This window comes from Zonotrichia leucophrys, chromosome 15 (genome assembly GCF_028769735.1).
Source record: "Zonotrichia leucophrys gambelii isolate GWCS_2022_RI chromosome 15, RI_Zleu_2.0, whole genome shotgun sequence".
Classification (NCBI taxonomy): Eukaryota; Metazoa; Chordata; class Aves; order Passeriformes; family Passerellidae; genus Zonotrichia; species Zonotrichia leucophrys.
In genome coordinates this window covers 886,822-1,175,179 of record NC_088185.1, presented here as the reverse complement: position 1 = coordinate 1,175,179, position 288,358 = coordinate 886,822, and the positions used below count along the sequence as shown (strand labels likewise).

General features: G+C 45.5%; 2 protein-coding genes across 6 annotated transcripts; one reads left to right on the top strand and one right to left on the bottom strand.

The window, feature by feature from the left end:
* The first annotated feature begins 89,401 nt into the window (after window positions 1-89,401).
* TMEM132C (transmembrane protein 132C) lies at window positions 89,402-255,432 on the top strand. Of its 5 annotated transcripts, none has more exons than XM_064726861.1 (10): window positions 89,936-89,952; window positions 100,554-100,689; window positions 143,280-144,171; window positions 189,598-189,744; window positions 217,935-218,118; window positions 236,429-236,572; window positions 244,241-244,446; window positions 244,857-245,130; window positions 245,989-246,180; window positions 252,974-255,432. In XM_064726861.1, coding segments are annotated over exons 2-10 (3,234 nt in total). In that variant the 5' UTR covers window positions 89,936-89,952; window positions 100,554-100,688; the 3' UTR covers window positions 254,168-255,432. The 5 variants fall into 5 exon arrangements, with proteins under 5 accessions (XP_064582929.1, XP_064582931.1, XP_064582932.1 ...); XM_064726862.1 differs by lacking the exon at window positions 89,936-89,952 and adding an exon at window positions 100,488-100,510 and having other exon boundaries at window positions 100,597-100,689; XM_064726859.1 differs by lacking the exon at window positions 100,554-100,689 and having other exon boundaries at window positions 89,402-89,952.
* Window positions 255,433-264,169: 8,737 nt separating this feature from the next.
* Window positions 264,170-287,424, bottom strand: SLC15A4 (solute carrier family 15 member 4). Its single transcript, XM_064726819.1, has 8 exons — window positions 286,796-287,424; window positions 280,238-280,533; window positions 279,227-279,395; window positions 278,575-278,652; window positions 277,468-277,636; window positions 273,361-273,516; window positions 268,566-268,724; window positions 264,170-265,747 (listed from the first exon to the last, which is right to left on the bottom strand). Exons 1-8 carry the CDS (start codon window positions 287,363-287,365, stop codon window positions 265,599-265,601), a joined length of 1,746 nt encoding a protein of 581 aa, XP_064582889.1. The 5' UTR covers window positions 287,366-287,424; the 3' UTR covers window positions 264,170-265,598.
* Between the last annotated feature and the right edge of the window lie 934 nt (window positions 287,425-288,358).

Genomic DNA, 288,358 nt, shown 5'->3' with positions numbered 1-288,358 from the left:
ATGTCCTGGTCTCCTTCCTTCGGCACCATGGGCCTCTGCCCTGCCCAGGGAACAGCACAGGGTCAGCTCACCTGGGGCAGAAAACATTGTCAGAACCCTTCAAAAGCAGTTTTGCAGCTCCTGCTTTCAGTGGGAAATGGGGCTTAGGTAACTTGAACCAACATTCATTTCAAATGCCCATTCTGCTTAAACAGCTTATTTTGGACATCCTGAGCCTGTGCCTCAGTTTACCCACTTGTAAATAGGTAAAAAAGATAAATACCCGCCTCTCACCTATACCTACAGGGCCCTTAGCCTACTCCTAAAATTCATATGCTTGAACTACACATTCCTTGATACATTCCAGTAAAAATCATTACCTGCTTTTATACAGGGGTTACACAATATGGAAATGGCTCTTTTTTCCCTTTTACCTCTAAAGCCTTCAGGAGATCCCATATTCCCAGTGCCCACACCTCATTTTGACCCCGTGCCTCACCCACATCCCACAAAGGAGGATCCCTAAGTGAGCTTTCCCTTCCATCAACCTCCTAAGGTGCTGGAGTAACTGGGGTTAAACTCTGGGGAATATTTCAGCTCTTCCTTGCTGGTTTTATTCCCTTTAAAAAAATAAAAATCCTCCCAAGTTTGTTGTCTTGTTGAGGATGTAATTCTGCCTTGGGTCTGGAGGCAGCCATGGCATTTTCTGACTGGCATTGGAGGATTTTGGGCCTCCAGCAGCACGTTCTCCTCCTGTCTGCTCTGAGGAACAACCTTGAGATTTTTTAACTCCAAAATTAGAATTCTGAACTTGCTCTGGAGCGCCTCAAAAAAAGCTCTGTGTGAAATAGCTGTTTCTTGTCAGGCTCCTAAAATCCCTGGCGGTTAAACGTAATTTTTTAAAGGCTTTATTTGCTATCAAGCACCTGAATCCTGTATATTTCACAACTTAATGAGCTCGTTTTTGAGGAGAAAATGTAGCTGTTAGGAATATTAACTGAAGTTATGCTTACTGCTGGAGCGTGTGTAGGGTGTGTGTAAAAATCCTGCTTTAATGTCTCATCTTGGAGTAAGTCCCAGAAGAGATTGATTCAATTTCCATTCATTATGGGAGCAAAACTTAAAACTACCCCCGTGTACAGACACTCACTGCTGGCAGCATCTTCCAGGCAGCAGGGAAACCCTTAAAATGCTGGGTAAAACCAAGGTGGGAATGGGAAGCTCCAGGTTTAGGTTTTCCAGGGCTGGGTTCTGGCAGTGACAGCTTCTATTTACCCCTTTTTTAGGAAAGGCTTCTTAAATGATAATTCCTGCTTTGTGCTGCCTTAGGAGCTAAAGCACAAGTTCCGAATAAAAATATCATTTTAAATATATTGATATATTTTGTACAATACTTAGAATATTTACCCATCTCAGGTTTCATATTTGCCTTGAAGGTCCTTCTCTATCCCTGACCTTTGTGGGGTTGGGGAAAGTTTTATAAACCAGAAAAACCCCAGGGACTGGGAAATAAGCTGATCTTTAATAAGCTTAATAGAGTTAGTCAGGGACTGAATTCTGCAGCCACAGAGTGTCTGTGTCAGAACACAGAGCCAGGGCTGCACAAAGCACCTCCAGACAAGAAACATCCTCTGCCTCATTAAATCATCAACTGGACACGAGTGTTGACTCTGGAAGGTTTATTACCCTAAATGCTATTGATTGGCAATAAAACACTGCATTTCCTCATTCACCATCCAGTGGATCAGCCCCTGACCCTCCCCAGCCCTGCAGGAGTGACACAGCTCTGGCTGCCCACCCGGCCCAGCTTTTGATTTCCCCAATTCCCAGGATGTCTGTGACAAATCTTTGGTTGAACACCCCTTGGTACTTCCACCACATGAACAGTTAGCAATATTTTGGGAGTTTTCCCCACTCACTCCCCAAATTACGAGCTCAGACTCCACACACGTCCTTTAATTTCAGCTGGGCTAACCAAGAAAGGGAGGAATTGCTGCTCCTTGAGAACATCCAGGGTTAGATCTCAAACATTCCTTCCTGTGGGCACCCTCTGCATGTCACAAACCTCCCAGCTGGGTTTGGGGCAGGGTTTTTGTTGCTCTGTGCTCTTGCATTTACAGTTCATATCACCAGTTAGAGTTGCTTCCTCACAGGATTTTTCTGACTGGCATCAAATCCTACCACACAGGAGGAAATGTTATCAATCCTGCTATTGACCGGGTTGTAAAGGAAGACTAAAGACATGAGAGCCAATTAAGTGATCAAGAATCTCTTAATTGCAAGAGTATTAGGTGGAATCCCAAGTAAAGATAAAGGATTAAGAATTTAACACCACAAGGCATTTTCCTTTTATCTTATTTACTGTCTTCAGTCCCAGAGGAGCAATTTGTGTCTGTGGGGTGTTGCACATCCTCAGATCCCACCTGGGAAAGTGGTTTTAAAAATAATCTAAGAATAAGTGGTTTTAAGAATAATTTCCCTGTTTCCACTTTGTGGGTGCGCAACCATTGTTTGCAGATTTACTGCAAACACTACAATTACAAAATGCAGTGTTGCCTGTAAAGCAAGGCTAAACCAGCAGTACCAGGATGGCAGTGCACAGCTGAATTAAGGGTTCATCTCTTGGTTAGCACGTGCTTTGCTCACAAGGAGATGATTTCCCAGCACAATCTATCACAATTACTCCACATCATCTTTACAGTTTGCCCACTGCATCAAAATTCCATGCTGTGCTCTAAAACCCCACCCTGCAAGAGAGCCTGCAGCCAGGCTGAACAAGCTTCCCAAGGAGAGGACTCACCAATTCCTGGTGATTTCTGAGCAACACAAATCTGTGTTTTTCAATCAAGCCTGACATTACATCTCAGGATAAGGGAGGGTCCTGCTGAGCTCCTGCCTTTTGCTGGCCATGATGGGATGGAGTTATTTGGGCAAGGGTGGATGAGCATAATCTGCCTGTGCTGGGAACATCTGGGCTGAGCAGCTAGAAGGTGTTTTTTGTACATTTTTGTACAAAATCAGTGCATTTTTATACAAAATCAGTGCATTTTTGGCAGCCCAGGTAAGAAAGAGTCTGTGACTTTCCCAGCCGCTCTGTGCCCCGTGCACAACTCTGCCCTGCTCCACTGGGCAGAGCCCGTTAATGTGGATTTAACAGCCAGGAACACCAGAGAGGCATTTCAAACCCAGAAAGCAAAGATATTTATCTGAGACCAGAGCTGGAACACCAGCTCACAACTTAATGCTTTTGCAATCTTTTCTTGGGCATTGCTGAATGCTTGGGTGCAACACGAGCATGGCAATTTTTTTTACAGTTAGAAACAAGCCCTAGTGATTTATTATTTAAAAAGTAAATTTCTGAAGAACATTAAACCCAGAATTAATTCTTAATTACACTTCTAGCATTCAGACTCTAAGAGACTTCCAACCTTGAGTTCCCATCAGTTTTATCAATTCAGCTCCAATGTTTATTGTGTTTATTGATGTCCTAAGCACTCAGGCCATTGAATGCATCTCTCAATACAGAAATTAGAAATGAAGTGCTTTATTATCCACCCTCGCTGCCTAAACCCTCCCCAACATCTCTGGAATCCCAAATCCTGCAGGTTCCTCCCCTTCCCTCCCTGGGTGTCCCCTTTAGCTGGGGCAGAGGGGAAGGCATAAACCCCAACCCATCATCCTGTTTAGCACAGGAAACATTCCTTACAGAAAACAAACAAAAACACAAACACAAGCTGACAGGTTTCCCACACAGCTTGAGCTGCAGATTTGTCTCATTGGTTTTGTTTGGGGTTTTTTTTTTTTAAATCTAAAATTTCTGGAGAGCCCACAGAGACATCTTGTGCCTGGATGACACATAGCAAGCCAGCAGTGCAGGAGGGGTCACGCTGGGGAATTTGGAAGGTATTTTCAATGAGTTGGAGATTTCAGAAGAGGATGAAGTCACCTGTAGCTCTCTGAGCAGGTAAACCCTGTCCTTACAGGAAAATATCAGTGCTGAGAGCAGCACAACTCTGGGTACTCGAGCAGCTCTGCTTGTTTTGGCAGTGCTCTAGGTGATGCTGGAGGGGAGGACCCAAAAATCCAACAGGCTGTCTCTGCAGGTTATTTTCCTCTTGTCCTTGGGCACTAAAAACCTGATCTGCACCCAAAAGTCAAAATCCTTTCAGTGCTTTTTACATGAATGAAGTGTCCTGGCTTTAGGAGATAAGGTGCCTGACCAGAAACCTGCCTGGATATCCCACCTGCCCTGAGCATCCCCAGCCTGGCTGGCTCAGAGGAGCTCCAGCCACAGCTCCAGTCCCACCCAGGGAGGACTCAGGACCACAAGGAGACACTTGTAGAGAGGAGCAGTGTTTAACTCCTCGCAGGGAAGCAGCTCTGACAGCACTTGCTGCAAGTAGGGCAGCCCTGAAATATCTCAGCAGCTACGGCAGGCAAGGTGGGAAACTCATAGCACGACAAGGAGAGCTCTGGGATGAGGTAAGTGAGTATTTTAGGCAATGAGCAGGGGCAGAGCCGAGTGAGAGCCCAGCAGGCTGCTGTTGTCAGGAGCAACCCCACTTCCCCCACAGGCAGCGTGCCCCGGGGCTCCCAGGCTCCCTCCCGTGTCCCACTCTGATCGTGGCACCACAGGGATTGCAGAGTGTGCTGACGTGCATGGAACGGTTCTGTCCAAAAATCCAACTCCAGCATTTACAAATGCAAGAGACATCATTCTGAGAACAGGGAGAAAGATGGAAAACAAATTCTGATGGCAGATTCCAGCTCTGCTTAGAGCCCAAGTCTCAGAGTTCTGGTCTATTCAAGCTCCTTGGTTCCCACTTAACACCCACACACTCCATTCACAATAAGAGACTTTAACTGTGGACATTCTGCAATAATCCCCAAGAGCCTCTCCCCCCCAAACCCAGTGGAAACCAGCAGATATTTAATTTGACATTCGTGTTTATTCCCTCAACCCCACATTTGGAGCCACAGCTGGCTGTGATGTTCTGGTGGTCGATGCATTCCTCTCTATTACTTTCCACCTCTTGCACATGGAACAAAAGGCTACAAAGTGCAGACGTCAAAGAGAAAAATCCCAGTTCCACTACATTAACTAAAGCTGTCTGCTATTGAAAGCAGTGATAGGTAATCTATAAAATAATTTCCACAACCCCACCATAAAAGAGTCCCATTGTCAGTGCAATCCAATAGTACCAGTGGGCTGGGAGGGAATTTATTCTACAATGAAAGTTACTCCACATGAAAAAAACAAAACCAAACAAATGTTTTTATCTTGTAAACCACGTGTTTATGATGTGTAGAGCAGCAGCTTTGGAAATCACTGGGAAATGAATTAAGGAAGCTTCTATCAAGATGAAGACTTGGGTGAGAGCACAAAGATATGAAGACTAGAACTGCCTATAAACCAAAGGGACACTGGTAAAACCAGGTTTAATCACAGTTTGACAAACAGGCTGGCTGAGGAGCCCAGCTTACTTAACCTCCTGCATTTAGGATAAAATAGGTTTCCAAGCCATCCTCCAAAACAGGTCCAATTCTTTATTCCCTCTTATAAAACACATCCAGAAACCCAAACTCAGTTTTTTGTCTCTGGTAAAACTCTCCAGATCTCTGCCCCTTGTCACCTTTGGTGCTCAGCCTCAGTGGTTTAGGAGCCAGGCTGGCTGGGCAGAGGCAGCTCAGATGTGCCCCTCACTGTGCAGAACAGAGAATATCCAGTGCCAGCTCTGTGCTCCCATTTCCCCCTCTGGCAGCTCATTCCCAGGCCAGAGGTGCACACAGATTATTCAGGATGCAGAGCCCATACAGAAACCCCACAGAGCTCCAACCCCTGCCCTCTCTCTGTTATTGGCAAACTGGGATTTCCTGTGTGCTGCCCAATCCCTTGGATTGAAGGGACTGCAGCACTCTGCTGTAAAGCTTGAGCTGATCCTTGTGGCCAAGCCTGTGTCCATCCCCAGCACGGCCCCAAAAAGCAGCAGGACAGCAGGGCCCTGCTCTCCCCTCACAGAAATGAGCACAGGGAAAGGATGAGAGCCAGGGATGATGAGGCAGCTGCTGCACCTCATTCCTGCTGCTCCTGACCCACCCAGGGCTCTGGGCAGGCAAACTGCAGCAGCACAGCCTGATTCCAGCTGGAAGGAGATGGGGCTGAGCCTCCCGTCCTGAGCTCTGTCCATGCCCTGCCCTCTCCCATCTGCTTCCTCCTGCACCCTCAGCTCTGCAGGGCAGATTTGGTGGGGCTGGGGCATGGGAGCCATGGAAAAGCAATAACAATCCCCTCAGCTAACAAATGTGAAGCTTGTGAGGATTTTATCCGGCCAAACCTATTCCATTTCCAGCACAACAGCCAGCCCAATGCAGCAGGCTCAGGAACCCAGCCCTCTGCTTCCCCAGCTGAGGCTCTGCAGAGTCAAACATTAAAATGATTCAAGGCAGAGATAACACAGCTCCAGTCCCTGGCACAGCCTCCTCAGCTGCTCATCATTCAGTGTATTTTGGAATTCCTGAGCAGTGGAGGAAGCAGCAGTAAAGCTGGAGCTTTATGCCTGGCCCAGCTACAAGTGCAGACGAGCTTTTATTTTCTCTTTCCAAGAACTCATTCAATCGAATCCAATTGCAAAAGCTTTGGAGAATAATTTGAAATATCAGGAATTCTGAGTTCCTTCTGAGCCTCCAGAGTGCTTTGACACTTCTCAGTGGCTCAGAGGCTACAAATTCAAGTAGAACTAATGGCAAAACTGCTTCTTTGATTACATTGTGAAGGTGCAGCTTGTGTAAGCAAATATCTGTCAAACATTCCCACCTCTATGAAGCTCCTGCAGGTACTTACTTCAAGTGGAAGTATTTTTAGCATAATTGCCATTAAATGAATTATAGGAAGCCAATATAATTTTACAACTGATGAAAAATATTGCCACTTTACATCATTAAACCGATTTTTAGAACTGCTGCGATCGCATTTTGCCCATATATTGTCTGTCAATAGAGCCGAGATTCATAAAAGCAGGCCAGCTTTACAGAACACTTGAAATGCACTTTTTATGTGCAGCCAGAGACACTTTATAGTGAGCAGTATGTGCTTGCCTCTCTCCAGACTGGAGGTACAGAGCAGATTGGGGGGACACAGAGGTTTTCTGCATCCCCACAATGTCCCCTGGCTGTGACACTGCCCCAGCCTCTCATGGGACACCACATCCCATAAAGGACACTCAGCCACAGGGAGCTGTGGAGGCACAGTGTTGCTATGATATTTTCTGAAAAATCCCTTTTACCAGGATTTTTCTCCTGAGAAGCCTCAGAGGAAAAGAAAAACAATGGTTATCTGCTGCTGTGGAATGCAACAGGTGCCTCTTGATTGGTCTCATGTGGTTGTTTCTAATTAATGGCCAATCACAGGACTGTCTTGGACTCTCTGGTCACTCACAAGATTTTATTACCATTCCATTTTCCTTTCTATTCCTTTCAAGCCTTCTGATGAAATCCTTTCTTCTGTTCTTTTAGCATAGTTATAATATATCATTTTCTCTTAATATACTATATGTAATAAAATAATAAATCAGCCTTCTGAATCAGAGTCCAAATTCTCATCTCCTCCCTCATCCTGGGACCCCTGTGAGCAGCACCACAGCACAGGAGCCACCCCAGAGCAGGAATGAGAGCTGGGATATTCAGGGTTTGCATGAGTGGCCCATCATTGCCCTTGGCAAAAACCAACCTCAACAAAGAAACAAAAACCAATCCACAGCACTGAACAGAGCAAGAAAAAGAAATGTATTGCTGTTCTTTTGCAGGATAAAATGCTCAAACAGCCAACTGTAACATGTGAGCTCAGCAGTGACGGCTGGGTTTGCATTTGGGCTGTTTATTCCTCCTGCTTGCCCAGAGGGATGGCTGACCACTGTCACTGCCAGGGTAAATGACCAAGGACTCTAAAGATGCACAAAAGAGGGACATCAGCAGAAGAAGAAAGGCCCAAACCCCATCCATGGAATCAACAGTCAAAAACCCCCAAACAAACACACAGCATCCTTCCCCCAAAGCAAGCTCCTGAGGAAAACCACAATGCATGCTTTGAAATGAATTAATTCTCTTCTCTGCTGCTGATTTCCTCTTTGGCTCTGCAGCGATTCTGTTATCAGGCTTCCCTAATGACACAGAAAATAAATTCTAGTTTGCCATTCTTTTCCTTCAGATAATCTGCTCTAATTGAGTGTTTTACTGAGCAATCAATTGCACTTCACTCACTTTCCCAGCCTTGAATTACAAGGGAAAAAAGCTTGGACAGACCCCATTGCTGTGATCCTGTGTTAGGATGAATTCACCACGGGCAGAGCATTCCTGTGCAATGTTGAACCTCTGCTCTGAGCAGGTGAAAGGAGACTTTGTGCTCATCTTCAGGATTTGAGCAGTTTGGGAGAAGTCAGAACCATCCTTGGGGCATGCTGAGAACTTCTCTTAGGTTTTAAATCTCAAATAATAATAATACATAATAAATAGTATTTCAAGGTAAGGGTAAGGAGGAACACAACCTTGTCCCAGCCTGGTTCTTTCACCCTTTCCAGCCCCTGCAAACCCCTAAAGGAAGAGCAGTGCCAGTGAGAGAGAAGGAATGGCTGGAGGCAAACAGAGCATTGCTCTGTAATTGATACACAACAGGCATCACACAAAAGATGCCATATCCCTGATTTAATAGTCTGCTATGTAAAAGTTGGAATTAGCTTCCAATGCATCCTATTAGGGAGGCTGCAATGTGTTAAGTTAATGTGTGAAGGCATTTTTAATATTAGCTCTGGCTACAATTTCCCATCTAATTGAATGGAGAGGAGGGAAAAAAAGGAGTTTGTAAATCTGCCAGTGCAATGGCCAGTTACAAGGTTTTTTATGGCTCCCTTGTAATGGAAACATCAAGTGCACAGGTAAGCACTGTAACTGTGGGTAAAAGACATCAGTTTATTAGAGGATGTAAAGAACCAGAATAAGCTCCTTGCTCTCAGGCTCATCCCAGGTCTTTATTGTACAGAGCAGCACAAAGGGATGGCTTTGGCCTTTATGGGATGTGCAATGCAATCTGATAACTGAAATTTGTCTCTCACTGGTGCTGGCAGCCAGCCAGCTTGGGAATGCCAGTGCAAACATTTGCCTGAAAATCCCATAGAAAGCACAACGTTGGGCTGTGTTTGCAGCTGTCAGACCAAGTGCCCCCAGGACTGGATGATCAGAAGTTAAAAATGTATTCCAATAAGAAGGTTGTGGGGTTTTTGTCTTAGGTACAGTAAAAACCACAGAAAGGTAGCCTGGAAAAGTAAATATTCCATAAAACTGACCAGCATGAGCTCAGCTTGGGATGCCCATCATTGTAATGACATTCACCCTCACCTGAAAGAGGCAGTGTGCTGTTTATTGTCTGACTGTCAGCTCTGGAACACACTGGAACCATCCAGCAGCCTCACAACTGCTGCCTCATTATGTATTTCTCCATTACAGGGAAAGCATATTTAATTTCTTTCATTTACTCCTTCTGCTTCAGGTTCTTTCAAAGTCCAAGTGAATGGGAAAGTTCAAGAATGATGGCATTTGCTCTGCAAACAGCAGATTTGAATGGTTAAATGGTGTGAAAATAATTAACAGTCTATTTTTCTTTATGCCTGTATCCCTGTTACTGGGAGCTATTTCATACATGGACTGTTTCTCATCATGGGGTTCACTGCAAAATAACAGAGGTGGGAAAGGCATCAGATGTAGCAGGATCTCCAACACTCTGCCCACTCTCTTGGGCTTTAATTCCAGGGTTGGATGTCTCAAATAAATAATATTTAAAGGTGGGGGTAAGGAGGAGAAAAAGCAGGAGAGATTTGCAGAGAGACAGCAAAGGACGATTCCCTCCTTCCCAAAGCAGGTGTGGTGGGATGATACCTGCCCTGCCTCTGTGCCAAGCTGCTCTGCAGACTCATTTCAAAGGAACAAGCCATTTTAATTAGCTCTCCCTGGACTCGGGGACATGGGGGTCCCAGGTGAGGGGGGAGCACAGAGAAATAAATATATATATACTTAAATGGAGAGCAGGCTGGCCTTGTGTCAGCTCTCCCAGCTCTGCCTTAATCACTTTGAAGAATACAAGTCCACAGTGACCTCTGTTGTTCCTTTCATATTGGAGATTAAAAGATGAAGCACTGGTTCTGCAGCTGGTGAACACACAGAGAGGAAATCAATGACTCTCTCAGACAGGTCCCCGTGCAAAAAGGGTTATTGCAGACGTGAAATAATTAATTTTAATTCAACTGCTTAAAAATAGACACTACAGAAAGAGAAATGGCCTTTCTTTCTAAAAAAACAAGGCAAATGGATTTTTTTTTCAGAAGCCAGAAAAATCAGATGCCTCTCATTTTAGAATAGACCTTCAATTATATATTTTTTCCTCTTCTCATCTTTGCTTTCAGGCAGTAGATCTGCTGGAGGAGAACCTCAGGCAGTTCCCTGGATGCTGTGCTGCTCTCCAGGCTCCCTGTCACCATCCCAGAGCTGTGAGCAGCAGGGGCACAGGCACCTGTGCAAGGCAGGGTTATAGACACTGCTGATGTGTCAAACACCAAATACTCCATCAGCACCTGCAGCTGGGGCAGTCAGGGAAGCAGGGTTAGCACAGCTTCTCCTGATGTGCCAAACACCAAATACTCCATCAGCACCTGCAGCTGGGGCAGTCAGGTGAGCAGGGTTACAGACACTGCTGATGTGTCAAACACCAATATTCCATCAGCACCTGCAGCTGGGCAGTCAGGTGAGCAGGGTTAGCACAGCTTCTCTGATGTGCCAAACACCAAATATTCCATCAGCACCTGCAGCTGGGGCAGTCAGGTGAGCAGGGTTATAGACACTGCTGATGTGTCAAACACCAAATACTCCATCAGCACCTGCAGCTGGGGCAGTCAGGGAAGCAGGGTTAGCACAGCTTCTCCTGATGTGCCAAACACCAAATACTCCATCAGCACCTGCAGCTGGGGCAGTCAGGTGAGCAGGGTTATAGACACTGCTGATGTGCCAAACACCAAATATTCCATCAGCACCTGCAGCTGGGGCAGTCAGGGAAGCACAGAGCCCTGTCCCACCCATGGGGACACTGCAGAGCCACCTCTCACTGTCCTGTCCAGCAGGGAGCACAGAGCCCAGAGCTGCCCTGCCTGCACACCCAGCATTTTCAGGGGACACAGGACGGCCTCAGCACTGGGCTTGGACCCTGCTTTCCCCAGCCTGCACCTCCTGCATGGCTGAGGTGGAAAAGGCAGCACCAGCTGAGCTTGGAGCTGCACCAAAGTCACTGCAATGCCCCAGCCCTCTGAGGCCTGCCTGCCTTCTGTGCCATCCCAGGCTGCTCAGCAGTGATAAGCAATTCCACGTGAAAAGGAGCTCAAGACACTATTTATTCTTCCTTCATGTGTAACAATAGCAAACTGTGTATTGATCCCTTTTTCTGGAAAACAGCCTCCATTTGTGGCTCAGGAATTGCAGCCAGGTTAATTGCACAGTGCAGTTTGCTGTTTGACCTTCTGTTTCCATCTTCCCTGGCCATCCCCACAGCCCCTCCAGGGAGCAGCAGATGTTTGGGTAGTGATGCCACAGCTGGATAGAGCAGAGCGCACAGCCATGAACTCTGCAAACACTGAGCAATGGAATATTCACCAGTAGAGCTCAGGCTGGCTCTCACATGGCCAGAGCACAGTTTATGTCTTTAAACACAGAAACAAAGTCAAGCTAAGCAAAATGCCATAAAGGAGCTGCTGTATGAGTGAGAGGCACACTGAACACAGCCAGCAAGGACTGGGAGTGGGTTTGCTCCTGCCTGGAGTGAAAATAAACCCTCCTGTTCCTGCCACAGGGATAAAGCACTGCAGGGGAAAGCACCCATGGACCTGCTCCCTAAAACCCATCAGCCCCACCTTCACCATCCCACCTGGCTGCATTCACCAGGCACTTCCTCCCACTCTGAATTTATCCCAAGGTTTGGGTTTTCCCACGTTTGCTCTGCTGTTCAGGAGTCCCCAAACCCCCTTTGCTGCAGCTTTTGCAGCTCTGGGTGTGATGCTCCTTGCCTGACCCTCTCAGGGGCACAAACTGTTCTGTGAACACGAGCAGGGAGCTGTAGCTGATTATGGGAGAGTGTCTGGCACCAGCCATTGCTCAAACCCAGTTACATAAGGCTCTGAGGGATTCAGAAGAACTAAAATTACCCCCTCCTCCAGCTGGCTCCTCTCTGAGCCCTCATCTGGCACCATGATGACAATGGTGGGGCAGAGGCTGGAGAGGGAGGCTGTAAAACCAGCTCCCAGCAGCACTGCAGCAAACTGGAGTGAAGAGACCACTCAGAAAATGACATCTATAAATATGTTTATATAATTATAAATGTATGATTTTAAATTAGAAGTTTATAATATATTTATAAATAATTACATTGTTTATGTATAAACATATATAAAAATATATATAATATATAAACTATATATACTCAAATGCATATATTAAAAAGTACCAATTCATTTAGATATATATAAAATATGTATATTTAAACATATATATTAAAAAGTATCAATTCATTTAAATATATATAAAATATGTATATTTAAACATATATATTGAAAAGTATCAATTCATTTAAATATATATAAAATATGTATATTTAAATGTATATATTAAAAAGTATCAATTCAAAAGAGCTGCACCCTCGGTGATCACAGGGAAGTGAAAAACTGTTTGATTATTTAAATGATGGGAGCTGAACAGGTACACTCAAAGTTAGGGGGAAAATGCATGTTCCTTTTGATAATAGTTTTTATTTATTAATGAAATCATCATGCTGTAATGTCACCTAAATTAGCCTCAATTAATTTCTGAATTAATTAGGTGTGTTGCTGGTAATTTCTTTCTCTTCTTACACTTTTCAAGAATCTTTAAATGATAAAAGGAATTCTAGTACAAAGAAATGGAGAGGTCTCTTTATAACAGACGTTCAAGATAAGAATAGAATAGATACAGGAGGCAGGAGGGTAAATCTCATCAAACTCCTTTGAAACCACATATTTGAAGTCAATCATTATATCAAAGTCACTAAAAGTCATCAAATAGCCTCATTAGCCACAATTTTTGATTTTCAGAAGTGATAAAGGCTAATGGAACTGGCAAGCTTTTCACCCAACTCCAAGCCATCCCCAGCACCAAATGTGGACACTGAAAGGGGTTTTTGACAGTGGAAATATTTCTATAAATGTTGTGTGCGTGCCTGGGCCTCCATTACACAGAAAACTTTGAAGACAAATTGAGCCTGCTCTAATTTTAGGTATAACCTGCCCCGAAGAGGATCAGCCCATGTGGATTAAGGGTTGTTTACAGCAGGCTGGATTTGAGTCATCAAAAAGGAGCAAAACAGGAGCAACCAAAATTCTCAGGGTGCTGCACACCCCATCAGGGTCCAGGGGGCCCTGGTGTCCCCACACAGGGCCCCACAGGGGACACTTCTCCCCTAAATTACCATTGGGGGTTCACACAGAATTGCAGCATTCAATCAGCAAAACGAGCCTGACAAGCTGCCTGCAGATTTTCTAGGTGGGGAATGAGGGGGAGGAAAAAAAAGCCCCAAAATCTCCTGAAAAGGAATTGTCCAAAACTGTTTTTTCCTCTCTTCACCTTCCAAGGATTGCCAGAGGGGTCTCTGGGGCTGCAGCTGATGGGTACAGAGAGGCTCCTTTATCTAAATCAACCCCCACAGTGTATTACACATTCTTTACTATTACTCTGATGCTTCTAAAAATACAGTTGTGAAGCTGTATAATCTGATATGAAATTACAGCTTATTTTGCCACAGAAGGGGGAAAGAAAAAAGAAGAAAGGGAGAAGAGACTGATGCCACTGACACATTTGAGAACACATGATGTGTTTTGATAGCACATTGTATTTGCAAAGCCTGTCCCCAGGCAGGCTGTGCTGGAATGAATTTGGAATCAAAGGCACGTGGTCAGGCTAACTGGAAATAATTCTGGTACCTTTCTTGCTGGCAGTACAGAAATGACAGAGGATCCAGAACAGGCATCCAAATATATATCCTCAGAATTTAATTAGAGAGAATTATTCTTGCCTACCTAGGATAATTGCAACATTATGTTGTGATGGCTGTTAGCATCACATATGCTTACAGATTAATAGTGTTTCTTCCATGTCTGCTTTTGATTTAATCAGGCCATCACTCATTACAATCATGCATGGCTGGTTCTACAAGATGAGAATGCATAAAAAACAACTTGCCTGCTAACACAGACCTGGAGCTGCAGGGCTCTGCCAGCAGCTGGGCAGGGAATGCAGCAGAGCTGTGGCCGAAATCCACACCTGAGCTGCGGCCGAAATCCACACCTGAGCTGCGGCCGAAATCCACACCTGAGCTGCGGCCGAAATCCACACCTGAGCTGCGGCCGAAATCCACACCTGAGCTGCCCCAAAATCCACACCTGAGCTGCCCCCAAAATCCACACCTGAGCTGCCCCAAAATCCACACCTGAGCTGCCCCCAAAATCCACACCTGAGCTGCCCCAAAATCCACACCTGAGCTGCCCCAAAATCCACACCTGAGCTGCCCCCAAAATCCACACTGAGCTGCCCCCAAAATCCACACCTGAGCTGCCCCCAAAATCCACACCTGAGCTGCCCCAAAATCCACACCTGAGCTGCCCCAAAATCCACACCTGAGCTGGCCCCAAAATCCACACCTGAGCTGGCCCCAAAATCCACACCTGAGCTGGCCCCAAAATCCACACCTGAGCTGGCCCCAAAATCCACACCTGAGCTGGCCCCAAAATCCACACCTTCCAAAATCCACAAATGAGAATGCATAAAAAAATCCACAACTCTGAGGCTGCCCCCGAAATCCACACCTGAGCTGCCCCCGAAATCCACACCTGAGCTGCCCCCGAAATCCACACCTGAGCTGCCCCAAACAGCCACATGTGCTGAGTGCCCTGGGATCACTGCCTTCACCTGCATTCCCAGAGCATTCCTGGTCTGCAGGCAGGACACAGCTCCTGTGTGCCCTCACACACCTGGATATTCTGGGAATGAGACCCCATTTGGGATCACAGCCAAGCCCTGGGGCTGTGTTTGTGGCCAGCCCTGCCACACCATCAAACCCACCTGGGGAATTTTGTGGGCCTGATATGCATTAAAAGGAAGGAAAAGAAATAAAGGTATGTGGCTACTTTAAAGCGCAAGTGATCACACAGGGACTAGATTCACACATAAAATATACATTTATACATAAAAGCAAAATATACATTTCTACTGTGCCAAAACAGAGACTCAACCTGTGTTTGATATTAACACTGCAGTCCTGACCACAACAGAGCAATTCATAATAGCATTTTTAAAAGCAATAATAGCAAAAGACATATCACCAAGTTAGAGACTCCTGAACAATTCTCCCAACTCTACATCATCATCCAGACATTGACCTGAGCGCCGATCACAACTCAGATCAAAGAAGCAGACACAGATCCAGCAGAGCACCACACACCCCATCAATACCCAGGGAACAGCACTGAGATTTTTTTTCTGTGTAACAGACACAGCAGCAATGATTTTCATGCATTTCCAAATAAATTTTAAAAGGCTTTTTTGGGTAATAGCTTAACTTCACCAATTCTGGCTGAACAAAGCCGCCTCCACACTGTCCATTGTTTGGAGCTGCAATTTAATGGGAGAACTTTTTCTCTCTTTCCTTTTCCTCCCCTCTCCCTCCATGCTACAGGAATGCAACCCTTCTGAAATTCAGCATCAATGCCCAGGACACAAATCTTTAATGCAGCCCAGGAGCCATGATCACACCCTTAGAAAGAAGCAAAATACACTCCGTGCCTGCATGCTAATGCAGCAATTAATCATTTTGATATCCTTGCTCTCTCCCCTGCTCATTTTCCCTTGATTTTTTGATGTCAGAACCAACTCAGTAGAACAGCACACTTTTAAAAAATCATCTTTCAAGTAGCAACATTAAACACCTCAGAGTGGAAAGCAAACAAATCAATACATATTATAGCACTCATAGTATAGCGAGCTCCAGAGCTACGGTTGCAAATACACAAAACTCCTCCGAAGGGAGCAAAATCCACCTGAAATCCAGCAGCAGCTCTGCTCCAAAACCCACCCAGCATTCCTCCTTCCCAACCCCCAAAGAGCTCCACAATGGCTGTACCACCAAAAAATAGATTTGAAGGGAAAAACGCTGCATTTATTCATCCAGAAGCACAAAACCCCATTCCAGGCAAAGCCCTCCCTCAGCACAGCACAAAAAATACCACTGAGAAGGCCAAAAGTGACCCCACAGCAACAGCAGAACAAGAATAAATTCCACAAACAATACATATTTTGAGGATTCCATGAAAGTTGAAAGCCTTCCCTTACCTTTAGAAGCACACCAGGAAGCAGCAGCAGGGCAGGAACCTCCTCCAGCAGCAGCAGCAGGTGATGGAATGTTCTGGTGGTGGCTTTTGTGGGCTTTGGGGGGGTTCTGGTTGGTTCTGGTTGGTTCCAGCACAGGTGGTGCCAATAACGAGGTTGGGTCTGATGGGTTCTGATTGGTTCTGGTTGGTTCTGGCCCAGGTGCTGCCAATAACCATGCTCATTAGCTCTAATGAGGTTGATTAGCTGCACCTGTGGCCAGTGATAGCCCCTGCCCTGGGGTGGCTCAGCTGGAGGAGATGGCAATTCCCAGCTCAGGTTTAATGCATTCTGGGTTTGGAGCCACACGTGGCAATTAACATTCATTTGCAAGAACAACGGGCTGATTAATCAGCTGGGATTGCAAATGGCACACTTGCACTTGAGGCTCGTTTTGTTTTGCACTGTGCATGGTATTTAGCTAAACCTGTGATTAAAGGCCAACTTCTGAGGCCTTGAGGAATAAACTTCAGCTTTGATGTTGCTGATAAAGGCAGGAGTTTTCAGAGAATTCGATCCTGTGGGGGAGCAAAGAGAAATTAGGTGTTTTGCTCTTTGTCAGTGATTATGAAATCCAGGAGCATTTTAAATTCAGTGAAGATTTGTGCTGCAGAGGGGACACAGGACTTTATCAGCAGAAGAGGGAGAACACAGGGTATGATTAAAGCTGGTTTGCAGAAATCACAGTGACAGGAGCACAGTGCTTTGCTGTTCCAGGTTAAACCATCTCAGGCACTGTGCATTGATCCCAGGGCACCCAGAGGATGCCCTGCAGAGCCAGCTGCTGTGGATGGAAGCAAGCAATAAAATCACCTTGCATTACTCCTTGCTTGTAATGATATTTATCACTTTTTTATTGCCATGGCTCTCTGATTTTCAACAAAGAGTTCATGTTGATTTATGGGTGAGGAGAAGGCCAGAAACAGGAATGCTTTGGGACACCCCAGCTGCAGTAGGGGTGCAAACCCATAATCAATTCCATGCTCTAACTTTCCTTCCCAAGTGCCTCTCCCCACACAATGTGCTGCCTCATCTCCTTGGCCGAGCCTGACACTTTCTGTCATGGCTTTGATTATTTTCTTGAGTCATTCTGTCATTCTTTGCCAGACCTTTGCATCCCAGGTGCTACAGACCCGCTAGCAATGTGTTCCTGCTCGTGTGATGCACCCTCCTGAGCACAGCAGCTGCAGAGGAATCCTCAGCGTTCAGGTCACGGCTTGGGCCATCACCCAGGCTGGGGAAATGGTGATACTGCCTTAAATGACTAAATAAAAGAATTCTTTAACTCAAGTGCTGTTAGCATTAGAGGAGAATGACCAGGGCTCCCTTCAAGGTTCCCTTCCATTCCCTCAGGTCTGTCTTGTTGATTCATTTGAATCTTTTGCTCATCCCCAGAGGATCAGCATTAGTCAGTGGGAAATGGGGTGAAATTCCCCTCGCAGTGCAGGGGGCAAGCCCAGGGCTGTGACCAGCTCTGTCCCCTTCACACGCGTTGGCAGCGCCTCTGCACACAGATATCACCAGGCCCTGCTTTCCCCTGCAAAGCTGCTGCACAGGAGCTGCACAGGAGCTTTCCCTCTGTCAGTCACAGGAGGCTGAATTGGAAAGACTCATTCCCAAAAAGCATTTTAATAGAAAAATGATAAGGCTCTCAACAGATATTATTTGCATGAGATCGCTGAACTGCCAGGCATCAGTTTGTAGGTGAGCAGCAGCCAACAGTCAAGGACTTCAGCCTTCAGTCTGAGCTTGCTAAGAGTAGTTCTTCTGATAATTAAACACTAATGTTCTTCCATGAGTACATTATAATGAAATAAATTGCTTCAAGGGAACAATAAACTACAGGCAGCATCTGAAGCATTTTAGCAGCACAGAGCATTTGGCTGCTGCAAGACTCACTCAAAGAGGAGAAAGGTAATAACATCTCAGAAGCCATTTAGAAAACAATTTTCTGAACTTTCAGGGTTTGTAGGGACAAGCTGGGGCACCCAGGTGTGATTTGACTCGTGCTCAATGGCTCAATGGATGGAAACACACACATGGTGCTCACTGTGGAGCAGGGGCAGCACTGGCCACGATGGCTCTGGGCTCAGGGTGGGTTTGGGATCTGTGCTGTGCCCATCCTGAGAACATTCCAGAACATTTCTATTCAGTTTTTCTTGCTAATCTCTTATCACAGCATTTGTTTGCTGTGGTTTGGATGTGAAGGCTGCCTGTAACTCACCTGGGCACTGTACTCATCTGCTGGGACACAGCTCACAGCAAATTCAATAACAATTCCAGACCAAAGCCAGGCCCTCAACAGCAACATTTACTTGCCTCCTAAAGCAGAATACATGAAATTATCATTGCAGCTTCCCAATGCTTAAAGGGTGCTATAGAAATATTTACAAAGAATTGAGAAAGTGTATGGTACATATGTTTCCAATTGAATGAAACTGTGCACGTGCCTCTCTAATTTAAGATAATATCCTGACATTTGAAGATGTAAGTTGTGAGCACAGCAATAATAAAAAAAATTAACTGTCTGTTCTCTCCCTGCAGGGCAGCAGTGAGGGATTTGTCTTTCTTGCCTTCTTTATCTTTTGGAGCTGGTGGAAAATACATTTTTCTATCATTATGCTTGTTTTAAACACCAGGTTGAGCTTGTTCTGCTTGAAGAGTTAGCTGCTGCAAAGGGCTGATTTAAAAGAATAAATCATGTTCATGTTTATAGTGCAATTTGCAAGCAGTGATGAACATGTTCTGTGAATGGGAGCTGCACATGGTAAAAACTCTTTGGTACCCAATTCCCAGCAGCCACTGTGGATGTAAAAATGCAGAGATCACCCTGAGTCATGTGCACCAAGGAAGAGAAATCTTCTTTCTTCTGCTCTCTCAGTGTGCCACAATTGCCTGTACATTGGCCTTTAGCCAAGACAGATGGATTATCACTAAACAAATTTCAGTAAAGCCTCCTTGCATTTACATAATGTAAGTTTCTAACATTTAAGCAATTAAAAGAATTGGTGCTTATGGCTTTAAAGAACTTGTGGGTTAATTACGACTCACTCGTTCTGTGCATATGATGGGAGAGAGAAAATGAAGATTTTGGGAGTCAAGGAAGTTACTTTGCTTTACCCTACATGGGGCATGCTGCTTTGTTGAAGGACTTTTTTTGTTGAGGAGGAACAATGAGGGTTGAATTTCAATTTCGTTTCAATGCACAAATCCCCTTCCATAAAATCTGACTTTCAGAATGGGATTGACTTCTTTAAAGTTGTGAGGATGCAGTTTTGTTTAACATGAAGAAGCTAAAGACAGCCCTTCTTGGCTGTATTGTGAATTTCCCCCTTTTATTTGAACGTGTCCTTGCAGTTCAGATAAACCCAGGTCCCTTGCTGAGTCCCCACAGCCCTGTGGAACAGAAATCCTGATTTTTGCAGCACCACAAAGAACAGGACACTGACTGAACGTGGCAAGGTGGTGCCCCATAGAAAGCACCTTTTAATCTGCTTTTTGACAGAGGTAGGTTTGCCCCTGCAGGAAAGGGTGGCATTCCCTGAAACTGGGGGTACAGCAGGAGATGGTGCCGCTGACTGCAATGGGAAAACAAAAACACAAACACAGCTCCTGCTCTCCATTCCAGCAGGAACAAAGGCACAGCTGTGCTTTGGTTGGAGTTCTGTCACCCAGTACAGAATAAGTTTAAAAAGTATTAAATTTTTTATTTTTATTTTCAATTATCTCAGTTTCCTTTCTTGTTGTGACTCATTTCATTTTGGAGGTGCTTTTTCTTTTCAAGGTAAGAAAATAGACATTAAAAGTGGGTTCTGGTACACAGCATTCAACTATAATGAAAAAATACAGCAGGCAACTAAACTGTAGCACAGAAAAGCTTCACTGGATTCTCCTGCTGAAACTGAATGATGGCTGTGCCAAATGTTTGCAAAACTGAATAAGTAGTTTTTTATTATTATAACAGGGTACAGAGGCTCCAATCATCACCACTAAAATTCCAAGCAACTCCTGCTGTGTTGGGTGCTGCACAAAGATTGAGTCAATGGTCAGTGCTAATAAAATCAAATAAAAAAGGAAAACACATCAGGGGAAAAAAGAGAGATTTAAAAAAACCCACAGGTTTATGATTTATCAGCTGATTTATCCAAGGACATTGAGAAAGTCTTCACCTGGAATGAGCATTTAAATCCAGACCTTTGCAGCCCTGTTCTTTCAGTCCTTAAGCCACTTCCTGTCTCAAAGTGCAAAGAAAATTTTCCTGAGGTTTTGCCTCTTTTGTTCTGCCCAATTTTATTACTTTCAACCACATTTAGAGGACACTGATTTTTCCTTTGTGAAAACTAAGTATTAACCAACATTAAAGCTCCATCCTTTGATTTCTCTACATAAGATCAAATTTAAAACTGCATGTTACTCAAAAAAAACCCCAAAAAACAACCCAAAAATCCCCTAATCCTTTTTTTATGGAATTCAGCTCTATTTTTACTTACTTTTTTATCCTCCTTTTCCTTTCTATTTTGTTCTGTTCTATCCAAATAGGCCTCCTGGTAAGTAATACCAGTTAATAGCAATTACTTAAAGTGTATTTTGTTTAGTAGAGAAGCAAAAATCATCCTTGATTTCTTGATGTGTTCTGTAATCCATGTCATATGGATGGCTCTGTAAATCTTTCTAATGCCTAATAAAATACACTACTGAATAGCACACTCATTACATATTAAACTGCAAATTCTGCTGCCTAAGTGCTGGTGTGTGGTTTGAAAACAATAAAACCAGCACGGAGTTATGAATTACAATCAGTTTTCTACATTTCTGATTCATAAAAGTACATTTTTATGCTCTCTCCTTAGCCAGCATCTGAACTTTTCATCCAGCCTGTGCCAAATGAATGCAATCAAAGCAAACTGTCTTTATTTACTGCTGCATAAGAAAATGTCCCATTGTTTCTAAATCTGACCCCACATGAATGTTCAGAAGGTTGGGTTTATTTGTTCTTGTCACTTTTTGTTTTGTTTTGCTTCCAGGTCAGGGCTCACAAAATTCGAATTTCCTCCTCTAAATGTTTTTGTATTTCCTGTGTGCTGCTTTGGTATTCCAAATAAACACATTTGGGTTCTGCATGTGGCTTTGTTTGGTTTGCTATTCCATTCCTCTCCCTCTCCTCACAGTCTCTTAGAGAGATGATTGCTTTCAGAACAGCCTGTTCAAAATAACCCCGGCAACCACAGTCCTGAGGAACTCTGTCCTTTTCCACGATTTCAGCTTTCCTAAAGTCTTTGCAATAATTCCTGCTGGTAGTAGCTTCTTTCTCCCACTGCTGTCCTCATCATTTCCATTTTTCTGCTGCTCTTTTTCCTTTCCCCATCCCTGCCTGTAACCTGTAGCCATGAGACCCCAGGGAATTACAGAATGGAATAAAATTCTGTGCTGGCAGCACCTGGTCAAGAGGCCTGAGAGGCGATTGGGAATTGCAGAAGATATCCCAACCAGTTGGGAATGGCAGAAGATATCCCAACCAATTGGGAATTGCAGAAGATATCCCAACCAGTTGGGAATTGCAGAAGATATCCCAACAAATTGGGAATCACAGAAGATATCCCAACCAATTGGGAATTGCAGAAGATATCCCAACCAGTTGGGAATGGCAGAAGATATCCCAACTAATTGGGAATGGCAGAAGATATCCCAACCAATTGGGAATTGCAGAAGATATCCCAACCACAGAGTCCAACTTTTCCCACAGGTCAGTAAATCCCTCTCCCCCCACATTATCCACATTATCCATATTATTTTTGACACCATTTTAATCATTCTGGCCCCAGGATGTGGGGTTTTCTCTTTTGGTTGTATCTTGGGCAGCTCCCATGGTTACCCACCCCAGCTCTCAGGGGCTCCAGCTCTTTCCTTCACCTGCTGTGGGTGAAATGAAAAGTTTGACTCCAATTAACAATTCCCAGCAATTGCTGAAGGGAGAGAAACAATCACTTCACTACAAAGTTGAATCCATATGGGTTGTACAGTATTAAATAGAGCACAGAGGGTACAATTTCTGGAAGAAAAGAGGATCTAAGAGAAAGTAACATCACTCAGAGCAGGTTAAGAGACGCTTGACCGGAGAAGGTCAGGAAAACTTTTAAAAGTTTTGGATAGAGGAATCTGCAGCTTTCTCAGCTGGGGATGACTGAAAGCTCACAGTTCAACCTTGCACCTCACATGAAAGCATTTCCCATCTGTGTAACAGCAAGACTGAGGAATTTTAGAGAAGGGGGCCTAGGAGATGGCAGGAGGATCTCTGTGCTGGTCTGTTGCTGATTGTTAAAACATCCTCAGCTTCTCACCAGAAGGTTTCATTCCCAAAAAGTCTCTTACGAGGTCAGTTGTCCTTGAAGAAACTTTATGACTTGAAAATGTACAGAAAAGGATGAGGAAATATTAAGGGTAAGTACAGCTTTCCAACACCCCCACTTGCAAAAAAAGTCTGAAATAGCTCTCAGCCTCATTTGTTATTTGGTTTTTTAATTTTTCTGATAAGTTTCTACATCCCTAAATATACTCCACTAGTTTGGCAAGGTGGCTGGAAAAACGAAGTTGGATTTGATCTGTGGATGGGCATGGCAGGGAGAGCTGGGACTCAGACTGATTCTGAGCTTATGCAGCAGTTAATTTATTGCTGGGCTAATTGAATAATGCATGAGACCTTCCACCTGAGACTGCTGAAGTTCCTTTATGATCTCCATGCAGCTTTGGAAGGACTGTGATAAACCTCTTCCAGCTTACATTCAGTACCTACTCTGGAACATTCTGAGTGTCAGCTTCTGAAATATGGAGTGGTGATTGCATGCTATGGAAATTTGCTCAGATTTGGCAAGTATTTAATGGTGCTTTCCATATTTTCCCCTGAATTTTTATCATCCCAATCAATTCAGAAGAAGATGTAACATTCAGATCTTAATAAGGCTGTAAGCAAGCATTTATTTCCTTTATAATTTTCTATTAATTACACAGCAGACTTTTAAGAGTCTGCTATTAATTAATTTACATTGGCTGTCTTTAATTGCCTATTAAGTACCTGGACTCATTTGTGAGATTTACATGGAATTGTTGCCAAAAATGTCTTGTGCAACTGCACCAGATCCTTTTTCTGCCTGAATTCTCTATTGTTCCATGCCATATTTATCATGGTTACTTTCCTTTTGCACAGCTAGCCTCTTAGCAGCTTAGATCTAAAAGCATTTAAAGTAATTATCCTCTGTAATTACCTTCCTCCATTTCCCTCACTCTTTTCTAATAGTAAAAAAGCCAAGAAAAAAAAAGCCCTGCTCAACAACAAAACAGATTTGATCCGCTGTTGGCCAGGCATTAATTATTTACAAAGAATAACTGTGAAATCTATAACAAAGCATACACTAACAGTTAAGACTCGTCCCTGGGGCTAAAAGATGAATTTATCCTCCAAGGAAAATTTTTAAATTGCAAAAAAATTCTGCAATTCCATGCTGGGAAGAAAACGAGCTATTTTTAGCATTTCAGATTGTGCAGGATGTTTCCCTGGTCGTGGCCTGCAGAGATGGGAATGAGGTTTTCCACCTCAAGCAGATTTTCCAACAGAACATTCCCAGCACATCCCTCCCTGCCCAGCTGCCCAGCCTGGAGGAAGCTGCCAAGGAAACAGGAATGGTTTTGAAGCTGAGTGCATTGGAAGGTTCCCTGACATGACACATCACTGCCAACGCCTGCACTTCACAAAAAGCCATTTCCAGGGGAAGAATATTCCACAGGAAAATTGGTCTGTCTCTCAGTGATTGGCCGTGCCCTGAACCAGGAGTGCTTCTTCCTTTTCCCCTTCTGTAATCTTATCTAACATAGCTGTGGATGTTCCTATTATCCACACAAATGTCTAATCCCTTTTGAATCCCACTAAATCCTTATCTGTCCCACAGGGTAAATTTTCTTTGTGTAAAAACCCTGATTCCTTTTAGCCTTTTTCAGATTTGTAAGTGATCCATCTCTCTTGTCCTTGTATGATGAGAAAGGGTGAGCAGGAGTTTCCTTCCACCTCCTGTGTGTTTTTTTGCATACCTCTTAACATTCTTATTTCATGGGCTTCTCCACTAGGATAATATCCTTAATCCTTTCCAGCCTCATTTCCTAGGGAGGGGGTTTGTTTAAACAGGACCTTTTTCCCCTTTGGATGGGAGAAGAAAACAAAATTATGAGATGTGAAATCTATAATTTGAGTGACCAGAGCTGTAATTTTACGCAAGTTTAATTCCATTGAAATCAGCATCCCCTGATGTGCGAGGCTTGGCTGTGCTCTGCCTGTGCCTGCAGTGGCACCATGGCATTTTGTGTCCTCTGCTGCAGTTTCCAGCCTGTTTTGAGGCACAGCTGTACCCTGAGCAGAAGCTTCCTGCGACTCTCCCAAGGCTTTCTGTGACCTGCTTCCAAACGATTTGGACACTCACACCCTGCCCAGGCAGAAAGCTCTTGCAGAGAGAATTTCTGGGCTGATTTCACTGCTTCAAATCTGCTTGGCAAGGAACGGGAGATGGATGGGGAGGAGGGAGACACCACGTGTGGCCATTTATTTTAGGATATGTAAATGGCTGGCAATACTCTCATTCCATCATATTTTATACCAGCAGCTGTATCTTAATTACAGAACAAGTTCTATTTTATAGTGATGATATTCAGAGCCCCCACCTTCACTTGGGTAAGGTGAACTAACAAATGTCTCAGCTACAACAGGATAAATGAGGATAAATGGAAGATTATTTTCCCTGAACACAGATGAGACACAGGAAGAGTTAAGTTCTGCCCAGAGGCTTGCAGGAGATTTGTTATGAAGGTGGAAGCTGGATCTGAAGTTCCCAAGTCCCAGTTTGGAAGTTTAAAGCCCAGCACTGCTCTGCCTTGTTCCTCAGAGCAGCTCAGAGAGGGATTTGGCTCCTCTCCACCCCTGTCCATCCACTCCTCCTGCTCAGGGCCTTCAAACTTTTGTTTGCTTCCCTTCCTTTGATGAGCTCGGTGTCTTTGGGGGTCTGGCCCAGAGAGACCCCACTCCTGTGACCCCCAGAGCTGAGTGCCTCCTGAACTGGGATTGAATTGGAATTAATGAACATGCAGGAGGTGCTCCAGCCCTGCTCAGCTCCACCAGAGAAGCAGGAGCAGCAGAGATAAAGCAGCTCTTCTTCTGCTGATAATTAAGTGACCTTGTCAGAAATTATAGATGTTTACTTATTCAGCAGAGAATACACGAGGAGAGAAAAAAAAAGGACATAATTGCCTTTATATGTCAAATCAACTATTAAAAAAATTCCAGCTTAAGATAGAAAAAGAAGGAAAGTCTGTCACCTAAATCTTTATTTTCAGAAGCCAGTGTATAATGGAACTAATGTGACAAAAGCTTGAAGAATATCTTAATGTATTTTTTAGTTTTTATATATGCAAATCAAGTAAATGTAGGGCTTAAGGCTGCTTATTTAACAGCTGTATAATGGGAGCATTAATGTGCTTTGGCTTGAAAAATGCATATTTCAGGCCAAAGGAATTATTTGTGTCAATATTACTGTGTGGGTGATAGAGAGGTGTAAAAGAGGATTGATAATCCAAATAGCAGCAAGTAATTCCATGCTGCCCCAATCAATGGGGAACCCCCCTGATGGCTGCAATGAATTTATTCCTGTGTCCCAAATGACAGAACTGTGTCCTTCCCCAGGCCCAGAGCACACCTGGGGCAGCCTCCACAGGAAAGGGTTTGCCAGCATTTGCTTTGTGCAGCCTGTGAGAAACCTGAGCTCTCCTGGGCCCAGGAACAGCAAAGAATTGTCATAAATTGTAATAAATGTAATAAATAATTGTTTGGGATAAATCCTAAAGCTTGTGATGATCCCACGCAGGCTCCATGCCTTGGGAGGGGTCCATGGGCCCAAGAGATCCCAAATTCAGGGATGAGTCCCAACAAGGCTCATCCCCAGTGCTTGGAGCTGGCCAAGCACCACAGGTTTGCTCCTCATGCATCAGTTAATTGGGCTCTCATGCATCAGTTAATTGGGTGCTCATGCATCCATTCATTGGGCTCTCATGCATCCATTCATTGGGCTCTCATGCATGCAGTAATTGTCTGCTCAGACATGCAGCAGTGGGCACTCGTGCAGAAGTTATTTGGGCACTCATGCATTAAATAATTGGGCACTCATGCCCAAATCAATTCTGTGCTCCTGCATGGAGGCACTGAGCAGTCATGCAGCTCAATTAGTTTTTGACTAATTACAGGATTTTTTTTAAACTATGCTAGCCCCAGCTAGCCAGATGTTGTATCATTGTCAAGTCACCTGCCCAACAAAGTGCCTGAACTGAGATATTAGGAATAGAAAAGATTCTGGGCTTCATATTAATTAAATTGGCATTTTTAGTTAATGAAGTAATTATGACATTTACTTGATCATATACTCCAGAAGCGAGTATCATAATTTCAAGTATGTTTTAAAAATAAAATTATTACTTTTATGCTTTACATAAATAATGTGGCTTACTTGATAATATACTCCAGATGCAAGTATCACAATTTCAAGTATTTTTTAAAAATAAAATTATTACTTGTATACTTTACATAAATAATGTGATTCACCTCTAGCTGTCATCTAGAGCTCCATGCCCACCTCACTGCTGTGCCCAAGGGCTCTGCAATTGTACTGGAGAAAACCTTTAGGAAGGAGCCAAAGCAAACACCAAGAAGCCAAACACACACAGAGCCTGAGAACTGTTTAAGGCAAGTGGTTCTTGGGCCTTGCCATACTTACATTTTCTTAAATGTGATGGCTGTAAAACACACCTGGCAAATTAGGAACAGGATGAATTTTAAGTGCTGCATCAGGGCCCTCTGAGTTTAAATCAATGTGGCATAATTAACACTGTTCCTCCCAGATAAAGGTCTTCTGGGCTGTCAACATTTTTTAATACTCTTAGGTCTGAATAGAATGTTCTTTTGGCAGTAGATATTAGTTGGCAGGAAAAATTACTCATGACCTTTTAGCTTACACAAATAATTCAGGCTTCTTTTTTTGCTCAAAGCCTGCGCACTGCATCTTCCAGAAAAAGTGACAAAACATAATGGAAATAATTCTATTTTAGCATTCAGTGCTGGGTGGTTGTTTTCAGGCAAGAAAAAAACAATATGCACTTTTTATTTTTTTTTAAGGGCTAAAGTCCAAGAGAGGCAGAATTTCATTATTAGACCATGTAAATTACTCAGTGGCCTGTGTGCCATCGGTACTCATAATATTTGGATTTTCTTCCTGTACTCTGAGCGTTTCTGGCCAAGTGCTGGAAGCAGGCAGGCTGTGCCGTGCAGCAGTTGTGTGGATTGTGTCCCTCCCAAGGCACGGGCAGCAGCAAGGAGAAACCCTGAGCAATGCCACTGCCAAACCCCCTCTGTGCCACAGCTCTGTGCTGGGGATTGTGCGGGGCTCTGTATGAGCAGCTGGGGAGGGGAAAGCAGAGGAGCCAGGAATTCTGGTTTAGAGTTCAATCTGTGCCTGAGATGCAGCAGATCTGCAGCTGCTCAGTGCCAGATGTTCCCTTCAGGACCCAGCTGTGCCTGTGCCCCCCAAGTGCCCACAATGACCCTCCTGCTCTGCTGGGAGTGCAGTTGGCGTGGATCACTCCGTCTGTTTAAGGACAGAATTAACCACACTCTCTCAGATCACTTGTTCAAATCAGCTACATGAAACCTTGCAAATCTTTGCTCAGTTACTGGGGAGAGAAAACTTCTGCCCAGAAAGTGACCTCAGGCAGGAATCTCTCCTGTTGCTGGGGCCAGAGCTGGAAAAGTGATTTTTGCTGGTTTTACTCCTCAGTTTGGTGGCAGTGCTCACACACCAAGGGGAAACAGGGCTGAGTGTAAAGCCCTGACCCAGCAGCTCTGCACACCCTGAGAAATTGCCCTGCCAGGTTACCTTTACTAAATTCTCATGGTCCAACCTTCATAAAGACAGCACTAAATAAAAACTTTTCACTCTGTAGTAAACTTCAGGCACTCTGCTCCATCACTGTGGATGTTTGCTCCCATCCTTTGGTATTCCTGATAAAATCAGAAGTATTTCCCAAAATATTTATTGTAGTCAATGTTCATTGGTTATTGTACTGCTTCGAGATACGGATAAAGTTGTAAATAAGGGCTAAATGTAATTTTATATAAAATTTGGGGGCTAGGTATACTTAAATTTGGGTACAAAGTTATGAGTAAGAGTTAAGGGTAATTTTATATAAAATCTGGGGCTTAGATGTACTTAAATGTGGCCATTCTGTCCAAATTTGCATTTGGCAAAGTAAGCAGAAGCTAACATTGACAGGAGGAAGAAAGCTGTGTTTTGCTGACACATGTTCCAGTTAACAGGAACACAACAGAGCTGTTAAAAATTGTATTTTCCAGCACGTGTGGTCAAGAACAAGGCTGGACTCCCATCGGTTCCATACCCAGGGCTTGGCATCACAACTCCTTTCCTCTTTCGCAGCTCCCACACGTTCTTTGCACCGCTGGTGTCAGCGATGGGGAATTTGAATTTCACACTCCACGCCAGGGCTGCAGAAATTGCAGGGAGCACAGGAGCAGCAGCAATTAGAGCCTGTTAGAGGTGGCTGAAAACCCCGCAGCCAAACCCAGAATTGCCCAGATCTCAAAGCACTCTGCATTCATTAAGAATGTACAGCGAGGCCATTTTTCCGTGTAGAAAATAGAAAAGATTGAGCTATTTCTGTAGTGAAGTCTTGGAGGCAAGCAAAGGTCTGTGCTACCGCAATCTAGTCTCTAGATTTATTTTTTTCTTGCATATAGGAACATGTTTTAGGCAGAAATAACCAAATCAGAGTAAATTTCTTCATTGGGAGTGTTCTATCACGCAAAAGAAACCCCTCAAACCAACCCACACCTTGGGCTTTTCCTGGGGTGAAATATCTCGTCAGCATTTCAATAAAATCTAAGCTCTGTGCAGTAAAGCAGGAACTTAGGTGACAAATAACTTCGTTTCAAAATTCAACACCCACTCCCCTCCCAACCAGGCAATCTTGTCCTGACTGATTTGTTTTATGGAACTGGGGGAGAGGAGGTACAGACACTTATTTGTTCTAAAATGCCCTGCTTTTGCCGTCTGCTGGGATGAACCACTTCCACTCATTAGTGCCTTTTTCAGGTTAATTAAGCTTTGCAATAGCCAGAGCCTCGAACAACGCTGCCTGACACATCCAATTTATGCTGTGCCATTGCCACTGGATGGCATGAGTTAGTTGTGCTGCAGCAATGGATGTGGAAGGGATCAATTAAACCTGGACAGCTTTTGCCAATAGGTATTAGAGCATTAAACTGGTTTAATTCCCATTAAAATGGGAGTTCTCATTGTTGTATCAGGGCATGGCCATGGGCACTGTGTGTGCCTCCCAGTGCTCATGAGCTGAAAGGAAAATCAGTGTTTCCTCTTGTTTAGATAAAAAAGACAAATAACCCTGTCCTGGCAGTAATAACCCTCAGTACAGCACTGCTGCAGTTCACTTTTCCTCTCTGATTGGTGTTTCAGCCATGATAAAACATCATTCCCTAGAAACCCCAGTTCCAGCAATGGAACCACCACAGGTCAGACCTTCGTGCCAGTTCAGAGCCCTTCCAAAATCCAAAGGCACCTTAAACCGAGCGTTTGGAGCTAAGCTGATTGCTAGATTTCCTTCCCCACCAGCCATGTGTTTGAGGGTCGTGCCAAAACCCACAATAATCCAGCTGAAAGACAAACACACCCAAACACACCCAAACACGACCCGTTTTTAACCCTCTCAGCTGGACCCACACCCTGGCACAGGCTTTGTTAAAGCTGATCCTGTGTGGGGCATTGTCACCCTGGTTTTTTAAGATTTTCTAAGCCTTCTGATGTTGACATTCCTGTAGTGAATTTTCTCACACACTTTCTGTAAATAACTCATTGTTTTTCATTCCTTTATGGAGGAGGAGAGAGTTGATGGACTGTTAGTTTGACCAGTGACATTGCAGAGGTGTCAATGTCACCTTCCAATCCACTGTCACTTTTGTAAAGCTATAAATATTGGAGTCAGAAAATAAAACTTCCCTTTTTTCCCTTCACCTTGAGTGGTAGTGTGCTTGTGTTTTCTCGTGTCCTTCAGCGACAGGGCATTCCCCAGGAATGTGAACACTCCCATGGTGTTCCCTCTTTTAGCTGGGAACACTGAGGGAAATAACCCCAAAAACAAACCAAAGGGACCTCTGAACTATTTCCCCCTGTTCACACTTTTTCCCTACCTCACATCCAAACCAAAGGGAAAATACAGTAGCAAATATCTCTTCTCCTGTAAGAGGATCTAAATGTAATGTATTTATGAATCACATTAATAATGGAATAAGGAATTGATGCATAAGAATGAAAACATTTACATAGCACAAAGAAGCAGCTTTTACTATAAATTATTAATAGCCTAATAATGACAATATGAAATAATAATTAACAAAGGCACAGCTATTATCACCCAAACAAGAAATAGCTTGACTTAACAAAGGATCCTACATAACAGATATGCTAATCTTATTTTCCAATTTCTGGAAACATTTTCTGTTACTTTTCAAAAACTCATTATCAAAGTCACAAGTAGGAAACTACTCAAACATTGCAATATTTTGGTTGTAAAACAATTTGATAGTTATTATAGAGGTTTTTTTCATCTCTCCGTGGGAGAAGAGGATGAATTCATTTATGCAAGAGTAATTTCTTCCAGAGCCATTTTGCGAGATGATTTATTTGTAGAGCGGGACAGACAATAATAAAATCTCGGATTTAAATAGTGCCTTTCATCCCAAAGGATCCTGAAGTACTTCCCAAGATCTGTCTGTGCTCAGGAATTACATCCCCACACATTTGGGTACCACTTCCCCATCACTATTTCCCAGTTTTGGGTGAAAAAAAAAATCATCTGTCCAGGCAGCTAATCCCATTCTTTAGGATAACTTCCAGAATAGAATTTCTGACCTGAGAGACTGGGCATGAGCAATCCAAGCCCCAGGGAAAGCATTAGACAGCAATTCACTGCTAAGCAGCAGGTGACCATGGCTTTTTTCAGCAATCCTCCTGCTGACAGAGTGTTAAACACCAGCCAAGCACAGCAACATTCACCTGTTCCCCTGCTTTTATCCCAAATTCACTGCAGGCAGCCAAAAGGCTCCCAGGGCCTCCGCTGGCTTTGGGCCACGAGGTGTTTTCTTTTTCAAGTCTTTTGGAAGAGAGAAATTTCTTTTTGCTTTTATTTTTTCCATGTTTTCAGGCAATGCTTGAGTGGGGTTTCTGGCCAGGAGTTGCTGCACTCAGCCCAAAGGAACCGTTCTGGGCTGGCAGGAGCAGAACTGAGCACTGACAGCATTGCTGCATGCAGGCATTGGTGATTAAAGCAGTTCAAAACCACCAGCAACTCAATAGCAGACAATTTCTGCCACACTTACAAACATTTCTAATGACACAGGAAGGGTAGCAGTGTGGTCTTTCCCAAAAAAGCAAGGAAGGCAGGATGGCACACCCAGAGCTGCTGGAGCACCGAGGTTTCCCTATTTAGGTCACAAGAATTACAGGCAGGGAATTTAAGCATGGATTAATAAAAAAGCAATTTCCACTATCAGTGTTTTTCAGTATGCTTGGTAATCCTTTGCTTTTCATGAGATGTAGCTGCCCCCAGCCCCAGGGCAGTGCCCAAATGGTTTGCATAAGGCCTGCAGAGGATAATAAATGGGGGCTGCATTTCCTGATCTTTGTTTAGTCCTGCAGCAATCTGTTGTGTGCCAGCCCATGCTCCATGAACAGCAGACTCAGCTCATTTTACAAAAGTCACAATTTCTTGGGGTGGGATAGGAGCAGCATCTTGTGGGGTTTATTTTGTTTTGTTCTTTAATAAGGAATTATCCTTTATGTAGAAATAATTATTCTTTGTGTGGCACTTGGGGATATGGGTGATTATGGTGGTGCTGGGTTGGTGGCTGGAATAGATGGTCCTGAAGGTCTCTTCCAACCTTGATGGTTCTGTGGAACATGGACCTTTTTTATTTATGCATTCTGCAGTTGTATATAAGAGCCTTTCTATATTTACAGCATGTAATTCAAAATATCCCAGGTCTGCATTTCTTGTTCTCCATATCTAAGTCCAGAGAACAGAATTTCAATTCCTTATCAACTTCTTGCTGTTTCTAAGTGTTTCCATCCCTTGGTAACAAAGAAATGGCTTCTGGACATTTGGAGGAGCCAGAATGACCCCACACTTTGTATTTTCAGATTGAAAATTTGAGTTTTCCTCCCAAACTTCTCTCTTTCTGCCTCTCTCTTTCAAGGAAAGGATAAACATTCAGCAGCAGATGTTTAATAAAGGTCACTACATTTATAAGTATGAGCAGAATCCTCCAGTAAAGGATGAAATTTAATACTAAGTGTTTCCTGACAAAATGGAATTAATTACTACAGTCTTCCTTGCCTAAGTTCCCATTAAATTAAATCTTGCAATTATTGCAAATCTAAATAAAGCAAAGATGTGCTGAAGGTTTGTACAGGGGATTGTCAATCAAAGCCCTGCTTATCTAAGGGGAAGCTAAAACTTGCTGGCAGCTGGTGGGAGAGGATTTAAGGTCAGGTTTGGGGTTGGTGGTAACTGGCCATCCCCAAATGTTTATAAGGTGACATATTGGAGTGATTATGCCCAGTTGGTGGATTTATTTCCAGACAACTCATTAGCAGCAGCAGCAGACTTTTGCAAGGACATTTCCATGTATGGGATTTTTATAACATTTGATTGGCACTTCTGGACAACGCTGCACCATAAATATGGAAATATGAACACATTTGTTTTTCCATTGTAATGGTGCAAAACCCAGGATTTCTATGGATGTCTTTTCCAATATCTGCATAAAGTAAGGCCGTGGGTTCCCAGCATACACAAATACCATGGGCTGGAGTTCAGGAAGCAGAGGAGGAGTGCACAATGCAGAGAGAGGAAAAGCTCCTTTATTAACATATTCCTACTCATATCCCATTAGCATTCTCATCTCTTGGGAAAGCCACATTCCTGGTGGGAGATTTAATCACTGTCAGGCTGAAACACCTCCAAAAAACTAAGGACTCCAGCACTAATAAGCTCTTAAAATGGATGGAGATACTCTGCAAATTAATGTAAAGTGTTACTCAATTAGAAAAAACCAATATTATACAATGCCATTAAATGGCGAGCAGCAGAGTAAATCTCTTGATTCCAGGCACTTGTTACCATGAGGGAATTTTCCCTTCCCAGTGGTGATTCCCAAGGGGTTTCCCTGGTGAAATGAAGGCATGGAACCCGGGCAGGCCCACAGCAACCATCAATCACATGAACCATGGCACTGGAATTGTCTGCCACACAAAGCTGCCAGGCAAAAACATCGGGGTCATTAAAGCCATGATAGCATCTTGTGCTTAATGGAGTACCACAGAAAAAGGAAATGAGCCTTGAGGAGCTGAATGCCCTTTACTCAATCCCCAAACATTATTTGTTCTCGTCCTTATGTTCTAAATTAATATCTTGTTTTCCAAGCAGTGTAGCATTTCCATTACAATCACACGCCACTCTGGGTTAGCAGAATCATTAACCAGGCTATTTACATCAATTCCCAGGCAGCTCAATCTCCCAGGATTGCTGCTCATTCCCTCTGCTGAGGGTCCTGATCTCAGGAGGAGCCAGGAGCGGGCAGGAGGTGTGAGACAGCAATGGGTGCCAGCACACTGCTGGAGCTGTTTAGGGATTGTTTAGGGATTTTTACTCTTGTTTAGCTGTGGGATTTTCAGCCCAGAGCCATCCAGGACAGTCCCACTCTGCAAGAACAAAAATCAGCTCTGGGCTAGGATGAGAGAAGCTGCCAAGGTCTCTTTGGGTGCCTCCATCCCTCAGCATGTCCTGACCAGAACGTTCCTCAGCAAAGCCACGCCAGGCTGGCATTCAGGTGATGAAGGTGTCACTGAAATCCAGGAAGAAAAGAAAATCCCTCTGGCACTTTGTTTGTAGCCATAGAGAACCAGGCATTGCTTTGTTCTGGCCATGGAAAACATTCCACTGCCACCTCTTTGTACTGGACCTTCCACAGATTTATACCCACAAAACCAAAAGCAGTTCTCCTTCACTGGTCCCAGATGACACCATTCTAAGGATTTGATTTCCCTCTGGTTATTGATCCCTTTGTCTTTGATGCTGTTTGTCCTCATTCTGTGGTTCTCACATGAGTCCTTCTCCAGGAGTGTCTGAGCATGCCAGGGTGGTGGGTTGGGGTTTATGTTCATTCACATCCATCAGGGTGAATAAATCTCCTGTGCAGCTGCTGCTCACTCCCAGAACATGGAGATGTTCAACTCACCAGGCCTGACCCCGTGGAACAGGAAAATCCCTTCAATTCCCATCCCTTTGAGAAGAACCTTCAATTCCCATCCCTTTGAGAAGAACCTTCAATTCCCTTCCCCTGGGCAAAGGCAGACAACCCCTCATCACAGTCACAAAAGCATTTTAAAAACTGCATCATTTCCAGCTAAGGCAGAGTGGTTATGTCAGGCTCAGATTTTCCTGGGGGGCACAGGGAATTTTCCCCAGGCAAGCAGTTCACTCCAGGCTGAAGAATCCAGCACTGTGCCCCATTCCAGCACTGGAAAAATTCCAGCACTCTGAAAAACTATAAAAGTAGGGACAGAATTCATTTGTATTGTAACTCCTGCATTCCAGTTCCTAACTTTGATTGCCTATCTCCACCTAAAAAACTCGTAATTAAACTTTTTAAAATATAAATACTTTTCAGTATTTGAAATCTGCTATTTTATATCTTCAGGATTGATCTATCTTGTTGAATAAAGGCCAGAACGTCTGGCAGATATATTGTGCAGGGCTCAAACTCATCTATTTCTACAGAAGAGAGAAAAGAGAATGAACTGGTTTTTTCCAAATGAAAAATTGAAGCTGCCTTTGCCTGAGAAAAATTTTCTGGACAGGAGTTGTGAGACTTCTGATAATGCTTCAATCCAGCATATTTATTTATTTATTCACATATTTAAATATATATCATTAATCGTGCAAGTGGAAACGGGACTGTTTTGTTTAAAAAAACCCCACAAATTGTTAAAAATCATACTAACAAAATTTCTTAATAAAGCATTATGAAATACCCTGAGCCCCTAAATTTAAACACTGCCATGGCATCAGTTTGCTTTCTTTTCTCTAAACTTTTCCTGTGTTCTGACTGAAAACCAACAGCAATGGCCCTGGGTTTCTTGGCCAACCCTTTAAAAGTGGAGGATGCAGCCAAACCTGATTTGCCAATTTAAATATGACAGTTTTATTGCCTGCTGTTTAGCATCTGCCATAATTAGAGCCATTAGAGGGAAATATTTTATCATTATATGAGAATTTCTCATCTGTGGAAATATTTCTGCACAGCATCTAGTAAAGTATTCTTACACAGTCTCCAATTATTCAAATTTTTCAGTCTTAATTCTTTCTCTAAATCAATGTGGCTCATAATTATTTTAAGCTTTATGGAATTAGCTCTTTTAAAAGCACTGCTGTACATTCCATGACAGATTTGGGCTTTATTCTGTTTGCATTTTACAAATATAATCCAGCTATAATCATCCACTCCTAAAACACGGTGGTTTTTTAGTCCTCTAATGTATCAGCCTTTTGTTCCCAACGCCCTAATTCTGTGCTAAATGTGCTTTTTGCTTCTCACATTTTCATTTTGCTGTCAAAGGCAGCTTTGTGGGATCAAGCTGGTGTTGGGTAAGGGCCAGGCAGAGGGAGCTGTGCCTTCCCTTTTCTGGGGGTGTCTTTCCCTTTGTGGCAGGTCAAGCTCCACCACACCAAGGACTGTCTGGATTTTGCAGAAGTTGGAGAATTCTGCTGAAATCTGCTTGATTTCCCCACCATTTCTTTAATTCCCTTTGCTTGGTGCATTTCCTCCAATTTCTTTAGATTTCAGGGGCAAAGCCTGAAATTCTTAAATAAGAGATGTGGATCCTCTGGGCTTTGAGATGGAGCTCCCTCAGTGGGGCCTCAGAGAAAGCAGAATTCTCTGAGATTTGGGATTAAATTTGGGGGTTCACAGTATGAATTATATGGATTTTGTGCACATGAGAGTAAAAAGAACTTGAAGAGGAAAAGCAAACCTAGGAAATGTCAGAGGTTAAATCAGACACTGAAGGTGCTTTGCCATTTTGGGAGGTTCTGCCAGCACCATGCATTAAGGGCAGAGAAGTGCTGATTTTAAGCTGAACAATGCTGGACAAAAATACAGGGTAATTCTTAAAAAGTGCAATTTGCTTCTGCTCCCAGTGGTTGAGCACAGCAAACAGTGATCCACAATTCCCTGGGAGAAATGGAAGTTTTCTCTCACACCAGAGGAGTTTCATCAAGTGTGATATCAATGTTAAGATGTTCTCCAGAAGAGGAAAACACTCTTTTCTGGCAGGCACTTTCATATATTTTTCAAAGTACTTGGCTGGTCTGCACATTAAGTACTATTGGATCCCAAGTTATGCCAAAATGAGGCAAATATCAGCAAATAAAAATAAAGAGAGAGAACAGGCCAGAAGACTGCAAGAGAGAAAGGCCACAGGTCACAATTCAGTGCCTGTTTTGAACTGACAGATTTGTCCCACCAATATGAAGATATTGGGGAAGGAAACCAGCTTGATAATTTTGTACAATGCAAAATTTGCATGCAAACCTCTCTTAACACTGCTCCTTCAGTCACAAGGGCAGGGAACCAATAGGCTGGGCAAGGAGTGATTCAACAGCAGCAAATAAAAATATGCATCCCTTGGCATTTTGAAAAAAACCCCGCAGATGTCACATCCAGGCAATTACTGGGCCTCAAAATGGACCATGCTGCAAATGGAAATGAGAAATGGCATTTACTTACTCCTAGTTTTAATAACATATGCAGATATTGTGTAATGCGTGTCAAATGCCATTTGGCTCAGCAGAATCTAATTAATCTCAGCCCTTTCCACCACACCTTCTGCTCTGCAGGCTCCACACCATGGGGAAGATGTTCTGTGCTGTCAGGGCTGGCTGAAGAATCTCTGATTCCTCCTGCTTTGACAGCCCTGCTTATTGTGAGGCCTGGCTCAAGGTGGGCACCACCAGGACCCCCAACCACACTCCAGCTCCATTCCCACATGGAAAGGGGCAGGATCCCCAGAAGAGATGGAGCGCTCAGAATCTCAAACAACCAGGCTGTAATGGGAGAAATTGGATTTCCTTTTCCATGACTGTTGTGCAGCTGCCTGAAATGAAGTTAGAGCCGTGCCTGCCATGATTTCATTTTCCAGCAGGCAGGCATTGCTGGCACCTTGCTGGAACCCTGGGCTTGGAGTCAAAAAAATGGGGATGGGGCTCCATTTGTCTTGTTTAACTTCCTGCAAGACGCTGCACTGGTTCCTTGGCTTCTGCAGGGTAAAATGAGTTTTATCTCTCAGACAAAACTGTGACTGAGGAATGCATGGGGGCTCTTAATTCACCCCAGCACATTTCAAAAACAGAGCCCAGTGTCACTTCTTGTTCTTCCTGGAGATCTTTGATAGGCCCTAAGTCCTATGGAAGAGTTAAATACACATCAAACTCTACAATAAGTTCTTAGAAATGCAGAGTTTTTAACTCATCAGTGAAAATGAACTTGTGAGTTGAAGTTGTCCCACAGAAGGTCTTTGGGAAGTTCTCATTTTCCTTACAGTGATGAAAAAGACCTTGAATAACAGCGCCCAAAATAGACACCCAAGCCAAAAAACAGAAATTTGGAGAGGCAGGATACACTGCTTTCATCCCTTCCACTTGGCATTAAAAATGTTCAACTACTCGAATCAACTTTCAAGAATTTAGGAACAATAAATCATGCTACAGTTAATTTACTTAGGATTTTCTCCTAAGTTAATTTTTATATTATACTTAAGGGAAACCAAAGCATTTATTTGCAAGGCTCAAGAATGTCACATCATATAATTTCTGTTTCAACCCTATTTTAAAAGAAATAGCAATGTTTCACTTGCATTAAATTTAATTTAGGGAAAACAGAAGTTACAGCAACAGTTTTCACCACAATATCTGATGCTAATGGTGAATGCCAGGCACAGCAGGAATCCTGAACTACAGATCTGAATCCTTATCACATCTGGGGGCCAGGAAGGATTTTTGCTACAGCTTTAAGAGAATTCCACTAATTTGTCTTAATAATTTGTCTTTTTGTCTAATTTATCTTCATAATTCAGATACTAATTAATGTAAAAGATAAAATATCTCTGTAAATTATTGATTTTGAAATGCCTTATTTCCATCCCACACTAAGAATCCAGCTAAGAGTGTGATATGAGAAAATACAAATCTTTACCCCTGCCCTACTTTAGCTGTGATGTTTAATAAGCAAACACTGTCCCTGATATCAGATCACAGGGGGTTTCCAGCAGATGATAAACACTGGACTCTGAGCAGCTTTACTTTGCTGTCATAATTCTAGAATGTGTCACTAACAGTTGCTGTATTTAGAGCTAATTTTCTTTGTCTTCAGCTCTCACGGCTGCCCTGCCTCTCTGTTTATGTAAGAAAGAGATTTTAATTCTAAAGAGAAAGGTAAAGTAGCATGAAATGCATTCTCCAGGCAGCAGCTGTAAGTGTTCTAGAGACAGACCCCCATGGAAAGCTCCTATTTTTATCCTGCAAGAGTCTCCTCTGACTGTATCTCACAGTTTGAATCTAAGGAGCCACAAAGCACTTGAAAAGAACTTTGCCCAGCTTTAGGGGGGAAAAAAGAGACTCGGAAAACAGAAAATAATCCCTTTTTTTTTGTTTAAGAACACTTGAAAAATAACTGCTGACAAACCACAACAGCAGCCCTCAAAAACTCTCTGCTTAGCATGGCTGCTGATCTGTGAGAGGGACAATAAGAAGAGAAAGGAGTTTTGAAAAGGAGGGTGCTTTACTACGGATGTGCTGTTTTCCAGCTGTGCTCTCTGGAATTGACATTTTGCTGATGTCCCGAACCCATCCAGAGCTGGAATGGGGCACAGCCAAATCCCCTGTGGCCCCTGGGTCTCAGTGCAGGGCGTCCACACACAGCAGCCAAACACGGAGGGGAAATGGGAGATAACATTTATTAGGAACGGGAAATCTCCACAAGGTTTTAGTCTGCACTCAGTAAAAGCCATCAAAGGCACCCATTTGCCCTGGGCATTGCAGAGGAGGACATTGCCAGCTGCCAAGGAAAGATTTTCACTCCCAGCATCACCAGGAGCCAGAAGCAGGCTGAGACACGGATGGGAAATGGGATATAACATTAATTAGGAACGGGAAATCTCCACAAGGTTTTACTCTGCACTCAGTAAAAGCCATCAAAGGCACCCATTTGCCCTGGGCATTGCAGAGGAGGACATTGCCAGCTGCCAAGGAAAGCATCCCAGCACCACCAGGAGCCAGGAGCAGGTGAGATCCCAGCCTTCACTCGCAGGCATTTCTAAAGCTGGTCATCCCAACATGAACCCTCTTAACACTATTTCGAGGAGCAAAGGAAAAAATAAAAATTATCTCGAAATTGCCTTAAGAAGCAAAACCAATTTGCTTCAGTCATGGCCTGCCAGAAGCGAATTGCCCAAGTTCAGTGGCTGGAAGTGTGTTTCACTCATTTATGCTCCCTTTGCCACAGCAATTGATGTCAAGTGTGAGCCATTGGAAAGTTTAGAAAGGCAGCAAACAAGCTGTAAACAAGTGACTGAGGGAGAGGGAAATGTTTTATGGCTGGCAGCTTGCATCAGGCTGAGTGTGGTGTTTGGGAGTGCAGTGCAGTTACAGTGGCCTCTGATTTATGGTGTTTATGGCAGCAATATTCCAGGGCTGTACACTGTAAAGGAGTGTCAGCCCTGCATTACAATCGCTGTGCCGTGCTCCATCTGGGTGATTTACAGGAAAACACATTCTGTCATCAAGCTTCCTCCACTTTTTTCTTTTTTCTCTTTAGGAAATCTGACTCGAGTTCTGTGTTAAATGATGATTGCTCACAAACTGGAAAGGGTGAACAATTGCGACTGCAACAGAAGCTGAAACCTTCAGGGACTTATAATTTTATTTTTGGTATGAAACAATTTCACTTTTAGATGGATGTGCACAACTTGTAAGAGGAGAAGGAAACAAGGAACATGAGAAATGGAAGAGCTGGAACACAATAGGATCCAATATTCTGTGCTTTTGATCAAAACAAAGATGAATAATCCGGAACCAAGAGGCAACATTAGCTTGCAGCAGGCAGTGTTATTAATGGAGCTAAATAAACTGCTGAACAAGAGGCATCCCCATGATAAACTGCAGGTAAATCACAACACCAGGACTGTTTGGTTTATTAATTGGAGGCTTTTTTATGTGGTTTTCCAGGCCACTGGCTTCTCTGAGATTCTGTTTTGGAGTATTTTGAAGTGTATGGTCCAAATTTTAGCCTGCTGAGTGGTCAGAAAGCCAAGGACATCCATGCTGATGAGCAGAGGAAGTCTCCCTAGCAAAGGGGAAACAAAGGCTAAATGGAGGAGACTGTTCATAGTTTGTTTTTGGTTTTTGTTTGTTTTTAATCAACAACAGAAGAGCTCCACCTGAAGGAACCACTTCCCACTCAGCGGGCAAATCATCTGTGAGCAGGGAGAGCTGAATTCTTCCTGCTGCCCTTGCTTTGGAAGAGAAGAGAAGAGAAGAGAAGAGAAGAGAAGAGAAGAGAAGAGAAGAGAAGAGAAGAGAAGAGAAGAGAAGAGAAGAGAAGAGAAGAGAAGAGAAGAGAAGAGAAGAGAAGAGAAGAGAAGAGAAGAGAAGAGAAGAGAAGAGAAGAGAAGAGAAGAGAAGAGAAGAGAAGAGAAGAGAGAAGAGGAGTTGTTCCATTTGCGTCAGTGAGCCAACCAGAAAACATCTCCAGCCTGACCCAGGCAAAACACACAGAGAAGGTTTCTTATTCCTTTCTGTTCCTTGATGAAAACATAAATGGAATTTGATGATCTGACCCTCCAGAAATCTTCCTAGGGAACACACAGCCCATTTTCACGTGGGCAGGCTTACAGCTTCCACACAGCTCTGAGTTTCTTTGAAAACAGAATAAAAACTAAAAAAAGGGATAACTTGACACTCCAGTCCCCGAAAGAACTTGCTGCATTTGCACAATAAAAAGCAGCTGGGAGATGCTTCCCAAATAAATATTCAAAATTATTTAATTGACAAATGCATCTCTTAAAGGAGGGAGAGAACTGTCACTTCCTCCACAAGGTGAAACCAATTAAAGTTTCCACTGTTTTTATCAGGAAAGAAAAACAATCCAGCAACAAGAGTAAGAAGCAATTATAGGTATTTCATGACAAAAGAGAAACTTGACAAAAAAGAAAAAAAAGGTAGAAATTTTTTATGAAAAAGCAAAGCACTTCATTTTCCCTGGCAGGGAGAGTTTGAATTATGGCTGCAGCTTACAGGTCTGGTGAGTGGAATTGTTCTTTTAAACTGTATTTTTTACAGCAAACAGTGGGGAGAAGGAGCCAATACACATTTCTGGACATGATCAGAGGGGGGATATGAGAGCCCATCCCTGCAAACAGCAGATGATGGGGAAACACTTTTTGTCTCTGGCACAAATGGACCATGGAGAAGGGATTCGAGTGACCACTGTGTGGTTCTCTATTCCTACACAGTGCCATTGGCTTCACAGCATCTGAAGATACCAACATAAAAATGTGTCAGAGTGACTCCTTGTTGAGCTTAGTGTACAACATTTCAACTGGAAGAAATAAGTGTGGGGCTGTTTTATCTTCACTGTATGTTCAATACCTTGGAGTCAGCAAACCCTCATTTTTTAAAGTCATCTCTGTCTCTGTGTTAAGGAAATTGCTCAGTCTGATCATTCCTGAAAAGAAGGAGTTTCTCAAGTACAAGATCCTCATTAGGAAAATATTTATTTTCCCCTGCCTTGTGAGAAAATGCATTTCATTGCAATTACATCCATGCTGCAAGCACTAGATGTGAGTAAAGATTAGGTTCCTGGAAGGCTGCTCCATAAACCCATCAGGATAAATTTGCTGGAAATGTTTTTTTGGATAGATCCTGTACAATTGCTATTTGTATTATGGTGGAATTAAGAGGCTCTCAGTTGGAGATCCATCATACTCGAGGCATGAAGTACCTGATAAGATCTCCAGTGGAATTTGTGGTTTTAATTGGGAAAAAAATAACTCATAAGCAGCCACTTTCTCATAGGACCATGGGAGGAGAAAACCAAAAAGGTATTTGTCAGGAGACTGCCCCCATCTCCAGGCTGTCAGATAAAACTGTCAGTATTAATAAAATCTTGACCATTGTCTTTCAGTTCTGCAATGTTACCTTAGCATGTTTGGGGTTTTGCAGCCTCCCTGTGCTGAAGGTGATTTGACAGGAGCCTGGAGGGGACAATGGAGAAGTTTCAGAAAACTCCTCACTGAGCTCAGCACTTCCAAACACTTCAAACATGGAGCCTGTGGAGGGCAGGAATTTGGATTTACAGGACATGAGCTCATGGAATCAGCCTGACCTCTGGCTGAGCAAGCTGACTAACACTCCACATGGAGTTCAGTTATTCTCTAATGCAGTGCAGGATCTGGAACATATAAAAACTAAAAACTTAATGCATCACAGGGTGTAGCTGTCTCTCTCTCTGGGTAATTGAGTGGAGAGCATTTGCTGGATTTTTATCCTCAGTTAAAACTGGAATGAGTGAGGTGTCTGTGCCATTTCCATGGGAGACCCTTTTTCCTGCGTGTAATCCATGGCTGCAAATCCCAGCAATCATTTAGAGCAGTGATAATCCTCCACAGCACTCACCCTAAAGATCTTTACAGCAACACAAACGAGATCAAAGGACAAATAAAAGTCTCTTAATCCCTCTAAGTGTGAGTTCAACCTAATCTTGCATTTCTGTCTTTTAATTCTCTCTAAATCTGTTTTTAACTTTGCTTAACATTCATTATCCCTTTTCATGCCCTAATTCTGCAAGGGAAAAAGAAAAAAGAAAAAAAAAAAGACCATATCCAGGAGTACACTCTCCATTTCTCCACAGGGATGGCATTTTGAACATGGCACACTGGTTTCTGCTGCCAGCTCTGGAGTGGGACTGGATGGAGGGGAGATGTGGATGGAGGATATGCAGTGGAAGATCAAGATTGATGAATGAGGTGCAAATCAGCTCCTTGGTGACAGCTCTGTCACTTGGATGAGCACAAAATCTAAACAACTACATCTCAAAAATTGTCAGGAAAAACAAACCGAAACAAGCCCAAACCACCTGAAAACCACAAACAAAAATTCTGAAAAACAAACCCTCACCCACCCCACCCTCACACAGCATTGCTGGAGTTCCCTGGCACCAATAGACCATAATTTGCTATTCCTTCTACCTGCCTGGGCTCATGTCAGACATAACAGATCTCATGGCTTTTGACTGTTTCATTAATGAGGTCCTGTATCAATCGTGCAGTGCAGCTATGGCTCAGGAATATTTGGAAGCCATGCCAACATTTCTGTGTTCCGCTGATTTGTGTGTTTTGGGATATTGAAGGCGTTTTTCATTAAGCATTATTCTTTGCTAATGTGTAGTTAATAACTTAATGGAAAAGCTTTTAAACTGCTCTGAGAATTAATCCACTCATACTTGTTTAACTGCTTGATTTCCTAATGGATATAGTGCAGGATTTAATATTCTGCTCATTTACATTACTTACCAGAAGAAAGGAGACCTTTAACTGCCTTTTCTAAAAACAACAGTAAATCATGTTTAAGTTGATTGATTTCTGCATACATATTAACACAATAATGAAAGGCACAATGTCTTCATAATCCATCCATTGTGTTCAACTACAGCTGAACAGTTAGATTTATTTTTTTTTAACTTTTATTTTTTAGTTAGACTGGAGAAAGAGCATCCCTACTGTCTGAACGTGACTTATCTCACAGCTGGATTCACTCCCTGGCACAAAGGGTGGTGCTAGCTTAAAATGAAATTCCATTCAGTCCATAATTAACAGAGCTACACTGATTTACATCAACCACTGCTCTAGCCCCAGACATCTGGTATCATAATTGAAAATCTTTCTTCAAATCCATCAGACATTAAAAAAAATACTAAGGATTAGATTATATCTACTTAATTCACTCTGAGGAATACTTTGTCCCCTAACACAGCCATTGGGATGGACACTGGGTGGAACGGCAGCAGGAATGGAAGCAGCACACAGGGAACTCTCTCCTTTCAGCCCTGCAGTGATTCCAGCAGCTGCATCCTGATGGAGAATTTATGGCACAGATTAAAATCCTCATATATAACCCCAGCCTGAAACACGCCCAGCCAGGCCCAGTGAGGATGTAAAAGCTAACTGAGCACAAATCTCCATATTTAACTATCAAATTCTTGACCAGCTAACATTCACCCACATCAGTGTCTCCAGCAGAGGAACAGCTCAGGGCACCTGGGCCAAGCTGCCTTCTGGAGCAGGAGCATTCTGCATTTCAAAAGGAAGGCAAACTGGTGCAGGGTGATGCTGCTGGGTTCACAGGTCTGGTTACCCTGCACCAGAGCTTCATCCTGCTCCTTGGAACTGTCCCAGGATCTCTGCACTGCTGAGACACTGTGCTGGACACAGGGGCAGGGACTCACTCAGAGCTGATCTCAAACCTCTCACCCATAACCCTAAAATAACCCTAGGACACCCTAAAATAACCCTCTGTGTCTGGGCTGTCCCAGCCCTCAGGGCAGTGGCAAAACTGATATCCCAAGAGCTGGGCTTTCTTATGGAAATGCCACATTTAGAACCTTAGAAACCCTGACAGGTTTTACTGAGGATGCTGTGAAAAATTAGTGTCATGAGTGCTCAAATAATCATAATCAAAGTGGCTGAAAATTACTGCCGTGAATGCTGAAACAATCAAATCCATAAAGAGCAGCACAAAATGGAGTAGCTCCTCCAGGCCACATGTCAGGTTTGTCAGATGATATTTCTGCTGTCTGAGTGGCAGCTGTGGTTCAATGCAATCACACCCCAAACGCCCCCATAAGCTGAAAGGCTGATCCAGATGGTGTGGCCTGGAAGAGCTGGCATCCCACAGAACTCTCCTGGGCAAACAAAATCAGCAAAGGTCACAGAAACATCCAGGCAAATTAAACGGGGTATGTACAATCCTCTTTGGTTGTTAATAAATCTTCATTTTTATTTTCTTACGAGGCAATATCCTTTAAGAGAACTTCTCAGGAAATTAAAAGGAAAGATAAATTACCAGACAAATATTTCAGTGTAAAGATCTCGAGCCCTAGATCAGTCAGGCAGATGGCTCACACAGCACCCTGAGTTCCAGATGTGCACTGCCTTCCTTCCTCCCTGCTCCCTGCCAGGTGAGCCAGGACAGGTGAGCCAGGACAGGATTCTGGGCAGGTCCCAGTGGCACCAGGATGCAGGGGACATCCAGGGCACCCTGCCTTGCACTGAGGCGTGATGCTTTCATGGGACCCCAACACCGCAGCATGCCAGTGGCATCGTGGCTTGAAGCTAAAGGAGGCAGGTTAGGTGAGATATTAGGCAGAAATACTTTACTCAGAGGGAGGGCAGGCCCTGGCACAGGTGCCCAGAGCAGCTGGGGCTGCCCCTGGTCCCTGGCAGTGCCCAAGGATGGGTTGGATGAGGCTTGGAGCAGCCTGGGACAGTGGAAGGTGTCCCTGCCAGGGCAGGGGTTAAGAACAAGATGAGCTTTAAGGTCCCTCCAAGCCATTGTGTGCTGGAGATATGTTTGTGTTTATGCACATTGAGGGAGCCTTTGAGCTGATAGAAATGCCCCTGTAATACTCTGCAAAACAAAACTTCTAAATGCAAGGGACACTGTTTGCCCTAAAGTCCCAGAAGGGAAGGGGGTCCTCCATCATGGGAATAAGCAGCTGAAACAGCACAAACAATTCCATCTGAGCCTCAAGTTAATTATGACACTGTAGCTGTCAAAAACTCATCTGAAGCACTTGCTGCCTAAATTGAAGGTTGGACTTCCAAATTGAAATGTCATTTTTATTAGTGTCTGACACAGAGGAATAGCCTCTTCTCCTCTAGGAGGCTGTGCCCATTAGCTGCCATTAGTGCTAATGGATTTATGCACATACATCACATGCACAGACATCGCTCAGCACCTTGGAACACTCCTGATGTCACATCAGATAACAGCTGCTTTATTGCAGCCTGTAGGAAGGATTCCAGGTGAGGCTGGCAGGGTCTGTGTTGGTGCTCTCAGTGCCCTGACATCTGGGGCAAAACAGGGTTTTTAAATAGACACTGCAGAGAAACTCTAATCCAGAGCTGCAAAGCCAAAAGGGATCATATCTCAAATTTTGCCCACATTATAGATATAATTTCAGAACTTTTGCCACCTTTCCCAAGGTCTTGCTCTCCCTGCAGGCCTGTGGCTGGGATGCTCTCCACACCAACTTTGGGGATCAAACAAAACCTTCCAGCCACCAAAGCTGTGGTTTGACAATCCCAGTTATCTGCCCAGACATAGCTGCATTTCCAGTTTTAGCGTAATTCTCCTCATAACATCCTGTTAGAACATAGCTGAGCAATCTGAAAGCAAGCATCCCTGATGCCAGCAGCAGCACGGGCCATTCTGCCCCTGCCTGGCATGGCCACCTTGTCATCTTCATCTCAGGAGAGGGAGAGCACAGAGAGGGAACAAAACCAACCCCACAGTGCTGCTGGTGTTTATTGAGCACTGTGCCTTCTGCACAGCCCCATCATGCCTCCCATTATTGATTTGGCATTCCTGGCAGCATTCTGCCACAACCCCATCATGCCTTCCATTATTGATTTGGCATTCCTGGCAGCATTCTGCCACAATCCCATCATGCCTTCCATCACTGATTTGGCATTCCTGGCAGCACTCTGCCATAAATCCAATTTCATATATCTATGCCTCTATCACCCTCCAGATCTTCGAGCATTTCTTTAGCACTTGCCAATAGGAAGTTGAGTTGAATTTTTCAGCTGGAGGTAGGTGTGACTAATTGCCATCTTCAATCAGCTCCTGCACTGAATGAATCCTTGCACTGAGCCACCAAGTTTTATTAATGCTGGGATCCAATGTGCCACAAGGGCAGTATGGGAGTCACAACATTTCCCTCTGGCTGCAGGATCAGCTCCTGGGGCACCTCTCAGACACCAGCTGAGGTATCCCAATAAACTGGGCTGAGTTCCAGTCTGTACAGTTCACTTCAGGGATCTCAGCTCCTTTGTGCACAGAGCAGATGGGATGGGAGCTGATTTCTGTGGCTCTGCACATCCCTGCTAAGTGGCTGTCAGAAATGGCAGCAGGTGCTCTAGAGGCAGCCCATGGTAATTCCTGAAAGGCTTTTATGAACACCATGGAGGACACTTTCACCTCTGGAGCAGCGTGGTTAAGAGCCCTCCAGCAGTGGCAGGGAGGGGCAGCAGCACAGAATGTTCCAGTTTGGTGTGTGCTGCTGCAGGAACTGCATTGTTGCTGCTGCAGGAACCGCATTATTGCTGCTGCAGGAACTGCATTATTGCTGCTCCTACCTGGGAGCCAGCCTGGCTGTCACTGACCTGCTGCTCACCCAGGCTCCCAGACCTGTGATGACACTGCTAAATCTGCCCTGAAACAGGTTAGTCAATCATGGCAGGCTTGCAAGAAGCTTTTATATTAATGAAATGGCTTTGTATTACAAACCTAATCTGGATAACCTGTTTAATTCCTTGTCATCTTAATTCATGAATTTACATTAGGAATTCCCAGAGGTCTGGAACGCCGGCCTGAAAATTTTAATTCCTTTCAAAATCATACATCTCAATCAGAAATCAAAATACAGTGTGCCAAGTATTTCTTAAACAAGTGGAACCTGAAAGTAAATATCTCTCACATATATTTTATGTATTTTCCTATTGAAAATCACTGTAAATATTAAATATCACTTTAGTCTAAAATTCAGTTAAACGGATTTATATAACTTAGCAATTCACATGTAGATTTCTTTTTCTAATGGAATTTTCAGACACAGATAATCCTCACAACATGTTCATGAACGCTATTTAAGTCTCATTATGTTCTTACAAGGCAGTGTGGAAGGCTTTTCTCTTTCCATAGAAATATCTTGGAATGGCAAGCAAACCTGGGAATCAGCAGAAATCACAAAATGTCTCTGCAGCCTGGATGTTTCCTGCTCCCAAATCCCAGTTATGCCCAGTACAGCTTCCTTAGAACCAGTTTTGCTCTTCCAGAATTGGGAAAGCAGCTGTGAGGTCCCACCCACCTTCAGCTATGGCCATGGTGAGCTCAGCCCATCAGTAACTCCAAACCATCTAGAGGTAATTTTGCCTCCCTGTGCAATGAAAAGGTTTCCAAAGGGACATTACTGATCCCCTCAATTCCCCCAGGGAAATGTGCTTTGGCTCACAGGAGGATCCTCCTTCTTTTGGGAGTTACCACTGTAAGGTGACCCATGCTGCTGTGTTCCCATGGGTTATCACTGTAAGGTGACCCATGCTGCTGTGTTCCCATGGGTTATCACTGTAAGGTGACCCATGCTGCTGTGTTCCCATGGGTTATCACTGCAAGGTGACCCATGCTGCTGTGTCTCCATGGGTTATCACTGTAAGGTGACCCATGCTGCTGTGTTCCCATGGGTTATCACTGTAAGGTGACCCATGCTGCTGTGTTTCCATGGGTTATCACTGTATGGTGACCCATGCTGCTGTGTTTATGGTTATCACTGTAAGGTGACCCATGCTGCTGTGTTCCCATAGGTTATCACTGCAAGGTGACCCATGCTGCTGTGTTTCCATGGGTTATCACTGTAAGGTGACCCATGCTGCTGTGTTCCCATGGGTTATCACTGTAAGGTGACCCATGCTGCTGTGTTCCCATGGGTTATCACTGTAAGGTGACCCATGCTGCTGTGTTTCCATGGGTTATCACTGTAAGGTGGCCCATGCTGCTGTGTTCCCATGGGTTATCACTGTAAGGTGGCCCATGCTGCTGTGTTCCCATGGGTTATCACTGTAAGGTGACCCATGCTGCTGTGCTCCCATGGGTTATCACTGTAAGGTGACCCATGCTGCTGTGCTCCCATGGGTTATCACTGTAAGGTGACCCATGCTGCTGTGCTCCCATGGGTTATCACTGTAAGGTGACCCATGCTGCTGTGTTTCCATGGGTTATCACTGTAAGGTGACCCATGCTGCTGTGTTTCCATAGGTTTTTGCTGTCAGGCACTGCTGTCCCACACCACTGAGGCCAGCAGAGCTTGCAAATGCAATTTTGATTTGTCTTTGTTCTTGCTGTACAGCCGACACAGATAATACCTCAGTAGCTTTCTCAGCCAGCACCAACAGAGAGCTGGCTCATTTAAACAGTCCCTGAACTGGATCCAATTTGGCTGCAAGGCTGGATTTTTCACAGCTCAGCACAGGGCAGATAAAGACCAATTTTTGCCATGGATTTCTGTTCCCTCCCAGCTCTCTCTCACACCTGTACATCAATACATCATTTGGATTATTGCTCAAAGCATCACGTGCCAGTTGCACTTTTATATTTTCTGGGGTCCTGCTGTACTTTCAGGTGCAAACTAACACTGAAGTGCTGGCAGTGACATGCACAAGGCTCCTGCCAGGCCTGGCAAGGAGGAGGCTGAGGTAACCAGCCTATTTATACCATGCAGGACCTGATAAAGACAGCTCTGCCCAGAGTGAGAACCAGGAATAACCCAGGCACTGGTGACGGAGCACAGACCCAGGAACTAACCCAGCACAGGGCAGAATGAATGGGAATGCCTGCACTGGGCACCCTGTGACAGTAACAGTCCAAAGGAGTTGGATTCCTCCCTGTCTTGCAGAGCTGCTGCCTGATTTCTCATCTGGCTGCACACTGGCAGCAGCTCCAACAAGACACCACAGTACTGTCCATCCTCCTTTTATCATTTCTAATGGCAAATGCCAGCAGCGTACAAACACCTGCTGTACCACCCTTCCCCCTGGCTGAAGGTCAAGGGAGGGTAGCAAAGCTGAGCTGAGGTGGCTGACTGGTTTTCCTTATACCAGCAGGCAATAAATGGCCAAATGACCAGCTGAGAGCCCCTGAGGTTATGTGCAAGCATGGCCCTTGGCTGCACGTGCTGGTTTGTGCAATCCCGCTGAGGCTGCAGGGCAAGGCAGGTGCTTTGTGATAATCATTTCTAGCAGATGGAGATCTGCCCCCAACCTTCAGAGTGTTCTGAGAGGAGCAGGCTGGGCTCAGACTGCCCTGCAGTCCCACAGTTTCACCATTCTTCAGTGCCCCAAGGGCCTCTCTGGGTCTGTGTGCTTCCTCAGACACAGGGAAAGCACTGCCCCTCTATCGAACTGTGCCCAGCCCAGGGGTAATTCCCCATCTGTTCCTGGGTGGGACACTGAGTTTGCCAGCCCATGCTTTGTGCACTGTATTTCATTTACCAGATTTACAAATGCTTTACTCCGCCAATGGCAACATCAAAGCAGTTGCTCTGCTGATTTATTTCATTCCATTCCTTACCTACTCTTCTGAATCTCAAATTTGCCCAGTATTTTCCTGTGCTTCACCCTGTTCTTCAGACAGAGTTATTCACAGAGACTTTGCACCCTGCACAGCCAAATTCAGTGCAGACATACAGACCTACTCTCTATAAAATCCTGCCTATGGCTCCTCTGGGTTTTCCACAAGTTCTTTCCCAGCTTCACTACCACAGATCTCAATTGTGATGTCTATTCAGGGCAAGAAAACTGACATTTAAGAAGAACTAGTATCAGTTTCCCATGTTTCAAATTGGGTTTGCCGATTTATTCACAAAACTAACCCTCCACTCCTTTGGGATCACTGCATGGAAGAAGAAACCCTTCCAAGAAAATTGAGGCATGTTGAAGCAAATGCTTGCCTGAAATTAAGTGGTATTTTGGTACTCAGTTCTGCTTTCTCTACTGGGAATTGTGATCAGATAAGAAAATCATCTGGCAGGCATCTTTCACCGTATTTACATGTTATTTTAACATCATCTCAACCCTCCTTCACAATCAGAAAATATTTTGCATATTGCTTTCCCTCTGTATAGGAGACACAACTCTGCAAATTGGTGCAATATGTGAAATTTGAACTATAGGGAATAAGTAGCTGATGATGCTAAATGTTATGACTTTAATTGCACTTTCTAGGAGGCAGATTATTCCACTTTTCAAAAATGGTTTCCCAAGACACTTTGGTCTAAAAATACTTCAGTTATTGTACTCACTTGTCTTGTCAGGCTTTTCAATTCACCCTTGAGTTTCTCAGCCAAACCATTGTAATGGGCACAGCCTCTTCCAGGGCAGGCCCAGCCTGTTTTCCATCCTTGGCCACATCTCCTGGAGCACAGAACACAGAGGGATGGTCAGTGCAGATTGCACTGCAGGCGGCCACAGAGAGCTGACTGTCCTTTGGGGAGCGCAGACCCAGTAATGCATTCTCAGAATGGATAAGCTCATTTTTATGGAGTTGTGCATCCCAGGCAGGCAGTCCCACAGGGGCTGGCACTTTGTCACCCTAGAACTGCTTGGCTTCAGCCTGGCAGCAGGTTTTGCTTTCAGAGCCTCCTCTCTGCTCTTCCATGTCCCTTCTAAGCCCCACTGGCTCATGAAGAAATCTCTAAAACTCAGAACAGCCAGGAGAGAGCACATCAGATCACAGAGGAGGCACAGATCCATTATCCATCTACTTCTGTAGAAAATATCTTTCCTCTTTATTTTTCTTTTTTTTGTTTGTGTCACTGCCAGTTGTATCTCTCCTCAAAGATAAACTGATTAGCTTTAGGAGGTTTTAAGGGAAACATGCACAACAGCAATTTTTACCTTCAAACCTGTAATATCCTAACACCAACCTGGCTCTAAAATAAATTCAAGCAATCAGAATATCAGTCATGTAACGACAGACAGACTCCATAATGCAGATGTGTGTAAAATAATCACTTAATTATGAAGTGTAGCTCTGGCAGTATTTTGCCACACTACAAAATGACACAGCATGTAATATGGAGAAGCAGTTCAGTGCACAGATTAGTGATTTTCTGCTGCCTGCCTTTGCAGCAAGCCCTGCTGTTGCTGCTTCAAGTAGCAGGGCACTAATTCAGAATGCAGCAATTGAATTGGCCTTCCCAGAATACAGAGTGGGCTGTTTAAATAATCTGACAGAGTTTTTGCCTTCCTTTTCTCCTGCCACCCCCCAGCCTCCACACACAATCATATAACATTGTTTAGACAAATTATTTCAAAGCAGCTTTCCCATTTCTTTTTTTCCTTTATTTTTCTTTTTTTTTCTTTCTATTTTTTTTTTTCTGGTGTGAATTTATGAGGGCACTCAGATCCACCACAGACCAGGAGCTAAACTAACACAGTACTTATGCACATGCTTTATTCAGCATCACCTCAGGGAGATTTCCTGCTTCTGAGCTGCTGTGCAAACAGCCTTTGCTTCATAGCAGCAGAAATCTCTTTTGTCAACATTAGCATTCCGTGTTTGGATTTATTACAGATCCTGAAAATAATAATCATGTTTTCCTTCTTTAAAAACGCCGACCCATTACATAACTCCTGTCATTGATTCTCGCTACAGCAAAGGGATTTCCTCAGGTCCTCAGGTGAGGAACCTGTGGCAAAATGGGGTTTTCAGAGCCACCCCTCAGCCCAGGGAGAATAGAACCTCTGTTTCCTCCACAGAACCCTTCTTTCCTCAACAGAGCCTACTTTTCTTCAGCATAACCCCTATTTTCTCAGCAGAACCCCTCTTTCTCAACAGAACCTCTTTTTCCTCAGCAGAACCTCTTTTTCCTCAGCAGAGCCCCTCTTTTCTCAGCTGAACCCCTCTTTCCTCAGCAGAGCCTCTTTTCTCAGCAAAGCCCCTCTTTCCTCAGCAGAGCCCCTATTTTCTCAGCTGAACCCCTCTTTTTGCAGCAGAACCTCTTTTCCTTCAGAAGAGCCCCTCTTTCCTCAGCAGAGCCCCTCTTTCCTCAGCAGAGCCCCTCTTTCCTCAGCAGAGCCCCTATTTTCTCAACAAAGCCCCTCTTTTCTCAACAAAGCCCCTCTTTCCTCATCAGTGGCCTCGTGCTCCACCAAGAGACCCCTCTGTGTTGAGCTGAGGTCCCCAGCAGCAGCAGCAGCTCCTCAGCAGCAGCAGTGAGCTCCAAGGCTCTGTTAATTTGTCCTGTCAGGAGCTGTTATTAATTGATCACTTCCTCTCCTTAGTCCCCATTCTTGTCCACATCAAACAATAACTTCCTTCCTGATCACACAGTGCCGTGGGAAGCAGGGGAAGGGGATCAGAGCATGGCCTCTGTACTTGAGCTTTGACCACAATAAATAAATCTCTCTGCCATCTCCCCTTCAAATTCAGGACTGTTTCCTTTGGGAATGAATGTTAGCAGGCCATGGCCAATGCCTACTTAGAGTTTTTCCTTTATTTTCCAGTATCTACCACAAAAACTGCGATCCTCTTTACTGCTCATGGTGTAATTTTCTTTCCTTCCATTTGCTGCTTTGTAACTTCAGCCTCTTGTAAATCACATTAAAAGGACTTGCTTTCTAATAGTTTTTTTATTGACTAATATATTTTATTTGGCACCTGTTACCTTGGTGGAGATTTCTTCTTGCAGTAATTTACTGTATGTGCCACAGTCCCTTGAGCACTGGGCAAAGGAAACCAGCACAGTTAAACACGAGATTTACTTGGTGCTCCTTAGGCTTGGGGTTAAAAAAGGAACTTGTTCTTGTTCTGCAAACCCAGCAGCATCCTTGGATCTGCAAGGAGAGCACTTGCCACCCTGAATACTTACACCAAGCAGCTGGCATGATGGATTATCACATACAAGTTGTTTAGGCATGCTGGGCCCATTTATCTGTTTAAAATATGAAATAACTCTTAGCTAACACAGAAGTGTTTAGTGAGACTTAATGAGCTGCTCATGTGTTTATTACAGAGATTCCTAAGAACCAAATGGCAGAATGTTGCTTTGGATATGAAAGATGATTAAAACATCTTGTGAAGTATCAATTTGTAAGTAAAAAAGGTTCCAGCTATGAAACCACATGTGCTATTACATGTGGTTTTTACATGTGATGGAAGCACACCCCTGACATCCACGGGGCAGGGAGGGCAGGGCAGTGACTCCAGGGGCACGGGGTAGGGCACAGGCACAGCTTCACTTTCTGCAGCTCTTCCAAGATCAAGCATTATGAAAAGTAATGGTAAGAAATCAGAAATGCCCTGATACTCCTCCTGCAGCCCAGCATGGACAGCAAGGCTTGAGCACAAAAACATCAGGAGCAGGGTGGGCTCAGAAACCTGTGACCCAGAAATCATGCTACACATATTTGTACCAACATTGCATCTCCTTCCTGAGGGAAATGTGCCTGAAGTTGGTTTTTAAACACGTTCGGTTCCACCAGCCCAAAAGATCAGGTCCTTCAGCAGAGATCACCTCACGTTAGAACTGCCCTGGAAGAATCCAGGTTAAAATCACTGCAGTCTCAGGGGTTACACAGAGCCTAATGATTTTATCTCCTCTCTTTCAAAGCATGAGCACAGCCAGTGCTGAGGGAAGCTTCAGGGGGCAGAGAGCAAACAGCTGCCTACAGAGGATGGGGAAGGACTAAAAGAATGTGTATTTGGAGGAGCTCTCTTTGAACAAGATTTTTTCTCTAATAGCACAAGCAGACAAAATTTGATGACCTCCCGTGGAAATGAGTTCCATAAGCTGATCATAAAGTCAACAAATTCACGTTTCATTATGCTTGTTACAAATGAGCAGCTCTTTGTAACAGCATTTTGTTCCAGAAGAAGAGAAGCCAGATTATAAAAAGGGCTCCATGGTTTAGCAAAGCTTGTAAGCTTAGCGTAGTAACAAGCAGGGTTTGATTATTGAGGATTACTCCAGGTGTTCCTCCAAAGCCACCTCACCAGCTGACCTTCTGAATCTGTAATATCAAATGTTTTATGAGGCACATTGTAATGAACACAATGGAAATGGGAAACTTGGTGGCTAAGACAAAAATGCTGCCTCCTCCAGCATTGTCTGGGATTTTTACTATTGTCCTGGTCATGATCTGTGAAGTCAAGAATGGCAAGCAGAAATAAAGGGAGAAAAACGAGCTCATGAAAAAAGAGACTTTTATTACATCCATGCAGGAATGTTATTAAAGTGAAAGAAACCTGAGGGAACAAGAGCTTTGAGCTATGATATTCTTTTCTGTAGAGCTGATGAAAAGAGACTATGAAAGGTCAAACAATTCTAATTCTCCTCCCTGAAGTTAGTCATTCTTCCTGTTGTCAATGTCCCTCTGTAGTGTACTTAGCCAAGGCAGGATTGCATCAGCTCAGGCTGCAGGAGTGAATTAAACAGGGGGATGGATGATGGATGGATGGATGGATGGATGGATGGATGGATGGATGGATGGATGGATGGATGGAGGATGGATGGATGGATGGAGGGATGGATGGAGGATGGATGGATGGATGGATGGATGGATGGATGGATGATGGATGGATGGATGGATGGATGGATGGATGGATGGATGGATGGATGATGGATGGATGGATGGATGGATGGAGATGGATGGATGGATGGATGGATGGAGGGATGATGGATGGATGGATGGATGGATGGATGGATGGATGGATGGATGGATGGATGGATGATGGAGGATGGATGGAGGGATGGATGGATGGATGGATGGATGTGATGGATTGGATGGATGATGGAGGGATGGATGGATGGATGGGGGATGATGGATGGATGGATGGATGGATGGATGGATGGATGATGGAGGATGGATGGATGGATGATGGATGGATGGATGGATGGATGGATGGATGGATGGATGGATGGATGGAGGGATGGATGGAGGGATGGATGGATGGATGGATGGAGGGATGGATGGAGGGATGATGGATGGATGGAGGGATGGATGGATGGAGGGATGGATGGAGGGATGATGGATGGATGGATGGATGGATGGATGGATGGATGGATGGATGGATGGATGGATGATGGAGGGATGGATGGATGGATGCATTCCTGCCTCGCACTTCCCTGAGATGCTGCCAGTCTCAAGGCAGCCCTCAGCCCCTCAGACCAAGAATTCCCTGTGCAAAGGAAGTTCCAGCTGTGGAAGGAGCTCGGTTTTGTGGTCTGTACATCCCAAACCTCGGTGGGACTGCTGGTTTGTTCCTGTTCCAGAGCCACTGCCCACCCCTGCTGACATCCCTCCCACACCTCCTGCAACACTCCCGAAGATTTGGGAAAAGGTGCAGAGCACATGACTCTGAAATAAAGTGTGGAATCCCAGCTTGATGAGAAAGCACAGGGATTCACTCCAGCACGGTGAGGATTTCACCCAAAACACCAATTCTACACACGGATGGATGAAATTACGTCTAATTTCTGGGATTTTGTAATGTCCTAAATCAGCTGGGTACAAAGGGTTAAAAATAGATATTTATGTAGGGAAGGAATAAATTTTTATTAGTAGTATCTTTAATGAACTTTATGTCTCCTGCAGATAATATTTAAGAGCTTTACATTTCACTGTCACAGGCATGTGACTGAATTTTCTTTTTGTGGAACACAAAACTGTGGTTAGGCAGTTGGAGAAGAAAATATAATCTTGCTTCCTTTCCATATTCATGATAATATTTGTCATAATAATTTAGTTTTGTTTCAGTAACAAGAATGTTGGTGTTTTTCCATTTCCCCGATGCATTTCCATTTTCACACTTCCCCATCCAATATTAAATACATTGAAAATGCTGCCAAAATATTCAACAACATTGAAAAAGAAGAGGAGAAATAAAAATAAAGTCACAGATTTCACTTCACTCCTTTTTCCAAATTAATAAATTTTTCATTTTCTTGTCTGAAGAAGTAGCAATGTACCCCAATGAACTTCCACTCCCAAATCCAAATTTGAAAATCTGACAAGCTGGACTAAAAAGCATGGCTTACCAAGCAAACTGTCCTAAAATGAAACCTTGGTTATTACAAGCAGGAATCATCCCCATGAGGAAAAAGCCATTAGATTTTGTCACGTGATTCTACCAATAAAACATCTCCAGAGTGAGAGGTTTAACAGATAATTTCAGGTCACCTTGTCAATGGAACGGGAGAGGGCAGTTCAGGGCACTGAAGCGAGGCACACTCCTGAGCAGGACGATTTTCCCTGTGCTCTGAAACTCATTCCCTCCCCTGCTGCATAGCCAAGCCCATAGTGACACTTGCTGGTGCAGCAAGGAGTGAAACACAACGCTGAAGGAAGCAGGGCTGGGTTTTATTCCTCTCTTCCCCTGGGGATAAATGCCCTGAGGGCTCTGTTTGCTGCTTGGCCGAGCAAAGAATGTCCAACACGGAGGCAATGATTCTCTCTGATCTGCAGTGCCAGCACTGGAACAGCAGCCTGGGCTCTCAGGAGCAGGGCCCACCTTGCTGAACTGAGTCCCCTCTGTTTTCCCCTTTCCCCCTTTTTAAAAGACATCTGAAGGAGAAAACTGCTCCAATCCATTCCCCCCTTTGCCTGCCCCCTCCTGCCCCTGTCCTTGAGCCCCCTGTTCCCCTGGCACCCCTGGGCTGTGAGGAGCTCTCCGTGCAAGGAGCAGGGATTGCAGAGTGTCTCTCCTCCTGTGCCTGGTGTTTCTGCAGCCCCTCAGCCCTGCCTGGGGCTTTGCCCAGCTGCCAGCAGAGCATGGGTGGCACTGACCCTGCAAGGACAGCCAGACCCTCAGGATGTGCCTCCAGCCACAGCAGCTTGAGCAGTGCCCCCAACCCTTGTCCCAGCAAGGGAGACACGAGCTGACCTTGGCTGAGGGACGTCTGCTCTCATGCTATCCATTCCGTAAAGCCACTTGGCCTGTAATATACTCTTAAAACCCCCCAAATTTGTGACAATATGAAAACATTTCAGCTGGGAAAGCTCATATTTGTGCAAGAGCAGGAGCAAGTGTCTGTCCTAAATTCCTCTACAAAAGAAACATAGAGTGGGAGATTTAAATAGCTGCATGGAATGAGAGAGAGAGAGAAAATGACACTTCACCAAAGAAACCCAGGCTTCAGATATTGCCATATTTCTTCTGGGAAAAGCACAAAATAAAGCAAGCCTGAGCTCCTGCTTAGGTGATACTTCAGAAATGCAAGTGGAGTCCCAGTAGAATGTCTCAAGCTGCTGTCAATTTATTCAGGAGAAATACGACTTTGCAGAAGCCATCAGCACAACAAGCTTCTGTTTACCCACTCCAGGGTTTTGATCTCCCCACTTCAAGCACAATCCTAAGGAGAATCTCTGTTTGCTGTGGTTCAGGGTGGCTGATCTTGACTGGTTTTTAAACAAGCAGGCCTGGATAGACACAAGATTGTGCAATCTAAATGCACAGTAGCCCTTGTTTGCAGCTCTCCAGCCAGCCAAGCACAAACTGCAAACTGCTGCTTTTCCAGGACCCAAACATCAGCTTACCTTTGAATATCTAATGGCAAATCCAACACAAAAATGTGATTCTTGCACCTTTTCAGGCCTATTGCACTTACATCCTTTATCTTAGAGGCAAATCCTTGTGTCTGGAAGCACAGTTTGTATTTTTTAAGCATCACAGGATCTTGTAGGGCAAGTGTTAGAGGCAAGGGGCCTGTAGCCACTGTCCTTGGTCTGTAAGCTTCTCCCAGCTCATCAGAACCAGAAACTTGGATAAGGCAGGAGCTGAAAACCCAGGGGCACAGGACCTGCCTGCTCCCCTCCTGAGCCGTGGGGCTGCTGAGCTGGGACAGCAGCAAGTGCCACAGGAGATGGAAAGTGTCCCTCTCCATCCCAGGGGCAGATCCTCCACCTTTGGATCTGAATGCTTGAAAAGCAAGGAGAGAAAGCAGCTTTGCAACTCACCAGGAGGAGGCGGCCTGTCCCTCTGCTGCCCGAGATGGGATCTGTCAGCGCAGCCCTCGGCCAGCAGACTGGGAGGGTCCCGAGGGCACCTGGAGCCTGGAAAATGAAGAGACTCATGGAAGCAGGAAATTCAAGGTGAGCACAGTGCTGAGGCAGCAGGCCGTCTCCTCTCCATGTGGGACATACAGCATATAGGGAACCTTTTGCCTATGAGTCTATAATTGTGTCTGGATTTCCTTCCATGATCCCACCCCAAATACTGAAGACAAAACCTCAGGATGGACACGGTCCATAGCTCCTGTAATACTTCAAAATACAGACTCGTAGCAAAACCAGAAAAGAGATCTTTCCTTGCAAAATGCTTATGAGAAAGACAAACACTGCTCTTGGGATTTCATAGGAGGGAATGTGGAACAAATTAAGTTCTCAATGTAATGACATTGAGGTTGCAGAGAGCATGAATAGAGGTGAATTCGATGCTAAGAGTTTAAATAATTTGCTCGAGGTCACAATGAAGTTTTCTGTCTGCCCTGAGATTAGAAGCCAGGAGCTATTAAAGTCTTTCTTTTGTTCCCAGACTGCCAGACTGGGGAATGAAGCTCCCTGCAGGGAGGAATATTCAAAAACAGAAAAAGAAGAATGGAGAAGACTTATTTACTCAGTGCAAGCCCTAGAGTAAGAGCACATATGTAGTGCCACCAGTGCTCCTCTGTCCCTCCTGTGGCCTCCCTGCCCTCCCCTGACTGACAGAAGTACTGACAGCTTCTCAGGAGCCATCTGCTCCAAGCTGAGGCTCAGAGCTTCTGGGGCTTGGCAGAAGGGGACTGGAGGGCGGCTGCACATGCCCAAGTGTGAGAAATGACCTCACCCCTGCCCCTGAGACATTCTGGGGAGCTGTCCCTGGTGGCAGCTGCCCTCAGATCCACCGAGAGCTCGCCAAAGGCAGCAGCAAGGCAGGGCTGTTCCTCCCAGCCACTGAGGAGCACAGAAAATAGGGCACCAAAGGCTGACGTGCTCCAGCCGCCCACAGGCGGCCGTGGGAGGCGGAAGACTGTGACACATTTCAGTCTGGTCCTCCACTCCTGCAGAGCTGTCAACACTTCCGAGCAAACACCTGCAGGAGCTCCCCCAGCCTCTGACTGCATCCTGCTCTGCTCCATGCGCACAACACGCCAGCCCGAGGTTCCCGTCCTCTCTCCTGCAAAGCTTCCCGCCGGTCCACGGACACCAGGAGAGGAGCCGGGGCCACCTGTGTCCTCAGGGCAACTCCCCACTGCCCCCAGGGCTCCTGGGAGCGCTCTGGGCACGCCGAGGGATCCACGCCGAGGGATCCACTCTGAGGGATCCACTCCGAGGGATCCACGCCGAGGGATCCACGCCGAGGGATCCACTCTGAGGAAGGTGCTGTGCCACGACAGGGACACCTCAAACAGGGGAAGGGAGAGGCAGGAAATCCCACCTGGACCAGTCAATCCACATGGACCAGTCAATCCCACCTGGACCAGTCAATCCACATGGACCACTCAATCCCACATGGACCACTCAATCCCACATGGACCAGTCAATCCCACCTGGACCAGTTAATCCACATGGACCAGTCAATCCCACATGGACCAGTTAATCCACATGGACCAGTTAATCCCACATGGACCAGTCAATCCCACATGGACCAGTCAATCCACATGGACCAGTTAATCCCACATGGACCAGTCAATCCACATGGACCAGTCAATCCACATGGACCACTCAGTCCCACATGGACCAGCCAATCCCACCTGGACCAGCCAATCCCACATGGACCAGTCAATCCCACATGGACCAGTTAATCCACATGGACCAGTCAATTCCACATGGACCAGTCAGTCCCACGTGCTCCACTCATTTCTACCTGGACCAACCAATCTTACCTGGACCAACCAATCTCATCTGGACCAGCCAATCCCACCAGGACCTGTCTTTACTCCGTGCACCCCAGTAGCACCAAGAATGTCACAAAAAAACCAACGAGCATCACAGGGAATAGCACCAGTATTTCAGTAATGGCTATGTTTGCATGGATTAACAATATTTCTGATACTGAAAATCAACTTTACCATGAAATCTTTCTTTTTCTATCTGAGCAATTCTTACCCAACCACCATGGAGATTTGGCCATTTACTGGGCCCCCAGTTTTTAAACTGACTTTACCTCAGATCTTAGGGCTATTTTTTCCCTGACAAATGAGGAACAGCTGATTAACAAATACATTGCTCTTTTTACAGCAGAACTTTTTTTCCATGCTGTAGTGATTGAGAACAGAACACACGAAATCTGTCAAAACAAAATTTCTTTGGAATCGAGCCACAGAGGAGAAAATGAAGTTGCCACTGAAAATTAATTAGTACAAAGCACCAATTGATAGGAGGAATAAATCCTTAGGCCTAAAAATACCAGTGCAATACAAGCTGAGAGGTTATTTTTAGTCCTACTCTTAACAAGAACACCTCAGTATGTTTAATAATAACAAATTGGATCTCCAGGGCAAGATACTGAGAAAAATTGTTTACAGCAAGCACTTCCAAATCTCAAGAACTTACCTCAACAGATTTTAAGTTGTTATTAAGGTTTTGCTGGCTTTTTAAAGAAATGGGTTTAAACCATTTTTCCATTATGTGCTTTCATTATTGGTTATAGCAAGTGAGGTTTCTGTGTAACCAAAAATCATTACAGCACAGGCAGCTTCAGTGCCTGAGCCCCCATGAAAGCCAGTTTTCTAGAATGTATGTGTGAAACATGGATACACAAAAAATTGCTTTTCATGTAAAGAAAAGAATGTATTTTGAAATTAATTCAGAGTTCAATTAAATATCTTTCATCTTTCTTTTGTAATAAATAGCTCCTTATGACCAAGGAGATGGCAAGAATTAAATCTTCTGAGCTTCTTTTAAAAATCTATATCCAGTTCCTAAAAATCTATATCCAATTCTAAACACATTAAACCACTGGAGCCTTGTCCTGGCTTCACCAGAGAGAGGGAAAAGTCTCATCTGCTGAGCCATGAGAGCTTTTAACTTTCTCTCTTTGGGAATTGGATGAAGCTGGATATACTTTGAAGGTTCTTAATGCATCCTTCTGCAGCAGCTGGCAAACCCCAAAGCTGTGCACTGGAAATCCACCCTTCTGCAAGGCCTCTGGGTTTGTAAGAGAAACAGAGTGAAAAATGGAGTGGAAAACATCTCTGTGCATCTCTACAGACACTCAGGAGCTCTTGCAGCTGGATCCAGGCAGCCAAAGCACATCCCTCAGCTGAGGGACTCCCCAAGCTGGGGTTGTTTGGCCCCACTCCCTGTGCTGGTTATGGTGATTCCCTCCTCAGATTATGGGGAATTCCCTCTCAGGTTATGGGGAATTCTCTCCTCAGGGTATGGGGATTCCCTCTCAGGTTATGGGAACTCCCTCCCCAGCTCCAGGCCAGCGCTGTCTGCACCCCCTGAGCATCAAAGGGGGCTTTGCTGCCACAATCTCATCTCAATTCCCTTGGAAGGCTCAGGTACTGTTCAGGGAAGTGCTGGATGGTGTTGCTTCCTGAAAGAGCACTTTAAAAAATCACCAAAACCAAAACAACAAAGCTTCATGCAGTCTAAATATATGGGGTTCAAGTGTGTGTCCAAGTCCTGGGAGATAAATGGATTTACACTGGCAGGAGGCACAGACATTCAAACACAACACCCCTGTTAATTCACTGCAGACCAACGAGCTGAAGTGGACACATGAGTTAATTGAATGATTCTCCAGAAAGAATTTTTTTAACTTCCTCAAGTAAATAGTGTTTACCAACGACTAAAATCAATCTTTAACATGAGGAACACATGTCAGAAAATTCATTAGTATTCAGAAGATCAATGCATGCTGGAGGCATTCTCTCAGAAGAATTTTTGAGACTATTAGGCATCTTAGAATGAAAAAATAAGACACAAATGTGCTGTGAAGGACAGAGAAACACCAGTTCCCTTCAAAGCAGGAGCCCTGGCTGGGTAGGGGTGGCAGAGAAGTGAGGTGACACTGCCTGAGATGCACAGGACAAGGCAATCCCACTGCTGGAGGAGGACACACAGTGATGCTGGGAAGGCACAACCAGGAATTCAGCCCCCTCCTGGCTAAGAAATCATGTGCAGTCCAGTCCTCATCACTGTGTGCTGGATATTCACAGCACTTCATTGGGAGTTTGGATATTCTGTGAATTTTTGCCACACTTTCTGTCATGTCCCTATGCCAATTGTCCCTCAATAATGTGTTATTGTTTCTCTGCCTTGGACTGCCTAGTTCAAATTTCTGTTTTGTCTGACTAAAAGAGAAGAAGGGGACAAAACATTGGGCACAAATTCCTGAGCAATCCGTTGCCATGAGCCCTGGAACTGAGAGTTTCAAAGATAATTTATTAGGAGATGGGCAAACAGAATTAAACAGTCTGATATTTGCAATAGGCAGCTAAACACAATTTAAATCTGAACAACATCCAATGCATTCTGGATTTTCTTCTGGTTGCTGTATTTAAATAACAGATACTAGGATACCTCCCATGAAAGCATATTTTCTTCTCAGCACTCCCCCTCATGTTTCAGAGTCACTGATTGAACTGGTCAATACTTTCTGGATTTGAGGACAAATCCAGCTTGTCCTGTTGTGGCTGTGGACATTTTCTGAGGAAGAATTCACTGACCACTTCCAATAGGGCAAGTGAATGAAAACCAGAGCAGAGCGGGACGGGGTGAAGGAAGAGACAGAGGCCACTGGTTGTGAGATTCCTCCCAGCTCCCAAATTACTGCATGGGCACAGGGGACTGCTCCACCCAACAGGACAAAGCCCTGGGGCTCTGCAGTCCCTCCCCAGCTCTGCAAACTGCAGAGCCCTAGGGTGAAGCCATTGCTGACCTGGATTTCAGCTCCAGCAGCTAAAATTCACTGTGCCAAGGGGAATATTGGGAACGTTCTGTGGGAATAAATTCAGTGTCCTTACTGCTGGAGATGCAGCACCTTCTTGGAAAAGGGACCTCTGTAGAAGATGGGAAGACACAGAGGGAGATGCTGCACTTAATAAAAGGTTTGGATGTGCCACTTCTGCTTACCAAAGAAAATTGGTCAGAAAAAACCCTTGGCTGCTTGATGAATTGTTCAAATGCTCATTAGCATCAATCAGATTTATTTGAACAGATAATTATCCCCATATTGTGCTTTCATCACTGGAATTGTTTATGTTAAACTGTCAAGCAGCCGTTTTCAGATTTTACTCCTTGATCTGTTGAAGTTCCTTTTACGGCAAGAAAAACAAAGAAGGATTTGGGTTTTTTTCCCCCTCAGCTCTGTTTTAACCCTATTTGAAGTCTTCCAGGAGGCTTTTGAGTCTCCAGGAGCAGCATGGAGTGATTTCCATGTCAGATGCTCTGGATGTGCAGGTGTGTGTGTCCTGCTTTAACCCCTTCAGGGCACAGGTGAGTGCCCCAGCAGGGACATTTCCCTCCTCCCAGGCTGATTTGGAAGCTGCAGCCCCCCAGGGCTCACTTTGGGGTGCCATCAGTGTGTTCAGCAAATCAGCCTCTGCATTTACAAGTGATCAGAGCCCCTGTAAGAGAGCAAACTGCTCTGTCTGGGTAAAACAAGGCAGCCCTGCCTCCAGGCTGCTCTCCGTGCATTTATCTGCTGCTAAAGGAAGAACTTTGCCAATTTATGTGTTTGAATTTTCTGTGGCTGTCAGGCCCCTTTATATTACATTCACAATAAAAGTTGATCTTGCTAACCAGTAGAAATCTGTTTTCAATGGTAAATGACTGGCCAAATGGAATAATTTTTAACTATTGTTTTCCTACCCTTTTACCTCCCACAGAAATAAGGAGAAATTCTTCAAAGGCATCTCTCAGGAAGATTTGTAATTTTTCCCATAAAGAACCACTACAGAAAAAACAAACAAAACCAAATAAAACCAAAAACAGAACAAACCCCCAAACCTATTAATAATGCCTTGAAAGGTAAATAATCCTAAATAAAGTCAAAATTTCCTAGTTTGCCAGTTCTCTAAGTGCAGCTATGTGTACTACAGAATTGCACATGGGAGATACAACCAATTGGTCAATGGCAATTTTGGTCCCCAACTCCCTGTCAATAAGGAGCAGAGACATTTATCAGTGCTTTCACACAATTCTCAGCATGAGAATTTACAGCAAACAAGAAAACAAAGTGTTCACCAAACCTTGCCCATCAGGCAATGAAAGACAAGCTCCTCTGTGGCCCCTGTTTCTTATCCTCATAAAACCCCTGTTAAGCATTTTTCAGTAGAAATCTCCAGTCCTGGGTTCAAAGAGCCCTGGTTTTGGCCGGCTGTGCTCTCAGTGAATCTCAGTGAATCTCAGTGAATCTCAGTGAATCTCAGTGAATCTCAGTGAATCTCAGCACCCTGGAGCTGTCCAGCAGCCAGGCTTTCCCATCCTGTTTGCTGGGCAAATGGGCACCTCACCTTCAGCACAAAGGCTTTTTATTTTAGAGCAGGAGTAGAAGCCTGCTGAGGAAACATGGGAAGCCACTCCAGCATTTCATAAAGGAGCACATGAAGATTGGCACAATCATTTGGAATCCTCAGCAAGAAAGCTCTAGAGCTGTGGGAGATGCCAGTGGCTGCTGCCCCCAGCTCTGCTCCCAGGGCAGCCACTGGAAGTTGTTCTCCTCAAGAGAAATAAATCAGGTGGTTTAACTCCATGGAGCAGAGGAACTGGCTTTATTAACTGTTGGTTTTGAGACTGCACAGGCAAGGCTTGAAAAATGAAGTGAGGATGGCGCCTGTGTTTTGCATTATAATTCAATTTAGAAATACCACACACACACACACACACAGGGATTCATTGCTAATGGATGCACCAAGCAGACCTGACTGCTCTACATCAACAGCAAAACAAAGAACTGCACATCAGCAGTAGATTCTCATTAGCAGTAATGTTATTGCAGAGCCTGGAGTATCTGTCAGGCAAATGTAACAGCCCTGACATCCACCACAGCTCCATTTCCCTGGTTGGGATGATATGTTTCAAATTGAGGAACATCTGTTAGGGCATGTGATGAATCATCTTCAACTATATCTCCTATTTCCTGCTATCCTGAGAGATCAGATAGTGGAAAGAAGTTACATAACATCATGATTGTATTGTTTTTCAGCACTTCTGAAATTTTATATTTTTTTCTCATCTATGGCTCATTTAATGGTTTTTAAAAAAAGAACCAACCCCAAAAAAAAAAAAAAAAAAAAAACCAAAAACCCCAAAAACCCCAAAAAACACAGAAAAAAAAAAAAAAACAAAAAAAAAAAACAAAAAACCCATGTTCCCTGAAAGAGGATATTTCCACTTCTAGACTAGCAAGAAGTTGAAATCAAAATGTTATGGACATCCTTCCTTTCCTGTTGGTACTGGCTTGGCTGAAGGGGCTCACCTACCCCAAGATAACAATTCTAGAGTACAATGCTATTTTTGTCAGTGTCCTCTTCAGCTGATAAATTGTCTCACTGGATGTATTAGAATTGCAGCTGCTTGCAGAGGTGTGGGGGAGTAAGCAAGAAACAGGTAAAACGTAAGGTAAGTGTGGGTTTAACTAAAACATAAAAAGAACACTGTGAAAGCTTTGGTCATAGAGGAATTTGGCAATGAAAAATAAGACCCTCTGATTGAAATGTAAAATTTCACACATCAAAAAAGGGATTATTATTCAGGCAATGGGACCTGACAGCATATCAGCACAGCACATGTAGCAAATTTAATGTAGCTCTAGTGTGCATGTCTTCTGCATTTCAAATGAAAATCAAGAGCTGTTGAGAAGAATAAGGATGTTTTAAATGTGCAGCAGTGTGAGCAGCAATATGAACACCTTCATGCATGAGAAAGCACAATTTGCCAGCTCCCAGAAGGGGATCCCTGTGTATTTAGCTCATCCACCTGCTGATACACCACTCCTTTCTCTGGAATAGGGTTTATAAGTGTCTTTACAGAAAAGCTTTAGGACTGCTCAGGTGGAAGGAGGCAGCAAGTTCTGCAGCTTTTGGGATTCACTTTGGTTTCTGGTCGCTTGACATTGTCCTGGATCACACCAATTGATTCTGGCTAAGCAGAAATATCTTTCACTCAGCTTCAGGTCCAAACAAGGATCCTAGCTTCCTTTAAATTCCCTGGAATCCAAAGGAATTAAATCAGGGATTTAATTGGGCTCCCAGGCCACCACTCCACTCAGGAGCGTGGTGTCCCTGAGCAATTCAGAGCAGGCTGGTTAATTCAGCCTCCAAAGCTGAATCCCTCACAGCTGGCCATGAGCTTTCCTCCAGAAGCAAGCTGCAACCTCAGCAGGCCGTCAGGAGCAGCACCAGCATCTCCAGCAGCAGCATCTGCTGTCTCTCAGTGCTTTTCTCACCCTGGTAAGTGCTGCAGGTGAGGAATTAGCACACAGAAATGAGCACAGTGGGGAATTCGTGCCTGGCACTGCCACTGCCCTGTCCCAGTCCCACCACGAACAAATGATGCCATTTGTCTCTTTCTCTGTGATCCCAGGGTTATCCGCATCCAGTGAATTTAGGGTTTGCTTTGCTTTCACAAGGAGGCTGATTTACATCTTTCTGCCTGCAATCAAACTTGGGCTGTATGAGGACAACCTGGGAACTGTGACATTACCTGTGCAAACCAGCCTGAAGAAGTTAAGGAGGTTTGTGATCCGTCTGTACCAGGAGAAGCTCCCTGTCACCCATCTTGGCTACTCCCAAAGGTGCACCTGCAGCCCAGGTGCTCTCAGAATATAAAGAAGTATTTTCCTCCAAGGATGCACATCTGAAATGCAGACCTTGGTGATACGGGCGTCAGACAATGCTAAGGAGATCATTCTTCAGTTCCCAGGAAGATCAATGACCTTGGAAAAATGAGTTCAATATTTTATTCCTCTCTGCTTGCTACAGTATTCTGCATTATTAAGGGTGTGTAGTATCCCAGCTAATGAGTACCAGCCTATATATATATATATATATATATATACATATACCCACATATATGGCCAACAACTTTATCTCTTTCTAAATGAGTGTCTCCTGTGACTGAATTCTCAGGGAATGCTGCTCTTGAAATTAATCTTGAATGCTCTAATTAGAATGGTAGTGGTTACAGAATTCTCTAATGGCTACTTTGAAGAAACAATTACTGTCTTTATTATGATAACCCTCCAGATGAGATACTACAGTTGACAAAAGATTATTAAACAAGTTATTATTCAGTCACTGGCTCACTTAGGCAATAGCTTGTGCATGTAATGATGAAGGCCAACATGCCAGCACTTAAAAGTGTTCTAATACAGTGCCCAAGTTTTTAATACTTTTTGGACAGTATGATATTGCAATAGACTGGGGCTTTTTTTAGTAAATCAATGGTAATTGCACTATAATTAGATCTTCATAAGAATGTATAAGGTGTGATTAGCATACAGAATTTTAAACCTTTTATTTCACGTCTCTCAGAAATTAGTGTAGAAGGTCAGAATCTAAGACAATGGGCATTATTTCCCACAGTGAAGAATTGATTTAATCTAATTTGTGTCTCCTTATAGCCATAGCCATCTGTCAGTCAGGATAAACAATGTCAAGTCTTTGATAAAGCCCGAAAAAAAAATCAGAAGTAAAAATGAAATCCTGACTTGTACCACTGAAAGCAGCATAATTTGGGCTAAAGTAATTTTTATTTCTACAGCCTAGGGTTGTATCTGCTTGTAAAATATCTTGGCAAGAGAGGCATTGCAGGAATGCAAAGATGTTATCATAAGACTACCTATAACCACTTTGCTCAATTATTCTCCCTAGGGGTGGCTGTGTGAATAAGTGAGTAGTCATTGAGATTTTGAATTAGTCTTGTGTATTGTAACCTCACTGCATAGCTCATATTCCTCTGCTGTGGAGAACACAAAGATCCTTTCTAAAAAGGCAGTGCACCGAGTTTTTAATCAGATTCTTATACCCTGGTGACTCTGCAGACCATTTTCTGATAGAACTGAGGCATGGGCTATGGAGCTAAAATAGAACAGGCTATTAAAAATGTTATCTCTATGGAAGCTTATAATAACAATACTAAAACAATTCCATGATAGAGAAGAACCCGCTTGGAAAAACGATGCATTAATTTAGAGTCACACAAAGCTTCCAGAGAGAAAGAGACCTACAGAAGGAAGGTCTGCTATCAAGGAAAGCAGCTGCATCTCTAATGGCACAATTCAGTATACTAGACAACAGCTTTTTTAAAAAAAAAATCATGCAATAATGACTGAATCACTGGTGATTGTTTTATCTGATCTCAGATTGGCTGTGTAATTACAACAGTCCTACTTGGGATTCTCTAAATACGAGCATACAAATGAGCAAAGTCTAAAAGGAAGCAAATAATAACACAACAAGTGGGAAAAGTGATTTCTGGCATTTTGATGTGCTTTGATGCTCTCTAGTTTCCCTTGTGCCATGTGCTGTGTTGGCAGATCTGCACCCAGTGCTCCCTGGGACCAGCAGGCTGGGCTGGACTCGGAACATGGAGAGAGCAGCTGCATTTTCCAGCTGCCACTGCAGGGCAGGATGGTGTGCCAGCACCAGGAGCTGCAGCTCTGTGTGTGCTGCAGGCAGGGCTAACCTGCAAGGACTGCTGATGCCAGTGAGGTGGGGTGGCAGCACAACGGGAGAGGGGTTTAACACACAGGTGGCTTCAAAGTGCCACGGCTCATCTCTGTGGTCTGATAAGCAATTCTCCAGAGAGATTTCTTTCTCTGCAAGTAACACTGTTTGCCTCTTTCTAGCTGAAGGTATGTGTGAATATATAATAATAAAATAAATATAAAATTAAAATAACAATGCTTTGCCAAAATGGCCCACTGAACATCCACATCCTTGCTATCCTTCCACGCCATCATCTAGCTTTTGGGGAGGTGCTCACAGTAATCTTTTCTTTTCACCCATGTCTTAGTTACTTTAAAATACATGGTGAACATGAGAGAAAAAATGTTACGAAAAAGGTGAAGTACCATGGACAAAATAAACTCGTGTGCCCAACAATCCATACACTAGAGCAATGCTGGACTGCCGCCAGCTCTTGCTGTGGGACCCTTTCTCACTCAGAGAAGATCTCAAAACCGCACAGCCCATCTTGCCGCATCAGCAGTGGAAACCTCCCGGTGCTGCTGGCTGCTGTCCCTTGCCAAGGCCGTGTCCTTACAGCAGTGTCAGGCCCAGGGTGCTCCATTTCCCGAGCAGGAATTTGGCAGCGCTCCCTGGCATGGCTGGAACAGCTCCTGGGGAACCACGGGCACCGTTCAGTGCGCTCGGCCGGGCTGCGGGCACCGCAGGAGCTCTGCTAAAAGCGCATTAGGAACTTTGCAATCGCTCTCACTGAACAGCAAAATACTGCCCGTTCACTAACTCAGGGAAACAAAGATTGCAGGCCAGGTGTTAATACAGAAAATAATGGTTTTCTTTTATAAGCGTGTTCACAGTCCAAGCTTGCACAGCCTGTAATTTACATAAATCCAGCTTAGGCTCTCCCAGGGGAGCAGCTCCATCGCTCACAGCACATTCTTTCTGTCTGTGAGCCTTCCCAGCCTGTCAGCTCTGTACGTGACACATTCTGGGAAGGCTCTCCTGGCTCAGCCCAGCTCCCTTGTCCGGCTCTTTGAGGTTTCGGGCTGCTTTGATCCCGCACTGAGCCCTGGGCAAGCTCCCCTCGCAGCCGGGCCGGAGCCAGCTCATTATGTTCTGCAGTGATGACCCAGCCATCACCACCGCTCCTTTGAAGGCACCTATCTGAAGTTATTCTTATCTGTGTCATTGTCTTACATTTCCTCTTTGCTCCTTTAACAACTCCATAGGCTGCTTTGACTTAACTCCGTCCATGCCGGCAGGGAGCAATACTGAATTGGACATGGAAACACTAGGAACAGGAACAAGAAATGTGTTCCTGATGAGAAAAACCAGTTTTCTTTTTCTCCAACACCTGTTTTGTCTTCCCTCTTAGGAAGTCGGAGTTGTATAAAACAACAGAGTTGTATAAAACAACAGAGGTATATAAAACACTCCTAGCCTGTCCTGGGCCTCATGCTGTTCCAAATATTATTATGAAGTCCAAGGGGTAAGAGGGAGTGCTTAATGATTGCCACTAGGTCTGATCCAGAATAAACCTTCTGTTTTCTTTTTTCTGCATACAAATACGTCTGGTCAAACTCTGGCACCTCCTGAAATATTCTTATAAGGATCTTGGAAGATTCTTTCACTTGAGCAGTTGAAAAATTCTTCTACAACCATAATCAAACAAGTCATCAATGAGTGAATTTTCTCCAAGTATCCCAAAAGTTCTGTTAAATCGGGATCAGGGATTTGCTGGATCCTTCCCTTGCATTCAGGTGAGAAGATTGAGCTCAGTCCTTCCCTTCTCACATCAAAGTTCAGGCGGGGCCAGAGAACGCCGGTTCACAAAGAGCAAAGATCATGGGCGAGTTTTTAAACATCTGAACTGCCTTCTTTCCCTCCTTAAAATCAACTGTGCTCACTCAACAATTCATGGAAGAAAGTTCAAAGAAAATGTCCCAGCACCCTGAAAACACCAACCACAATCTAAGCAAGGACAGCAATTTGCAGTTACCTTTAGGTGTGAAGAAGGCATTAGTGAATCTCTAACAAAATAAGTTCATTTTGTCACTGCTGCTTTTCTAGATAATTTCATTACAAGAGACGTTCCACAGATTCAGCCTGATTGAAATTAAAAACCAGCCGGATGGTTTGTAAGTATTTTGAAAGTGCAGGTTATTGCTGTAAAAAAGTGCAAAAGTCACAGGTAGGCTCTGCTCCTATCTAATGAAGTTTGAGACAGGAGACTGGGAGTTTTGGAATGAGCTGCTCATGAAAAATAATTTCACGAAGTCAATCATTCATTCTCCCACAGGGGAAATTCACTTGTGGTTTGGAGAAAAGTACAAAAGAGCTAAATCTCTCCTGCCCTGAGACTGAAGTTATTACTCCAACAATAAAATATAAATGAAAAAAGGTATCCAGTCATCTTTACCAATTGCCCATTTTCAGGTTTTCTATGAGATCTCCTCAGTATATTTCAGTTAAAGAGATTTAAGTATTTCTGATATTCTGGTTAGGTTTGCCTTTTACAAGTTACCGTGTGGTTTTTGGTTATGGGACTCAGGATTTTATTAAGTACTTGCAATTTTTTTGCCAGTGCCTTCAGCAAATCCAGGATCAGCCCCCTTTCTGGAACTTTTATATAGCCTTTTATACCTCTATTTTATTGCACATCAAGGCTCATTGATTTTTTTGTGGCTACCACAGTGGAAAATGAATTATTCACTAATTATTATTCAAGTGGGTGTGACTATGTAGCACCACGATGTTAAAGCACTCCATCAAGTGTGGAGCATGGCACCAACTGATTAAACATGTCCCTTCTGTGATAAATGTGTCCTTCCCTGTCCATCAGCTGGGACAGGAGGCTGAGTGAATGACAAACTCCTGTCATCCTCATGGAGGTTAGCCGGGAGGGAAATGGCTTTCTGATCTCCCTAATTCACTTTTCACTCCAGTTTTGGTCTAACAAAGCATCTCAGGTCTGACACGTCTGCTGCCCTCAGTGGATTGAGCACATTAGTTATGCAACAACTGGCTGAGCCTTCCTCAGAGCTGGAGCTCAGCCCTCAGCACCCTGGGCTTGGGTAAAGATGACAGAACATGGACCTGCCACGGGGAGTAACTCCAGCAGAACATCCCTCTTACAGACATGGCTTCAGGAAAAAAATGTAATGTATTTCACAGGAAAGGAAAAGGAAATCCCCAGGATTTTAAACAGAGATCCACCTGAGGTGTGTTAAACACTGCTGCCTGTCCTGGGCCTCATGTCCCTCCAAAACTACTCTGCAAGGCTCTATCTTCTCCAAAACAGCTTCTTTAGGCTTCTTGGTGTTCTCTCCATACCCAACTGATATCTCCTCAGCTGGGCTTCATCTAATGCAACATCTTTGTTCTGTGGTACCAGAAACCCATGAGGGATTGGCAAATCACAGAACAATCTTAGAGTATGCAGCCAAAATATCTCATTTCAGCAGGCCCCCAAATGACTTCTGCAGTATTCTCCCTCTTTGGGGACACGTGTGAACTTCCTCTTTAGGACTAATTTCCAGTTCCAGGTAATATCTACAGATAGCTTTACATTAATGGTATGTAAATACATTCCTGGGTCCAGCAGCTGATATAAACCAACATTTTTCACAGATTTCTGTGGCCCATGACTGGAAAGGAAGAGGGCTAGAAGAGCTGAAGTGTGACATTCAGTTATTTTGCTTGAGACACTGGAAGAATTTACTTAACTGTTGTCATGGTGGTGGTTATATAAGGCCCTGCAGGAAAGAAAATAGAACACAAGACATACAAGCATTTCTAAAGTGCAAACATTTAAATAGCAGCTTCTGTTTAGTTTGTAGGGTTTTCTCACCTCCTCACTTCAGTTACAGCTCTCCCACATTTAATTAGCTCCCTCCAAATGGAGACCAGATCACGTCATGCTTAATGCAGGGTCTCTATCAGATGTTCTACCTCTAGCTCTGCCTCCAGCAAATATCTACTTGTTTTAATTATGGATAGCACTGCTGCAGTGATAGAAGAACGTAGAGTCCCTGGGAAACAGAGATTTTCATAATTCAGGATAGAATTTTAAACACAGTATCCAAACTCAGAGTTTTAAAAGTCTGAAAGGCTTCAGTGAAACGCCAGTGGGAGTAAAATAATATTTGCAGCTTCCAACGACCATCTCCGATGTGTTAATGGCTCGGGCAATTTAATTTACATACAAAAGCACAAAGTGGAAAGCAGTTTCCTTTGAACACCTGTAGTACTTTCTCTGGATATACTGGGGGATATTGCAAGTGCTTCCAGTGAAGATATAGGAGGAATGTACCAGCCAGAGTTCATTAACTTCTCCTACTAAATACCAAATAATCGTGTTTAACTTGAAGGTGTTGGTGTTCAAAGAGATCCTGCTTTTATCTTCTCAGTCTCTAAAGAGGGCTGTGGGAGAAAAGGCTCGAGCAATGTACTTTTCTTTTCCTTGAACTTGAAGGACACACATCTGAATCCTTCCAGACAAAGGTTCTTTGCCTTCTTTCTTCCTTCTAGAGAAAGAAGATGCATATTTCATCACACTTTCCTCTTAAACTCTTTCACACCTACCAGGAGATGTCTGTAGTCCCTCAAAATGTGGTCTATTAACTAAAAGATACAGGCTGTGGCTGATTTCCATTATAAAAACCCCAACAAATGAAATAAACCCTGGTTGGGAACTGTTGATACTCAAGCAGTTCACACAAGTAGCTAAACTAATTTCAAGAAAAATTAATTGAGAAAAGCTTTAAATCTCATGCACACGCCTGAAGATTTTAAAAGCTGGGACTAGAAAATAGTACTGGTCTGTTAATAAATATCAAGGACATTTTTGCCAGCTCTGTTAAATGCTTCCATCAGCTGAAAATGTGTTATTTTGCAGTTAGAAGGGTGTTAACCTTTTAGTTGTGTGGGAACAATAATAAATCCATCCTCTTCTAACATGGTTTATCAGGTAATGATGATACTTTAATAAATAACAATGAGCTCTTTATTCAACAATACATAAAACATAACTAGAATTTTGTTTAATGACTCATAACAGTAATTTCTTATTTTGCTGCTTTTTTTTTCCTTTTTTTTTTGTTTTTTGCAATTCCCTGACCTATTGTCCCTGGTATCCATAAGATACTTATGTGCAATCCTTAAGAAATGAGATTTATCATCATGCCTCTGAAGCACAAAGGATCATGGGCCTCTTTCCTGATGGCTAAGATGTATTTTGTAAGGCAGTGCACCATTTTGAAGTGTTTCTTTCCTCATTCACATCCCACCAGTGTCACTGCACTCTGCCCAATGATTGACCAGGCTCCCATCTGTGCACAGCTGTAGGACTGCAGAAGGCAGGGCACATCCTTAATCTGGTGCTGTCAGTGCTTGCCTGAGCTGCTGGCTCGTGAGCCCTCAGTGTGGGAACTGAATAACTCTGTGCTCTGACATCTCAGACACTACCCACATCTCTGGCAATTAATTACTTTCTTAAAATGTGATTTCTGTATCAGAAAATTAAATGTCTTTTCTAGAATGCCCAGAAACTTCATGTAATCTCTAAAGCCTTTCTAAGTACAAAAGCACTTCCAGAGATAATACAGAGGACAGCAATATTTCCTGTCTATGTGGAATTGTCTGGAAATATCAGTTTTCCAGGAAAACTGATTCAAGATCCATGCAGCACAATAAAAAAAAGTGTTTTTTGTTTGTGATGAACTTTGGGCAAAGGCTGCTGACCTAGAAAGAGAGTCCACACCCAAAAAAGCACACTGAGGAACTGGCAAGAAAGGTGCCAGGCCTAGAAAGGAGAGACTGAGGGAAGAGTGAGTTTGTTTGCTTCATGTGGAAGGGATCCTTTGGATCCTTCCCACATCCAGGACTGAAGCTGGGAAAGAAAGGGAACAGCAGAGGCCCAGGCAAGCAAAGGGCTCTTTATGGATATTTGATCTCAGAAACCAGTACCAGCTTTAGCTTTAGAAAAATGGGGAAAGGATACTCATACTGGTTTTACTGGTCTCTCTTTCTCTAGAGATTGTGAGAGGAATTCAATCCAAGCCTGCTGCTGCTCTTGGTAGTGGAAGATACAAGGGAAGAAAATGAGTAAAATGGGCATCTAGAGGGATGTTTGGGAAATCACTGTTCTTATGTTATCTGATTGCTGAATTCTTCTGGCCTCCCTGCAGCTGTAGTTCTGTATAAAAGCAGCTAAGCTGCAATGTTGTGAGCAAAGGTTTAACAAATAATAGCCTGGAATCTATTTATTTCCATCTGCAAATGTCTATGTCTTGCTATTCACATTTGCATAATGAAAAGTGTGTCAGAATCCAGATGCTCATCAGCTTGGACACACACTCCGTTTATTGGAGGGACAGTTTTGATGCCTCAGCTCCAGACCTGACCCACTGTGTTTGAAAGCCAGCGCAAAGTCTCCCATCCATTAAGGAACCCTGTCCTGACAGTGCAGGGGTTTTCAGTCCTCAGCACACAGAATTCCATGTCATTATCTGAAGACTTTTCTCCAGCAACCACCTCTTCTGAAAGGTCTGAGCAAACCATCTGCTCTCTGGCATGATGAGAAGGCATTTCCAATCCCAAACTGGTGAGCAGTCACAATCTCACATTCCCCAAGAACAACACAAGGTTTTTTCAGACCTCCACTCAGCTCCAAGAAGGCAAGCCAGGCTTTTGGCTGCATCCTTGTGGAACCAGGACCATTTACCTGACATAACAGCGGTCTGGAGAATGTTTTCTTCAGTTTTACTTCCCTGCTTCTCCTTTACTTTTTGCATTTTTAACTAGGCTGTATTCTCAAGTTGGAATCTGCCAGCTAAAGTGGAACCTCAGTCTGATCAGGACCATTAATCACAGTATAAAAACAAAAAAAAAGACATTTTAGTAAAATTCAGTAATATTTTCACCATACCCATTCATACAGGATAGATCTCACCCTATTAGTAATTTCATTTTCTTAGATCCCAAACCAGCATCTTTAGAAGAGGAAAAGCATCAGTGTAAAGATGTTAAATACTTTCTCAATGCAATAATGAAATTGTTTTTATCCTTTTCTATAGTAGTCAAAGACTCTAATGAGTCACTCAATTTTCAACGAAGTCTAACACTCAATGTGTCAAAAAGATATTTAAAGTTACAAAGGAAGCTTCATTTTTACTTGGTCTCATAGTAGCAGATTTCCAGCACCAGTATTTTCAGACTGTTTGGCTTGCTCCGGGGGCAAGAACTCTCTGGATACCATGTGATTTCTGCATCTGTTTGCACAGCTTTCTGTAAAAGTGTTTTGGTAGCTGTTCCAGCCCATTTTTATTTGTCATTGTGTTGCTCCAAAAATCCTGATCTTTTTCTATCTTTTTTTGAGTGGGGTAAGATGGAGCAATATCGCATTCTGACTTCGTAACGCACTGTATATTCTGCACGAGTGTAAAAGATGACATGAATTGTTACAGAAGCTTGTTAGAATACCCTCAGTCAGAAAACACTATTTGCTCAACAAAGTAATGAATTTTAGTACAATAAACCTGCATTTGCTCATCATTTTGCTAATGGCTGCTGCTCCCGACATGACAGGAAACAACAGCATATTGACAAATACAAGCAAGCCGGGAGCTGCTTAAAATCCCTCTGCGAGGCTGGGGAAATGGATGTGCGTTCAGCAGTGCCATTGTTGGTGCGGAGCTGTGCGACAGGGCCCTCTGCCGTGCGAGTCCCGCTAGGATGGCACCAACCCCGAGGGATTGATGCGCTTAAAAACCTCTGCGGGCTTTGCTTGAGCTCCGACGGGGTCAGGTGGCACAGCCGTCTGGCTGAGCTCCCATTGCTGTTTCAGCACCTCAGCCCGCAGCCCCTGAAAGGCAGACAATGGCCTTTTCTATGGCCAGGGCTCTCTGCCTTGCTGCTGGGGTTAAAGAGGAGATGCCTCTTGACCTTGGGAATGCAATACAACTTCTATTGTATTGACATTAAAATCATTGGCCTTTCCTGCGGCTGCAGGGCTGGAATGTGCCCTCAGAATACCCCAGCGCTCCTTTGCATTAGCTAAGGCAAATGTTTGTTTATGGAAGTTGAAGTAAAACACTGGCATGATCAAAAGAGGAATGAGCAGGCACCTGGTAGGCACAGTAAAGAGATCCCTCCAAAAAGGAAACTTCTCCTGTCTCAGCTGAGACTGTTCTGAGTCCAATTAGGACACATGAAAACATTTCTCTCACTTAACTCTGAAATTAGAAAATGAACAGGAACCACGGCGGGAGAAAAAAAAAAAAAAAGCCAGTTAATATCCTGATTTGCTCTCCTGTGAGTGTGAACTGCTGATGCACTGCTGCCAAAAGCTGAATTAGTCCATTGCAGCAGCTGGACACTGGACTCTGGTGACTTTTCCTTGTTCCTTGGGGTACAGTTCCACAGCCCAACCACCTGCTGTCCCCAAAAGGCACAGACCTGCTTCTCCTTCCTTTCCCTCTGCTTCTGCCCTCTCATCTGCTCACAGCTGTCTGCCCTGCCCTGGCTATGCTGCTTTTTTGGAATCTTCATTGAACTGATTGAATTTGTCAGCTTCTTTATTTTTTTTTTTTTCCCCAGTGGCTCGTGTAAGCTGGATCATCATCTCAGTGGAAGAGAACCACTGAGAGAGAACCAACTGTCTTTTATCCAGCTGTTTCACAGGATTGGTGTTATTTATATTAAGCAGCTATCTAGTGCTCAAACTATGTACTGATAGCTTAAGCAAAGGGGTTTTTTTCTTATCTGTTAATTCCAAATACATTGAGTTGTTCACTGAAATACAGTTCTGATATTCCTGGCACTTCAGGTTCAATTTGCATTAAAGAAAACTCTTACTCCACACCATGACTGAACTGTGGTCTTGGAACAACACATGTGCAGAATTTTTAAATTACTCTCTCTAGTCTTGACAATTGCTAAGGCTGGGAAATGAAACTGGAAGATCAAAGGCAATCATGGTCTTTTCTACTTTTCATTTCTCCAGAATTCAGAGCTTGCCCTAACTGCTGCAGTACCTACAGGCTTCAGGACAGGATCCCTGCATTACCTGACAGGACAAGGCAAAGCTGCTTCCTGGGATGTGAGAACTGTTTCACACACAAACTTCAACCCAAGTTCTTTCATTTGGTACCCAAATGGAACTGAGGCGCTGAAATGGATTTTGAGGCTTTCTTTGCATCAAACCTTCCAAATTAACAGAAATTGGGTAGCTAAGAATGGTGGGCACAGCAATAAACCAGGAAGATCAACATCTGATTTAGTTTGTCCGTCCAAGAAGTGAGCATAGGAAATTCAGCTGAATGTGGTATTTAAATCATTGTCACCATCAGAAGGAAAGAACAGGGAAAGCTTTCGTGAAATAAATGGCAAATGTGTTCAGGCTGACATTCTGGAAGATGGTGAACACTTCAGACTGTTCTTGCAGGCCAGGAGGTGGATTTCATGGATGTTTTTGAGAACAAGACTGGGACTGTTACCTTCCTAGGAGGAAGAAAGCAAGAAAGAAAGAAAGTCAGAAAGAAAGCAAGAAAGAGGCATTAAAACCATCTCCTGGCTGTTCTGGCAAGCAAAACCATCCCACAGAACAGAGAGAAAGTCTTGCACAAAAGACATTGACACGTCATTTACAGACAGGTTGTGAGGATGCAGTTATTTCCTTCCTCTGGGTGGAAGTCATTGTGTTTTGGAGAAGAAAATGCAGTTGATATTTGAAATCAGAACAATGATTGTTTTGAAAGAACAGCACAAGCCTTCTTAGCAGAAAATTACAGAGAAGTCCAATTCCTGCACTGCTGATTGCAAGCTTTTGTATCCAGACTTAGCAGAGACACTTTGTACCCTGCCTTGGACAGACATGGCATGGCAACCTGCAGGTGCCAATTCAATTTAATGATTTCATAATAAAATACTATTAAAATAATGCATAACAACATAACATATAATAAATATTATTATAAATACTCTAGAGAAGAAAAATGTCAATCAAAATACATTCTTAATAAAAATACTTCTATTGTATTGACATTAAAATCAAAGTATTCTTGCATGCTGTCACATGTAGCTTTAAATGAAGCCTCATAATAAAATTAGAATTGAGTAGCAAAAGCTCTCATGTTCAACCCTCTTAGAAGCAGTGGCAGTAAGGGATTCAGATTAATGCAGTGTATTGTTACAAGATGATTTCCCCTGAAATAGAGTTCCTTAATTTATTTGGTTAAAAGGTGGTTAATGCTCTGATGAATGAGAGCTTTTAAATTTTCTGAAAATGCTACTGCTGTAATTTCAGACGTTGTCAATATAAATTTCCTTTACTTTTAAAACACTGCTGATCACTTCCACTGCTGGTGTCTGTGGGAAGGAGTTCCACAGACATTGCCTCTCTTCATAAGGGCAATTTAAAAATTGCTGTATTGCAATTATATTGAATATCTCATTGGCCTTACATTAATATAAAAATTAATCAAATTCTTGATTTACCTTTCCATTATTGTTCATTATTTATGCCATTTAATCATCTCTACTGAGAGCAATAATTTAACTGTTGACTGTTTTTACCCTACACTTAAGGAAAATGCAAGGTTGTCTCATGGAACAGTTTTACTTTAAGTTCATACATGCTTGAATGTAGTTGTGGAAATTTGGACAATCTCTCCCTTTCTACCTCTCAACTTGGCAGGGCCAGGGAGGAACAGCACTCCTGATATTATAAAAATCATGATGTCATCCTTAATTCTAAATTTGTAAGCACAGTAAAATCAAGAAAACTTATAAAAGTTCCTCCAGGAGTCTTTCTAAAGCTGTTTTTTGTGTTAGCAGACAAAAATGACTTCATGTACAATCTATTCCTGGCACTAAATGTGTGAGCCATCATTCAATGGAAAGATAACTCTCAGTCTAAAATGCCAAGTTTCCATCTTGGTACTGCTCCGATAGTGTGATTTATCTTTGACACTCAAGAGTTAAACAAGTCTGTCTGCTCCACATATGGCCCTATTAAACTATTGATTAGGAGCCCTAAAATTTGTGGAATGCATCAGAGAATGCCTTGGGTTGGAAAGGACCTTAAATCCCATCCAGGGCCACCCCTGCCATGGCAGGGACACCTCCCACTGTCCCAGGTGCTCCCAGCCCCAATGTCCAGCCTGGCCTTGGGCACTGCCAGGGATCCAGGGGCAGCCCCAGCTGCTCTGGGCACCTGTGCCAGGGCTGCCCACCCTGCCAAAGAGGAATTTTTGTAATATCTAATCTAAATCTGCCCTCTTGCAGTTCCAATCTATCCCCTCTTGTTACTCCAGGCTCCTGTAAGGATTCTCTGACCATGTTCCTGTGGCTCCTCCAGGTACTTCAGGCTGCACTTAGGTCATCCCAAGTCCTTCTCCTGTGCAGGTGAACAATGCCAGCTGTGCCAGCCTTTCCTGCCAGCAGAGCTGCTCCATCCCTCTGCTCACCCTGGAGCCTCCTCTGGCCTGGCTGCAGCAGCTCCAGCTCCTCCCTGAGCTGGGCCCAGGGCTGGGGCAGCTCTGCAGGTGGGGTCCCACCTGGGCACAGGGGCACATTCCCTCCCTGGATCTTTTCCCACACTGATTTTGGAGCAGCCCAGGACAAAGCTGGCTCCCCGGGCTGCCAGCACACGATGGAGCCCAGAGCATCAGAGATGATCCACAGAGCTCCAGGTTCAGTCCATTTCTTTTTTGGGCATCTTGAAGTTCCTCTTCTACCAACTTCTGTCGGCAAAGATGTTCAAAAAAGCAGCAAGCAGTGACAGAACAGTTCTGTGGAGAGCTCTCTGCCTTGATCTGTTCAATCTAAATAAAACACATCACTTCAGGAGACTGAGCTGCTTTCTGTAACCACAAAACCTGGTGTATGTTACTGAGGAGGGAAGAGCAGGCAGACTTACACACCCCCTCAGGAGTTCCTGTTGGTCCCTGGGGATGTTCTGAAGTTTACATCATCACTCTGCATGTCACAGCCTGCCAAACTGAGCTCTTCAGACCACAAATATTTAATGGGAACATAACTAATAGTCTCTGGCTCATCTGTAGAGTCATATTATCTTTCATTTCTAATTAAAACTCTCATTAGAGTAACAGTGGTGGTGGTTTCTGCAAGAAACATTCAGGGCTGACAGTTATCCATTGATCCCACAACCTTCTCTATCACTTCTTGCCTTGAGTTCATCCCTCACTTTAACATCCTGCCTTCACTGCCAGTGATCTCTGTAGCATTGGTGACACTTGTAAATCAAAATTGATCCAGGTTACTTCTGTTTGTGCCCTGCTAATTTCATGTAAATTAGTCTGGATGCATATTTATGGAGAGCTCAGCATGGGCAGTTATCACTCTTTTCTTCTTCTCCTCCTCATAATGTAACTGAGTGATGTTCAGGTTCCCATAAAGAATAGAATTGCAGAGTGGTTTAAGTTGAAAGAGGCCTCTGGAGGCCATCTAACACAAGCCCTGAGACACTCAGAGTCATATCTGGGGTGATTCCAGCATTTCTGCTGAGAACTGAATGCCCTGGCAGAACAACTTCGTAGCCTGTTCCAGGCCTACTAATTAATTAATGTATAACAAAATGCCTGAGCACTGAACACTGCATAGTGAACTGAAATTTCAGATTTGTTATCCTCTGGAGACAATCATAAGGTAGAGCTTAGTTCAGTAAAAGCATCATATGACTTTGGCACTTGGAGGGAGTTTTGGAAAGTAAATACATAAATCCTAATATTAAAGGAAGTCTTTGGGACCTTCAGAAGAGCCAAGAGGCTGCAATAAAACAGTTCCTGCAGCCCATGCACGTTTCTCAAAACCTGTTTAAATGGCTATCCTAATCCATTTGATGCCTAAAGTGTTTTCCTCATACTTCTCTAGTTCCGGTTGTTTGTGTGGTTTTTTGTTGTTTCAGGTTTTTTCAATCTGCCCTATGACAGGCAAGACTCAGCATTCTTATTATTAAAAGACAGCTGTATCTAAAGTGCCATTTAAAATCTGTTTGTTGCAAATTTCCTTCATTTGATTGGGGAAAAAATAAAACCAGGCAGAAGTAACATCTAAAAGTTCCTGCTCCTTGCTAGACTATTATTAATTTCTAACTAGGACTATCTAATTGCATCTTCACTGATTTACAACAGTTATTGGCCACAGTAATCAAACAGCTATTAAAGCAATTTGAAGCATTATACCCTTCTAAGACTGTATTTGTTTTGCAACGTTTTCTTTATAAATAATATGCATTAGTTTGTAACATTATCCTCATCAGCCCAGAGGGCTGCTGAAAAGCAGCAGTTACGTGAAAGATTGAATTTCAGCATTTCAGGTCCTATTATGCTGGGTAATTAAATGAGAACCTCTTCTAATTGCAGCGCATCAAAGCCCGACAGTGCCCCGGCAGAAGCGGCGCGTTCCGTTCATTAGGCAGGGAAAATGCGCTGGTTGTGGCCGAGCGACGGCGCGGGATGAGCGCGGGTGCGGAGCGGTGCGGAGTGTGCGGGGATGCGGAGCAGTGCGGAGTGCAGAGCAGAATGCGGGGATGCGGAGCTGTGTGGGGTGCGGAGCGGTACGGGGATGCGAGCGGTGCGGGTGCGTGCAGAGAAGGATGCGGAGCATGCGGGGATGCGGAGCTGCGGGTGGAGCGGTGCGGATGCGGAGCGGTGCGGGGATGCGGAGCAGTGCGGAGTGCAGAGCAGAATGCGGGGATGCGGAGCGGGGCGGGGATGCGGAGCGGGGCGGGGATGCGGAGCGGTGCGGGGATGCGGAGCGGAGTACGGGGGTGCGGAGCGGAGTACGGGGATGCGGAGCGGAGTACGGGGATGCGGAGCGGTGCGGGGATGCGGAGCGGTGCGGGGATGCGGAGCGGAGTACGGGGATGCGGAGCGGAGTACGGGGATGCGGAGCGGTGCGGGGTGCGGTGCAGAGAACGGGGATGCGGAGCGGGGCGCGGCGGTGCCGCCCGGCCGGGGCGCGGCGCTCCCGGAGCGCTCCCGCGGCCACGGCGCTCCTCCTGCGCCAGGGGGAGCTGCGAGCGCTGCGAACCCAGCCCGGGGATCGGATCCAGCCCGGGAACGCGGCCCCAGGATCCATCCCCACGATCCAGCCCGGGAACGCGTCCCCAGCATCCATCCCCACGATCCAACCCATGGCCGCGTCCCCAGGATCCCTCCCGGGAGCCGCATCCATCCCGGGAAGCCATCCTCGGAATCCAGCGCCGCGATCCAAGCCGGGACTCTCCCGGCGAGCCCAGCCTCAGAGCGGTTCGGTTTAAATCCGCCTTTCAGGAGGTTTCTCCAGGCTCCTGGCCGGTGGCTGTGCCTCGGCTGTCCTGTCCATCCCCACACCCCAGGTCCGTTCCGTGCATCCCTGGGTGCAGCTCCAGGGACCGGTAATTGTTAGCCCGTGTTGGAGGCACTGGTTGAACCCAGCTCGGTGTCAGGGGGCTCCCCCGGATCAGCAATTTATCCTGGGCACAGCGCTTGGAAGCGGCTCTCCTTTGTCAGGGCAGCCTGCAACACGTGGGACTTGAGTATTCCAAAGGTTTGCAGCAAATCCAAATGTGCAGCAGGGAGGTGACAAGCACCTTCGCAAATACGGTATTTCACAGATATTTTGTTTCTAGAGTAAGTACATATGAAGACAACTAATTGTCTGAAAGCTGAAACCAGGATTCTAATTCACATCACAGAAAATCCCAGAGTGCCTCATGGTATTCATACTTAAAGCTTATCAACAGATCTTATTTTACTTTATGTAAACAAGAAGAGAAGGAGTAAGAGGGATCAGAGACACTTGTGGATGAATCATTCCAAAGGTCATTCATATATTTAAATACTGCAGAATACACAAATGAAAAGTGCTGTGTAAGGCACAGGCTTAGTGAGTTATGGAATTCCATTGCAATAGAACCTAGAGCTCATAATTATTGCAGCATGGTCCTTCCCTAGAGTACATAGTCCCAGGCTATAATGCTTGGATAAGACAAAGAAACAAAGAGGAGAATAATTACAGATTGAAAAAAATACTGCCAGCAGAACTTCAGTAAGTATTTGCTTTATGAAAATAAATACTCATTCTTGTCTCTGTCCAAATTCTGTTGCATTTGCTGTCCTCAAATGATGAAATTGTGTTTGTGTTCTGGAAGCTCACAGTCCACAGGTTACTGGTAATTGAGTATTTACTGCAAGTGTGGCTGTTTTGGTAGCTGTGTTGAATGGTAGGATGAAAGGCCACAATTTAATCCCTTTGATATCAGTGATTTCAATATTACTGGGTTTTTGTGTGGTCAGTTGCATTTTGAGAAGTGGTCTTCTGCTCCAAAAAGCCATCTCTTCAGAGCCAAAGCTGAAGGGTATCCACCCATGGCACCCCAAATTTTTGATGCATGCAGTAGATACCTAACATGTTGTAGGGAAGATCAGTGACCAATGAGCTGATTCCTTTTGCAAATATTGGTACCTTGTGATCCCCAGCCCCTGTTAAAAACATTTGTCAGCCAAAGAGATGACAATGCCAGGCCCTGTGGAGAAAAACCCCTTTCATATGTACTGAGCACAAAGGCAGGCCATGCTGTCTGCATGCAGCAGCAGTGAGTAACTGTGAGAGATACAAGTTATATCTCTATTACAAGGATAGATGCTGACACTGGAGTATAATAAAATCACTTTAAATGGCAATACTCCTAACTGCAAACAAAGCACAGAAGGCAGAAGAGAGATGATAATGCACCCAGGCACAGGGACGGCATAAAACTGAGTGTTGAGTATTTTTGCACTCTATTCCTTTATGTGACTTCAGATCTCTGGCAGAATTTGGGGTGCATCCCTCTCCTGTTCTTCCTTTTGGAATCCTGTATAGATGGGACAATACAGGATGTGATTTCTGCATGGACACATGCAGTGAACTGGCCACAATCGCATTCTAAGGCTTTAAAATTCTGTGTTTAAAGAGAATGAGTTATTATAATAATAATTCCATGAGAGAGCAGAGAGATACATTAAATGAGACAGACACTCACCCAGCCCAACCAATTTAAAGAACAGCAGAATGCATGTGCAGCTTTTCCCTCTCTGCATCCATCCCCAAACCACGTGGTGTCATTAGCACATTTCCCATCTAAGGACACTGAGGGACCTTGTTTAAGGTCACAGGTTGGTTGACAAGTTTCTGAATTTCTTTTAATCTTGATTAATATTTTGATATTGAAAGTCTACTTAGCACAAATTTTAGTCAATTTTTGCCTTAAACTCCCCACATTTTCATATTAAGAAGATTGTGTACAGTCTCATACTTCAATTATTTTTCCATTTTCTGATGCTTATTACCCATCCCATGCACAGAAGAGGACAACTACATAGCTTTTGCATTCCCTAACAAAAAAATAGCAATTTGGATGGCTGTAGCACCTGCTGTCATGCTCAATCACCTACACAAAATGCTACTTTTCCAAGTATATGATCATGTTTTCACCTGAGAAATGCTGGTGAGATATATTTGATGAACAGAATTTCTGCATGACAAAATACAAAATACAAAACACCCAATGCCTGCACAGGGGCTGGAGAGTTCCTCTGGCAATTGCTACCTGCACATGGAAATAGGAGCTTGGATTTGATGGGTTTTTCTTTCTGCTTTCATTTGTTAGCATTGGGTCAGTGAATTGGCACGTGATTTCAACATCGTGGCTGGCAAAATATAGAGAGGGAGTTGAGAGCCCTCAAAGGCTGCATTTTCAGCCTAAAGTACATTATATGGTACATTTGAACATTTTTAGAGGCTGACTGACCTTAGGAAGACAACTTTAGTGCAGTCACTCTCCCTGCTTCTGAGCATGTTCCTTATTTCCTTACAGTTTTTGCAGGGAATGTGCTACATGTAAGAGTGAAAGTCTTGGTTTTGTCTATTTAAAGTCATGTGAGCCCATAAAGACTTCAAAACAAACTCCTGAGATTCTGATGTTCTATAGATTCTCCAAACTAACCTTCAACTGGATAATCTGAGGAGCAGCACAATAATCACCATTAATAAAATGTCAAAATTTCCCTTTAAATGTACAAACTTACTCTGGAGCAATCAAACATCACAAAATCCAAACCTATTGAGGATTAGAGATAATTTAAATGGCTTTGATTAATGTTTAGATACATAATTTGGACTGTATCAAAGGTAGGTAATGACATTTTCTGTATTATTTAGTGTTACAGGTTCCTTTTTCAGGACTCCTTATATACTGTCCTCTGCCTTCAGACACACTGCTGTTTCCATGTTTGGTGCTAATTGAGCTGTTGTCATAAACTATTCACAGCAACCCATATTTTCATTATAAATGCATTAAGAAATAAATTAATCTGGGTTCTTGGAGTGTGATTTGTGTACTTAACTCCTTCAGCTGAAAATGCAAGCCTAAACAAATCATCTTAGGCAGAGCCTGTACTGAAAATTCTGGCACTGAACTGCTGTACCTAGGAGGACATGAAATCGAATTTCACAGGAGTAAGAACAGTTGTAGCAAAACCTATTCTGTCCAGACTTCTTTACCATTTTTATCACCTTTCTTATTTGACTTTTGCCTCTTATCCATGGACTCAAGGTGCAACTTCCAAAAGTTCGTTCTCATACAAGTAATGCACAGACTCCAGCTCAGACTTGATAAACAGGAGCTCTGCTGCCTGACAGTACTTCTGAACAATCTCATGTTCCATCTAATTTACATCAGACTGATTTTTTTTTTTCACAATTCAAAGAAGACAGATGTTGGTAGTTTATGATTTGTGATAGGATTGGGTTTTGGTCCCTTAATGAAAGTTGCCTTGGAAAGAAACAGCATTTCTTGTCACCATGGCTGCTTTTTCTTATAAATGAGATGAATTGTCTACATTATCTACAAATTCAAGATACAGGACATAAATGTTTGATAGCTGCTGTGTTTTACTGTCAACTGCTGGATTCTTATATTTGAACTCATCCAACAAGTATTTGTAGTGTCTAGTGAAATCTGCAATCAAGCAGAGGATACTAAAGCAGTTACACATTTTTGAATGAGTTTTTCAATGAGAAACGCTTCTTTACACTCTTGTGGGAAAAATTACATTGAAATTGCATCCATATGATGTCCTCTTCTTGCTTTTTCCACATTTGAATCAGCTGCTACTGACAATAAAATCATGTAAACCATGAGAGCCCAAAGCATACTCCTGACAAAGTTCTCTGCAGTTCCTCCCTGGAAACCTCTGTGCTAAGGAACTCTTTCCTGACTTGGCTTATCAAACCAGGATAATGTCTTGCACAAACAATAGGCTTTTTAGAATCTGCCAAAAGATGTTTTACTCATTTTTTTTAGAGTAATATCTACTAAAAAACTTTGACATCTTTTTCAGGAACTGACGACAGATAGAGTCTCACTGATTTTGGCCAGCTAGAGGGGAATGGCTGCATTTGCCTGAAGGATCAGAGCCTGATTTCTCAGGATAAAACCAGCAGATTGGGAATAAGCCACCATTTAAAGGGGTTGCTTTGTCACAGAGTGTTTGTGAAGGGTTTGTGGAAATATACTAAGGGCGGTACTTGAAATATGCTAAGGGGTTTTTCCTAAGCAGGGAAAAAAACTTTAGTATATTTCAAATACTACCTTTAGTATATTTCAAATACCGCCCTTGGTCTATTTCAAATACTCACTACTTGATACCAACCTGCCCCTTGCTTGCTGTGTGCTACCGCTGTAGTAAATATCATTGAAAGCGTGTTTACTGTTGGGCCACAAATATTTACATTCTATTTTGCCGCCAGCTATCCAAGATGCCCAGGGGAAGGCATCAGAACTAAAGGAATAGGGATGAAACGGCTGTCTGTGAATTATGTTTGGAAGATAGGACTGAGAACGTGTATAAAAGGCAAAACAAGAGGGTGAGGAGGTGGTGGCGGGGCCTGGTGAAACACAGGTGGGCCGAGGTGGGGAAACACAAGTGGGACAAACACAACACGGGGGGCCCCGGGTGTTTCGCGGTGGGTTTCCCTGCGCCCAGAGAGGAACGCACACAGGGCACTCTCGTCTTTTGGCAGGGCTCTTTCCCTGCGGTTTGCAGTTTTTCCGAGCGCGGCTGCCCAGCAGGAGCGGAGGCAGCGGGAGCGCCGCGCTGAGGCCGAGCCCGGGGCGCTCCGTCCATCGCTCCGCTCCCGGGCTCCCCTGGCTGCCAGGGCCGCCCCCGGAGCCCCTCTCAGCCCTGCGAGCCCTTCTCCCTGAGCCGCTGTCTCACCGCCTCAGCCGCGGGTCCCGCTCCATCGCTGCTCAGCCGCGCGTCCCCGTCCCCTCACGCCCCTGAGGGTGGGGCTCGGCGGTGCCCCCTCCCTTCATCCATCCCTCCCTCCTTCCCTCCCTCCTCGCAGGGAAAAGTGTCTGAGCGCGCCGCGGCCCCTCACACGGGCGGGGAGAGCGGCGGAGGGCGCTCGGGGCCGGCGCAGCCGGACAGCGGCCGTGGGGACGCTCCAGCCGCGCCGCTTCTCGCACCTTCCCCTCCCTTTGCTCACCCGCTTCAAAAGTTTTGTCCGGGGAGCGTCGGCGGTGCGGGCCGGGGCAGCCGCCATGGGCGCGGGCGGGGTGAGCGCGGAGCGGCGCTGAGGGCGCGGAGCGATGGCGCGGGCGGCGGGCGCACAGAGCTAACGGTGAGCGGCCCCGCAGCCCCGGGCCCGGCGGGACACGGTGAGCAGCCCCGCAGCCCCGGGCCCGGCGGGACGCGGCCCGCAGCCCCCGCAGCCCCTCGGCATGGCGCGGGCGGCCCGGCTGCTGCTCGGAGCGCTGCTCTGCGGAGGTAAGCGGCGCGGGGAGCGCGGAGCGGGCACCAGTTGATCTTGTCAGCCGTGTGAACTGAGCTGCCCCTTCCTCCTCTTCCCCCTGCCTTTTCCTTTCAGTCCTGCCGCTGCTTCTCTCTGCTGCTTTCTCTCTCGCCGGGTGTGTGAATGGTGGGAAAACCTTGCGGGATTGCCTGTTTCTCCTCTTAGACAAACGCAAAGTTTACTTGCTGTCCTTAACGATGATGATTTTACAGATGCTTGTTAGTTAGTGCGTTGTGTTAAAGGAGCGCCTCTGTGGGAGGGGGTGTCCCAGCGCCAGCTTGGGGCGGAATTTGGGCAGCGGTGAAAGCTCCAGGAGCGGCACGGTGACAGTGTTTGGGAATAGCGTCCTTTAAATTCTATTGGAATTCTGCGGTGTTGGCTCCGGAGCCTGGATGGAAGAGCTGTCACCTGGGTTGGACAAGATGCTTGTTATCTTGATTAAAGGGACAGCTGAGGAGCAGGTTTGGCTTAGCAGAGAGGTCATTTGAATGATCTGCTGGTTTTTCTCATCGCTGAACTTCTGTGATGAGAGAGTTCCTTTGACAAAGGCACATCTCTTCTGAAGTGGCTCAGGGATGCAGACAGTGCATGCTCCCAAGGGAGATTTCTGTGCAGAATCGTAGGTGACTGCTGTGTCTCAACACTTCTTGTTTTCTTGCTCAGACGAAACGTGATGGTTGTGGATGCTTTATTAAACCGTGCCCTGCTCCCCGTCTGGGTTGGGAGGGTGTGGAAACTTCCTAAGCTATCTGCAATGCCTGCTGTTGTTGCCATTCCTAGGAATAAAAACATAATTTTGCCCTTTATCCTGCTGGTATTAGTGGTGCTCTTTGACTGTCGTAAGAAGATTACTCCTAAAAGACTCTTCATTGTTTAGCTCGGTCCAGCCGTGCCAACCTCTCTCCCAGGGCAGTTGATTGTGGAGGCAGCCGTGAGAGATACGGAAATGTCTCAAGGGTGAAGCAAGAGCGGAATCAGGAGCAATTCATAAAAGGACTTTTCCCACCCCGTTCGGCAGGGAAAACAAAGTACTCGGCAGAAAATTGCATGGCCTCTTAATGCCGGTCATTTCAACGTGCGTTAAAATTAACGGACAGCCCAGTGAATTGACACGCGATGTGAAGAGCCTAAAATGCAGGTTTCTGTTCTGATTGCTGTAGCCTGGAGGTGAGAATTAGATCAGCCTCGTGCTCACCTCAGAGACTGCACTGGATTAAGGTTTGTGAAGGGTGCCTGGCGTTGTGGGGCTGCTTTGATGGTCACCAGTGCTTCCATCCTCTGCAATGAGCTGTTGGTATGCGGGGTTAGGCACCACTGTATGGGCACTCCTCTAGGAATGTATTTGTACAGGAGAAATAGGTTATGATCCTTCATGAAGGCAGCAGAAAGTGCTACAGGGAGAGTTTATAAACAACCCAACTCCTAAAGCCATGCAGGAGTGGTGCCCCAGCCAGGCACTGCCAGCAGCTGCTGCTGGGGCTCTGCTGTGCCAGAGGAAAATACAAAATATTGCTTTCCCTCAGGGAACAGAAGCAGAGGTTCTGAGCGGGGAATTGGCCTGAGCATTGTTGGGCACTGTATGATTTAGAAAAGAGCCACTTAATTAAACTTATTAAATAAGGTGTTTGTATAGTTTCCTGTGGCGCCTTAATGAGCGTTTCATTTGCGCTCCCCTCGTGTATTTGCACTCTCTTTGTTGGCGTGTGAGGATAGTGATTGTTCTTGAGAGCTAAAGTCCAACTAAATGAAAGTCACTTTATAGCTCGCAAGCAAAAACGTTTGTAAATGTGCTGAGAAACTTACTGTTATAGACAAGTTGTCGTTTGCTATTTAAAGAGCCATATTTACTTCTCTAAACTCATTAGCATCTCCTATCAGGCTTGAATTTCTAAGAAAATTCTCACGAAATGTTGCCTTAGGCCTCAGTGCACCATTATGCTGGGGTTATTATCTGGCCAATAATGTTAATTCATTCAATCTCAAGAAAGAAGCTTGGCATTTAATTTAAGCCATGCCTCTAGTCAGACCAGGATGTATAAAAGTCAGCGTGCAAAAGTGCTCTTGCATTTGGGTGCAGGCACATGTTTTACATACCAATTATTGGATGGCTGCTCCTTAGGTGGAGAGGATGTGTGTGAAATTGTATTTACATAAGTAAATCCCAAGTGTATATATATTCCTTTCAGGAAATGACCTCTTTTCAGCAAAGTGCTAATGCATGTGCTTAAGCCCCTTTATAGCCTATAGGAGGTATTCATGAGCTTGAAGGAAGATTATTTATTTATTTTAATAGCTTTTCTGAGGCAGGGCGAAATGTGAACACACATGTCCAGATTTACTTCATTTTGTAATGGATAGATAAGTGGGGATCTTCATTTTCCTATTAGCAGTGAGCTAGAACAGGGCTCCCAGAAACTGCAAGTACACTGAGCCCTAAAAAAGCGTTTAATGGTGCCCAGCTAGAGAACTGATTTGTTTGCACAAACATCTGTAAGTGCAGGAAAGTGTTGAACAGGAGCAGCTGCTCAAGGTGCGTGGGGTTAGCGGGATTTCAGGTACAGAAGCAGTGTTTGAGCCCAAGTGCAAACACAGCTGTGCATCCATAGGTTGGCACAGCACCTGCCAGGGTTCTGCTCTGCCCTTCTGCATCCCACAGCCCTGCAGTACATCCTTGGTGTTGTTACACTGCAGTGGACACTGGTTGAGACTCTTTATTTTGAATATTGTTGCTTTCTGATTGTAAATATTCAAGCAGCGAGGGGTTTTTGTATCTTATTTTGGAAGTTCAGTAGCGTGGCACACCCTACTGTTATGGAAAAGTTCGTAAATTTCATTTTTCTCCATTTCATCACGTTAGTGCTAGCCAAGAGCACAGCAGGAACTTGCATTATGTTAAATTATAGCTGCGTGGAGTTTTTATAAGTGGCTAATCTCTCTTCTGGATAGAACCCTTTCAAAATGGAGATAGTGCTATTAATATTCCACTTTACTTTGTTTTCATATTTGGTAGTAGATCAAAGTTTATTAGACACTGTACTTACCTAGTAAAACACCCAGCAGTTGTACTGCAAATGGCTGTTCAAAGCTGCTTCTAAGTGCATGACTGTGATATAAAATATCATCCCTGTAATCGCTTTTCTAATGCATAAATGTGTGTCTGCCTCTTCAATTGCAGAACTAAATATCTGTGTAAAATTAAGTACTAAACAGCACAATGTTATGTTTTCTTAAATGGCCAATTGTTAGTAAGCATTGAGAATTCTATTCATCGGGATGAAGGGATGGGGTTTTATTGTGAATTGGGATTTAGTTCCACGATTTTAAACTCTAATGACAAAGCAGAAGTTCAGCACTACTGAAAAGGTGGCTTGTAAAGGAATAGCCAGAAATTCTGAATATTGGCAAATTTGCCAAAAGTGTTGGAATACAAACTTTCCTGGTTTGAGTTTCCAAGGGAAAGCCCCTCTGCAGTAAATCCTTCAGAGCTTTTGTTCCCAGGTGTGGTTAAGGTTGTGTCTATCTAAGACAATTAAGTGACAAAAAAGTAAATTAAAGCTTGCAGTCTTCAGGGTGTGAGACCATGCCATTACAGAGGTATCAGAGATTTGTGTGCAGAATCCCAGTTTTCTCCAGGGCTTTGGTAAATTTGTTTATTTACTCATAAGCTGCATGCAAGTTTGTGCTGCCACAGCGAGATTTTGGCAGTGGTTCATATCTGGCAGGCTCCGCTAGATGTGTCCCAGCTACTCCCAGAGAGACAAAAAGCATATTATGATAAAAGATGTAGAACGGCAACAAGTTGAGAGAACTGGGGTGTAAAGACAGTAATGGAAAACCATCCAAGAGGGATGTTAAAAAGGTGAACTGAGGATGCTGGGGAAAGCAAATGCATGTTTTGGGTGGCTTCCAGTCGCACCTGTCCATCAGCCTGGAGGAGACATTCCCCGTGCAGCAGGGAGAGCTGGTTGCACAAAGGAGATGGGTTTGGTGGAAGGGAGGTGTGAGCAGGGATTGTACCTGCTCTCTGCTGCCAGGATCGCCACTGCCTGGCTGGTTTTGGCAATCATTTTTCTCTTTGTCTCTTATCCACTGTGATTGCCTCTTTGTGAAAGACTTGACCCTGGTTTGGCCACCTTGTCCAGTGGGACTTCTTGGTTAGTTTAGTATCTAAACAGTCCAGTGATAAAAATACAGACAGTATTTTGGGATGCTGTAAGGTGTTAGCTTAAGGTATTTGGCTGAAATTTGACTTGCCTGTCCTTCATAGTCATTAGCAATAACTTTCTGGCCAGAAAAGTTGTTTTTGTCTAGCTCAAACTCTTGTCCTGACTTGCTCTTAGAGGCCTGAGTCCTTTATATTTTATTCAGCCTTCCTTACAGACTCAGTACCCTGGCAAAACAGTTTCACAGTGTTCAGCTCTTCAAGCAGTTGTACTGTTTTGTGTTCTGTGGACTGGCTCAGGCTCTAGTGACAGATGTGACCCCTTTGAAACAGGGACGGACAAATGGTGCATTCAAAGTTCATAGCTTCTGCAGTCTCCTCACTCAGAGGTATCTGCTAAAAGCCTGCGGATGCATCTCGCTCTGGAAATCATTTCAGCCCAGCAGTGCCTGTGTTTTAGTTAGCAAATGGAAATACTCTCTCTTTATCTATTTGTTCACATTTTTTTGGGTCAATACACAGCCTCAGGTCAGCATTTTTCTTTTCAGCTGTATCTAGTGAAATGACCCAGTGAGTGTACTCTTCTATTTTCCTTGCTAGTCTAAAGCATATTAATCTGCAGAGCTTGGATTCCATAAACAAAGTGTCATCCCCATCACTGAAATTACTGGCAGCTTTGCAGCCCTGGTCAATTAAGTGAACTTTTCGTTAGGGGAGTAGGTTGGGACTAAGTGGTTCTTTCCCATTACACTTAAGAAATGTGCTAATGTCTTCCTGTTGCAGACTGACATCTTGGGTCAGTACCTTTGTGCTTGCAGACAGCCGTTGCTGGCGCTTTTTTTGCTTGAATAACAGAGATCATGTGAGTTGTAGTGCCACTGTCATTAGCAAAGGCTGCTCTTACAACTGTGCAGTTTCAGCAGCTTGACAGATGTGGGCAGCCAGACAAGTCCCCTTGAGTGGACACTTTTATTGTTCATTGCTGCAAGAATTGAACCTGATTTTGCCATCCACCGGTGCCACAAGTGGCATGGGTGAGGTCAGTTTACTTAGATGATTCTCTATTTTTGGTGAACTGTTACACATAAAGTGACCATTTTGCCTTCAAGTGGATGTATTAGATATAAATGACAGATATTTTGTTAATGTTTTTCTGTAATATTGTATTGCTGTTACAAAAATGAGCTGCGATGAAAAGCTTTGTCATTCCAAACAACTTCTGAAAAGCATTGTAACTTCATGTAACCATGTAATTTTTCCTCCTGATTAAGAGTGAAAGTTAACTTTTGAAATGTTCATTTCTGTCCTTGTGAAATTCCATTTTCTAACCAGTTGTATTGCCTGGGGGTGCTGTTCCTTACCAGCCTGAGCCAATGGAAATTGATGCTGCCAGGTTTCTGCCCTCTCCCAAACTGAGCTACCCTCTTTTTGTGTGCCAACCCTGGCATGCCTCTGATTCCCCTGGAAACTGCTTCAGGGGAGATAAAGCACATAAAATACACTTTTTTATTAAAAAACAAAAAAGGGTGAGCTTGTATCACCTTGGGATCAACTTACTGCTTGAATCAGCAAGAAGGGGGAGGGAGGGCAGGGCTGGGCTGGGTCCTGCAGCCCTGCAGTTGCAGTGGTATGGCTTTAATTTATTCCTGGGACACTCCAGGAAAAAAAGGGATTGTTCTGGGAGTTGCTTACATCATATATCCAGTGCAGGATATTAAACACTGAGAGGTTAGAGAACATGAGAGGCGCTCTGTGAACGATGCAGCTTTGATTTCTCTGTCGGGTGGAGTTTTTTCTCATTTTGCTGGTTCTGTATTGCGTTGAACAAATAAAAGTGAGGCTTACATTAATATACTGCCATTTCCTCATGCAGGTAGAATGTGCTTTTTGATGCTGAAGATAAAACTGTTTTCCTGAGCTCAAACCAAACACACACCATCACCACCCCCACAACAAACAAAAAAAACCCCAAACCCTGAGTTTCTTGCACTATTATTTCAAACAGGATTAACAGCACTACTTCTATTAGCGTTGTCATTAGGAGGGTTTGGTTTTAGTTTGTTATAAATTCCCCAACCATTAACTGTTTCAGCTGAAGGATCCTGTGCCAAGCATCTGCCTCAGATTGAATCAGTTTTTTTCTTTTCCAGAACTTCAGCCAAGAATTCAGTGGTTTACAAGAACAGAGCTCATGGAGGGGGGCAGGGGGGTAGAAACTCTGGATTTTCCTTTGTTTAAAAATAGTTGCTGACCTCTTGTTTGGAGAGCATTGGTACCCTGATGAAACGTGCCAGGAGGACACTTGGGAGATTGCTGAGGAAACAGTCCGTGGGTGATTTGATGGGATGTCAGGTTTGCAATGTTGGAAAGGATAATTTTGCTTGTGACAGGGAAAGAGTCGATGTGTCCTTAGAGCTACAGCCCATGGAATGGCTGTGCCCTGGGTGAGCCCTGCCCTCCTGGCAGCTCTGGGTGCTCTCTGCACAGTGTGAGCTGGGCTGTGGCAGGGCAGTGCCCATCCCTGTGTGTTCCATGCTCTCAGCGTGCTCTCCTGGAGCAGCACAGGTGGGCCCAGACCTTCTGTGGTGTCTCCTGCTCCAGTGCCCTTGTAGCCAGCGGGAACCTCCCTCCGTGGACGTGGAGTCAGGCCCTGCTGCTTTGGGACTTAATTACCAGTTTTAATTCCTGCTGCCTGAGCTGAATTCCCCTGTCAGTCATTGTGCAATGCCATCAGACTCGTGTGGGGACTGAAGCCTGGCCATGGCCTGTGTTTGCTGGGCTGCTGAGGCATGTTTGAATCATGCACTCATTTCCAGCCATGCTGGGTTGCTGCTGTGGGTGTGCTGCTGCAGACAGCAATTATGCCTTATCCATCTTTTTTCTTTCAAATCATTTTTTCACGACTTGAAGTGGTGCTTTTTTTACTTTCTAATTTCATATCTCTCTGGAAACAGCCAGAATGTTTGATTTTTGCACTGTGGAATCAAATGACCTCTCACTCTGCTGGCATGAAATAAAGAGTAGCAAATAGAATAAATAACTACTGTGGGGAAGTTAATATAGTATTGACTTCTGAATACCTGATAATTTTCACTGATCAGAACCTGGGGGAAGAGAGAGATTGAATTTGGCTGCCCCTTAGTGAGGGGTGGATACCTACTTATGAATAATATCACCCTAAACACTCATGAGGGTTTCAATTTTGCTGCAGATTTATGTAAAATCCTGTAGAGCATCCATGTGTATTACAGCTTTGTCATACTTCATAGCATATTTTGTTGTTATTCCTTGCATTCCCACATTTTTAATGATGAGTTTAATCTGGGCTTTCTCCATCTCTGCTCTTTTGTTGGGATGTGAACTTTTGTGTTTCATGGCTGCAGGTGTGCAGCATCGAGCTGTTTGGATGGAGAAGATGCTTCTCTTTGTGCACAGCTGTAATTTGGGGTTTAGACTTGACTCATACAGCAGATGGGTGGTACAGCTAGAACTGACCCCTCGTTTTCTGGGCAGCATCTGTGCTGTGAGATGCTCCTTGCGTGACTTTGTGTGTGACAGACTCTGGCACCAGTGGCCAAGGAGAGCTGCACCTGCCTCACCTGAGTGAAAAGCCTCTGCCTCCTGGAAAAGCTGACGTGACGCTGTGTGAGCTTGGGGTCCCTCTTGGCTGGGTCTCTCAGCATGTCCATCCTGCTGTGTCTTCAAATCTTTGTCTTTCAGATGTATTTTTACAGTTAAAAATAAGGAGTTGTGTTTTATCTGGCAGAGTGACTAATTGCTATATTTTCTATCCTTAATAGGTGCTCAAAAACCAGTGTTTTGTGACAGGTGTTACTGAGCTCTTACTGTATCAAAAGTCTTTGTGCTTCTCTTTTTCATAATTACACCCTTGATGATTCTGGAAAGAAATCTACTGAAGGAATTCAGGAACAGGGGACTCTTCCCTGTCTATGTGTTGAACATGCTCCCTTGTCATTCCATCACAGTAGAAGAGGGAAGAGCAAGCAATTCCAAGTGGTGTTCCCTATTTTCTGTAATTCTCTCCCCAGCTGTATGTGCAGATGTGAATGCTGAGGTCACCTGTCAGATTTCATTTGTTCATCTGTAAAATGGAAATGGCTGCAGCACTTGATTATCTTTTGTTATCTTAATGTGGATAGGAAAATTTTTTACTTTGGGGTAAATTGCAAGTTCTTTTTACAACAGTACCTGCAGCTGACTGGGGAGTATTGTGAATTATTGCTGTTACATTTTACTGAGGAATAACCCCAGTCTGATAAAAGATCAGGATCACATGATAGTGCTCAACAATTCACTGCAGGTGCCCATTAGTTACATTTTCATATTGATTCCATAAGCTGATGTGTTGTGCTTTGGAATGTCAGCAAGCTGCTAAAAGGAATTTTTCCAATTGTGTGCGACATAATGGAATTAGAATCTTCTCCTTTTTCCTTTGGAGTGTCACCAGGAGTCTGCAGATAAAAGGGTGGTGCTGACTGGTCTTGAAAGACAAATGTGGAAACACCTATGGTGCAAGGTCCATCTGGAAGGCCTTTATTGCATTAGAGCTTTATTCAAAGAGGCACAGATTCGTCTGTTGCCTTGGCTATTTCACGGATTAAAGTTGGATATCGCTCTAGTTCAGGCTCAAAGCTTCACAAGTCCTCAAAGCTTCAGGCTTCCATTGAACTTTAGTCTTGGTTTTGAAAATTCATTTAGAATTAAATTAGCTGTAGCGATGAAACTGTGGCACTTTAATAGGAATCATCAGATGACATTTAAACATGATCCTGTAGTGCAGTCATGTCAGAGCTGGTTTGAGGTAAAAAAATCATGCCTTTAGGCAATATTGTTCAGGAAAGTCACAAAATGCAAATGGTTCCTTTGAACAGAACTTACATTGATTTGTTTTTGTTTTGAGAAGAGGCAAAGGATCCACCTTTGTCAGTTGCTGAGATGTGTCAATTGGAATTGAATCCACAGTTCTGAATGCCTCTAAGATTTGGATCCTGATCTAGACCCTGAATTGCCTCTCTCAGCTTTATAGAGCAAATCTATTCAGCAGTGCTTCCAAGCCCATGTACACTTCAGCAATATTCTGATCTTTTTGTCCTTTGTGCCTCTTGCACCTCTTCCCTTCCTTTTCCCTTTAGTAAGGGTGTGTCAGATTGCAGCCGTGGCTCTCCAGGGCTTGTTAGTTTCTCTTGACTTTTGCTAGTTCATTATTTTATGACTTTTCTAAAATTAAAGATGAGATTTTAGTGTTAGAACCTGTACATAAGACCTGCCAAGGCACTGGCACAAGCTGTTGGCTGGCAGAGTTTATTTATCTAACAAGTCATGGTTGCTTGGTAAATGCCTTCAGCCCACCTTGTTTTCCATGCAATTTCCCTTCCAGTGAACAAAGCTGGATTTGATGTGTCATTCATTCATACTGTTACTCACAGACAGTTAATAGTTTACAAAGATTTCTTCTCCCCCCCAGCATTTATGTATTCCTTTGTTGGAAGAGGGGAGAGTTCAGGATGTCAGGTATCATTTGGCACTGCCAGACCGTGTCAGAGTTGAAGTGATTTTGGAAATTTCTCTCTTTTAGTGATAATTATTCTCTTTAGAAGTGATAGGTGCAGTTCAAATAGAACTATTTCATTATCCTTCATAAGAGGATGTTTGAAACAATCTGAGCCCATTTGTTCAGCTTATTAAAGGGCATTTAATGCAAATTATTTGGCTGTTACAAGTAGGGGCATTTAAAATGCATTTTTCCATGATTGCTTATTTGGTTTTCACCGCTAAAGAAATCAAATGTAACCAGAATTTTCCTTGCTCTGCCCTGTGTCATGCAGTAGCCTGGCACAGTTTTGGTGGAATTTTGCTCTGGAGTTTATCAGCACAGCAGTTGCCCATTTCATCATGACTTTATCAAATAATGGTTCCTGTGCTGGTTTCTGGCTTCACCTGATGCTGAGAGCTCCTGAATGTCAGTGCTGTCTCCAGCTGACACAGGGGTGATACCTGGGGAGGAAGCACAGCATTTTCACTGCTGGACTGGAGACTTTGGGTGTTTTGGTTCTTACTGGGAATTGGGGCTTAAAACTCAGTTTTGGTTCAATGTACTGGCCCAGGTTATTGTTACTGGTGCTCAAGGGAATGGCCTTTGCTCAGGAGGGTGATTTGAGTTCCCAAATGCAGATATCTGATTTAGAGGGAGAGATTTGCTCTCGGGGCTGCACCTGGAAGTGTTTTCTGTGTCCTGGGCTGGTGGGAACAATTTAATTGTGCACAGGTGTTGGTAACGACTGAGCTGCAATCACAGGTGAACTTTGTTAAACCAATTATTTCCCAGTGGGCATGAGGGCCTGCAGCTCCTGGTGAGTGGGCAGCACTTTTTGGGAATCCATCCCTTTTTTACAGACTTGTAGATAAAGTTAAGATCCTGAACTGCTCTCTGCTCCAGTGATCACAGAGGAGTAAGGAATGCTGCCAGAGGATAATTCACCTTGATGGCATGTTTTGACTCCCAAAGGACCTTTCTTCTTCCATCTACAGAGTAAGTTTGTATTTCTGGCCATCAAATGGGGGTGAAAATCTCCCTTTTCTGTTGCCTGTGCTCTGTTTTGTGCATTTGGTTATCCAAATATTACTCTAATAAGACATCCAACCTATGAAAACAAGTTGGGATTTGCCAGCCTCTGCTTTTGTTAAATTTCTGTTTGTTATTGAGGAAATATATTTGTATTTATATTGAAATTTACTATACTAAAACAGCACAAAAGTAAATAGCGCTTTACATAAGTACAGAATATACAGACCCCCACCTCAACCCCCCTTTTATAATTTTTAATTTGTCTCACCACATTTCAGGTTTTAACTCCCTTGACTGCAAATGAAATCACACAGTGTGAGCTTTTGGGAAACTGTTTTGAGGAACAGAAAATGCAAACCACATGGTACATTCCCCATGTGAAGATTTAGTGGAGAAATCTATTTTCATTGGGAAAACAAACTCCACTGGGTTTACTAAGTGACATTTCAAAGCAGTTGGAGATGAAAGGACTGTGGTCTAATTCATTGCATATGTGATATTTCCTGGTGGATAGGTGTTATGTTGAGAAAGAAGCCAGGGAAGTGCAGTAAAACTGAGGGGGTTTTGGTCTGAATTGGGAGTTTAAAAATGAGTCTAATCCCATTTTTCTATCTAAAAAGTGGCAGATACCAGTGATCAGAGAGGGACAGAGTAACTGTGCAACACTTTGCACTGTGATACTTTTAAAATGGGACTGTCTCAAGCTCAAGCAGTTTTAGCTGAGGTTTTTCCTGCTGTGTGTTTTCTGACTGATTCAGAAGAGTCTCTGTGAAGTGGTTCAGTTGTTCCTGAGAACAAAGGCAGCTGGAGAATCCTGAGTTCTAGCCAGCTAGAACCATTTCCAGGAGCAGCGCTAGTTGGGTTAAATCCTGTGATTCTCACTTTTGGAGGCAAAGATAGATGGTGTTTTCCTTAATCTCTCTTTCTGAAGTGATGATGATGTATGAATGCTAGCATTCATTTTTACTAAGTAAGATTCATGACTGCAGATAACTCCTGCAAACACATCCCTGCATTACAAAAAGGCACATAAAAAGGGGGATGAAAATATTTTGAAGCTTTTGGTCTAATTCCACAAAAAAAACCTATTCAAAGTCGCCAGACTTCTCGAGTGAGAAAATAGGGTTTATTCTGCTGTTAATGCAGAATTGAGGTGGTGCAGCAGCATTATTGTGCAGTCCTGTCTTTGGGGAGAAGCTGCGTGTGGATGGCAGAGCTGCAGGTGGGTTTTGCTGGGTTTGCTCCTCTCTGTGAGCCAGGGGGAGAGCAGCAGAGCTCCCAGTGCCTCCTTCTCCAGGGAGGAGCAAGCACTCAGGGCACACCGAGGGTTAAGGAACAGGTGCTTATCCACAGGCCTGCTGTCTCATTTTGCACTCAGGATGGATAGCTTCCTGGGAAAAAATCCCAGATTTTGGGCTGAAGGAGGGTATTGTCTGCGGGCTGGGGCTCTGTTTGCTGCAGGAGCTGGAGGTGTGGGGCTGAGCTGAGCTCTGGAGCAGCTCTGGGAATCAGTGGTGGGGCTGTCCCTGCTCTGCACACTCAGTCTGGGGGAAGAATACTGGAATACATCCCTAGCAGCCCTTCAAAGAGCACAGCCTTGTTCTGAGCCTCTGGAGCAGCTCTGGGAATCAGTGGTGGGGCTGTTCCTGCTCTGCACACTCAGTCTGGGGGCAGCATCCTAGAACATGTCCCTGATAGCCCTTCAAAGAGCACATGGAGCCCCATGCAAGCCACAGAAGGAGACAGGCAGGGGATAACTGACCCTAGGCATCTTATATATCTTCTCTGCAAATTCCATTGGTGCTCTGGACTCCCTTTTCTGAATCCTTCTGTTACCTGCCCTTGCTGTAGCCAGACGTGCTGCGTAAGTTTGCAGGTTAACTTGTGTCTCATGAGGAGCTGAGACTGGAGAAGGACAAAGAAGTTTAGTAGCACTCTGGGGAATTATTTTTCCTGCTGCACAGCACTATGCTGGGGGGAAAAAGGCACATTTCTGTTCTGCTTTGATTTTTTTTTTTTTATAGCTGTCCCCAATGTAAGCAGGAGATTTGATCAGAACTTGCACTAATAGTGAGTCCTTCAGAAAATCAGGCCACAGGTTTTCTAATTAGGCATCTGTATTAGCAGATGCTTCTGAGAGTGTAGCTGCTAATTTTGCTGTGCTGCACTTCAGCCTTTAAAATCATGGAAAATTCTGTTCAAGCAAAGGGCTGTGTAAGTAAATGTAATAATATTTCTGAAGTGTGCTGTATAGTACCATGATAAGCTGCCTAAAAAGTTTATCAGAATGTTCATAATTCAGTGCAACACTTGAATATTGTGTCTTGAATGACTGCACGGGGTTATACATAATGATAAAGAAATGGTGAGCAGCTGTCTGTTCTGTCAGCCTCGCTCACAAGTACTCTGGAAGAAATAAATTGTCATTAAAGGCTGGATCTTAATGCATATGTATGTGGGGATGAATTAAGTTTAAGTCTGGATTTCCTTATTACTTTTTTAGTGCTTTCCTTGGCAAACTCAACATTCTTTTTTTGTGAAGGAACCTTCTGGCTCATTGTAGGCTATTCCTGCTGCTTTTAATATCCTTTGAGATTGATTCATGAAGTGCCAACATCTTGAGCTGTGGAAAAAGGGTAAGAATCCTAAAGAAAGACCCTGGATACACGAGAATAAATTTGAACTCAGACTCTTTCTGTGCCACTTTGATCTGAAAGAGACATCTTGTGATTCAAAGGAGCTTTGCTGTTAACTAAGACCATGAATTTAGTCAGTTCCATTTTGATTAAAAACTGATAGCATTAGCAAAATATATAAAAACAACATCTGGTTCAAGTTTACTGGAGTGATACTTTAGAAAATGAAAAGAGCTATGTCTGGTAGTTGTTGAGTGTGTCTGTGTGTGATAACTGCTTGGAGGGAAAACTCTCTGTGGCTGGGGGAGCTCGAGAACATTTTTATATGGTGGTGTTCAGTGATTATTGTGCTGGTTTGCACAGGATGGGTTGGGCTGAGAGCTCAGCACAGACAGGGAAGTTGTGAGGAAGCCAAGAACATGAAGGGGAGGATGGAATCCATCATGGGTGTTGGGATCCCTGGCTGACCTGGAGGAGGAGGTGGTGGACCCAAGTGCAAACAGCTTGGAACTGTGCATGCTTTGAAAATTCACCAACAACCCAGGGCATGGGAAGGAAAACCTGTGGCTTGTTGACTTCTTTGGGTCTCTGAGCAGAGGGCATGAAAAAAACAATCTCAAAGCGAGATTTTCCTATAAATTAATCAAGTGCCCCCTCTGGCTTGCTGTGTGTGCTCTGAGCAGTGTCAGAGGAGCTGCCATTCCCTTTCTGCACACTGCATGCAGAAGAGATATTTTTCCCCCACCAGAATTCAGATGTTGAAGAATCCCCTAAAAGCTCTTTGCAGCTGTCAGGGAATGAGGATTCAACACCTTGCAGAAAAGGCTGAGCACGCTGAAGGTCAGGAATGGTACTGACCTGTGTGGTTGAGAAAAATAGTACAAGAACCTCCCCCAGTTTTTAATCTGATGCTTTTTTTAGGTTTGGATTTAATGTTTTTCTAGGCTTCAACCACAAAAGTCAGTGTTTCTTTAAGATCTTTATAAATATTCCTGCTAATTAAGCTATTGACAGTGAAGCTGAGAAAATCCACTTAGAGATTTTTTGAGTGTCGTGGTTAATGCTTTGAGAATTATGTTGTCCATTGTATGAAGTTCCTTACAGTCAGCTTACAGAATGAAACTTTATTTGAATGTCAAGTGGTAATTTCCTTCAGCAAGTAGCAGCAATAGGCTTAAGACACTCCATTAATTAATTTATTTTAAAGGAAGGGAAATACTAAATGTTTAGAGAAAGAAAAAAAGAAGTGTCCTCTTTTAAAGTCTCAGAAGTCTGTTCAATGGCTCTAGAGTTCCTTGATACTTCCTAGAGTGCCTGTCAGTGCCTTACCTGATGATATTTTCATCTGTTTACTGACACATCACCCTGATCTATAGTGCAGGAGATTCTTTAGCTGATAAATCAAGCTTTTATCCTCCTATCCTTCTTGCAAGAGGGTTTACTTGAAAGAAAAGTAAATATTCTGTAGTTTCTTTTTACAGTGTGAAGAGAGCTGTTATTTGTAGTTCTGAGGGCTTTCTTCTGGGACCTGTTTTGGTTTCCTCAGGAAATGTACCTTATTCTTTTTCCTCCCTTAAATGTCGTATATTAAAAAATCTAAGGAAATGGTGGTGTTCAAATAATGGTAACTGAGAACAGCAATCTTTGGTTTAGACAGCCCAGCAGAGCAGTCTGTGTTTCAGAAACCTTCCTTTAATAAGCAGAAGTGGCCTGGAGGGTTTCTGTGAAGTTGAAGTGGTGTGATAGCAGGGAGATGGGATAAAACCCAGGCTGAAATGCAGGATTTTAATGCAGCTCCGGGATAAAACCCAGGCTGAAATGCAGGATTTTAATGCAGCTCTGGGATAAAACCCAGGCTGAAATGCAGGTTTTTAATGCAGCTCTGGGATAAAACCCAGGCTGAAATGCAGGATTTTAATGCAGCCTGAGGTGCTGTGCTCCTCCCAGCCCTGCACACCCAGCTCCACCTGGCTCTGGATGCAAACCCACCTATTCCATGCCAGGGCAGCAGCTGCAGGTTTGGGTTCTGGCCAGATCGTCCTTGACAGGACAGAGCTGGTTTTGTACTTTGTGTTTTGGATGTGGCCATTATGTTGGCCAGGCTCCCACAATAAATTATTTTTATGTGCCTAATTCATCCTCGATGAAAAAGAGCAATCCATTAAGGATTCTGCACTGTTATGTGTTCTCGTGGTGTATGACATCAGTAGAATGCCACAAGTTAATTACATTCTTAATTACAGCTTTGTATTGAATTAGGGTTGTATTATCCATAGAATAATTGAAAACCTGCTGAGATCATGTCTGGTAACATCTAATTGTATCCCATGATTTTTTCCCCTAAACTTTAAATAAAAACTGGCATTTCGTTTAGCATGGTTTTAATTAATTGACATGAGAAATGTAATTAGAGCTGAGGCAACAGACCAACTATCTTAAAAAAAACCACACTCAGAAATCAATGACATTTTGGGGAACCATTTACAGTTTCCAGAGCAGGCTCTATTCTCCTGCATTTCTGGAGAAACCTTGAGCAGGCACAATTGAAGAGAGGAGTTGCTGCTATCAGAAGAGAAGAGATTTGAATGTTCAGAGGCATTCCCAGTGCTCCTTCAACTTGAGGAAACTCGATCTGCTCGCAGCTTCAGGCACAAGAAACCTCAGAGCAGCCCAGGAGGAGCAGGGGGATGGAGTGATGCTCCCAAGGGCTGGGGAGGACAGGGCATGGCTGGGCTGTACCAGCAGCAGCAGAGCTACCTGGTGCCCTGACAGGCAGGGCGTTGTTTTCCAGCTTTTATTGACTGCAGTGGAATTACCTTGTGCCTTACCTTTCACCTCAGCATCAGAGAGAGCCGCTTGTGAGCTGGGCTGGTTCCCTTCCTGCCTCTGAGTTTGCTTGGAAGCTGCTTTGCCTCCCAGCATCCAAAGAGCACTGCTTCAGGTAACAGGGAAAATTTGATTTCCTCTTCTCTTCCTTTCTGCGCTTTGCTTTAGCAGATTTCGAGGCTGTGGGTAGCTGACTTAGACCCTGGTATGAGAACAATGGTCAGGTACTTGGCCAAAACACTGGGCATCTTTTCTCCTCTTTGATAACAATCTTGTCTGGGATCTTAAAGAAAGCTCACTGGACTTTAAAGAAGTCATCTGAGAAGGAAATGCAGCTGGACAGTGTGTTCAGAGTCAGAATTTCTGAGCCTGACTTCTAATCAGAAGCTTTGGGTCTGTCCTTTGTTTTCACTTTCCTTTTGTAGGAGACTCGGAAATTGTTTGGGTTTGTTTTGTTTAACAAATTATGATTTTTTTCTATTGCTGTTTTTCCATAGAGACAAAGCTTTTCATTTAAATCCACCTACAACAAAGCTTTAATTCCAGGGTGAAGAACAATGTCCTTTGGCTGTTTGCAGAAACATTTATTTGTTTCAGGACATGCAGTTATTTCCTGTGTACAACCTGACTTAGAAGTTTTTCTGTTTGATATCTCTAAAATTAATATTCACTATTCAGACCTGCCCATACATAAATCTGCATCTGCTTTGTCTCTGAAGGGAGAGCACATGCAGGGGTGGCAGTGCTGTGTGGGAGCAGGTCTGAGAGATCTCGCTGTGCTCGGACACCAGCAGAAAGCCCTGGGTACATCAACTGAAAGCTGGCTGGCAGCCATAGCACACAGAATGGAGGGAATGTTTGCCTAAAAGACTGGATTGTGTCAGGCGTGACTAAGCAGGAATTTCAGCTAAAATGCGTTAGCAAATTGAATGCTCGGAGCGAAATAAGAACGTTCGTGCTCTTATCTTTGTTCACTTGAGACTGGGTTTGATTTTTAATATAAAACATCAATGGAGGGAGGGAGAGGAAGTTCTGCGGAGTGTTCCTTGATTTTTAGGAATGCTGCTGGAGGTGACTGCTGACTATTTTGCCACGGCTCTGTTTACATTCCTTGTGGAATATGCGTGCCCTTTACTCGCCTGTGGCTCGTGGGGCACGGGGCTGTCAGTCAGGCAGTAAAATACTTTAATTACCCCCATGCACCAGACAGAGCAGAGAGAAAGGGTGGGAAGGGATGAAAGGAGCTCACTTCAAGCTTACTTTCTGACTGTCAGAAGAATGATAAACTGTAAGTCCTGGCTATTATTATCCTCCTTTTCTCCTTTTTTCCATTCCTGATGGAAAGAGGTGTTGGGGTGGATGTGCTCTGTAGGTCTTGAGGGTATGGGAATGGCCACTGCAGAGTGGTGGCTCCACGGACTTTTATCCAGCAGCTCAGATAACCTAGAGCTGAGAGGGGGAGAGATCTCCTCCCCCTGCTGCAGGACCATTCTGTGTTTGAGAGGCTGTGGTGATATTTTTCTTAACTTTTTCTTTCCCTCAAACTCTTAATTTCCTTTTTGGTTTTTTCTTTCTTGATCTCAAAACCGCTTCCTCCCAGGTAGAAATCTTCCACAGTTAAATTGTGCTCACCTGGAATAAATGGGAGCCCCTGTTGCTGTAAGGTTTCTGGAAAGCTGTCTCAATTAATTAATAAACAGGTAGGAAACTTTGCTGAAATACATGACCCTGCCTGCTCAATCTCTTTTTTCTGGCCTGCTGTTTTCTTTGTTCATTACTTTTCTAATGATTATGTATGCAGCTCAATGAGCAAATCACCATATTCATATTTGTCCTCTACTTGGGTTTAGCATGTCAAACACTGCTGTTCTGGCAAGGTTCAGGGAGCTTCTGGAATGGGAGAACAGGGCAGCTGGAGGCTCACAAATTAGTTAAAAGGTAATTTTTCTGCAGCTTTGCTCTACCACTGTGTCCCAGTGTTCTTGGGAATAGAGGGAAAAGGGGATTTAGTAATGGAGCAGATAAGGTGTGGTTACAGACAAAAAGGGCTTTGGGAGCTAGAAACCATTGCCTGGCAGTGAGGGAATGCACTCAGCACTGCCTGGAGAGAGCAGTGGCCATCGTGTCACTGCTTGGAGCTGGGATGGAGCTGGAAAATCCTCTGTGCTAGGAATAGCAGTGGGGCAGGAGGAGTCAGCTGTGGGAAACGGTGTCAGAAACTTCATGCAGAGCTGGTGTGTTGGACTCACATTTCCAGAAAATGCTCCTCTTGTTCCCTGAAGTCAGGGAGTGCATCAGTAGGGACAGTATTTGTGCACAACCCTTGTGTCGGGCACAGAAAATCCCTCATGAGATCACATCTGCATCCAGGCTGTTTGCTCTGAAGTGATGCTGGGAAAAGCTTTTGGGGGCAGCAAAGGGATCCAGCAGCCTGAACTGGTGAAGTTATGGAGCTCAGTTTCTCTTGCTGTGCTTTCTGGCAGGTGCCTGTCTCCTGGAGATGGAGCCCATGGAGCGAGCTGACAGTAATGGGCAGCCGTCTGTCCTCCCATCTCCCCCCAGCATTGCCTAAGCCTCCCGTTTTTCAGTGATAATGCTAAATGAAGTACGGGCTTGGACAGCAGCCAGGTGTCAGCACATGGCAGAAGGTTTTAATTCTGCTTTTAGAAACTAGATAAGTGGTGTGCTAATATAAGCTAATAAAAGCACAACCTCTCTTCTCAGTTGGACAGCTTGAGAGTGAAGATGATCGTGACACTGCCGTGTTGTAGGGTTTTGTGTTGGAGCCTGTTAAAGCTCTGATTATTACAGCTGTCTCTGTAACGTGCTGCCTCACTATTATAACATCTATTTGATTATATGCAATGACAGAGCAACCAGATACATTCATTCCCTGGGAGGCTTTTTGTCTCTTGATTATGTGCTTTTTTTCACAGTGTGTTTGGAGTCAGGCTCTGCTCAGGATTCATCACTGCTGTCGTCCTTTTCCTCCCCCTCCCAGTCCCAGCCCTGAGAGCTGTGTTTCTGAGCAATCACCAGGTTATTGCATTTAGCTGCTTCCTCTCTGAGAGTCCCCAATTTCTTTGGATGTGCTGGAACTTGTGCCCAGGACAAGCTGATTAGTCTGTGCATTCTGGTGATCACTGCAGACATCTGGTTTCACTGAAGAAATTCAAACCAGAATGCCTCTGAATGCACAAATGGACTGAAATTAGTGTTTTTAACATTAACTGCAGTAGTGCTTTTTAGCCTTTTTCTCTCATTCTCCACAGAGTTTAACCCCTTCCACTCTTCAGCAAGTCTGTGCTTGAGTTTGTGTACACTCCTCTGTAGAATAGGAGAAAGGCTGCTTTAATATGATGACTTTTAAGTATTTTTTTAAGATGTGGGATTAATGTAAATTGTTTCAGAGAGACCAGTGCAAAGACAGTGACCACCTCTCCCACTGTGAGACTGGCTCTGCTGCAGGAGGTGAGCATTTCTCCGCTACAAAATGCCAATTACAGAGGAGCTGGTCGTTTGGCACGGAGGAATTTCAGGATGCAAGTCTGGATTTGCAGAGGAGAGTTCTGTTTTCAGTGCATCAGAAAAGTGATTCTGCAGTGCTGGATGGGTGCATTTAGAACCTGCAGCTCCTCTGCTGGGGCTGCTGAGGGGCCCAGGACAAGCTGTGCCAGCGCACTCGGAAGCGTCTCGATGGCTCCTTTGCCAGGCTGCTGTTTGCCAGCTGAATTTAGCATTCTCCTTCCCCTGATCAATGAATAGATTTTTCCCTCAGATCCTCTTTTATTTTTCGGTTTCCTCTGCAGCTTTTTCCCCCCGTGGAAGATGAAATCTGTCACAGGGGCTTAGATTTATTAACTGCTGCCTGAGTCGCTTTGTGTGATGGCAGGGCGGGAGAGGAACTGATTGTATCCTTAGAACTGGCTTAACAGAAAGGCTTTGGATAATGCCGTAGATTTTTAAGATGTTGTGTTGGCTTAAGTGATTAGTGTGAAAGCTTCAAAGAAGACTAAATATTTAAGGCTTTATTCTGCCCTTACTTGTACCCATGCATATCTCTGGATTTTCACATTTGAATGGAAAAGTAATTCTGCGTCTCCCTTTCAGCCGTTCCCTTTTCACCTCTCCCCCCTCACTGCAGAGTTGTGTTCTCCCTTGCGGCAGTGGGTGAGCAGCTGTGCAGCACTGCCAGCTGCATGGGAATGGGGGCAGGCAGTGCATCCTGGTGGCACACAGGACATCATCCCATCTTCAGCAGTGACTGCTGAGTGCTGCTCCTTCCTGATCCCATTTGCCATCTGTGGCAGGCTGTACCTAGGAACTGTTCATTCAGTCAAGGTGAGAAGCTCGCTCAGCCTGGAATGAACTTTTTACAGTTCTGTCAGGCGTGGCGTGTTAGGGAAGGCAGAATTTGGGTGGGAAGGACTGACTTGATCCACTCTGTTCCCTTGGAGTGTCTCATCAGGGCTTTTCACAGTAGCTGAGCTGTGGATTTTGTCTGTGCTAGGTGAGCTCTGGTCATTGCTCTGCTCTTCAGCTCCCCTTTCAGAATTGATGCCTGGAGGGCTGTGCAGTGATGCAGCTCTAGGGGAAATGTGTATTCTTGGTTTGCAGCACCACTGCTGTGTGCTGGGGTACCCAGGCTTGCTGCAGCTGGGGGGCACAGCTGGCAAATGCTGCCAGCCCAGATGAGCTATCCCTCATTGCCAGTGAGAGCTGCTGCACTGATCAATAGATGTATTTTCTTTATTGACTGTTGCTCTGGGTGATGTGTAATGGCATCAGGAGTAGCCCAACAGGGCAGATATTTGCCTTCTGTCACAGACAGCCCTTCCTGATGGGTGTCTCCTGCCCTGGCTGTGTATCCTGCCGGGTCTGGGGGTGTCAGCCCCCCCAGGAACGCTCCTGGAGTTGTTCAGAAGGACTCTGTTGGGCAGACCCAGTGTGAGATGCTTTCCCCAGGAATGGGCTGCTCACACCCATTCAGCTGGTGTGTGGGAGGAGTCTCAAATGTCGCTTGCAAGAAGATTAATCTAGTGACTGTGGCCCTGAGACAGGTTATGGAGTGAGCTTCTGGTTGGCCATGTGTGCTGTGCTGACCTCTGCCAGCCACAGCCAGCAAACAAGGGCGCTGCTGTAGCTGGATGAAGGAGGATGCTGATTGTTCGGGATGTGGAGGGAGTTCCACCCCTGGAGAAAAGCCTAGAGGACTTTTTATTATAGCTTTGAAGGGCACAGCATTTGCTGTGGTGATTCACTACTTCTGCCAATTTGTAGTTGAAAGGTGGGCTCTCTTCATTCAAAGGGATTGATGGTTCTGAAGAAAGCAAATTTAAGTTGGTTTTTAATCCTTTTTTTCTTAAGTAAGAGCATTGCTTTTCTCCCGGCTGTGCAGAAAGTGAATCTGATTGCTTTCAGTTGTTCCTTTGTGGAATTCACTTATGTTCCCTCACAGTAACTGAGGAAGTGACTGACTTTTTCATTATGCTTTCGATAGTACAGATTGGCATAGAAGGTCCCTCTTGATCTTTCATGAAGTGGAATTGTGATTCAGGAGAAGGAGGGAAGAGGGAAAATCTTAACACTTTTTATCCTGCCTTTGTCCGTGAGGAGCCGGCCCTGCTCACGTTGCAGGGAGCAGGAGCTGGGGGATTTGGGAGCTCAGAAATGAGCTCACTGCCCAGGGAACTGCAAACACTGGCATCCCAGCAGCATCAAAATCCTGACTCAGTTCTTTCCAGAAGGAAGGGGAGAGTGAGAGATGTGTGTTACTGAGACACTGCCTCATTTATCTGTATCTTCTCTAAAATCTGGATAGTATTAAAATGCCACAAAAGTTTAGCTGGAGCAGAGGAATACGGAATCTCTGTTAATATTGAAGAAGCCCTTTGACTTATACCAGTGGAGAATGTGATGTTGTAGAAAGACTGTTAATAAGGAAGATGCTTCAAAGCTGGGTATTTTAAATGTATTTCTGAGTGGAAGAAGCTTTTTTTTTGGTGCTGGTTATTTAAATATTGTAATTTGCTATGAATAGTGGTTAAGAGAATGGGGACATTCATACAGTTATGATCTCCAGTTCTGGTGACTTGAACCTATTTTCTGTAAAAACTCTTCAAATGCATGCTAACCTGCAAAATGAGATTGCTTCGTGCTTCATCATACTGAAAAGCATATTTTACCACGAGGGTTTCACTAGAAATCAATATAGAATATTGTACTTGTTAGAACTATTCTAACACTGTTCTATTAATGCTAAAGAAGTTCCCCTTTTCCCCCAAGATCTTTGGGTTGTTTTACTTTCATTTACTTGCTTTGTGACATCTTCTTTACTTTCCTTCTGTAGGAGACTAATTGCAGGAGCTCAGCTATTTTGTGTTTTGAGGAATTAGCCATTAAATAGCACCGACTTAAAATCTTCTTTGATTGATTGCATGTAACTGTCTGAATTGCAACAGTAATTCAATGTAGCACCCTTGCTTATGAGGTGGAAAGTAATTTATCCTGCTAATAAAACATCATTGTATGCTTGCTAAGAGAAAATATTAAATTAATTTCTGTTACTTTGTATTTTTATATCTTGGTTCTGTTCAAATTTCTGCTGGAATATGAAAAAATATTCAGTTGCTTCTTGTCAGGAGGATGACTTTGAAATCCTTTGCAGAGGAAAAAATCAAGACAAAGAGCTGCCAAAGAGAAGTTGTATTCTGTGAATGTAAATAGGTTCTGCACCGTAATTAGTGATTTTCTAGGGCCAGGCTGGAGGCCCTGTGTTTTGCTGGGAAAACACGTTTGATGTGTACCATCCCTAATTCCTGCAGCCCTGAATGAGCAGGCTGTGGTTCTGCTGTAATGAAGCATGTGTTAATGTCACAGCCTTCTGGCCAGCCGGGAGCCACAGCACCATGTCTGACTTTGTCATGAATCTTGCAGGGCTCTTGTTGACTCCCTGGGTAGGCTTTTGTTAAACCTGCCCCCAGAATATTGCAGGTTTGCCTGGGAACCTGCGAGGCTTCCTGCGCTGTGCTGGGCTGGGCTCAGTTTGCCGGCTTTCCTGGAAAGCGTGAATGTTTCAAACCACTGGGGGAATTGTTTGTTTGTTTGTTTCCTTGTTAGCTTTAGAGCAGTGGGATTTAAAACAGTGGAGCTGACTAGAACTGGTTCTGTTTCAGTTACGTTTCAGCTGTTTGTTTCCATTTTGTTTTCTTTTTTTTTTTTAAGCTGTGAATCACATAGAGCAGAGATAAGGGTTTGCTGTGCATCTCAGGGTGGAAAGTTCCATTCTTGCAGCCATCATTTCTTAGTGTCATAATGAGCCCTTGTTCCTCTGTTCTTGTCATGTGGGTTGTTAGTTGTTTTATTCTTTTCCTCAAATGATTTTCTGCTATGACGTTTGTTTTTTTTCATTTGATTTCATTTGAAATCTTGCAAGCAGAACACAAGGTTTGGCAAAGGTACAGTCAGAGCCAGGAAGACACTGACTGAGTTCAGGGGCTGTTGGTATTGAGGGTGACTTACCAAATCCTAACCAAGTGTGCAGAGCCCAGGAGAGTGGGATTCCTCCTTCCCTGCAGGAAAAGCCTGTGAGAAGAGCTGTGCTCTGCAGAGTCCCACAGCAGCCAGAGCAGTGTTCCCCAAGCAGGGCTGGGGCTGTGCTGGGTCCCACTGGGATCACATCCTGGTGGCACCTGCCAGCACCCCGAGCTTTGGGAATGTCACAGACCGAGCAAAGGCTGTTCCAGGTGGCTCCTGCAGGGTGCAGATGATAAGGTGCACATCCTGGTGGCACCTGCCAGCATCCCAAGCTTTGGGAATGTCACAGACCGAGCAAAGGCTGTTCCAGCTGTGCAGGAGGTGTGGATGGCTCCTGCAGGGTGCAGATGATAAGGTGCACATCCTGGTGGCACCTGCCAGCATCCCGAGCTTTGGGAATGGTCACAGACTGAGCAAAGGCTGTTCCAGTTGTGCAGGAGGTTCCAGATGGAACCTGCAGGGTGCAGATGATAAGGTGCACATCCTGGTGGCACCTGCCAGCACCCCAGGCTTTGGGAATGTCACAGACTGAGCAAAGGCTGTTCCAGCTGTGCAGGAGGTTCCAGGTGGCTCCTGCAGGGTGCAGATGAGGAACATGCAGTGTAAACACCCATGTCTGTGGTAAATGTTGGGCAGTGAGGTGGGTTCCCCGAGCTGTGTTGGTTTTCAGGCCTGTGTATGGCACGGGCGGTTTGCACAGAGTCTCACCAGCTCCAGCGAGCCCTTGGACTCTTTGTCTGCGGCTCCTCCGCATTAGCATAGCTGTTCCTCCCCAGAGTATGTGTTCATTCATTGCATCTCAGTGTGGCAGTCAAAGAATTAATTACTCTGAGAAGGGACAGGCCTCTTTAGAAGAGTTTCACAACTCCAGCTTTTAATGGCTCAGCGTTCCCGCTGGGGCTGCAGCGCAGCTTGTCAAAGCATTGGCGGCGGCTGCACGGGTCAGCGGCTCCCAAAGCGGGACACTGTCCCCAGGAGCACGGCCCTGCTCCTCGGGCTGATCTCCCTGGAGCTGCTCGCACTGGGGAACGGCCACGGGGGGAATGGGGAGCCATGGAGGCATTGTTCACAGGAAGCACATTTGGAGATTCTCATTAAAACAAACAAAAAGCAGTACTTTATTGAAGCCCGCGTTGGCGGCACGCTCAAGCGCTCACCTCGCTGAATCCTTCCCAGGCTGATTGTCTAAATGGCCTGGCTGTGGTGCTGCTGGATGTTTGTTTCATTATCTAATGTCACTTATTGATTTTCATTAAAAACATGTCAGCATTGATTTTTCTAAAGCACCCTCGGAAATGCATTCTGACCCTTTTTTTTTAGGTTGAATCCACTGCAGAGTCTCCCACTGAATCGGTCTAAAGCAGGATTATTTCCTGACTGAGAAATGTTGATTAAATATTTTGATGTATGAGTGGTTAAGACCGCTTTAAGAACAAAGCGTGCCACGGGGAAATGAGCTGAGACAAGGGAGAGGCTGAAAGGGAGGATGCTATAAACCAGGCACTTTGGCCATTCATGCATTGTTATTTAAAGTTAGCACTCGAAATAAGCTGAAGGCCTGGTGCTGTGTGAGAGCATCAGTTCCCATTCCACATTGTATTGACATGATAGGAGAAAGGAGATATTACTTTGAAATGTAGTTAAAGCTGAGTACAGAAGATTATTGGTTTTTTCTCTTACCTCACTGTGATCACTTTTCAGGGAGCCTGGTGTGTTTGTTGTGTAAGTTTTAACGTGCTGACAGTCACAGAATTTAAATCACCAGCTGATTTTGTCATATGCCTGAGTTATGATGTTCCTGCCCTCCTCCTCTGTTGTGCTGATTTCCCATCTCGGAGCAATGGCTCTCAGACACGTCTGGTGATGTGCAGTGACACATGAGTGATGTTCTGGGGTCCCACAGTAACTCCAGCACAGCTGCAGGACGCGGCGCTCGCTGCTCCAAGACTTGTGCTCATGTCCCTGCCTTGGTTACCATTCACAGATCTGACACACAGCTGAAGTTCAGTGACTGGAAAGTTCTGGTACTGCTGAATTGACTGCTGAATTTAAAGCAGTGGCCTGCTTTGGGTAATAGTGTGCCACACCAATCCAAATTCATGTCTGAAAACAGGAAAAGGCTTTCAGAGTCAGCTTTGTGTGCACCTCTTTCTAATGACAGACTAATTGGTTTCACTATAATTTTGACTTGCTTCTCCCATCCCATAATCTGAATTTCGAGTAAATAATTTTGCTTGTTTTTCTCTCGATTTTTATATTTCTGAGGCAGAAAATGTGATTGTGCAGCAGCCTAGTGCCTTATTTGCCTGGCTGTTGCATCTCATGTTCTTCCACTGCATGAGAATGTGTTCCTTGAACAGCAATGCCATCAGCAGACTGGTGAGGCAGAGGGAGTGTGCTCACAGCTGAGGGAAACAACTGCTGTGTTGCTGGGATATAACCTGCCACTGCTTAGTTTGCAAAGTTCAAGCTCAGTTATACAATTTTTTGGGGAGAAAAAAGTTTCATTAATAGAAAAGAATATAAAAAATTCAGTGTGGATGAACAACTTGGTGTGTGGAGGTTTCCAGCAGTTGCCCTGCCCTAATATTCCCTTTTTTTTTAATAGGAAAGAGAGTATAGATGCAAAGCACAATTTGAGTCTCCTGTGTGCTGAAAGATACCTGACCAGATGTGACTTGTGTTGCGTGCAGGGAAGGCTCAGGATGTGCTCTGGAGTCTGCCTTTGTGCCATGGCGCCCCTTGCAGTGGTTCCTGACTTTTTGCTAGCAGATATGCAAACCCCACGAGGCAAACCCTGATGTGGATGCCTCTCAAACCCCTTCACATGGAGCTCCTCTTCCCTCAGTGCACATGAAGCTCTCAGCCTTTGCTTCTTGCCCCTTTCCCTGTGCTGTGTTCCTGGCGCTCCTGGCTGTTAGCAGGGCTCAGTGTTCTGCAGCACAGCAGATTTTGGGGATGGGCACCCTGTAAACACTTGCTGTGCTCCATTAAATGAGCCTTGCTTGGTCTTATCCTATGCAAGCTGTTCCAGCTCCAGAGCTCAGTCCCCAAGGGGACTGGGTGCCAGAAGCCAGCTTGCTCTCAGTCCAAGGCCGCGGGTCAGCCCCTAGCAAGCAGGGAGATATTCAGCTCTCAGTGATTAGGCAGCTCTTGTGATTTCAGCTTTGCTTGCTAGGTAGCTTTTCCCTTGGCCTAAGGCTCCAGCAGAGGGTAGAGAGAGGAGAAGCAGAAGACACTGGCTGTTCCACGAGTATGGCTTTATTGCAGGGTCTGTGAAGGGTCTCAGCTCTTCTTCTTCCCAGTTAGTAGGGGTACAGTATGCTACTTTTATACCCTTGGCCTGGATCCAATCCTGACCAATGGCAAAGGTGTTAGAGTGACCATAAGTGACCAATGGTAGGGTTTAACACAATATTGCCTTACATGGCTATAGGGATAAGGTACAAGGCGGATGTCCCTGGAGACAGGAAACTTCTTTGCCGCTGTGTCAGCATTCTATTCTCCAAGGGGCCCTGGCTAAACCTGAGGGGTTTACTACACTCCGTGAGGAGGGTTTGAGAGGGCATCTCTCCATCACCAGGACCTGCTGGTGTACCCAGCCCTCCCTGGCAGCTGAGCAGGTCCCTAAAGGCAGATGAATTGAGATTTCTCACCTCTGCATGGCACAGCTGCCTGTGCGCTCAGCTCCTGCTGCCCGGAGCAGGGCAGGGGCAGCAGCAGCAGGGAGCTCCTGGGGTGTCCCAGCTCTGCAGGTTCACATGGCCCAGGGATGCAGGCAAGCCCCCCAGCGTGCCCAGCCAGCTGTGCAACCCCACACCGGGCTGCAGGGAGGGCAGGGGCTCCCTCCTGCCCCTCAGCTCAGCCCTGAAGGATAAGCTCATCTTTTGAAGTCCAGGCTGAAAATGGTTGGGGCTGGAGGGCATGTGTAATAGGTTACTGGGTTAGCAAGGAGCAGCAGCAGGCTGGGGATGGTATCAGCTCTGCTTTGATCACACTCTGGAGTGTTGTGCACACACACATGAATTTAATAGCTGCTGCTTGCTGCTTACCTGCACTGTTTGTGTTCCTGAATCAGAGCCAGAGGGTGTCTGACACGTCCTTTCCTTGAGCAGATGCATCCAGGAGCTTTTCTCCAGGGCTAGGGAAGAGGTTCTTTTCCCTGGTAAATCAGTGAGGGGATAATGAATGAACTTCAGTGTGTGTGTAAATGTGTGTGAGTGTAAAATTCGAGGCTGCCCCAGTTTGGAGATTTTAATGCTACTGAAAGAGTAAAAATTAAAAGCAGGCACTGGCACAAACCTTCCCAGAGCAATGCACTGCAAATACAACTCCTGAAGGGGAGCCACCTTCCTTGCCCCTCCAACAACCACACCATAAATTCTCCCCCTCTTTTGATTTTAGTACCGTTGTAAAAAGCCCAGGCCTGCTTTAAAAACCTGAAACTTTCTCTTACAATGGCCGGGGCTGAGCTTTGAGGCACTGCCACAACTCATTGTCTGTGGAAGAGCCCTTGCTGGGAAGGCTGTGATTTATATCAGCCTGCCTGTCATGGGGTGAAAGGAATGCCCGCTTTTTCATTTTGATCAAATGTTAGGTTTGAAAACCACCCACTGCTGTAAACTCAGTTGGAGTGGAGAGATGAGATGGAGCACATTGCATGCTTTGTTGCTGAGATAGTGTTTTAAGGCTGGCTGAATCTGTTTCCCATTGCTGAGAGCAGGGAGCAAAGATGTGGATTTAAAGAGGGGAAAACTAAACCCAGTATTTTTTTTGTGTCTGCTTTCAGTGAAGTAGAAGATGGGGCGAGAGCAGTTCAGGAATATGTTCTGCCTTCAGTGCACACACGAAAGGAGGAAAAGTCTTTGGTGTAGATGAGCATGTAGAGAAGATGGGGGTGGAATTTATGGGGGTGGAATTTTCCAAAGGGACTAGCAGAGATAATCACCTAGTTCCACTGAAAGCTGCTGGACCTGCCTTTATGCCTAAAACTGGGAGGGGAAGACAAAATAATTCTGATCTGTAGTTGAGTTTATCTCCTTTATGAGGTTTTCAGTTTCAGCTGTCACATGCCCTGTCCTTTCTGAAAGTTTGGATGCTGATACAATTCCAGAGCCATGATATTCTTTCTATTTCAAATGCACAATAGCTTCTGTGGCTTTTTCTTCTCTTGGCTGTGTTGGCAACAGCACAGAGGGCTTTCCCAGTTTTGAGTTTCATCACAGATTTCCAGCTTGGACTGCCCCTAAGGTATAAAAGCATCTGATCTGAGTTTGTGACATTTCAGTTTCTGATCTTTCTTAGGTTAATTCTCATTTTGGCTGAATTTCATGATGTAGAATAACATTTTATCTCATTAATATGACTTTTCATTCACTTAGTCCTAAAATGAGCATCAAAAAACCAGAATTTGAGATTTTAAACTAGAGGGTTGGGAGCAGTCCTTGCTAAGACTGTATTAAGTAAAAGCTGTGATGAGTTCCTATGGGCTCTTCTGTTAAAAACAAAGAATTCTGTGCTGTTGAGTGTCTGTAGACTCACAATCAGAGTCTTTAGATAGTTCTGTGTGATGCTCATGAGCAAGTTTTATGATTAAGGATTAACTACTTCGAGTAAGAAAACCACTGTATCTTGCTCTGCTGCTGTTCCATTTGCAAATGTAAAATTAGGAGATGCAGATAATGTCCCTGCTCTGCCAGCACAGGCTGTGCAGCCTTGGGCAAACCACGTCTGTGTTCACCTGATACAAGGAGGGATAATGCAGCCTCAGAAGGGTGCTTTGAAATGAGCACGACCAAGATTAAACTGTTCTGGTGACAGTGGTGAAAAAGCCCCAGTGTGCTCCAAGCAGTGCATTCGATCAGTCCTCCAGGTCACAGGAGATTTAAAGGCCATCTGTGCCACGGCTCCATTGACTTCCATAAACCAGGATCAAACGTGATTCGTGCATCTGTGTGGTCTGACCCCTTGGAATTCTCTGGTCAAGTTATGTCAGGAAGGGAGAGAAGCTCTGAGGTTTGCTATCAGTTTTTATGTGGGTCTTTACAGGAAACAAAACCGTGTCAGCAGCTGATGGGAGTTCTGCACTTTTGGTCACAGTTTCAGGGACATGAGGAGCAAGTTGAGATGTGCATTTCAAGTTACAATATAAAAGACCTCTGAATATTTTTGAGGCAGTTAAGATGGGTGCTATAAAGGAATTTTATTTTCCCCCCTATGAAATAGTTCAATGCCAGAGCTGCTGAACTAGAACACCGGCTATTATCTTAGGAATACAGTTTAAACCCATTGCTTTTCCATGTTTTTTTTAAGCCATAGATTGCACCTTTACTGGTTTTGTATTTCCAGACATAAAAGGGGAGTTGCTCTGTGGCCACATAGCTCTGTCCCAGCTGGGCATGGCCAAAAGGGCTGACTGATTGCAGTCCCTAGCAGCGCTCCACAAAGGGGGTTTGCAAATCTAGGAAAAAATCCAAGGTTTGTTTCATCAGGGCATCAAAGGCTGAGTTTTTTTTAACATCAGGCTAGTACTGCTTCCCAGCTGGAATGTGTTAACTGCAGGCATTATTGTCAGAAATGGCAAACATCAGGTAACATTGCACTGTGGAGCTGGGAATGATTCTCAGACTTCTCTTACAGCTCTCATTCTTGAAATCCATATCCTGTCTGTTCCTTCATAAGGTCCAGGCCTGCGTTTCTGCTGTTTGGCATTAACTTTGTGCCTGTGCTGTTCAAGGTGTGATTTAGCACTGAGCAGAGTACTAAATGTCAGCCTTTTGGAATGTTCTTGTCAGAGATGGGGGGTCAGGATAACATTTGCTTCTCTGTTATTTTGGTGATGTGTCTGTACCTGGAGAATCAAAGCAGGGCTGAGTCTGACAGGTCTGGCTCTGTCTGTCTGAGACTGTTTTGCAGATAAGGATTTTAGAGTTTGAGAGCCATTCAGAAAACACTCCAGGGCTCCCAGCACTGAGATTTCTTGCTAGTGAGAGCAAAGGCCTTGGAAGTACGAGCTGAAGCTGTTTCTGAGTAGAAATGATGTTACAACTGTGTCCCCAGCTTCTGTAATGAAAGTCTGCCCAGTGCATCTTAGTGTACCATCAGTAACATTCTTCCTAGTTGATAAAAGATTATCCAGTGAAAAAAAGCAGTGTCAGTTCATTTAAAGTCCTCATTACATAAAATGGGAGACTTAGCATTTCTGCATTTTATTATATATTCATATATAGTTGCTGCATTTCTATCACTTAGATCAATCTTTGTGCACAATCTCATTTGTTTCATTTGTGGGCTTTTTGGAAGAGAAGTGAAATTATTCGCAGGAAAAACTGAAAATATGGGAAAAGCAATGTGACAGAATATTACCACAAAGTGGATTATTGCTTACTCTTACTTATGTAGATATATTTGATTCCTTGTTACCAGCTTAAAATTTTTATAACTATTGCAGGATAACTGAGTACTTATAAATCACAGAAAGGAAGAACTTCTGAATTTACTGCTAAATAAAAGTTCAGTACAAATTAGAGAGTCCTTTGGACCAGTTCTATCAGGCCTGGCAGTCTGGGGACCTCAATATTTCCTAGAAGCCACAATCCTCTGATGGAGAGAGATCTGAAAATAGCTGGAGGGTCAGCTCTGGTCTCTGGTGAGGCTGGAATTTGTCCTGGGGGCTCTTGGCTGTGAGGGTCCCTCCCACACCTCCGTTCTGTGCATTTGTTGCCCACATTTTACCGAGCAGAAAAGGAGGGCTGCTGAAAGCTGCCTTAAAAGCACAGGCTCTGAAGGGATCGGGGGAAAAGAGGGCAAATTCTTTTCCATTCCCATTTGTACAAATAATTCGCAGATTAAGGGTTTTGGCTGGGAAAGAGAGGCTCAAGTCTGGAATGTATGGCCCCCATGTGGGCTTCATAGGGAGCAGCTGAACAAAATGCTTCATTTCCAAAAGCCAGTGCTCAGCTCCCCACTGTTCTCAGGGAGATGATGAAGAAGAGAAAAGACGACGAGTTTGCAGCTGATTAATCACTGGGAAACAGTAATCACTGGTGCTGTGTTTGGGATCATTATTCAAGGACTTCCAGACAGAAATAAACCCAAGAACTACCACAGTAGCTTTCTCTAATTATTTTTCTGTGCTCAGCCCTACTTTGTGTATTGAGCAAACCATTCCTCTTGTTGCAGTTTGTGGGCAGTGATCTCTGGGGCACGGACTCAGACCCTCCTGGGGAGCTCATTCTAGGAGCTGACTCAGTGTGACCATATTTACAGCTTTGGGAGAGGCTGTTTGTTATGGAATTGACTCTAAAATCATAGCTCAGGGTTTATATAGCATGTTTAAATGGATATATCTGCTTGAAAAATAGTTTGGGATAGATCTTTGTCGTGTGTAAGCTGGCACTGCCTCTCCAGAGCAGAAAGAAACCAAATTTCCACCCACAGAAGTTTGGACCCCTTTGATTTTCCTTTTCTCTTCCGTGTGTATAATGCATGGAGAGAGAAGACAACCCTCTTTAATCTGGGGAGAATTTAGACACTCATCAAGCACTAAAGAGGCACCATGCCGAGGCTGAGAGCCGAAATCCCAAGGATGAAATCAAGTAATTGCTTTATCTCTTTCTTTTCAGACATCTAGAGAGACGCTTAAAGGCAAAACTAAAAGTAAATGAATGAATTGAGCCGAGTGGATTTAGGGGTGGGTGGGTGTATTAAACTTGCAGGGAAAACAGCAGCAAGTAGGTGACATTCTGTCTTCTATTCAGGCTTCAGTGGGGCTCTCTCAGGCATCTCTCTGAAGGGAAAACGTGCCTCAGAAAGGACAAGAAGTTTGATCTGAGCTTTGTTTTTTAAAGTAGCTTGTAATCAATACACTACCATAAACACTGTGTTCAGCAGTTAGCTGTCTTCATGTCTGTAATTGCTCTGAGATCCCAATATTTGCTCAGCCCCTGAGCTGTTGCAGGAGTGATTTAGTGATTTTTCTCGTGAATATAATTTGAGAGATTCGTATTTGCAGAAAGCCAAAAAGTCCAGAGGAGGGAAGGCAAGGAAGGGTTGGGCACTCTTTTCAAATGAGCTATTGAGTCTGCATAACAACATGACCATTTTACAGTCACATTCTGTTGCAGCCAGTTTTTCATACTTTGCAATAGGTTGGGATCTGTTTATTGCTACTGGAGGGCTTTTTTTTCCCCTCAGCTTTTTCTCATGTAGATGGTTTTATGCTTCTCATCTAGGTTAGGAACAAGAAATGCAAATTTTTTACCAGACTTGAATAACCAAGATGTTTCCAAGGAAAAAAAGCTTCAGGCTTGGTTAGGTTCTGGGCAAAGAATTTATGGTATTTTTGAGCTCACTTTGAGTAAACCAGTAAATGAACAGTGATACAGCAAACTTAAATAAGGCTAGTAATAAAAAGGTTAAAAAAACCTATCAGGTTCTTTATTTATGGCAAGGAGGCTCCTGGCTTGTTGGGAAAACTACTGACATCAACTTCCAGCTGCAAAACAAGGAGTTTACACTACAGACTGCATTTTGCTTAAACCCCAGGGCTGGATTTGCACAAAAGCTCAGCCTACAAGCTAAAGAAGAAAGAAATGACCAAATTTCTTGAGCCCTGTAGGCTGGGTCTCAGAATTGCTGCCTCTGGGTGCTGCCTGTCTCCAGACTCCAAATGTGGCAATGCAAGTTCAGCCTGAAAGTCTGCACCCTGGATGTGTTGTAGCTTTAATTTTGGCCCTGAGAAGGCCAATTAACTCATACAGACCTAATGACAGCTCATCTGCACTTTAATTAACTGGGGCTGTGATGATATTCGGTACAGGAGCCATACAAAAATGCCACTCACATTTCACTTTAAGTGTTCTGTGTCAGACACCATCACCCAGGAATGAGCTGCCGCTATTAAATTTCATAAACAATCATTTGAAATAAAGAGTTGTCACAGGAGCAGACTTAAGCAGCATTTTAATGCTGCACCAGTGGCACTGCTGAGCTGAGAATCACAGAACTCCCCTCCAGTCAGACAGGAAAGGTCACCAGGTGCTGGCCATGCCCACCTGAGTGGCCAGGTGTTCCCTGGGGGTGCTTTAGCTCTTTCTTCTGGAAGTTACAGATGTATTTTGGGAGATCCTGAGGCCACCAGCCCTCCCTTGGCATCTGGGTCACCCATGGTGTGTGTGCCAGTCCTGGCTGTGCTGGGAGCTGCTTGCCACTGAACTGACCCCACAAGGAAGAACTGTGGCAGCAGGGCAGTAATAAATTCAGAGCAGCCACTGTCATGGCCAGAGTGGGAGGATACTTACATTTTGTTTCTCATATCCACTTTCTGAAATGTTTGATTTATGGGTTTCATGGGGGATCAGAGTGCTCCCTGACTGATTTCAGAGGCTGAAACAGCAGCCAGCTTTTCCCCTTGTGTCCTGAGTTCCTGCTGCAAGCCAGGGCTCAGGCAGCACGTGGGGACCCTGTGCAGATGCTGCTGCTCCTTTTTGGACTCAGGAATGGTGGGAAATTCAAGGTGCCTTGAGGAAATAAATGATTCCTGCTCAGTGCAGGGCTGTGGAAATTATGGCCCTGCCAAATATGAGATCCATGGCTGCACCTCCTAAACAACATCACCTTGCTAGAAGTGAAGATGAGAACTAACTCAGCTTAGATCTTAGTTCTCCTTGGCAGCTCTGTGGGTTTAGTGTTTGGGGAACCTTGGTATTTCTGGGGAATCCAGTAATGTTTGGGTGAATCAGCTCAGTCACAGAATGAAATGTGCAAATGTGCTGTTTGAAGAGTTTGCAGTTCACTCAAATTGTGAAATCGGGGCAGGGAAATGGTGGCATTTAACCTGAGCCTGTGTGGTATGAGCTACTGCCACAGTTCATGCCTCCTGGCATCATTATTCTCTGATAGTTAATAGATGTTCAGTTCTTTGTGGGTGTAATAGCAATTCTCAACAAAACAAACACTTATTTTTAACTCTCCCGTCACTTTTGGAGTTGCTGGACAGAGTTCTCCAGCTCTCTGATCAGCTCAGTAGCAGTAGTTCTGTCTGTCTGCAGTAGGACCAGATCAGGCTCAGTCTCCAGGAGCTGGATACCTTGGAGCAAGTTCATGGATTGTAAGAGGAGCTGCCAACGCCATCTAGAGTTGAGGCTGCCTGGGATTTCTCATTATTACAGGAATTATTGTAAGGAAATAACACCTATTTGTCAGCACTTTGGGCAGAAATACTGTAAAAGAGAGAAATAAATATTATCCATTAGTAGAGTGCATTTTCCAGCCTCACACTGAAAAAGGAGAGATGTGCTGCAAGTTGCTTCTCTTCACTCAGGGGGTTGTGTTTCATTTTTCCTGAGGCAGCTTTTTGCTTCTTGAATCCTTTTCCTTTGCTCTTGAGCGCCAGGTCTGGTAAGGTCTGACACCCCCAGCAATCCCCCTCATATCTGCAGCTACAGAACCCTGCAGAAATCCAAACCTACCATGGGAATGTGCTGCTTTCATCAGGATTTTTATCAACTGTTTTGCTTTGCTCCCCCAGGTGTTCCAGGGTGCTTTCATAGAGGTGCAGGGAAATCTGGGAGATGGAAATGAGGATTTCTGTAACATGTGGGGTTTCAGGGGGTTTAGGAGGAAAGATGAACTGGGTGAAATGCTCAGATCCCACCATTTCCTGCAGACAGTGCCTGTTTGTCAGGTGGGACTGAGGGAATGGTCTCAGATCCCTCCCTGCACATGCTGGAAGTGGGACTGGAGCTGGGATGAGCACGATGGTTATCTCCTGACAGCAGAAAGTTCTTATTTGCTCCATGTCCTCCATTAAGAGTTTCATCCTGCTTTGTGTGAGCAATGCGATCCTGAGTGCAAGTAGTTAGTTCTTAAATGAGACTGAAACCAGCCACTATTTAGTATTCTAGTGAATAATCTGGAGACTAGGAGTCAAATCTAGGTGTGCCAACTTCTATCTTACTTCTCTGCCCATTAGCCCATGCTCACCTTTCGAGATTTGCTTCAACTGGCAGCATTTCTAGTGAGAAATGCAGCTTTAAAAGCCAAAAGGACATTTGTCTCCTTTAGTTCTGGAGGTGCTTTATTGTGAGGCTCGTTCTGGTTCAGTTGAAGCTTTTTGAGTTGGGGACAGTGTTGAGGCTGGAAGGAAATGAATGGAAAATGCAAAAGATAAGGAGATTTAACAGGACAGAGTTGTTCATGTGGTTATGGGAATTAAATATGCCCAGAAGTTCCCTACTTGACTGTATCTTACAACTGATTCCCACTAACAGAAAATACTAATATTCCATCAGTGAGGTTTATTTATGCTCTCGTTGTAATAACTTTAAAAATGCTATGAAAAATCCTTTATTTACATTAATAATGCCACTGATATTTCCTGGATCTGGTGAAGTTATTGCTTTTTGCTGCTTAAGGAGATATGGTAATTCAAGTATATAAGCTTGAAGGGAAACAGGGAGAGGAGTTTCTCTGAGAGGAAATGAAGCTAAAACTCCCAGGAAATATTTCTAGCCCACATCAAATTCAAACATCTCCAGCAGAGAGATTTGGCAGCAGTGTTCGGTGGCTCTGCTCTGAGCATGGACATGGTGTGAGGCAGCAGCCAGGGTTTGCTGTGCTCCAGATGGATGGGATGGCCAGGGAGGATGAATCAGCTCTGCTGGCCCTGCCTGAGCTGGGAGAAACTCCCAGAAAATGGAATTGTGCTGGAAGTGTGCAGGGAGCTGTGGCATTGCCATCAGTGTCTGAGGAGCAGGCTGGGTGGGTTTGTGGGGTGAGGGAAGGTGGGATGGGCTGGGGACAGAACAGCACAGCTGGGACTCAGCCCCTCTCCCTGGCCCTGCTTGGCTCTTGGGACAGATAATTGTAATAATTGTGTCTGGTGCTTCATTCAGCCACAGCACTGCCCAAGCCTCCGGGCTGAAATCACCACTGACAGTCCTCCAAAGCCTTTAAATGCAAGATAAGGCTGGTGTGCTTGTGAAATGCTGAGCAGTAAATATTTTCCTTGTTTGCTTCTACTTAAAATTGAATCTTGGAGGATTTACACGCAAATTCTATCAAGTACCAATCTTTGTTCAGCCTTTGCTATGTGTTTTGGTGGGGTTTTTTTTTTCTCTCCTCATTAATTTGAAAGCATTTGGGAAAGGAAAAGAGCCAGTGTTTTCTAATTGGCTAACATAAAGGGAAATTGCTAAATCCATATGTGGGCACCAGACTGTGCTTTGTTTCTTAATGGGGCTAATTTTGCTGAGACCTGAGGGACCTGAGCATCACAAATCAGGTTGGCTGTGCAGGTATTTCAGTTTAAGAGGCTGGTTCAATTCTCAGCTGTAGGGGCCTACCAAGGGGGCAGGAGTTACATCTGCATACTTGAGGAAAACATTTGAATTGCTGCTGGAATCCAGATTACTTTCTATGATAACAACATGGAGCTTTACATATTGGAGAATTTAATTTATCCTGCCCAGATTTTCAGTCAGTCCCAAGAAAGCCAGAAGGAGTTCATTGCTGTGACTGAGATGCTATCACACCCTTATTTTTAAGATGAGTTGGACTTTCTTTACCTTCTGCAAATATTATTGAGAATGAAATTTGTCACCTATTTGCAGTTAGACTGGTATCAAATATCTAACAAATTTGTCTCTTCTTCCAGCACCTGTACTATTGCTGGCATCTCTTCTATGGAGCTGTGTGAACAAATAATGAAAAAACATTTAAATATACATTTTCCTATTGCTTGAGTCAGCCACTAATATACTGATATACCTTAATATATTTTGGTTTTATAAGTTGAATAGTATCACTCTCCATTACATAATCACCCTTTCAAGGACCCCAAGGCATTTTTGAGCACCAGTTAAAACCCCAGGTGTTTCTTTCTGCAAAAGAACTTTTAGTTATTTTACTTTAGCTTTACCCATTTAGAAATAGTAGCCTAAGGTAACTCAGCATCCCTAGGAGAAGGACAGATATGGTGCCTCTATTGTGGGATTGGCTTATTTTGGGTAACAAACCTTCATCTGAATTCAGAGTTTTATCATCTTGGCATAACTACAGGGAGGAGTTGTATGGTTTATTCTTGACCAGTTGATCTGAAATACTGTTTTCTCTTATCACCACTGTTTCCACAAAGGATCCCTTAGCTCTTTACTCTGCAGGTTTCTGACCTGCAGCTTGAGAAAGTACATTTAAAATAGCTAAAAATCTATTTCCAGCTCTTTTGCATTTGAAAGCTCTTGGTCCTGTAGGAATATTTTGTCTTTAGCTCCCCCCTGGTAATCAGCATGAGCTGGCAGGAGCCCCTTGGAGCAGGATTTGGGCACTGGGGGTTCTGTGCCTGCTGCTGGGACAGGGCAGGCTGGAGCAGCAAGGCACCAACCTGGCAATTCCAACAGCTTTGCTCTTTACCTGTTCTGCTCTGGATTAAATGAGAACAGATTTTTGGCTCCGGGCATCTGCGCATAAATTCCGTCTGAATAGGAGGCGAGTTATGAAATGAGATCAGCTCTGAAAAGTAATTCTAACCACAGCTAATTTTTTTTTTTTAGAAAAAGGAATATAAATTGCTACCTTTTGAGCAGCCAAAGAAAATTAGGGGCTGGTGTAGGCTCTGAGATGCTGCCAGATTTTGTATTGATTGGTGTTAAGTCTGGTTTGCCTGAAAGGGTGTTTGAGAGTGGGTGTGGATTTTCTGCATCTGAGGATGAATGTACCTTCAGCTGGGGCGAGGGCAGGTACAGGATGCTGTGTGCCAGCTTCAGTGTGATCCACATCACCAGCAGGCACCTGTCTGAGCAGAGCAGGCTCTGCTGACCTTCCCTGCTCCTTGACTGTGTCTCCATCTGCATTTTCTGATGTGGGCACTGGCTGTGCTGGCATCTGTGCTCACACGAGATGGGAGCAGTTACCAGGCTGCTTGGCCGGACTGCATCTGAACCTGGCATCTGGAGGAGAGATCGTTTGGGGTTTTTTCTGTTTGCTCAGTTTTCTGAGCCGAAGGATGACAGCTGAGGAGAGGGCACTGGAGGGCACAAGTAAATACTGGTCGTGTAAGGAGGAAAATACAGTGACACCATCATGACAAATAGCTGTGTGTCACTGAGGACAGTGCTGACTGTGCCAGGAGCCCTCTGCTGTGCTCCGTGAGGGCTCTGGCCATGAGAGATGGCCTGGGAAGCTTTCCCAAAGTGCTGTGTACACTGCTGGGGGCTCCCAGGCCACTTCAAAGCAGCGCTCGGAGCCAGGCAGGCGTGCAGAGCTGAAGCACACAGCAGTGTCCTTTGAAAGGGGCTGCAAAGGCTCCCACAGCTCTCCTGCTGCAGGGAACTGAGGGCAGGAGCTCAGCTCTCTGTGACGCTGTGGGGTGTTGGACATGCTGCTTGTTCCATCTGAATTCTGGTCTCAACTCCAGAGTGAGGGGAGCTGCACACCTCAGCCTTGGTAAGGGCTGCAAGGGTCTGGGCTGGCTCCTGCAGCCAGCCAGGGCATCCCAGGGTGTTTATCCCAGTCAGGACTGAGTTCAGAGGCAATGTGGGATCTGCAGAGTGCCTCTGCTAGAGCTGGTTCTAATTAGTCACTTTTATGAGCTCCAGAGTCAGACAAAAATGAGGAGCCCTCCCCTTGTGTAGTTTCCTGTTTGCTGGGTGCATGTAAAAGAGATCTGGCCCTGATGTATGTTAATAATGAGCTGATAATGTAAGCCAGCTGAGAGATGTGGAGTTAGTCTGGTGTGCTGCCAAGCAGGAGGTGAAAGTTCAGGAACTGACTCATGTTGCCAAGACCTGGTCCTGTGGAGAAGGTCTGCTCATTAATAGATTGAGTTTCTCATTAGGGCTACAGAGCATATGCTTACAGCTTTTGGGTTGCAGGCTGAAACTCAATCCCAGTAAAAGCCTGCTGAACAGAGAGGCAGATTTACTGGTAAATAAAGGATTAAAGGAACACTTGGCAGGGTTGTTGGACTGGAAACCTGACTGGCCTTTGAAGATTTCTCCATATTGTAGGTCCTCCCTTTAAATTTATACCGAGAAGAGACGTGCTCTGCTCTTTACCTCACAGCCCAGAGGGCAGGAGCTTTCCGTAGCCTGCTCTGTCTCCAGCAAGGGCAGAAGATGCTGATATCTGTCTTCTAAATGAATGCATGATACTCCCTTTAAAGTAAAAGTGGTTAGCTCAGAGGAGCTGGTTTAAACAAGGCTTCCCTCCCACACCCCCCTCACTCGGAGGCCTGGTCTGCACAGAGAACAAGGCTCTGCATTAGTTTGCAGAGCAAGCAGCTCAGCATTTACAGCATCTCTAAAACTGCTCTTGTTCTCTTTGGTTTTTTGAATGAGTCTCCAGCAAACAGGCACCACTGCCTGCTTGGGTTACAGCCTGTGACGTTCCTTACAGCTGGCCATGAATGGACTTCATACTTGGCTAAACAGCTTTAGCAAACTGAAATGCAGACAGGTTCAAACAGACTTATAAAGGGAAAAAAATACATGTATAGCAGGCCAAAAGCCCTACAGCTGACAAGAGTGCTAATACAGCACTTTGGGAATTCAGGGTGGCATTAGCTTTTTATTTCTTTATTGAGGGAAAAATGATCCCTATGAAAGTTTTGGTTCTTGAATGTGGATGATGTAATGGCTCTAGTAACACTCTGCCTTAGCTGGCAAGGGTTACCTGGGGAGACGTGGAGCCAAAAGGAGCTGCAGGAGAGGCACTGGAAGCTGGTCAGGATGATCAGTTTCCTTTTCTTGTCGTGAATTGGAGTCATTGCTTTGTTGGCTAATGAAGGAGACTGAACGGCAGGAGTGGAGACAGCCTGGATTTTATCGAACCCCTCTTCCAGCAGAAGGGTTTCCTTTGTTCCTGCCTGCCCAGAAGCCACAGGCATCTTTAATCATTGCTGCAATCCCATTGTCTAGCTCCAGCAGCCATAGAGCACAGGTCCCCTGCAGCCAGATGTGTGACAGCAGCACGGCACACTTAGGGAGAAGGAACCAGCCTGTGCCCTGCTCAGCACCATGTGTCAGCCTGAGAGTCAGTTCAGGAGCTGCATTTACAGTTTATCCTGCAGGAATGAGCTGTGGTTGGGAGTGTATGCACCAATAGGTGTTTTACCTGTGCTTGTGCGTGCAGCGATTTCCTTGTGATGGTACACACTATTGCTGTTACACAAAGAACTTTATTGTTTCTTTTGTGTCCATAAGAACGAACAGAAGGATTCTGTCTAACTCCAAAGCCTCTATTGAATATCACAGACCAAGAAGTGGTTGTGCAGTCCACCAGGAGCTGAAGTTCACATCAGTGATGGAATTCCTGCAGCACACAGGCTGCTGGGGATGAGCAGCCGGGGCCCAGCGTGGCTCAGTGTGGATCACAGTGGGTGTGTGGGCAGGGTTTGTGTCACCACAGCAGTGTCACAGCTCTGCCTGGCCCTGGGCACAGACTCACAGCCAGGTGACAATGGGGACAGCCAGGCCCTACAGCCTGCTCAGCCCTGGGTGTGCCTTGCTGTGCCAGCCCCTCGCTGGCTGTGAGTTCCTGGTGAAATCAGCTTTTATCCAGCTGTCACCCAGCCCCTGCTCCAGAGCTGCTGTGGCTGCTGGCAGCACAGCCAGCAGGGTGTGAGTGGACAGCAGATGTTGCATTGAGACATCTCTGGCCAGACACATCAGCCCCTTAGAGGGCAGATAAAAACACTCCTAATGCCTAATAACAGAAATTTGGAGGAGATCTTATGTAAACATATTCAGCGAGCCCTCATTAATTTCCCTTTGGAGCCAGGCTGAATGAAGATGAGCTTCAAAGAAAGGAAGAAATTAAATTTGTTGTTAAGGACTGCACATGTTGGAAAAATTGTAGGAGGCACTGTGTGTTTTTAGCTGTGTGAATTAGGGATCTGTGGCAGGGACGTGGGGGAGGAGGAAGGTTTGGAAGTTATATTAGGAAAGGATAAAAATAGGGCTTACAAAATGTATAGCAGGGCTCTATTGCATTGATTTGCAGGCAGATCTCAGTGATTCTTGAGCACAACAGCACTTTAGGAGCACGACACATTCAACCTCTTAAAAAGATAGTGCAAGTCATTTGCTCTGTGCAGTTCTGTGGTGCTCAGCATAACAAACCGGCATCCATCATTGTCATTTGTCTTTGCCAATGACTTTAGGGATGCTTGAGAAGAAGCAGGAAGGTAGGATTGTGCTTTCCACCCAGCCCGAAAACACAGAATTACTCTGATGTACCTTCAGAGCCGCACAGCTTTGCCTCTGGCATTAATGCCCTCCCTGGAGCTGCAGCAGGCTGTTGCTCTGCTTTGAACATAAATGGATCCAGGTTCTTGTCTTCATCCTAGGCAGGCCTTTATCTCTGGCTTCTGAATTTCTAAACTTTTGTATAAACTTCATCTTGGAAAGCAGAACTTGGTCCCATTGGCTTCTGCCTCCTAATTCCAGAGCTGGAATTGCCAGAAGTGTTCTCCCAGACTTTGCTCAGGTATGGCACTGATGGAGCGTTTTGGTTTGGCCTTTCCTGGGCAGGTTATTGCAAGGCATTAGAGCAAATAACAGAGACTTTAGAAAGAGACTTCTCAATCATTTCTCTGCCTTAAAAACAGAATTAAAACCATGTGTTCATCATTCTTCTGCTGCGTTTTCTCACTGTGATTTAGCATTCTGTCAGGTCTGCTTGTGTTCCTCTGGAAGATTCCCTGTTCTGGATCTCATTTTTCCTTTTGTAGTTTTGCCTTTCCCCTTCTCACTGCCAACACCACAAGCACTTTGTTCTCCCTGCTGTTTCTGGTGTGGGTGAAGTGGGAAGAAGAGAAGGGCTGGGGTTTGGGGAGCCCCTTCCCTCCTGCCTCTGCCCCTCACTGCCAGGGCTCACCAAACCCAGGGCAGAGCTGGGCTGCTCCCACAAAGCTTTTGAGCCAGGACAGGATATTGAGAGCCAGAACTGGGGGTCTGGGGAGGAGCTGCTCACCCCAGGAGCCACAGTGCCTTTGCTCTCTTAGCAGCAGCCAGGGCTCTTTAAACACAGCCCTTGGAGGTGCTGCGAGCACAAAGACACCAGCGCTCCAGCCATCCCTTTTGATTAATCCCTGGGAAAGAAGGTGTTTAACCAGATAAATTTCCGCTTGGTTTCTGTCCTGCTGCTCTTCTGGAATGATGAGTTGCTTTGTGCTCTGTGACAAAGAATTGCTTGGAGGTTAAAGGTGATGCTGAGTTCATTTCCCCAACAGGCAGGGCTGTCCCCCACCCCCTCAGCCTCCTTTCTCAATTAATCTTCTCATAAATCCTCATTGCATCTTTGAAATGGAGATGATTAGCAGGGTTGTAGCCAGGATATTGGGATATTCTGGCATGCTTTAAATCACAGTTTGCATACAAGCAACTGTTTAATACATGCAAGTATTAAAAATGTGCATGCATTGCATATGTTAGTGTTCTAAATCCTTCATGATGGAGAGGAGGAGAAAGGAAAGAAGGATAAGTGGCTGCTTTACTCTTAAATTAAATTTTCATATAAATAATAAACTTTTTTTTTCAAGAAGCAATTAAAGGATATTTTTGGGGATGGACCATTGCTGGTATAGCACATGGTGATTTTTCTGTCTTCTATGAAACTTTATTGATTTATACCAGTGGTGAAGCTTTCCTGAGAGTGGAATTCTGCAACAGTGAACGCTGATCCAAGCCAGTACTTCCAGGGCCTTTTATTCTCCATGATTTAGATGTTCTACACCGAATTTGCAGATTCCAGGAGCCGCCAGGCAGCGGAGGTTGGGGCTCTTGGTTCCCACTCGGAAAAGCTGACAGACTGGAGTCTAATCTTGGCAGCACTTGCTGCCTTGCCTTGCCAAGTCCCATCCATCAGCAGCAAGGCTCTTACATCCTCTTACCTTCCGTGCCCTGGTGCTTTCACCCGCTGCCCACGCAGTGCCCTGTCCCTGCTCCTGCTGCTTTCTGTGCTGAGCTCTGCTGGAACCTCCTGGAAAACTCAGCTTCACTGCCCGAGTTCCCTGTGTGGGTAACGGGAAAAATGATTGCAGCTGTAGGGTTTTGAGTTGCTGAGGTGGGATGAGAGGTCGGAAGGGGGTTTATTCCCAGCAGAGCCCAGGACCCTGGCAATACCAGCCCTGAGAAGTGAGTGCCAGTGAGGAAGGTATCAAGATGTGTGCTGAAAGTGTATTTCAGAGCCCAGGGAAAGCCTGGCTCAGGTGTGATTGAAACAAACCCCTTTTTTCTTTTCAGCCTTGGCATTACTCACTGCCAGGCTATACCTGGCTCTTTGAGAAATGTCCCTTGTACCTGTGTGATGTAGAGCCCAGTGCAGGCTGGGTCTCAGTGTGGGGTATGTGAGGTAAAGTCCTTTATGTGAGATAAAGTCCTGTTGTTCATGTTGCTGGCTGGCTTTATTTTTCATTAGTACCTATTTACAAGAAAAAATACTCTTTTTTTTCTTTCTGGATGGTAAGGGGGAAAAACATTGTAATTCATTTATTGAGTCCTCTGTGTCCTCCTTCTACGCTTTTGCAGCTGAAAGCTTCATCCTGTGCAGGTCTGAGCTCTTTGGTGCTCTTGGTTCTTGTTGGTTTTTGTGGCAGTCGAGTGCTGAGCAAATTGCCCCATTCAGGCTCTAGGACCCTAATCTCTCTTTAAACAAGGAGCTGTGCAAAGCAATTCAGTGTCTAAACAGAGGAGCGAGTGCCTATCAGCATCTGACAGAGACTTAAACAGCAGAGCCAAGCACAGAGCTATTAAAAACTGGAGAAGGAGATACAGGACAAGGAATTGATTCATTGCCAAGGCCAGAACTTGTTCAAGTTTGTAACTTACATCTTGCATGTTCCCATTTTTATGACACTTGAGAACTTCAAAAAAAACCCAAACCCAACTAACTGTGATATTCGTGTATTTCAATCATTATGGCATTCTGGCCAAACTTTAAAATGTTGGGGAGGCTTTGGTGAGCCATCCTGTAAGGCTAAATTTGATACATCCCCTGCAGAGAAATGTGTTCCATAGAATTGTACTGCCATGAAAATTAGATTTTTTCAGTGGATGAGCAGTCCAGATCTCTGAAAAGGCGCTGCTGAAGGTAGAAAATACTGACCACGCTGTCTGCTTTTCCCCCTTTTCTGTGACTGCCACTGGGTTGGTTTTGCCTGCTTTAAAGCCCAGAAACCCCCCCCAGACAGACAATGTTTTATTTGGCCTTTTGTGTGCTGAACTCCACGTGGTTTTGACTCGCCAGTCAATCAAACTGAACCATAGCTGCTCTCATTCCCATTTCCCTGCCAGAACCTGGCCTGCAGAGGTTTCTGTGCCTGCCATGAGTCTGTGGTGGAGCTGGAAATAAAATCCAGTGTCCTGAATGCTCCTCTTCTCTCCAGCTATCAGACAGGACAGGCTGAGGTGCTCTTTGCTTTGTCCTTGCTGTGCTGACACAGTGGGGCCAGCAGAGCTGCAGGATCCATGGGGTGTGTGTGCCACAGTGGGGCTGCAGGATCCATGGGGTGTGTGTGCCACAATGGGGCCAGCAGGATCCATGGGGTGTGTGTGCCCCAATGGGTGATTGATTACAGGATCCATGGGGTGTGTGTGCCACAGTGGGGCTGCAGGATCCATGGGGTGTGTGTGCCACAGTGGGGCCATCAGGATCCATGGGGTGTGTGTGCCACAGTGGGGCTGCAGGATCCATGGGGTGTGTGTGCCACAGTGGGGCCGCAGGATCCATGGGGTGTGTGTGCCACAATGGGGCTGCAGGATCCATGGGGTGTGTGTGCCACAGTGGGGCTGCAGGATCCATGGGGGGTGTGTGCCACAGTGGGGCCAGCAGGATCCATGGGGTGTGTGTGCCACAGTGGGGCCAGCAGGATCCATGGGGTGTGTGTGCCACAATGGGACTGCAGGATCCATGGGGTGTGCCACAATGGGGCCAGCAGGATCCATGGGCTGTGTCCATTGGGGCCAGCAGAGCTGCAGGATCCATGGGGTGTGCCACAGTGGGGCCAGCAGGATCCATGGGGTTTTCCACAATGGGGCTGCAGGATCCATGGGGTGTGTGTGCCACAATAGGGCCAGCAGGATCCATGGGGTGTGTGTGCCACAGTGGGGCTGCAGGATCCATGGGGTGTGTGTGCCACAGTGGGGGATTACAGGATCCATGGGGTGTGTGTGCCACAATGGGGCCAGCAGGATCCATGGGGTGTGTGTGCCCCAATGGGTGATTGATTACAGGATCCATGGGGTGTGTCCATTGGGGCCAGCAGGATCCATGGGGTGTGTGTGCCCCAATGGGGCCAGCAGGATCCATGGGGTGTGTGTGCCCCAATGGGGCTGCAGGATCCATGGGGTGTGTGTGCCCCAATGGGGCTGCAGGATCCATGGGGTGTGTGTGCCACAATGGGGCTGCAGGATCCATGGGGTGTGTGTTCCACAGTGGGGCCAGCAGGATCCATGGGCTGTGTGTGTGCCATAAAGGGGGGCTGCAGGATCCATGGGGTGTGTGTGTCACAGTGGATGGCTGCAGGATCCATGGGGTGTGTGTGCCACAATGGGACTGCAGGATCCATGGGGTGTGCCACAATGGGGCCAGCAGGATCCATGGGCTGTGTGTGCTACAGTGGGGCCATCAGGATCCATGGGGTGTGTGTGCCCCAATGGGGCCAGCAGGATCCATGGGGTGTGTGTGCTACAGTGGGGCCATCAGGATCCATGGGGTGTGTGTGCCACAGTGGGGCCAGCAGGATCCATGGGGTGTGTGTGCCACAGTGGGGCTGCAGGATCCATGGGGTGTGTGTGCCACAAAGGGGGGCTGCAGGATCCATGGGGTGTGCCACAGTGGGGCCAGCAGGATCCATGGGGTTTTCCACAATGGGGCTGCAGGATCCATGGGGTGCGCCCCACTCCCTGCAGCCCTGCTTGCCTCAAAAGCCAGCGTGTGACATTTTGCCCACCGTGTGGTGCTCACAGGACTCTCTCTGACATTTGCAGCCTCTGGCCAGCACACAACCTGAATAGTGTCTGTACAGAAGTTTCCCAACCCTTTTCTCCTAACAAAAGCTTTCATCAGTGGAAATTGGAGGTTCCAGGTATTTATCTTTGGTTCCACGCAGCAAAGTGGCTTAAATAGGTCAGATGGCCTCGGCAGTGGAGACAATTGGGAATGGCAGCCCTGGGAGGGGGAGTGATGCCGGAAATCTTCACTGACCTTTGCATGTACACTGTTGTTTTACAGACTCTTAAGGTCATCAGCCAGTCTGAGAAAACCATTTATAGATTTCAGTTCTGAATGTCAGGCAGCCTTTGACTAACGCAGCTCTGTGAGCAGAGGGTCAGAGAGAAGAGAGGTCTGTAATAAAAGGATATCTTGGAATTTTGGCAGCCAAAGGGGGGCATGTACAGAACTGCAAAGAGCATTGGAGGCTGTTATTAAAATATTGGAAATGCCTTTCTGATGTGCAGTTTTCTGAGAGTTCTGTGTTTCCAAAATAGACTTTAAAGCTTCTCTTTCCTGTTGGTGAAAAGGCTGTGCCTCCCAAGCAGCTATTTGTGGTTTATACACGTGTCTGTTGTGTTGGTAATCCTGAGGAAAATGGAACAACCTGACAGATGTTGGATAAGGCTTTAGAATGCAGAGGTCTAATCCTGGCTTCTAATCGATGCAACTGAAACAAGGAGTTTTACATGTGGTTAATGGGACTGCTCTGGATGGGCTGCACGTCAGCGATCACCCTGTTAATTCTGGGCGAGTTCCCTGGCAATGAGCTCTAGCATCCAGCCATGCTCTGTTTGAAATGGTTTTTTATCCCCTTGGCATTCCCGTCATTTAGTTTCAGTGCCCATCCCATTGTTTGTGTGTTTTCAAGAGTGCAGAGGTTGCTGATGTACCTTTGCTCAGTCCTGGCTTTAGGTGCTTGTCGTGCTCTGACAGCTCTGAAATGCCACTGTGCTGCCTCTGCTGGAGAGGAATGGGGCAAGTGCTCACTTCTGTACTGAATCCAGGGTTGTCTGTAGGACTTCAGTGCAGGTTTGATCTGTGGTAATGTTCAAAGGATAAATTCATTAAGGATATGCTCTCAAAATGTGAGAGAAGTCTATTTAATAGAATATTATTGCAGTTTTTCATTTAACAATATACTGAATGAATGAAGTTAATATCTCCCACTGAAATAAAATGGGAAATTTGTTCACAATAACTGATTATAATGTCTCCCAAAATTCTTTGCAATGTGGTTTAATTGAACTCTGGTCTAGGCTAAAAAAGACTGTGTCTATATGTGGGCTTGAAATATGTCTGGTAACCAACCAGCCTCTGTACTCCCATGGATGTGAATAGGAATATCCCATCTGCAATACCCTGCAGGTACAAACCTATCCTTGGGCTTCAGCTTTCAGTTTGGGGAGCTCTGGATTCAAAAAGAACTGCTAAAATAGTTTTGTTAGCATTAATTTTGTTTGATGAAATTGCCCTCACCAGGTGCTCGCAGAACATTTGATAATAGGCTGCAATTTCCCTCAAATGTTTGCTCTGTGGATTTCTTGGCCAGATTGGTTTGCAGAGCTTATTTTTAGCTTCACAAATTGGTCATCATAAGCATCTGACACTTGCCATTGCCTGTGTGCCGTTAGTCCCAGAGCCCCTGTGATCCCTCAGAGCAGGGGAGGCAGCTCTGATGGGCTGTGGGGAGCTGTGGCTGCTGCAGGTCCCCTGCCCTCAGCTGATGCTTTGGGATGCTCACAGAGCTGCACTTTTAACCCAGAGGGGAGTGAGAGTCTGAGTGGTGCCTGTCAGGGGGGAATCTGGATGGGAAGACATGGTTGAGCCACTGCTCCCTTTGTTGCTGTATTTTATCAACTTCACATCCGAAATCTGTTCCATATCCTCAATCTGAGCTTGTTTGGTTTAAGATTCCACTCAGCCTTTCCATCAGCAAAATCTCCTATTTCTAGGAGGTAAGAAAAGGGAGCTTGGAAGGGATGAGAGTACAGCTAAGGTCATCCTGAGGTCTAAGTGAATGTATTTGCTGAGCTCTAGTTCTCAGCAAAACATTGCTACAAAGATTTCATACACTGTGAAGTCACTAAATGTGACTGAGTGTGGTGCTGGCACAGAAAATTAAGGGAAAATGAACCAGCAAACAGAGCTGTTGACATTTTGGGCGAAGGAAGCATTTGTGCTGATTGAAGTGAATCTTCCCTGCTTTCATTCTGCTCTGCAGTTCCTGAGCTGGAATATGTGATTTGCTCTGCAGGAGCAGGACAGGTTGAAGATGGAGTCAGAAGAGAATCCAAGGATGGGGATTTTGTGAGGGCATGGTTTGTGTCAGCTGCTCATCTGGGTGCAGGGGCAGGTGGGAATGGGTGTCTATGGAAGGAACAGGGATGATAATTTACAGCATTTGCAGGATTTTAGGTGATGGTGGTGCTGTGAATAACATTAGGTGGGGTTTGTTTCTTAAAACTCTGGTGGCATGGAAGTGGAACAAAAATTAAAATCAGTATGGTGCAGTATTTAATGATAGCTGGGTTCAGGAATGGAGGAAAGGTGGTTGGAAAAAGGAGGGAGAAGATCCTGCCTTAAAAGTTACAGAATTGTTGGTGGGAGCTCCAGCAGTGCTGGGGTTCCAGGAGGACACACAGGCCCTGGAATCTGTTCTTCTCTTCTCCCCTGGCTTGCCTCCTGCAAGGGACCATTATTAATGTGCCTCTGAGGGCAGACAAGGTGCAGGAAGGCTTCTCTCATCACTCCCCCTTTGCATGGGCACATGTCTTCTGCTCCTCACTGACTTCCCTGGCCCAGAACCTCCTGGCTGGGGGCACAGGCAGATGGTTGCCTTGAAGGCTCAGAGGCTCATCCAGCATCAGGCACTGAAGATCCGTGGCCATTGGCCAGTAATCTCCCACCCACGAGCTAAGCCCTTCATTCCCTGACCAAAAGAAAGTCACTTCAAACCAAGCTCATAAAAGAGCAACTCCAAGATATTAAGCTTTCATGACTGTTCCAGTGAATCCAGCTCCATGTGAAATACCCCCAAAGAAAATTCCTCTTATGCTGGAATCCAAGAACTAATAATAATACACAGATCAGAAGTTGCTGTTTCCCATCCAATGAGCTCACTGGGTTGCAGGAATTTGAGCTGCTCTGTCACACTGGAGCCAGTGATGTGCTTAGCAGATGCCTGCCTGGGTTCAGATGAAGTGCTGCAGAGGCATATGATGCCAGAAGAAGGATTAAAAAGTCACCAGGCTGTTACAAAGAAGAAATAATTACTTGTAAGCCTTCGCTTTTGTTCTTGGCTAATACTGGCTTTGTTTGATGGTTGTTAACCTCTTCCATGCAGGACTTCATCTCTGGGCAGCTGTGACTCCTGCTGGGTGATGGAAAGGGGTAAAGCATTTCAAAATGCAAAAATCTGTTCCGGAGCACCTGAAAGCACTGACAGGCAGAGCTGCTTTTTAAAAGTTAGTTTTTCAGGTAGATAAAGTAAACACCGCTTAATGGTTATTTAAAATAATAACTTGTGCTGAGAAACTCAGGAAAACCCATGGCATCTTGTTTAAATAGATTCTCTGATAAATTAAAGAACTTTGAAACGGAGCTTATTAAGCATACAAAAGTGTTCCCTGAAAATGCAGGTAATTAATTATACCAGGATGTGAAAGTTATTGGGTAGAGATGAAGAGAATAGAACAAATCCCCTAAGTGATGGCCTGCAGTTGCTGATGCATGGTGTTGGTATTCTAAAAATAAAATGGACAATTTTAACTACCAATTTTATCAGTAAAAAGCTTAAAGTGCTTAAATAAATTGTCTAAAGTACAGCCTTCAGTATAGAAATATAGGAATCCATTATGTATGGTATGAAAGTGGGTGGAAATCTTTTGACTACAATAAAAAAAAAGTGAAGATTTTTATTTTCTGCTGTCAGTCTGGCCACATGGGTTTTGCTGTTTGTGTTCAGCTTCTTAAGGCAGAAGTTGCATGACTGTTTTTCTTAATATTGGGCCAAGTCCTGCATACCTCATGCATGTGATTAGCCCAGGATAAATGAAGTGCCTGCAAAAATGAGCCCACTGTCTGTCTGAGGATAATGTGCTGCAGCAAAAGTCCTGGGAATTGCACAAAAACAGCTGCTGAGCCTCAAGCTTAGATCCTGACCAGCAACCCTTTGGAATCACAGGGCTTCACTTGTCTGTGCAGCCTGCTGAGTTCATTTCTGATTTGTGTGGCTCTGTGGAAGGCAGGGATTCCCTCAGGAGCAGTGGAGAATCCCTGGTCATGGAAACCCTTCAGAAAACTTGTGAGCTCAAACCAGGTCGTGCTTTACTCCACCAAGTGTTCCTGTGCTTCCCCTAAGCACAGCCCTGCCCTCTGGTACCACACCTGAGCAGCAGTGTCGCTGAAAGACACGAGAGAACACAAGCACACTACTACTTAAGGTGAAGGGAAAAAAGGGAAGTTTTATTCTCTGACTCTAATATTTATAGCTTTACAAAAGTGACAGTAGATTAGAAGGTGACATTGACACTTCTGCAATGTCACTAGTCAAACTAACAGTCTATCAACTCTTTCCTCCTCTATAAAAGAATGTAAAACAATGAGTTATTTACAGAAAGTGTGTGAGAAAATTCACTCCAAGAATGTCAACATCAGAAAACTTAAAAAATCTTAAAAAAACAGAGTGACACAGCAGCACACCTAGGGAGGAAATTCTCACCAGTCACTCAGTCAGACTCAGCAGCCAAACTGGCATCCAAGGAATTCTTCTCTAGCAAATCAGGTGTTCTAATTGAAAAGCATGGTGGCATCTGGCACAGAGGATGCCAGTGGCTGCTTTTTGTGGAGGGCTGCAGGGAGGTGAGCAGATCCCAGCAGGCTCATCCAGGGTGGGTGAAGGGGTTAGAGAGGAAATTCCAAAGAAATCTGTAGGTTTTGCTCTTGCCTTGAAAGGTCCCTGGTCCAATGTGGATCTTCCTTGCGTTCCTTTTACAAGTGTTAGAGCACTTAGGGATGGAATCCTGACAGACTCAGGTAAAGGGAAATCAATCAGCTCGGGGGGTGGCATTTGTAACATCTTTTTCACCAGAATTAAAGTGTGTGCCAAGGACTGGACTCTTGCAGGGCTGTAACAGTGAACTAAACCAGTGTTTTATGTTTTAAACGTGATTCTGCCTGACAGAGAGGGTGTTGTGCTGCTAATTCACTGTTTCTTTTCCTTTTTTTTTGCCTTTTCCTTTTGTTTTGTTTCAATTTCTGTCCAGTCATGGCAGTTTGCTCAGTTAGGAGAACAGTTCCATGGTGGTTCATGAATTAAACATGAGTGAACACATCTTAATTCCTTATTTCAAATTTATGGCTGCTGTCCTTTGAGAGTTCTGATTTCCCCCTCCTCTACATTTGTCTCCTTCTTTTCTTAATTACCTCCCACCTGCCTCCCCAAGCTCTTCATTCCCTGCACCCTGGCATTGCACACTCCACAGGGCTGCAGTGGGGTTGTCTGTCAGCAGCCATTTGGTGTCATGACAGGTATCCATTGTTTATTCCTTACTTGAAAACATTTAATTAAATCTGACTGCATAATTAGCACGTTAGCAGCCAGACATGCCAGGGCAGCAAATGTGACTTGCAGAGGTGCCCAGGCTGCAGCCCTTGGTGAGGAAGGTGGGGAGGCAGAGTCTGTGGGGTGTTTTGGGATCCTCAGGTGTTCTGGGTTCCAGATGAATCTCTGCATTCTGTGTTGTCCTTGTGGTTACCTTTATTCTTTAAAGAGCTGAACCTACACAGAACCTTAACTCCTGATTCTGATGGAATTTCCTGAGAGCCCTGGAGCTGAGGGCAAGCTCTGTTTTATCAATACTCAAGGGGTCCAGCACTAAATGCATTTACCTTTTGTACCTATGGCAAATCCCTTCAGCAGGGGTTAAGGAGAGGGGTTGTAAGCTGTATGACATAATCAACGTGTATTTGAATCCTTCTCCACTGTTATCTACCCTAATTTAGACAATACATTTTGCCTTTCAGCAGTGTCTTGTTAATCTTAACAGGAAAACATTTAGGTCAAAAGGGATCTGATGTTCAGCTGGTTCACTCTGTGTGCATCTTACATATTGGTACTTGTTGAAATATTTCTGGGTTTTAATGCCCATCTGCATTTAAAGAACATAGGAGATTGGCAGTATTTTGCCACAGAGATATGGACTGTTTCTGGCACAGTAATACAAGAGCAAGGTTACTTGACAGAGAGCGTGAAATGGTAGTCTGAGTGTCCTTAGGAAAGCAGTTTCTTTGCACCTAGAAGAGAAGCTCCCTTTGATCCTGCAGGGCTGGTGACTAGCAGCCCTGGGGCTGTTGGTCATCGGGCTCTCCTGACATGATACATTATATTTTCTTTTGCAAATGTAATGGAGAAAAAAATTATTTTGTATCTAAACGTGCAGCTACCCTGTAAATGTTCTTTGCATGGAATAATGCTTGTCCGTAACTCAGCACTGGAGTTGTGCTAACTGTCCCTTTGAGTCCATAAGCAGACTTGGTCTAACTCACCTTTTCTTTTATTAGTGACAGAGTGCCGAGGGGTCTTGGACAATAATCAGCGCTTTTCTTCATTACCAACGTACCTACCTGTGAGCTACCGGCTCTTCAACGCCGAGACATCATTCTTCCTCAAAGAAGCCAACCAGGACTTCATGAGGAATTCCAGTTTGCAGTCCAGGGTGGAGTCCTTCTTCCCCTACAAAGCCAAGAGGCCGCCCGTGTTGAACGCCAGCTACGGCCCCTTCTCGGTGGAGCAAGCGGTGCCCCAGGACCTCCTGCTGACCTCCAGCTCTTTTGGATCCGCCAACAAGTTCACGTACAACTGGAAGCTGCAGGCCTACATCCTGAGCAGCAAGATCTACCTGAGCAAGCCGCGGGTGCAGGTGCTGTTCTACATCGTGGGCAGGGACTGGGACGAGTACAGCCCCGCGGAGCGGCTGCCCTGCCTGCGCGTGTTCGCCTTCCGCGAGACGCGCGAGGTGCGCGGCAGCTGCCGCCTGCGCGGGGACCTGGGGCTCTGCGTGGCGCAGCTGGAGCTGCTGCCCAGCTGGTTCAGCCCCTCCACGGTGCTCACGGGCCGCAAGAAGGCGGCGGAGCAGCTGGAGGGGAGCCCCGTGGAGCTCTACTACACGGTGCAGCCTGGGGATGAGAAGGGAGAGTGCACGGCCGAGGATCTCCGCAAGGGCAACGCCATCCGGCCCGGGAAGGATGGTGGTGTGGATGAGAGCATGTCCCACCTGCAGAGGATTGGCTCTGTCAGCCTCTACCGCGGCCAGGAGGCCTCCCAGCTGACGGAGCTGCGGCTGGACAGCAACGTGGTGGTGTGGCTGCCCTCCAAGCCCGTCAAACAGGGCGAGGTTGTCAATGTTTACGTGACAATTGCCAACAATTCCACGGTGGATCAGTTCATCCTCAGGTAAGGAGGTTGGCCGGGCGTGGTTCTGGCACACAAAGATGTTGGGGATGTGGGATGGATCTCAGCTGATTTGAAGCTGATCCCAATGAAGGTTGCTCCTAGTCACTGAAATTTTCCTTATTTTCCTCTTTGCGTGCTGTGAGGAGGATTGAAAGCCCCTGTCACGGGAGGTTTTCAGCGTGTCTGCAGTGCCGTTTATCACAGGCCCACGGTGTGCAGCAAGGTACAAAAGTGCTGCTTTAGCAGGGCTGTTTCTGTGCTGTGACAGACAGCCAGGCATCAGAAAACTTCTCTGCTTTATGGCGCTTTTAAAATCAGTTTTTTATTGCGCAGGCATGGAGTTTGAATGTAGAAAAACTTCAATTACCTGCTTTTCTGTAAGTGCTCTGGCAGAGCCTGCCTCTCCCACACACAGAGTGGTTTTGTTAGGAGAGCTCTGTAGGGAGGGTTTAACTATCCACTTGCAGTTAAGCAGTGTTTGTCTTTGGCAGCACATTTGTCCTTTAAATAAAGCCCAAGGTGTTTGATATTGCTGCCGCCTGCAAGGGACTGTTAGAAGTGAGTGCCATTATTTTGGACAGGAGTGGGAACACAGGAGCCGCCTTACTGGGTCAGATCGCTTCCCTTTTATTTTCATTTTTAGCCGTTTCCCTACCGATCAGATGAAAATCCTTTGAGGATGACAAAGACTGGGAAACTTGTTAATCACTGAAAAATTTGATGTATCTTTTTTTAACTTGTTACCAGGCTTTAAATTCAGTGGAAATTTCCACGGTGATAAGCAACAATTGCTCTCTAAAGCCTCAGGGAATCAGTTTCCCAAAAGATTCTGCACATGAAAGAATTTATTTCTAAGGCTTATATGAATTAGATTAATACATAGTTGACAACCACCGAGGAGAATAGCCTTTAGAACAGGAAGTGTCGCTTGGCAGATAAAAGGCTTTTATTTGAAAAAAGGGGGATTTTAGTCATCCCAGAACCGTTGTGGTGTTTGCAGCTTTGGTTAAATTGGTGAGATAATCTCCCAGACACCTGTTTACTGAGTGAAACCTCTGTGCTAGATTTTCTGATGTTGTTACTTCCCTTCTATTGAAAATCCCTTTACACAAAGTAGTAGAAACAGAGTACTTTTGCACATAACAAACATAGCTGCGGTGAAAGAAGAAATGCAGAGGCAGTGAGCTGGGTGTTTGTTGGGTGAATGGGAGTGGGGATCACTCTCTGTAGGTCCTTGTCACTCTCTTTATTTTCCTGAAAAGCCAGTTGAAGAGCAACAAGCTTGTTGAAATCTGGGGCTGTGTTTCTTTGCTCAGAAATGAGTCTGGCTGAGAGGGGCAGGAGACAGGGATGGGAATGTGGGATGTTGGCAGTTGCCTGTGTGACTTGCTGTTATGGACAGAGAGGATTGGCTTTAGTTTTGGGAACATTTATCTGGAGTGCACAGTCTGACCCAGGTTGGTTCTGGGGCTGGAAAAGGATTGTTCTGTCTGACTGAACTGTGAGGAGAACTCGCTGACACTTTGTACAGAGTTCAGAGTTACACACTAAGGCAGTACAGAATGTAAAAATATGAAAGCTCAAACTGAAGGCATCAGCAGAGGGCTGGTGAAAGGCTGGCAAAGAATGGAGCTTCCCATTCAGTGGTGGGAATCTGATGTCTTCAGTGCAGCTTTGAGGTGTGGAAGGGGTGGGGTGTGAGCAGGAGCCCATGGAGTGTCTGTGTCTGGAGAGAGAGCAGGGCAGCCAGGGAATAGCAGTGCATATGCTGGGGCTGCCTGAGGGCCCCCTTAACCTTCTCCGTGGCCATTTGCCTGCCTGTGTGCTCTCCTCCTGCTGGGCTCCCAGCACAGCAAGCCCTACATCCTGTGACATGCACTCACATTTCATCATCCTAAAGAAAAACACACCACACGTTATCCCCGGGCACAGTGGGCTTGTTTATTTGCTGCTCCTTGTATATTATTCATTGAGGTATTGCAACATGCAGGGCTGAAGCAAACAGCATGTGATCATTGCTTGGGGGGTGGGAAATAATAGCTACAAATCTTCTCTGGCAAAAGGGAAGCAGACTGGTCTCAATGACCTCATAGCCACAAATCATGGCAAGTGAAAGCGTGGTCTTAAATTGTGTCTTCATTCAGAATCCTGGTACTGTATCTGTTAATTTATCAGTGTCCTTAAATTGTCTTAATTCAGTGTCCTGGTACTGTACCTGTGAATTTATCCATGTCCTTAAATTGTGTCTTCATTCAGAATCCTGGCGCTGTATATGTGAATTTATCCATGTTCTTAAATTGTCTTAATTCAGTGTCCTGGTACTGTACCTGTGAATTTATCCATGTCCTTAAATTGTGTCTTCATTCAGAATCCTGGCGCTGTATATGTGAATTTATCCATGTTCTTAAATTGTCTTAATTCAGTGTCCTGGTACTGTACCTGTGAATTTATCCGTGTCCTTAAATTGTGTCTTCATTCAGAATCCTGGCGCTGTATATGTGAATTTATCCATGTTCTTAAATTGTGTTCATTCAGCATCCTGGTGCTGTACCTGTGCATTTATCAGCCCAGGAGCACCAGTGAGGTCAGGAGGATGGCTGGTGTGGCAGGGGGTGAGGTGCACTGCTGTTTGCTCTGGAGCTGGAAATCCTTCTCCAGGTGCTCACCAGGACAGGATGCTGCCAGCTGTTCCTCATGCCAGGTTGTGCCACCTTTTTGGAGCTCAAAATCCTTCTCCAGGTACTGACCACAGAGGGATCCTGCCAGCTGTTTGTCATGCCAGGTTGTGCCACGTTTGGGCAGAGCTGTGCACAGCACAGGGCTGAGCAGAAGGGTGGCAGTGCTGGGTGCTGTCTGTCCCTGGGCACCAGGTCAGCTCTGAGTCACTCTGCCAGGTGCTGAACCAGCAGATAACCTGATTTACAGGAGCTATTGAGCGGGAGAAGTGAAGAGAAAGGGGATGAAGTTGTTACATCCTGATTAGAGAACAGAGGTGTAGCACAGGAGTGGCTTTTCCTTCCCTTCAGGCTTCTTAGCAGAGGTTTTGCAGTGCAGCTCCTGCACCTGGAGGGATGTAGGGTGTAATCAGTGTCCAGCAAACAAATCAACCCAACACAATGGGTAATTAGGAGCAATAATAAATCTACAAATTGGATAAGGATAAATGCAGTGAGGAAAGCTGTTAAACCCATGAGCTGGGACAGCTTTTACTGCCTGATGAGTATTGACAGCGGGGCTGTGTTGGGTGGTGCTGGCAGCAGCTGAAGGACCTGGAGGAGGATGCAGTGAAGAGCAGCAGCAGAGGTAGAGAAGGTTGTTATGGTCATAGCATCTGTGTAAGTGCCTGGGAATCTCAATATACAAAGCCAGTTTGGAGGAACTGGTCATGAAAAAGGGGCATCTTCAACACTAACTCTGCCTGTTCTGCATGAAAGAGGCTTCCTAGGGAATAAACCTCTCCCAGGAGCTTGGCACTGCCCTCAGCTGCACCAAAATAACCAAAAATAGTACCATTTTCAAGCAGCTACTGTTTGCTTTTAGGTAGTGACGTTTTCATCTTACCATATGATGAAATAACATTTACTCCCCAGAGTTCTGTACTTAGTTGTTGGTTCATTAGTTCTTGACCCTGCAGTGTGGTGACATTATGGCAAACACAAGTGACATCATAATGAGGAACTGAAGATAGCAAAACTTGCAAACCTAAACCAGAGCTGGAATCACTCTGTGTTTTGTGTTAACCCAGAATTTGGGATGCATTATCCCAAGGATCTGTTTTCCATGGTAAATGGAATGCAGTTTTTCAGCTCTTGAGGTGAAGGGTGCTTTGTTTTTACACTGATTCATATTTAAAACCAGCAGAGCTTGGAGTGAAATGAAGAGAGACAGAAGAGTTTGGTGGGATGCTCTTCTGGGTGTACATGTCCATCTCCAAATGGCAAGAATTGCAACAAAGCATTTTACATGTCCTGCGCAGCTTTGCATTGCTTAAATATTTAAGAGTCATTTCACTGCACGAAAGCATTTCAGGTGGCATCTGAAGGGAGAGGAGTTTGAATCTCATTATTTCACAGTGTATTTAAATTGGAAAATTGAGTTGTTTTGGCATTGATAAAGGCAGGTGCTAGTCCAGAGTTGCTCTGTAAAAATGCCCAGAAGTGTGAATTATGACTTGAAGGGGTTTTATATATTTTGTTGACAGAGGTTTATATACTTCACTGTCTGCTCTTCAGCCTTGTGGAACTTTAAGTCTCACTGATTTTTTTTGTTTGTTTTATTTTCCCTTCTCTAGAATGATTAGTAACAATTCAGCTCCACATCCACAGTGGAGCAGTTATTGAAAGAGGAGTACACTGGGGGATTATGGTTTTAGCAAGGGCTGGGGTACAGCAGCACCTTGCAGTGCTTTGTTGAGATTTCTCCCCAGTAGATTCATAGCAGTGGTGCCATCAGCTCGGATGTTCTGCTCCAGTAAGCAATGGGGGCAGTCTGCTGGAGCACTCCTAATTACCATTTACTGGAGAAGTGACACACTAAAGGGGGAATATTTCCCAGTGTAGCTTTAAAAAGCATTCGTGATGTAAAAAATACTTCTTCAAAGAAGGGAACGTGTTAATGCTATTTTGAGAGAGTGGCATGCGCTCCAGTTTAATTTCATTAGCCCTTAGCAGGCACTTTTCAGGGACATTGGTGTCACACCAGAGGCAGCTGGGTCCTCCAAACTAATGACTCGTTCTCAGAACTGCTAAGCTGGGGAGGAGGATGTCCTTTAAACATCTGAGAAAGGTGCTTCTCACCAGAGCAAGGGGAGCAGGGAAGGGCTCACTGTGGCAGCAGCAGTCTGGTTTAAAAAAGTTTTTAAAAGAACTAATTATTAACTTGAAATTGAAGCTACCTAGAAAAGAGGAAACAGGCACTCTCCCCTGATTCTTTAAATGCCTCTAAAAACTGTGGTGCCTGAGAAACCTTTTGAACAATTCTCCAACAAAATGTACTCATTACCTCTGAGAATAACCTATGGATTTATTGTTGGAAGGCTGATTCTGCGTTCCATGCTTTGGAAATTTGCTGATTGACCAGGTTGGTGAAGCACAGCTTTGCAGCCAGGAGGAGACCCCAGACCCTGCTGAGATCAGGGGCTGGGCAGGGAAGCTCATTGCTGCTGAAATCCATGGAGAGCTCAGGTTAGAGCCTCCCTTCTGAGAGCATCCCCTCAATCAGCTCCTGTACGGTGAATTCTGTCACACAGAGTGTGCAAGAATTACCTAAACTGGCGGGGCAGCACTTGCAGAATGTTCTTGGTCTTGTGGAAGCAGGTGTTCCCAAAGCTGTGGGTTCTCTGGGCCAGCTCCAGGGCTGTCTCCATGGAACTGTAAACAAACCTGAACTCCATCAATATTTATGTATAAATGTATATATACACTGCTATGTATAAATGCATATACACTATGTATTACTATATATAAATACATACAACTGTATAGAAATAAATACATATATAAACGTTGTATATATATATATATACACCATATATAAATATATAGTGAATATATGTATATTTAGAAATATATTCTCTGAGCTAGGTCTCAGCCTATCTCCATGGAACAGTAAACAGACCTGAACTATATATAGACATTTATATATAAATATATATATATTTATATATAAATATAAACCGTTATGTATAGCTATAGTATATATATAGTTAGTATATATAATAGTATATATATAGTTATGTATATATAACTGTACATATATATACATAAAGATATAGAACTGTACATAAATGTACATAACTATATATAAATATATAAATAAATGCAAATATAAACATAGTGTATATATATGTATATATGTATATATATATATACATATATACCTATAGTGTGTGTGTGTATATATATGCACATATATATTGTGTGTGTATAGATATGCCCACACACAATATAAAATGGATTTGGTCTTTTGCACTTCAGGCTTGTGTGTTGGAAAACTTTTCCCAATGTGTTGATCAGGGAAGTGGAAGAAATGGATGGGGGCAGTGGTAGGGATTGGCTGTGAATGGGAGAGCAGGAAATCAGAGTTCCTGGCTCCAGGTGCTGCCCCAGTGCTGCTGTTCTCCTGCAGCCCTCTGCCCAGCTCTGGGAGCCCTGCAGGGCTGCCTGCAGAGGGACAGGGCACCGCTGCTAATTCCTGTTCACACTGTTAGCCTGTTTAGCCACTCGTGTGACTCGAGTTACAAGCGTTAATTAAATCCTTGCTTCCCTGCCTAATTAGTGACAGTGGTTCGTTAGGAGATCACAAGGCGTAAACCCCAATCCTCCCGAGCCAGCAGAGAGGAGGGAAATGCCGCTCTGCTGGGAGTTCTGTGGAACCAAGAGGATGTTTTGTGGCTGTCTGCTGTGTTGCTGTGATCTGCTGCATTAGGGGTTCCCCCGGGAATCCTCAGTGTCATTATCTGACAAGCTGCTGGGTTCCAGGGCCGCTGGAAGCAGGGAAGTGTGTGAGCCTCTGGGTCTGAATGGAAATGAGCATCCCTGAGAAAAAGCGAGGCTTTGAAACCTCCGTGCATCTGCTGAGGCTGCCCAAGCACGAGTGACTGCTGGAGCCACACTGGGGGACACCAGCAGCCCCAGCTCAGAGCTTGCAGGGAGGAGGATCTGGGGTGCAAGGATGAATGGGGGATACGCCAAGAGTGCCAGCAGAACTGTGAAATCTGGTGGGTTTGTTGTTTTATTGGTGCTTGTGGGGCTTATTATTTAAGACAGAAAGTGTCAGATTGATTGAAGTTCCTGTTCTGGCAGAATGCTGCTCCTCACTCACGACAGCACAGGCACAAAGAAATCACATTGTTGATATGTTCTTGTGGCACCTCACAGTTAAAACTCCCACAAAAGGCACCAGGAGCTTGGGAAGAGCTGCTCTGCACTTGAGTTAATTTCTACAGAATGCTGACCTTTCCTTTAAATTATAGAATGTTTGACTCCAAGTTTTGCCACCATTTCCTCTGGGACCCCCTTGGGTGTGTTTCCTGGAAATCCCACCCTGCCCAGGTGTGCTGTCTCTTGAGGGAGGCATGTGTTGTTGTGTTTAGTATTCTCTGGAAAAGCAAATTGCATTTCTACAGACTTTGAATACACAGAAGAGCTGATTAATTCATAGTTGAGATGAGACTGGGTTAAAAGGAAATTCAGCATTTTTTTTTGTTTGTTTGCCGGGTTCCTGGTGTGTTACAAAGTGTGTGTATTAGCAAAGCTGCCAGGGGGTTAATTTACACTAACAGCCTAATCATCTCCAGTGACACTGTGTTAGGTTTTCATATTGCTGCTGAGATCAGCAAGGCTGAGAGAGGAGGGCTTGAGAAACAGCCTGGGTCTTGGGAGAGAAGAAAAATGGGGGGAAGCACTTCAGACATAGCCCTCTGCATTTTCAGCTGTCAGGCTGCTTAAAAGAATCTCTTTTTCATCCAAGCTCTGGCTCTCAGATGTAACCCTTCGTTTCCAAAGTGCCACCAGAGCGAGCTCTTTGTCCAAGACAGACAGGCTCATTAAGGGAAGATGTGGCGCTTTCCAAAATGCAGAGCTTGCTTCCTCAACCTCCCCGATAGTTGTTCACCAGAACGCATTAATAGTTGTGGGTCATGAATCACAGCTTGGTTTTGCAGATAAAAGAGTGTCTGACAGACCAGACCATAAAGTCCTGCTTCATCTTTCCTTCACCCCAGGAGTGCTGGGGAAGAGTTCACTGAGACAAAAATGCTACTGACCACCCTCAGGGGTTCCTTGTTTGGCATACTGGACGTGTGTGGATCCTATTTTGAGGAAACCGAATTTTCCTATGGGTTGCATGGCTGCTTGCTCAGGGCTGTGAGCTTGGCTGCAGCTTTTAAGGAATGAGGTGCTGTGATGGTAATTGCTGGAGTCACTGAGTCACTCCTGTGCCTGCTCTCTGCAGGTCCTACGGATACCACCAGTAGCAACCAAAATATTTTTCTGCTTGAGGTTATGTCTAGCTTAGAAAAAGCTCTGATTGCATTGAGAATTCTTCCTGTGGAAAGGAAGCAGCAGCCCTCAGCAGGAGCCTGTCACTTAGGAACGGGCCCAAATTTAGTCCTGTGGAAAGTAATGAGGATATTCACAGGCTTTGGGCTACTTTTTATTCCTCTGGATTGCAGACATCCATGACAGGCCACATTAGCAGCAGCCTCTGATTTTCCCTTCTATAGCAGCCTGATTACAGTTTTCCAGTAGAAAGGAATGACAAAACCATTTTTTTGGTACCTACTTAGTCACTGTTGGTTGTGTGATGATGGCTGTGGACAATGTACCCTTGTAATATTGGGGTTTGAGACTGAAGATGATAAAAGGCTGGTTTTAAAGCTGTGCTTCATTTGTGAAGAGAACAGAGCTGGCCTGAGCAGAGGCTCAGGGCAAACACAAGAAAAGAGCAGGCAGCGTGTCACAAGCCAGCCGTGGGGACAGGAGTGTCACAGCCCTGCAGGTGACATCCCAGCAGTGTTCAAGGAGGTGGCTTTGGGTCCTTGGGACAGGACTTTGGTTTGTGGAGGGTCCTGCTGTCCTCAGGATCCACGAGAGTGGTAATTCCAGGGGGAAGGAGCCTCCCCTGTGCCTTTCCTTTTAGTGCCTTTCCTTTTAGTGCCTTTCCTTTTAGTGCCTTTCCTTTTAGTGCCTTTCCTTTTAGTGCCTTTCCTTTTAGTGCCTTTCCTTTTAGTGCCTTTCCTTTTAGTGCCCCAAACCCCTGCTCAGAGCCCTGTCCAGCCAGGATACTGCAGGTGACAATGCAGCCTGGGCACAGCACGGGAGGATGATGTGGAACCTCCCTCCTCCAGACTCAAGGGTACTGCTGGAGAATTTCTCTCTTATCTCTCTGAGACAATGCTACTGTAATTTGTACTGGGCAGAAATATTGAGAGGGCTGAATGAAGATTTTATCAGCTGGTTGTAGATAGTGACAGCTGGTTAATGTTAATATCTTCTGAAAGATCTTTAAAGAAATCTTGAATAGTTGTGCAGAAATTAATATGCCTCATCCCTCTTTGTGTTGCTGAAGTGGGGCTGCGCTGTCATCTCCAGCCTGCATTCTTTAATTTTCATAGCAAGGGCTGATGGGCTCTCTGTCCATTGCTATGGTAACTGCTGCTTTATTTCTTACTCAAAGAAAACATTGACATAAACCCCACCACAACGTGTCCCTTTTATTCCCTGTGCACACCTAATGGATGCCAGGGCTGTGCAAATGTGCCATGATTGTGCTGGATGGAGAGCAGTAACCTGCAGGGCTCCTGCCCTGGTGTGTAACTGCTGTCACCTTTCAGCACACACTGAATTTTATGTCAGCTGCTCCAGCTCTGCTTTTATGCCTGCCCATGTTTAATGAGATTTCAGACACTTCAGGGTGGGAACAGTCCCTGGCTGGGTGTTGGGACGTGCTGTGGGGGAATGGGCTCTAACAGCAGATGAGGCATGTGAACTTTGCTTTTGCTCTTAAACAGCTCCATTTTGAAGTGGAATTGATCCCATGAACTTCTGGCAGCTGTTCAAAATCCCTCCCAACCTTTTTGTGAGCACTAATGAAGGGAGTAGAGGTTCTTTCCCCGTGTCAGTACTTCTGTTTTGTTGCCTCAAAACCCCCAAATGGCTCATGAAAAGCTCTACAAAACTGCAGTAGCTTAAGTCCCCTCCACGAGGTTCTGCTACCCAGACTGCTGTTCCTCTCATCCTCTGGGAGTGATGCAGAATGAAGTGTTCCCAGTTCCTCCCAGCATGGGCAGCTTGCTTTGAGTCCCCACAGCCCTGCCAGGGACAGCCCTGAGGTCTGGCACTTCTTAAAGGGAAAATTCCCCTGGAAAAAGTCTTTCTGCATGTGTTTTCTAGGGTTTTCCCTGCTCCCTATCACAGTTATCTGATGAGTGTGGCAATTATCTTTTCATCTTAGAGTAAAAAACAAATTAAAAAGAAATAATTAAAAAATCTAATCATTATCTACAAGAAGAGGCTTGCATGTTCTGTGTTACATTCTGCGTGGTTTTAGATGGAACCTCATTAAACAAATTTACACCCTCTTGGGTTCATCTCTATTAACTCTTCAGGGGTTTCCCAAGAGGAAATTACTGTGTACCACCTTGCACTAAAACCCAGCAGAGTTTGTTCTGGCAGAGCATTTTGCTGGGGTGCTGGCACTGAGGATGCTGTGCATGGAGAGCAGTGTTTGCAGGGCTGAGGCCCAGTTCTGCACGAGGTTTACCTGCAGAGCTCAGTGCCCTGTGTGCAGCCCTCTAAATCAGGCTGTGCTTTGTGAACTGCCTCACCCTGCAGAGGGGAGTGTGCAGTGAGAATTGCTGGGAGGCTCTGAGTGCTCCCCTGGTTGAGAGGGTGATGCTTTTGTGTCTGTGCAGGGTTATTCTGATCCCACAGTTTGCTGTGGTTTAAACAGAACTGATCCTGCTTTGGGGGCACCCCTGTTCCATGCCAGTAAATCAGGAGCAGAGGTGTCATTTTGGGGATGTTATTCTGATCCCACAGTTTGCTGTGGTTTAAACAAACCTGTTCCATGCCAATAAAGCAGGGCAGGAGGTGTCATTTTGGGGATGTTATTCTGATCCCACCGTTTGCTGTGATTTAAACAAACCTGTTCCATGCCAGTAAAGCAGGGCATGAGGTGTCATTTTGGGGATGTTATTCTGATCCCACAGTTTGCTGTGGTTTAAACAGAACTGGTCCTGCTTTGGGGGCACCCCTGTTCCATGCCAGTAAAGCAGGGCAGGAGGTGTCATTTTGGGGATGTCATTTTGGGATGTCCTGCACTGTGCAGGAGATGTGTTAGGTAAGAGCCACTCTCTTTTCTCATCCCATAACAGCTCTGTTCTCATCTCCCTAAATGAGGGTGAGTCATGGCCAGATCTCAGCTGGATGCCAGAGCAATTCCTGCAGTGGGAAAGGGCTGAGAACTCCCTGTTCTGGGGAGCTGTGCTTGTTCAGAGGCAGTGATTGAGCTGTTGTGTGTGTAATTATATCTGCCTCCCTGTATTATCCACTGCTGCTCACTCCTGTTGGTGTTACCTAAGTCCTGCCTGTTCAGAGAGGAAATTTAACAGCAAAAGCAGGTGAAACATCCACGTGTCCTCCTCTGCTCAAAAAACATCTAAAAGGATAAGGAATTTTGCTTTGATAATTATTAAAATGCTGCCTAATGGGCCTCCTGGACTGGTTAGATTTGATTGTGATTTGCCTTTTCACCAAATACTCAAACTGATTCAGCAACATGAAAGAAAGGGGGGAAAGGACACCAGGATTGTGGTAATTGAGTCTTTCCAAATGTAAGAAAATCAGTCGGTTCTATTGAAATTCACAATTGCCAGTCTGAAGCGTACTTAAGTGTTTGTTTAGTGGATAACTGGTTTTACCTTCTATTTGTCTTCTCCAAAAACACAGAAAGGATAGAAAAATAAGGAACACAAAATGAGTTTAACTCAATCTGAGCATGTTCTTAGTGGCTGAAAAAAAGAAAGCCAGCTATTCTCTGTGTTATATTAGAGTTTCGTTATTCAGAGCAGAAAGAGCCATGAGTGGGAATTCATTTCAGATGGGTATTTTGGAGAAAATTGGAATCTGGATTGATTTTCATAGGAAAGTCTTAAAATCTGGCCATTTATGCTTTTTACCATCTTCCTAGTGTGTTTGTAAGGCTTAAAGCACCCTTAGAGAAAAGTTTCTTGTAAGATTCCAAAGGAGTGGTGCTGACCTGGTGGGTAAAGCTGATTGTGCTTAATAGTCATGCTTCTTTTTTTTCCAAATTTTCATTTCAATTAAGGTTTTTATTCAGATACAGGTACATTTATGTAAGTGAGGAAGTTGGCTGTACTAGAACTTGAGATTTCTACCTTTCCCTAAGTGTGTGGTTTAGTGTCCAAAATCCAGTGCATCCTTTTGCAAAGCCACGTGGACTGTTGTTTTCTTGTTTGAGTTGGCTCTTCTTGCTTCATCTGGAGCTGTGCCAAAAACATGAATATTCATGACACTGTTAAACAAGATTTTTATTGAAAACAAAAAATGGATCTGAAGCTTTCATTTGTCATTCTGAACTCAGCTAGTGAAAGCCCTGTGAACAGGCACATTTATCAGGGAGCTTTTCCTGGTGTTTTCTGGGGTTTTTTGCTTATTGAGTGAAAATTTGTTAGAGACCAAGAGTCTCTCACTGGGCAGCGAGCCTGCTGTTACAGTATTTCTGTGTACAACATGAATATAATAGAGGTGAAATATATAAATTATATTATTTCATATGTTGTATCAAGTAGGAAATGCTTTGACAAGTGCTGAGCCTCAGGGAAGGTGCTGCAAGCAGAGGGCAGATGGAGCAGAGCTAACAAAAGGCAGTGCTCCCTTTTTCCAGGGCTGCTGGTGCTCTTCCCATCCCCAAACTTTCCTTGGGATGGCATTCCCCGAGCTCAGAGCTGATTGAGTCCCTGTGCAGGGGCTGAATGAGAGAGACAGCTATTTCCCATGGATGGATGGATGGAGTGAGAAGATGAGCAATCAGACAGGTTTCTCTTGCAGCCTCTGGCCTGTACAAGAAGTTAAATAGGTTTAGTTTTTAGATGACACATGGAACTGGTTTGAAAGGTCCTCCCTTATTTATTTTGCAAGGTGAAATTCTCATGAGAGCTGTCTGTGTTTCACCCTGCAGAGCAGACTGGCTAGGATTGTTTCCTTCTGTGTATGTTATCCAGAAGAACAGCATCCAGAGATTACTAGGAATTCCTTATTTATATTCTCATTCAATCCTGCTGAGCAGTCCAGCGTGGTGCTTTGACACCCTCTTGCCCAGCGTGTTAGGTTGGGTGGTGTTCATTTCTAAAGCAACAGGAATGTTGTAAAAGCTGTGTAAGCTGCAGTGAAACAAGGTTTTTTTTTCAGCTCTCTTAAACAATTCTCATCTGAGCTAGAGGAGGAAGGCAAGAGCTATTTCCACACAAATTGCTTTGGGATAAAAAGGGCATCAATGAGTGCAAGAATGGAGAACATAGAAGGGCAGGAGATCACAGCAGCAGCTCCCTAGCGAATCCTGATTTCCTCCACCCTGAGGTATCTGGTATATTTTATATGTGGTATATTATCCAGGTATATTATGAGATATGTGGTATATTATCCCCCACCCTGAGGTATCTGGTATATTTTATATGTGGTATATTATCCAGGTATCTGGTATATTTTATATGTGGTATATTATCCAGGTATATCATGAGGTATCTGGTATATTTTATATGTGGTATATTATCCAGGTATATCATGAGGTATCTGGTATATTTTATATGTGGTATATTATCCAGGTATATCATGAGGTATCTGGTATATTGTCCCCTGCCCTGAGGTATCTGGTATATTTTATATGTGGTATATTATCCAGGTATATCGTGAGGCATCTGGTATATTTTATATGTGGTATATTATCCAGGTATATCATGAGGTATCTGGTATATTTTATATGTGGTATATTATCCAGGTATATCATGAGGTATCTGGTATATTTTATATGTGGTATATTATCCAGGTATATCATGAGGTATCTGGTATATTTTGTATCTGGTATATTATCCAGGTATATCATGAGGTATCTGGTATATTGTCCCCTGCCCTGAGGTATCTGGTATATTTTATATGTGGTATATTATCCAGGTATATCATGAGGTATCTGGTATATTTTATATCTGGTATATTGTCCCCTGCCCTGAGGTATCTGGCCCCTGGGTTGTTTTCCCCAGCTGCAGTGATGGCAGGGCAGTATCCAGTTTGCCTGCAGGCCATTGCACAGGCAGGGGCATCCCTGGGGAAGCTGTGCCCAAGGAAAGAGGACTCTCAAGGTTTGGAAACCAGGGGGGCTGTCAGGGTAGAGCTGTGGGAAAGAATTGCTGTAACAACAAACTATTTGCTCTTAAAGAGGGGAAAGTATGTGACACCATCAAAGGGGGACAGGGATTCAAAGGGAAACACATGTCTGAAACATACGGGTCAAGTTTATTTGAAAGGAAAATTTGTTTGCTTTTGATTCTTTATAACATTTCCCATAGAGACTAGCAAATATAGCTGCCACATTTTTGGCAAAGGGTGTCTCATCCTAAACCTGAAACACTTAAATGCACATACTTACATAAATATGGTCTCTATTAGTTTCAGCTGTGGGACTAGTAATCCCTGCCTTTTGTAGTGTTTTTTTTTTTGTTGTTGTTTTCCTCTGTTGGCTGTATTTGAAGCTTTAAAGGGGCTTGGTAATGAAAAAATGTTGTTACTGCTTTTTTAGAAAGAGAAAGGACAAGGGGATGAAGAGAAATCTTTGTCAGGGGTTCTGGTGCCTGAGCAAAGGCGAGCAGGAGTGGGACACTGGTGATGTAAAACCTTTCTGTGGGGTGCCTGAAACCACCCAAGGTTTGTAGTTATTGCAAGTGGTTATTAAAACTGGTTGGCTCTTACAGAAAACATGTGGGTAGCCATAACTCAGGAATCCTCTCTGGCTATGCTTTCCAAAAAATATCCATTAGCAGAGCTGAAATTTGAAGCAGGAATAGGGTGAAGTCAAATCAGCCCCTATTCACTGAACCCTTCTGGTCCCAGAGCCTTCCCTGGGCTGGAATAAAGCACTTTTTGATTTTCCTTTTTTCCCCAAATGGTGCTTCCAATCCACCACCACTCTCTTTGAGTCAGTTCACTTTGTTTATTTTTAAATAAACATATGGCACACTCATCTCTCAGCCAGGCAAAGAGCTCTCATTGATGTCAGTGGGAGCTTCACCACCCTCAGGATGGGAGTGGGGATGAACAGAGGAGCTCCTGAGAGCTGGCCATGCCTGTATTCCACTAACACAGAGGGGCTGAAAGGCAAACAATGCAGCGAGACCTAATCGAGTTAAGTGCATTTAAAGCACCCATGGGGACTGTCCCCAAGGGCTTGCAGCCAGCAGGATTGATGGAAACCTCTCAGAGCCTTGGTACAGGAGGTGCCTCCCAGCTGCAGGGTCTGCTCTGTTACCCTGTGCTTGCTGAAAGGAGGGTTTGTGTGCCAGCACACGGATGGGTGTGCCAGGGGGGTTAGCAGTGCCAGGCTCCAGGTGTGTGTGCCCAGGTCTGGTTCCTGTTCCTCAGACAGGTCCCTTGGGTCACAGAGTCACAGACTGGGCTGGAAGGGACTTGAGAGCTCACCCAGCTCCAGCCCCTGGGGCAGGGACACCTTCCCCTGCCCCTGCTGCTCTCACATGCTGCCCAGCACCTGGGATTAGGGCAGGGACACCTTCCCCTGCCCCTGCTGCTCTCACATGCTGCCCAGCACCTGGGATTAGGGCAGGGACACCTTCCCCTGCCCCTGCTGCTCTCACATGCTGTCAGGCACCTGGGATGGCGGACACTCCTGCCTGCTGCCTAATTAGGGGCAGGGACACCTCCCCTGCCCCTGCTGCTCTCACATGCTGCCCAGCACCTGGGATTAGGGCAGGGACACCTTCCCCTGCCCCTGCTGCTCTCACATGCTGCCCAGCACCTGGGACCAGCTCTAGGCTGGGATTAGGATTTATGGGTCAAAGCTCTTGCCTTCCCCTCCATGCAGATGCTGCTCTTGCCTTTTCGTGCACATTCCAACACTTCTAACAGCTGAAACAAGAGACAGCAGTGACAAATGCAGGGACAATTGCCAGGCTTTGTTTGGCTTTGTTTCCTTTCTGTCTGCAGCCCAAAAAGCAGGGAGGCAGAGGAGGAGCAGGGGATTTGGCTGTGGGCCAGTTTGCTGAGGGGTTTGCAGAGAGCAGGCATCTGCCCTAAGGATGGATTGCTGCAGGATTCTGAGCAGGAGGCGCCAGGGCAGCTCTCAGGACACTGCCCTGCCCTGCCCCAGGTGATGAACTGCCTGAATGTCAGTTATCAAATAACTCTTCATCAAGTTAAACCAGGTGTGGGGCTGTGCTGTGTGTCCTGAAGTCTAATTCTGTTATTTTTACAGGGCTGTATCTCTGATTTTGGGTGACTGATAAGGCAGTAAATATGCACAGATTGTGTTTTACACACATTGAGATAAAAATCTCTTCCACTGCTGGGCTTCTTTACCCAGAAGGAATATGTTCTTGAAATATTTCTTCACAGCTAAATGCAAGCTGAAAGGTTCATCTGCCACAGAGGCAATCTTGTGTGCAGCCCTGGTGTTCTGTTTGGAACTTGGTGGGTGCTGGACTTTGGTTCTAAAAAATTGGAGTCTCCAGAGCTCTGAGTCCCAAATGGCTCAGGTATTCCTGTGCTAGAGATTTTCATTACACTGAATAATAGAATCAGTTTTCCTCCTAGGAGTGAATCCACTCTTTGGGTTGCTTACAGTTGGGTCTCATCTTCATTCACTTCAGATGCATCTTGATGTCAGAACAATCATAAAATTTCATGTTGTCATTGTTGGGTTTGGCCTTAGAGCTGAGGATGGATTTAAGAATATTCATTCCTGCTAACACAGGGATAATAGGAGATTCTGAGCTACCTCCAGGAGTGATGATAAAGAGAGTGAAACATTCTAATGAGCCTTTTCCAGCAGTCTGACTTCTCTCCAGATATACCTAGCTTTTGCTTGGGAAATACAATCTCCATAATAATTTAAAATCTGTCAGACTCCCTTCCCAGTCTTGTTCTGAGTGTGTTACACAGTAAACCTGAAGGATGATCTTTTTTAAGGACAGCCCAGGATAAAAATAGTGCCTTCCTCACAGAAATGGGTGAAAGAGTTTTCACAGACCCTGCCAACAGTGTTCCTGGCTCAGAGCATTTCTATTTATCCTGCTCTTCTGAAAGCACTGAATTCACTTTCAAGTTTGAAAGCATTTAAAAAAAAGAATAAATTGGAGATCCAGATTTGATGGTGCACTTGAAAGATCCAGCAGGCATTAAAGTTCCATCTCATATTTGAGTTGTTCTCAGCATCAAGCACCGAGGTGCCAAATTCTGGGATGCTGGCAGTGCTCCCGCGTGCCTAGCAAAGCAATCCCATCATAATTAATGTGGGGAGCCTGTTTGGGTAGGAAAATATTTATGGGATCTGCAGAGCCCACTAAATGAACCGGAGTGAGGGAGCTCTGCCAAGCTGGGCTGTGCAGATTAAGGACATATGGCTGCTGCTGGCACCGTGCTTGGAGGGCTGGCTCCTGCCTTGTGTCCCTGCCATCCCTCCTGCTCCCAGGTGCCATTCCTGTATTTCAGGTGCCATTCCTGTGTCTCAGGTGCCCCTCCCGTGTCCCAGGTGCCCCTCCCGTGTCCCAGGTGCCCCTCCCGTGTCCCAGGTGCCCCTCCCATGTCCCAGGTGCCATTCCCGTGTCCCAGGTGCCATTCCCGTGTCCCAGGTGCCATTCCCGTGTCCCAGGTGCCATTCCTGTGTTTCAGGTGCCCCTCCCATGTCCCAGGTGCCAGGAGGGAGCAGCAGGAGCTGCTGCAGCCCCTCCCCATCATTCCCAGCCGGGTCTCTGTACAAATCACAAACAGGACAGGACTGCTGGGAGCGTGCCTTGAGGTGTTTGATTTTCCAGCATCAGTCTCATTACACAGTGATGACAATGGGAAGATGCCACCAGCTCACATCCCAGGCAGCAGACACAGAACTTAATGTTACAACTCACTTTCAGAGTTTTTTGAGCAACCACACAAAGCAAAAGCACATTGACAGTATTTATATCTGTATAGTATATATTCAATATTGACAGTAGTTCTATCCAACCACTATAAGCACACACACCTTTGGTTAAACAATGCTTGCTTATTTCTAATACAATACCTGCTTGTGAGCCTTAAAACACAATGCACAGAGCTCCATTATTAAGCTTAGAACTTCCTAATATCTCACTAGATAAACTTTTCTGTAGTTTAGGGAGTTATTCTAGACAAGCGTTAATGCACAGACCATTGTTCTCTGTGTCCTTACCTTTCTGCATCTTACATAATTTTTCTGTTGACCTTTCTCATGGCTGCTGCTTAGCTCCAATCCCAGTTCTGCTGTTTCAGGCCTGCCTTTTGCAGCTTTCCCAAACCCCTCTGAATTCACGGGTTCCCACACCCCTGAGCTCAGGTGAGCAGCTGCAGCTCTAACAAAAAGTGACACTGAGCTGTGTCAGTACCTCCCTGTCTCCCCTCTCTCTCTATTATATAAGCTCCTCACACAAATAGTTTGGAGTGTCTCATTATCCCGATTTCTTGTAGAAGTTCTGCAGCCAAACCCATGTACAAATCTGCTCTAAATGGGGAATAATCCTGCTAAAATCACCAGGAAAGAGAACGGAATTTAACCCAGTAGATCCAGATTAAATAAATCCTGCTGGAAAGACAATTAAAACTTCCATTTTTGTGTTGATTACTTCAATGTTTTACTTTTAAAAATCTGTCCTTAGGGGAAATAATACTGTAGAGTGCTTACATTATTTATTTTTGTTCTCATGCAGAAAAGCTGGGTTAAAGGCTGCCCAAAATTACAAATGATTGTTTATTTTTAAAAACAGTGTTTACCTCACTGGAAGGACACTGGCATTTGGGAATGGGAAATGATGGGAGATGTAAACAGAAACATCCTTCATTGTCAGGGCAGCCTCAGCACAGAGGCACATTCAATCAGCACTGGCTCCTTCTCATTAAGTGGTGTCACTTAATTACAGCTCCAGGTGAAACAAAATGATTTGCAATAACCACGTCAATTTAATTAGCATGATACAAATATAAACCTTTTGTTTTTTTCCTCATTGCATAATGCATGGCCATGACCTCTTTAAGTGTATTTACTTTTATTGACATCTTAATTGGCCGCCCGCGCTCGGTGCCTCCGTGCAGCGATTTTCATAGGAACAAAAGACAAATGACTCTGTCACTCACAGGGGGAGCCACATCACATCCCATTGCTGGCCCCTTCCTGCTTCTCTTCCCGAGGGCTAAAAGCATCCTTAAAAATCCACGGTGTGAGAAGCACAGTAAGGGAGCACATTTGTGGATTTCAGCGTGACCTGGCAGGGCCAGAGGTGACCAGGGCCCTCCCTGAGCACTGAGGTGGGAGAAACTGCAAAGCAGAGCAGGCTCAGGGGGTGCTCCAGGCCCATTATCTGCTTTGTAAAATCAGACATGCTGAAGGGAACCCCGAACCAGAGCAGCTTTCCCTCGTCTCTGCCTTCTTCCCATGTGGCAGTTTGTAGATACTTTTGAGAAGTCTTTTAGGGTCATAAATTATTTCACTCTATATATGTGTGTGTATATATATGTATAACATTCATTTTCCCATTATTTAAACCATTTTTCTTGTTCTTACCCTGGACAGTGCCCTTAGTTCCATCTGTCATTCTCTGTGGAGGGTTGATGGGTGCAGGTTCTTTTAATTAACTAGCCATGGATCAGTTGTTCAGCAGATCACCTTTGAGGTGCCTGAAGAGAGGTTTTAAGGTATCCAAAAAGAATGAGTGTCCCTATCTTCCTAGAACTGGATCTTTGTTATACTTCATTATTGTGTGTTTAACTTCTGCAATACCTTTAAAAATCTGGGTAGTTCTTGTTGTGATTTGTGAGCTCAACTAAAGGTGCTCTAAGGGAAGGAGTTGTACATCTTGCAGAATTGCTGCTGAAACAGTAAAAGCTTTGTAAGCTCAGAACCCAAACCTGATTCTGTGTCTTTACCAGGATGATGCAGATAGAAAAGTCAGGCCTTTTTCTCACTCATTGAATAAATTGCTTTCCTTCTGTGAGCAATAGGATTTTGTGCCATGCCCCAAATGGTCAGTGCTGCTCCTCTGCCTAGAACTAATTCTCACTTTGCCCAGAAGTCATTTGAAAAGCTCTTAAAAATTTTTAAAGTAGGAATATGCTCTGAAATGTCATTGCAAAACCCCACAATACAGGAGCAAGTGGAAATTCCCAGCAGAAGTGACAGATGTGGCACAGACCAACCTGCACGTTACCACCAGTGCTTCTAATTATAGGCCAGCAAAAGGAAATTTTGAGCTGAATTTTGCCAACATTCAGCCTACAACAGTCAGTCTGTGATTAGTCAAGTCATCAAAATATAAACAAAAATAATTCAATCATCAAAGCAGAAATCCCATCTGCAAGGGGTGTAAACACTAAGATGAAAGAGATGCTGCCTTTAGAGGGACAGAACAGGATCGTGTGTGACTTCTGAATGCACAGGAAAGCTTCATAAGCTGTATAATGTATATGCACAATTTCTAACCTGGCTGGAAACACAATCAGAACTCCATTTCATGGCACCATCCTGGCAACCAAAGCGTTTGGCCTGAGAATCTGATGTTTTCAGAGTGGCAAAGTCTCAGCTGGAAATTAATGTGTCTAAGGACTAGTTTTGTTTCATAGAGCACAGATAATATGAAAATTTGATTAGTTCATACTCCATCAACATAAAAGATATGAGGTATGAATATTCTATTAACATCTTCAAACTGAACAAATGGCTGTGCCTGCCCTGGATTGCACAGTCACAGAGAACTCCTCTGTTTGTAACAAAGGCTGATACATAATGCCAGCTTCAAGTATTTATCATTTTGCAATAGCACTGCTTGGACAGTTCATGGTCTACTACAGAAGAAAAAATAAAAAGAAAAAAAAAAAGGAGGCTGGAGTTATAAATGAGAACAGAAAATGTAAAAAAAGTCTGAACTCTCTCTGCTTTATGATTTTCATGAATATAATGAGAGATGGGTGGGCCATTTGAATAGATAAATGATGTGTGATGGAAGTACAGAGAGCATCAGGAGAGAGAGGTTTTTCCTCTGAGCATTTTAAAATGTCCCATTCTTGTGATAGAGGCTGTTTTTTAGGTGAAGTGCAATCTAAACCCTCAGTGTCTACAGTGGATTTAAAAACTCTTTCTTGCTCCTTTTCAGAGGTAATGTTTTAGTGGCATTCTTTTATTTTCTCACAATCCTTTCTGTAGCAGCACTTCTAGACACAGTTCTGCTCTTGCCTCCAATCCTATTTCCATGAAATGCTGTGTGGCTCCCTCTTTCCACTAATGGAAAAAACTCCATTGTTGTGGTGTTTATAGCTCTGGATTATTAGGAGCTGAGTTTGGCTGAAATTCTTGGCAAAATGATGTGTTCAGTGAAGAGTACAACTTTGAGGCAGCCAAAGAAATTAATATGTCAAATTTTAATTTAAGAAAGAGCTGAACAACCTCAAAATGAAACAGAGCCTTTCAATTTATGAAAAAAATTCATTTCATCCAGTAACATTTTTTCCTGCCTTCTGGTAAATAGCAACCTCCAAAACCATTTTATGTTGACAGTAATAATTTTACCTCTGTTAGTGGTTTAGTCTGACCAGCAACCCCCAAACCAATTACTCACAAAGTTCTGTTTCTGAGCTTTTCCTTTTTAATATCCTTTGGAAATGCGGGGAGTGCTTTTCATGGTTGGCAGGATCCTCCTGGGGAAGCAGCATTTCTGCAGTTGTGTTCCTGCTGATCCCACACTGTGAGTCTCCTGTGCTGAGGCTTTTTCCACATCACTTCTTGCTGCAGATGTGGGAAACCAACCAACTGTCCTTGGGTGAGAGGGACAAGGTTTCCAAAATCTTCATGAGAGCCAACCAGGTCTGCTCACTTTGTGTTCAATGCTGGGCTGCAGTGAGGGTGAGGATGTGCAGATGGAGTTTGGCCCTGAGGTCACTCACAGCCATGTGTGGTTTGTGTATTTTTCTGTAAAGGTGCTGCCATGCAAGCACTCTGTGACAGAATTTTCTTGCTCCTTATGCATGAAAGAAATCCAAGCGTTATTTTTTCAACACAGTTATGCTGGCAAAATCTCCACAAAGTTTCTCTTTGAGTCTTCAGGTCAATGTCATCTTATTTATGTATTTTACACATGGATTTTTTTCTTTTGGAAGGCAGGACAAGTCTCTGCTGTTTTGTGCTGTGGCCACACTTGAGCCAGTGAGACCATCCCTTAATCACATTACCAAACTGGCACAAAGGAGGGGGAAAACATAATGCAGGCTTTTGGATGAGTCCTGAGATGGAGATAGAGCATTTATTTCCTGGCTCCCTAATGGCTTTATTCCTTTTCAGGGAATGCTTTTATCAGCTTTGAAGGTCAGGTAGTAAAATCAGAGGTTAAGCAGTTTGGCTTTAGTTTTGGATGCAGCATTAAAAATTCCTATTCAGGGGCTGGATTGAGCAGCACACAGTCACTTCTGGCTGTTCATGGAGCTCAGCTCTGCAGCACAACCCCAGAGATTAAATCACAGAATCTGGGTTTGGAAGGGACCTCAGCTCCTCTCAGCAGGGACCTCTCCTTTGAAAGCCAGAAATTCAAATTCTGAACCCACTGATAAGCAAGCAGAGCCCTAAAAGTACAGCAGGGTTGTTGCTTTCCACCTTGGATTTCTGTCCACTTAGAATGGATCAAAAGTTACAAACAGATGTAGTTGGATTAAATCTGAGAAATTTGAACTGCAGCTGCCTCCTGTAGGAAACAATTAAGGAGAGTTGAATAAAGAGAGCATTTTGGAATAAACCAATCATGTGACCTCTCCTATTGCAATACATTTTGAAAATTCAGCTTATGTAGCCAAGTTCATTATTTATTTATTTATATAATAGCAGTTTATTTGGAAGCTGCGAATCACCCTGGTTTTGTGCAGTGAAGAGTCTGCAGTGATTGTGCTGTGCCAGAGTGTGGAGAAATGGGTGCAGTTTGTAAGAGAGCCAGGCGTGCTGGGTCATGGGCAGGAGCAGAACTGAAGACTGGGAGAAGTGGGAGAAGCTTGGAAAGTGAAGTAGTTTTGACATGAAAAGTGAGTCATGTTCCTACCTTTGAGGTTGGGTAGTTGAAAGTTTCCTCTTTTTTTTTTTTTTTTTTTTTTTTTTTTTTTTTTTTTTTTTTTTGTCCTGCTTCATCTACGTTTGTCCCTGCCCTCTGTGGAGAGAATCTTTAGCTGGAAACAGAATGGATTTTCTTTTCTGAAATTCCACAGATTACTGTATCAGCCTCTAGTGCTTCCACCAAGATAATTCTGTATTAATGAGGTTAACTGAAAGTGCAGTTGTGCAAATCCACATCGTCTGCATTGCTCCCCGAGGACTCCTTTGAAGCTGGGCTTTGGATCTCTCTGGCTATAAAACCATTTTGTACAAACTCAGGGCAGGTTTCTGGGCTGGTTTCCTCCCTTTGCTTCCAGCGTTCAGCTGTTTGTGGTGGCAGAGCAGGGAGGGAAGGAAGAGGCAGCCCTTGGCGACGAGCAGGAGAATAAATACATTATATTACAACATTCAAGAGCATTTGAATCTCATTGAGGCTGTGTGGTTCTGAATCCTTGGGTTTCCTCAGTAGGAGGGAACCTTAGCAATTCTGTTGACATTTGAAAGAGCAAATTCTCCTCCCAGGGCACTGTGTAGTTTTTATTTCACTTCTGCATTACCTGCATCTGGTTCCCTTTCAGGCTGAGCCCTCAGCAAGGGGAGGAAGGCTCAGTGCAGGAGCTGTGAGCAGGACCAGCCCTGGGGGATTGATTATTGATTATGCTGCAGTACCCTGGTGGTACCAGCCCTGGGGGATTGATTATTGATTATGCTGCAGTACCCTGGTGGTACCAGCTCTGGGGGATTGATTATTGATTATGCTGCAATACCTGGTGGTACCAGCCCTGGGGGATTGATTATGCTGCAGTACTGTGGTGGTACCAGCCCTGGGGGATTGATTATTGATTATGCTGCAGTACCCTGGTGGTACCAGCCCTGGGGGATTGATTATGCTGCAATACCCTGGTGGTACCAGCTCTGGGGGATTGATTATTGATTATGCTGCAGTACCCTGGTGGTACCAGCCCTGGGGGATTGATTATTGATTATGCTGCAATACCCTGGTGGTACCAGCTCTGGGGGATTGATTATTGATTATGCTGCAATACCCTGGTGGTACCGAGTGTGAATGAAGAATCCCAGACTGTTAATTTCTGCCGGTCTCAGATTCATCCATGAGCTTTGTGGAACATCTCTGTTTCTCCAAAGGCTCCCACCATCCATTGGATGGGCGCTGATGGCAGCCAGTTCCCATTTCAGCTCTCCCATCCAGGCAAAGGGGATGTGAAATGTGCTGTGACTGGGAGAATAGCATTATCTATCAGCCCAGGCAGCTCCCAACAGGGACAGATGACTACTTTGTAGTGCAGGATCAGGCTTTGGGATTTCATTTTTAAGTAGCAGAACGATACAGCAATCAGGTGGGGGGAAATCCTCCTCCCACTGCCTTCTCATTTTGAGTTTCACACACTTTCCCCCACTTTTATAGCAGCTCTATATCATATTTACAGCATCTAGCATTTCAAGGTTAGATGGCCAAGTGTTGAGTCAAGAAAAAATTGCCTTCCCGGGGATACTCAAATATTTCAGTTCATGTCTGGGAGACAGCACTGATGTGCTGCTGGTGGATTTCATTTCAGAAATGGACACCACAATGATTCATCTGGAGAGTCAAAAAGCTGATCTCAACCTCAGCCCTCACTTTTCAAACATAATCCATGATCAGATGTCTTGTGTGCGGGCAAGGAATTTATTTACCTACAATGCTGCTTTGGAGATTTTCAAGTTTTTTGAAACCAGCATGTTTCAAATACAAATACAGAGTGTTCAGGATGTGCCAGGGGCTGAGAGTGCCCATCAGGATTTCCTGAGTTTGGTGTCTGTGGGTTTTCCTGATTCACCTGCATTGCTGTGGCTCCATGCTCACTGTAGGAATTAAAACAAACACCTGGCAGAGGTAAGAAAGTGTGGCTGTTGCTGGAGAGTTCTGGAAGTTCTTTTCTTGTGCAATAGCCTCTGTGAGGAAAAAAAATATGGGGAAAATTCTTTTCCTGTGCAGTGGTCTCTGTGAGGGAAAATCCATGGGAAAAGTTCTTTTCCTGTGCAATGGTCTCTGCGAGGAAGACTTGGCTTATGGGCCTGGAGAAGAGGAACGATGGAACAGGGAGCTCAGGTTGTAGAATTGATGTTTCTTGATGTAGAATTGTAGAATTGAAGGGTTTCAACTGCAGCAGCCCTGAGCAGCCTGCTCTGAGCTCAGTGGTGACCCTCAGAGAGGAGGGGGCAGGAGGGGGTCCCTGACCTTGGCTTGTTCTGTGCTGCTGGGGAAAGAATGGGAATTAATTAAAAAAGGGACCTGGAGAAGGTTGAAGGGGAATGTGAGTATGGATGTACAAAATCAATTAGAGAGCATAAAGCTAACTGGGATAAAATATGGATCACTTAAGGACTATCTATCTTAATGCATCATCTTTCCTTTTGCCAATTAATGCAGAAAGTGGATCAGCAAGTTAGGTCAGACCAGGAGTGACCAGGGGCTTTCACAGATAATTCTGACCCTTTCCTGCCTTCCCTCTCTGGTACAATGGCTGTTGGCTGCCACATTTCCATCCCTCCTTTTAATCTCTATCACTTCTTGTCAATAGGATTTAAAGTGCCCATAAAGCTTTAATGAGCTCAGTGTCTTCTCCCTGGCATTCTGTGTTCCTAACTTTAAGGAGTTCTGTCTAAAACCCAACGTTTCCAGCACATAAAAATCTCCCTTTGCAGCAGGAAAATGAAAGGCTTTTGTCTCCCTGCAAAGCCCTGGCTGTTCTGCAGGCAGGGATTCTCTTGATTCCCCATCGTTTGTGGTTGGCCAAAGAGGAAAATTGGAGTTTTGGCCACTCTTGGTGGCTGGAGCTTGGGTTGAGCTCTGTAATTTACAGGTGTGCTCCATTTCTTGGAGTCATTGGTGCTGAGCTGGGGTGATTGGAATGACCTTTTTGATTTTAACCTTTCCCAGCAGTGATTTCAGGAAATTCAAAGGCAGCACCAACAAATAAATGTGACAATTATGTTATTGTAAATAAACATGCTGGAAAAGACCCCTTGCATGTTTTATGCCTTCAGCATTAGTGTTCCTCTCTAGGGAGGGATGTTTTAGCCCACAATATTTACTCCTTCTTTTTCGATATAAATAGTTGTTATGTTGGTTCCTGCTAATATTTATATATTCTCATTTGGGAGCAAGACATTTATCAAATAAAGGCGTAGACACCTGGCCTGATTCTGTTGTGATTAAAGTAAAAATTAGGCTAAATTATGTATTTTTAATAACAGAGGAAAATTTGGAAACACTTGAATAGACTAAGAAATTATTCAGAAGAAAATTAATGCTTTCAAGGGAAAAATAATATCTTAAATTTAAATCTCTAGAAGCTAGGAATTATTTTATATCTCACCTATAAAATAGACCTATAAAACTGCTTTTCAGGTGAGAATACATTTCCCAAGAATACAGCAGAATTCAGAATGGGCTGGACTCTGCAAAAAGTTAATATTTTCAAATTTTTTTAAGCATCATTACAGTAACTTCTGATTAAAAATTGAATATATTCTTTTAAGCTTTAGCAGCACACCTTGTTCCCAGTCCTTGGCTCCAGCTCTCAGTGTGCCTTCCCTCACCTGTGTGATCAAAGATGAGAATTCCTGAGCTGAGCAGGTGCCAGCCCTGCTTCCATTGCAGCTCTTGGATCAGTGCAGATGCTGAACCTTTCTTGCATAAAGCTCTGAAAATGTCATTGCTGGGGCCAGTTGGTGCCTCCCTGCACTCAAAGCTGGCAGTGTGGGACCTGCAAATTTACTTTTTGGTGTTTAACTGTTGAGTTTTAAAGGCATTGAATGGATTTTCAGATTGAAAATGCTTTGTGCAAAAATAAATATCACAACATCTCATTAGCAAGAATGGTTTCCTTCAGGTTTCCATTGGGAGGTCAGCAAACACACGCTCATCCCTGCCCTGTTTTCCTGCACAGCTGTGCTGAATTGTGCTTTAAATTATCCCATCCTGAAAATGCTGCTCCTTTTTATCAGTTGAGAAACCTTTACAAGCATCCTAAGAGTCCTTGAAGCAGTTACCTTTGAACAATTACTCTGGATTGGTATAAATTTCCCATACTGTTTTTATTGCCTCTCTGAGGCGATCTGGGATTTTATATCCCTGCTTTTTCATAGGCTCTGCTTCTCCTGACAGATGCTTGCTTACATCTCCCAGGAACTCTAATGAGAGGCAGGCATATGTCTGCTTCCCAGCCTGGACCTCCTTCTGCTCCTTTTGCATTTATTCTGTTTTCTCCATGCAGCCAGAGCAGAGCTGGGCCGGTTCCATCCCGAGCTGTGCCTGCCCTGCCCTGCTCATGTCCAGTGAGCTGCAAATTGCTGACACCAGCTTGCACGTACATTTAATTCCTGAAAGAGTGGCTCTGAACCTCCTAAAAACCTGAAATAATGGCAGTAAGCTGGGATGGCACTCTGGGATTGGATGGAGGATTCAGCTCTGGTAATCAGCTGCTGTTCTCACAGGTTCCCATGTGCCTGCTTTGCCTTGCTGCTCCCATCCCAGCACTCACCTCCTCCCGGGGAGGAGATTGAATTGTGTGAGTGGTGGGAGCTCAGATAAACTCCCAGAGTGTCCTGAGCTGGAAGGGACCCCCAGGGAACATCCTGGCCCTGCACAGACACCCCAACAATCCCCCCATGCATCCAATAACAGCTGCCTGTCTCAGGTGCATCCATGAGCTTTGTGGAACACCTCTGTTTCTCCAAAGGCTCCCACCGTCCATTGGATGGGCACTGATGGCAGCCAGTTCCCATTTCAGCTCTCCCATCCAGGCAAAGGGGATGTGAAATGTGCTGTGACTGGGAGAATAGCATTATCTATCAGCCCAGGCAGCTCCCAACAGGGACAGATGACTACTTTGTAGTGCAGGATCATTTTGGGATTTCATTTTTGAGTAGCCTGGGGGCTGTGCCCATGCCCTGGGAGCTCTCCTGCACCCAAAGCAGCAGTCCCTGTGTCTGTGCAGGGTTTGCAGCAGGGTTACACACAGTGGCAGCTGGGTCAGGAGGTGTTTCAGGGGTGATCTGTGTACGTGGCAGGTCCAAGGCTTTGTGGACCTTTTGGTGCCCACAGGTGAGGACAGAGGGCTTCCCTCTGCCTGTCTCCTGCTCACCTGGGCAGCTGAGACAGAGCAGTTTATCTCTGGGCAGGCTGCAGCACCGATCTCTTGGCCTTGTCTCCTTGATGGGCAGGTAGAAATTTCCCCTCCTGTTTTGATTGTGCCTGGAGCCCCTGGGCATGCAATACACAGAGCATGAACCCTCTGTGAGAGCTGGAGCTGACAGCAGGAGCAGAGGAGCTCAGGGGCTGTGCAGGCAGCCCGTGCTGAGCTCACTGCCTGTCTCATGAGACCTGGCTCTGTGGTTTAATCCTGCCTTTATCTCTCTTCTAAGTGCTTCTGATACGATAGGAGTTGCAAGAGATCTAATTAGCTAATGCTGCTACACGGTGTTCAGATCTCAGATAAAAGCCTGCCCACAGCCTGCAGCAGGTGCCAAGAAAGAGCTGGGCAACTTTTGTGGTGCAGGGTGTGTGAGATTCAGATGGCTTGGGATGATGGGGTGACTTCCAGTTTTCATTCTCACGTGTTTGCTTATTAAAGGGAGTAAATAGCTGCTAATTAATGCGGGCTGTTCATTTTGCTGTCTTAAAAACCTTTCCCTGGGTTGTTGAGAGTGTCAAGAACTGCTTCTAAGTCAGACTGTTTAAAGAGTAGTGTGTATTGAGCCATTCAAGGCTGGCTTTGAGCACCAACATATCACGCTAAGAAATCCTTTCTAATAAAGAAAAGGTAGGAAAAAATCATTGCTTATTTTTCACTTCTGCGCATCTGAGCTCAAACCCTGTCTCAGCACTGAAGCAAACAATATTTTGCTGCTCAGCTCTGGGGAGGTTGTTCATCCTCTGTGGTTGGAGCTGCCTTCTCCAAAGCCTTGACTCAGCCCTGTTGAGAAATTTGGCTGCTTGGCTGCAGTGCTCACTCCCATTAATGCAGAAAAATCATTAAGAAAGTGGATGGAAAATGCAAAGCTTCTCTGCTTCTTAAATCTCCTAATCCTATTTTGGGGACTTAAATGGTGAATAGGCTTCAGCCTGGGGGTGTGCAAGGCAGTGAATTTCACTGTAGGTGAGTTGAAGTCACATCAGGAACAAAACAGGCTGGGTTATTCTACTGCAGATCTGTGACACACACTGGGCTTATCCCATCCTGGAATGGACAGGGAAATGCCTGATTCCTAAAGCTGCTTTGGAAATGCTGCATCATCCAACCACATTCACTGAATATTTGCTGTTGACACGCCAAAAATGTTCTTATAAAGGGTGCCACAGGTGTCATCAAGGACTGACAGCTTTGTAAATTGGACAGCTTGCAAAATAAGAGTGTGAATTACTGTGTCAGTATCAGTTGTGACCAAAACCAACAGGTGAATATTGTGGACAGATAAAGCTGTCAGGAGGCTCAGCTTTCACTGTTTGTTTGTGTTTGGGATTGCACAGAGGGTCTGGGAAGTGCCCCTGCCCTGGAATTCTTTATCTGCTTACGTGGCTGTGGAGTGTGATGAAGGAAAACTTTAAGTTTAATCAGTAATATCTCACACAGGCATTCCATGGCTGAGCTGGTGTTGCTTCTGCTCTGTCATTGACTTGTTCTGTGATCTTGGCTTGGGGATTTCAATAGCAGGAGACCCTTTGTGCTGTCAGTGGAGACACCCCCAGCTCACATGTACAGAGCAGCCACCTGGTCACACTGGATTTCACGGTGTCCACCACAGCAGAGGGGAGGAAATCATTATTTGCCATTCAGGCACTGTGACCTTGGGTGAGCCAACATTCTGAGCCCTTTGATAATCAGCTAGAAATAATATTCATATGGATCACATTTGGATTAGAACCTTAGCAGTGAAAAGGCAGCATCAGCACTAGGAACTGCCTGTGCTCCAACCCCTCTCCTTTTTATTTATATGCGTTGGATTTATCAAGCACCTTCAGGTAAGACAGGAATGCTGAAATGCACAAATGCCTCCAGCTCTGCTTGCATTGCTGCTTCCTGCTGAATAGAAAAAAATGAGGTGTCTGTGGAGGTTTTCTGCGTGCTGTGTGCTCCTGATTTTCCCTTGTTCCACGCTATTTATATAATCACAAAGCATTTGATGAGAATATGCCAATCTTAGGCCAGGGTAATGGACATTCCATTACTTTATCTCTGCAGACATTGTTGGAAACTGGAGGTGTAAAATCTGATTCATTACCCAGATCCTGGAAGGGAACAGGACATTGATCATACCCTGGCTTGTTAAATTTTGTTGCTCATTGCCCTCTCCATTTATTTAATTCTATTTGTTTCCCATTCAGAGGATCTACAGGTCCTTTCTGACCTGTGGGATTTGGAGCTGATGTAAAACAGCTTCTGCTGTCAAAACACTCACAGGGTAGAGTTTTTCATGCTTTGCAGCTCATGTTTGCTGGTTGCAGTGGTTCTGCAGAAGGTGCCCATTTCCCACATACCCCAATGGCACAAACACAAGCTCCTGGTGGGAACCAGCAGATAGGTTCCATGTTAATGTTTCCTGAGGAATCTGATGCTACCAGTAGAAAAGGGGGAAGATATCACTTTTCTTTATTACAGCCAGTGGGGAAAAAGGAGGCAAAAAATGTTAAAAGGAGAGCTAATTTAAGAGGCAGTGCTGTGCTCTGCAGTTCTGGGTGGTTTGGTGTTGTATCAGGCTGTGTGTTACAGACATTCCTGTTCCAGAGCATTTCAGAGCCCCCCGGTTCCCTCCCTGGTGCCACCCTGGTTTCCATCAGCCGCCCTGTAAGTGTGGAACAGCAAACCAGGGGGCTCTTACCTTTGGAGCTGCTGACATGGGAGCCTGGAACCAAAACAGACTGCGTGGAAATGCAGCTGTTTGTTTGGGCAGGATTCTACCCAGGCAGACCCACTCCCTGAGTGCTTTCAAGAGGAGAGAACCCTCTTGCATGTCTCGACCTTTTACTGCAGTTATTTTTTTTTCCAGCTTGTTCTAAGTTTCAGACTTAGCTTGATACTGGGATGAGCGTGGGAGGAAACATCAATTTTTACTGAGCATAAGTCAACTGCGTTTCTTGTCCAGGAGCTGGCATCAAAGGGGTTCCAGTGTAAAGGTAATCTCAGTGCCTGAGGCTGCTCTGTGCTTTTTGTGCTTGGCTCTGCCCTAGAGCTCCTGTCCTCCAGCGCTGAGAGAAAGGTGAGACAGCCCCGAGGCAGGGAGGGACTGCCTGGGGAGCAGAAATGCAGACAGAAAGCTGCCTGAAGCACAGCAGAACCTGAGCAAAAAGGTTCAAAGGCTGGAGAGGTCCCAGCTGTAAACGGACCCACTCTCCATGAGATGTGTGCTGTTGGGCTGGGCACTGGTGCAGCCAAACCCAGCCTGACACCCTCAGTTCTTCATCCTGCCTGCAAACAAGCTCAGCAGGATTTGAACAATTTGTAGGATTTTAAGGCAGCTCCTGCCTTGCTTTTTGCCATCAGTGGTGCTCAGACCACTCAGTATTTCCTCGGGAATTTCAGTCTCATTTATTATTTTAATAGGAGCATGCTCTGCTACGGCTGAGGGATGCAGGAGGACTGTGACTGTGACTTCACGTTATAAAATGATCTCTTGAGCCCTTATTTTATATTGACAGAGGGAATTGCCCCAAGAATTTGAAGGATGAACTCAAAAGAGGAGAACTTATGGAGTTCTTTTTTATTTCCTTTCATCCCATGATATTACGGATCCCAGATCACTGTGTTTTCAACTGTTGTAATTAGCAATTTTATAAAAAAAAAGTCTGTTGCTTTTGGGTGCATCTATTTCAGACCACCCTCTGTGAAACACTTTACAAGAACATGTGCACTCGTGCCGTGATTTCAATTTTATTAGAAAAATAGCAATACCAGAAGAAAGTCTCTTGCCTAAGGCATATTCCATATGTTACTGCTCAGTGCTTTATTTTTCAGGCCTGCAAGAGACAAATACACTTATTCCATTAATAAAGCCAGTGACTTAAAGTGCAGCCCTACCCTGGGAAAAAAAAAAAAAAGAATCGTGAGTTCTAAGTTGGTTTTCCATCAGTGGCTCCTCCATTGCATTTGCTGAGATCCCAGGTGAAAAGGTGCTGTTGTTTTTCAGCTGTGAGCCCCTGGGCAGTGTCTGTGTCACTGCAGTGTGGGAATCTCAGCACAGCACAGAGCAGCCCCACTGTGCCTCTGCAAGGTGACTCCAGGATTTCAGAGGGTTCATGTTATTTACTGCAGCCTCTTTTTGCATGTGCATGGAGGGCAAATCCTCCTCATTGAAACACGCTCAGTGCTCAGCCAGGGGAGTACAAACACGATCTCTGCTTTTCTTCCCTCACAGAAGTGTTAATACAAACGCAGAAATGCAATTTTGTTCCTTTACTACTGTGATGCAGTAATGATTTCACAACCCCCAGCTCTCAGCCCTCTGCCTGATCCCTAGCAGGGAAATCTCCCTCTCCCCGGTGCTGAGATGGATTTATTGGCTCTGAGCCCCTGTTCCCTTGGCTCAGCTCAGCTCCTGATTCCCACCAGGAGCTCAGGACAAACCTGAGAGGATCTGACATGCTCTGGGGACATGGATTCATCCCAGGGCCCTCAGCTGTGTGAGCAGCAGAGGTGGAAATTGAAATGAAAAATAAAAATAAAAAATGGGTCATTGCTCCTCTGAACGCTGCCCTTGCAACAGAGACTGGGAGATTCCAGCAAGGAGGGCTCTGCTAAAAATCCCAAATAAGCAAATTTCACATTTTCAAATGCATTCCAAAGCATTAAAGAGTTGTTAGGGGCTAACATGCAAAGGTATCACTTTGAGGAGGGAAGAAGGAGTAAAAGCACGTGGTACAGGCAGTGTTTGTTTTCTGCATCACTTGCAGTAAAATCTTTTTTTTTAGAATCACTGATCTAATGGGATTAGGAGGGCAAAGGTTCTTAAAAATTAGTAAAATTGGATTGAGAGAGCGGGTTGGTAGTGAAAGACTAAATTAGATGAGAACTAAAAGCATGCTTCAGTGGCTGGATTTGGGCTGGCTGAGGGAGGCAGTCCTTCAGTCCTGCCCTGGATCTCAGGCTCCTCTGGTCACACACCCCTGAAATTGTCACACCCAGCTCAAGTTCTTACTCCAGAGAACTCCAAGGAAAACATTCCAAGTGTTCACTTTGAGAGGTGTTTTTCAGATAAGTTCCGCTGCTACTTTTCCATAGCAGCAATTACACATTTTGTTGTTTTTTATATGCTGAAAGGGCGGCCTTAACATTTCCTAATAAGGTGTAAAATGTCCTTGTAGCCCATGACATAAAATGAAGTCAGGGATGATGCTGTGCACTGGGACACTGCTGTGGGTGGCTCAGGATGACACCATGGTGGTGTGGGCTCATTGCAAGGCTGGCACAAGCTCTGCATGCTAACTCAGGGCAGCTCTGCTCTTGATATTTATTCCATTTACTGCTGCTCTGTGCTGGAAATCAGCGCTGACTCTCCCTGTCAGTGACAGAAACAACAGGTCTCTGGGACTGGGGTGAATTTTCAGCTCCATGTGTAAATAGATAATACCTGGAGCTTGAGTAGTTTGATCTAAACAAGATCAGGGCTCTTCTGGCAATTTATGATGTGAATTTTTCCCTTTCTCCTCCCTTTAACAAACCCTTCTGGGGTATAAACTCTGTAATAATGCATTGCTGTGACAGCACAGCAGAGCTCCCAGCTTTGCTCTGGAGGCTGCTGTTCCTGCTGATAATAATGACATGGTCCGAGCTCTGACCTGCTGTGGGTTGTCTGTGGTGCCTTGTCACCTCTGTGTGAGCTGAAAATGTGCTCACAGTGACATGGCTGTGTTGGCATTGCAGCCAGCAGTGCAGCAGAGCAGGGCTGCATGTTCCAGAGCCACTGTGTGATGTTCCAGTGTCACTGTGTGATGTTCCACTGTCACTGTGTGATGTTCATGTTCCACTGTGTGATGTTCCAGTGTCACTTTGCAATGTTCCTGTTCCACTGTCTCTGTGTGATGTTCCAGTGTCACTGTGTGATGTTCCAGTGTCACTGTGTGATGTTCCACTGTCTCTGTGTGATGTTCCAGTGTCACTGTGTGATGTTCCAGTGTCACTGTGTGATGTTCATGTTCCACTGTCACTGTGTGATGTTCCAGTGTCACTGTGTGATGTTCCAGTGTCCCTGTGTGATGTTCCAGTGTCACTGTGTGATGTTCCAGTGTCACTGTGTGATGTTCCAGTGCCCTGTGTGATGTTCCAGTGTCACTGTGTGATGTTCCAGTGCCAGTGTGTGATGTTCCACTGTCACTGTGTGATGTTCCACTGTCACTGTGTGATGTTCCAGTGTCACTTTGTGATGTTCCAGTGTCACTGTGTGATGTTCCACTGTCACTGTGTGATGTTCCTGTGTCACTGTGTGATGTTCATGTTCCACTGTGTGATGTTCCACTGTCTGTGTGTGATGCTCCAGTGTCACTTTGCGATGTGATGTTCCACTGTCTGTGTGATGTTCCACTGTCACTGTGTGATGTTCCACTGTCTCTGTGTGATGTTCCAGTGTCACTGTGTGATGTTCCACTGTCACTGTGTGATGTTCCAGTGCCCTGTGTGATGTTCCAGTGTCACTGTGTGATGTTCCAGTGTCACTGTGTGATGTTCCAGTGTCACTGTGTGATGTTCCACTGTCACTGTGTGATGTTCCAGTGCCCTGTGTGATGTTCCTGTGATGTTCCAGTGTCTCTGTGTGATGTTCCAGTGTCACTGTGTGATGTTCCAGTGTCACTGTGTGATGTTCCTGTTCCACTGTCCCTGTGTGATGTTCCAGTGTCACTGTGTGATGTTCCTGTTCCACTGTCCCTGTGTGATGTTCCAGTGCCTGTTCCAGTGCCTGTGTGTGATGTCCCTGGCGCAGCAGCTCCTGCTGAGAGCTCCTCAGCATCCCAGGGATGCAGCCCTGCAGATCCACAGGGACCAGGAGCTGGAATTCTCAGCAGCTCCAGGTGCTGGAGGCCTGACCTGGTTTTCAAGCACAGCAGAGCAGGCTCAGAGCTGGCCCTGAATTATGTCTGTGTGGCACTGCTGTCGCTGGGAGAAGACTCAGTAGCTGATGGCCAGTCCTGGCCCCTTAATGTCAGTGCCATGAGCTGTGTCAGCCCCAAAGGACACGAGATTGAGAGCATCAGTGTCTTGCTTGAGGGAAACGTGTGTGGAATTCTGTAGAAAGATCTTTGAGACTCAGTAATTTGTCTCTGCTCCTGGTGTGCTCTGAGTGTGAAAGTGTCTGCTGCTCACAGGAAAAATAAATGTATAATTGCACCATCAGCTGATGAAATCAAAGTGAAATTGCTGGCAGCCTTCTTCCTGCCCTCCCTGTGTTTTTCTAGCATTAACATTCCAGCTTTGTCACCTTTGATCAGGGGAAGATAAATCCTTCCTTTTGTAAGGAGCAGAAACACTTTCCCTGGGCACATAGAATAATGGCCTCTTCTGTAGATTATTCATATTCCTCTCTTTGTACTTGTCATTTCTCTCTATCCTGGGTTGTTGTATACCCCATAACTCTTGGCCATTTTATCTAAGACCTTTCAGATGAGGAAGTGGATGGCTTAGGAGGCAGGGGGAGCTTTGCTGAGGCATTAAATGGGCTGGCACATTGAAAGTGCAGGTGCTGTACCCCCACCCTGGTGGTGCTGAGCAGCCTCATGAGCTCCATGGGCTGGTGCAGAGCATCCCTCACAGCCAGAGGGAGAGAGGAACCAGGTGTTTGTCACCTGTGTGTGCAGGTGCTTGGCACAGAAATGGAGCTGTGTGTGCAGGTGCTTGGCACAGAAATGGAGCTGTGTGTGCAGGTGCTTGGCACAGAAATGGAGCTGTGTGTGCAGGTGCTTGGCACAGAAATGGAGCTGTGTGTGCAGGTGCATGGCACAGAAATGGAGCTGTGTGTGCAGGTGCTTGGCACAGCAGCACGGAAATGGAGCTGGATGTGCAGGTGCTTGGCCCAGAAATGGAGCCGTGTGTGCAGGTGCTTGGCACAGCAGCACAGAAATGGAGCTGTGTGTGCAGGTGCTTGGCACAGCAGCACAGAAATGGAGCTGTGTGTGCAGGTGCTTGGCACAGCAGCACAGAAATGGAGCTGGATGTGCAGGTGCTTGGCACAGAAATGGAGCTGTGTGTGCAGGTGCTTGGCACAGAAATGGAGCTGTGTGTGCAGGTGCTTGGCACAGAAATGGAGCTGTGTGTGCAGGTGCTTGGCACAGCAGCACAGAAATGGAGCTGTGTGTGCAGGTGCTTGGCCCAGAAATGGAGCCGTGTGTGCAGGTGCTTGGCACAGCAGCACAGAAATGGAGCTGTGTGTGCAGGTGCTTGGCACAGAAATGGAGCTGTGTGTGCAGGTGCTTGGCACAGAAATGGAGCTGTGTGTGCAGGTACTTGGCACAGAAATGGAGCTGTGTGTGCAGGTGCTTGGCACAGAAATGGAGCTGTGTGTGCAGGTGCTTGGCACAGAAATGGAGCTGGGTGTGCAGGTGCTTGGCACAGAAATGGAGCTGTGTGTGCAGGTGCTTGGCACAGAAATGGAGCTGTGTGTGCAGGTGCTTGGCACAGAAATGGAGCTGTGTGTGCAGGTGCATGGCCCAGCAGCATGGAAATGGAGCTGTGTGTGCAGGTGCTTGGCACAGAAATGGAGCTGTGTGTGCAGGTGCATGGCCCAGCAGCATGGAAATGGAGCCGTGTGTGCAGGTGCTTGGCACAGAAATGGAGCTGGATGTGCAGGTGCATGGCACAGCAGCACGGAAATGGAGCTGTGTGTGCAGGTGCATGGCACAGAAATGGAGCTGTGTGTGCAGGTGCTTGGCACAGAAATGGAGCTGTGCCTGCAGGTGCTTGGCACAGCAGCACGGAAATGGAGCTGGATGTGCAGGTGCATGGCACAGCAGCACGGAAATGGAGCTGGATGTGCAGGTGCTTGGCACAGAAATGGAGCTGTGTGTGCAGGTGCTTGGCACAGCAGCACAGAAATGGAGCTGTGTGTGCAGGTGCTTGGCACAGAAATGGAGCTGTGTGTGCAGGTGCTTGGCACAGCAGCACAGAAATGGAGCTGTGTGTGCAGGTGCTTGGCACAGCAGCACAGAAATGGAGCTTGTCTGGGGCCCAGAGCAGAGTGTGCAGCAGCCTGGCCAGCCCTGAGCACCTTGAGGGAGTGGCAGGAGGATGTATATATATTTTTTGGAGGATGTATATACATATATTTTATATATGGAGTGGAAGGTTCCTCCCTTCCTCACTGCTTTAAGGATGTTTGCCCCTTCCCTCCAGCAGCTGATCTCAGCAAAATGATTCCCCCAAGGGAAGAGGGAAGCGCAGCCCCTGTAGCCCCGTGGCTGATGGCAAAGCTGCATTCATGGCAGCTGCTGAGGGGCAGTGAGGATGGGATTAAACCACAAAGGGACTGCATGGGAAGATTACTTCAGAGAGTCACTTGGGGTCTCAGTAATAATCCTAATAACCACTGCAAACAGTAAGTATTTTCCTCAGCACTGCTGTTGCTCTGCCAGCTGGGGGAATGTCACAAATATGCAGCTTAGAGATTTTTCTGGTAATAATAGAAACTGGGTGTAGTAGGGAAATATAATCTCAAAGCATTTACTTATCTAAAAAGTGTCCCTGGTCCTATAAAATAGATCCATGAGCTTGTGTTTAGCATGTGCAGCTGAAGCTGTGCTCTGGATTCACCCTGGTGGGATTTTTATTTACACAGCACCCATCTCTCTCCTCTGCCTGTCTCAGCAGGCATGTGTTGGTGTGAGGAGGATTATTCCAGCTGCATTTGTGACAGCAGAGCAGCCAGCAGGTCTCCTGTGATGAATTAGTAAATGAGTGTTCACCCAGATACTGATCCCCCAGCAAAGGCTGCCCAGGGATTTCACCTGCATGTGATTGTGCTTCAGCTTCTCTCATTCCTTGCAGAGTGCCTGAGATGGATCTGTCACTCACCCATTAGTCTGTTTGAGTTTCAAACCAGAGCAGAGCTTTGCTGCTCATTCACCCCTAAAGCAAAGGGAGAGCTGCAGCCCCAGGCTGTGCCCACCTCAGCTGGGGTCAGGCATCCCCAGTGCTGGGTGAGGGGAGCAGGGGCTTCAAACACTCTGCAAACCCCCTCAGGCCCTGCAGGACTTGGGGCTTCTCTGCAATTCCCCTGCATTTCCTGTGAACCCAGACTTTGTGCTGATTCCATGAGTAAGAGATAAAGGGCAGTGAAAAGAGGGCTAAGCACTCTGGCCTTGTCCCCTGTCCCTAATTACATGTGCTAATTTAATCAGCAAACCTGCTGGTTAACATTGTGCATTCTGGGCAGGAGCCCTTCCTGTGCCACCTGGGGCAGTGTTTGTCAGGAGGGGATCTCCATCCTTCAACCCAGGAATGGGATTTTCTATCCTGAGAGGCCAGGTCAGGTGCTGCAAAAAGGAAAACGAAGGGATTCTTGGTGGAAATTATTAATTATTCTGCCAGGCAGTGATGCAGTTAGGATCCAGAGCTGATCTATACTAATGAAAGGAATGAGAGAGAGGAGTCTTTGCAAACAAACTGAGTTCAGTGACAGCTGCTGGGAGCTCAGGAGTTTGCAGGGTTTGTCTTTGCTGCAGGCAGGATGTTAGCAGGTTGTAAATTCGGATTGGCTTGGATGACAAATCCACATTCTCTGTGTTGTGTACTTCCATCCTGCTTTTATTTATAGATTTTTTTAGGATTTCCCCACTCCTCACACCCCTTTCCTAACCCCTTAACTAGTGCTATTAAAATTCAGGGCTGCAGAAAGCAGCTTTGCCGTAGATCTGTGGAGGTTCAGTGACTGTCTGTGCCTTGAGTAGGGTTATCCAAACTTCACAGAAATCACCTCTCTCTGCTTTCCTTTTAAAACTCAGTAATGGGATACTGACTCCTCAAGAGAGCTGGTGATGTTAACAAAGAGTTAACCACAGATATCAGCCCAAAACCCAAAAAACTCTGTCCCTGGAACATCCCAAAATACATTGGATTTCTTTTTTGGAGAAAAAATAAATCTAAAACACAGCTGGCAGCATCCACCTCGTGCCTTGCAGCTGAGCTCTCCAAAGCTTCCTAAGGGATGTGAAGCACCTATTGCTATTGAAATAGAGGACAGCTGATTTTCCAAGGGTCTCAGGGAATTTCAGTTATGTAAGAAGCACTGCAGAAGATCAGCCCTTGAGCTATTTCAGATCCCAGGACTCCTCTCTAGCAATGGGAGAATTTGTATCATTTTGATGGACATGAAAGTCACCAGAATATGCAGTTTTGGGCTGAATTGAGTCCAATTTACCAGACTGAGGAGGTTTCAGAAATACTGAAATGTGCCTCAGCTGCTCCCTATATTCAAGAAGCTTAAGCATTCTGCTTTGGAGATTCTTAAAGGATTTTATTACTGCACTTTCAAAGTGAAATATTTCTATTTGTTTTGTTTTGACGTGTTCTCTTTTCCAAAGTCATTTCAAATAGACCAACCTTGTGGTCTATTGGAAGTGAAAGGAAAATTGTAAGGAGTGAAGAGCCGGAGCTGTGTGCCTACTTTAGCTGTTTTGACATTTTAAAGGCTGTTTTCTCTTTTTCTACAAAAGTGGTTTCCTGGAGGCCTTTTTTGGGTACACTATGAGAGAGAAATGCCCGAAGCAGAGAGGATGCTCTGAGCAGCAAGGCCTTGGCTTTTACTGATGATTCCTGCATGGATGGCCCTTTGCAGTGGCTCCTGAGCTGGGGAGCAAATGTGAAATGCTGCTTTTAGCAGTAATTTATTACCTCATCCATTTAGTACCTAAACCCTGCAGTTCAGAGAGGGCTCTGTTTTCCTGCTTGTGGCTTGTAAATGGAAATTTCAGTAGGAAAGAGGTGGCCACAGAGAGCTTTGGTGGCCATCTGCATGCTGGAGTGGGATGATCAGCCTGAAGCTGAGCTGATACCTGATGCCCAAATTCCCCGAGCTGAGCCAAGCTCCTCAATCACACTCACCCTGCCCGTGTAAATTAAAGGCTCGTGTTTGAAAGGCTGACCCAGCTAACCAGGCCATCTTCTGTCCCACCTCTGGCTTCCCAGCTCTTCATGAGGGATGTTGTGCAGGCAGATGTTTGTCCTGTTCTTCAGAGCTGCAGCGAGATCCGGCAACTCATTTCATTCAGAAAGATGAAAGGGAAAATATTTACTTCGTAAAACAAATCTTGCTTAATTGCTGTGGTCAGTCTCTTGCCTGGCTTTTATGGGTTCCTGCAGCTGGCTTTAATCTCCTGGTTTACTCTGGGAACAAAGGAGGAGAGGAGTGAATCATGGCAGGAAGAAGCTGAAATTTTTCTGGCAGAGCTCATGAAGTTTGAGTGTTAATTGTAACGTGCAGCCCGGCAAGGAGCCAGCAGGAGAGCTGCCCTGGCTTCAGGAGGCACTGAAGGAAATTCTGACCTTTACAGGCACAAAACTCAGGGGCTGCTGAGGAGAGTTAGCAAAGAGCAGGAGAAGCAGCGAGGCTCGGAGGAGGCTGACCAAAAGGGGTCAGCATTTGTTCAGCTCAAGCTCCAGGCTGAGGAATGCCAGGATTCGCTCTGGAGCAGGAGCATCCTCAGGGACAGCCCGGACAGGAGCCCTCCGAGCTGCTCTGCCCCTGAGTTTGGGTTTGGGATCCTTGGGGACAGCCCGGACAGGAGCCCTCCGAGCTGCTCTGCCCCTGAGTTTGGGTTTGGGATCCTTGGGGACAGCCCAGACAGGAGCCCTCCGAGCTGCTCTACCCCTGAGTTTGGGTTTGGGATCCTTGCTTGGACTGCAGGTTTGAGCTGCAGAGACCCAGAGCCGTGCCCGGCCCTGCAGCCAGGCTGCTCCATGCCAGGGATGGCAATAACCACAGATAGCAAACAGCCTGGCAGGAAACACAAGGCTTAGAGGCTGGACAGCTCTCCAGACACTGTGCAGCTCACTGCTTATAGGAATTGAGTGTTGGTTTAGCTGTTCTCTAGAGCAGCCCTGCTGTGTAAGGAGTGCAGAATGAGCCCAGGTGAGAGGTGCCTGGTACCTGCTGCTGAGGGCATGGACCTGTTCCCCCTCCAGCCCCAATTCTGCATTTCCAGGCACTGGCACTGCTGCCCTCCCAGGCACTGCTGCATTTCCATGCACTGGCACTGCTGCATTTCCATGCACTGGCACTGCTGCATTTCCATGCACTAGCACTGCTGCCCTCCCAGGCACTGCTGCATTTCCATGCACTGGCACTGCTTCATTCCCAGGCACTGGCACTGCTGCCCTCCCAGGCACTGCTGCATTTCCAGGCACTGGCACTGCTGCATTCTATGCACTGGCACTGCTGCATTTCCATGCACTGGCACTGCTGCATTTCCATGCACTGGCACTGCTGCTTCCCTGGTCCTGCACAGAGCCACAGCTCAGCCCTGCTCTGGATGCTGCCAGCTCAGGGCAGCCAGGGATGTGCCCAGCTCCCCGTGCTGCCCAGAGCCTTGCCCTTGTCCCCAGGCCAGCCCAGCCAGGCAGAGCAGCTGCCCTGGATCAGTGCTCTGAGCATCCTTCCTCTGCAATAAAAGGGGTGATGCTCTCTGCTGTCAGCACCCTCAGCAGAATCCTGCATGGGAAGGGCTGGTGGGAGCTCTCAGCGCTCCGTGCCCTCTCTCCAGCACTGCTGCAGGTAGCACAGCCCTTCCATGGCACAGCACTTCTGCAAGATTAACTTTCAAATTTAAGTAGGAAGCAATAATTTGAGCTGCTTAAATCATAAGTCACATCTCCAGCTCTGGCTCTTGCTGATTCAATTGCCTTTTGGTTGCTGTCTTTAATAGCTGTACAGTATTATATCTAAATACTGCTGACATTTCTTGTAATTTGAGGATAGTGAAATGCAAGAATTAGATTTTCAGCTGCAGTTGATCAGAATGCATTAATTAGAAGCATCATTTCTGGGTTTGACACGTTAGGAAGCTGAGGTGCTAAATGGAAATCTTTGTATGTAACTGAAAGCTTCAAGTTGAAAGTGAAATATTTGCTTGAAAATTGCACATTTGCTGTGTGATTGTGTGAGTAAATAAATGCTTTTGCTTGGTCTCGACACAAATTAAGTAATGATTCCTAGGTAAGCTGCTGGAGGCTCTCTGTAATATCTTTGAGATGCTGCTTGCTCTGCTTGCCAGCAGAATCTTCTAATTCTCCATTGGAGAGATTTAAAGAGAGACAGTTATTTTGAGACAAAGCTGAGGCAGAGATTTCCTGTGCTATGAGTTCATAACCTCAGGAGTTCAAGCAAGAAAATCCCCCCTTGTTCTGGGTGCCATGTGTTCAGAGGGAGGGAATCCCTTCCCCAGGGAGGGCTGGGGCTGAGCTCGGCTGGGCTGGGCTCCAGCTCCCATTCAGCCTTGGCTTTTGTCACGGCACCAAAAGCTGGGCTTAACTTCCAGCTCCCAGAGCATCACCCTCAAATGAATGAGCTGCTGCCCTTAGGTTCTGGGCATTTTTTGTTCTGGGCATTTTTTGTTCTGGGCATTTTTTGTTCTGGGCATTTTTTGTTCTGGGCATTTTTTGTTCTGGGCATTTTTTGTTCTGGGCATTTTTTGTTCTGGGCATTTTTTGTTCTGGGCATTTTTTGTTCTGTGCATTTTTCGTTTTGTGCATTTTTCGTTTTGTGCATTTTTCGTTTTATGCATTTTTAGTTTTATGCATTTTTAATTCTGTGCATTTTTAGCTTTGTGCATTTTCAGTTTTAGATTTAGTGACACTCCCAGGAGGTTGTTTAGAATAACGTTGGAGTGGAAGATTTTGGCTCCCCTTTGGGTGGAAGTCCAAGCTGACAATTCATGGCTGGTAGATGCTTGCAGGCCATGGAGCAGTGCAGAAAAGCCTCTGTGTGAGGAAAACCATCTACATCTACCTGTGGATAATCAGGAACAGCAAAGAACTTCCCAGCTGCAGTGGGGAACCCCATCAGCTGTTTGTCCTCCCCATTTATTGTCACCCTCACGTAAACACAGTGCATTTATAAATACTGTAAGGTTAGCTGGGTAAATACAGCAGGCTCTCAAGTCATTTGGCCTCCAGGTCCTCGGTCTTGGGGTTTATTGAGGTAGTATAACTTACAGATTTTTAATGTACAAAGTTGGCACTATTGATTTTAAAAAAATGAATATTTAATCACAAGCATCCAACAAGGTCAACAAATCTTTGGTAAGTAATTAAATAGACTTTTCCTTGCTAGCACTCAAACACCAAGTAAATAAAAATTGGAGTGAAAACATTTGTAGCATATGTACAGATTGCATTTGGAAATGTGTGGGGCTGAGTTCTGTCTGACTTAATTCTGATTCATCCATTGACCTTGTTATGTAAAACTCAATGCCCTTTTTAGAGGGAGAGTTGCAAATTGTGCTTCTGCATATTTATTTCGGAAGTTCAATCTTCTGGGTGTTCATACCCTCATTCCAGTCCTAAGTGCAATCACAACATTGATTTTTCTCACTAAACATAACCTACTTTACCCTGGGATGGAATTTTTTTTTAATGGGCTTTATATAATGGCATATGTGCAAACCACTCAACTTAATGCCCCATTGTGTAGTTAATTAACAAAATGGCATTGCAGCCCTGCTCTGGTCCTCTGGCAGTGTATGTGACCACTAACCTTGGCCTTCCAGCCACATGTCCATCCTAATTAACAGGAGCCCAGGTATTGACTGTGCCACGCTCCATGGTGGAGAGAGCAGTTTGCAGCTGCTGACAGAGTTGGAATTCAGTTGGAAATCCAAGCACGGGAGCCTCATTTTGAGTGGTGTTCTGTCATTTCAGAGCCTGTCTCAAAGAACAAAGTATAAACAATGAGGTTTTACTTCTCTCCAGTTGCTAAATTGCAGCCTCCTAAAATGCATCCAAAGATCTCCTGAAATACAGATTGCCGTAAGAAATACTGATGGATTTACACAGCTTCAGGATTGGCAGGGGTGTTTTATAAATACTGAAACATTTATTTATTGTTCATTTGTCTGAACTGTAATACACTGCAAAACCTAATGGGACTTAAAGCTTTAATGAACCTTCAGGAATGAATTTGATTCTTCCTTTGCCTTTCTGTTTTTGCTTCTGAGTAATTCAGCTGAAGGCACGAGAGATTCATCAGGCTACTTCTGCAGGAGCAAGACAGCATTCTCTAAAGCTCCATGGCGTTTCATGTTACAAATGAGAGAATTAATCTTTTATGCTTTTATACGGGGAAGAAAAAAACACCAACTTTTCTTTTTCAATACCTTAAATTAATTGTGTTTTGTTGAAAAAATGCAAGAAGACAGGTACTCTCAGTCATTCCTAGCGACAGCTTTTGAGTGTTTTATTGGCTGAAGATGCCAAGTTTTTTAAAGAAACTTAGGTGCCAAGTCCTCATAAATGTCAAGAAGATACCAGCGTCTTGCAGGATGATGATTTCTGCCCAGTAGCAAGCATTTTGTGTTGCATAAATATTTTAGAAAACTGATTTTACTGCGATGCAGCCTCTGTGATGTTAGCTGGAGTCAGGCTGCCCTTGCCCTTCTTCCTCTGAGGGTGAGGCCACGCTGCTGCCAGGGCTGGGGACTCCTCAGGGGCCTCCTCCTCCCCACATCCTCATCATCCTTCTGTCCCTCACTGACTTCAGACAAGAAGGGCTGCAGAACTCTTCATCTGCCCCATTCCTGGTGCTTTGTGGTCGGGCTGAGCATCAGCAGTTCAGCATTCTGCACCCAAACAACACCTCTGCTGAGAATTCCTTGTACAAATGCTCTTTAATTAGCAAGTGTTCTGTAATTAACCTTCCATGCAGTTGTTGCTGATGTTATTAGCATCACTAGATAAATACAGTTAACTTTTCCACAGGGCATGGCAACTGGGAGTGGCAGAAAGCTGCATCCTGTAAGAACGGGGTTACAAAGTCTTGTCTCAACCAACAGCTGCATTCTCTCAGGGCTGGAGATTTCAAACAGAAATTTCCTTGGGAATGTGCAGCAAAGAGGAAATTGTCAGGCAGAGGTGCAACAGCCTGTCCAGTGATACCTAGAAGGATTTCATCTGGAATAAATATGGGTTATTAATAATTCTCCAGTGGAGTGTTCCTCTGTGCAGTGGTGAGGCACAGTTTTGTCTTGATGCAGACAAACATGCCAGAGTCCTCTGTGTTGGGACAAGCTTTTATTTGGGGGAAACAATATTGCCTGAATAGAGAAAAGAACCTTGAGTGCAGATTTTCCTACAGGTTCAGTTTGACCCCTAACTCCAGCAGAAGATAGCAGTAGAAAGGCCCTGTCCAAACAATGTGATGTTGCCACATTCATGATATCACTCTCCTGTTTACTGCTGGATTAGAGGCACACCTGACACTTACCTTTAAACTGCTCTGCTGAGATGCCCGTGCCTGAGCTGCGTTCAGAGAGCCCTGCATGAGTTTGTAACCCTTTCCCATTGCTGTTTCCCACAGGGCAAAGGTGAAGAAGGGTGTGAACATCCTGGGCGCGAGGACCAGCGACCCGCGGCAGTGGGACGTGAAGCAGGAGGTGGGCAATGGTGGCAAGCACTCCACCACCACAGTCCTGTGCCAGAGGATAGCCCCCAGCTCAAGGAACAGGTATGGAACCTCCTCTTCTCGGCACATTAAACTCATTTATGTCCATGATACCATTCAGGGCTTGAAGGGCTTAAGGCTCATGTCAGCGCTGCTCACAGCTGTTAAAGCTGCAGCCTGGAAATGTGGAGGCACTCAGGGTAGCTGTGCTACCATCTGCTGACCTGCAATGGGCAATAAAACTCATCACTTCAAAGGAAAAAATTAATGGAATGAACCTACACTGGTGCTGGGGGGGTGGTGTCATTTTGGCAGCAATATGAATATTAATTCAAAGGCTTTACTGAACCTTTACTCTTTCTGGCTTGGTAGTTTTGACCTTGTGTCTCTGAATGCAGCACAGCCTCTGGGGCTGGCTCGTGGAGCAAGCAGGGACTTCTGTGCAGGGTAACTCAAACCTCCCAGTGGGTAACACAGAATAATCCTCTGTGCCAAACACTGGGTTCTTCCAGAGGAGGTTCCTTGGCCTGCTGGGTGCCTGCCTGAGGCAGAGCTGTGGGGATGAGCTGGGCTGCCCCTGCCTCCCTGTGTGCTGTGCTTGCAGGGGCTTGCTCTGGCTGTCCCACAGCAGGAGCAGGGCTTGCTCCATCAGCAAGGCTGGCTTCCATGGCACACAGTAAAGTTGTGTATTTTCAGTGAAAATCCTATTGCTCTCCCCAGGAATCATGGTGAATTCTCACAACGCTGCTGTACATTAGCCCATGCAGGGAATTTCCCACTGCACAGATCCAAACAGCCCCAGCTCTGTGATTATTGTTATCACAATGTTATCACAAACCTGGGCTCACAGAGGAGCACCACGGAGTCCTTGCTGGGTGCTGGGCTGGTTGTTGCTTTGTACCAAACCTTCAGGCACAGGGAACCTGAGCTGATTTTAACTTCTCTGTTCTGTGCCCAAATACTGGACATGTGTAAAGTCAGAAACTCCTCTGGCCATGAGCAGCTCCTGATGAGCTGATGGTCTGACTCAGGGTATTTCCGGTGACTGATCTCTCCCTGTCCTTATCTCAACCCTGAGCTTTCATTCTGTTTTCTCCTCCCTGTCCAGCTGAGGAGGGGAGAGATGGAGCTGCTTTAGTGGGCACCTGGCATCCAACCAGGGTCAGCCTATCTCAGGACTGGTAAAGGGAAAGGAAAAGCATCATTTGGGGCTGTCAGGAGTAAAAACTCCACCAGTTTGAAAGGGAGGACGTAGCTGTAGAGCAGCGTGTAGCTCTGAGCAGATTTGCAACTGCAGAACTATAATAGTCAGGTTATCAAACCCCAAATTAAATCTCCTCAATCCAATTTGCATGAAGTCTAATTAACCCATAAAAATATTTTTGGCACTAATTATGCAAATAAAACTCAATGTTTTAATTAATGCCTCTCTCACTTGTGCATGTAAATAGTTGCTGTCTTCTGAAAGCATGATGAGCCCTGGTTTGAGTGCAATGTTTGTGTGCAGGGAGGAGCTGGGTGGGGAAACCTGAGGGAAGCACACGGTGAAATGGGCATTGCTGGGTCTCTGGGTGTCACCTGGAGCCCTCTGCACAGAGCACAGATACTCCATTAGGCTGATTTAATTTGGTGGAGGACTGTGAGTCCCTAATGGGAATTTTCTGTGCTGCCCCCAGCTCCTCCAGGCTGGTTCAGCAGGGTGGGTCACAGAGGGGATGTGCAGTTCTGTACTGAGGTCAGGGTGCTGTGAGAGCAGCTCTGGAGCTCCAGCACTGCCTCATCCTCCCTGCAGCCAGCTCAGCCAGCTCACAAATACATTGGTTAATTGATGTATAGAAGGAGTTTTCCTCTGTGTTTGCTCAGAAACCTCCCTGCTGCACCAGGGAGAACCATTGCCCTCTCTCCCCTTCACACCCTAGAGACAAGTGCCCAGACTCAGTAAAAATACTGATTTTTGTTTCCAGGTCTTCCTTTCTTGCACATTTCTCTGTCATTAGTGTGTGGATATAATTACACTGTAAGCACTTTGAAAGAAGCAGTTTGACTCTGAATGCAGCAGCAGCTAATACACCTTTCACATTATATAAATAATAGAACACAAGAGATATTTTAGATACATCACATCAGTAATTGTTTACCATTACCTTTGAGAATTTAAGTGGGTCATGCTTCTTTACTTTTTTAAGAAATACTTTGTGGTGCTCAAGCCAGGAGCCAGAGTTTACTTTAAAATTATTCAAAAAGGCTTTGCAACTATGGCAAGTAACTGCAAACAGCTTGAAATCAGCAATGTTTGTGTGCCTCATAATGCAGTTTCTGCTGAGACTCAAGTAGCTATTGATGAGGATAACAACAGTGCTGATTAGTGAAAACAAGGCTTACACAACTGCTTGGTTGCTTGTTTTCCTTTGTTGCTTCTGTTTCTGGAGGTTTGCTGGGTGTGCTTGGGGTAGACAAAAAAGGATATTTTTGGTCAGTCCTGGAACCATCTCTCAGCATTGCCTGGTTTGGTCCCAGCCTAGGGCTGGTGTGGTTTGGAACCAGTTCCATCTCTCAGTATGGCCTGGTTTGGTCCCAGCCTCAGGCTGGTGTGATTTGGAACCAGCTCCATCTCTCAGTGTGGCCTGGTTTGGTCCATCCTCAGGCTGGTGTGGTTTGGAACCAGCTCCATCTCTCAGCATTGCCTGGTTTGGTCCAGCCTCAGGCTGGTGTGGTTTGTGAGGTACCACTCTCAGCTGAGAACAACGCCTGTGGAAGGGCTCCTGCTTTTTGGGTATCTATTCTGGCTGCCCCACAGGGCAGGAGAGCTGTTCCAAGGCACAGCAAGGGGTATTTGTGGGGTTTGTTTTTTAAAATATCAAATTTCAGTGCAGCAGAGCTCTGGCTTGCTGTGGGGATGAGGAGCAGGTGGGAGCAAGGAAGGCTCAGGGAGTTTCTTAGGCTGGCCTCTGTGCCAGAGCCAAAGCCCCAGAGCATCCTGTGGTGAGTCTGACCCAGGCCTGGCTCCTCGTGCTGCTGCACACCCGGGCTGTCCTGGGACCAGCTGCATTTGTGCCCCTGGACAGGGGAGCTGGATCACCCAGCACTGTGGATTTCTGTCAGCCAGGCACAGAAACAGAGTGGGGGAGAGCAGAGAGATTTAGAAACACTGCCAGAATGGAAAAGTGCTGTGATGGAGCACTTTATCCTCTTGGCCTTGAACCTTTGGAGAGGCCTGTGGCTTACAGCCCTGCAGCCATCTGTCTGATAGAGAGGCAGGCTGGGGAAGAGAGCTTCCAGATGTTGTGCTGATGTTTCAGGCCGTGTCACAGCCGCTTCTCCCCTCTCATGTGCCACATGTGCACGTTCTGTTGGGCTGGGGCTGTTGTGGCTGTTTGGAGCCCTGTCTGGGAGTCCCTGCATGCCCATGCAAACAGTAATTACATTCCCAGGCTGTGTTTGGTATCATTAGCACGTGGGGGAAAGCAACAAAGCCGCTGCAATTCTGTGCAGATCCCTGCTCTGTCTGCTAGCACCATATGCTGCCAAGGGATGTCAGTGAAATCAACTCCCTTGTGATTGAAAAACAAAAGTAAAGTGTGTGTGTACAGCGTGAGTCAGGCCTGGGAAGTGTGAGCCATGTGGAGCGTGTCTGCCTGCAGCACAGCACAGCCAGCCCGTGCCCAGGATGGGAACAGACAGCAGCAGTCACACGTTATGAGCAGGGAGGATGTTATTAATTATTTCAGAATCTGGGTCACCCTGCCCTGGCAGTTTTGGGTCAGAGGGGTGTGCAGAGCTCAGCAGAGTGGCAGTGGTGCCTGCTGACCTCAAAACCTTGCAGCCCGAGCAGAGAGCATGGATTCAGTTCTCACAAGGATTCAGAGGTTTTTGCTTGTGGGTCAGGATTTTTTCATGCCAGTTGTTTATCCTTTTGACTGATAATTGAGGCGGGAGCAGAGCTGGGATGGCACATGCCACTGCTGTGGGTGCTTGGGAAATTGTGCATGTCTACAGGAGGTCACATCTGTGTCTGCAGGGACTGAGCTGTACAAACTGCACCGACACTCCGGGAGGAAGGCACCAGCAATGGATGTCTACACCATTAAACCCTGAAACAGAAACAATTTCCATCCATTTGCAAGAAATTCACATATGAGCAGGCATTGTATATGGATATATGAACAAAAGGAGAGCTCAGGAGAATCTCCATTCTTCACTGGATGTGGGGGAAACACCATGACAAAGGATGAGGAAGAGGCTGAGGTGCTAAATGGCCTCTGCTGAGCAGAATGAAGCCCCATAATTCAAAGGAAAATTGGGAGAAGAGCCTGGAGGTGCTGGCTGGCAGCTGGCTGAATGTGAGCCAGGTGTGTGCTCAGGTAGGGCAAGAGGAGAAGCCTCAGATTGCTCCATGGGAGGTTTAGATTGGATATGAGGAAAAGTTCATCACTGCAAGCATTGTCAGGCACTGGGACAGGCTGCCCAGGGAAGGAGTCCCTGGAATATCTGAAAAACAAGGGGATGTGGTGCTTGGGGAGGTGCTCTGGTGATGGACTTGGCAGTGCTGGGAGGATGGTTGGACTCAACAACCTTAATTAAAACCTTCCATGCTCAATAATTCTGGCCCCTTGTTTGAAGCACTGTGCACATTCCAGTGCAGCCTTTTGGGCTGCTGGCAAGTGACTGGAGCAGCCCTGGGAGCTTCCAGCGTGAGTCATTGCTGTGCTGAGCATCTGTGGGCTCCCAGTGCCACTGGGAATGTGTGTGTGGCTGTCCAGGGCTGCTCCAGCTGAGCCTTCACTGCAGCTCCAGCCCCTTCCCCTCCCTGCTTATCTCATCTTATCTCATCTCATGTCCCAGATAACCCCTCTGCCTGCTGGCCCTGCTCTGGCAGGGCTCTCCTTGGCAGGATGCCTGCTCCAGGGCACACAGGGCACGGATTCTCCAGTGGGCACTGAGGTGCCAGGACACATCTGACACATCTGCTCCAGCTGTGCCTGGAACTGTGGCTGCCCCAGGGCACACGGGGCTGGGGTTAGAGGGGCCTTCCCAAAGGAGCCTTTCACATGGCTCCTCTTGTGTGCCTTGGATGGCAGCAGGGTTCAGCAAAGCCCCGGGCCAGGAGAAGGATGGAGGATGAAGGAAGAACGATGGAGGATGGAAGGTGGAGGATTGAGGATGGAGGATGAAGGAAGAACAATGGAAGATGGATGGAGGATTGAGGATGGAAGGTGGAGGATTGAGGATGGAGGATGAAGGAAGAACAATGATGGATGGAGGATTGAGGATGGAGGATGAAGGAAGAACGATGGAGGATGCAAGGTGGAGGACTGAGGATGAAGGATGGAGGATGAAGGAAGAACAGTGGAGGATGGATGGAGGATGAAGAGGAGCCTCATGGCTCACCTGAGCTTTTAGAAGGCCAGCTGTTGGGTGCTGGTAAAAGGAATTTTCTTGTTGGATTTTAACAGAACCACTGTTAGACTTAGTCCTGACCATTCGAAAAATACTATAATAATCTTCATACATAACTTAAAATAGTATTAGCCAAGGAGTAAGGCATGCCCATGAGATTTTTTATCTAAGAGAAGAAATTAATTAGTAGAGATGAGATAAGAAAATGCATTAGAGATCTATCCATGATCTCTACAGAACTTTTGGTTGCAATAATTGTTCTTTTTTTTTTTTTTAATCTACTTTAAAGTTCCTGGGTCTGTTGAGAAGCAGCAGGGCTGAAGCTCCAAGAGAAAGGGCATTCTTCACATATTTCTTGCCCACATGAAAGCATCAAATCTGTTTGCACAGCAAATTTGTATCATTTAGAAAAGCTTTTTACGTGCTTATCAAACCAAATGCTGGAGGCTCAGTCAATGCCTGCAGTAACCCAGCCTTGCTGAGAGCTGCAGCCAGTGCCTGCCCTGCTCTCCAGGCAGGTTGGATGTATTGTTTTATTCCATTATAATGTAAATAGAGCAGAGCCCACACAAACAGAATGGATGTGCAATCATGGAATAATGGGACAGCAGCTCTCCATCCATGCAGACTGATGGACAGGTTCAATAATAACTGTAACTCCTGATGTCCAGGGTCAGAGGATTTTCTGACTCTCTGGCAAGGTAATCATTTCTCCAGAGCGACCTGCAAACATTCAGTTTGCTTTTCAGCTTTCCCTTGGGCTGGGGAAGGGTTTTCTGAGCACTCCTGGAACATGCAGGGGAAAAGCTGGGAGTCCCCCTGGCATCCTCAGCCCCACCCTGCTGCCTGCTGGCCCCTTGCACCCAGCAATGCCATGTCAGTAACCTGTGACTGCAGTGAAATTATTCCTGAGAATCCTCTGATCAGCCCATCCCTGGTGTGACCCTCTGCTCATTCCCTCCCTGCACCCAGCAATGCCATGTCAGTAACCTGTGACTGCAGTGAAGTTATCCATGGAGAACTTCCTTGAGATCCAGTAAACCAATCCCCTGAATCTGAGAACCCTCTGCTCATTCCCTGCTTGCACCCAGCAATGCCATGTCAGTAACCTGTGACTGCAGTGAAGTTATCCATGAGAATCCTGTGATCAGCCCATCCCTGGTGTGACCCTCTGCTCATTCCCTCCCTGCACTCCCCATCTGCTCTGGGGCAGGGTCAGCCCTTGTTTCTGGGGGACACCCTTTGGATGGCTTAGCTGCTATTGTGATGGAGCCTTCCTTGAGATTTGGGGGCAGTGGAAGATAAGAGACAAAAGATGCGGGATTGGGGAGGAGGAATTTGTGCTGTGTATTTTTTTCTCCCTCCCTTTGAAGCAGAAACATCTGCTGAGAGGCACAAACAGCTGAGTTCAGCAATACCCCATCACGCTGCCAAGCAACTCTGCTTTCCCCTGGAACTTTCACAGCGCAGGAAATAAATCAGTCAGGCACTAAAGAATGGAGAAAATGTAGGAAAAAGTGCCAAAAGCCAAACCTTTCAAGAATAAAGTGAATAAGAACTTTGTAAGTGTTCGGCGAAGCGAATTGAAATATGTTTCTTACACATGTAAGCCCTCTGTGCTTGAGGAATTTTGTAATAACAAAACTCCTCTCAGCTCAAGACACTTTAAACTGGTGAGGAGAGACCTCTGGAAAGCTGGCTACAATATCACAAAAGACAATTAGATTATTTAAAATATTTTTTCCATCTTGTGTCTCTGTCAAATCAGTCACAGCTGACCAGCTAACAGTGCTGAAGCACCACGATTTATCTGAAACCTTTCCATTCCTTACACAAAATATAATATATTGGACAGCTGAGCCATTTGTTTCTGCACTGGCTCACTGAGATTTACTCTTCCAATCAAAGTTACTTTGGCTTGATGTGTTACTGCCCATTTAAAGTACTGATAAAATCTCTATTTATTTTGTTATGTAATAACAGGGACTGCTCTGTGGAACAGGTGGAAAATTATTACATAAATGGAAAATTATTGCATAAATGCTGAGTCCTTGTTGTAAATCGTACGGGTTAAGCAGGGATGGTCAGAAAAGCAGGTGGTGCTGGCTGGGAGGATTTTGGGATGCTGGTGCTGTGGGATCCTGCTCCACCCTGGCAGCAGAGCTGTCCCTGCAGCCCCATTCCTGCTGCTTCACATCACTGACATCAATTCCCAGTTTCCAGGGAAGTTTCAAGGGAAGAAACCTTGTCTTTATGGAAGCAAATGGCAAAATTTCCTTTGCAGACTGAATTTGAGCCCAAGTTTAGAACAAATTTTGACTTTTCTCTCGTTTCTCCTCTCTGGTGTCCAGCTCAGAAAACCAGGTGATCTCTTTTCCATCCAGGGCTGTGACAGCAGCTTCCACACTCCCTCCCATGTGTACACCCTCATACATGATGGTAATTATTACAAAAAGGAGTTTGAAGTAGCACCCCATTGATTTTTGGTTTGCATGCTGCAGATTAATGGACTGAGCACGCACTCTTTGTAATCACACTGGTAGAAATTCAATAATGACTCTGCCAGAGTACTCAAGTGACCTCAGACACTGAATTCATCCCTATTTCAACTATTTTTAATGAGCCTGGCATATTTAGCAATGCCATCAGATGGTTTGGAAAGCAAAGTGTTCTGTCCACTGATGGGCCGACACTGAATTTCAATGTTTACATCTGTTCTTAGCCAGAATTCACAGTGTCTGTGTGGCATGGAATTCATTCACTGGAGTGTACTGAGCAAAAGGAGTCTGTGATGTGTGTGATGTGCAGGCTGCACTCCACTAGAACAAGATTTCAGCCAAATCAGGCTCAGCAAGCACCGCTGACAATCCCCAAAGGAGCAGGATCTCTCTGCTTAGTTTAGCAATTGTTCACTTGGGTTTGGAGGCTTTAATTGCTTGTGATTATCATTTCCTGTGGCACTTTTTGTCATGTCTGAGGAAGTGCAGGAGCGTGGCGAGGCTCTCCACTTGGAGATGCTATTTGTCAATTTTTATCTTGAGAAATGCCCAGAGATTTAATGAGACTGGTAAGGAATATTGAAAAGCTGGATCTGTTCGTTGCTGGGGATGTTTGGCTGGCTGCATGTGTGCAGTTCCACAGTTTGGTTGTGCCTGCTGTGATTTCCTCACCAGCTGTACAACTCCTGTACTTTACAGATAAACATTGTTTAAATGCAGGGAAAATTCCCAACAGAACTCCTGGAAAAGTTAACCTGGAAATGTCATGGTAAGGGCAGGGAACTTGCTCACTCAGAACTGGCCAGATACTCAGCTTTTGCTGACATTACTCCCAGAACCTCCCAAGAAGGGGATTGTTGCCATGTTCTGTTAATTAAAGCTGTGTTAATTATTTTGACAGGCAGCTTCTCCTGTTCTCTCCAGTATTCCTGGGGCTGGTAGAGTTGCTGAGGTGAGATGAAACACAAAGTCTTCAAACATGATATAATTGCCACATCCCTCAGTGATGCAAATCAGTAGAGGTTTGTTGTGGTTCACTGTGGATCTCACATTAATTTATTGTGGGTTTATTAAACAGAAAATCCACAAGATCCCCAGAGCTGTGGAACAGAGTGCATTTAGAGCAAAGCCAGGACATGGAGGGCAAGTGGCATTTACGTGTTGGGCATAAATAGGCTCTGACTTCTTAAAAGTTGGGAAATATGAGCTCCTCAGCACCATCTGCTCCCAGGGGATTCCTGATTTCCCTGGCTTTGCTCTGACCTCAGCAACTGATTTGGAAGAGATGTGTCAGTAATTGGCAGCAGGAGTTCAGACCCAGCTATGAGGACAGAAAGAAGTAACCAGGTTTGTAATTTGGAGCCTGATTCAGCCTTCAGTGAAGAATTTTCATCAGCTTGTGTTTGTGGGAACATACATCTTTAATTTGGGTCACACACTGACCCTGGAGCAAGGGCACACCATGGATGTGCATGAGCAGGAGGATCCTTCCTTGGGCATCACCCACACATCAGATGTTGAGATGCTTTAACCACCAAAGCTCAGTAAATCATTTCCATTCTTTATCATTTGCCATCTTTTCTGTGTGTTTCCAGTTCCCCGTGTACATGTGAGACACAGAGCAGAGTTTCAGTTTCAGTGACACTCTCAGGACAAACCCCAGCCCATGTGGAGCGAGCAGCTGGCTGGAGTGTTTATCAGCCTCTATTGTAGCTGTTCCTGCCTTCTGGAAAATTATTCACAAATACACAAGCATGACTTCATTTTGCCAGGAAGCAAGACCATTAATCCTGCCTACTTTGAAGCCACATCTTTTGTGGACTGTGGTGGGTAACTTATCTGTTCAGATTACTTAGATTGTTGGAGACTTCATCCCTTTGTAATGGTAATGACTGCTGAGTAGCTCAGCCCTGCATGAGAATTTTTTTCTTACATTTAAGACTATTTTTCTTTTCCATCTTACATTTTTTCTTATATTGTCCTGTATTTGACTGTGCTTAGTTCTAAATTCTTGCATTACTTATTTTATTATGTATTTAGTATTTTTTGTATAATAAATCCTCTCAAAGGGGGATTTGGTTTCTAAGGAGTTAATTGCTGTGTGCTCTTTTACTCATGAGCCAATTGAATCAGATAATTTGCTGTTTCCTGAGTAATGTCAGAGAGTGTACAGAAAGATCTTTTGTTCCACTGAAGATGTTAAAGAGGGTTTGAGGATTCCTTTCTCTGCAAATCCTTTACATGAAAGATTTACAGTATGTACGCTCCAAGATTTGGAAATGCTGCTATTTAAGCATCTACACATGTAATTAGTCACTAATTGTTAGCAGCTCCTACTCTCTTTAGCTTCTTTATTCTACCTATTCCAGATATTGCTGAAATCAGACTCAGGACAGTGTGCAAACCCTTCAGTTTTATAACTGCTGCTGGTTCTTCACCTGAGGCAGGGAGAGATGGAATTTTCCAAGGCATTGGAGTGCTGAGGTTCTTGCTCCTGACATTCAGGAGCTTTTAGGTGATTGTAGCCCCCAACTCCTTTTTGTGGGACCCCAGCCTGGTCTGTGCTGCCCTGGGGACAGCTCCCTCTTCCCAAGAGCAGCAGAACTCCCTCATTCCATGTGTACAGAGCACAGTGGTGGCCCTTGGATACCCCTTTTTGTTTCCACCCTCTCACTGGGTCAGTGCTGCTGCTTTTCTTACCAAAATCCTGGTGGAGACACCCTGGGGAGAGAGGATGAGCGTGGGTGGGTGTGAGGGATGAAGGGCAAGGAGCAGCAGCACTGGTTATGGAGTGGTTATGGGATGAAGGATCAGGAGCAGCTCTGGAGCAGTGCTTAGGGAGTGGTTATGGGATCAGGGACATGGATCAGCTCTGGAGCATTGGGTATGGAGTGGTTGTGGGATCAGGGACATGGATCAGCTCTGGAGCAGTGCTTAGGGAGTGATTATGGGATCAGGGACATGGATAGGCTCTGGAGCATTGGTTATGGAGTGGTTATGGGATGAAGGATCAGGAGCAGCTCTGGAGCATTGGGTATGGAGTGGTTATGGGATCAGGGACATGGATCAGCTCTGGAGCAGTGCTTAGGGAGTGATTATGGGATGAAGGATCAGGAGCAGCTCTGGAGCAGTGCTTAGGGAGTGGTTGTGGGATCAGGGACAAGGAGCAGCTCTGGAGCCCTGGGTATGCAGTTCAAGGAGCTGTGACTGCAGCCTGCTTGCATTCCCCATGGTCCAAAGCTGCTCTGAGCACCGAGGGCAGAGCTGGGCCTTCACATCCCAAGGCTTTTCCTCAGCTCAGAGGCCGTGCAGGTCAGCACTGGGCTGTGCATCAGAGCCCGTGTCCCTTGTTCCAGGATCTGCAGAACAACAAGGAGCAGGGTTAATCAGCTGGGTCACCAGGCTTGCAGGCAGTGCTGCGAGGAAAAGGGCTCTGAGAGGGATGGAAGGGAACAGACAAACCTCTCCTGAGCCTTTAAAAGTTTTCTGTCTCTCATTGTAATCAAGTGTACACGATTTGGGCATTTCAGTTTCGTTCTTCCATGTCTCTGTACTGCTCTTTTTAAAATCTTAATGCTTCTGACTCAATAGCCAAAACATCTCAATTATTGTCAGACTCCAAGGAGCTCAATGATAATAATCCTCTACAGGGAAAAAGATAGTTTAAGTGAAAGGAAGAGATTATTAGATGCAGGAAAGATATGTCAACAGTCATTCTTTCTTTGCTAAGTACTTGTAACTTATATTTTAAAAGAAAGTGTTGAAATTACTGCTCTTCAAAGAGAATACAAAAGGATAATGGTTGTTCTTTTTCTGAGGAAAGTCACATTTCTCCTGGGGCTAGTGCCATAAGGTTCTTTCTTTGTACTGAAAACAGCAGAGTGCTAAACAAAGACTAAAGATTGAAGTTATTAGAGGGAGATCTGTGCATTTATAATTTTATAGTTTGCAGTATGCCATTCCTGGTGTTGGCTTCCTTCTGTGCATTCCTGCTCACCAGTCTATAGAAGCAATTTCCCTATTGCCGTCAGCCAGTGACAGCATTTTGACATTTGTCCAAGGTATGTAGGTACCTCACCCCAGGTTGTTTGTGCTGATACCTGAAAACTGTAGATTTGCAAGTCAGGAACTTGCAGGCTTTCCCAGAGTTTCCTGAAGGTGCATGAAGTTAACCTTCAAAGTCTTTGTAGGACTGGTGTCCCTCTAGTCTCTTCCTTAAGCCAGTTTCCACATCCATCTGTCACTTTGCTCTGAGACTTAGTGATGTGGGCAGAAATCACCTCCCTAACTTCTCCCAAGATATGAACTGGGGATAATGGCCCTTACTCACTGCCTGACATGCCAGGTTAAAGACGCCAGAAGCACTCAGCTCAGCTCCCCCTCCAGTTCAGTCAATCTCTGGAAAGGACATTGATCTCATTAATCACCCATCTGCAGCAGAAAAGGCCTGGAAGGTTCTCAGGTGACCTCTGATTGCTGCTGCCTGGGGAGTCCCATCACGAGCAGAGCTTTGGCCTGGGCCAGCCCAGGTCTGTTGGGTCAGAAGGGTTGATCTGAATCCAGAACATTCACTGTGACCCTCTGCACTCTGTCCTGGGTGCTGCTTCTGTCCAGCCCTGGTGTCACGATAGCCCTGTCTGATGCAGCCCAGCCTTGCATTTGTGCTGGGCCCTGATGAGACCCCAAAGGTCAGAGCTGTGCTGTGGGTGCCTGCAGTCTCTGCACTCCACTGCCCACGCTGTGGCAGCAGGGGAAGCCTGTGCTGCTAATTCTGGGTGGTTTCAGTTCCCTCCTCCCCACCTTTAGCTTGCTGCCTACAAGTGTCCTTTAGGGGAAAAAGCCTCAGTGCTGGTTTGCCTGCACGAACTGCATTACCCAAGTGCTCCCTTGTCCTTTGAACACAAAAAGACAGACAGGTGGAGCCTGGGGTTTTGCTTGGTACAAAGCAAACATTTAAAAAGCACAGAGTTTCAGGTCCTTGCTGGTAATGGAAAGTGCTATTTTCAAAAGTGCCATTTGACATTTGGAAGATTAACTGGTATTGACTTCCTGTGTGAGTTGGGCTCCTGAGGATCTGAGTCACTTTTGGAAACCTGAGCTGGCCATCTGTTTCACTTAGGCTTTGCAGTGCCAAGTGAAGCAATGCATAAATACTTGGATGACTATAGTTTGTAGTACCTAAATTTAAAAAAGCAGTTATTTCAGCAGCCCAACACCTATTGGAATTTTCAGAACTTCTGGGGCCTCGAATTCCCAGTGCCTGGGAGAAAGCAGAGGCATTTGAAAGCAATCAGAGCCTGAAAGGAACTGATGTTATTGAAAACCCCAGAGCTGCCCCAGCACTCTGGAATGTGGCTGCAAGGTACTTCTGGAAATTTCACCTGCATCCCAACGAGAATCTTGCAACAGACTTAAAGGTGAAAGCAAAGTAAATTTCTTAAAACTGAGCCAAAAAGTGAGGTGTAAAATGGTAATATGCATAACGGGGACCTCCTGGTGCAAATCTGTGTACAGATTGAGATGGAGGAGGAGAGGAAGCACAGGGAGCTGCTCTCCATGGGGCTGCAGGGAAAGGCAGGCTTGTGCTGAACAGTGGCTGCTAGGTTTTGGTTAAAGATAGCACTGCATTTTTTCATTATTCCATTATAAGTAACTGCGTGTTGATTGTTCTAAAGGGATTCAGAATAATGGCTGGTGTTTGAGTTTATTCCTGCAGCTGGATCAGGAGTGTAGAACAGCCTCAGTTTCATGATTTCTTAGCTTTGCCATTAATTAAACAGTCATTGGAGTTTCTGGGTGAGGTGGATCTGGACTGGTTAACATGAGAGTAGATGCAAATAATTTTAAGAATATTTGGTTCCTGCTGTATAACTCACAGATTCCTTTATTCCAGTGTCAGAGCACTCAAAGCCTCCCTCACACAGCAGGCAGAGCTCTGCAAACTCCTCAGGACTCAATTGAAACACGAGCATTGTTGGTGTCCTCATTTCTCCCATGAACTCCTGCCTGACCTTGGGCGAGTCACTGCATTTCTCTGTCCCCTATGTCTGATAACACGAAATAGGTTCATAGTTGTGTGCTGTGCATGGGAGTCCTGGCTGAAAGCAGCCAGAGAAATGCATTGCAGTTGTTGTTGGTGTTATGGATCTGTTTAAGCAGCGTGTCCTCATGGGCTGTGCACCATGTGAGCAGGGCTGTTTGCACACTCAGAGTGCTTTGCTGGACAGTGGCCAGAAAACAGGGATGAGCCAAGACCAGCAGATACTCCCCAGGGCATTTAGCAGCAGGAGTGATGGTTCAGAGCCCCTCAGGAGGGTGCTGAGATATATAAATAATTGTCATCGGGATTTAGGCATTCAGGAGGCGCAGTCTGCTTTGCATGTAAACAAAATGTAGGTCTTGAGGGAGTCTGTGTCTCAGCTAAATCTGCTCATGTATAAATCCTCTTTTTTAGGCTTTATATTTTGTAATCATTGTAATTTAAATTCAGCTACAGTCCACAGGATTTGCACATTTTACCACCATTAAGGAAGTCAGTAGGAGCTGTGCATCCCACTCCCCGTAGCTGCCTTTCAATAATGAACTCCTTCCCCTCTCCTAAATCTGAAATTAGGGACAGCAGCAGCACTTGAGACAGCCTTTGAGAGGTTCAGCCCGAGAATCTGCATGTGAAGGACAGCAAATTCAGCTGCTGTGTGTCTGTCTGTCCTGCTCCTGCAGCAGGAGGTTGGGCTGTGCCCTGGTGATTCCATGCCAGGGGATCACTCTGCCAGCAGCACAGCCCCTGAGCCCTTTGGTTTCCTTCTGGAGCTTGTTTGGCCCCCTTCCATCACACCCATCACGTGGAATGGAGCAGCTCCATGTGCCCTGGCAGCTGAGCAAACTCCTCACCAAGCCAGCACTGGAACAAGCTGGGGCTGGGACAGGAACCCCCATTCCCCCAGAACAGCCCCATCCTGCTGGCATCCCTCCTGTCCTTCACGTGTTTGCATTTCCTGGGCAGAAGCTGTGTTCTGGAGCTCCCCAGGGGTGCCAGATGTTGCTGTGCCCGTGGGCACAGGAGGCAGATGTTCCACGGAGCAGGACTGAGAGGAGGACACCCAGCCTCACCCACCAGCCATGGCTGATTTATTCCCCCTGCAGTTAATCGTGTGGAATTCAAACCTGCAGGAGAGGGGTGTCGAACATCACCTCCTTCATGCCTGCTAAGTGTTAGAATTGCAAGAAAGGGAGCCTCAGTATCTGTGTTACATGTGGAGTGTTTTATTAACTCACAGAGGCACTTGGGGTTGGCTCTTTTCCCCCTGGAGGCAATAGTAAAATTTGACAGGTGATTTTGTAGATGAAGACAGTAAACAGCTGTTGAAAATGATAATGTCTGAGTGGTTTTGTTGTTTCTATGAAAACTTAGTTACACTCATTTTAGATTAATTTTTCATTGTCTTCTGTAAATGAGAATTGCTTACATGGCTGCTTCAAATGGGACTTTGATTGCTTTCCATCTACTGCCAAAACCCTAAAAGACTAAAAAAAAATCAAATGCATAAAACCACTTATGAGCAAAGATACAATAAATTCGTGTTACAGTGCATTTTAATTTGATAAAATAAAGTTTTGCTGCGCAGCAGTTTGTACTCATGTGTGAGAGAGGCATATACATTAGCCATTTAAATTCAGCACTGTGTTAAACAGCCATAAAAGCAATTCTGGCTGCTGTTGGGAGCTTTTGGTGTGGTATTATGGAATTTCCCAAAAGTCTGACAAGCAATGTGGGAAAAATAAAATGAAATGTACTCGAGGAAAAGGAAGTGCAAGTGCAGTGTTGCAGCAAAGGCACCAGAGAGGGATGGGGAAGGTGGGGTTCAGCTCAGCCCCGGATTTCTGTGCTCCCTTTTTGGGGCTGTGGGAGAAGGGGCTGCCCCTGCCATGCAGGCACAGCCCTGGGGGCTGGCTCAGGGCGTTGGATCTGGAACAGCTCAGTTTTCAGTGAATCAGTGAGCTAACAGGCATCCGTTCATGGTTCTTGTTTGTTCAGTGTGAGTGGGCTCACAGTGTCCTGTTGGGTGAGACCATCTCAGTGTAAAACACCACTTATGGACTCTGTTGTGCCAGTATTGAAAATAATGAAGGCAAACCAGCTGGACAAAGTCTGAGCCCTGGCTCAGGCCTGCTTTGGAGCGGGTTAGATTTAAAGTGCTGATCCCTGCAGGGGGAGGTTTCACCCAGGATGGCCTTTGGGCCTGGGGAAGGGGTCAGGACCTGTTGTTTGTGAGCTCACAGAATGATCAGGTGTGAGTGAAAGTCACCTGCTCTTTTGTCAGATCACACACTGAATAAAACCTGAGTCCCGTGCTGACCTTTTGCAGGAGTTTTCTTTTGGCATAAATGTCAGGAAATGCTGCTGGAAATGAAAATATTGATAAATATAGTGCAGGATCTAAACTGTAACTTCAGCTTGCTTGGGAGCAGCTATTTGGGCAGCCTTCATTTGTTATTGGAACATTGTGCATCACCCAGTCCTTCATACCAATATCTCTAAAAATGTTTCTGACACACAGCACTTGCCTTGCAAGGCTTCACACCACAAAGAGCATTGTTCAGAGAGGGAAATCACTGCCTCTTTGGCAAATTGATACTTCAAAGTTCACAGCAGAGCCGTTTTTTAGAACTTCTTCACCCGAGGAAGTTCAGCTCAGATGTGCCAATACATTTTTAAGGAGCTCCTGTTTTTCTTGCATTGAGCCAGTTCTCCTGACAGGCTTAATAGAGGCCAGGGAAGACAAATGCCTGGAGTGAGATCATGCAGCCCCTCATGGCCCCACAAAGGGCTTTGGCACAGGCTCCGAACACCACAGGATATAGAAATATATATATATATATATATATATATATATATATATATTCCAGAGGCCAGCAGCTCATGGGGCTGCCTGCTCTTCCCAGTTTGCAGAGTTTGGGACGGGAGAGAGCAGGAGGCAGCGAGCAAGGGACAGAGTTTAGCAGTAAATAGATTTTCTGTGGATCCCCTGTGGCAGTTTATCACTAAATAGAAGATGTGCTGTGGATCCCCTAGGTCAGTTTATCAGTAAATAGAAGATTTTTCTGTGGATCCCCTGTAAGGACCCAGGCTCTGTGCTCAGTGTCACAGGAGCCTGGCTAGCAGAGGGTAACGTGAGTCTGATGGAGGATTTGAGATCTGCAGTGGGGAAGGGGAGCAGGTACAACCTCAGCTGGGTAAATTCAGCCTGCCCAGCCTGTTTGTGTCTGTGTCACTTCCCCTGCACACTCACTGAGCACTCATTCATTCACAAGGTCCATGTCCTCAGCCCTTGGCTTGTCACAGAAGGTTTTGTGCTTGCCAGTAAATGACATCAGAGGTTCCAGAAGCTCCTTTTTGTGTCTGCTGGCACAGGTAGAACATGGGAGTACTCTGTGGTAATTTAATACAGACAGTTTAGACATCCTCTGGTTTTTCTCTTCCCTTTCTCTGTCCTCTTCACCAAGACATTTAGTGTCTTGTTGGTGATCTGTGAACCACATCATCAACAAGAATAATTGAATAAAAATCTACTCATGTCAGGAAATAATGTCAATTTACACTAGATGTCATCTGGTGAGGATGAAGAGACAATCCCTGATAGCCTGGAGCATTTCTTACCTGCCTTAGGCATAATTTTGTCTTTATGTTTGAATACTTGGAGCTCAGTAATCCTGTAAATCCCTTTTTCTATATTCAAAAAGCTCCATCTGCTTTGGGAAACCCTTTAAATTAGTCCTAAAGGCCAAGTCTCTTTATAGAAATAACTGGATAGCACAGATATCCTATCTGCAAAAAAAACAGCCAACTTCCTAGTGAAAAGTAATTCTTGGAAGAGTTTGCAATGCTGCTAAAAATTATTAAGAAAATATTTGTCCATTTTCAAAAAGCTTTTTGATTGAATGTCATGTAGATGTGAGCATGTTTGGGATGTGTAACAGACTGTGAAGATTCTCCCATGCAGAGTGGGAGAATCCTCTCTGTCTGTGGTACAGTGTTCATTCTGCAGGCCGGCACAGCAGGATGTTTGCAGAGATTGGTGCCCTGGGTTTGCCAGGGCTGTGTGTGCCATGCTCACCCTGCCCAGAGCTGGGCACCCTGCACGTTCAGCTCCCGGTGTCACACTGCCCTGCTGAGCTTCTGTCTCTGCATTAGCCACAGCTGGGGCTCTCTGCAAGGGGAAGTTTGTGTTTCTGTTGAAACAATCCCCAAGCAGAGAGAGAGTTCCTGTGTCCTGTGCTGGCCTTTGCCAGGTGACCAGGGATGGCACAAGGGTGTGCAGCAGAGCAGAGCCCCTCTGGGAGCCCAGCTCATTGAGGAGAGGGACAGCAAAAGGGAACCCAGCCCTGCTGCCTGGCAGCCAGGGCATCCATCTGTGGGAGCGGAGCTGCTGGAATATTCAATAGCAGCCTGTGAGCAGCTCTCTGCTGGTGGAAAAGGTCATCTCCTGCTTTGCCTTGGGCTTCAGGAAATACTTTCAAATTGTCCTGCCTTCTCTAAGCTGACAGGGCTGCTGGAGAGAGCCCCTGGGGGTGCAGGAGAGGTGACACTGGAGCAGTGCCCCACTGCCATCAACATCAAGAGCAGAACCACCAGTGACTGCAGCCAAAGGAAGGTCAGGCCCCAAGTGTCACAGGAGTGTGGCTCAGGGCTGGCACCATGCTGCTGTCTCAGGCACAGGGAACGGGCAGCAGCACTCACTGAGCAGCCAGGACTCTGGAGAGGCTTGGCACAGCTTTTACTGCATGGGCTGTTGCTGCACACTCTGGTTTCTGTGTTTAGAGGAAGGATGGATTGTTTGTTGCACACTCTGGTTTCTGTGTTTAAAGGAAAGGTGGATGGTTTGTTGCACACTCTGGTTTCTGTGACTAAAGGAAGGATGGATTGTTCCTGCACACTCAGGTTTCTGTGTTTAGAGGAAGGATGGATTGTTCCTGCACGCTCTGGTTTCTGTGACTAAAGGAAAGGTGGATGGTTTGCTGCACACTCTGGTTTCTGTGTTTAAAGGAAAGGTGGATGGTTTGCTGCACACTCTGGTTTCTGTGTTTAAAGGAAAGGTAGATGGTTTGTTGCACACTGGTTTCTGTGACTAAAGGAAGGATGGATTGTTGGCTGCACACTCTGGTTTCTGTGTTTAAAGGAAAGATGAATGGTTTGTTGCACACTCTGGCTTCTGTGACTAAAGGAAGGATGGATTGTTTGCTGCACACTCTGGTTTCTGTGTTTAAAGGAAAGGTGGATGGTTTGTTGCACACCTGGGTTTCTGTGTTTAAAGTAAGGATGGATCCTTTGCTGCACACAAAGGGGAACAACAGCGTGTCCCTGATTCACTCCTTTTCCAATGGCTCTGGCAGGCTGCTACCCCAGGAAAACCAGAGCAGATGGAGGATCTGAGCTGGGAGGGGCAAACCCCTCTATGTTGGTGCTGGTAATTTCCAAGACCACCCCATCTGGTTGGCTGGCATCACCCTTCCCCCTGTTTAACCCTTTTTTCATATTGCAAGGCTGCAGTGTCGAACAGGAGCCCATGAGAGCATTCCTGGTTTGCTGTGCCCTCAGCTGTGCTTGGCACTGGCAGCTCAGGTGGGAGCAGCACAGCCTGGGCTCACAGATACTGGGTGCTTGTCTTTGAGAATTGTCTCTCACATGATATTCACACAGCTGTGCCTCACTGCTGCTGCTGCTCTCCTGCAGGAACCATTAACAAGGGTAAGAAAGTTTCTTACCATGCAGGCAAAGGTGGAAATGCACTGAAAGGTGCAGAGGAGCTTCTGATTTTGGCTTTGTATTTCCCCAGAGCCTTGGGAAGCTGAACTCCCATCAGTGCTGTCCCATCTGGGATCAAACAGAGTTCAAAGGCAGCAAGGAGCAGGAGTGGTGACTAATATTGTTGAAGATTTCAATAACAAAGGGAAAGCTTGTGTTCTTTAGAATCTTTTTTCCTTTTTTTTTTTTTTTTGGACAGTGTCCCCTAAATGTCATTTGTATAATTACATAGAAACCTGCTTTGACTCATCTAGTGCAGAAAGGCATAGAAAGAAGGGCATAAAAAGGCAGCAATGATTGCTTGGAAAAAATCACAGCAGAGTTAGAAATCTTTGCTCTGGGCAGTGAGGCAATGTGTAATTCTGTGCTGCATGGAAGGATTCTGTGCTAGGCTCTTGTTTATTGCTTCCTGCAATAGAAATCTTGCTGCTGTTTACAGAGAATTCTGATATCATGGAGCCTGTGGTTCCCCCTAGCACTCCTGCCCTCTTCCTGGGGGCCAGGAGAAGATGAAATTGGTTTCCCAGCAATGGAAAGTCACCTCTGGAAAGCACATCTCTCACAAGCCCCATCCAAGCCGTTGTGTTTCCTTGCTTTGCCTGATTTAGCACATTTGAAACTGAGGTTTCCCAACAAATGAGACATGGCAGTTGTCTAATGGAGGTGCTGTAGGGGAAGGGCAGATGTGGACAAGCACAGATATCAGAGCATCAGTTCAGAGCTGTGGCAGTGAGAGGCACTTGCTTTCCTCCCAGGCCATTCACCACCAGGCTCATGTCCCTCCATCTGTCTCGTTGAGGTGTTGGGGACACATTCTCTCTGTGTGCAACGTTCTCTCTGGGTAGGAACTCTGATTGTGATACAACATGAGTGATGGAGTGGGGGAGAAGTCAGAGAATCCTGGAATGGTTTGGGTTGGAAGTGACCTTAAAGATCACCCAATTCCAAACCCTTAACTTGGGCAGGGACACCTTCCATCAGACCAGTTCCTCCAGGTCCCATCCAGCCTGGCCTTGAATGATAAAACGTAAAATGATAAATCTATAAAATGATCCAATTTTTATAGCACCCTCAATGCAGTAGACATAAGGAGAAAGGAAAATATAAATATCCAGAAGTGAGAGGGTGAGATTGCTAGTGAGCAGCTGAATTAGGCAGAAATCCAAAGGCAGATAGATAGTTGGTGTGATCTCAGATCTATCAGCCGTGACAGTATCCCTTTAAATGAATCCTTAAAAATGTTAATTGCATATCATTGGCACTTCAGCAATGACATTTCTGCCACTGAATGTCATGGGGACATTTTCCCTTTTATTATCCTTGAGCAGGAGGAGTGAGCTACCACCAGATAACTGTATCATGAAATGTAATGGATCTACCTTCACTATTTATGCTGGTTCCACATTCAATAAGCTTCTTTTTAAATTTACAATGAGCAAGAGCTTTGGATGGCATTAGGAAGGCAGCGTTGTTAAGCTTTGCTTTATGAACTGTAAAATAAAGGTTTGTCCATCAGACTTCAGAACTGCAGCTACTGAAAGCCCCAGGGGTCTGTGGTTTTTGTAAATTTGAATAAGAGCTGGTTTATAACTGCAGCCTGAAGTTGGCCACGTTTTTGTCTGATTTCCCCAGGACATTCACTAGCACCAGCTCATTCTCCTTTGTTTTAAACATTCATAAGAAGGAAAAAAGACAGGGAAAGCCGACAGGGAATTGTAGAATCATGGAATGGCCTGGGCTGGAAGGGAGCTAAAAACCCATCTAGTTCTGCTGACCTGGCTCCTCCCAGTTTTCACTGGGGCCATTCCCATTTACAGGGAGTTCCACGAGCTCAGGATTTCTCCCACTGCTGCTGCTCAGTGTTTTCCTCAGACTGGTTTGGGTTTCTGCATCATGTACTTGTGACTTCAGCATGGGAGAGACCATGTGAGCAGCACACATCATTGAAGAGAATTTATAACAAAAGAGGAGGGTTAAAAGACATCATACAAATACAAATAAGGGGAAAAATATGGTCTGAGACAGGAGATACCTGAGATTGGGGGAGAGGAATACACTCATTCTGTGTTTGCACACAGCCTGCTCCAGGCTGAGGCAGAGCCGTGCACACCTGATTCCTCTGGGGACAGGGAGAAATCAATCTCATCTGCCCTGTGCCTCGTGTGCTGTAGGACCAGAGAAGACTGATGAGCCTGCTGTCCTCAGTGCAGCCTTTATCGGTGATTAGTGACTCTGGAACCTGCTCTGCATGGGAGGGAGGGATTGGGGATTTATTGTGGTCCCCAGTCAGGTCTCCCTCCTTCAGGGCCTGTCTTGTTCAGCTTCCTGCCTGTCCAGGAGAGGAGCATTTCTGGTTTCTGTACTCCAGATAGCAACATGACTGTTGCTGTTTGCTCTCAGTGGAACATCACTGGCATTAGCATCTGTAGGCAAGGCTTGGACAGCAAATTCAGGCACTGGGTTGTTGTTTTGTGAGACTGACAGAATAAATTATTCCTCACCTTGTTCCCCTGGGAAATAAAGGCACAGGAATATCCCACCACTGGCTCTCTCCATGCAGGCAGTGCACTTTTATTAGCTGAGAATTGCCCTCCCACATGGCAGCTCTGAACCAGGAGTGCCCTTCAGGCCTCTCCCAGCCCTGCTGAGGCTGAAGGCAGCTGGATCCTGGATCATGGCACAGGTGCCACGTTCAGACAGGCACCAGGGGTTTCTAAATGCCTAATGCCTATTGATTTTATTGTAGCTGCAAGGATCTGTGTCTTCACGTCTTGCCTGAGGTCGTTCAAGGATGCTGTGGAAGAGCTGGGAAGTGAAATGAGATTTCCTGTCCTGGTCCAAACACCTTAATCAAAAAGCAATGTTTTATATCACAGTTTATGACAAGAAAGCCAAGAAACCTTATTAAGTAATCTAACTCTGATCTGGGCTGTACAAAGAAATCAAGTGCAGCATTATATCATCCTCCTGAGGATACACACGATATTATGTTGTGGTGATCAAGAGTTTGCTCAGTTATACCTTGGATATTTTCCTTTGGAGAACTTCATAACACTTTTAATGTCTTAGATTTCCATGAAATTATGTCCTCCCTATCTGTTAATGTCAAAATAGATCATCCTTTTCTTTATCCTCTGCTGGGTTTTATGGTTTAAAGGTAAAAGCTAGGTTAATATTGCAAAATCAGATATTTTAGCTGCATTTTGTCTCCAGTACTTAGCATTACTCTGTAATTACCACATCCTCTCCCCAGTTTGTTGAGGGGGTTTGCTTTGTAACAGCTTTTATTAAGGACCTGCTGAAAGAAACTTATTTTTAAGCATTTGTGCTCCATGTGAAGAAGTGTTTCAGGTGGGCAGTGGTGCAGCAGCCAGGTCTGGTGGAAGGAGAGTGGAACTCAGTGATTTTTAGGATCCTTTCCCCCCAAACCATTCCATGATCTTTAAAGCCACCTTCAGTCACACTCTCCCAGCTCCAGCTCTAATTCTGTACCATTAATTTTCCTTCAATTGCTGTGACTCAGCCTGGTCCCGGGGTGTGTTCCCTACAGAAATCCCCATGAGCAGCCATGGTTGGGAAAAGGTGCAGGAGAGCAGGAGATGGAGGATGGCAGGAACACAAGCCCTGAGCCTCTGGTGGTCTTGTCCCTGCACATGGTGAGAACATGCTCCAACCCATCCCTTTAGTGAAGAGTCAGATGGGCACTGTAACTGGGGGATGCTGGGCTTTGTGCTCCTCTCCATTTCTTATGTCACTTGCTAAGTGCTGATCTTGCATTAAGATGTCACTGTCAGAACTGGAGAGCATTAGAGACAAAAGGAGTTGCTGAATTTCCAGCAGGTCGAAGTATTCTCGGATCCCTGGGCACTTTCTGTAAAAATCTGTTGGAATAAAGGATGGCTAAAAAATGTTTTTAATCTAGGCTTTTTAAAATTTCTCTTTTGAGAGTCACTGTAATAAATCGAAATTATTGATTTAGCCCGTAGCAGTGCTCAGATTCACTCATTTAAGAGTGGAAACTGCTCGATTACTTGGAGCAATAACCCAGCACTGTGAAATGTCTCATCAGAGACTGCTGGGCCACACCTGCAGATGGGCATGCAGCAAAGATTGCTGTCTGCTGATGGCCCTGGCAGCAGCTGAGCTCTCTGGGTGCTTTCCTTGGTCATCCTCTGCCCCCTGCCCTGGGAAACCTTTGCAGAACAGGCCTGGTCACTGATGCTGGGCTTGGTGGTCACTAATTTGGGGCTCTGGTCACTGATGCTGGCCTCAGCTCAGCCCTGGGCAGGTTTCCCATTGCTCCCCCTTTTCCAGACCCCTGAGAGTCTGGAAAAGGGGGAGAAAGAAGCAGAATCTATTTTGTGTTCAGTGTCTGTGGCATTACCCCCAGTGTGAGCTTAGCTGGGTTGTGCACCCACAGTACCAGGTTTTAAATCCCCTGCATTAAATTAAGCACAGCTTTGGATACAGCCAGTCCTGCATGTGAATACAAGGAAAGTCTTCTTCCAAGGGTAAATGTTTCTTAGGGCACTGTGGGTTTGAATGATCAATAAGTACTTGCAAAGGAATGCTTAATATCATACTCAAAAATCTTCTAAAACCAAAAGTGCTGGTGCAGTTAGCAGTGCTGATCTCCCAAGGGTGTGTGCTGCCCACACAGCTGGCAGCAGCTGGCAACTTTCATGGCATTTTCTCCTGATGTCACTTCTGTTTTGCCTTTTATGCATCTTTTATTATCTTTCCATTAACAGAACATTTCCATTCCACCTTCTTTTCCCAAAACTGTGCTGCTCAGAGGCATCCAGGAGCTCTGTGCCCATTCTCCTGGGGCAACATTTGCTGCCAGCCCTTGCCAGGAGTGCATTCCCCCATCCCTGACCTGCAGGCTCAGCTGTGAGCATCAGCATCTCCTCAGCATCTCCTCAGCATCTCCTCAGCATCTCCTCAGCATCTCCTCAGCATGCCCATGCCCCAGCAGGGAGGAGCTGTGCCTTCAGCTGTGCCCACACCCACCCTGCCAGGGCTGCTCAGCACATCCAGAGGAGCCCCCAGTCCCCCGTGCCAGCACGTGCTGCAGTCTGGCCGTGAATGATTTGCATTTCTGTAAATTCAAACACATCCAAGGAGCGACCTGGCCCAGGGGAGCTCTCAATCCAATCAAATTAGACTCATCTATCCACCCTGGAGCAATTCCTTGGAAGCTCTTCCTTGAGGAAGCTTCATTTGCAATCACTGCGTGCTGTGTACTTTAGAAAAGTTTTATAATTACTTGCTGTTCCGGCTGCTGAGCACTCCTAAATGCTGGATATTAAGGAACTGCTGTTTCAGTCAGTGAACAAGCTCTGAACATTAAACGTGCTTCAGGAGAAGCATTTCTTCCTCAGCCATTACACATCTCTGAAGGCAGATTTGTTTTCAAGTGGATGCTTTCCCAGCTGTTGCTCGCCTCTGTTTGCTCTGTGAGGAGAGGGAAGGAGGAAAGTGGTGATGGTGTGACATTGCACCCAGGCTGCTGTGCTGTGGGGGGAGCATCTCTCACAGATGCAGGCACTGGGTCAGCCTGGAACAGCACCAAGAAAAGCTTTGTCTTGCACCATGCACATTTTTTGACATTTTTTGTATCTCATGTTTTACAGAAAAAAATACTTTCGCATTAATCAGAGAACTGTAGATGGATTTTGGTACCATTTTTATGGCCCTCCACCACTAAAGCAGCCTGTCCTTGTCATGGGCCAGGGGACACCTGGCCAGGAGAGCTCAGTGATACCAGTGCTGGGGAGACGTGGAAATCCCAGCTTGGCAGGTGTTTTGTAAAAGGTGATAACAGTGATTTCTGTCCCAGAATAGCTCACCAAACCAGGCCTCAGGTGCAGGATGGTGTTAGGATGCTGAAGGCCATTCCAGAACCAAGTGCTGTGCTTGCCAGTGACACCAGAACCAAAAAGATTTGGCAAAACCCAGATCTGGTCCTTAGCTGTGCCAGCCTCCCAATGGCCTGAGAGTGTCCCCAGCCCCTCCTGAGTCCTGGAGCAGGGCTGGGGCACTCAGGGAAGGGAGAGGAGGTTTGGGAGTCAGGGCTGGCTGGGAATGAGCTCCTCCCCACCTGCAGGGTCCTTTCTGGAGCTGCCAGCAGAGCTGTGGGGCTTCTCTTGGAAAGATTGCAGAGGATCTTTGGGGAAATGCAGGCAAACTTCTTCATCTGCAGACCTTTCCTGGAGTTCAGTAGCTCTTGGAGCAGCTTCCATGTGTGCAAAGATTTATTCTCCATTTGGTGGGAGTGAAAGCACTGGGGTGGTCAATCACATGGAAAAACTTTTTCTCTGCCAGTTACTAAGAATCAGAACTAGAAATGGTGCGAATAACGTCATTTCAGGTGTCATTAATCTGGGGCACAATGGTGCCTGTAGCAGCCAAATGCACACTGCAGCTCAGGTGATTCAGGTGTCTTTGCATGTGCTCATGTGTGGACATAAATGACCAAGTTCCTGCAGTGTGTGTTCACCTGTGCTCACGTGTGCACATAAATGACCAAATTCCTGCAGTGTGTGTTCACCTGTGCTCATGTGTGCACATAAATGACCAAATTCCCTGCAGTGTGTGTTCACCTGTGCTCCTGTGTGCACATAAATGACCAAGTTCCTGCAGTGTGTGTTCACCTGTGCTCCTGTGTGCACATAAATGACCAAATTCCTGCAGTGTGTGTTCACCTGTGCTCCTGTGTGCACATAAATGACCAAATTCCCTGCAGTGTGCATTCACCTGTGCTCACGTGTGCACATAAATGACCGAATTCCCTGCAGTGTGTGTTCACCTGTGCTCACGTGTGCACATAAATGACCAAATTCCTGCAGTGTGTGTTCACCTGTGCACATAAATGACCAAATTCCTGCAGTGTGTGTTCACCTGTGCTCCTGTGTGCACATAAATGATCAAGTTCCTGCAGTGTGTGTTCACCTGGAGTGTGTGTTCACCTGTGCTCCTGTGTGCACATAAATGACCAAATTCCCTGCAGTGTGTGTTCACCTGTGCTCCTGTGTGCACATAAATGACCACGTTCCTGCAGTGTGTGTTCACCTGGAGCTGTCCCAGAAGAGTGCAAACCCCAGTCACTGCAGCTGCCTCCTATTTACAAGCTGTGAGATTTATTTAGTAGGAGCTCTTCAAGTGGCAATAGGCTGGGCTTGAGTTATGAATTGCTAAACCCATCCATCCATCACAGCACTGCCCAAAATCACTCTCTGAATGCAGGCAGGAAATGTGCCACTGTCACAAACATGCTCGATGTCTCTCTTTTGACACAGCAAGAAAACAGCAAGGAAATAAATTTCAAGCATTAGGTAGTACTAAGACTTTTCAGAGGGAGCCATCCAAATGAAAACCCATAATCAAAATAATAATTATCAGGGGAACCATTTGCTTTCAAAGTAATCATGCAAAGTAAAGCACAGAATATGTCCTAAGTAGCAAAAAACAGTGATTTCAGTTCAGAGGGAGAAAGGAAGTCTAGCACTTGAGAATGTAAGTGCTTTGTACATGATCGGTTCTTGATGGGTTTTCTCAGAAATGGGCCTTCATGTATTGTATGTAAAAAAGAGAGGAAAAATGGGAGCTGTTATGTGATGAATGCAGGCAAAGGTGTGATGAGGCTGGCATTGGGTTACTGAGCTGGGAAGTTACCTGTCATTCCCTTCATTTTCAAATCATTTCAGCTGGGGTTGGGTTGCAGGAATTTTCAGTGGAATATTAACACTGTGGGAAGGCATTTAGAAAGTTCCAGGGAATTTAATGGATAATTTCTAATGAAGGGGATTTCAACTTTTTTTTTTTTTTTAATTAAGCCAGCAGCTAGTCCAGCAAATGTCTTTCATATATTCTTATTATTTCTGGTGTAGTTACAGAATTTAATATGAGGAGAAACATTTCCAGCATGTCTTTTCATATTTGTTTTTCAAATTTGCTTACTGAGTTTGTGGTATATTTTACCTGCCACAGATTTTTTCTTTGTTTGGTCTCAGCTGCCTGAAATTTTAATTTCCAGGGAGCACCTCTAAGGTTAGACTAAAATTGTCATTTTTTCATTTGATCCTGTTAATTGTTTAATGGCTTTGCCACACTGGTTACACTGAGCTTCTGATTGTGATCCTCAGCACTGATTGCTGCGGATTTCTGTGGTTTTGGTGGTGGACATCTACAAGAAACCTTGGTTTTCTTTTTGGCTGCAGCAATTCTGGGCTCCTCAGCCTGCATGAGCTGCACTGGCCTTAACTTTGGTTTATCAGAGTTCAAATCCAACTCGGAGTATGAAACATATTTGAAAAACCAAAGAGAACTTGGAATGGAATAGGTGGGTTACAATAACCTGGATTCCATCCCTCCACAGTGCCCATAGCAGAAGCTTTGGTAATTTTGGATAACTCCAGTCAGTGTGCTCTGAGGCAGTTGTAGATTGGATAAAGCCTTGTAGAAGTGCTGAATAAACATCTGAGCTTGCAGGGATGAGCTGGCTCCCCTCAGCAGCCCTGCACCCCAGTAATGGCTCTGTTTGCTGTCCCCAGGAGCACCAGCCTGTTCCACGAGGTCGTGCAGCTGGAGTTTGAGATCGCCAGCTTCAGCAGCCTGTCGGGCACGCAGCCCATCAGCTGGCAGGTGGAGTACCCCCAGCACGGCTCCTCGGAGCCCGCCCTGGCCGAGATCTTCATCTGCCAGAAGGACCTGGTGGGCATCGTGCCCCTGGCCATGGTAAGAGCCCCTCCCAGCCCGTGCCCACCCGTGCTGAGCCAGGCAGGGCCGGCAGAGAGTGCTCCCTGCCCTGCCACTGCCTCTGGAAACATCCTCACCCTGCCCTGGGCACAGCACCCAGGTCCTACACTGACCCCACAGGAGAGGGATGCTCTGAGGAAGGGATGCTCAGAAGGGAGGAATACTGAGAGGGAAGGGATGCTCAGAGGGAAGGGATGCTGATAGGGAAGGGATGCTCAGAGGAAGGGATACTGAGAGGGAAAGGATGCTGAGAGGGCAGGGATGCTCAGAGGAAGGGATGCTCAGAGGGATGGGATGCTCAGAAGGGAGGAATACTGAGAGGGAAAGGATGCTGAGAGGGCAGGGATGCTGAGAGGGAAGGCTTGCTGATAGGGAAGGGATGCTCAGAGGGATGGGATGCTCAGAAGGGAGGAATACTGAGAGGGAAAGGATGCTGAGAGGGCAGGGATGCTGAGAGGGAAAGGATACTGATAGGGAAGGGATGCTCAGAGGGATGGGATGCTCAGAGGAAGGAATACTGAGAGGGAAGGGATGCTGAGAGGGCAGGGATGCTCAGAGGGAAGGGATGCTGATAGGGAAGGGATGCTGAGAGGGCAGGGATGCTGAGAGGGCAGGGATGCTGATAGGGAAGGGATGCTCAGAGGAAGGGATACTGAGAGGGAAGGGATGCTGAGAGGGCAGGGATGCTCAGAGGAAGGGATGCTGAGAGGGAAGGGATGCTCAGAGGAAGGGATACTGAGAGGGAAAGGATGCCGAGAGGAAAGGATTCTCAGAGGAAGGGATGCTGCCTCTTCAACCATCTCCCTCATGTTTAAACCCTCAGTTTCTTGGCTTTTCCCACAAAACCCAGTAGATTTTTTCTCATTGCCCTGAACTTGCAACTCCTTAGGGCTTCAAGGACCTCCTGCTCAAGGCCAGGCTGCTTGGTCCTTGGTAGGCTGAGGCTGGTACTGGTTCTTCTGCCTGATGACCTAATAGTGTAGGAACTTCTGGTTTGAGGTCAAAAATAGAAAACAGTAATAGCCTCAATAGTATATTTAAGAATCATGAAGTGCAGACTTTCCTGTGGGTAAATGGTTTGGGTTAAAATCTGCTCTCTCTGCTCAGTGTTTTTGGAAAACAAGGAATTTCACTGGATTCTCCAGCATGTCAGCTGTGCTGTTGTTGGGCAGGCATTTTATTTTCTGTTGCTCAGGATCTGGAAGAAGAGTTGGACATTGCTCTGTGCTTCTTGTGAGTGTTGTCCCTCCAGTGCATCATCTTGGTGGCACAATTCTGGCAGCCTTTTCTTTGAACAATGTTCAGCAGATAATTAGATGAGTATTATTTCCTGGAAGTCCCAGTCTTCAATATATTCTTCCCCTTTGAAGAGTGAAACTGCTGCTCATATCAAATGAGGTCATGGCCAGCAATTTCCTGATCCACAGTCTGTTAAGTCAGCAGAAAGGCTGCACTGCATTCCAGATCTGAGGGGGAAATAATTGTCCTCATTACCTGTCAGCTTGAACAGGGAGTATTTATTGGAGCATCTGCCCTCTAAGGGCTGGAGAACGTGCATGAAGCAGAATTTTTGTGGTCAGATTTTATTTTGAGATAGGTGCCTTCCACTGCCAAACAACAGACATGCGTCTGCTGGCAGACTTTGTGTCTTCTTGCTCTTTTCATGAAAGAATTCATCAGCTTCTCTCTGTATTCCATATCTGGGGGAATGGAGATTCTGATATCTCCTGTCAGGGTGTGATGCCTCTGCTCTTGCATACAGGGTTCTTGCAGACTTGTGTCTATCCTGCATTAAAATTCCTCTGCCTGCGAGGGTTCCTGTAAGAACTGGAGGTCTAAAAGGACGAGTTTAGTGTTGTATAAATCATGTAAGGCAAGATCCTTTATTCCCTGCAGATTGCCAGTGGGCACTGTGAGTTCAAACAGAGGGTTCAAACAATGAAATCATTAAACCTTTCTCTCCACAAAGCTTTCTTGTGTTTATCTCATTGCTGTGCCTTGTGATAACACTTAGCCAGAGCCAAAATACACTGTGTTAACAGAATGCAGCTGGATGGAGCAGCAGAGCACAATTGGCTTTAGTAGCAGGATGTTGTAGATAAAGGGAATTTCACTTCTCTCTCAGCTAACCCTGCACACCCAGCCAGGGTGCTCCCTTCGTGCAGGCATTAATCCCCAGCTGAGCTGATTACCTGGCAGTCCCTGCAAGCACAGGGGGTGACCCTGGCCCTGCTGGGAGGCAGCTCAGCGTCTGTGTCTGCCCTGCCCAGCACAGCAGAGCACAGGCTGTGTCCAGAAACAGCATCTCAGTGTTGAGCAGCAAGTGGGCTTTGTGATCCTCTGGGGAAAGGAGATTTTGTTGATTTAAGCATGGAGAGTTCCAGGGTAGAGCTGCAGACATGCAAAGTCAAAGCTGTCACTGCACATTTTTAAAGGTGAGCAGGAGAAGGAGCTGCCCAAGGACACTGCAGTGTCCCAGCTGTGGGGCTGCTCAGCTCCTGCCCTGCTCTGAGGGACACCTGGAAAGTCTCTGAGCAAACTTTTCCTGCTTTGGGTGGAACTTGGATAAAGGCTGCTCTGACCCATGGACTAGAGCTGGTCTCCTGTGAGCCATTCCAAACTTATGAAGCAAGAAAGATCATGTATCTTTTATTGCCCTGTGCCTGATTACATTACAGAAAGAGTTGTAAGATGAAAACCAAGTGGTCTTCAAAGATTAGTGCAACTGTTGCTATGGCATTCTGAAAGAGATTAAAGAATTGACATTGTCAGCAAGAACTGAACCTGAAATTCTAAAATAGCCTTGTAGGGCTTGGCTCAGTGGAGCAAGGGGTAGGGTAAATCAGCAGATCCATCTGCTGATGGGAGCTGATGCACCCTGGTACAAACTGAGTCCTTCCCCTGTGGAAGAGCATCCTGTGAGCTCTGCTTGGTCCAGGCTCCAGTGTGCACACACAGTACCCTGGCAGTGCCAGCATCAGTGTGTGCCCGAGACTCTCAGCTGCTCATCAGGCACTGCAGTTCCTCGTGTGCCTTTTGCTCATTGTGCTTGGTTGGTGTGTTTCTGTGCATTCTGAACTCACAGTGTTGGTGCTCCTGCTGCAGCACCCACTGCAGAGCTGTGACTCAGCCAAAGCCACTTTTTGACAGTTTTATGTGTGTTTGTTAACTGGCTTTCCATTACAACAGAGTGATCAAAACCTTAGCTCCCAAAGCACTGTTGTTTTATATACACATTTATGTCTGCTGTTCCCTAAGGGAAGGAATTTTTAAGGTATTTCATTGTAATGAAGTCCCTGCAATACCATTTTAAAATATGGACCTGAATAAATAGAGTTTTCATCCCTGCACAGTGTGTGAGTTCACACCATAAAGCTCTATCTAGTTCAAGGGCACACAAGTGCAGAATTCTCACTCTGGTTCATCTTTCACTCTTTGGTGAAGTGGAGGCAACAGGCACAGAGGAGCTTTCCAGAAGGAAAAATCCATTTCCTGATTTGCTTATCACAAACAAACAAATGAACAAACGGATCATCCACGTGCCAGACTTTTCAGCTGACAGGTATTGTCTCAGATAATTCAGTTATGACTCACATGAAATAAATACTGGGAGCTTAGGAAATTTATTTTATGCAAAATGGAGCTATTCTATTAATAGTGCTGACTGGGACAGCTTGGATCAGCTCTGCAGCCCTGAGCAGAGCCTGAAGTCAGGAGATTTCAGAGTTTGTGTGGAAGAGCAGAGTCCCAATGTCCTGGTGAGAAGGGACAGAGATGCTCCTGTGCCTCCCCCAGTGCAGGCTGCTCTAAAGGAGAACAGCATTGCTTCCTTCAGGTTTGGGGGGAAGGAATTGCACTAATTGTGCATAAATTGTTGATACCAGCTGAGGGCTCTGCACCTGCCAGTGTAAAGCACTGTGTCACACAGGGACTGGGACCTGCAGTGCTGACTGATTCACCTTAGCTGGGGAGAATTGGCTTTTTGTGCTGCCTGCCCATCAGGAAACAAAAGCAGAACATGGACAAACTGTTGTTCATTCATCTCAAATTGGTCAGAAGGTGCAGACAGCATAAAGAACCCAAAATTACTCAATTTAATGCTGCCTTTTTAAGTTCCAGAGATCATTTCTACAGCCCTTGCACTTTGCCTCCAGCTTCTGTTTCCCTCCATTTACTGCATTCCTGCTTTGTACAGTCACATTGAGCCCTACCTTTGCAGGAAATGAGAATGGATCAGTAAGGCTGGCCCAGCTGGCTGCAATGAGTATTTCCATTGGTCCAAGCTGTATGCCATTTTCTATGAGTATGTGCAATTTCCTCTTGAGTATCTCCAGTCTGACAGTGCTGTGGGATGAATTACTTTGGGATTTTTAAGATGCTGAGGAGAGGTGGGGCCAGCTAACTTCCAGATTTTCAAAGATCTCTGAGAAATGTTAATGTGAGGCTTAATAGACGCTTCTTAATCTTGACAGGAGGCAAAGCCTGCTAAGCAAACAAATCATTGCAGAACAACAAGAATGTTCAGGGAGACACAAAATAAATTATTGGCTGCTGGGTGTGCAGAATGCTCCCCTGGAAGAGGAGTGTCAGAGACCTCTGGAGAATTCTGTGTGTGAACCCAGCTGATCCAAGTGAGGGGCTGGGCCAGGGTTCAGTGGAACTGAGCTCATGAAGGGGAAAGGAGGGACAGCAGGGCTGCCAGGGGGACACTTGGGTCAGCTCCTGGCACTGCACTGTGTAACGTGTGAGATCTGGAGGCTGTGTTGTCCTGTGGTGTATTTTGGGGGTTGTTTGAAGTGTTGGTTTAAGCTTTAAGTGTGGTAGTGCCCCACCAGAAGAAGACATCTTAGACAGCAGTGAGTATTTGAAGTGACAGCTGATTTAAATTCGGGCTGTTGAACACGGCCACAGAGGCAATATTCCAGCTGCCACACGTGCCAGCAGTGTGAGCCTGCTCAGGAGGACTCCCCAGGGCTGGCCTTGGTGCTGGAGCTGCTCAGGACTGCAGGTGCTGTGCCCAGCCCAGAGCAGATGGAGGAGGGCAGAGGGCACTGCCAGCAGGGGCAGAGCAGCTCCAGAGGCTGCTGCTGGCAGATGTTTGCAGCTGGCAGAGAGCTGGAGTGGAAGGCAGGGGGGTTCCTCACTGGTGATCAATCTGCAGCCTGTGCTGGGCAGCTCAGGCTTTGCAGAGCTCAGCCATGGCCAGCCCTGCAGCAGGGGCTGCTCTGGCTGCACTGCTGAGCACAGAGCTGCTGCTGCCAGGGCTGGGAGAGCCTGGCATGGCTTATGTGGGACAGGGAATGGCACCCAGCAGCCTCCGGGGCTGGGCTGTGCCTTCTCCTCTGCAATAATGCACCAGTTCTCCCTAAACTCAGCTTTCTCATTAGCTGTAGCTAAGAGGTGATTGTCTAGACTTAACTGGTAAATGCACATCCGCTGTCCAAACTAACTCCAGACAGCAAACATTATTTTATTTTATTTTATTTTATTTTATTTTATTTTATTTTATTTTATTTTATTTTATTTTATTTTATTTTTATTTTATTTTATTTTTATATTTTATTTTATATTTTAATTTTATTTTATTTTTATTTATATAATTATTTTATTTTGTTTTAATTTATTTTATTTTATTTTTATTTTATATTATTTATTTTATTTTTATATTTTATTTTATATTTTATTTTAATTATTTTATTTTATTTTATTTTATTTTTATATTTTATTTTATATTTTAATTTTATTTTATTTTTATTTATATAATTATTTTATTTTTTTTTATTTTATTTTTTTTATTTATTTTATATTATTTATTTTATTTTTATATTTTATTTTATATTTTATTTTAATTATTTATTTTACTTCTATTTTTATATTTTATTTTATATTTTAATTTTATTTTATTTTTATTTATATAATTATTTTATTTTGTTTTATTTTATTTTATTTATTTTATATTATTTATTTTATTTTTATATTTTATTTTATATTTTATTTTAATTATTTTATTTTATTTTATTTTTATATTTTATTTTATATTTTAATTTTATTTTATTTTTATTTATATAATTATTTTATTTTGTTTTGTTTTATTTTATTTATTTTATTTATTTATTTTATTTTTATATTTTATTTTATATTTTATTTTAATTATTTTATTTTATTTTATTTTTATAGTTTATTTTATATTTTATTTTATTTTTATTTATATAATTATTTTATTTTGTTTTATTTTATTTATTTATTTATTTTATTTTATTTTTATATTTTATTTTATATTTTAATTTTATTTTATTTTTATTTATATAATTATTTTATTTTGTTTTGTTTTATTTTATTTTAATTATTTTATTTTTGTATTTTATTTTTGTTTTATTTTATATTTTAATTTTATTTTATTTTTATTTATATAATTATTTTATTTTGTTTTATTTTATTTTATTTATTTTATATTATTTTATTTTAATTATTTTATTTTATTTTTATATTTTATTTTATATTTTATTTTATTTTAATTATTTTATTTTATTTTATATTTTATATTTTATATTTTATATTTTATTTTATTTTATATTTTATATTTTATTTTATTTTATTTTAATTATTTTATTTTATTTTATTTTATTTTATTTTATTTTATTTTATTTTATTTTATTTTATTTTATTTATGTGGTTTTCCCTGGAGGGTAAATGGTCTGCAGCTCCTGATGCTGTCACTCCCAGGAGGTGCTCTGTGTTTGCAGACAGAGCAGTGTCTCAGCCAGCTGAGCTGAGGTGGGATAGCTGTGAGCCATACACAAAACCAGAAGGGATTTCTCTTCATTGGCAGCTTCCAGAGATGATTTTGATCTGTAAAGAGAGTTCTGGTATTTCTGGGGGAGGCCTCACTCTCCTCCAGCAGGTGAAATGTTTGCTTAGCAGAAGTGTGCATTGTTCAGGCTGAACTGTAACTGATGAGGCCTGAGGTGTTCCAGCTTGGACAGTGGAACGATGGAGACACCAGAAAACGCCTCACTCTAATGGGCTGTAATGAGGGAGCATGGGGTTAAAGCATCACCATGACTTTTATAAGATTTAGCGTTTTAATGAACTGCCCCCACACCTTGAAAACCCAGGAACTTTTCACCTTCAATTTGCTCTGGCTGTGTGTTTGCCTTGCCCTGCTCTCAGTTTACAGTTCATTATCCAGACAGGTGCTCCTCACTGGGGATGTTTGTCATGGAATTCACTCACAATCTGCACTTCAGACTCCCTGGTACTGCTTGAGGAGATGAAGGACAGGAGCCAGCACAGGGCTGAGCAGTGCAGGGGACAGAGCTGCCCTCTGCCTCTGGCTCTGCTCTGCCGAACGGGAGCAGCCGTGGGGATGGCATTGGAGTCAGCCATAACCCCAGAACCAGAGGGCTACCAGAACCTCACCAAACCTCACCAAAAAAACCCCTTTAAAACATGCCCCAGCTCTCCATGTGATCCCATGTGCTGAGGGAATCCCAGCCCAGCCCTGATGGCCCCATTGCTGTGGGGTGTCCTTAGTCCCCAGTTAAACTGCAAAGAGAATCCACACAAACACTGGAATTTCCCCTCAGAAACAAATCATGCCTAATATTTAATGCTCCAGCACCATGGCATGACCACCAGCACGCTGGTGAGAGAGGGAATTTCAGCAGGCAAATGGAAAAAAAGTACCACTGACATTAATTTTAATCAGGTCCCAATCATCTGATTTGTCCTCTGTATTTTTTTTCCCCCTAGCAGAGCTGATTGTCTTTCTGCAAGATTTGTTACTCCACAGAACAATAATAGAGGCTGTAATGATGTAATTTATGGCTGTAATTTGCTTTTGGAAATCCTCTATTAGTGAAAAATAGCAACAGTGCAGTTTTATTAATTGCAGGAGGTGACTGTTGAATGCTGAGTGTCAGTGCCAGAGGAGTGACTGTGCTGTGCTCTGCTCCCCAAGGTCTGTAGGAGCAGAGCTCTGTGTCCTTTGGAGCCTGTGCAATGAGTGTTTTGCTTAAACTAAATAAGTGCAAAAATAATTCAAGTTCACTGGGAAGTTTGAGGAAATGACAGAGGGAAGCATTAGCCTGTAAATTCAGCACTGAGAGGCGCAGCAGAGTGTTAGTGCACCCCATAATGTGCTCACATACTCATGGCTCTGCAGAATTGCACATTTATTTACACCTTCTACCCCCAAACTGCTGCTTGCAGCTCAAGCCTTGAGCTTCATTACTGAGCTCCCCTCTCGGTGTGCCGTGCCAGGGCGCGCCACTTCATCTCCTTTCCTTCTGCAATGTGAACATTTTTTACCCTGGCACAACACTTTTATTTCCATTTGCATAAACCAGGCTTTACCAGGACGTAGCTTGGGGGAACAGCGTGCGGGCAGAAATCACCTCTGTGTGATTTAAAGGTGAATTCCCTTCCCTTGTGCTCTGGAGCAGCGCTGGGCTGGCCGAGGGCCAGGCTCGCTGTAACCTCTGTGCTCTTGAGCTCTGCTTTTGGGGAGCTGACAGAAGGCAGGAGCCTCCTGCTGCTCAGATGATGTCAGCAGCAGAGAGCAGAGCCATCCGTCTCAGCCCTGGCTCCTCAGCATCCCTGTGTCCAGGCTCTCTGTGCTGTTTTTTGGGGGAGTTTTACAGTTTGCTGCTTGGTGGGGCCAGCAGAGGAGCCTGCCTCTGGAGCTGGGACAAAATGTCAATTGGAAGTGTGGAAAAGCAGGGCTGGGAGGAGCTGCCAGCTGGCACAGGTACCCTCAGGCATATGCTGTAAGGCTGCCTGCGAGCTGCAGGAACCAGCCTGGAGTGGGAGTAAATAAATTCCAGACTCAGTCATTCCTCCTCGCTGCCCTTACCTCATCCCAATTACGGGCTGCTCATTGAGCCCTGGGAGCTCTGACAGCAAAAATAGGAATTGTCTGGCGGGGTGGGAGCCACATGTCTGTCTGCACTGGGCTCTGCCTCTCCTGGCCCTGTGGCTCAGGCCACTGCAGTTAACTCATCTCTGCAATGGACATGGACATGGACATGGATTTCCTGAGCAAGGTTTGGCTGACAGCATCATTCTGTACAGCATCATTCTGTACAGCATCATTCTGTACAGCGTCATTCTGTACAGCATCATTCTGTACAGCATCACTCTGTACAGCATCATTCTGTACAGCATCATTCTGTACAGCATCATTCTGTACAGCATCATTCTGTACAGCATCATTCTGTACAGCCTCACTCTGTACAGCATCATTCTGTACAGCCTCATTCTGTACAGCATCATTCTGTACAGCATCACTCTGTACAGCATCATTCTGTACAGCATCATTCTGTACAGCATCACTCTGTACAGCATCACTCTGTGCAGCCTCATTCTGTACAGCATCACTCTGTACAGCATCATTCTGTACAGCATCACTCTGTTACACTTCAATGCTGTACAGCCTCATTCTGTACAGCATCCTGTACAGCATCATCTGTACAGCGTCATTCTGTACAGCATCATTCTGTACAGCATCACTCTGTACAGCATCATTCTGTACAGCCTCATTCTGTACAGCATCATTCTGTACAGCCTCATTCTGTACAGCATCACTCTGTACAGCATCACTCTGTACAGCATCATTCTGTACAGCATCACTCTGTACAGCATCATTCTGTACAGCATCACTCTGTACAGCATCACTCTGTACAGCATCACTCTGTACAGCATCATTCTGTACAGCATCACTCTGTACAGCATCATTCTGTACAGCATCATTCTGTACAGCCTCATTCTGTACAGCATCATTCTGTACAGCATCACTCTGTACAGCGTCATTCTGTACAGCATCATTCTGTACAGCATCATTCTGTACAGCGTCATTCTGTACAGCGTCATTCTGTACAGCGTCACTCTGTACAGCATCATTCTGTACTGCTGCTTCTGTGGGAAGGAAAATTCCCTGCTTAAACATGGATGCTGGTCTGCCTCCCTGCTCCAGCACTGCCAGGGCAGTTGTAGCCCTGAGGAGTAAAAATCAGAGTAATTCCATAAGTGGAGCCAGCTTTGTGGCTAGAGGTGATGTCTTTTATTAGGCCATCCAATAGAGCTGGAAAAAAGGCCAAGCTCTCAAGCACTCTGATCTCTTTTCAAGCCTCTTTCAGCTGGAAGTTGCTGTGAGATGCTCAGATAAAGTTAATGGTCACTGGGATTGCTCCAGGTTACACTAACACAGAAAATGTGCCTTAAACAAATGGCTTTGGTGCCTTGGTCTGTCATATCCCTGACTTACACAACGATCACAGCAGCCCCTTTCAAGGATGCTTCTCCAGCCAGGAGCCGCCAGCAGGGTCTGGACAAGCAGCCCCTGAAGGTAAAACTTGTTTCTGCTTGGGGAGGGGGAAATAATTGCATCTGTGGTTATACATACTGTATATATTTAATTTTCCTCCTTCTAGATATATGCCAGGTTTGGTTTCTATAAGGCCCACCAGTCTGTCAGACGTGTGTCTGATCAATAATTTGATTTTCCTGTGTCACTCTCTCATCTTTTTAACCACAGTGAGTTCCTGATGTCTGTACAGTATCTGCTCCCATTAATGCAATAATCTTGTTCCTGCCCTCTGTGTGCTTTGCTTATGTAGAGCTGCTGTGAAGTCAGTGGCATCAATAAATTATTTGAAAAGGAAAAATAATCTAGGTACAAGGATAGGAAATAATAATTACTATTTTCTGCATGTTTAGGACCACTTTTTCAAAAGCTTATGGCATTTTTGTTACAGATTTTGCTTATCAAAAATTAAGACTGTACAGCCAGAATAAGAAAGGAGCAAGTAGAAAATTCCTCTTGCTGATTTCAAACCAGAGTAAATGAAAGTGAAATATTGAAGCAGAAGCTGCCTGCTTCTCTTCCACAGTGGTTTGAATGAGGCTCTGACATCCCCAGACTTCAGCCACGTGCACAGCCAAGAACTGAGGAGTTCAGGAGCTTGCAGGGCATGAGCTCTGTCCATTAGAAGGAGAAAGCAGCTCGTTAATAACCCATGGCATATTAATCTACCCAAATAAAACAAGTTCACAACCTCCAGAGCAGCCATAAAAACCATCCCTGTATCACCCCAGTTCCTTAAAACAAGAAATTGTCCTTGGGACCTCATCCTTGAAGTGCGTGAAGCATTTAAATTCCTTCAGCTCAGTGGCAGAGCTCAGATCACCCTCACACCCTCAGGTCAATGCTCTCCATGTGTTTCCTCTTGTCTGAGGGTGCTCAGCAGATGAAAATTCTGTGTATGGCTACATGCTGCAGGTGTTTTCATACATCTGCCAGAAATTAAATGTGTTTAATTCATGCCCTGCATAAATGCATGAAAACAGAAGTTTTCAAGAGAACTTAGGACAATTTTCTGCTTGTTTTATCAAGTGTAAGTGTGCTCAGAAGTACCTGCAAGTGTACTTGGCTCCATGAGCAGCTTTCTGAAGCAGCAGCAGCAATGGTTCTCAAGTGTGTTGGGCTCAGAATAAGGGCTTTTAACCTGTCACTTCACTCATTTTCATCTGTCTCCATTTCCTATGCTAAAAAGAGCCAGTTATGGTGCTGCAGTTGGAATATCTCAGGTAATCACTCACATTTCCAGCCATAACTAAACTTTTTTCTCTCTAGATAATGTTTCCTATGTAAGTGCTTTCATTTCTGAGTCAATTTAGTTAAATATTGAAAGTGAGGACTGAAATGGCACAAAGAGGAGCAGGTAGTTTCCTGTGTTACAAATAAGCATCTTCTAAAAAATCTGGGGTTTTTTTTTAGTTTAGGTGTATGCTTGGAGAATTAAAATGTAGGATTCTGCTTCTCATCTTCTCCAGTCACTTTTATGTGCTTATTCTGTATTTTAAGTGGTTACAGGAAGATGAAATGTGGGGTTCTGTTTCCCGTCTCCTGCAGTTGTCCTGAAAGGTTTTTGTTAAGTTTTAATAGGTTCCAGAATTATTTTCTTTGAAGTAATTTTCAGTTCCAGACCCTTCCTCCACCCAGCAGGAAATGCCATCCCTCTTTGCAAATGCAGACTGGCCCCTGAACCCTGGCATGGCTGTTCACTAAACAGAAAGCAGCTTTGGTGTGCTATTTGGGTTTTCCATATTTAATTTTATTTCTTTATTTAATATTATTTAATATTTGAGCTGTTCCTGGTGGGATTTGGTGCCCCAGCTCCAGCAAGGCAGAGAATCCTCAGGCGTTCCCCCAGGTGTGCTGGGGTTCAGCTGATCTGGGTGCTCTGCTGTAGGAACTCTCACCTCAACTGACACATGGAGCCAGGATGGGGCTGCTTTTAGAGAAATAATGAATTCACATCCAGGCAGGGGAACTTTACTGGTAGAAATATTAATGCAAGTGCTTAGATCCTTATTTCACAAGGGAGAGGAAATAAGATTTCCTGGTTAGTCTCAGTGCCTGTGGCAAACTCATACGGCTCCAAAATTAAGTTTTGAATTGGTTTTATGAACTGCATATGATAAAGTTAGCACAACAAATACAGTGAAGTAAATATTTACTTCTGAAACCAATTTGTTAAAAGAAATCTGAATTTGATTCTCAGTTGTTCAGACGTGGAAGAAGTGACAGGAGCTTCAGAGGCATCGTGGTTCTGGGTCTGGGATTCTGTGGTTCTGGGTTTTGGGGTTCTGTGGTTCTGGGTTTTGGGGTTCTGTGGTTCTGGGTTCTGTGGTTCTGGGGTCTGTAGTTCTGGGGTTCTGGGTTCTGTGGTTCTGGGGTTCTGGGTTATGTGGTTCTCAGGTTCTGTGGTTCTGGGTTTTGTGGTTCTGTGGTTCTGGGTTTTGTGGTTCTGGGTTCTGTGGTTCTGGGTTCTGTGTCTCTGTGGTTCTGGGGTCTGTAGTTCTGGGTTATGTGGTTCTGGGTTCTGTGGTTCTCAGGTTCTATGGTTCTGGGTTTCTGGATTCTGTGTCTCTGTGTTTCTGTAGTTCTGGGTTCTGCAGTTCTGGGTTCTGTGCTCCTGCCTCTCTGGACCTGCTGGCTGTTCGGGTTCTTTGTTCCCCCTGGCTCCAGAGCTGGAGATGGGACAAGGGCTGCTGTCCCCCCTCAGCAGGGACAGAACGCTGCCCTGGCTGCCAGGATGATCCCTTTCCCATCAGCTCTGCACCAGGGGCATTGCCAGCAGAGTTTACAGCAGAATTTCTCAGGATTTGTCCCTTTGGGAAAGGTCCCAACCCAGGGTGTGCCCACTGCTCCTTTCCCTGCTGGCCAGAACCATTTCTGCCCTTTTCACATGGAATGCTGATAGGATTTTACCTTTTTGTTCACAATTACAAAACTCCTGCTGTCACAGTAACGTGGGTAGAGCCCAGAGCTCTGTCCCTGGCCCTGGCTCAGGGTGACCTGGGCAGTGCCAGCCTTGCCAGTCACCACCTGCAGGCAGAACCAAGCAATGAGGTGCTCCAGTCCCTTCTTCCTTTGCAAGGGATGCTCACTGTGACAGATTATGGAATTACATTTAGCAACACAGTCTGCATCTGCTAAATCAAAGTAATCATGGGTGATGCTCCCTCCTGCACGTCTGGATGCTAACAGGATGGATTCACTGGAGGAAAGTGGGGATTAGTCATCCAAGGATCCAGAGATATTTCTCTGCATCCCTGTCTCTTAATATATTCTGCATCCCCCTTTTCTGTCTGCAGAGTGTAATTTATCAGGACTCAGAAATTCCACTAGCAGGGTATTTGAAAACTCTGCAAGCAGGGAAGAGAACTGAATGGTTTGTTGCTAATGTAGGGGGCCAGTAATTAAGATTTATCTTAATGTGGAGACTGAGCAGAGACAGGATCCTTGATGAAAAGGGCATTGCATTTGCAGAACACTGAGTTCCTATTCTGAAGAGACACTCAGATCTTGATCATAAATTACACTGTCCACAAAAGCCGCGGGGAGGATTGAGCTGGGCCCACACAATTCCCATCCCAGCTCTGCTTTCTCTGCTCCTGGCCCCAGGAAGTGTCACTGAGTTCTGGCAGGGCTCCAGCCCAGGAGAAGCTGCTGAGACCCCCATCTTATGTAGATTTGGAATGGCCTGGTTTTTCTCCACAAGTAATTTGTTCCTTAGCTGACATTTTCCTTGGCAGAGTGGACCTCAGAGTCAGGGAGTAACCTGGATCTCAGCTGCAAGTCCTGCAGCTCAGAGTCAGGGAGTAACCTGGATTCAAGCTCCAGCCACGGAGAACCTGGATTCTCCACATTTGGAGACTGAGGATGCTGTTAAGGAAGCAGGCTGTTGGTGTCACTCCTGGACAGCATCTCCCCATTTCTCCTGCAGCTGATATTACTCATGAAATGAAAGCCCTTGTATTGTAAAGTGATAAATGAAGAGCAGGACTGAGGTGTTGTGGGCCAATGGTATTGGAATCAAGTGGAAGAGAATTCCCAGAGCAGAATTCCTTCCCCTCCTGCACCCAGGGCCTGTGGGTGTCAGAGGGCCCAGCTGGCAGAAAGCACAATGTATAATTTACTGTTAATCTGGGATTATGGGGATAAGCACAGTCTGCTGCCTGCCAGTGTTGTTTCCTTAATCAGCTGTAATCTCAGCAGCATTAATGACTGAACCCACACCCACTGTGCTCCCACATCAGCCCCACAGCAGAACAGAGCAGCTCTGTGCCTGCTCTGGGGCTGAGGCGCAGCTCAGTGCCCCTCCTGGGCTGCCTGGGGTGTTTGCAGCTGGCATGGGCACTTCAGATCTCCTACATCTCCATCTCCTCTGGCAAATGTCAGTGTTCCTCAGGGATGGGGAGCCTGGGTGGGCTTTGTCCCCACTGCAGCCCTTTGTCTCCCTGGCACTATGCTTGTCTGTGAGACAACTGCAGGGTTCATTTTAAGGTTGGCAGTGCCCAAGTGCCCTTTCCCACATCCCTCCAAGCCACTCTCCCTATCAAAGCATAGCTGGCGTTTGTGTGTCAGTCCTTCAGGTCTGTCACTGCTGAGGTGCTGTGCCTGTGAGAGGGACAGATCTGAATGCTCAGCCACAATTAACATCATCCTGGGAGACTCCACTCTCAGCGTTTCCAGCCTGCACGCTGGACCATTCTCATGACCTCAGGCTGCCATGGATTTCTCTTGATAACACCATCTAATCGGATTTGCAGTTTAATTAAACAGCTGTCACTTTGCTTCCTCATTCTGCCACAATTTAATGTTGAATTAGTTCCTGAATCAGTCATGGCTGAATGCTTTGCCTTCTTACAACCCAGAGCTTGGATGAACATCAGGTTTGCTCCTCAGCTCAGTCCAAGCAGCACTTTGTGTTCCTGCCCTTTGTGCAGAGCTCCCACTGCCCTCAGTGCAGGTGCCCTGACTGAAAAGGGCTGGAATAAAAAGGGAGATGGCTGCACAGTCAGCCCTAGGGGTGCCTAGAGCACATTTGCATTGGGGAATTCTCGGCCCTTGCTAGGAAAGAGGTGATTTTTGTGCAAAGCAGCCCTGCAGAGTTTGCTGTGGGCAGTGCAGTGGCTGCAGCTGGGGAAGGGTGTGCTGCTGCTGGTGGCTTCATCAAAATAAACCTCACCCAGAACATGAGAGGAGCTTTGTGGTGCTCTGAGCTCCACAGCAGCTCAGGGAGGAAAGCTTGGAGATCTCCTGCACAGTGGTGGTTTTGCATCAAATTCTGTCAATACATTTTAAAGTAATTTCTTACACACAAAATTCAATAATTTGCTTTCAGATATCTCCTTTGATACCTCCTTGAGCCTAACCACTAGAGTTTTCCTCTAATCATTAGAGGAAAATTTGTTCTTTAATTATACTATTTGTTAATGAAATGTGTTTAAATGGTAATTATTTCCTTGACATGTTGTATCCATTGAAGGGATGCCCTGGTAACAGAAAGAACCTTCCTGACAGTTTGTAGATGATCTTCAGGCAGGAGAGGCAGCTCGGCCTCTGCAGTGGCAGTCAGATGTTGTTGGGATTTGGGCATTGTGCTGCCAAGACAGTTCCAAAGCCAGGATCTCCCTTGTTTCCATAGGATTATCTGTGTAGCTGTTTCAGCTGTGGAAGTGCCAGCCCTGGCTTTTTTAGAGTTTGCAATTCACTTACAGGAACTTCTTTCTGACCTGGATATTGGTGCTGACTTACAGTGCATCTTCCTTGGGTGTTTTTTCAATTTACTCTACCTCCCTCATCTTTGAATTTCTTGGGGAACAAGTCCAAACACTGCTATCAGATGCTTCCAATTTTTTTGTCACATAAAATAAATTTCATTTTAAAACTCTACTTGCTGCCTGCACAGAAAGTAGATTAGTTCTTGGGGGATTTTAAAAATTAAAGAATGTGGAAATGGCCAAGATATTGTGATTTTGAAAAGTGCCTTCATTTTAAATGAATTTGTAGTCTCTCTGAAAGTTTCTTAGGAATGCTGTCTGTATACTCCTGAATTAGCCTGCAGTCAGGGCAGGATATTGCATTTAAAAATGAGACCCAGAAGCCCCTACACTGCTGCTGATGGAAAAGAATTGTCCTGGTCCTTGTCCTTGAGGATGGGATTTGTGCTTGTCAGAGGATGTTCAGGGGGTGGGAGAATGCAGGGAAGCAAATCTGAGTGCTCATGGACAGACAGACAGACAGACAGACAGAGTCTGCTTGGGCTCCTTTGGTTTGATCTGTTCCAGTTCAGCCTTTGGGGAGTTTGGGCTGTGGATGTTTCCTGTGCTGTTCAGTTTTCTGTCAGGTTTGTGGTGATTCTCCCTGGGTTGCCTTTGGCTTTATTCAGCAATATGAAGGGAACACAGAGCAGCAGCAGTTGTGCCATGAGGCTGTTCCGCATCCAGGGATGGGGGATACACGCTTCTCCATTTTAGTTCTAAACAAAAAACACAATAAAATCCAGGCTTTGCTCCTTGCTCTCTTTTTCTGGTTTGTTTTAACTATCACAGGGCGCTTGGAGCCTGAGGAAGGGAAGTGGCAGAGCTGAAAATTGCTTTTAGTACAGTGTGTAATATATTAATTGCTTATACATCAGTCTTTCTTAATCTGTGTAATAGCCATGAGTTGTGGCTGCTTCCAGGGGAGGGGAAGGCAAGAGGTTTCCATCTCTGCTCAGGGCTGAGGCTGGGTGGGCACAGTGCCCTCCCAGTGCTGGGCATCTCTTGTGCTGCAAGAGGAATCATTCAGGGTTCTTCCCTTTCTAGAACAGTCAACATTCCTTTGTGGCATCTCCTTTTAAGTTTGATGGGATTTCTTAAGAGAGCTGCAGGAGAACCTGAGAAATAACAAGGTGCCAGATGAAAAGGAAATGTGACCTAAATTTCAGACTCACTGAACTTGAATTGAAAACAGTATCAACAGTGTCAGTGCCCCATTTTGCTGCTGTTGACATCAGTGGCTGCAGTCCTCATGACTTCAGTGCTGAGGAATTTGCTGAATATTTTATTCACTTTGTATTGAAAGCTGAAAAGTTGGAGAAAACTTTGAAGTTTTTCCTGCATGGGAATCTTGGGAATACAGTGATGCTGACATAGTTGAGGAGTTCCAAGTGTCAGCCTGGTCGATGGTGCATGGAAAGGCTTTTATATGCCACAGCCCCAGCTCAGACTTCAAATTTCCTTGTTATTTCCCCTGCAGTTAACAGCATCACTGACTCCTTCTGGATTCCTTACATTGCTTCATTGGCCATATCAGAGGAAATTAAATAATCTTGAAACAGTTCCAGACACAAAGTTCATGGAGAGGCCCCGTCTCTGCAGTGGGCTTGGATTCATTTTTACTTTGGAGGCTCTTTTATCCTTACCCTAAGGCAGCAGGCTGTCCCCTTTGGTGTCACTCCTGGACAGCATTTCCCTTTTCTTCTGCAGCTGATATCAAAAGCCTTCGTACTATAAAGTGATAAATGAAGAGCAGGGTTGAGAAGTGATTGCCAGTCAAGTCAGGATTGAGAAGCGATTGCCAGTCAAGCCTACATTAGCAAAAACTCTGAAATCACATATTGGAAGGTGAATATTGGGAATAAACCTTCATATCTGAAAAGCAGATGATACCTGTGGAGTGTGCCTGACCTGAGTTTAGAGAATGGTGCTGTTGAACAGAGTGCTGGGTGTTTATCCAGCAGATCAAACAGGGCTGGGGTTCCATTGCCTTTCACCAGGCTGCACCTCTCTGGGATGAGCAGAGATTTTCAGCCAGGCTGGTGTGAGCAGTGCTGTGCTCTCTGGGGATGAGCAGAGATTTTCAGCCAGGCTGGTGTGAGCAGTGCTGTGCTCTCTGGGATGAGCAGAGATTTTCAGCCAGGCTGGTGTGAGCAGTGCTGTGCTTTGTTTCGTGCAGGACACAGAGATCCTGAACACGGCCATCCTGACGGGCAGGACGGTGGCAGTGCCCATCAAGGTGGTGTCCATCGAGGAGAACAGCGCTGTGACAGACATCTCTGAGTCTGTGGAGTGCAAATCCTCCGGGGAGGACGTCATCAAAGTAAGTTCCTGCCACCCAGTGGCTCCTGGGCTTTCACATTTCCCAGGGAAAAGGAGAACAAACTGGGAATAAGCACAGCCTGGGCTGCTGCAGCTCTCCAGCCATTTGTTTGGGAGCAATGTTTTCCTGAAGCACCCTGTCCTTTGATTAGCACTTGGGGCCCTGCTGTGCTCCTCTCTTATTTTCTGCAGAAATAATTTACCTGCACTAAAAGGGCTCCTTCCAAGGGTGTTTGCACCACCAGAACACTCTGAGTGGCTGCAGGAGCCTCCCCTGCCTGGGGCACTCTGAGGCTGAAGTGGAACAAATAACTGGAGGTTAACGCAGCATTTACTGGGATCAGGCAGGGACATTTTCAGGTGTAATTTCTCTCTCTGCAGGGCTGGTTGGGAATTGCTCACATGGTGGGAGAAGGTGTCTCCTGTGTGTTGGGAATATGTGCAGAACCTCTGGAGGGATGTGGCTGTGGCACGAGTGCCCAGTGCTGTAAAACATACAGCTGGCTGGAAAACACAGCTCAATTAAGTGCTTGGAACAAAAAGCTTTGCTCATCTCATCATTAAGGAGAAAAGGCTTTTTAAATTTTTTTTTTCCATCTCGAATGTTCTTGTTTCCACAAAATTTCTTTCTTTACGTGGGGAAGTGGTTTGGGGTTCAAGGCAAATTGACATCTTCAATTGGTTCAGATTTTAAAAAGCACTCAGAAAGCTTCAAATGAGCACAGAGGCCTTTCATCCTTAATTCATTTTGAAATTTTCCATCAAGCTTTTATGTTCAATTCTTTAGAAATATCTTCCTCTGTGAAATCCTGGTGTAGAGACCTTGTTGGGAGTAACCTTTCTGCTGAAAAATAAAATCCAGTCTTCATAAATTTTGTCTTTGGGCAGAGCCCGTGGTACAAGGGCTGTGTGCATGAGTTTACAGCTCATGTAAAGCCTGTAGGTTACCTTAAACCACAAACTTAGGGGGGAAAAAAAGAGTTTTTGATGAGAGCTGTTGAGAGCTATTCAATACTTACTCATGTTATCATCTAGAGGTTCAGGCAGATATTTTTGTTGTGTGGAATTTCTGATAATTTGGGAGGGAGGCCAGAAACTGAAGATGCTCACTGCCTGTCTGCACTTGGCCTGTTTATTTAGTTAGCAAATAAATGTCCTTTGTATGGTTCATGTAAATAGCTTAAAGGTAATGCTCCTGCCATCAGCTCAAAGCTTATTTATATTAATTTTTACTTCACTTGGGCTGAGTTACATTGTTCTCAGTGACAGAACCCTGTGGAAATCTGAGTTCAGGATCTATCTGCAAATAGCAGGTGAGAGTTTCCCAGTGATCCTCATGGTCCCAGGGCAGCTCAGTGCAGTTTAAATGTGCTGACTGCTACTCCTTTTACTTCTTTTATTGTCTCATAGTTCCCAGTCTTTATTTCCAAATTTACAGCTGATTTCATGAACTTTAAATGCCTTTGAGTGCTCTAGACCTTCACACAGTGGTCCAACCTTTTAAAAGTGGACACAAAATTTATTATGGCACTAAAAAGGAAGCAAAAGCCAAATTTTATTTCACCAAGCTGGAATTTACCAATAGGATCCATCTGTCTGGCATGGAAATGCCATTGTTTTGCTGCTCTGAAGCCCCATGACTTTGAAGGTTTCTCTTCTGGCAAATGTGCTGTTATATTCTGAACAGGATAACAAATGGAAACTCCACCTCCTTGCCCTCCTCCATACTCCCACAGTGCTGTGATTTCTGGGATCAGTATACATCCGCAGAGCAGCAGAACTTGAGAGGAGCTTTATAGAATGAAGCTTTACCACACCCTTCTGTCAGATGCCAGCAGATAACCAGGGCAGCCGTGCCTGGAGCTCCCACAGGAGCTGTTCTGTCAGGAGTGGGCAGCACCAGCCCAGCAGCCAGCCTCTGTGGAAACTGAAACTCAGAATGGGCATGGACTGAGATATATTCACAACGGAAGCTGTAAATGCCTTGCCATCACATCATGGGCAGAAGTTTCAAGGGCAGCTGAAGAAACTGCTAAACTCTATCCTTGCAGAAACTGCTGAACTCTATCCTTGCAGAAACTGCTAAACTCTATCCTTGCAGAAACTGCTAAACTCTATCCTTGCAGGCTTCCCTGTGCCATCACCCAGATCCCTGCCTGCTCTGGGGATGGAGAGCCAGTACAGCCCAGGTGAAAAATCACAGCAACAGCACCTCAAGTTCCACAGAAAGTGCTTCAGAATCACCCCCAAAGCTCCAACAACAAGACTGGGAAAGGAAATGGGAGAAACCACACCAGTCTTGTGCCAGGTGTGATGGGAGGATGGTCAGTTTGCTCCAGACCTGAGTAACACAGTCAGGAGAGAGGATGGTTTGGTTCTGCTTTGCTTTTCTGCCCCTGGTTGCAGTTTGCTCACTGTGGGTCTGTGCATTGTGGATACACACTGAGTTAAGGGATGACAAACACTGTGATGGAAATGCACAACCACTGCCCAAACTGTGAGATGGAATTAAAAGTGATTCCACCCTGGGATCCTGCCTTGCCAAGCAGGATATCTGGGGCCATGCTGCAGATGTGGGCTGCCACGTCCCCAGTGAGCAGGAGCCAAGCTCTCTGTTTGTCCCCATTTCCAGAAATTGCTTGACTGGAGAGTGCACAGCAAGGCAGATTTGGGTTCTGTGATGATGGGAGCTGCAGAGAGCTCCTGTGGCTCAGCACAGCACAGCTCAGCCTCAGAAGCTGGGCACTGGGGAGCAAAGAGATGCCCTGCAGTCCCAGCTGGCATTCTGTGCCCCTTTTACTCTCTCAGTTCTGTCGTGGTGAATGATATTCGGTTAGTTAAATGTACTGCTGCTGCTCTGCAAGGCTGCCTCTGAAATCTCTCTAATGAGATTAGATAATGTACAGCCTTTGCCCTGAGAAAAGCTCTCTTGCTTTGGGGGCTTTCTGCTTAGTTTTGCTAATCTGGCTGCTGATACTGAAAGTGCAGCCCCTGCTCAGCAGAGAGAGCCCAGAGTGCACCCAGAGCACGGCCCTGGTGTGAGCCAGCTCTGCTCTGCAGGGCTGGGGCTCCATCCTTGTGCTGGCAAATGGTGCTGGGAGCCTGGCCTGGGGGCTGGATCCACTCTGGGATGGATCTGTGTTACTGATCTGTTACTGATGGATCTGTGTTACCTGGCCTGAGGGCTGGATCCACTCTGAGATGGATCTGTGTTACTGATCTGTGTTACTGATGGATCTGTGTTACCTGTCCTGAGGACTGGATCCACTCTGTGATGGATCTGTGTTACTGATGGATCTGTGTTACCTGTCCTGAGGACTGGATCCACTCTGTGATCCTCTGTGTGAGCCAGCTCTGCTCTGCAGGGCTGGGGCTCCATCCTTGTGCTAGCAAATGGTGTTGGGAGCCTGGCCTGGGGGCTGGATCCACTCTGGGATGGATCTGTGTTACTGATCTGTGTTACTGATGGATCTGTGTTACTGATGGATCTGTGTTACTGATGGATCTGTGTTACTGATGGATCTGTGTTACTGATGGATCTGTGTTACTGGTGGATCTGTGTTATCTGTCCTGAGCACTGGATCCACTCTGTGATGGATCTGTGTTACTGATGGATCTGTGTTACTGGTGGATCTGTGTTACTGATGGATCTGTGTTACTGATCTGTTACTGATGGATCTGTGTACTGTCTGACCCTGGATCCACTCGGATCTCGTTTTGCCAGCTCTCCTCTGCAGGGCTGAGGCTCCTCCAGAGTGGCAATGGCATTGCTGGGAGCCTCACCTGAGCCCTGGCCCCACTCTGTGGTGTGCAGCTCCCAGCAGCCCCCAGCCCCAGCAGCCCCCAGCCCTGGGTGCCTGTGAGAGCTGCAGGCTGCTCATTCTGAGGGGTGCAGCTGAAACCAGCCCATGCAGGCAGTGCTGCCCTGCTCCCTGTGCCACACTGGGAATCCTTCTCAGCTATCCCACCAAACAGACTCATTCTTTGGGGGGTCACAGGTGCAAAGGGCTCCTGGGGCTGTTCCTGCACTGGTGTGAGCGCACCAAGCCCTTGCAGCGCCCAGGTTTGCCGTGCTGCAGGGCTGTGTGTGCTGCAGGGCTGTGTGTGCTGCAGGGCTGTGTGTGCCCCTGTGCTGCTGGAGGCAGCTCTGGCTGCCCTTGCTGAGCCCCCGAGCCTCAGCTGCATCCCTGGGAGCCGGGGCTGGCCCTGAAATGCAGCCTCTGGAGCAATTAGCAGCTCCTGCAATGGAGGTTCCCATTCTCAGAGCTGCTCTGACATGGCCACAAAGCTGTAAATAATAGCATGGAAGAGCTCAGGTCTGAAGCTTTAACTTTTAGCAGACTTAAAGAGTTTAATTTGAAAAAATGAGTACATGGGCCTTGAGACAGCTTCAGTTTTCCACAAGGTTACTGATTATTCAGGATTATGCAGCCAGGCATTGAAATCCTTCTTAGGAAGCCTAATGTTCCTGTAGCAGAGGATTTCCTTTGTGTGAGACCATGGTGTTTAATTGGAATCAAGGCTGGGCAGCCACACAGAGTCTCTCTTTCAAAACCTGGAGAATTTAATAGAGGATAATTCCCTTTCTGCAGAGCACCTTGTTAAAAAAGAAAATCTTGGGAGAAATTCTATAGCAAGGACATGAATATCCAAAGTGTGTGGAATTATCACAGCCTAATATTTCCTGTAAATGCCGTGTTAGTCTGTGTGAATGAGTGATCCTGGTGCTCTGTGCTCCTTAGTGCAGTGAGTGGCTGCTCCCAGAGCCTGACCTGCTGAGCTCCAGGTGCCTTCCTGGTGTGCCAGAGGGATGGCATGAGCTGAACACAAGGATGAAAAGTGCTGAACACCACTATTCTTTGCTGATTATCCTGTAATTTATTTTTTTTTTTCACTGAAATTGAGATTCCTGTAAGAGGCACTGGAAAAAGCTCTCTGCTCACAGAAGTGCTGTCATAAATATTTAAACATTTATGTAACCTTTGAATATGTTAGCAACATTTACATTAGTATAACAGAAATGGGTAAATGGGTTTACAGACAAAAATGCAAGATCTGAACCTGATGAATACGAGCAGGACATCCACTGTAACCACATCTCCCCATTTCAGTCCTAAAACCACACAGACACCTAGAGAATGGACTGATGCCTCCCAGATTTTCAGTCTCCATAAACCTGGCAGGATTTCTGCATTGAAAACTTCTCTTTCTGTCCTTCTGAACTGGGCTGGTATCTCCAGAGGTGAAAACCACTGGAGAATAAACCAGCTTGGACTAGAGCAGGCTCGCATGAGCAACCACTCATTTAATTTTAGGTTTTACAGTTGTCATCCTTTCCACTCCTGTGTACCACAGACACAAACCAGTGCCTTGAGTTCACCATCCTTTGAAAGGAAAGGTCCCTTAGCCTGTGTTTGACGTGAGATTTGTCTCTCTAAAACTGCCTGTAATTGAAGGGAGATTTCCCAGGAGTCCGTAGTGGGATTTAACCTGGCAAACCCAGTGTTCCCCAGAGGTGCCAGCAGCCCCTGCCTGGCTGTGTGTCCTTGTCACACCCTTTGTGTGACCTCCAGCAGCTCCTGCAGGACAGAGTCAGGGTGGGATCAAAGCTGCATCTGAAATGGGGACGTGAAGGGACACCCAGGGGTTCTGCACTGGCCTGGGGACAGTTCCAGAAATGTCCTTTACACTCACTGCAGCCCTTCTGTGATTGCCTCTCCAGATCAGAGTGCCACAGGTACCCTTCAGGAGGGGCTCTCTTCATTTGCAGGCAGCAGTTTCCTCTGTCAGCTCAATAAAATGTGATTTGTTGCAGAGAGAATCTGTCCAAGTCATCTGGAAAGGCAATGGCCTTTGTTACAAGGGGGCACAAAAATATAATGCCAGGAAAAAGACAAAGAGGAGGCCTCCAGGGAACTGTGCTTAGCCCTGGCTTTGCTGTCTGCTTCTTTATTTTAGTTTTAATCTGGAGAAAGAAGTTAGGAAAATAGAAAAAAGGGAAAAGTAGCTGAATGCAGCTTAATAATGAAAGAAACTGCTGAAATAGCATCAGAGAGCTCTTTAAAATGCAAAACTTCTTGCTGATCTGCTAAGCAGGAAAGAAAAAACCCAATCACTTAAAGGTGGTGGCTGAGCAGGCTTTCCCTTCATCATTGCTCACTTCTTCTGATGGCAGAGATAAAAAGCACTTTCAGAGGGAGGATGTTTTCATAGTAAAGCATAAATACTACAGGAGATGAGAGACACATCAGGGCTCACAGTCTCCAGCCACTGTTAGAAACTTTCTTGGCCTGGAGAGCTGAGGGATTGTCCCTGCACTGCTCCCTGGCCTTCCAGAATGTTGGCAAAAGCCTGGAGGAAAACAGAAAAGCACTTCTGTCTGTCAAAAACTCTTCAGCAAATATACCTTTTTAATTAAAAAAAATATTTGAGTTCTAATATGACACATTTTTTAAAAAATCTGCTTTCTATCCTTCCTCCATGCTCCATGTGCCATTGCCTTTGGTTGTCCCCAGCAGCCCTGTGTTTCCATCCAGGAGAACAGACCCAGGCAGTGTAGCCAAGCCTGCCCTGAATAACTGGTTAGTCTGGGGACACCAGCACTGCCAGCTGATAATCCTCATTTGAACGAAAATGTGCTGGGAATGGGTGGAAGGGAGCAGATGATAATATAAATACATGTTCAGGTGGGAGAAGCATTTCCACCATTACCCATGCTCGTTAGGGGTGATGAAATAGAATTCTGACAGGATGGGAGCAAGAGCAGGAGCTGGGATCTGCTGGCTTTGCTGGTAATTTCTGCAGACATACCAGCTCATTTAGTAATGTAACAGCTCCCATTGCTCACCACTTAATGTATGATTAATGTGCCACTGGATTTCCCCAGACATTTATGACACCTTTAGGAATAGAAATGACAATGACTTTATCACATGGAGTCACTTCATACTATCTGCATCTCTCTTAATGATTTATATATCCAGGAGTGATTTTATCACTAGTACTCAGTAACATAATAAATGAGAAAACTCAATGGTCTGTAAATTACAACACTGATTAAAGAAGTGATTACTGATATAACTCTTACATGGCTATGATAATGCTTGCTTATATTCCAGGACAGCATTTACATATTAATGATAAATCTACTGTAGTGTTTAGAAATACTTTACAGCTTTAATCAAAATGTAAACATTTACAAACAGATAATGTTTATTGCAGAGGAAATGCCTTCTGTTACTCTTCAGTGGGTGAAATCTGCTGCAGAGCCAGTGGGGAAAGCAGCATCACCCCCGATGGAGGTCGTGTTCAGGGCAGAGCTTTGGCTGCTCGCCCCTGTGCAGCCCAGTCTGGGTTTGCTGGGTTCCTCTTGACCAAGCTGGGAAGAGCTTTGCTCATTAAGGATTCCCCAGCCCTGCCATCAGTTTGGAGCTCGCTGCATTGCAGAAAATCAACTGCAAGCTTCATAAACAGCATGCAGCCCTTGGGCATCTCCAGCACATTGTGTCCTGAGCCAGGGAGGTGTTTGGTGTTCAGCTGCTCCCACTGCACCAGGCCATCATGAACGTGCATAAACAGGGGAGCCTCTGTTTGCTTTGGGGTTGAGCTGCCAGGGTGGCACTTGGAGCTCATTTTGTCACACTGATCTCCTTTTCTCCTCCCCTCTCAGGTGTCTGACAGGTGTGACTACGTTTTTGTGAATGGCAAGGAGATGAAAGGCAAGGTGAACGCGCTGGTGAACTTCACCTACCAGTACCTGAGTGCCCCCCTGCAGATGACGGTGTGGGTGCCACGCCTGCCCCTCCAGATCGACATTTCTGACACTGAGCTCAGCCAGATCAAAGGCTGGAGAGTCCCCGTGGTTTCCAACAAAAGGTGGGTTGGAGTCACTGCATTTCTTGTGTGATTTGTGAAAGGAATGCTCCCAAAAGTGCTGCCTCTTCCCCTGAGGAGCAGCATACTGGCACAGCTTTGCACTGGGCATCTGCAGATCCAATAAAGCTGTAAAAGCTGTGGGAGTTCTGCTTCTGTGCATGTGTCTGTCTTGGGCAGCAAAACACAATGTGAGACTCTGGTAAGGTGCCCTGGCAGAGGTGTTGTTGGGAGGGGGCAGCACAGATGAAGAGGTGGCACAGTGCTGTTGTGGGGTCCTTCATCACGTGAGGTGGGCATCCATGGTCCAGAGATGCAGAAGGGTTTGAGGGGCACTCTCCATTATCACCCCAATGTTATGTTCAGTGGTGTTTTGGGAGCGTTTCTCCATGCTGTGCTCTCTCCTGCCCCAGGCCCACGCGGGACAGCGATGACGAGGACGAGGACGAGCGCAGGGGCAGGGGCTGCACCCTGCAGTACCAGCACGCCATGGTCAGGGTGCTCACCCAGTTCGTGGCCGAGGACTCGGGGCCCTGGGGACAGCTGAGCTACCTGCTGGGCTCCGACTGGCACTTTGACATCACGGACCTGGTCAGGGACTTCATGAAGCTGGAGGATCCCCACATTGCCAGGCTGCAGGAGGGCAGGATCCTGGTCGGCCGGGAAGTGGGCATGACCACCATGCAGGTACAGCCTGGGCAGGTACAGCCTGGGCAGGTATAGCCTGGGCATGACCACCATGCAGGTACAGCCTGGGCATGACCACCATGCAGGTACAGCCTGGGCAGGTACAGCCTGGGCATGACCACCATGCAGGTACAGCCTGGGCAGGTACAGCCTGGGCATGACCACCATGCAGGTACAGCCTGGGCAGGTACAGCCTGGGCATGACCACCATGCAGGTACAGCCCGGGCAGGGCTGGGGTGGGCTGTGTGCCACTCCTGCCATGCCCACAGCTCAGACATCTCTGGGGTTACACTGGGAATCCTGACCAAACCAGTGCATAAAGGGTGACAGAGCTGGTCTGTGTGGGTATGAGGAAGGTGGGAAGGCAGCACGTGCATGAGCTGGCTGTCTGTAGTTCCTGAAGGGAGCAGCATGGCCCTTAGTTTCAGCATAGGGAAGGATATTCGGCTGTCTCAGTGTTCCATCAAAAACAGTAAAAGCTGGAGGAACAGAATTTCCAAGCCAAGAAAGGAAGGACAAATCCTAGGCTGGTAACCTCCCTTTGGAGCAGTTGGGAGGTTTAATGAGCTCATCCTCATGGGAAGACAGAGTAACAAGAGAAGAGAATTTTAATTCCACTCTTGTGGTGAAATAATGCAAATAACACAACTGGGACAGGACAGCTCCCAGTCTGGGATGGTTCTCAGCCACAGCCTCTCCACTCAGGTTTTCTACCCTGCTAATGAAATCAGACTGCCTTTCCTGTGCTCTTCCTTTCTGTGCATAAAGCTTTGGAGACAAGGAGGCACGATGACCTTAGGAAAGGTTTTATCAATTGATCAGCCTTTCCCTAAATTGATTCTTCTGTTTCTCCAAAGGTTCTGTCTCCTCTGTCTGACTCCATCCTGGCAGAGAAGACAGTGACTGTGCTGGATGACAAAGTGACCATCACAGACCTCGGGGTGCAGCTGGTGTCGGGGCTGTCTCTCTTCCTGCAGCCCAGTGCAGCCACCAGCAGGGCCATCGTGGCCACAGCCGTGGCCCAGGAGCTGCTTCACACTCCCAAGCAGGTAATGTGCCCTCTGGATTTACTGGGTTTGCCTTCTGGGATGGGGCAGGACTTTATCAGTGCAAAGGACAGATGAGAATTCACAGCCAGTTTAGGATTTAAACTGCAGGGGCAGTCTGTTTCCATGTTAATTGCTTTTCCCTACAGATACTCTGGAATTGCTTGGTCATTTCTTCCCTTCCAACAGGGACTTCAGTCTGCAGTAAAAGTCCTAACTGCACTGAAGTTTATGCTGTTCACAGTTTTAATACTTTCTTTAGCTAATAAACCCATGTTGTTTTCACTGCACAGACAGATTTTGGACAGTGATCCTGGTTTGCTGTGTGGGCATGCCCTTGTTTTCTGCTCTGGAGAGCACAGAGCTCTGTGTGTCACAATTCAATATCTTCAAGAGCTGTAAAAAGCAGAAGATGGCCACATCAGTTTCTTTTCCCTCCTGGAGCCACGACACACTGCCAGGCTCATCTTTCCTTTTATTTTTCATGTGGATTTTGGGGAATTCATCATCCAATTCGTGTGCTGATCTTATTTAAGCCAGCAGATTCCCATCTCTCTAAAGGGGGTCTTTCAAACAGCTTGTCTAGGTCACAGCCTCTGTGGAAAAGAAGATTGGAGAACACCAGCAGGTCAAGGCAAACAGTCACTGGCCCAGAATAAACCCAAGGGTCAGCACTGGAACATCTTTCTGTGGTCAGTTGGTTTGAGGGTTGGAACTGGGGACCACACAATTAAATCTGTCCACAGCTACTGCATTTTTCCTCTCCCATAGATAGGGAGAGATCTCAAGTCAAGTTTTATGGCCCATTTTCATGATTATTGCTACCTAATTTTCTGGAACATAAAAATAATCTAGTTTGTTTTATAACTTAGTGACAGGGAGATGTCCAAGCTAGAAGGACACGGTGCCCATCTGTTCCATTTGTTGCATCCTGTAAACATAAGAATCTTATGCAATTAACCCATTTGTACCCTTCTTCAGGGCTTAGAAACCACATCTGGCATACTGTCTTCATACTGGTTTAGGCTGCTGTTCCCTGCAGGACAGTCTCAGGTTGTGAGGGTGGCACATTTCTGATGCTGAAGTCAGGCCCTGGTTGTGAGCAGGGCATCTCCATCACCAAAACCAGACAGGAATAGATTTCCCACTGGGAAATAATGGAAGGAAATGGTGTAGGAGTGACCTATAGAATCACAGACATCTTTTCCTTTCATTGCAGCTTGAATGAAGGATATAACATTTAAGTCACTTTCCCTTAGAAAAATCAATGCAAATGTGGGAATGTTTGTGGCTAAATTTTGCAAGAAGTGACTCATGATTTGGAGTGCATCAGCTGAGATCCTGACTGAGCTGGAATTGTGAAGGCAAATGCTGAGTGTTTGCTGAAAATCAAGCCCTTTTGAAAGAGGGTTTTTTCCAAGGAGACAGCCCAGGACTAAGCCTGTACTTGAACATTGTGAGTTCTTCATTACTTAAGTGTGTCTTTTCCTCTCAAGCAAGTTTATAAAAACCCCAAATAACTCGTGCAACCTTACTGATGCAACTGGAAAACAAAAATCAGAATTTTTGCTGTGGCTTTTTTCAGTGACCATAATGAGTGGATTACCTCAGTTCTAATGACCACACCTTGTCTGCACACACAGCACAAAGCAGCCAAAGCACAAGCCCTGAAATTTGGCAGTTTCTCCATAAGTACAAAGCTCTCTAAAGAAGATAAGCCAATATTTTTTCACCTTGGAAGCTTTAAGTTAGATACCTTTATCTATAGCTGAGCAGCTAATTACCTGCTGTGGCAAGGTGACCTTGAGGGATGCTGAGCCCATGTATTATTTTTTAATCAATAGGGAGCTCATTGGCACTGAAAAGTGGATCAGTGATTTAGGTGCCTAAAAATAGACACGGGTTGACCAACTTTTAAATATCAGAGATGAAGTGTCTTCTGAAAAATTGGAAACTCTAGCTGTGAGTTATCTATTTCTGGAGGCCATCTGCTCAGGTAGGAAGGCTGCTCCATTTGGCTTGCTGGTGGTTGTTAAATCAACACTGTCATCCTAAAGGCTTCTCCAAAATGTAAACAAAAGGAAACCTACAGTGTTTAAATGTTTTCTGATCTAAGTGAGCTTCAAGGACTCTCAAAGCTCAGCTGGCTCTGCAGGGGAACTCACAGTAATATCCAGCTTTTTGTCACTGTAGGGTATTGCATGGGGGCTGAGCAGCTGAAATGGGTCAGTGAAGAAAGGAGAAAAAGCCTTTAATAAACAGCTCTGTGCATTAAAGTATCTCTCAGTGCTCCTGGGGAGCTGCAGACACTTTCTCAGGGAAAAAGAGCAGTGTTGGTGCTTTGTCAAAGGCAAGTTCTGGTGCTCCCCAGGTGCAGTGCCTGCTCCAGGCCTGGCTCTGCTCTCACTCTCTGGGAATGGGAGAACATCCCTGGGCAGCAGAACAGGCTGGATCATTGTCCTGGCCCTGCTTCTGGATGGCCTGCATCAGCTCTGGCCTTCCTGAGCATTCACTGACCCCTCACAGTTCACAGCAGATATTAGCAGGATTGTCATGGTGTGGGTTCATTGCCCCATCCTGGCAGTGTGAGTTACACCCAAACTGTATTTATATCTTATAACAGATATTAGCAGGATTGTCATGGTGTGGGTTCATTGCCCCATCCTGGCAGTGTGAGTTACACCCAAACTGTATTTATATCTTAAAACAGATATTAGCAGGATTGTCATGGTGTGGGTTCATTGCCCCATCCTGGCAGTGTGAGTTACACACAAATTGTATTTATATCTGCTTTATGCTGACAGAGCAATGGAATAGCTCTCAGGAATGACAAAGGAATTCAGCAGCATGGGAAAGGGAGAAGGGATGCATTGTTGGATAAGAACCTGAATTCTTCCCCTGCAAATACAAGCAAATTCCCACTGGAAAGGAATGTCACATGAGCAGATTGGACAAAAAGGAGAGAGAGAAACCCACAGTGGGGGGATGCATGGTTTGAATTAAGATCTGAGTCTTGGCTGCTTTCATTTCCACATCATAACGATCAAGCCCAATTTTTACTACACAAGCCACGGGCTTAAAAATAAATGCACATGTAATACTTTGATATTTCATATGATAAAATTGCTAGGGAAATCATTCCAGCATCCAAGTCCCCAGACAGAGCAATCAGAGTTGGCCCAGCAGAAGCTGCTGAGAACAATATTCCTTTGCCTTTATTGAGGGAGGGGTGTATTTGTTTTCTGCAGAGCCAACCATTTCTTCCCTCTGATGTCCTGCCTCACTCCAGGGCCCTTGCAGCTGACCCCAGCAATTGAGGGCTTACTCACAAATACTTTTATTTGTGCTACAGTGAATGGAGACCGTTAAATGGCTGCTTTATTCTGAGCATTGAATAAAATCAAATATCCCAAACTGTGTTTCTAAGCAGCAGGATTCTCTAAAATGCAACCAGTTTATCCAAGAAGATTTATCAAATGGTATCTTTGGACTGATAAGCCACAATGTAATTCAAGGCCAGGAAAGGTGGTGGAACTGCCACGGACCATGAGCTGAAAATACACTTGTGGTGGGGGAAGAGAGCAGCAAAGGCACAAGGGAAAGTTTAGACAAAAGATGTATTGATGGAATGTTTTAGGTGCTTAAGGAAAGCCTGGTGGTGATCAACAGTGTTGTGGGAAGCAGTTTCTGCATCTCTGGGCTGGATTTTGCTGTCATTAGCATGACCTGATGAGCAATCTCTGACTTTGCACTGAGATGCTCCTGCTCTGTGGGGAGCACTGGCACTGATGTGTCCCTGTGGTCACTCTGACTGTGTGAGAGAGGAAAAGTGAGGGAAATAAAGGCTGGAGAGCCAGCTAATCCCTCACACCCTTTGTTTGTGCTTGGTAATTAAAGGGCACAAGCATTTGTCACCTCAGTGCTGGGGGCAGCAGACGAGGGGCAGCAGCTCGGCAGGTGAGAAGGCTCCCATCCATCTTCATCTTCTGAGAGCAACTGGAGGGACCTTGTCAGAGATTTGGAGGGGATTTATTGATGTGGTACACAGGATTTGCAGAAACAGCTCCTTGAAGGACATGGCACTAAATCATTTCCTTTTTCTCTCTTCTTTTCTTTTTAGCTTCTCAGAATTTATAATCATTTGGGAAATTCACTTCCTTGCCCTGCCTTTGGCTTTCCTTTAATGATGTGAATGAGAGGAAATGATCTCTTGCCAAATAGAATATTTGGTCTGATCCAACATATTTGGGCAGGATTTTAAAGTCTCTCCCTCTCTCTCTCATTTGTTTCCTTTTCCTTTTAATTAATGTTGTCCATAGCATGGGCATGACAATGTTGTTTTGTGAAAAAATTGGTTCCTCCTATGAAGAAACGTTCTCTTGGAAATAAAAAATGTCAGTGCTGGTAGAAAATAATGGCTAAGCCAGTGCACACCTCTGTTGCCTACAGTAAATCACAAAGTGTGCCTGCAAATTTCAGCTGACTGCCATCCCATTTTTCTCTGTCTCTGCTTCATAAAAGCAGGAATGCAGATTTGTAGAGCAGTGGCATAAAGAATAAAAGTTGCTTTGAAGTTGGTGGCAACTTTGTGCCAATGCACAGAGGGTTCATTGAGGTGAGTCCACGGTAAGGTGTGGAGCTGTGCCTGTTCCCAGCTGGGCAGGGGCACAGGTGCCATCCTTTCCAGCCCCACCTGGACAAAATCCTGCAGGAATTTATTTTCTCTCCTGCTCTCCAGAGGAGGGCACAGTGGCAGGCAGTGGTGGTGTGCTGGAAGTGATGCTGGTGTTTCCCTTCCCCAGGGGCACATGAGCTGACCTTTGTTGTGGGGAGAAGGGAGGCAGCAGCATGCGGGATTGCCTGAGGAGGTGAATCCTCTTCTCTCTGCACATACCCATTAAAAACCCCCTTTGCTTTCCTCTGACCGGGGTTGCTCTGCTATAGATTTCTGTGATAGAAATTCGAGCTGTGCCCTGCAGCCTTGTGTTTGTTCACTCATTTCAGGGTTGTTTCTCTAATGAAACATCAGATGTTTTAATTTCCTTCTGCAGTTCACCCTTCCCAGCTTCTGAGCTACCCTGGCTCCGTTTCAGCTCTTTGAAGTAAATTTGAATCACCAAGAACTCTGTCTTCTTTCCTGTTGTGCCACAACTTATTTTTCTTCTTTCAGTCCCTCAAGTAATTGCTGATAGTGCTTTGGAAATCAAATATTCAGTATGCCCCAACCTTCTGCCCAGCTAAATGCCCCTTGCTGTTTTCATTGAACAGCTTTAAATTCAACTGGAAGGGCAGCAATTCTCTTTGTTTATAACCATAGCATAACAAATTGCAGCCAATTGAAAACCATATTAAGTTGTAAATTTGTATTATGAGTGGACATTAACAGGGTGGCAGTGTTTTTCCCCAGTGCTGGTTTTTCAGCCCAGTTGTTCTGATGTACCCAAGTGTGAAGTTATTAGAGCCATTTGTGGCTGAAGTGTGGGAAGGAAAGAACTTCAGTTTGTGGGAAGTTGCACTCTGGCAATCTGCCTGGCCGTCTGCTGGCTACGCAGGCAAGGCACAGAACAAATGAAAAATTAAAGAAATGCCCTGCAAAGAAAGCTATTGAGATGTGGAGAAGTAAATATCTGTGTCATCTGGATGGGATTTCACATGGCAGAGAGCTGACCTCTGGCTTTGTGTTTGCTTCCAATGATGACTTCTGCCAGTGCTACCTGCAGAGCACAAAGACAGACAATTAAATCCAGCCCATTTGTATTTTTATTGCAGACATCATGCCAGAATCCCCATCCTCCTCTTCTTGACACAGAAATTTGGTGGACTTTTTAATTATCTCAAGGATAAAGTGTATTTTGCTTAAAACAAACCTTTCTCCAGCAAAATGGCATTTGTTCTGTGAGTCTTTTTCCTTCAGATGAATCTTCTGCTCCAGCCATTTCCAAGATGCTGTGGTAGCTCCTTACTCCTGCTAAGATCCTTATGCCTTAATTTGACAGCTCCCCATGACACCTGTGCATGTGTTACATGAGGGAAATAAGTGTTCTGTCAAGTGCCTCTGGTAATTTCTGTGATTTGCCTCTTTTGGCTTTTGTACCACAGGAATGACTTTCCTTACAGAGCTTGTAAAATTGTACCTTGCTAATGGGCACTTGGGTAATAAAGACATCTCGTATCAATTATTTTCTACGTCCTTGTGCAAAACATTTGCAGGGAGAGTAACAGTGGAACCCTTAGTGATGAATGTGGCCAGTTTTGTGCCCCATCAGTCGAGGCTTGGTTTGCTTTAAATGCAGTGCAGGGTCCTGTTTCCTCCAGCTGGGAGGTGGATGGGCTGCAGTGGGCTGGGCTGATTTACTGCAGGCCTGTGGTGGTGCTCACAGGGGTCCTAGGACGAGGGAAGAGATGAGAATCTTGACTCCATGTTCCAGAAGGCTGATTTGTTGTTTTGTGATATATATTATATTAAAAGAAAATGATATATTAAAACTATACTAAAAGAATAGAAGAAAGGATTTCCTCAGAAGGCTTGCAAAGGAAGGAATGGAATGATAATAAAATCTTGTGACTGACCAGAGTCCCAACACAGCTGGACCTGTGATTGGTCATCAAGTAAGAACATTCACATGGACCAATCAAAGATGCACCTCTTGCATCCCACAGCAGAAGATAACCATTGTTTATATTTCATTTCTGAGGCTTCTCAGCTTCTCAGGAGAAAAAATCCTAACGAAAGGATGTTTTCATAAAAGATGTCCGTGATAGAGGCCTGTGTTTAACCATGTCCCTATCCCTGCAGGAAGCTGTGGTAAGCACCTGGATCCAGTTCAGTGACAGCTCTGTCACCCCTCTGGACATCTACGACCCCAAGGACTTCTGGCTGTCGGCGGTGTCCCTGGACGAGGCCGTGGTGTCCGTGCACCAGAGCCCGGCCCTGCGGTGGCCCGTGGTGGCGGCCGAGGGCGAGGGCCAGGGCGCGCTGGTCAAGGTGGACATGATGATCTCCGAGGCGTGCCAGAAGTCCAAGAGGAAGAGCGTGCTGGCCGTGGGCAGCGGCAGCATCAGGGTGAAGTTCGGGCAGAACGACGCGGACGCCGAGGCGGGCGGCGACTACGACGCCGACGAGATCGAGAACCGCGCCAGCGACCGGCGCCACAAGGGCCCGGAGCCGGGGCACGACGGGCGCTACCACGGCGGCTCCTCGGCCGACAGGGACCCCGAGGGGCCCCTCAGGAAGGCCAGCACCACGGCCAAGTCCGTCCTCAAAAACAAGGTCATCAAAAACAACCGCCTGGACGGCGGCAAGCTCTCGGACGACAGCCAGCTGCAGAACATCCCCATCGACTTCACCAACTTCCCCGCCCAGGTGGACCTGCCCAAAGGAGGTGCTGGCATGGAGGACAACGACCTGGTGCAGACACCCCGCGGGCTCAGCGACCTGGAGATCGGCATGTACGCCCTGCTGGGCGTCTTCTGCCTGGCCATCCTGGTGTTCCTCATCAACTGCGCCACATTTGCACTCAAGTACCGCCACAAGCAGGTGCTGGTGGAAGGACAGAGCACCATGACGCACTCGCACGACTGGGTGTGGCTGGGCAACGAGGCCGAGCTGCTGGAGAACGCGGCGGACGCGTCGCCCCAGCAGGACGAGCACACCACCATCATCGACCGCGGCTCGGGCGCCGACGAGAGCAACCAGCTGCTGAACGGCAGCGCCCCGAAGAGCGCTGCGAGCCAGCTGCACAGGGCTGCGGACCCGGGGGGGAGGCTGGGCAAGGAGCACAAGGTGGAGCCTTTGCACTCGCCCACGTCCAAGAGGAAGCGGGTGAAGTTCACCACGTTCACCACCATCCCGCCCGACGACGGCTGCCCCACCGTCAACTCCATCCTCGGCAGCCACGACGATGACATTAAGTGGGTGTGCCAGGACATGGAGCTGGGCGACTCCAAAGAGATCAGAAACTACGTGGGGAAGTTCAAAGACAAAGCGTAGCTCCCTGCTGGGGTGCTTTTTTTGGGTTTGACCACACCTTGATGCCTTCAGTTCTACAGTATATATTGGGACGGAGGGGAGGGGAAGGGATCGCCAGGAGAAACGATGAGGCAGTTTTTATAATCAGGGAAAGAAATTTTGCCAAACTGTCCGTGGTTTGTTTTTGTTTTTCTGCTTTGTTTCGTTGGGGTTTTGTTGTTTGTTTATTTTTTTCCCAGTGCTTATTCTGCTATTCATGGATTTAGGAAGTGGAATACAAAAGGAAAGGAACAAGGAAATGGTATGACCAGTTTGATGAACTGGGCAAGATGAGGTTGTGAAAATTCATTTTATGGGTCATACAAATAATAACGATAGTAATATTTCACAGTACCAAAAATATCTGTAAAAAGAAATGAGAGAATATAAGAGCATGAAAAGAATAAGCAAGAGGCAAACAATAACTTGTTCTGGTTCCAATAAAACATCACAGTTATGGACATGTGACCCACAAGGAGAATTTTTATATTGGTTCTCAAGCCATTTCTTTTCTTTCCTTCATTTGAAATGAAGATGTGTCTTTGGCATTACATGTGAAGGAGGAAGAAATTACCTGGTATTTTCATTTTTACTTTTCCATTTGTCTTGTAAATTGAAACAGAATCATTTTCCCTCTTGTATTTTTCTTTTAAATATCCTGAAAACAGGAAAATTTAAAATTCAATAAGTTCACAGTGGGACAAGAACATTCTGTTTCTAAGGTAGCTGTAAACAGTCTCCTGTCATTTAAAAATTCAGGGGATAAGTATTGACTGATAATTTCCACGTGGTGTCTCTTCTGAAAGCCTGAGCCTCCATCTCACCCTGGCAAGAAAGATGTTCTGTTTGGAAGAATTTTCGTTTTCCTTTCAGGCTGGGTTGTTTGTTTAGTTGCTTGTTTGAAATTTCCACAACCAAAGTTCCTGTGTTTCACCAAGGGAAGGAGGTGCTGATTTCTGTTAGCTTTTACAAGTACCAAGCAAAGGGAGTGCCCCTCTGGTGCACTGTAAATGTTCCTGGAACTGAGACCACTGCAGGCCAAATATGCACAGCCTGCAGTTGGGTTGTTTGGGTTTGTTTTGTTTTGTTTTGTTTTGCCAGGTTCATGAATTCATAATTTTGTGCTGCATTTTTCTGTTTATTCTGGTGTCTCCAGCTCTCATCAAGCTCTGAAAGCAAGAAGAGGAGTGGACAGAAAGACCCTGATTGCCCCAAATGTTTATTCCCTTTTTACTGGGAGAGCTGGCCTCTGGGCACACTGTTGGGAGGGAGGGAGGGAAATATTGCTGAAGCAAGAACAAGAAATACCTGGAACTGTTTTATAGATTTTTTTTTTTTTTTTGCCATTGGACCAGCAAAGACTGAAAAGTTTAGACTAGATTGTAAATCTGAATTTTGAACAAGCAAATACCAAGGCAGTAATAAATCAGAAGCAAATACAAAATAGAGGTTTAATAAATACAAAATAGAAATTTAATTTGTGGTGTGAACTGGCAGAACTGTGCTGGCTCAGTGCCAGTTCACATTCATGGAGGGCACAGATCAAAATCCCTTCGAAGAGGAAAGCAGTGTCCTCCCAAAGCTCTCCTGATGAAAGGAGGTGGCAGAGCCAGCCCTTGGAAGCAGTATTATGTGAGCCAGGAGCACTTGCATCGTCCTGTCTTTGCCATCAATTTCCTTGATTTGGGTTTTTTAATTACTAAACTCCGTAGTTTGGGTTTTTTTTACTTGGACAAAGTCAATCCTGCCACCCAATAACATAGATGGACGTTTTAACAAGGTATGCCTAGTATGCATTGTAGACTGAAAGAATGTAATATTTATTTATACATGTTATATGAATTGTAATTAAAATGCTTTACACGGCTTGACAAATTAACCTCTCTCTGCTCAGGGGGGTGCTCCTCTGTGGTTTCTGTGCAGTGCTGCATCCCTGCCCTGGATTTCAGCCCCTTTCTGGAGGGAGAACAGGGATGTGAGGGAGCTTTCCCTGCTCCGAGCCTTCCTCTCCGCGGGTGATGATGATGGATGGCAGGAGCAGCTCAGCCAGGCACAGGGCAGGGCAGTGCCACCATCCATCTTCTTCAGCACCAGCAGCTCCCGGACGCTGCTCCTGGCATGGGCAACCCCTGGAATTCATTAATTTATTTATTTATTAATTACGCGGCTCTTCCTGGGAAAACACAGGTGTCCCTGACATGGAAAAGGCATTAACAGCGTGGAGCTGCAGCAGAGGAGGCAGAAACACAGAACTGGAGCAGAAACCATGGTGTGGTGGCACAGAAGGTACCGGTTCCAGGGACATGTTTGAGATTTTGGGGAAGGATCCCTGTGCACCCGTGAGGGGTGGCACCTCCAGGACCCCAGGGCTGCACAGGAGCAAGGGGGCCAAACCCTGGCTCTGGGCACAGGAGGACAGGCTGCACTTGAAAACACAGCAGAGGGAGGCAAAAAAACCAAAAAAAAAAAAGGAAAAAGCTGAGCCCTGCCTTCACATTTAATTTGTCTGAAGCTACAGAACACGGGGCTTCAGAGGCCAATACTGAAACTTTTCAATTTGTCTTGCACCGACCAAAATTTCTGTCACAGCCCTGTTCAGAGTGAGCCACCACAAACGATCATCTCAGCAGGGAGGAGCACTGGGCTGTGAAATGTCATTTATTGGGGACACTCACATGTGTGAGTGTGGGCTCAATGCAGCATTTACATTTCTGGAGCTCCTGCTTTCAGGGGCACTGGGATGGGCACAGGAGCTGCTGGAGCCTCCCTGCTGCCAGCTCAGCTCACCTGCCAGGAACCTGCCCATGCCAGGGTGCAGGGCTGCAGAGAGAACATCCTGCAGAGATAACGTGTGCAAGGTGCATCTTCTGTCAAGGAGCCAGGCCAGAAACTCATTAATCACAATTTGCACTTAGAGGAGAGAGAGCATTTCATCTGAGCAGCTCAGTGACTCCCAGTTGTGAAGGATGGAGATGTGAGAGGCTGAGGAGGAGGAGGAGGAGGAAGGAGCCAGTGCTGGGTGTTCCCCTGGTGCCTGGAGCAGGGCTCTGAGTGGAATCACCTGGAGCAGGGCTCTGAGTGGAATCACCTGGAGCAGGGCTCTGAGTGGAATCACCTGAACAAGCACCAGCTGAAGGTCAGGATTGGTGGGAGCTGTGATGGGTGTGATGAGAGGCACCTGTGGGACAGGAGAGCAGGTGAGGGTCAGTGAAGCTCCTCTGCTGCTGAGGCCACTGGGACAGGAGGGACTTCGGGGCAAAAAGTGAGTTCTGCTCTTACTCTTTTTTACTACTGAGTTCTGTTTGGAGGGAAGGGGAAGTTTTAAGGTTTAAGTGTGGGAATCAGCAGGAGAAACTGTGTTTATCCTGCCCTGCCTTTGGGAAAGGAGTGAGGTGCAGCCAGCCTGGGGCACACCCGTGAGAGCCCCTGCCAGTGCTGGGTCCCAAATCCTGCTGGGTCCCAAATCCTGCTGGGTCCCAAATCCTGCTGCATCCCAAATCCTGCTGGGTCCCAAATCCTGCTGCATCCCAAATCCTGCTGGGTCCCAAATCCTGCTGCGTCCCAGGTCCTGCTGCATCCCAGGTCCTGCTGGTGTGGCTGAGCTCCTGGGCAGTCCCTATTCCCTCCCCAGCACACTCAGCTCTAGAAATACTTTTAGACTGATGAAATGTGAGAGGTGACCTGAAAAAGGAGAGCAGGGAGGCAGGGAATTCCTGGTGCTGCACCCCATGGGATGGGATGGGAACAGGGCAGTGACCCCCAGTGCTTCCACTCCTCCTTCTCCTTCCCTTGCCGAGCCCAGGCAGCCATGGCAGCGAAGCATTGCTGTGCTTTGAAACGCTCCTGGGCCAGATTGCAGTGCTCAGAAAGGAGCTGTCAGCAGAGAGAATGATGGAAATTACCAGAGTGGGGATGCAGGGGTTAACCCGGGACAGCTCCGGGGATGGAAGGGTTAACCCGGGACAGCGCCGGGGATGGAGGGGTTAACCCGGGACAGCGCCGGGGATGGAAGGGTTAACCCGGGACAGCGCCTGCGGGGGACAGTGGATGGGGTTAACCGGACAGCGCCGGATCGGGGAACCCGGCGCCGGGGATGGAAGGGTTAACCCGGGACAGCCGTAACCGGACAGCGCCAGGGATGGAAGGGTTAGGCAGCCCGGGAACCCGCGCCGGGAGGAAGGGTTAACCCGGGACAGCGCCGGGGATGTCGCCGCTGGGAGCCAGGAGGTGGCACTCGCAGCCTGGCAGGCGACACGTCCCCGTCCCTTTCAGGAAATATTCCCGAATTCCATCATTTTCCCACGAGTGGTGCAGGAACCTGCTCTGCCCGTGCTGCTGGGTGCAAATGTTGTCAGGATGTGGTTTCGGAGCAGAAAACAGAATTTCCATGGGCTCCCTGGACGTGGCAGCTCTGTGCCTCCCTGGCTCAGGGTCGTGTTTGCATTTTAGTTCAGGTCAGGTTGTGTCTTAAAATAAAAATCCCCATCCAAGACCACTGAGTGTGAGATACAACCTCATTTGTGTGATGACCATATTTTATATATATGATATATATATATATATACACACACACACAAAATATGTGAGATATAACCTCATTTATGTGGATGACCGTATTGTGTGTGTATATATATATATATATATATACACACATATATATGATATTTATATATATATATGTGTATGTATATATATGTGTATATATATACAATATATGTGAGATATAACCTCATTTATGTGGATGACCATATTGTGTATATATATTATATATATAATATATTTTTAAAAAACATTTATTTATTTATTTATTTATTTATTTATATTTGGACTGCCTGGCCCCAGGCTGTCCTGAATTCCTGAGAGGTTATTTTGTTCAGAAACCACCTCCTCCCCCATGCAAACCAGCTCTTGCTGGGCTCCTTGCTTGTTTGGCATTCACGTTCCCCAGCTTGTTTGGCATTCAGGGATGCAAAGAAGAACAGAAATAATTTGATATTCACAGTGACAAGTGCAGGCACGGCCATGGCCCCAATTTCAGCCATGTAATGGACAGTGAGTTATCTCAGAGTGTGTTCTGAGATCAGAGCTGATCTAAAGGTTATTCACCCCAGGAGAAATTATGCTGTAATTGAATTTATCTTGCATTTGTCTATTCAAGGAAACATAACTACCGTTTAAGGGAGAAAAATACATCAAGGAGGTAAATTTTAATCATCGGTTTGTATAAAAACACACAAATTATTCCAGCAAACTTCCTCCACTGAGCTGTGTTATTTTGTGCATTATGGAAGTCCAGAGTGGAAAACAGAGAGACGTTTTCAGCACACCTTGAACCCAGGGCAGATGGGAGTGGAGCAGGGCAGCGCAGAGCACTGAAATAATGAGGGTAATGTGGAAAGGAATGGGGAAAGAAGAAAGAGGAAATGAGGAAGGGAAAAAGAGAAATGAGAAAAGGAAGGGGAGAGGGAAAGGAAGGGGAAAGGGGAAGGGAAAGGGGAAGGGGAAGGAAAGGGAAGGAAAGGAAAGGAAAGGAAAGGAAAGGAAAGGAAAGGAAAGGAAAGGAAAGGAAAGGAAAGGAAAGGAAAGGAAAGGAAAGGAAAGGAAAGGAAAGGAAAGGAAAGGAAAGGAAAGGAAAGGAAAGGAAAGGAAAGGAAAGTGAAAGGAAAGGAAAGGAAGGAAATGGAAAGGAAGGAAGGAAAGGAAGGAAGGAAGAGGAAAGGAAGGAAGGAAAGGAAAGGAGCCCTAGAGTGCCATGGTGGTGTCCCATCTGGGCTGGGCACACCTGGGCAGAGCTGCAGCAGCCCCTGCCTGGGCTGGTGCCACCAACCCCTCCAGGGAGCTTTTCCCGCTGCTGAGCCAATCTCCCAGGTGCTGCGCCTCTCCGAGTGCTGCTGTGAAGTAAAACAGGAGTTTGGAAGAGAACTTCAAGGCAAAGCAGGAAATCCTGCTGCTTCTGAGGCTCCAGCCCTTCCCTCTGACATAATGAGCAGTGGGAGAAGTGCAATAAAATGGATAATGAAGAGCAGGAAGATTAATAAGGAATGTGAGAGTGAATGAGGGAAATAACTCTTCCATTGTTAGAATGGTGCTGGTGGCAGCTTTATAGCAACTTATCATTTCTATTTAAAGCCTGGTTTGGGGGCTATAATCTCTCAGCTGTTTGCTGTACCATCTGGCTGAAATTTAGCATAAAATTTGTTATCTCAGAGGTAAATTAATTCTTTTCCCTTTATCAAAATTGCTGGATTGGGGCAAAAAAACCCCAAGATATAGAGACCACATAAGGAGGGTTTTATAGGCTAAGATCCATCTTGCGTGAAAACACTATGAGCTAACCTGGTGGGGAAGCACATCCAGTCCTGAAACAGTGCTTCAATGAAGTGGTGCTGCAGGGAGGGCTCAGGGCAGTGCCAGGGGCACAGGGAGGGAAAGGAAAAGGAGAAGGAGAAGGATGAGCTCAGCACCCCCAGGACAGGCAGGGACCCTCAGCACCCTGCCCTGACTGCTCCCTCTCTGCAGCTGGGCTTTATCTCCCGCTTTTATTTCACATTTTAAAGTGCTACATGTACATGAAAAGCAAACAATGGGGCTCTGCGCCTGCCAGGGACGTGAATCATGTCAGGGAAGTGAGAATAATAAAATATTGTTTAATATACTGCCATAGACACAGCAGATGTTTAACTTTCTTTCAATAAAAATGACCCCGTATCATTTTATTAACTTTGGGGATGCATTAGTCTCCTCTGCAGAAGGCAGGAGAGAATCCAGCTATTGTACAGGAATGAAAGAGGAAATTGGAGGGGGATGTTATCGTGCCATGTTTCCCTACTGCATTCTGGAGCACCAATGGCACTGGAAGCAGCTCCTGTCAAATCTCACTGGTATCTGCAAAACCAAACAAAATGAATTTGTACCCAAATTAACAATCTTCTCCAAAATCATGGACATCAGGCTGCTGGATCAGAACTTACCCACTCCTGGAAATCCTGGGGGTGTCCCAGAGCTCGGTGCTGCTGCCAGGCTGGCACAGCCACGTGGGCACAGGCACCAGAGCAGGGCATGGGCATGGGGAGCAGGAACCCCTGGCAGCCCTGCAGTGTGGATATTGATATTGTATTTACTGGAGCTGCTGTGCAGTGTGGATATTGATATTGGTATTGGTATTTACTGGAGCTGCTGTGCAGTGTGGATATTGATATTTACAGGAGCTGCTCTGCAGTGTGGATATTGATATTGATATTGTATTTACAGGTGCTGCTGTGCAGTGTGGATATTGATATTGGTATTTACAGGAGCTGCTGTGCAGTGTGGATATTGATATTTACAGGAGCTGCTGTGCAGTGTGGATATTGATATTGATATTTACAGGAGCTGCTCTGCAGTGTGGATATTGATATTGATATTGATATTTACAGGAGCTGCTGTGCAGTGTGGATATTGATATTGGTATTTACAGGAGCTGCTGTGCAGTGTGGATATTGATATTGATATTGGTATTTACAGGAGCTGCTGTGCAGTGTGGATATTGATATTTACAGGAGCTGCTGTGCAGTGTGGATATTGATATTGATATTGATATTTACAGGAGCTGCTGTGCAGTGTGGATATTGGTATTGATATTTACAGGAGCTGCTGTGCAGTGTGGATATTGATATTGGTATTTACAGGAGCTGCTGTGCAGTGTGGATATTGATATTGGTATTTACAGGAGCTGCTGTGCAGTGTGGATATTGATATTTACAGGAGCTGCTGTGCAGTGTGGATATTGATATTGGTATTTACAGGAGCTGCTGTGCAGTGTGGATATTGATATTGATATTTACAGGAGCTGCTGTGCAGTGTGGATATTGATATTGATATTGATATTTACAGGAGCAGCTCCTGCACCCACAGGGCCAAAGCTGCCTTTAACCCCATCAGCAGACACACTGCTGCTCCAGGGAGCTGCAAGCTGCAGATGAGCTGGGATTGTTGCTTTTCAAGACTCTCCAAGTGTTTTTCTCAGCCTGGGGATTTATGTTTTGATGTCTGCTGCTTTTACTTCAAAAGGTTATTTGACCGTATTCTGCTTCGACATCCTTGTAAAAATATTTGAAGTGCTCCAGCAGCATGAGAGGGCTTTGAAAAGCCCACTTGAAATTATGGTAGTGTTTGGTGCTTTAAAAGGGCTTGAATTTGGGCAGTTTTGTATCACACAGAACAATTTCCTCACGTTAAAGCTCATCCATTTGATGAGCTGGAATTGAGAAATGATGAGCATTGTGTGTAACATAATTTTTGGAATTATTAGACTCTTGACAGGCTGCAAAGGCGTCAGTGCCAGGCTTTGCCAGGTGGGTTTGTGGCAGTGCCTGGTGTTAACCCTGCACAGTGAGAGGGACAGGGAAGGAGAAAGGTAGAGGTTGAACCAGAGACATTCAGGTCTGTTGGAATTCGGGCATCTCTAGACTTTCAATGTTTGACCAAGTTCTAAAATGTGCAGTCAATTAACGGGAACCCTCTCCCACATTTTAATTATTTCAGTGTCTGCCTGAACTGGGGGTGAGCCCAGGCCTGGGCATCTCCTGCCTGGAGCCCCTTGCTGCCACTGCCCCTCACAGATGTGCAGCTTGCAGGGCTGCCCTGCAATGAGAAATGTGCATAAGGAAGTAGAAAAAGAACCAGAGAATGGCATTTTGTGTCAATGAAAAATGTGTTTAAGGAAGTAAAGAACCAGAGAATGGCATTCAGTGTTCAGTGCCCCTGGCCCTGGGTGTCACCTGCTCCAGCAGCTCCAGGCTCTCGGGTCAGGGCCGTCCCTGCAGCCCTGCTGGGTTACAGAGCCTCAGAAACGAACCTGGCTCAAACACCGCCTGCTCACAGGGGAACTGCTCTGATCTCCTTCCCCAGAGGGCTTTGCTGCAGTGCCACGGCCTGCTCTGCATAGAAACAAAATCACTGGGATAAGATTTGGTGTTGGAAATTGCTTTTTGGAAATGAAGAACTCTGTGCAGCTTCCAGCACCAGTTTATTGTCAGGCTGAGCAGCCTTGTCTCATGTCAGCCCTGAGCAAGTTCTGTTAACACCAAAAATACACAAATAAAACCAACTCAGGGGTGACTACAGAGGGAAATAGTGATGGATGCCTAAACTGCTGTAATTGAACTCATGCTGGAGTTTCCATAAGCAGAATAAATGAAAAAATCTCCCTTTTTTGAGGAGGGATATTCAGTATAGATGCCAAGGCAGGAAAAACCAGGCACTGCTGTGCTCTGGAAATATCCACCATTGTATGAGCGATGCACCCACCTTGTAATCTCAGATAAAACCAGGCACCCTCCTTCAGCCCTGGTGGGAGCCTGGGGGGGCTGTAATTAACCTGCAATGCTAATTAGTTCTGCAATTCTTTACAAGTCAATTTACTGAGAGTTCTCCTCTCATGTTGAACAAGGGCTTCTCTGGGTTGTGCTTTGAATTTAAGGCGCCTGGAAAGACAAAGGCTTAAAAGCATCCATGAGGGTCACTCCTGTCAGATCCTCCCCCTGCTCTGGACAACCAGGAGTGACCACTGAGGCCCAGCCCAGCTCTGGCGGTCAGTGATGCTGGGGTGAGACACCCCAGGCTGGTTCTTTGGGGGAACAGCAGCCCAAAAAGGGGAAAAGTTATTAAATAACCTGTTCTGTCTCTTATGCAGCTCCCACTCTCCTAATATGATGCTTTTTTAGCTGGTTATAAATGGGATATTCCCATCTATACAGCATATGGAGCTTCTGAAACAAGAGTTAGGAAAGGAAATTAGTTTTTCCTCATAGAGACATTATTCTTCAGTCATTCCAGTTTTAAATCATGCTAAGGAATGCAACAGCTGAAGCATTTTTGCTGATTTATCTGGGCAGGGACAGGACACTGCTGTAGTGTCTGCCAGAATTAATGGGGTGCCTGTGGACACTCAGAAATCCAACACCATTCCTCTGTGTCTTCAGGAAATAAAGGCCAAAGAACAAAGCAGTTACAGTATATTTTATTCACCTAGAAACAAAGGGTCGAAAGTCACAGCATGGAGGTTCATTTTATTTTGTAAACTCATTAAAAAGATGTCCGTGTACAAAATAAGGACATTTTCAACAACAGAACTGCAGACAAAGGAAACTATAAAAATTCAACGCATTAATAAAAAGGTTTTATTTTCTTTCTGCATAATTCCTTGCACCTTCCATAGCAGTGTGCACGCACTCTGAAGTACAGTTGTTAGAATCATTAAAATTCAAGAGGCTGAACATGAAGCCATTGCTCTGCTGGAGGAATGTGTTGCTGAAAGATCCAAACCCTGGAGCACGTTAACTAAAGTGAGACAAGGCTGAGGGACCTGGCTGAAGGCTGCTAAGAGGTTGCTGTGCATTGATCTGCTCACAATTCCAGCTGGCTTTGCTTCCTGCAGATACCTGGAACAGTCCTGGGGAGGAGCAGGGTCAGGCTGAGCAGGGCCTGGCCAGAGGTGGCTGCTGCCCTAACACATCTAATGCAAATTAAAAACATTGCTGCAGCCAAACAGCTGCCATCCCAACAAGTGTTAGCTGTGCACCAGTCTGAGCAGCTGCCTGATTGGGATTTAGGATTCACTCCTCAGTCCTGGATATTCCTGATTGCAAGTCTGGAACCCTTGATACACTGTCCGTAACAGGTCAATTATAAAATTTAAGCTGTGCTGATTTGTAATTTAATTCATCCCTGTTTCTCACCCCAAAATAACTCCCAGCACTGAAAACCCATGCCCTGCTTGAGGCTCCTGTCAGGGTTTCCTTCCTGTGTCCTCAGGGTAGGCCTGGCCTGCAGAGTCAGGGTCAGAACAGCCCCTGTGGGTCCCTGCAGTGCCCTCCAGGTGTGCCAGCCTCAGGAGCCCAGCAAGCATCTCCCATGGGCACAGAGCAGCTCCAGAGCTGCAGTGGATTCAGCTCCCATGGGCACAGAGCAGCTCCAGAGCTGCAGGGGATGGATTCAGCTCCCCATGGGCACAGAGCAGCTCCAGAGCCTGCAGGGGATGGATTCAGCTCCCCATGGGCACAGAGCAGCTCCAGAGCCTGCAGGGGATGGATTCAGCTCCCATGGGCACAGAGCAGCTCCAGAGCTGCAGTGGATTCAGCTCCCCATGGGCACAGAGCAGCTCCAGAGCCTGCAGGGGATGGATTCAGCTCCCCATGGGCACAGAGCAGCTCCAGAGCTGCAGTGGATTCAGCTCCCCATGGGCACAGAGCAGCTGCAGAGCTGCAGGGTTCATTGATTCACGCCCAGCTCTGCTGTCCCCCGCAGTGCAAGAAGCAGCCCCTGCCCCAAGGCACTGCCCACGGGCACAGGGCAGGGCTGCAGGTCCCTGGGCAGGCCCTGGCTGGCACTGCCCTGCCTGGCACAGGGTGCCCTGCCTCACAGGCTCACAGGCTCACAGCCTCCCGTTGGCAGCCGCCTCGCCCGCCTTGGCCTTGTGGTGCTCGTACTTGACAGACACAATCAGGAACAGCAGCAGGGTGGCTCCTTGGATAGCAGCCAGCAGAAAGAAGTAATAGTTCAATTGGCAGCCATTGATATTGCCTGGGAAGAATCGGGGAGGAAAAAAGCATTAAGGAAGATGATACAAACGAAAACGTGAATCTTGTTAGGTGTTAGTGAAGACTTTTGTGCAGAACCAAACCAAACCACATTTCCATCCCACAGAACCAAACCAAACCACATTTCCATCCCACAGCAAAGGAAATGAATTAAACCAGCTCAAACCTGTGGATAATTTTAATTATCCACAGCAAAGGCTGGCACTGCTGAGGAAGGTGTGCACAGGATAAGCAATGTTTTCCTTTGTTCTCCAATGCCTTAGACCAAGTCAAAAGAAAATTTAAAAAAAACCGCAAAAAATGAATGCTGTAAAGGAAGAAGTTGGCCACTCCACAGATACAAAAAAAGCCATTATTAAAATTGTTTCTCAGCCTTTTTTGGCAACAAAGTTTAGAGTTCATGAAAACATAGGTGCCTTCTTTGTGGCTCAGTCCGCCTGTGATGCCCCTGTAAGTTGTCACAAATTACTGCTCTGGACACTGAACAGTGTTAAATGCAGGAAGCTCATTGCTAAAACATCACTCCTCTGTTAGGAAGCATGCCCAGCTCCTGCTGGATTTCCAAGAACAATATATTGTGGCTCATTTCCAGCACAGCACAGCCAACTGGACCATTACAATTATCAGATGTGTTGCAGAGACTAAAACAGTGACGTGTGCATGGACCCCAACCAGCTGTTCCTGCTGCAAGCCTATAAACGTGCAGATTCAATTACTTTAATTACTGAAACTTAAGATTCAATTAAATGAACTTATCATAAAATGCAATAAAATTAAACTGAGCCTTTCCCTGACATTTAAAATACAATATAGATGTGAATCTCCATTTCAAGAGCAGATGTGTTTAAAGAGTAGTAATTATCCTTTATGAGATGGGATATTAAACCCATGAAATCTTAGTTTTGGTGGGAGAAACAAGTCAATTCAATGGCAGCAACCACCCCTGAGGTGCTGGAGAGAGGGAACTTCCTCAGGAGATTTGGGAGGCACTCAGTCACCCCCAGTGATGTCATGGATGTCATTCCTACCCTGGAAAACCCAGCTAAAGTTCAGCTGTGGCTCTGGTAACTTCAAATCTTGTTACAGCAATGCAAATGGAGTTATAGAGTTACAGAGGGTTACAGCAGGGGCTGCTGTGGATGCTGCAGCTGCAGATCACCTGAGCCAGGTGTGTCCCTGCTGGGAAAGGCACCAACACCCAGTGCTGACAGTGCCCAGAGGCCTCTGAGCTGCCCAGAATGATGCCCATGGCTCAGGAAAGGCAGCTCCTTTCAGTGCTGACAGTGCCCAAAGGCCTCTCAGCTGCCCAGAATGATGCCCGTGGCTCAGGAAAGGCACCAACACCCAGTGCTGACAGAGCCCAGAGGACCCTGAGCTGCTCAGAATGGTGCCCATGCTCAGGAAAGGCACCAACACCCAGTGCTGACAGTGCCCAGAGGCCTCTGAGCTGCCCAGAATGATGCCCATGGCTCAGGAAAGGCACCAACACCCAGTGCTGACAGAGCCCAGAGGCCTCTGAGCTGCCCAGAATGGTGCCCATGGCCCAGGAAAGGCACAAACACCCAGTGCTGACAGAGCCCAAAGGTCTCTGAGCTGCCCAGAATGATGCCCATGCTCAGGAAAGGCACCAACACCCAGTGCTGACAGAGCCCAGAGGCCTCTGAGCTGCCCAGAATGATGCCCATGGCTCAGGAAAGGCAGCTCCTTTCAGTGCTGGCCACCTCTGGGTAGATTTAGCACAGCCCAAATATTTTACAGAGAGATTTGGCAGTGTGTTCTCTCAGCTGCTTCAGAGAACAGGGGCAAGGGGCTGAAGAAGCACCATCATTATTTGTGTGGAATTCTTATCCCCTACTGAGCCATTAGCAGCTGAATGACCTCTGTACTGCAGAAAAGGTTCCTTTTCCAATTTTGAGATTGACTGGGGAAAAGAAGTCTCAATGGGGTGAACTATTCCTTTGGGGAGCACACTTCCATAAGTTCAGGCTGCTTGTTATCTTTTAAAGAACTTACAAGCCACAGATGCCAGCTTGTGCAGGAACCAGGCACCACTGCTTTCTGGTAAATGTGAATCCAGGTGAAATGGCAAATTCTCCTGGACCAAACAGAACGTTTAGGCTGCAGTTTCAAGCCATGTGCACATGGCAGGTCTAGCAGACATCTGAAGAACTGTTCACGCTCCTCCTGCCTGGACTAATTTGCCCACTGAGGATGGGAGGGTTTTCTGAAATTCCCAAGGTGCCACCTACTGGTGCCAGTAATTATTTTTAACCTCCAGTGGCAACTCAAAGCAGGTGATTTGTTGAACTTTAGGAGTATAAATAGCTAGCAGACAGAAGTGCAGAATTAACTCATGGTAATTTCAATGAAGTCACTTGAAATGAGGAAGCTGAATAATCACTTGGGAGAGAAATGGGTACATTTTACTTCTCATAACCACAGAAAGCAATTTCAGTACTTTATACTAAATATATTCTTCTGCTGCACGTAATTTAAATATTTTTTACTGAAATGAAAATATTTGTAATTTCTAGAGATGAAATGCAGTAAGAGCTGAGCAAGTAACTGAGGCTCTGCAGAGGTGTTCCTCATGCTTTCATGAGGGCAGTGAATTATTCTGCACAGTCACATTATTTCATGCTTAGGTGCAAAATGAAACTATAACAGAGCAGTAGACAAATTCATATTTTGAAAATAATAACTGTGTTAAAAAACTATTAAAATGCAACAGTGCCATGCCCTTGATGCTTAACTGAAGCTTCTGCTTTCCAGCCCATGAGCACACTGAAAAACACACTTACCAAAATCTGTGTGATTACTCATCCAGCCAATTTCTTTAATAGACACCAGTGCCAACAACCCAGAGCCAACAAAGGAGCCAATCCCCGAGAAGAAAAAGAACAGCCCCATGATGGCACTCTGCATGGACTTGGGAGCAGCTGAATATGCAAACTCTAGACCTGTGTTCAAAGATGAAAAAATGCTGTTAGAGTAAGTAAGAAATGAGAGCAGATTGTTCCAGAAGCCACAGGTGTGTAGTGAATCCTCAGCACTTCCCAGCTCCTTTTAATTGCTTTATGAATCCTCTTAAAGGTCATCAATGCACCAACCCAATGCTGAGACACAGACTTTGATCTTATTTATGTTCCATGTCTAAAATCAAGGAATCTTCTGAACCAACATATTCATTTTTCTGTCTAAAATGGCCCTCAAGGAAATGAATTAAAGCAGCTCAAACCTGGCAGCTCCACGTTTCCCACCTCCCCTGCTTCCCTGGCTGCTGGGCAGCACAGGCAGGACAAGGAAAAAAGGGAAAAGTCCCTCTTGCATGAGCCATGAACATTTATTTCTTACAGCCTCAGTGTCTCTGAGTGTGCAGACAGAGAAATTAACTGGAACTGGAAAGGCAGTAATTATTTTAATTTAATTTACTTTGATCTAGAATTCTCCGAGTTCATTGCTTGCTAGCAAGCAATTCTTTTTAAAATTTGTAGATATAGGGCTTGAACTTTCATCTGTCTTTGCTCAAATTTCAACCAATAAACCCAAGAAAAGGGTACCAGTGAGCATCCATCAGCAAATCTGTGCTAGTGCATTTGTGTACCAAGAGCACACACTGGGTTAGGCTCTGCCACACAAAGATTAATGCCCATGATTAACTCTCCTTTTCAGAATAATACTCCTGTCAAAAATCAAATGGGATTATTCACAAGAGACAATCAAATCCGTTCCTTGCAGAGCTCTTTCTGACAGGTGAAATGCTTGTTTCAAAACAGTCTGCTCATACTGGGAATTAATGCTACCTCATCTAACATTTTTCCTTGCAAGGAGAGCATTACAGACCTGAAATTGCATAACTCTCATGTCTGGCATAATGAAGGCATGCTTTATTTACAGCACCTCTGCTGGCTGACTGCTCCAGGCTGCTTTAACAAATCCAGGGGCATTTCTTTGGAAGAAAAGGATGAACACTGGAAGGCAGAAGGGCCAGCCTGGTGCTGTCAGGGAGGAGCTTTGGGTGCTCAGGGCTCCAGCAGCAGCCTCCTCACTTTATTTCATGCTTAGATGCAAAATGAAACTATAACAGAGCAGTAGACAAATTCGTATTTTGAAAATAATAACTGTGTTAAAAAAAACTGTTAAAACTCAACAGTGCCATGTCCTTGATGCTTAACTGAAACCTCTACTTCCCAGCCCATGAGCACACTGAAAAATACACTTACCAAAATCTGTGTGATTACTCATCCAGCCAATTTCTTTAACAGACACCTGAGCTGTGGCTGGTGGCCACCACCCTGCTGCCCCCTCCCTGGCACCGCCTGCTGCCCCATCCCTCGCACCACCCTGCTGCTCTATCCCTGGTACCACCCTGCTGCCCCTTCCCTGGCACCGCCCTGCTGCCCCATCCCTGGCACCGCCCTGCTGCTCCATCCCTGGTACCACCCTGCTGCCCACTCCCCTGGCACCGCCCTGCTGCCCCATCCCTGGCACTGCCCTGCTGCTCCATCCCCCTGGGGCCAGCAGGAACTGAAACTCTGCCCCTGCTCAGCTGTGGGGCTTCCCTGGGCCCAAACCACAGCCAGAGATGGGACAGACACAGGCCCAGCTGCCAGGGGCAGGGCAGAGGGCACAGTGGCATTTGCTGCCAGGATTAACACTGCCTTTGTTTCCCAGCTCTGTTACCAATACAATTCTGATTTTCCAAGGAGGATTTACCTGTCCAGCTGCACTTTCAGCAAAACCAAGCAGCCAATGTGGGCACACAGCAGCTTGTTTGGGAGTTCTGGCTGAGTGGTCAGAGCTGCCACCGGGCTCCTGAGCCCCAGCCACAGCCTGGGCACCAGGCTTCTCAATATTGTACCAGTTAAGCTCAGGTGTAACACATGAAAGGATCTGAACTCCTTCTTTTCTTGTTTATTTTACAGATACACTGCATCTGACTGTTCCAGCTTTAAAACTCAGAACAAAAACCAAAATGAGTGTAACCCTGCCCTTTTCGCAACAAAATAAGGTACATTTCTAAATTTGAGTGACTTTTGCGGCAACACTACTATTTAATCTGGCATAAGGAATATAAAATGTTTTCTTTGCCTTCAGAGCTCCTTTGGCTGCTGGCAGCCCTTGATAATGATTTCATGCTCCTGCAAACAAGCACTTCTGAAATGAAAGCCCCTCGCTGGTGTTGTCATGTGAGATTACAATTCCCAGTTAGACAAGGGTGCTTTAGGAGGATTGACAGAATAATACAAAAGATTAATGCAATGTGTGTCATCTTTTTAAAGGTACCCCAAGTGTAACTAATGTGGCTTAATAAGAATAGGCTTAGTTTTACAGTAAACAGAAAAACAGAGGTATGTTTCAGCTCTTGGGCTATTTTTGTTCACAACAAACATTTCCCCATCATTATGGTTTTGTTACCAGTAACACTTTGCTTGTTTTAAGCCTGAATTTCATAGCACAGTAGATGCCTTTATCAAGTTAAACACTGAACTGGTAAAGTACACTCTGAGCCTTGAGAGGACTTCTTAAAAATATTAAAGTTATGTTCAGATAACAATCAGAAGTCAGGAAAGAACCTTTTTAAAAACAATCCAATGGAAGTGCACTACACAAAGCAATTAAGGTGTGCACAGAATTTCTGGTGCATTTCTTTCCAACACTGACCAAGAGTTTTTGAAGTTCTAATGCTGTTGGCACAGACCCAGCAGTGCAGAAGAGCAGAATATTCCCATGAGAATTGTGCAAGCCTTAAGGACTTGTCCCAGAGAACTCCACCAAAGCCCTCTCAGCCTGGAGCTCAGCAAGCACAGAGTGCTTCAGGACCTTTCCTCAGCCTGCAGACAGCTTTGCTGTTTTTTCCTTGCAAACACCTATGAACTATTAATAGTACCTGATAGAGAAACAAGGTTGTGTAAGAGGGAAGAAATTGGTTTAATTTTCCATGAACACTTGTGTTTCTGATAAGTCATCTGTTTATCTGAGTTGGGATTGAAGTGGCACTGTAACAAAACTGACCACAAGTAATTCATTTTACTCTTTGGATAAAAATGCTAAATACAGCCTTAGTTTTTAGTAACTAACTAAATCAGGCAAGATTTTATGTTCAGATTTTTGTGTGCTGGCACTTGTGACAGGTACCATACACAGATAAAGAAATGGACAGCAAATGAGTAGACAGGAAAAATAACAAACCCCACTTTTACTCTCCTTGCCAAGCAATGCAAGCACCTTATTTCATTTCCTAACAGCTGTGACGACAGCAGCCCATGGGTAACAGAGCCCTGCTGGGCAGAAGCTGTGTGCTCACCCCGAGGGGAACAAACTGTGTGCCAGCTGGGGCCAGGGCAGCTCAGTCCCAGAGCAGAGATCTCACTGCAGCCTGTGACTGCCCAGGAGTGAAAGTGGCCTCCCCAGGGAAGTGAAACAGGAGCTCTGCCACAGCAGGAAAGGAAAGGAGCTGGGGGTGCCCCAGTGTGAGGGGATGAGCCCACAGCTCAGGACTTGCAAACAGACTTTGATGAAAAGGGGCTGGAGTCAGGCAGAATGCAGTGAGTTTAGAATGAGTTTTACAGGAGGAGTTTTGGAGGGTTGCAGCAGGGAGCTCCACAGTCCTGCTGGACCCTCGGAGCTGTTTCTGTCCTGGTAGCCCAGCCCTGCTCCAGCAGCACAGCAGCACTCTGTGCTCAGAGATCCAGGAGCATTTCACCTGAGCCAGCCCAGCACACAGGGCTGGAGAGCCACAGGCAGCACAGAGAATGCCTGAGCTCTCCCCTGCTATGAGCCTGCACTCACAGGAAACAAACCAGAAAATGGGATTTTGTACTGCTCTCCTCCCCTGCACCTTCAGCTTACCAATCTGTGGGCACACAGCTGTCCCACATCACACAGGGCACTGCTGGGCAACTCAGCATCTCTTGCATTTGTTCAACACACACAAAATGTGAGCAGTTTCAGTTTGCTTAGAGTCATGTTGAAATACTGGAATAGCTACAGAAAAACTGATCTAGAAATAAAGTAGATAAAATGATAGAAAAATACCTACTTCAGTATTAATATTCACAAAAACTTTTCTTATTTCATAGATGGAAAAACTCAAGTAACATCAATTTAAACTGGTAAGTCTTTCTCAATGTGGTTTATTTCTCCCCTTTGCCCTCAGAAAGGTGTTTCCACTTACTAACTGACTTTCTAAAATGTGAGCTCAGTTTATAAGACAAAAAAAGTTCACAAAGCGCAAATTGTACTTCCAACACAGAGGAATATACAGAGGACACAAAACTGCATTAAAATACAATATTGAAAGAGCACATTTTTTTCCATTAAGGCTTGCAAATATCCAGCACTAACTAGATGTCACACAAATATTTCAGGTGTCACTCTGCTTGAAATTCGATTTTGAAAGCACAGTCTTACATAGCCAGGCTTCAAATGTGTAAGACAGTGGTGAGCTTTGCCACTTAAATTGAGCAATGTTGTAAGAAAACGTATTTGGGAACATCAGAGCTTACTTGTAATGACTTGAGAAGTATTTATTTTCTAAGATTCCATCATTTATGACAGATACAAAAGCACATTTAAGCACACACACACTCTTACCTGCTATACTTGCAAATATTTCACTGAATCCAATCAGCACATACTGAGGAATCTGCCACCAGATTGGCAAATCTGCAGCGTGGTATGTAACATTCCCAATTGTCTGGTTAATTGTTTTAACCTTCACAATTTTCAGTCTGTTGCTTTCCAGAATTCCTGTGTGAAACGGGAGGGAAAAAAGATTGATCTAAGATGCAAACATTGTTTCTCCACATTAAGAATTAAATTAGGATTCAGCCCTGCATTGCAATTAGAAGTGATACAACAGGAATATGTATTTATTTCCTGACATAAAGCATTTCAGACTACTTCTGCTGGTGTTATTTCAAGCCATGGTTGTTCTGCCATAGAATTAGTGATTATATTCTCATTCAGTGGCAATAATTATACAAACACTTAGCCCATTTCTGGATGGATCAGCTCAGAGCTCTCATGGACACTGTGCTGGGCTTTCTTTAAAGACAATCTCATTTTCACAAACTACTACTTTGCACTGTTGAACCATTTCAACTGCCACCACAGTATTCATAAATTAGAAATCCTTTTGCTTATGGAAATGGCTACACCAGTCCTGTAGAGCTATGAAAACCCTCTATGAATATGATTATGACATTTATATGACACTTTTCATCCAAAGAGATCCAAGAGCTCATTAGAGCTTGATTTACAAGCAATACATTGCATAGAAAGTACTTCATACGGAATGAAAAAGAGACAGGATAGTGTAAAATATAAGCATTTTTAGCTTGCTCAGCACAACAGTTTAGGGTAGAAAGTGAATATCAAATAATGCTCTGGGGTTTTGTTGAAGTTGCCCAGATTAAACCATTGACTCACAGTTTCATAAAGTACACAGAATAGCTAATAGTTAATAAAACTCCCTGCTGCACCAAGAGACTTCTACAAAGGAACTCTCATCAGAAATTAAGGTGAAAGTAAATATCAACACCATCCGAGGATGCAGGTTGACCAATTCCATTGACCAGCTTTCCATCAGTTACCAGAATGCTATAGTTAAAACTCCTGCCCCAAGGGGACTCTACAAAAATCTAGTCCCAACCTGAAATAAGGGGACCATCCAAACAGGCTGAGCCTGCCACTCCCACCCAAAGTGTGTCCCTACCACGACCTGCCCTCATATGGGACCCAAAATGTGTCCCCAAAACCTGCCGTCACCTGGGACACAAAATGTGTCCCCAAAACCACGACCTGCCCTCATATGGGACACAAAATGTGTCCCCAAAACCACAACCTGCCCTCATCGGGGACACAAAATGTGTCCCCAAAACCTGCCGTCACCTGGGACACAAAATGTGTCCCCAAAACCAACTGCCTCACTGGGACACAAAATGTGTCCCCAAAACCACAACCTGCCCTCATATGGGACACAAAATGTGACCCCAAAACCACAACCTGCCCTTATCTGGGACACAAAATGTGTCCCCAAAACCACGACCTGCCCTCATATGGGACACAAAATGTGTCCCCAAACCACAACCTGCCCTCATCGGGGACCCAAAATGTGTCCCCAAAACCACGACCTGCCCTCACCTGGGACACAAAATGTGTCCCCAGCGCCACGTGCAGGGCTCAGATAGGCTGCTCCTGGCTATCTCAGCATGTGCAGAGCCTCCAGCTGCTCCCTCAGTGCCATTCCCTTTCCTGGAGGCACCCAGAGGTGCCAGGGACACGTTCCATGGGCTGCTGAACCCCTCTGAGCCACACTGGCAGCACTTCCCAGAAACAAACACAGTTCCTGGTGTACAACACCACTCCTGTTCTCCTGGGTCTTCCCAAGTCTATGACATAAAACTTCTTTTAAAAATTTAAAACATTTCTTAAAAATAAAAGGGGAGCAGCCAGATCAGCCCCTCTGTGCTAAGTGACAGTGCCAAATTTCTCACTAACATCTGGGTTAGGTAAAAACTGCTCTGAATTTATTACTTCTTCATGGCAGGCCAGCCCCCACATTCTCTCTATATTCCTCACTTCTCTTTAGGTGACCCATCTTATCTTTCTTTAGCTCTTCAGCTACCTCACTGCCCTATGAACCATGAAAAGCTGCTGTAATTAAAATAAAACTGGACTTCTTGATGTTTTAATTTTAATATAGCTGCCCAACACTTTAGAGTGGAGCTTAATTAAAGTGTAAACAAAGCAGTAATCATCTAAGAGCTCAGACATAAATTCATTTATTTACACTCAGCACCGAACTGTTGCACCTCAAAACATCAAGTAATCTTAATGTGTTTATGCTCTTACAAAATAACCACTGAGCCACCTAGGAGCACAACTACAATATACCAAACTTTGCCCTAAATTCATCTTCAAAGTACTTCAGAACCTGGAACCTACTGATTCTTCCTTTAAGACTTTGATAGACAACTTTCATATTTAATTTTACACTCTTAGTAGTTAAAATAATCTGAACTTCTTGCTATAATGGTTTAAACTTTATAAATGAAGTAGATTTTCCAGCTGAATAACCCTGAACATTGCTGCTCAGAACTCACCATAAGATACATGAAGCACAGCAGATGTTCATTAAATCTAATCAGTTGTATTTTAACACAGTCTGTAAAATATTTTAAATAATCTAACCAATCTAATAGGCAGCCTGAGTAGTGTCCACAACTAATGGCTGTCGGATAAGCAAGTCAAAATGGAAATATGGCACTAACAAATCATTAAGATATTGCCATGATTGCAAATTCTTGACATTTTCATATGTTAAAGATTTCATTCAGTGTCCCTCTCAAAGGTAGCAGTGGTTGGTAGTAATATTGTATTTTAAGAATGTTAAAATATGGCAGCTCTAAATATCACTTAATGAGAAAATAAAAATTGAGTGAAACATAGAAACCAACACCTTGCTAGAAATAAACATTTTCCTAAACCCCAAATTTGTCCCAACTGAAGCTCTTAAATTCCTGTTATGATGAAGAGATGTCAAGTTACTCCAAAAGGTTAAACTTTCCAAACAGATTGCAAATAATCACCCAAAGAATTCACCTTTGCAGCTTCTACTGGGGCAGACTTGGGGAGGATCAAACCAACAAAAGCATGTGTTACATTTGCAGGTGAATTGGAAAAAGCATCAGAAACTTTAAGGAATTGTGCTGTATGAGCCCATTCCCCAGCTCAGTCTCACAGCTTGATGTGCTCTTCCCCACCAGGAATAAAGACAGATATTGCTGGTTTTGAATTCCCTCATATGTGAGCCCACAGGTTCTATTTAAAGAGCTGACATTTAAGGGTTTTACATCATCCTCTCTGCAGCAGCAGTGTCCTGAGAAACATGGAATAAGAGAAACACTTCTGATTTAACTTTAAATGACTTTGCTTGAAGAACTTTCCTTGCCCACAAAGTGACCTTGGCCTAATAATTACCTCTCTCATTGAAAGAGATCTTAATAGCCATACAAAGTGTCCCTCTCCCTAAAATAGAGGGGATCCCAAGTGCTGCAATGAATTTATTTAATGCTATAATGCTTTATCAGGATGTTCATTACAGTGATGCTGGTGAGGGCTATAGATTCTGTGAAGCATTGCTCAGAGATGTTCAGTTCCACATCAGCAGCACTTAACAACCTGAAATCCTCTCAAAAGCAGCTGATTTATGGGGCCAGCAGAGTTGCCATCTTTTCCCTTTCATGCTACAGCTGAGCTATTTTACACTACACTAATTCCCAAACATTAGGGACAGGAAGAGGGGGGAGCAAACCCAAAGTGGGAGGAAACTCTTGTTCAGCCATGACCTAACTTTATTATTTCAGAGCAGGGGAAAGGATTTTGGGTACAATTTCGGCTTTTTTATACTTGTGAGTCAGAATGTATGAAGAAACATTTTTAAAGGGTATATGCAAAATCTACCTCAGGCAGGAAAAATGGTCCAATTTTATTGCAGGTGTTCAAAACAGTTTAGTAAATGGTTGGATACAATCCCCTTTATTGAGGAAAATGCATCCATGAAGGCACATTCCAACTATCCCACTATAAAAGATCTGAATAATGCTGAATTAAATATTCACACAGCTCTTTAGGAAATGCTGTAGCAGTGAGCTGGACAATTCACTGTGTCAGGAGATGCCCAAGTCGTTTTCTTACCTGCAGCAAAGGCAGAGCACATCACAAAGAACATCCCCACTGCAATCCTCTTCAGGGAGGATGGCAGCAAGCCATGCCTCTTCAAAATGGGGTCCACCAGCTTGTCCTTTAGGGGGATCAGGATCAGGATAAGCACTGCATCAAACATGGTCAGCCACGCTGCTGGGAACTGGAAGGGAAGATGATTAAAGCAATTTCATACTTAAGAGGTAATTTTTACTATTATTTTACAAAAAAGGTTTTAATTGAACACTTTGATCCAAAATAAACAACAATGCACTGACAGACATTGTGAAAAGTCAAATAAGAGTGTTTAAATGCTGAAGAAAATATTCAGCTATTTAGGTTTTCACTGAATCAGGCTGCTCATACATCTGTAAGCTCAGTTTCTCCTCTGACAGAATTGAACTTTGTACCTAATTCAGTCATGAAAAGTATTTAGTAGCCAAACTCTGTCTATCTCCTATTAAGCCTGGAACTATCAGAAGTATACAACAGAAGAGCAAAACCAGAGTCTTACTAATGTAAATGCAAAGTTCAATTAAAATCAAGTTACACTTGTCAAATGACCACAGAAGGTGGTGTAACACATGTAAACCCTGTAAATCCTGTGTTTTACTTCTCTGTGCCATTTCTGCATCACATGATGCCAGCCTTCCTTGAAAAGTATTGATTGAACAGCTTCTTTCAATATGCTGCAGGTAAAGTGATTATTGATTAGGCAGTCTAGAGTAACAAATGTGTCTCAAATTCCAAATGCTAATGTATCACTTAAGGATGGGAATTTATTCCTACTGGGCTTGCAGAAATGCTTCTGTCCTGCTCTGGAAACTCAGGGCAGGGAGATTGATCAGCGTTCTCCAAAGGTCACACTTTGGCCACTGAAGGATAAAGAAACTCTGATGAAAGCAGTGAGAGTTACCTGAATGCATCCAGAGCAGGCTGGGGTGAACTCCAGGCACGTGCTGGAATAACAAAATCTGGGATGTGCATCGTGCTCCTAAACCCCCAAAGGCACTGCCTGCACCTCCTGGAATTGTTGTACCACACTGACCCAATCTGCATCTCCACTAAAGAAAGGCCCTGCTCTTGTTTTGCTCTGCTCACCGTGTGGATGGAGTTGGTGTCATTGGATATCTCGGGAATTCTCAGATGGAGGCTCTGCAACACATATGTTGTCTGCATCTAGCATCAGGAAAGAGGAGTTGAGATTACTTGGACAAGAAGTGCTGAGAGCAAGATATTTTTATTTTGTAATCATTAACAAAGATTATACCAGAGGTGAAATGCTAACACAGCAACCTGAAAACAATTACATTCAGAACATTCCAAGATTTTTTAACCTTGCAGCTATTTTTACTAAAAACACCAAGAATCATTTGTGTGTCTTTGAAAACAATTTCTGCATTGTTTCTTTTGCCCAAAATGTATCTGATATCCTGAATCATCTCCATAAGGCAGAACCTGAAAATTAAAATGAGGTCTAGACCATCTAGCCTGACCTATATGAAACAGCTGCAAGATGAAATACAGCACAGTATTTTAGGATATGTGAATTTGTACAACTGTGAGTCTTAACTACACTTGTAATGATTTTTTTTTTCTATTATTAGGTCAAAATATTGTTTGAGAGCATTCCTTAGTAGTCATTTTTCATCTCTGAACTCCAAGGTAAGTTTCCTATTTATAAGAGAACACCCCAAAAATGTTAAGTTAGAAATTACATAAAATATAACTGTAACCATATGGAACTACTCACTTGAAAATACACTGTCCAGTAAGGTATTAAAGCCAGAAAGACAGGGATAATCTTGACAAGAGCTTTCACATCCTCCACCTTGTCTTCTCTGAAGGGGCCCCCCCGGGACAGCTTGGCCATCTCGAAGAGGCTCTGCCTGCGGGGCGGGTGCAGCACTCCCTGGCCTTCACTGTGGGAAACGTGGCATTTGACATGTTCAGTAAACACAACTGGCAATCTTCTCTTCCTTACAAAAAGCTAATGCATTTCCAAAATGGGTCATTCATGTAAGTTACAGCAACACAGCCAGGCCAGAATGGATCCCCAGCAGGTGGAAACACGAGAGGAAACCTTCTGCCATGAAGTTTCCTTATTTTCCACCCTCCCCTCACAGCCCAGCCCTAGATAACTTGGAGTAACCTGCAGTTTGTGATATTGCTTGTTAAGTCACTGAACTGTTTGGCAACCTGAGCACATGAAACCCCACTGCAGAGCAGGCACCTGACTCCTCTTAGCAGTGATCCAACCCAACCACCAGTATTCCATGGGCAGCTCTCAAGAGTGGCAAAATTCTGGCTCCCCATCAAGCTGCATAGAGCACTAAATGCAGATGACAGTGCTTTTCAAACCAGAAGGCATCCACAAACAGATGTGCCAGAGAAGAAAGTTAACCAATGCTGAGAGCAGCCCAGTCAGGGTACAGCACCCCCTCAGGAGCTCTGAGGTGGCAGGACACAGAGCTCAGCTGACACCACGGTGTGGCTGCAGGGACACCCAGGGATCGATCTCACTGTGCCTCCTCCATCCACGGTGTGGCTGCAGGGACACCCAGGGATCGATCTCACTGTGCCTCCTCCATCCCTCAGCTCCCAGAAAGCAGCTCCAGGCCCCAGCTCTGCAGCTCTCACAGCAAAGCTGCTCCCTGTTGTTCTCCTGCAGCCTGTGGTGGCAGTGACCAGCAGGCAGGGCGAGCTGAGGAGCTCAGCCCTAGGTGACTCTGAATGAGCTCACACAGGAGAGCTCATCACAAACCTGTTTGCTGAGTGCTCCCCGTGGGCCTTCTTGGAGCAGCAGGAGTATGTGAGGATCCTGAACATGTCTGTGAAGGCACTGCCATCAGGAGGTTTGGTGATGAAGAAGCTCTGGCCACACAGGAACACCATGAAGGAGATGCCGATGCAGACCGTGGGGATGCTGTACCCGATCACAAAGCTCACGTTCTGCTGGATGTAGGCAATGCCTCCCAGGGACAGGATAGCTCCCAGATTAATGCTCCAGTAAAACCAATTAAAAAACCTTCTTGTGGCTTCTGGGCCCCGGTCTTTGACCTGGAGAAGATTAAAAGCAAGCCCTTCAGATTCTGAATAAATACAGCTAAACAGAATTAGAATCTTTGAATTAGAATTCTAACAAGTTCAATACACTGAGGAGCTCAGGTTTCATTTAGAGTCACTCTGGAATGATTTAAGTGTTTTGGCTTCACATGGTGTTTGATGAGATGCCACCTCAGTGAGAGCTGCACCATTATGTGAGTAACCTTCTGGAAGCTCAGCACAGGGATAAAACAGCCACACTGCTGAGACACAGCTCCCCCAGAGAGGCCATTATTATTCCTACTGCACTGACTCTCACTGGGTCATTGCTCTACAAAAAGCTCCCTCAGATTAACATCCCATAGATCACAGGAGTTTAAGTAACTATTTTTTAGTAACAAAAAGTTAGGCTACCTAAAATTCACATATTGCCAAAATTGCTTGTTCTAACTGTATTTACACAACAGTTAACACTATTCCATTTTCTAAGCCTCAAATGAATGCTTGGTAATTAAACAAAAATTTAATTTTTGACACAGTCTTAATGCCTCTCATCAGAACACAAATTGAGCACTTGTCCTTCTGACCTTTAAAAAAAATTAATTAAATTTGGGCTGCCTGAGGATCACAAGGCTCCAGTAAATATTTATCCCTGTAAGTCAGTGCTGTTCATAGTGTTATTTTTTCTGCTTGAAGCTCTCAGTCTCTCCAGTGAAAGTAAAGACATCCCTGTTTATAGAACTATCTGTACAGTTTTACCATCCCTCTTTATTATTGCCTACTGTAAGTTACCCCACATTTTGTAATTCACTCCCAGGAATCCAGCATCACTCATAAGAGGTGATGTAAGAGAAATGATGCAAATTAAAATTTGAAACACATTAAAAAGATCAAGTAGTCTGCAGGAGAATCCATAATAGTGCATTTGTCAGTGGCTGATGACTGAAAGGCCATTAACAGTGACTAGCAAGTCAGTGCCATGCACCAGCCTGGCTGAGTCAGTTATTTTCCATTTGTAACTGCAGATTTCCCCTCCTCATTTGCCAGATCTCCAACAGACCCCTATTTAGTTTGCAGTATGAAAAGCAAGCTGTGTCTTAAAATGAGTTTTTAACACTGCCAGTTCTGATTAACAGCTTCAGGTTTCCCAGTGGTGCACAAACCCATCTGTAGCATTTAGCCAAGCCCCACAGAGGAAATATGAAAGAATCTATTCCTGTGCACAGCTACCAGCACTGCCAGCATTCAGTGCATCTGTCAGAATGTCCAATGCAATCCTGGAGGCTAAACCCAAGAAATTCTCCCTCTCCAGCTTCAACTTGGTACTCAATTCCTAACTTTCATCAACTGCAGCAGTGGCTCAATCCAGGAATTCCTCCCAAAGCCCAATGAGCAGCAGGATATTAGCAAACAATTAATGGAACACAGTGCTCCAACTTGTGTAAGTGTTAGCAATGTGTTTGATGAAGTTTCCGTTTCTTCATCACAAAGTCTCAGTTCTCTTATTTCTGCAAGGCAGATGACTTCTCATCCTCCCTCCTGCACATGACCTGGCTGACATCTCTACAAAGGAGAGCAGGGAGAAGAAAGCCAACTTTGATGCAGGTAAGAACAGGGAAGCACACCATGAGCCTTCTGACAGGCATTATCCCAGCCTCCAACCATTAGCTCCTGAGAAACTTCCTGAGCCAAGGATGGCTTCTCTGTGCTTAATCAAGGCAGCAGCTCTCCTCTCCACGAGCCTGTGTAACCTGCCTCTGAACCCGGGTCAGCTTTGAGGATGCACAGCATCCCGTGGCAGAGAGCTCCACAGGCAACGGCACAGTGGGCAGGGCTGCCTCCAGTGCCTGCTTTGAACCAGCCTGTCTGAGCCTGCCTCCTTCCACCTTGTTCCAGGAACCAGCACAGACAGCCCAGCTCCATCCATCCCTGCTCCACAGACAGCTGAGCTCCATCCATTCCTGCTGCAGAGAGAGCTGAGCTCCATCCATCCCTGATCCACAGACACCTCAGCTCCATCCATTCCTGCTGCAGAGAGAGCTGAGCTCCATCCATTCCTGATCCACAGACAGCTGAGCTCCATCCATTCCTGCTGCAGAGAGAGCTGAGCTCCATCCATCCCTGATCCACAGACACCTCAGCTCCATCCATCCCTGATCCACAGACACCTCAGCTCCATCCTGTTTCCATCCCATTCCTGCTGCAGTGACAGCTCAGCTCCATCCATCCCTGCTCCACAGACAGCTGAGCTCCATCCATTCCTGATCCACAGACACCTCAGCTCCATCCCGTTTCCATCCCATTCCTGTTCCAGTCACAGCCCAGCTCCATCCATTCCTGATCCACAGACACCTCAGCTCCATCCATTCCTGCTGCAGAGAGAGCTGAGCTCCATCCATTCCTGATCCACAGACACCTCAGCTCCATCCCATTTCCATCCCATTCCTGCTGCAGTGACAGCTCAGCTCCATCCATTCCTGCTGCAGAGAGCTGAGCTCCAATCCATTTCCATCCCATTCCTGCTGCAGAGAGCTGAGCTCCATCCCATTTCCATCCCATTCCTGCTCCAGATGGCCCATTTCCATCCCATTCCTGCTCCAGATGGCCCATTTCCATCCCATTCCTGTTCCAGTCACAGCCCAGCTCCATCCATTCCTGCCCCACTGCTGCCTCTCTCCCCTGCCACTGCTGGCACAAACCACTGTGACATCTTCCTTTCTGCTGCCTTTTCAGAGGTAGGAAATTTAGACTGATTTGTGATTCCTCACCTGGAAACTACTGACCATGCCTGTGGCCCTTCCTGGAAACTTCCTTCACCATCTCCAGTGTCCTTTTTGTGACAGAGTGACCAAAGGAAGGCAGTGCTCAAAGGACAGACACATGACAGACTTACAATGCAAAGAATCCATTTCTTCCTTCTTTATCAAAGCATATGTTTGCACTAAAAATCACATCACAGCCACGTCTGAAATGCCACTACGGCCTTTAACTGGCAAACATTAATAAGTGAATAAAGGTCCCACTGACTACCTGGTGGAATATCTTCTCAAAGACAAAGAACTATGAAGATGTCTTGTCAAAACCCCACAGGAAAGGAACATGATCACTCAAAAGTCCCTGACAGTAGTAGCTTTCATTTGTTCCTGCAGTCAACTGAGAGTCACAAGTGACAAATGTACCAAACAGCCCCAGACTCATCGCAGTCACCTCTGAGAGCAGCCACACAGCAGAGCAGGGATGGAACAGAGAACCCTGTCCTTGTCCTTAGCCTACCAAAGAAGGTGCAATGGCAAGAGTTCTGTGCAGTCAAACTTACAGAATCCTGACCCTCTAATCCATCACTGCACACAACCACTGACTCTGAGATCATCTGAGAGAGCTGGGTAGCTGAGCTCCACACTATTACTCAGCTGCTAGGTAATTTCAAAGTTTTACACTGAAATTCGGCAAGTCCACGTATAAAGTCTGTTCCTATTCCACCTGTTATTACTGGCCTGAATGCCACAACTTGTTTCAACCCTGTTCTCTGCAGAGCCTTTGAGGTCCACAGGCTCATAAGAAGTCTGACAGCAGCAACAACAAAACAAGTTGCAGTCAGGGACCTTCAAATCTTTATACCTGGCTCCCCATCCTCATCCAGAGGCTGGAAAATCTATGCTCTACAAATAAATAAAGGCTGAAAATCACTCTAAAGCCATCTTTACAGCAGCAGTTTCCAATAGCTGGAAAAAATAACTGTAAAGCACCAATTTCAGCAGAGCTGGAAGATCCGTGGCAGCTGTAGCCTGGTATTTACTGGCTGTGAAGGCAGCTCGGAGGGCAGCACAGCTGGGTGAAAGCTGGCCTCCCCAGGCGCTGTAACCCTGCAAGAGACCCAGCTATAATTAGAGTGATTATGGCTGAGACCAGATTAGGAGTCTGCTGCCACTCTGGCCTCGGTGCTGAGGCTGAAGCAGCTTTCACAATAACCACCAGCAGTCCCATTGTTTCCCAACTGCAGAAAGTCACACACAGGCTGCTCCAAGAACAGGAAGTGACAGCAAACACTGGCCCGAAAGGGGAACTGGAAAGTGCCAGGGCATGGGATCACATGATGAGAAACCCCATTCTGAGCACCTTCCCCTCAGAGTGACACAGCACCACGGACAGGCTGACACTTCTAGAAAGACATCTGTAAACACAGCTGGGAAAAGCTGCTCTGTCCCAGCCTTGCAGAACTCTCTTTGCTAAGCTGAGTGGTGGAAGTTACTCATCCTAACTCTAACAGCACTTCTAAAAGTAGGCACTCAACAGAGTTAGGAACCAGGGAAAAGTAAGTATTGCAGTTCAGTTTCCCATATTCCACAAAGTGATTCTGCTAAATAAAGAAACCTCTCATTATACAAGAGCCCTCCACCCAAATTCTATACATTAAAGCTGAAAAATTCACACGGTAATTTCTAAGAGATCTGCAATGAAATGCAATTAACATTCTGAAAGGTGATTGTGCCAACTGATATACATGATGTACAATTCAGCCTTTCCTTGGGGAAAGAGGACAAATCCTATCAGCACACATCCAGCCCACACACATTTGCAATGTGCTCTGGCCTCCCAAGAACGTGGCTCTGGGACAGACTTTATTTTCAGATACAGATAGGTAGACAGAGATACAGACAGATACATACAGCTATATAGATATATTCTCATCTCCCCAGGAGTTTTCTGCATTCCTGTGCAGGGAAAAGGCACCCAAGAGGGCCCCAAACTGCACTCCAAGGTAAGTGGCATGCTGTAATATATTTAACAAGAGATAAGCCAGAGAAAGAGAGAAGGGGAAAAATTCAGACCTCGGCAGAGCTCCACTGATTATTATGGCCCAGAAAGGAGTATTTCTTTTGCTTCACCCTACATAAATCACTGTGAATTATCTTCAAACCCAGCCAAAACCTGCTTTCCTTGAAATCCTGGGGGAAAAGCCTTTACAAAATCCAGCTACAACAGCTACACTTCCATTGGCAATGGCTCTTCTTTTGCTCAGTTCCTGCCATTATTTATCTCCCATATTTAACTTTCATAAAGCGTTCTGGGGATAAGCAGTCAGTTTTGAAAAACACCTTACAAGATAAAGTCATATTAAAGCTATTTCACTTGATGGGCTCAGGCTGGCTCAAGCAGAGCTAATGCACTGGGGACACACAATCCTGGGCTATAATAATGTTTTACATTTATATACTGCCTTTCACCCAGAATTCAGAATACACAAAATGCCAAAGAATGACAAATGCAAACTGCACAACAGAGAATGGAGGTGTGTTTGGCAATGGTTCTGTGGTGGATTCTCCCTCTTTCAAAGAATGCATGGCATTTCTGATACCTGCTCTAACCAGAACTCAGTGAGCCAGCAGACATGCCACTGGAGTTTCAGTTTAGTTAGAAAAGCTGCTCAGCAGTACCTGAGCATGCTGAAATTCTCTATTTGCAAAGCAGAAATTACATTTCAACATCCACACTGCCTTAGCACAGGACTGTAAAAAACCTACATGTAACAGAGCATTCCAGTTGTTACTGAAGTGCAAGCTGCCTCTCAAACATTTTCTGTGCAGCCCCTGGGCTCTGCAGTGATGACCCAATGAATGAGATCACTGTGGCGGGTCCCCACAAGGTCATTTGACAGGATGTGTCCTTAGAACAGCCCAGGTGATGTTTACCATGGCCAGAGCAGCTTCCCCCATCATGTGATGCAGCACCAGGCTGCACAGAAATGGCACTCCAGGGCAAGGCAGTGCACAAATACCTAAAGCATAAAAACTGTTAGTTCTGCACTGTTAGATCCTTTATCTCAGGATGGTAAAGGCCTCTGACACTGCCTTAGGAGCCCCATGTCATCCTTGTCACAGCTCAAATGTGTATCTTGTACTTCACCTGATGAGCTCTGAGGTCACGTTAACTGGGTACAAACTGACCAGCGAGGACAATTAGCAGTCCACTTAATGGCCATTAAGTATTCAACCCAAGTCCTGAGATGGTGATGGCTCAGCCAACTCAGATCCCACATGTGAGGCAGGGTAACCAGGAAAGCAAAGGGATCTGACACCCCACAGGCACCGAAATGACACCGAACATGGCCCAGCTGAACCAGCTGCACTGCACAGGGCCAGGGCTGGGTGATGCCATTCCCTGCCAGGCTCAGCACCTGCACAGAGGCCAGTCGGCCGGGCACTGCCCACCCCAGCACGGCAAGCCCCTCTGCCACCCTGGGCACCCCGAGCGCTGCAGCTGCCACACCATACCCGACCTGGTCGGCCCCGAACGGGGTGATGTTGGCCTTGACCGAGCCGACGCCCAGCCCCACGAGGACCAGTCCCACGAAGGTGGCGGTGGCGCAGTAGCGGGTGGCTCCGGCCTGCGAGCAGGGCGCCAGGGTGGCGTTGGCGGCCGGCGAGGAGCAGTTCTCCACGGGGAACAGGGGGATGTCCCCGCACAGGCCCTGGCGGGTGTGCGGCGCGGCGATGACGGGGAAGGCCAGCATGCCCAGCAGGTACAGCGCCATGCTGAGCAGGATGGTGCCGAACTTGCCCAGCAGGGCGTCGGCCAGCCAGCCCCCGAACGGCGACACCAGGTACGTGATGCCCATGAAGAGCAGCAGCGCCTGGCTGGCCTGCGCGCCCTCCCAGCCGTAGGGCGGCCCGTTGAGGAACAGCACCAGGTTGGAGGTGATGCCGTAGAAGGCCACTCGCTCCAGCAGCTCGGCCAGCAGCACGGCGGCGCAGGCCAGCCGCCGGCCCTGGAAGGCGCTGCTGGCCGCCCGCCCGCGCTCGCCGCTGCTCAGCAGAGGGCTGCGCTCGTTCGGCTCGGCCTCGTCCATGGCCCCGCGTCCCCCCGGCGGCCCCGCCGCGCTCCCGGCCCGCCCGCCGGGACCCGCGCCCGCCGCCGCCCCAGCCCCGCCCCCCAGGCAGCGCCGCGGCGCCATTGGCCGAGGGCGCTGTCACTCCGCCGGCGCTCGGCCCCGCCCCCAGCAGCGGCGCGGTGCCATTGGTCGGGGGCGCTGTCACTCCGCCCGTCGCGCCGTCATATGGCCGAGTGGGGCGCGGCGGGGCGGAAGTGGTGTGGCCGTGAGGGAGTCCCGGTGGGTGGCCGGGGAGGTTCCTCAGGGTGCCCGTCAGAGCGGCCGGGGAGGTTCCTCAGGGTGCCCATCAGAGCAGCCAGGGAGGCCGGCACGGTGACCCTCAGAGCGGCCGGCAGGCAGTGGGGAGATGCCTCAGGGTGTCCCTCACAGCGGCCGGGGCGGCCCGGCACGGTGCCCGTCAGAGCGGCCGGCAGCGCCAGCCGGAGCTGGGCAGCCCGGGGTGTGCGGCGCCTCTCCCCGCCGTGACCTTGCTGCCGCTCGGGGGCTGCACCGGGAAATGGAGGTGGAAATGCACGGAATCCTCGAACCGTCCCAGAGGAAGGAGCTCTGGCTGGCCCTGCCCAGGCAGGGTCACCTGGCTCAGGAAGGCGCCCAGGCGGGTGTGCAGGGAGGCAGGATCCGCCGCCTCCATGGGCAGCTGCTCTGCCATCCTTCGTGAAAAGAGTTCTTCACGGAGAGTTGCTTTGGTTTTTGGGCATTGTTCCTCACCCTGTGGCTGGGCACCACTGAAAAGAGCCTGGCACCAGTTTCTTGGCACCCGCCTCTGAGATACTTATGCATTAGTGAGATCCCTTCTCAGTCTTCTTGAGACTAAACAGTCTCAATTCCTGTGTTCTCTCAAAAGAGATGCTCTAGACCCCAAATAATCTTTTTTTAGGGTTATTTAATGCTATAGTTAAAGACTGTCTCACAACAAGGACTTTCAGCAGGAAAAGGTGATGAATGTGTGGT

Coding starts and splice junctions, on each gene's coding strand:
- TMEM132C (XM_064726858.1), top strand. CDS start 140,099: ATGGAAAGGGGTAAAGCATTTCAAAATGCAAAAATCTGTTCCGGAGCA. Junction 144,172..189,597: donor GTGGATCAGTTCATCCTCAG/GTAAGGAGGTTG, acceptor TGTTTCCCACAG/GGCAAAGGTGAAGAAGGGTG. Junction 244,447..244,856: donor CCCGTGGTTTCCAACAAAAG/GTGGGTTGGAGT, acceptor CTCCTGCCCCAG/GCCCACGCGGGACAGCGATG.
- SLC15A4 (XM_064726819.1), bottom strand. CDS start 287,365: ATGGACGAGGCCGAGCCGAACGAGCGCAGCCCTCTGCTGAGCAGCGGC. Junction 280,534..286,795: donor CCCCGTTCGGGGCCGACCAG/GTCGGGTATGGT, acceptor AATCTTCTCCAG/GTCAAAGACCGGGGCCCAGA. Junction 265,748..268,565: donor GAGTAATCACACAGATTTTG/GTAAGTGTGTTT, acceptor GATTCTTCCCAG/GCAATATCAATGGCTGCCAA.